The sequence below is a fragment of the Mastigoproctus giganteus genome, chromosome 12 (genome assembly GCF_048544385.1).
Source record: "Mastigoproctus giganteus isolate SK-2022 chromosome 12, ASM4854438v1, whole genome shotgun sequence".
Lineage (NCBI taxonomy): Eukaryota > Metazoa > Arthropoda > Arachnida > Uropygi > Thelyphonidae > Mastigoproctus > Mastigoproctus giganteus.
Window position 1 is genome coordinate 86,160,750 of NC_143586.1, and position 288,358 is coordinate 86,449,107.

At 36.8% G+C, this 288,358-nt stretch overlaps 1 protein-coding gene across 3 annotated transcripts; it reads right to left on the reverse strand.

Moving 5' to 3' along the window:
• Positions 1 to 539: 539 nt before the first annotated feature.
• Sulf1 (Extracellular sulfatase Sulf1) lies at positions 540 to 243,322 on the reverse strand. 3 transcript variants are annotated; one of them, XM_090386511.1, is made up of 18 exons: positions 243,221 to 243,322; positions 221,732 to 222,064; positions 203,103 to 203,342; positions 195,431 to 195,752; positions 175,712 to 175,862; positions 157,098 to 157,273; positions 141,580 to 141,708; positions 137,129 to 137,200; positions 124,168 to 124,285; positions 103,831 to 104,095; positions 87,563 to 87,690; positions 73,950 to 74,240; positions 58,697 to 58,833; positions 56,462 to 56,661; positions 30,798 to 30,940; positions 26,406 to 26,523; positions 5,944 to 6,007; positions 540 to 914 (listed from the first exon to the last, which is right to left on the reverse strand). In XM_090386511.1, the coding sequence occupies exons 2-18, from the start codon at positions 222,048 to 222,050 to the stop codon at positions 830 to 832; spliced, it is 2,958 nt and encodes a 985-aa protein (XP_090242637.1). In that variant the 5' UTR covers positions 222,051 to 222,064; positions 243,221 to 243,322; the 3' UTR covers positions 540 to 829. The 3 variants fall into 3 exon arrangements, with proteins under 3 accessions (XP_090242637.1, XP_090242639.1, XP_090242638.1); XM_090386513.1 differs by lacking the exon at positions 73,950 to 74,240; XM_090386512.1 differs by lacking the exon at positions 5,944 to 6,007.
• Between the last annotated feature and the right edge of the window lie 45,036 nt (positions 243,323 to 288,358).

Consider the following 288,358-nt stretch of genomic DNA (forward strand, 5'->3'; position numbering starts at 1 on the left):
ATGATTACTATTATTTATATGATTACTCATTAGGTACTTGTAAATCTAAAGTATTTAAAATTTTATTGATGTAATTTTAAGATACTATAAAATATGAATATTACTTAGCAAAACTAAAATAATACATTGATTATTTTAAGTATAAATAAGTATAAATTCTTATTCTCTAAGTATAAATTCTCAAATGTTTTCTAATTTTTAATGGCAGTATTATTTTTAGTGGCAGTAACTTTAAAGTGGTAACATGATCTTTGATTAATATATTTTAAGGAGTAAAATTTAGACTTTTAAATTTGAGAAAATCATATACCCTGTTTTTAAATAAAACTGGGCAGCAACGTTTCTACATATCACTGAGAAATTCCTTAGTCTCAGCTATGAGCTAATGTTAAAAATAAATTAAAATGCAAAGTGATTATATATAATGAGATGAAAATTTGTTTGTTTGGTCTGACTTCACTTTTTTATTAAAGTGGCAAGTCATAAGTTTGTATTATTTGTTTCTAAAGTATGAACAAGTATTTCTTTGCCAACTTTACTAAAGAAATGAAGGAAAAATTAAGTTACTTCTTCTTTGCACCTGAAACACTGTTCATTCAAGATACTGTGAGAAAAATCTGACAAGTACAATGGGTTATTAATCTGTTATATACAATCGTATTACATGTATAAATATATCCGTGCAGTCATGTTAAGATACACGTTCTTATTCATAGAATCTTAACTCAGCTTAATAATCCACTAGTTGCCAAATTCATTCAACACTTTGATGATGCCTGTTTTCTAGAAATACTGGAATATTTATATACTCTGTGTGGTCACCTTTGTATCAAAAGTACTGCCAGGAGGTATAGTCTTTATTGGCCCAAGGCTGTCTGCTAGCATGTTGCTGATGGTGTTGCTTCCTCCAGTGCCTGGAAAATGCAACAGAAACATTCAGATTACTTGTTCAAATTTCTTGTGCATTAATCTACTTAAAATCAAAAGTATTCATAATTAAAGCATTTCTGCCCTGCTCTGAGTTGTATTCAATATTAAATATATTTATTACAGGACACACACACACACACACACACACACACACACACACACACACACACACACACACACACACACACACACACACACACACACACACACACACACACACACACACAAGGCTATTGTGGTCGAGTCAAATTTTACACTTAATAGCTAATAAATTGCAATAAACTTAAAGTAAAAAAGTCTGTGTTTGATTAAGGTCATTGCAAAAAAAAAAAAAAAAATCACGTGCTTTACTGATTAAACTTTAATATATATACTGTATATATATATATATATATATATATATACTGTATATATATATATATATATATATATATATATACTGTATATATACTGTATGTGTGTGTGTGCATATATATATATATATATATAGTATGTAGAAAGTAGTATGTATATATATATGTGCATATATATACATATACACCAATGAGCCAAAACATTATGACCACCTAATTAATATGATGTTGATCGTCCAAGTGCAGTCAAAACAGCTCATACCTGGCGAGGCATGAATGCTACCAGATTTCTAAATGTGTCTTGTGGTATCTGGTACCAACACGTAACCAACAGATCCTTTATCTTCTGTAAGGTCCGTGGTTGAGATGCCGCAGATCGGAGTTGCTGTTCCAACCCAAACCACAGATGCTCGATGGGATTGATGTCTGGGGAATTTGGAGGCCAGGGCATTACTTAGAAGTCTTCCTCATGTGCCACAAACCAGTCTGGAACAATCTGGGTGGTGTGATATGGCGCATTATCCTGCTGAAAGACAGCACCGCCAGAGGGGAAGACAGTTGCCATGAAAGGGTGTACCTGGTCAGCAATAATGTTTAGGTAGGTAGTAGACGTCAGAGTACCCAGCACATGGATGACTGGACCCAGGGTAACCCAGCAGAACATCAACCAAAGCATGACACTGCCACCACCGGCTTGTTTTCATCCCATGGTGCATACAGGTGCCATCACTTCGCCAGGTAAACGGTGCACACATACCCAGCCATCCACGTGGTGCAACGGCCAGGTACGTGCGTGTTGTTTACCGGGAAACGCAACAGGAAATGTGATTCATCAGACCAGACAACCTTCTTCCAATCACTCAAGGTCCAGTTTCGATGCTTGTGTGCCCATTGTAGGCGCTGTCTCCAGTGAACCGTGTTTAGCTTGGGCACTCGGGGCGGCCTGCGGCTACGCAGCCCCATTTTCAGCAGGGTTCAATGTACTGTGTGTTCTGACACGTTACTCCCATCACCAGAATTCCAGTTACTGGTGAGTTGCACCACAGTTGCCCTTCTGTTGCCATGTACCATCAAGGAGAGCCTTCACTCACCTCAATGAGCTGTAGTCGTCCGACAGTTCGTGTGTTTCCCCTCCTTGGACCACTTTCGGTAGGTAATAACCATGGCTGACCATGAGCACCCCACCCCACCAGCTGTGCCGTTTTGGATATGCTCTGACCCACTCGTCTGGCCATTACAATTTGGTCTTTGTCAAACTTTCTTAAGTCCACTGCCTTTCCCATCTGAAGAACAAGAGTAACACTGAATAATGGAGCTCAGTATCGGGTGTTTTTTATACTGTGTCCCAACCCGCACATATGCTGTAGTTCACCTGCAGTTGCTTTGATTTGCATAACAACTTGCTGGTCATGTTTTGGCTCATCGGTGTATATAGGGTGACACAAATAAGCATAAATAAGAAAGTTCTATTACTATTGGTACGAGCTGATATTCATTTACTTGTATTGAATGACACCATGATGTTGTCACTGTAACAATTTTAATAGATCAGTTAAATATAAAAATAGCAAAATGCTTAAAGTGCGGTACTCACCGTGAATATAATCTGCAATAGTTTTATGAAAAGACTGATGGCTAAATATAAGGTGGAATGGATAAGTTAATGCATTAAGGTAGGATGAGATTTAATTTAACGGAATTTTAAAATAAGCGCAAGGAAGAAGAAGTGCACTACTCCGTCCCTGGTTGTCATAAAGTAGAAAATAGTTAATCTGGAACATAAAAGAATTGATATTGCCAATAGTCGTGACGACAGACTTTTGTTAAGTTATAACGTCTTCAGTTGGCGGTGTTAAATGAGAAGTAATGTGTGCTGTATTTTAAGGAATTTTCTATACTCTCGTGATGCTCTTTAGAACACGTGGGAATCTCAGATGTGAGAGATTCCAAGCCTCTGCACGACTATTGGCAATATCAATTCTTTTATGTTCCAGATTAACTATTTTCTACTTTATGACAACCAGGGACAGAGTAGTGCACTTCTTCTTCCTTGTGCTTATTTTAAAATTCCGTTAAATTAAATCTCATCCCACCTTAATGCATTAACTTAACCATTCCACCTTATATTTAGCCATCAGTCTTTTCATAAAACTATTGCAGATTATATTCAATGTGAGTACCGCACACTTTAAGCATTTCACTATTTTTTATATTTAGTCTATTATCACAGTACTATAAGAATTCTATAACTTTATACTTGATAGATCAGTTACTAATTAATACTCTCAGAGAGAGAGAGAGAGAGAAGGGTTTCAGCCTGCACAACAGGCAAATTGGCCCATAAGCATGTATGTAGACATAATATATTCACAATTGTGTGAACTGAACCAGGGTACCAGAAGAACTGGAATACTATACCATAAGTAGCCAATGTGCCAAAAACAGTTGATGTCACATTTATAATGCCCATTTTATTTAATAACAGCCGAAATTTTTATTTGTATCACCCTGTGTGTGTGTGTACATATACCTGCACACTCTGTATATAAAATGAACATTAAAAATCTAAAGCATGCAATACCAAAAGTTCAATGTTCATCTAATTAAAAACTAAGCTAAAATACAATTTAATGATTATTCAAAACTTGCCTAAAAGGGGGTATGAAAAATTAGACACACTGTAGTTTAATTTCAGATTAGAACAAGGAACATGGGGAAAACAATGCAAGCAACTTTTTTTTTACTTAAGTTGGCATAAATTACAGGCACTTCCCGACTTACGGAACTTTAGGTAAGTTTTTGCCAGCTAGTGCAAACTTTAAAAAAAAATCGTGGAAATGTATTTTGCATCCTTCAGAATAAATGGAGGTATCGTGAAAATATCATAATGTGAACCTAATAGCACGTTTTTTTGTTTTTTTTTCGTAATTTGTTCCAAGACCTCAGAAGTTGAAATTTTTGCTATATAACTCAGCTATTTATCTCTCTAAAAGGTCATTTTTATAATGGAAATTGTGCTACACTTTCATCATTATCATATGTTCCTTTATAAGAATCAATTTTGAAAGCCTTTGTGATATTTTTCTAAAGCACATTTCTGGAGGTCACGACCATAAAACAATAAAAACAATTTGCACTTTCCAGTTTATTGCGCTTTCTGTTAGTGCATCTAATTATAAATGGGTAGTAAACTTGATCTTTTGCATTTGTGATAATCCCGATAACTGGAATTGTGTGGGCTTTTACGTTATTATGGTGAAACGTGTTTCTCCTTCAGTGAAATCTTCAGTCATGTAAAAAACAAATTTTCAGAATCTTCTCTTCATTCCTATTTACTTATTACAATAGTGAAGAGAAAGGGACCAACAGAAAGTGCAAGTGGTGGCAGCGCTAGGAAACCGAACAAAATTGATTTAGAAATGAAGATGAAAATTATTAGGAAGTACAAAGCAGGACAAAGTTTGTCATCTACTGCATGGAAATTAGGGTTTGCTGCTTCAACAGTGAATGCTATTTTAAAGGTCAGTGCTCATATAAAACAACATGTTAACGGATCAACGCATTTAAGATCAACAGTGATCACAAAGCAGCATTCAGGTGCTATATCGAAGATGGAAAAGCTATTAATAATATGGATGGAAACTCAGATTCAGAAGCAAGTGTCCCTGAGTCTAATGGACATTCAAGCAAAAGCAACAAGTATTTATGAGGGTATTAAGGATAAGCATGGCGAACTCCAAGTCAAATTCGCGATGCTTTAACCTATTAAACCACCCGTTGCTTGCGGATGGTTTAATAGGTTCAAGCATCACGTTAGTTTCCACAACATTTGCTAGTGAAAATTCTGCAGCTGCAGAGAAATTCTGTGATGTGTTGGGAAAAAAACCTTCTTCTAAGTCTCAACAGCCCTCAACTTCTGCAGTGGCGTACTTGTCAGCTAAAGAGTTATTTTGGCAATGATGCTTGAAAGGTAAATCTTGCTGCGTTATGCCTATCTCCTCTCTTTTTGTAATTTTGTACATGAGATAAAAAATTGAATAATTCCATGTACATGTTCGTCGAACATTTCTTTTTTTTTGCTTCACAAAAAATTCAGTGTGGGTAGTTGCAAGTGCTGCATAAACATTTAGGGAAATCTTGACTTACATAGAGTTCCACTGAACGCAACCCTTACTTAAGTCGTGGAGTGGCTGTATATTATATGAAAATAAAAAAACTGGATACCACTGTTGCCACAACAGCTATGAAAGTAATGCTAAGCATCGCATAGTCTTTTATTGAAGTTTTTTTTTTTTTTTTTTGTATGCAGAACATTTTTATGGGGTACTTGATTAACAGTTTCCAATAAAGAGAAAGAACTTGGTTTGTATATCACTGGAATACTATTTTGTCCAGTTTTGCTGCATAAACAAATGAAAATTAATTTATCTGAGTTTTTCCCTGGGAAAAACTCATGCTAACAAACCAGGGAATTAGCTAAAAAAAATCAATGCCAACAAAATTTTCTCAACAAAGAGTAAGTTTTAGTGAGAGATTATTTTAGGCAAGTTTTACTAGAAAAAAAAAATATTTTTATTAAATGAAAACTTAGAACTTTGGAAGCATTAATATTTCAAATAAAGGGGGATCATGCAAGACAAGCACACAGAAAATAACACACCTGAAGGGGTGGACAGGTGTTGGTGTGTCTGTCTTGAAAGCAGAGTGAGCAGAGGCTCGCTGTGCTACAAAGCAAAGTGAAAGGTTATGTACAGAAATTTATTAATATAATTCAATGTTTAATAAAAACAAAAATAATTTAAGATTTAGCAATCTGAATTTTATTAATAAAATTATTTCAATTCAAACTTTTAACCAGAAATGAGGATATTGTTACTGTTTACACAAATGAAGAAATGAAAGGACCAACTGGCTGTAAACCAGCTTTGTAGGTAACAGAGTGTTAGCACATGTGAGTTCAAGTTCAAGATAATAAAACTGTTTTCTCTACTAGCAATCCCAGCTACAACATGCAATGGCAGTTCTGACCATAATAATTGTAAAATTTTCCTCTGAACTTAATATGATGATAAACATATATAACTTTTAACTATATAAAAAGCATGAGCTTGTTTGCTTCTTTGTTTATGAAACTATAATAAATCTAACATTATACACTGAATGGCAACTTTATTATGTACACCTACCAAACAGCAAATAGGTTCCCCTTTAGGCCTCAGAATAAGGCCCAGATTTGTCATGGCATAGATTAACAAGGTGTCAGAAGCATGCTAACAGGTATGCTGATTCAATTGCATCCCACAGTTGCTGTAAATTGAAAGGTTGCAGTTCTTTACTCTGAAGAGTTTGTTTCATTCATCCCACAGGTCTGAATTGAGATCTAGTGACCGATGATGCCACTCACCAGATCTCACTGGTTCCAGAGAATCAACATAAGCTGAATTCATTCTCACATTCTGGAACTAGTTCTGCACAATTTTTGTGACGTGGATATTTATAATGTTCTTCCAACATTATCCTGTTGGAGGAACATATCCCTTCATGGAAAAAAATTTCCAGATAATCTGTTGTAACCAAATGTTGCTTCATTGGTATCAAGAGGCCTAATATGCACCAAGAAAACGCTCCCCACACCATTAAACTCCACTGGCAGCCTGCATTCTATTTTTGCCATATAATAGTTCTCCCATTAACACGAAACAACAGGATTTAGACTGGAAACATTTTTCCAGTCCTCTTCTGTCCGATGATGGCATTCCTGAGTCCACTATAACTGTCTCTTCTAGTTTTTTGCTGATAGTGGTAGAACTTAGTTCAGTTGCTGAGTATAATGCCCCATCTGAAACTAGGTATGATTAGTTGTGCCTACTGAAATTCTTCTTTACTTGCAGCTGGGCTGTTATTTGAGTGACTGCAGCCTTTCTGTTACCCTGCATGTCTTGTTAGCCTCTCTCATCAGTGATCTTTTCCTAACCACAGGATTGCCACTGGGTGGATATTATTTGGTTGCTGGACCAAATAACACCCACGATTACAAGATCTCTCAAATTTCTAACATGTAAAGTAGCAGATAAATTATGATGGATATATGCAATTAATAAAAGACTGCATCAGAAATTAGAAATGCCGGAATAACCAATGTCACATTCTCAATAGCATGGAGCTGAGAACAACGTAATGAAATTTGTTCTGGATGCATCAAAAAGTAATTCTAGAAGTAGGAAAAAAAAAAAAAAAAAAAAACCTTCACTCTAATTAATACTAGGAAATTCGGAAAATTTCCAGGTAGGAGCCTTAGACTCAGTTTAATTGCTCTCTGCATATAATTGCTGTTAACGCTTTCACAAATATGCGTATATAATGGCTATACATCAAGCACATATAATGTATAATTGCCACATGACAATAGCATTAACGTAGCAAGAGATAAAGAAGAAATAATCACATAGGCTTTAATAATAATAGAAAACACAATATATATTTATTTTATTCGGTTTTTTTTTTAGGAACATTAGCAACTAAGGCCATATTACTCCGGGATATGCGGTGATCATTCCCTGACCTTTCCGCATCCTCCGTATTTTGTGGGCTCACGGGCTCGAACCTCGGACTAATCAAGAAGCATATGCTACGCACTGCTGCTCCTGTGCTCAGGCTGTTCAAGAGAAGAATGTTGCATATCCTAATTGGCTTACTTCCAATTTTTCAGTTTCATTTTCTGCCTACACCAAAGTTTGCAACAATTTTAAAGCAGTTATTAATCAGTCCAAACTATATTTTGAACAGGCTAAGAGCAGAAAACTTGCTTCTTGCCCTAATGGTAGCCACGCATTGTGGTCTCTTGCCAAAGCTATTGGCTGCAACTTTTGCCTATCTCTGCTCCCACATCTGTCAAAACCAGATGGTTCTGTTATCACTTCAGCCAAGGATAAAGTTGACCAGCTAGCATCCCATTTTTCTTCCAACTCGTGTATTAATGATGTTGGTAAAACACCTCCCACCATTCCCAACACATTTGATTCAATGCCTCCAGTGGTCTTCCATCAAAAGGATGTCAGAAGGATTTTGATGAATCTTGATGCTTTCTTAGCATCAAGATTCATCAAATGATGAATGTATTTCTTCATCAGAATAATTTCTCCATCAAATGATTCTGATGGTATTTCTCCACTCATTTCTCAAAACCTGTGCTCTTGAACTTACTCCTGTTCTTTGCCGCCTTTTTTTTTCACTTTCTTATTCCAAAGTGTTTTTCCTTCTGCTTGGAAATTTGCTCATATCCAGCCAGTTCCTAAAAAGGGTGACAAATCCCTCCCATCCAATTATCGTCCCATTTCAATTACTTCTACTCTTTCTAAAGTAATGGAGAAATCAATTAACTGCCAACTCTTAAACTACCTAGAAACGTTCCGTCTGATCAACAATCACAAAAGTTTCATACCTATTAAGAAATATTGTTCAAGGTTTAGGCCTAAATGGTTGTCAAATGAACTAATGAGACTCGTAACAGAGAAGAAAAATGCATACAAATTAACACGTGACAGAGAAGCCTATGATAGCTACGAGTTGATCTGTAACCAAGTTACAAAGGAGGTTAGGCAGGCGAAGGCAGATTACGAGAAATCCTTGGCAAAAGATGCTAAGAAAAACAGCAAGGATTTCTTTACTTATATAAACTCTAAAAGGAAGGGGATGAATCTGATTGGTTCACTTGACGTCGATGGTTCGACTGTTGATGATCCTGCTCAGATAGCAAACAAACTGAATGAGTATTTTGCATCTACATTCACACGTGAGGAATTATTAAGGTTTGAAAATGGCAGGTTTTCAAATTGTAGCAGGATACTTAATGATTTTGTAATAACTGAGAGCAAAGTGGAAGAGAAACTGTTGGAGTTAAACGTAAGAAAAGCACCTGGGGTGGATGGGATCTATCCAGTTATATTAAAGGAGGTGGCAAAGCAACTAAGCAAACCCTTAACCATAATTATGAGAGCATCCTTGGACTCAGGTGAGGTTCCCACGGACTGGAGATATGCAAATGTATCCCCAATTCTCAAAGGGGGATCGAAGGGTGACACGGGTGATTACAGACCAGTTAGTTTAACTTCTGTTCCGGGTAAAATAATGGAGTCGCTGGTTAAAGATGCATTGCAGGATCATCTAGACAAGACTGCAGCAATAATTCAGACGCAGCATGGGTTTGTTAAGGGAAAGTCTTGTCTGACAAATTTGATAGGATATTATGATGTGGTTACAAAGGAACTGGATGCAAAAAATAATTTTGATATCATATATTTGGATTTCAAGAAAGCTTTTGACACTGTTGCGCATGGAAGACTACTGTACAAATTGGAGCAGAATGGTATTAAGGGTAAGTTGTTACAATGGATAAAAGGATGGTTAAGTGGGAGAAGACAGAGGGTGGTAATCAATGGGTGCTGCTCTTCTTGGACTAATGTTACTAGTGGAGTCCCACAGGGATCGGTGTTGGGTCCACTGTTGTTTTGTATATTTATCAATGATATTGATGAAGGTATATCAGGCTTAGTGTCGAAGTTTGCAGATGATACAAAGGTTGGCAGGGTTGTTAATCACAGTAATGGCAGTGTGCTACTGCAACAGGATCTAGATAATTTGGGCAGATGGGCTAAGAAGTGGCAACTGAAGTTTAACCTTGACAAATGCAAAGTACTGCATATGGGTAGAAGTAACCCCAGAGAAACGTACCAACTGTGTGGTACTACACTTAAGGTGGTAGAAAATGTAAAAGATCTGGGAGTAATTGTGCAGGCAGATATGAAGTTTTCTGAGCAATGCAGACAGGCTGCCAGGGCAGGTCATGGGGTTTTGTCAATGATATATAGGAATTTTGCTAGCAGGGAAAAGGAGGTGATTATCCCTCTGTATAAGGCAATGGTCAGGCCACGCCTTGAGTTCTGCATACAGGTCTGGAGGCCTCATTTTAGGAAGGATGTAGATTTACTTGAGCGTGTACAGAGAAGGGCAACAAGATTGGTGAGGGGAATGAAGGGATCCTCTTATCACGAGAGGCTTAAGTTCTGCAAATTGCAGTGGCTGGAGACTAGGCACCTGCACGGTGATCTGATTGAGGTGTATAAGGCCTTGAATGGGTTCAGCACGCTGAATTCTGATGGGATCCTTCCACTTGTTCAGATTACGAACCTAAGGGGGCATAAATTCAAATTAAGAAAAGACAGATGTAGATTAGATGTGCAGAAATTTGCCTTTTAGCCAGCGGGTGGTTAATTAGGTGGTAGATGGCTCTAGGTGGTAGATGACTCTCATCAACCGGTGAAATACCACCACTTTGCTTATTGGAGGCTTGAAGTGGTGGAACCCATGTTTAGTCTCTAGAGCTAAGTTCCGGTCAACCCTTCCCTATCTCTTCCATCATGCAGTATGATTGATGACTTTTGAGGTTATGATGAACGTCGTGGCGAGATCCAATATTCCTTACATTTCGAGGGTACAGCTCTAAAACGGTTTTCGCAGGCCGGCCGCTAGTTAGTACACCGGACCGAACCTATTGGTAACTCTCTAGGAGGCTTCCGGATCAGCTAGTGTATAATCTTGCTACCTCTACTCTGCCAGATAGTGACTGGAGGGAGTCCGAGTAGTGTGTATGCGGGGAGCATTGTCGAGGCCACGTTATGTCAAGGATCTGGGTATATTCTTACCACATGTACGCCATATCCAAAAATTTCATTACTTCATACAGCATGTCCCACCCACTTTTTCTTACTATTGAATACACCATGAATTGCCAAACTAATAGAACAAGCTTATCTGCGAAAAGATCTAAACCTCCCAAGGATTTCCTAATTCATTTCACAAATATACGTGGTCTCAATTCTAATCTCAATGATGTCCATTTCCACTTGCAGTCTGCCAAACCCCATGTACTTTTTCTGACAGAATCTCAGTTATCGGTTGATTCAACTACTGCTCATCTCAGATGCCCAAATTATTCGCTGTATGATTCCTTTCGCCTCAAAGGTGGTACTTGTGCATATGTCCGTTCTGATATTCCCTGTCAGAGACTTGGCAATTTGGAATCTCCTCTCTTTGATCTTCTCTGGCTTAAAATCTCTCTACCTCATTGTGTCAAATTCATCTGTTGTCTCTACCGTTCCCCAAACTCCACTAATCACTTGGAGCTCTTTGACTTCCTCTCGTTGCAACTTGACTTTCTCCAGTCCAACTTTCCTAACAGTGAGGTAATTTTCCTTGGTGATTTTAATGTTCACAACTCCAGCTGGCTTCCGTTTTCTAGTCACACCGACCCAGCAGGTCGAGATGCTGAGGCTTTTGCAATTACTAATGACCTAGCACAGATTGTTCATTTACCTACAAGAATACCGGACAATCCGAATCATACAGCCAATACGCTCGATCTTTTTCTCACAAACAACCCTTCTAAGTACACGGTCGAAGTGAGAGGTCCTTTAGGCACTTCAGACCACAACTTGGTGATTGTCTCTTCTCCAATGGAACCTTTATCTCATGGCTATTCCCAACCTCGTGTTGTTTGGCATTACAAGAATGCAAAATGGGATGACCTGCGAGACTTCTTTTCTTCTTTTCCTTGGTCGGATTACTGTTTCAAAACTCCTGATGTCAACGTTTGCTCAGATCGTGTCAGTGAAATTATTCTTGCAGGAATGGAATCCTTTATCCCACACTCCACTTTAAAATATCGTCCTTTATCTAAACCTTGGTTTTCCAATAAATGTGCTAAGGCTGTTCAAGAGAAGAATGTTGCATATCGTAATTGGCTTGTTTCTAATTCTTCAGTTTCATTTTCTGCCTACACCAAAGCTCGCAACAATTGTAAAGCAGTTATTAATCAGTCCAAACTAGAGTTTGAACAGGCTAAGAGTAGAAAACTTGCTTCTTGCCCTAATGGTAGCCGAGCATTCTGGTCTCTTGCCAAAGCTATTGGCCGCAACTTTTGCCCATCTCTGCTTCCACCTCTGTCCAAACCAGATGGTTCTGTTGTCACTTCAGCCAAGGATAAAGCTGACCTGCTAGCATCCCATTTTTCTTCCAGCTCATGTATTAATGATCTTGGTAAAACACCTCCCACCATTCCCAACACGGTCCATTCAATGCCTCCTGTGGTCTTCCGTCAAAAGGATATCAGAAGGATTTTGATGAATCTTGATGCTAAGAAAGCTCCAGGTCCTGATGGTATTTCTCCACTTGTTCTCAAAATCTGTGCTCCTGAACTTACTCCTATTCTTTGCCGCCTTTTTTCACTTTCTTATTCCAAAGGTGTTTTTCCTTCTGCTTGGAAATTTGCTCATATCCAGCCAGTTCCTAAAAAGGGTGACAAATCCCTCCCATCCAATTATCGTCCCATTGCAATTACTTCTACTCTTTCTAAAGTAATGGAGAAATCAATTAACCGCCATCTCTTAAACTACCTAGAAACCTTCCGTCTGATCAACGATCGCCAGTATGGATTCCGTCAGTGTCGATCCACTGGTGATATTCTGGCTTATGTTACCCATTTATGGACTACTTCAATGGAAAGGTTCGGTGAAACCCAAGTAGTTGCTCTTGACATCTCAAAGGCTTTCGATCGTGTTTGGCATAAAGGTCTTCTAAACAAGCTTCCATCTTATGGTTTGCCAACTGTTTTTAGTAATTGGTTATCCAGTTTTCTCTCTGATCGCTCACTGAGGGTGATGGTAGATGGCTCTCTGTCTTCTAACTTCTCCACTAATGCCGGTGTCCCCCAAGGTTCAGTTCTTTCCCCCACTCTTTTCCTCTTGTATATCAATGACCTTCTTCCATTGACTGGAAATCCTATCCATAGTTTTGCCGATGATAGCACATTGCATTCAACTTTCCATTTTGAGAAACCTTGCCCTGCTCAATCAGCTTCAACTTCTCGAAAATCTGCTACCAATTCCTTAAATGCCGATCTTCAGGTAATTCTCCAGTGGGGCAAAGACAACTTAGTTGATTTCAACCCTTCTAAAACTCAGTCTTGTCTTATATCTCGCAAAAAGGATTCTTCTGCTCCTATGCTTATCTTTAGTGACACTCCAATTTCTAGGCAAAAGGATATATCTCTTTTGGGAATTACCCTGACTTCTAATCTCTCTTGGCACAAGCACATTACAAATATTGCTTCCTCTGCATCTAAAAAACTTGGTTTTCTCTTTCGCTCTCGGCATTACTTTTCTTCCAAACAGCTGCTCACTCTGTATAAATCGCAAATCCGCCCTGCCATGGAATATTGTTCCCACATTTGGGGTGGTGCCCCCAAAACCTCTCTCAGGCTTCTTGATTCCATTCAGAAGAGGGCAGTTAGGTTAATTAATGATTCATCTTTAACAGAGTCTCTCCACTCGCTTTCTCATAGACGTACTGTTTCTGCTGCATGCCTCTTCTACAGATATTTCCATGGGCACTGTTCTTCTGAATTGGCTTCTATAATTCCCGCTCTCTCTTTCAAAACAGTCCGAACACGTGCCGCCACCAGCCAACATCCATTTACTGTTCAACTTCAAACCCACAGAACCAACTTTTCATCTTCCTCATTTATTCATTCAACTGCCGTTTTCTGGAACAACCTTCCTTCATACGTATTTCCTGAAAATTACAATCTACAGAAGTTCAAGTCCAATGTCAACAAATATCTTCTTTCGTCTTCTCAACCTCCAACCCAAGCACGGTACTAAGTACTATAGGTTCTAATACCTCTCGTGTTTGGGGTTCACATAAAAAAAAAAAAAAAAAAATTGCTGGAACAAACTTCCATCTGTCGTCGTGGAAGTTGATAGGTTGAATAAATTTAAGGAGGAACTGGACAGGCATTTGGAGGGAATGGTATGATTTTTTTTTTTTTTTTTTTTTTGGCTGATGCTGCATAAGCTCATACATTTGCTTTCTTGCATCACATGCCACTACTACTACTACTACTACTACTATCACCAGTATGGATTCGGTCAGTGTCAATCCATTGATGATATTCTTGCTTATGTTACCCATTTATGGACAAATTCAATGAAAAAGTTCGGTGAAACACAAGCAGTTGCTCTTGACATCTCAAAGGCTTTCGATCGTGTTTGTTTGGCATAAAGGTCTTCTAAACAAGCTTCCATCTTATGGTTTGCCAACTGTTTTTTGTAATTGGTTATCCAGTTTTCTCTCTGATCGCTCACTGAGGGTGATGGTAGATGGCTCTCTGTCTTCTGACTTCTCCGCTAATGCTGGTGTTCCCCAAGGTTCGGTTCTTTCCCCCACTCTTTTCCTCTTGTATATTAATGACCTTCTTCCATTGACTGGAAATCCTATCCATAGTTTTGCCGATGACAGCACATTGAATTCCACTTTCCATTTTGAGAAATCTTATCCTGCTCAATCGGCTTCAACTTCTTGAATATCCACTACCAATTCCTTAAATTCCGATATCCAGGTAATTCTTCATTGGGGCACAGACAACTTAGTTGATTTCAATCCTTCTAAAACTCAGTCTTGTCTTATATCTCACAAAAAGATTCTTCTTCTTTTTTTTTTTTTTTTTTTATGAAAACCCCAAACACGAAAGGTATCAAAACCTATAGTACTTAGTACCGTGCATGGATTGAAGGAGAAGTATGGGGGGAGGGGAATGCCGGAAACTTTGCTCTAGAGACTAAACATGGGTTTCACCACTTCAAGCCTCCAATAAGCAAAGTGGTGGTACTTCACCGGTTGATGAAAGTCATCTACCACCTACACTGCTCCTATGCTTATCTTTGGTAACACTCTGATTTCTAGGCAAAATGATATATCTCTTTTGGGGATTTGTTGTTGTTGTTATTTGGTTTTCAGGAGCATTAGCAACTAAGGCCATATTGCTCCGGGATATGCGGTGGTCATTCCTTGACCTTTCCGCATACTCCGTATTTGGTGGTCACGGGCTCGAACCCCGGTCTAATCAAGAAGCATGTGCTACGCACTGCTGCTCCTTCCCACCTGGCTACGGAGGCACCCCTTTTGGGGATTACCCTGACTTCTAATCTATTTGGGCACAAGCACATTACAAATATTGCTTACTCTGCATCTAAAAAACTTGGTTTTCTCTTTCACTTTCGGCATTACTTTTCTTCCAAACAGCTGTTCACTCTGTACAAATCGCAAATGGAATATTGTTCCCACATCTGTGGCGGTGCTCCCAAAACCTCTCTCAGGCTTCTAGATTCTATTCAGAAGAGGGCAGTTAGGTTAATTAATGACTCCTCTCTAACAGACTCTCCACTCGCTGTCTCATAGACGAACTGTTTCTGCTGCATGCCTTTTCTGCAGATACTTCCATGGGCACTGTTCTTCTGAATTGGCTTCTATAATTCCCACTCTCTCTCTCTCTTTCAAAACAGTCCGAACACGTGCCGCCACCAACCAACATCCATTTACTGTCTAACTTCAAACTCACAGAACCAACTTTTCATCTTCCTCGTATATTCATTCAACTTCCGTTTTCTGGAACAAACTTCCTTCATACGTATTTCCTGAAAATTATAGTCTACAGAAGTTCAAGTCTACTGTCAACAAATATCTTCTTTTGTCTTCTCAACCTCGAACCCAAGCACTATAGATTCTAATACCTCTTGTGTTTGGGGTTTTCATAAAAAAAAAAAAAAAAAAGAGAGATGATATTACCACAAATAAAAGTAACTAATGAAAAGTTTTTATTTATTTTTATTTATTCATTTTTTAAGAAATTAAATTTTGGCTATAAAGCCAAAATATTATTTAAAAGCAATTATGCACATAGTTTTTCAATTTTTCATGAACTTCCAAAATGGTTAAATATTACAATTCAGTGTAGCTAAAAACTACAATAAGTTGTTTTCCAGACGCATGAAAACGAAAAGTAGTGGGAGTTCTGGAAAATTCCAACATGAGAATATCTTATGTCCTACATCGATGACCTTCTGTCTTCCTTTCTAAGATTGTAATTCACAACAATAGTACTTTTTATAGACACACTATTATAATTTAAATATTATAATCTTATTATAAATTGAAATTCATTTATATAATGAAGTTAAGCTTATGGGTATTACTTGGCTCATTGCTGGTGGGCTTATAACACGTGTTTTGATTATTCATAGTAAGCTTTTGTTACAAAAATACACTATCCAGTCAAAACATTATGACCACCTGCACAATTTAGCAATCCACAGTTCCTCCCTGCCGGGTGGTATATATGAACTGGTAAATATGATATTATTATTATTAGCCATATGGTGCAAGGAAGCCTGAGGCTTATGCTGCACCATCCAAAAAAAATTCCTCAGTTAGCCTGAGAGAGAGAGAGAGAGAGAGAGAGAGAGAGAGAGAGAGAGAGAGAGAGAGAGAGAGAGAGAGAGAGAGAGATTGATTGATTGATTGGAAATAGAAAGGAATCACCAAGAAAGAGAAGAATGGTGATATTCAGCTCAGGACCGTGGGTGTGCCAAGCCCATACTCATCAGTTGTGAGCCCCTGGGGCAAGATCTTGGCATGCAGTCAATATGAACCACATGGGCAAGGGATGTGATCTATGGACTTCAAAACAGGGATATTGGTTAGTTACTGGTTGAAGGGTGGCAGTATTGTAGAAACTGCAAATCTTGTGGGCTGTTCACAGAGTGCTATAGTTAAGGTGTTCCAAAAGTGGATGGATAGCAGACAGAGCAACAGTTGCCTGGCCAATAACTCACTGATGATTGTGGTGAATGTAGTCTGTCCAACCTTGTGAGAACTGATAGAGGGAAAACAGTGGAATAGCTGACCATGGAATTTAACCAGCACCGTTTTCAAGGCCATGATCCAAGAAACCCTTGTCCATATGGCAACTGGAATAGGTGCCCATCCATGGTACCCATACTTACAGCCACTCATCACCAGTGACATCTAAAGTTTGTATCTGAATGGTGTAATTGGACCATTAATGACTGTAGAAAAAGTTGCCTTTTCCAATGAATAATGTTGCTTGCTATGCGATGTGGATGATGGAGGATATGGCAATAATTGTGGGGAGGAATCACTCCAACATCCTGGTCAAGCAGAAACAGGCAGATGGCAGCAGTGTTTTGGTAAGGAGGATGTTTTCCTGGGAATCTCTTGGGGTCCTCATACCCCTAGACCATACTCTAAATACTACAAACTACCTATCACTTGTGGCTGATCAGGTACAACCTGTCATGGCAACTGTCTTCTTGATTGGCACAAACAAAAGTGACTTCTAGGTGGTAACTTGGTCACTGAATTCACAGGATATGAATACCACAGAACATCTCTGAGATGATGTGGATTAACAGAGATGGCATTTGGTTTCGCCACCAAAACTATGGCAGACCTATGGGACACAATCCTGGCAATGTGGTACAACGTACCTCCTGCAAAGTTCAGAAGCTTTATCGAGTCCATACTTCACCATATGGTGGCAAGAGGAGGACACACCCAGTATTAGGTAGGTGGTCATAATGTTTTTAATAGACAGTGTAGTTCCTTATTACGAACTATTTATTCAGTGGGGAACCCCAGTTGTGTTCATAAGGCTTCAATTCTATTATACTTACACCATAATTATGCTTCAGTTCTATTATATTTACTCCATATTCCTACTCCATAATTAAAAAGCACTATAAATATATTTTAACCAACTGATTTATTATTCACTCAAAAGAAAAAAAAAGCAACAAATGAATTTCACTATCACAGTGCAGCCCTTCACCAGCATTAGCAATATGAGACTTGATGCATTGAAAATAATGGACAATTCAGCTAGAGACAAAGAATTAGTGGAAGCAGTGTTCCTTGACCATGTGTGTGTAATGGGGATATGGTGATTTCATCCATGATCATCTCCTCTAGCAACAGGGCTGAAGTACTAATAATTTTTGCTCCGATATTGTAAAGGGATTCTACAGATTTCTTGAATAATTATTCATAACTTTTACATGATGATTGGGACTTCACTAACAAGCATTAATTAGTCATACAACTTTGGCCTAAAATAGGATGATTATATGGCCAACTTTATGCAAATAAGCTTTCAGGAATGTAAGTGTCCTCTTATATACTATTTGAAGGTAAATATCTTTTGTTCAACAGCCATATGAAGAGATGTTTTATTTAATAAAAATGTTAAATTTTTTTGCTACTCCTTCGTTCATCTTCTCAGAATATTCCAAATTATAATGAAACTATTTTTTCTAAGGTGCAAAATATTCTTTTATGTATTTCAATTCATAAATGTGCTCTTCTATTGAATTCAATGTGTTAATTTTAGTTTATTTTTCCAATCAAAATTATATTTAAATACTCTATCAACTCATCAGATCTGATATTTTATCATCTTGTTTAATACACAGAACACTGGAACCCTCATATCTGTACCTCAATTTCATATTCTTTCTACTTCTAAGAAAGCAGCTCCCAAAGTTTTATGGCCAGTTATCCCCAGTCTCTTTGAAGGAGTCATAGGTCCCTCCCCCACTAATGCCATAAAGAAAATACAACATTGCCACATGACAGATTTTTCATTTTAATAAGAAAAAATAATGTATTTGAGATGAAGAAACAGTACAGCCAATCAAATGAAGCTTTAAGCTTGCTTTTGCCAAATGACAATGCACTTAATACATGGTGCCACCTTTACCAGAGCAGAGTGAAGACTATCTATTACTACAACTTGTTGCACAATTACTTTTGATGTATACCACTGCAAAGAAACTGCTCTCACAGATATGAGCAGATCCAAAAGGCAAGAGGATACAACTTGCTGTATCACTTGTGTTTAGGTACATATTCATGATCACACAGAACTCAGAAATTTTCTTAATCTGAAGGTATCTTTGAGTGAAGAAACACTGATTAGTTCAAAGAACTCTTTTGATCTGGTGGCATGTTTCACATGTTTTTGAGTCTCTCTATGCTCTGAATTATATGTTCTTGTATGATACAAAGCTGTTTTGATGTCATTGCGTGTTTATTTGTGGACCCATGAAAATCGCTTCATGGAGCCAATTTTAAACTAGTCTTCAATGTTCCTATCTTTTAGTATGTATAATCAGTGCTTTTTGTAAAAAAAAAAAAAAAAAAAAAGTGCCCAGTACTCATTCTCTGCATTTTCAAGAAAAAGTGAAAATTAAAAAGATATGAAAAGTAAACTAAAAAATTATTTCCTGATACGTAATGTTTAGTAGTAATGTTTTTGGAATAAGAACATCGGTAACTGCACTATGAACAAAACATGGTGCAATGGCACTAACCTGTTCACTACTGAATTTTAGTGTACATTGATCATTAAAAAAATTTCCACAACTGTCAAAACATTTCTTGTATTTTCAGGAACATTTTCTTCACACCGCAGGCCTCGACGAAGTTTCAAAAGCTGCCAGCATTTCATGTTTAGAAGGTTTAATACCTTCATTATCATTTTCCTTCTCTTGTCATCAATATTGTCACTAGTTCTTAAATTTGAATTTTTTCTACTTTTCTTTCTAAACTACCCAAAATGTCGGAGTCATTTGGATATTCAGGTACTTTGACCATGTGATATGGAAAATCTACGGAAAAGTGTGGATGACTCACTTCTGCAAAACGACAGATGATTATTTGTCATGGTAGAAGAAAATCACTCTCCCCTAATTCTCACACAGGGTGCTTACAGTAGCAGGTTGATCAGAGCCCATTGTCCACATCGGGAAAACCCCTTGATCTGCTCACTGTTGACCAGAGTGACTTCTCGGTATGTGGGACAGGTGGTCGGATAGGTTTTAAAGGTACCACTAAGTTGTAGAATGGTAATCCCTTTAGCTTACTTAATTTGGGCCTAGCAGCAGCACTAATTGCCTGAAGGCCAGAAGTGTGAAAATGCTTACAAAGTTAGATCTCTTATAATCCATTTGTTATATGAAAATTCTCTGCTCAATGGAAACCATTTTAAATGTAATTACCAAGGGAAATTCAAAAAAAATTGCTATAAAGGAGTTCATTAAACAGAGGTCTGACTGAGTAATTTAAAATTCTAAAAATGGTTATAAAGTTTTATTTAGCGAATGTCTTAACAATAAAGAGTGAAAATGCAAATTTAGTTAAATAACTTTAAGCTTATTTGAATAGTAAGTAAACATATGAAAAAAATTTATTGAATATTACAAATTTTGACATGTATGCATCCAAATGTCACACGTCACTCTTAATAAAGGTGCCGGTACCGCACCATTGCGTACTGTCCCAAAAAAAAAAGCACTGTATATAATTCTATTTTTGACTCAATGTTTTTAATCTTTTGCCTTACTTTTTTGTTTCACTTTCATTCTTAGTTTCAATAACTATTAAAAATATATAATACAGTGGGTTCTGCTTATTAAAAATCACACTGGGAACCTGAAAATTGATTCAGTTATCAAGAATTTTTTTTTTGTAAAGCTAATGTTGGAAATAAACTTATTTTTTATTTACAGTACAAATAATTATAAATTTAATAAATCATATACATTAAATTAATTCGAAAATATACTTAATACAAGTATATATAATAAAATAAAAATAATAAACATTAATAAAAAAATAAAAATTAATAAAACTAATAAAAATTATGAAAACATACAGTATATTATACATAATATGTAAAATTTCAATACAACATGCAATGTTAAAAATAAAAAAAAATTGATTAATTAATTTAAAAGCAATCTAAAGCTGACTAAATCGTGTTTATTTCATGATTAAATCAGATTTTCTTCATGATTTATACACTATGGTGTATACATCATAGCACATTTTTGAATGTTTTATGACATAAGTTACAATACCCACTATCAGAGATGCAAACTGATGGAACCAAACTGCACCCATTTTTCTGAACTGTGAACCAAACCGAAACCACTGAACACATTTTTTGTTCTGAATCTCAAACCAAACCAAAATCTCTCATAATATAATTTTAAGTATTTTTTACCAACCGTATGTTGAAATGACAAAATAAAACGAAAGCCAAAATTTTGATAACTTGATAATTAAGCTTACAAATAAATTACTATTTACAGTGGATATAAAACAAACAATTAAAATTGTTTGTTTTATATCCACTGTAAGAGTATTTTATTTTAAGTATTTTAAGTATTTTATATCCACTGTACTGTTGAGAAAGAAGGCAGAGCCTTCGAAAGCTTCAGTTATTTTATCGCTTTTAACCTGGTATATTTTATTGTATTTTATGATACTTCATTTGTTTTACAGGTATTTTATCGCTTTTAACCTGGTATATTTTATTATATTTTATGATATTTTAATTGTTTGTTTTATATCCACTGTAAATAGTAATTTATTGTAAGCTTAATTATAAAGTTATCAAAATTTTGGCTTTCATTTTATTTTGTCATTTCAACATATGGTTGGTGAAAAATACTTAAAATTATATTATGAATATACCCAACCCCAGAGGCCTATTTGGACAAAATCTCTCATATTGTGGCGTTATACTTCATAGCTGTTTTGTCATCATCACATCACCAGGGTACCCACTGAAGGAGGGCCAAATAGCCCTGAGACGGTCACCAGGGGAGCCTGATGCTGCCCGGAAGTTCCAAGAATAGGTAACAACAGTCTTCTCTACTGGGGAAGCATTGCCTATTTGAGGAGTTTGAGTTTTTTTAAGTGGTGTGAGTTGAAGGAGTTACTGTCCCTTTCATTCTTCTACACCGTTTCTTTTCCTCTTCCATTCCTACTATTACTTTTCCTCTACTTCTTTGCTTTTCTAAGTCTAACAGGGGCAAGTGGATAGTCGAGTTATTATCCCACACATATACAAACAAACCTTGAAATGGTGCCATCTGGGTGGTGATGCCCACTGAGAATAAGTAACAGTAGTCTTCTCTGCTAGAGAAGCATTACTTATTCGAAGTAGTGCAATATCATGGCAACTTGTTGTGAATGAGATATAACTAAAACGATGCAATCTTTAGCTTGCATCGTATTTTGAATTTGAATTTAGAATTGCTGCATACTAATATGCTGCATTTGCACAAACTTGTGCGTTATTCAATTTTTTTAATTGATTATTCGATTTTTATATTTATTATTATTGAATTTTTTAATGAATTTTTATTTAATATTGAATTTTTAATCAATTTTTATTTATTATTATTCAATTTTTAATATTCAATTTTTAGTTTTAGAGAAAAATAGGTGTGAAGGAATCTATGTATTTATCACTTTTTTGTGGCAAATAAGCTCAGAAAACATCAATAATGTAGCCCCGCTTCTAATCAAAGATTATGCACTCTTATTTACTGTTAAGTGCTGCATAATATTTAAGAAATAAAGGATATTCTAAGTAATTTAATGATAATGTTTTTGTTCATTTTATGTACATACTTTGGTAGTTTTTGATTGGAACATTTGGCATACGTCACTTTTATTGAGTTGTTACAACAACTTGTTAGCATGTCTCTTAAATATTATTTTTGTAACAGTTTAAAAATAAATATTTATTTCTGTTTTTCTCTCCCTCAGATAACAATGAATGGCAACAGAAAAGGGCATCCTGTCCACGAAAAATTTCATTATAATAGTGACATGGACAAGAGTAAATGTACTGTTTGTAAAATGGACTTGAAGGGAAAACATTCCGAAAACTTACTGAGACATTTAAAAAGAAAGCATGTTGCTGATTATGAGGATGTTTTAAAAAAGAAAGCAAAAAATAGTCTCCACAGCTACCTACTATTACAAAATTTGTTACATCTAATGTTAGAAAAACCATATCTAACTATATTCTCTGCTTGAAGACTAAAATTACTGGATCAAATTGTAATGGGACTTGGTAGTAAACTTCGGATAAATCATCAAAATATTCAAGATGAGGTAAGTAGACGAGCTAATCATTCGCATAAAGAACTTACAGCTGTTTCGAAGGGCAGATTATCATCTTTTTTGGTAACCTCTCTCTCGCTACGAGAAGTAAATTTGATGGAAAGTGAGACTTTTTTTTAGTTTGTATGTATCTGGACTCCAGGTACCAAATATTACTAGATAATATCTAAAAACGGAAAGCTAAGGAACATTTATGTGACATTTATGATAGCTTGTGCCAGCTACAGTCTACAGGAAAAATTCCTGAAACAAAAAGTTCGGATGAAATTGCACATATTACTGTAATGGGTGAAACCATGGATGACATCGAAAAGCTGTTATTTGAAAAGAAATGAAAAAGAGACAGATAGTGGAAATAAAGAAATTTGACTTAATGGCTCATCTGAACTATTTTGACGATATTGAAAGGTTACCAATAAAAACAAGCATATTAGGATATTGGAAAGCAAAATAGTTTAGTCGCCCAGAGCTTTATCAGCTAGCCAAAGTAATCTTCGCAGTTCCTGCCACACAAGCAAGTGTAGAAAGATGCTTTTCGACATTAAAGACCATTTTGGCTGATGAGGAGTTGTTTAGGCTCAAGGTTAATGGAGGACATTTTATTTTTAAAATTAAATAATTAATTTGTTGTTTTTAAGATTTCATGATCAATTTTCAAAGTAAAATTATTTTGATACATTAATTCCTTATGTCCATTATCTAAGTAACTAATATTTCGCTTGTAATTTATGTTTGTTTCTTCTGTTCTTAAAGTTTTATTGTAATTATTTTCTTTCCAAATTAAATGTTCTCTTGTATACATTGATGACTACTGAATACGAGAAGAGATTAATATTCAGAGTTAATGTTTTTGTAATTTCTGCTCCTTTTTCAATCAGATTTAAAAAGATTAACATGTGATTTTATTACTTGCCAAATATATTACTAATATAATTTACTTTTATTTAAAATAAGATTTTATCATAATATTTATTATAATGTGATATTATTACTATCATTAATGATACTAAGAAACTATATGAATTATTTCAGATATACTTGACTGAACCGAACCACAAACCGAATAAAACCACTGGTCAAAATCGCCTTTTGAACCAGACTGCGAATTGAACCACTTGAGAAATTTTTGAACCAAAAACGAACCAATTTTTGAACCAATAAGAAAAATGTTGTCATTAACATACAATTTATTTGAGTTTCTGTAAAGTAAGGAAATTGATCTTACTGAAGCCTTGCAGAGGATAAATAATATTTTGGAAATCTTGTGGTATGAGAGACGAACCACACAAACATTTTAATAACATTTATGTGAAAGCAAAAACCTTTGCAGAAAGCATGAACATCAGTGAACAATGAGAAGTTTAGGCAACAGATTCCAATCTCAAAAAAATACTATTGTTTCACTACAGTGTGTTCTGAAATTTTGGAGGCAAAACCATGATTATGTTTCAATAGAGCCTGCAGTGAAATTTTATGGATCATGAAAATGTAGTGGAAAGTGAATTGCAGTTATGGTATACTAAATGGAAGCAAGAAAACTGTAACCTTCCCAAAACTGTACTAGAAAGCTTAGCATAGTGTGACAAGCAACTGGTTCCAAATATTTATATTCTTTTAAAATTGTTAGCAGTTCTCTCTGTATCCACTGCAACTGTGGATACAACTGTATCCACTGCAACTGAAAGAAGCCTTTCAAGCCTTCATAAGATAAAATCTTATTTCAGGGATACAACATTGGAAAATAGGTTGAATGGAATGGCTCTCTGCTTTCTATTCACAGAGACTTCTATGTGACTGATGATGAAGTGATAGAAAACTTTGCAAGTATGCCAAAGATAGTGAATCTATAGAATACTTATTACAAAGTTAAGTTTTTGTTCTGTATGGACTAAATGTAGCAAGGGGATTTTAAAATAACTTGTAATATTTTATAAAAAAAAGATTTTAAAACATAAACTTTAAAATAAATCATTTATTTAATCCATTTGTGCTGTAAAAATGAAAAAACAAATTTGGCCCCAATTTAAAATTTCTAGAAATTTAACTTGAAATCCAAATTTTTCATATTAATAAAAACTGAGTTAACATCTTCATTTGTAATATATTTTGTTTTTAATTTTTGTAGTATATTCTTTGTTTGTTCGCAGTACATTTTTAATACAAGTATATATAGCATGGCCGGAAAAAACATTACCACTGATATGGGAAAATTTTTCATTTGTGGATCACCAAATTGTTTAAAAATTAATATTCTTGAGTTTCTTGAGATAATGTTTACGCATGTTAGAAATTAAAAGTACAGGTACACAAATAATTATTTTTCCATATAATCAGTAACATTTTTTTCCAGCCATGCTGTATGTCACAAGTTATAGACCATTTAATTCAAACTAGCATAGAAATGTACCATACATACTAAAATATGATCCCTATAGGAACTCTTAGCACCTTGACCCATCCAAAATAAAATCCTATTTATATATATATATATATATATAGTGGAGATAAATGTTCACACACACACACACACACACACACACACACACACACACACACACACACACACACACACACACACACACACACACACACACTGTTTTTTTTTTTTATTTATCTGTGGCAGCATTCCCCTTTCCAGTCTTTCATTTGTTCAGTAAAACTCCATTCATTTTACTTTCCTTTAAAGGTCTTATTATACCACAATAATAAGACCTTTAAAGAAAAATCTAGTTTCCAAACTTTGGAGTCTGAAACTTCTCAGCCATTCTGTATAAGAATGTTGATTAGCACTCTCACAAATCTTTCTAGAAGCTCTGTGTTTCTTTGCATGTTGCCTCCAGACCCGAAACATTCTAAATACCATCTCACCATTGTCCTATATAAAGGGACAATGACATCCCTTTCCCTACTTACGAAGATCCTATACATCATAGACAAACCAAACTGTAGTCCATAATCAAGATGCTCTCCAGTATAATTCAGAAGCCAATGGAGAGTTAACACTTCCACTGATACAACAACTATCTCAAACATTGCACACATAGGGATGAAATTTTGCTACCTACAATGCAGCCTGTTCCATTCTAATGGCTGACTGCCTGTAAAAAACTGGATCAACGAGTACACAAGTATGATTTTTCGTGCTTTCTCCACAACATGCTTTAATTTATCATGTTTTTTTTATAGAACTTACCTGTAATATGTCATATCATAACTATATACAATCCTTACCATCAGGTTTGTAACGTAAGGTGCACTCCCGGCCACCTTTGCAGCTCCTCAGTCTGTTCAACTGTTGTCGCAATTCTTCTAGTATGCCATAGTCAAGATCATATACTGCATTTCTGAGCTAAAAAAAGACAACTGCTTATTCTTTTTTTGAAACTTAAAGTATATACCATAAAAAAGTAATATATTATACAAAGGGAAAATGATGGATTATATTAATTATTAACAAAAATGTGACACACACATATGTATGTGTACTTTAAAGTAGGAAAGAAAGTAATTTTGGAGTGCACTGATTTACTGTCTGAGGCAAAGGAGTTTGCCTCAACTGTAAAGTTACTAAATACCCTAGTACTGCATTCAAATAAGCAGTAATACATTTTGGTTTTAGGAAGTGGTATTTCACTGTTAAGTAATGCACTTTTTATGTGAGAAGTAACATGTTACATAGTGAAAGCCTCACAGTTTCAGAGTTTAATGCCTTGTAAAAGGCATTAAACTAATGAAAGGCATTAGTCTGCTAATAGCAACCCAAGTTTTGATGTGGTGTATCTTTAAATAAAGAATTTAGAATTAGAACTGAATTAGTTACACAAGTACTGCTATATTATGAGTCTATATGCATGTATATACACTCGTAAGCCTAAACATTATGACCACCTACCTAAAAGCTTGTTGGGCCACCTTTTGCCATGATAACCAGTTGCACCCATAATGGCACCAACTCCATTAGACTACAGAAAGTGTCTTTGGGTATTCTGAACCAGCTGGACAGAAGAATGTCCAGGAGTTCAGCAATGGAGTGGACTGGTGAATGTTGCATTCCACTGCATCTCATAAAATGTTCAATGGGATTGATGTTGGGAGAATTTCGTGCCCAGAGGAGCATACAAAATGCTTGGACATGATCCTCAAACCATTCCTGCACAATGCAGGCCTTGTGATGTGGGGAGTTGTCGTGTTGAAAGAGTCCAGTACCATCTAGGGCAAACCCACTGCCATCAATACTATGTGGGGCAAAACTTGGTCTGAAACATGCCAAAGTAGGATCTGGCAGTGAGGATGTGTTCAATGGGGATGAGGAACCCAGTAATGCCCATGAAAACATCCCCCAAACCATGATACCATGTTTTCATCCAATCATACAGTCCAGTTGCAGCTGCTCGCTGTCAAACACGTACCCATCCATTGGAGCTGGAACCCTCATTCATCAGATGAGGTGGCTCTTTTCGAATTGTCCAATATCCAGGAATAGTGCTCCCATGCCCACTGCAGGTAGTAGTAGTAGTAGTAGTGGCATGTGATGCAAGAAAGCAAATGTATGAGCTTATGCAGCATCAGCCAAAAAAAAAAAAAAAATCACACCATTCCCTCCAAATGCCTGTCCAGTTCCTCCTTAAATTTATTCAACCTATCAACTTCCACAACGACAGATGGAAGTTTGTTCCAGCAATTAACCACCTGCTGGCTAAAGGCAAATTTCCGCACATCTATTCTACATCTGTCTTTTCTTAATTTGAATTTATGCCCCCTTAGGTTCGTAATCTGAACAAGTGGAAGGATCCCATCAGAATTCAGTGTGCTCAACCCATTCAAGGCCTTATACACCTCAATCAGATCACCGCGCAGGTGCCTAGTCTCCAGCCACTGCAATTTGCAGAACTTAAGCCTCTCTTGGTAAGAGGATCCCTTCATTCCCCTCACCAGTCTTGTTGCCCTTCTCTGTACATGCTCAAGTAAATCTACATCCTTCCTAAAATGGGGCCTCCAGACCTGTACGCAGTACTCAAGGCGTGGCCTGACCATTGCCTTATACAGAGGGACAATCACCTCCTTTTCCCTGCTAGCAAAATTCCTATCATTGACAAAAACCCATGACCTGCCCTGGCAGCCTGTCTGCATTGCTCAGAAAACTTCATATCTGCCTGCACAATTACTCTCAGATCTTTTTCATTTTCTACCACCTTAAGTGTAGTACCAGTTGGTACGTTTCTCTGGGGTTACTTCTACCCATATGCAGTACTTTGCATTTGTCAAGGTTAAACTTCAGTTGCCACTTCTTAGCCCATCTGCCCAAATTATCCAGATCCTGTTGCAGTAGCACACTGCCATTACTGTCATTAACAACCCTGCCAACCTTTGTATCATCTGCAAACTACGACATTAGGCCTGATATACTTTCATCAATATCATTGATAAATATACAAAACAACAGTGAAAGGTGGCGGTGTTGATGAGGGTCAGGGAACATACATGAATAGGTCACTTACTCCGTAGGCCACAAGAACATTTGCTGGCTGGTGTGCTCAGAAATGTTTCTCTGTGTGCCCTGGTTGCAATCTGTCATTAACTGAGGGATCATGAGCAGCAATCTATTATCCTGGACAGCACCTCTACTATCAACCAGTGGTGGTTTCTTTGTTCCAGCACATTATAGTTGTGTGTCCCTCTTCAGACCCATTCCATCACACCTTCACTTCAGCAGTCCTCAAGCAGCCGACAATGCCTGCAGTTGCTGAGATGCTGCCCCCACCTACCTAGTGCTACAAATAATTTCCCATTCAAGTTCCTTCTTTTTGCCCATTGCACAGGCTTTGTACTGATGAACTGAAAGGCACTAGCCGTGCCACTATACAGGGTGTTTCAGTTAAACGTTTCAGAACTTCTAAGAGGGGTAGGGTACATCCTGACAACTCGAAATCATATAGCAATGTGGGGTCGGAAATGCTTTCCTGAAGCGGTGTTTTACACAGAAGCACCATAAAGAAAAGAGACCGTAAGTGAGAAATCGTTTTAATAATACATGAAAAGAAGCAAAAGGTACATGGATTAAAGTAAGTGTTCGAAGTTTCTTCCACGGGCTATAATGCACGCCTCACATCTCCGACGCATGGACATCCGAACATTCTGGAATACTCCAGGCGAATTTCGAATTTCTTGAACAAGAACGCCAAGTTAGTAGGATGGATGATTACACGAACGCAGAGTTAGCCGATATGCATTTGGCGTACGGGGCTGCAAATTGTAGTGGGCCAGCCGCACAGCGTTTGTACGCGGAACGATATCCGACGAGGCGTATTCCCAGTCATAATTTCTTTGCAAGACTGCACCAGAGGTTAGCTGAGAGAGGTTCATTTGAAAGAGCTGACAGAGTCGGGGTAAGAACAGCACGGACTCCAGCCGTCGAACAGAATGTGCTGCAGCATGTACAGGGGAATCCAAGAACGAGTACACGAAGTCTAGCAAAAGCAGTCGGGGTTTCCCATTGCAGCGTCTGGAGGATTCTCCGAGAACAAGACATGCATCCGTTTCACGTGCAGCGTGTCCAGACACAGCAACCGGAGGATTATGCACCTCGTATTGCTTTCGCACAGTGGTACCTTGGAAAATGTGCTACAAATCCCCTTTTTCCTGCTGAAGTGTTGTTTTCCGATGAGGCATCCTTCACAAGGGAAGGAATTTTCAACACGCATAACGACCATATCTGGGCGGTCGAGAACCCGCATGCAATACGACGTCGTGCAGCACAGATTCGATTTTCGGTCAATGTATGGGCCGGTATTATGGGAGATCACCTCATCAGACCTTACCTGTTACCGTGTCGTCTAACCGGACCTATCTACTTGATCTTTCTGCAGCAAGTATTGCCACAACTTTTGAATGCCACAAAATTTGAGAGATGAATAGATTTCTGCATCGACGCAACACACAATGTGGTTCCAACACGATGGAGCCCCTGCCCATTATAGCGGAGATGTTCGTAACTACCTGGATGTCACATTTGGTCAACAGTGGATTGGACGTGGTGGTCCCGTGCGTTAGCCTGCTCGGTCACCCGACCTATCATGTCTTGATTTTTATTTCTGGGGTCATATGAAATCGCTAGTTTATGACACCCCTGTTGATAATGCTGAGGAGCTGGTTGCAAGAATCGCAGTAGCTGCCGAAGAAATTCGAAATTCGCCTGGAGTATTCCAGAATGTTCGGATGTCCATGCGTCGGAGATGTGAGGCGTGCATTGTAGCCCGTGGAAGAAACTTCGAACACTTACTTTAATCCATGTACCTTTTGCTTCTTTTCATGTATTATTAAAACGATTTCTCACTTACGGTCTCTTTTCTTTATGGTGCTTCTGTGTACAACACCGCTTCAGGAAAGCATTTCCGACCCCACATTGCTATATGATTTCGAGTTGTCAGGATGTACCCTACCCCTCTTAGAAGTTCTGAAACGTTTAACTGAAACACCCTGTATGTGCTGCACCAGTTGGTAGTGTCACTCCTAGGTGCTATGGGATGAGTCCACTCATGGAAACAGGGGTGGTCATAATGTTTTAGCTCATGAGTTGATATACTTCTAAATGAAAAATTGTTTTACTACGTAATAATTACTTACTTGATATGGATCAACTTTGAGGTCATAATAAGTGATAAATCCTGTTATAAATTCACAATAAAGAAAATTGTGGGTGTCATTTATTGTCCTTAAACACCAGAATGTATTGTTATTTGAATTTTGACAAAAGCAAAATGGTCCATCTGAAAGAAAAAAATGAAACGAACCTTATATGATAAGCATATATTGTTTATATTTATAGTATATATGAATTTTAAATGTTAAAATTCAAACACTGCATAATAATGAACTATCATACTTTTTAAAGTATGATAGTTCATACTTTTTAAAGTATGATAGTACAAAAAATTATTCCCATATGACCAAAAAAACCAACATATTTTAATCAAGAAAATAAAAATAAAAAATTATAAAATAATTTAACTCACTAGTGTTAAATGCACATACCTATGAATTTACATAAATTTACACCACACATATACACCTAATTCTGTTTTTACACGATAGATACGTTCCTGAAAAATACGTGTAAAAAAAAATCGTGTAAAAAAAGACATTGTATTTATGGAAGGAAAGACGATTGGTTCCGGATCTAAAAAATCAGTAAAAATAATTAAAAAAAAACACATAAAAATATTCGTTTTAAGCTTATTATTTTATTTCAACAAAATACACATGTAATAATATGTAATGAAAATGTATTAAAGTAAATTTGTATGCATATTAAATGAAAAAAATTCTTCATGAACAAAAAAAATCTGTTTTACACATAACAAGATTTTATTTATTTTCACTTTCTGATAATAAACGGCGCATACATTTGCATACGACTGGAATATCACTAGAAATGTTGTGGACATGGTCTTCTTCCTCTATTATGAAATTCTTTCTGTGATCTCTTGAGCAAAATCAGCACGAGTCTCCTCTGGTGCTGATGTTTCACCGGTTTTTACGAACGAATTCAGTTATTAATCGTTGTGTTCGTGTTTTGGTTAGGCCGTTATATAATTCTCTGTAAGAGGCTGTCAACAACTTCAGTTCACGTTGAAACTTCCCAGCGCGTTCTTCATTAGGGTCATGTTTGACAAAATGATTACCTAATTTTCTGGCCAGTTCCAGACCTTCTTTTATTAAATCTGCATTTAGAACAGGATCATTTTCTTCATTATCACTACGTTCTGTGGGATAAGGGGTCCCAAGGACAACCTCTAATATTTCATCTTCGCTTAGGGCTTTGTCGGCTAACAATTCATCAATATCTTCAAACGATAGATCATCGAATCCTTCTCCACCAATTTTGTGTGCCATTGTAATGATGTTGGGAAATTCTGTCGTATTAGGGATGATGGGCTCTTTGCTTTTTACACATTGTGGCCAAACTGCTTTCCAACACGCATTTAAAGTTGCTGGTTTTAATTCAGTTAACGCTAATCCAACTTGATTGATACAATCCATAATTGAGAATTTCTTCCACACATTAATGACTGTTAGTGTTTCATCATTCAGTTTGTCCAAAACGTGTTGGAATGTTTGTTTTACGTAGTATGTTTTAATTGTCGCAATTATACCTTGGTCTAGCGGTTGTATCAAAGATGTAGTATTAGGTGGCAGAAATAAAATTTGTACGTTTGGGTGTTCCAAGACAGGATGGCCGGGTGCATTGTCAAGAAATCAGAAGAACTTTAAATTCGAGACCTTTCAAATTCATATAACATCTGACTTCTGGGGCGAAACATTTGTTGAACCATTCTGTAAAGAGAGCAGTGGTCACCCAGGCTTTCTTGTTTGACATCCAGTGAACAGGCAGTTTATTGATATCTACACCTTTCATTGAACGTGGGTTTAGGGCTCGATTTACCAGCAGTGGTTTCAACATACGATCTCCTGAAGCGTTGGAGGAAAATAACAAGGTCACACGTTCCTTAGCTACCTTAAAACCACCAGCAGTTTTCTGCGATTTGGCTACATACGTTCTGTTCGGCATTCGTTTCCAGAAGAAACCAGTTTCATCTGCATTCCACACTTGGTCAGGAGTGTATCCTCCATCTTCAATAATTTTTGCAAGTTCCTGCGGGAATACTTTAGTGGCCGATTCATCTGCAGATGCAGTTTCACCTTTAATTTTTATATTAGGAAGAGCATTCCTTTTAAGAAACCCTATCATCCAACCTGTACTCGCAGAAAATTCATACTTTCTGTTTAACTGAGATGAAGTGCTTGGCTCCTTTTCTTTAATCTGTCTGTAAATTCTTAGTGTTGTTTGCTTGATGGCATTTCCATCTACTGGTACTCTTTTTTGTGACTGATCTTCTATCCATATTACCAGAGCCTTTTCCATTTTTTCCTTGACAATATCTCTTGTATATGATGATGAATTAACACTTACTTTTGTTCCAGAACATACCGACTTCCTAATTGCAGCTTCATTTTTCTTAATAGTTCTTACGGTAGCTTCATGTACACCAAAATGCTTTCTTACAGACGTAGGCCATGTCCAGTTGCAAGACGATCTAAAATTTGAATTTTAAGTTCCAAAGAAATCGCTTTCCTTTTCATTTTGGTAATAGGCGAATTATTCGACATTATATAAGGGCTACCGAAAAATATCTCAGTTATAATTAATAAAAAAAGTATGAAAAATTTGTAAAGTTACAATTTATTGACTATCGGCAAAATTAATAAATTTATATGTGCACAAATTTCACTAAAGATTCTTTCACTTTGAAATAGAACTTACTACTAAATGTCTTTCGAAGATACAATGCACGAATACCGTAGATGTGCACCAAAATTCAATAAAAACGTTGATGATTCATAGATACCTAGACGTACACATTGGTAAACAAAAGCCCCCATTTCAAAACGCACACACTAGCTAATCTATCACACTAATAAATAGCTGATAATCACACTAATCTATTGGTGCGTGTAATATAGAAATGATACTAATATGCCACAAATAAAAAAAAAAAATTCTTAGAATTTAGGCAAAAAAAATTCATAGAAATCGTGTTAAATCAAAATGACTCGCGTAAAAAGAGAATGAAATATTTATTTTGAATTCGTGTTAAATCAAATTCGTGTAAAAAAAGTTCGTGCAAAAACAGAATTAGGTGTATATATTATGTGCTTTAACTCCTGTCTGCACAGTATTCTATATCCTCTTAATGTCCAAACCACATTAAATTTTTTAAGATTACTTGGAAGAATCATATGAATGGAACAAACTGTCAGACAGATGTGGGGGGGGGGGGAAGAGAAGGATAAAAATGAAAATAGCATTTTTGTTAAGGTCTGACCAAATTCAGTAAAAAGATTTAAATATGATGGGTATACACAATTCTACAGAAAAGTATAGTAGCAGAGATGAGAAAAATACATAAATAATAACACAGCAATGTTATCCTTGTTTTTTTATAATTCAAAGGTATTTTTTCCCATCATTACAGAAGTTTGCAAAAGATCTTAAACCTTTTAACAACACGCCAGGGATTCAATAAAAGGCAGAGGGCATTTTTATTCTGTGGTTTCATGGAATAAAATAACATCTGAGAATATTTATCAGTAAACATTACAATCACTGTAACATTCACTGATAAATACTAAAATGCCTTAATAAAAATTCAGGGCAAAAGCCTCAGACTGCAGAAAAATTTACAGACACATAAATTAGGGCAAATTCATCATGTCTATATGCAGTGAATTAACTGAAATTATTATAGTGTTATCATTTTATTACATCTCATATTGTGAATATTTTCCTTATTACTTATTCGGTTGAAATTACTTATTTGAACCGAATAGGTGCCTATTCGGTTTAAATAAGTAATGCTTCCCCAATAGAGAATACTTTTCAGGTGGGTAGGTATCCCACTGCTATACCATCAGGATACCTATCCACCCACCAATGAAAGGCCAAATAGCCCTGACACAGCTATCTGGATGGTGGTATCCAGAGAATAAGCAACAATAGTCTTCTCTATTGGGGAAGCATTACTTATTACTTGTTTGTTGAATGAAAAGCCCAAGTTTCCAGGAGCAAAGCCATGCAACTCTTACCTAAGACCAACTCAGTCATATTGTGGTGGGGGAAAAAAAATAAAAAAATAAATTAAAATTCTTTGCATCACTGACTAGATTCAAACTTAGGTCTTTTTGATCTGGAGTGGGAGGAAAATGATTATGAGCACTGCACTACCCACAAGGGTGAAATAGTATGCCTGGATATGCTCCCAACTGTAGTACCAGTATAGAATGTGGTACTTTACGGAGCAGAGATATGGACTGAGAATGGGAGAGATTAAAAGATTGTAACATTTTGAAATATGGATATGAAAAAGATAAGATGGATCAACAAAGTAAGAAATGGTGTTTTGAGAAAGATAGGTGAGAAGAGATGTTTGACTGAAATAATTACAGGCAGAAGATAAATTGATTGATGTGTTGAGAGCTAAGGGAATGATGAAGCAGCCTTCATCAGACTGAGGAAAACTATGATGGACTGAGAGAGAATGGTGGATATGGGAGATATATAAGTCTAAGGAGAGGAAGATATGGAGTTGTTGTTGAGTTGTATACTTGGACTGAGGCAGACTTTCAGTTGGGTGTATCCCCTTCACTGTTCTGCCCTTGGTAGAACAGTGAAACTGACGCACCAACTGAAAGAAGATAGAAGGGGAAAAAAGGAGAGTTTAGTTCTTCCAAAGTTTTGTTGTTAGCTTTTTGCTACATTGAATCACATCGAAGCATATTTTTCTATCACCAATCCCAACTACAGAGAGCTTCTTTAACCCCTTTGATACACCTTTTCAATGATCGTCACTAGAGGGGCTCGTCACAATCAAAATGCATAAAGTAAATACAGTGGAATCTCATTAATACAAAGTTCAAGGGACCTAAATTTTCACATTTTGTAATAATGAGGTTTGTAGTAACAAGGTCCGCCAAAAGTGTCAAAATTTTACTGTTTTTTTTTTTTTTTTTGGTACATACCATATATCTAAGAATAATAATAAATAATAATAATATCAAAAATAAATTAATAAAATAAAAGCCTTGTCTAACAATACAGTAATAACATATTTTTTAAAGATTTTAATTTATTTGTAAGATAAACTAAGAGAAAAGCAATATTAACAGAAATGAAAATATTGTATAGTAAATATTTTGATATATACAATATTTTAGTATCACAGTCAAAGGAGACATTTAACTTTTTAATAAACTAATTTAATTTAAAGAAAGAATCCAATGTTTTTTGCACAGTTTTTGTCCTATATGCATTTTTAACTACAGCACAGACATTATCAAATGCAATAGTTGTTTCTTTATCAACATTACTGCAGGCCAACACATTCTCTATTATGTTCAATGCATTTTGGGCATCTTTTTTAGTTGGCAGTGTGTGCACTTCTTCACTTTCACTGGTAACAAAAACATTGTTTTGTTTGATACCAAGCAGCTCTTCTGGTGTTGGCATTTCAGTGGTAGCAACTTCATCATCCACTTTCACAAACTCTTCAAATTCACCAACAAAATTCATATGCTCCTTCAAATTCCTCCATTAGTATTAGTAATGCCCGCATGGTGCAAGAAAGCCTATGGCTTATGCTGCACCAGCCAAAAAAAAAAAAATTAATAAAAGAAAAAGAAATTAAACCTATCATCCTAAGCACTTCCTTGACCTGAAGGTACTATCCAGATGACCTTTGAATTTCCCAAAACTACCACCCATATAGGCAACTTATTCCAGTAATTTATAACTCGCTGGCTAAAATAAAACTCCCTACAGTCCAATCTAAACATTTCCCCCCGTAACTTGAATTTATGTCCCCTAGTTCTAGCATCATTTATAATCTTGAAAATTTCATCCTCATTCATTTTACTGATGCCTCTCAGAGCCTTAAACACCTCAATCAAATCTCCTCTAAGGTGTCTAGTTTCCAAACTCTGCAACCCACATATTCGAAGTCTTTCTTCATAAGGACATCCTTTTGCCGATCTCACCAGGCGAGTTACCCGTCTTTGCACCCTTTCAAGAAGCTCGATGTCTTTCTTTAGGTGCAGTCGCCATACTTGAACACAGTATTTCAAGTATGGTCTAATAAAAGCCTTTGATGGGATTATCATGTCCCTATCTCTACTTGCAAAAGTTCGATAGATCATTGATAGGACACCATGGGCCTTCCTTGCAACCTGTTTACAATGCTCAGAGAATTTCATGTCTGACCGTATCGTAACACCCAAGTCCCTTTCCTCCAGTACTGGGTTTAGTTGAACTTCACCAAGTGAATAAGTTATTTTGGGATTACTGTTTCCCAGGTGTAATACCATACACTTTGTTGGATTGAAGCATAACTGCCATTTTTCTGACCATTCCTGAAGTGTATCTAGGTCTCTCTGAAGAAGCTCAGCTTGACAGTGATCATTAACTACTCTATCAATTTTAACATCATCTGCATTCCTCACTGTTGCTATCACATTCATCTGCTGGACCATGTTTTTCGATGATGTTCTCTCCAAAGCGACTCTTTCTGAAGCAGTTGATTATTACACTTGATGTAATACTTTCCCAAGCAATAAAGATTACGGATAGCATCCAAGACATTCCAATTTGGCTGCAAATTGTTCCCGCCTTCTATGTTGCGGATCAAGTACCTTATCAGGTGGGCTTTATATGCTCTCTTGAGGTTATAAATAATGCCTTGATCCAGTGGTTGCATTAAGCAGGTGGTACTGGGGGGGGGGTAAAAATAACAGCAGGATATTTGTAAACTTAAGTGCCTCGGCAGAATGTGCTACAATGGTCTAGAATCATCAAAATGTTCCTTTTTTCTGAAGCCAATCTTCTGTCCAATTTTGATAACCAAGACTGAAAAATTTTCACCGTAAGCGAAGCACTTCTATTGGCCTCATAATCACAGGGACATTGGTTAACTGCTTTTAAAACATCTTGGCTTGGAAAACGTAAATCACAAGCGGGTGTAGTTTTGTACTGTCATCTGAATTTCAGCATAACAAAACAGTGGGTCTTTGTTTACCTAATTTTCTACCATGAACAGCAAATGTTTTGTTTGGCAACAAATTATAAAATAAACCTCTCTCCTCAAAATTAAAAATATCCTTTGCCTCATATTTTTCAAGGACGGACCATACAGAACACAACCAGTCTGTAACCTTTTCTTTGTCGACTAATCCAGACTCACCTCAAACATTTCATGAAACTAAGTTATTCCTGTCTTTAAACCTTTGGAGCCAGCCACTGCTGCATTTGAAATCGCTAATCCCATGTTGCTGAGCTAGATAATTTGCTTTTTCTTGCAAAATTGGATCTGATATTGGCAAATTAGATGCACGCATTTGTTGGTACCACTCGAAAAGTTTTGTTTCAAGCTCCTTGTGTTTTGCACCATGAATTCGTTTCCTGTTTTTCATCAGTGCTCCGGTGTCATTCACTTCTTGAAGTCTTTTTCGGTTTTTCAGTATTGTAGATATTGTAGATAGGGGATTTTGTATTCCTTTGCAATGTCCGTTTTGCTTTTTTCCATCCTATCAGTCTCTTGTATAATTTTTAGTTTAATTTTCTAGGCTTAATTCCGTGTTTACATTTTGTTGCCATAACACTGCTAGATAAGATTTAATATAAACAAATTTTTAATTAATTTAAAGACACAAGTTCCGAAAAAGACATCAGCTCAGATAAAATGGCGCAAAAAATAGACTGCTGTATACAATAGCAAAAGACTCTTTGAACCGGGGTAACAATTGCAATTGACTTTTTTCCAGTGGACAGCGACGGAGTGCATGTAAACAACTTAGTAAAACTTTTTATTCTTTTGTTAATTTAACAACTCATCCTTCAGAAAGATGTTTTTCAGAGTGCCCTTGACGTTGTAGCTACCATAAACTGCTTTTGTTTACACAAGACTAATTTCTAACAAGTCAGTGCCATCCTTCAGAAAGTAGGGTGGCAGGGGGCAATAATCGGATCGCTCTGCCAAGATTGTATTAAACACACAAAATGACAATATTTATTTCTCACGGGGTGAAAAAGAACTTTGTAATACATATTAACCAAATTTTGTAATAAACGAATATAGTTACACAGAAAAGCCTATCCTTTCGCAGAGAAATCGTATGTGCTTCATATAAATGAGTACAGGCTGGCCTCGATTAACGCGATTAATTCATTTCGCGTGCGTATCGCGCAAAACGGAAACGTGTTAATCGAATATAATAACAATAGGAAAAATTATAATTGGTCCTTGACCTTCTGGAATGTCTATAAAGAATTTTAAAAACAACTTTTAACTGTATACAATGTAAAATATAATGAAAATAATTATGGAATTAAATATTTATTGCATAAAACAGCAGTTCCCAAACTGTGCACTGCGGAATGTTTTAAATTTTCGAGGGAAACATAGCGATACTCGACATCTGCCAGACACCACGCGAACTATTAGCTTGAGGGAGTTCACAGTTTCATCATTTCTTATTAAGTTGTTAGGACCTATGTACTAAACGGAACTCTTAGGTATTTCTTTTGGTTTGGGTGCGCCGTGAAAAAATTACTGAGACACTAAGAGTGCCGTGAACCGACAAAGTTTGGGAACCTCTGACGTAAAATACACAATGAAGAAATGAATGTTGCAGAAATATTTGAACAGTGTTGACTTTCTCTTTTCTTCAATCAATTTCCGATAGCCGACAACAATCTAGGCACTGGCGAAATAAATATTGCAGAGAACCTCAAACCTTTTCTTTGAGGTTCTCTGCGATACGAAAGATTTCATCTAGTTCTTTCACCGTTATCTCCTTCGCAGTAACATTTTCATCTGGCTCATTTAAAAATTTGAATTTTTAAATGCACATCTGCATTGACTTTATTAGCGGGAGACAAACAAGTAACACGTCTTCTTCCAATGGTTGATGGACCACACACTGAGGCGGGCAGCAGGCAAACGTTTGTTTATTGCCCGTCCAACACGTGGTAAGCTTAATGGGCGATTCAAATCTTTTTCAACTATTGCATAAAAAAAAAAAAAGATCGCATTAACTGGAAATTTGCATCGTGTAAAGTGAAAAGTGGTATAATTTTTTTTCAAATAGCGGTAATTGAAACACGCATTAATCGAACTCGCGTTATGCGAGGCCTGGCTGTACTTACACAATGAGTACTACTTCATATAAACCGAGTTTGTATTAACGAGATTTTACTGTATTAGTTTACTAAGTGTTAGAGATAACTAGTTTTTCCAGAATTTTTAGCCCTTAAGGTGGTTTAATCTTTTGTCTTCATGAACCCCTTAAATATAGATAGTAGTTTAAGTACAGATAGTAGTAGTATCCTGAAAGAGATGAACACTGTTCTTCCCCATATTGAGTAGCATCTTGACTATAATGGAAAAACTGTCAGCTCTGGTGAATCCCAACTACAAAATTATCTTTCCTTGGTTACAAAGATATATGTAAAAACAACAAAACATAGGTTGGCTATTCCAAATAACCTGTACTATCACTTGAGTCACTTCATGACTCAAGTGATAGTACAGGTTATTTGGAATAGCCAAACTTTAGAAGCTTTTAAAGCAGCAATGAATGAATCGAATGAGTAATTTTCAATATTCAATTACTTATGTCATCTAGCTGATTTATTATAAAATCCATTAGATGACATAATGAATTATGCTACGTAACTGATTTACTGTTATAAAATTGGTTCAGAAATATTGGCATTCTTTATTGTTAATTATCAGAAGTGAATTTCATGATGAACAGCAAAAAACACACCCATTACCTTCTAAAATAAACCACCCACACAAAAATCAATTAGAAGAGCATAAAAAAAATATATATAAAAGTCATTTGCCTTAATTCCAGATCATTTCCAATTCTTATTTTGAGTGCAATAAGGACTCTGATGTCAAATATTTACCCCACACAACTAGTAAAAAACAAAACAATTTCTTCCTTTTTTTTTTTGGTAATGATTTTTTTTTCTAATTATATTAGAAAAAAAAAAAAGAATAAAATTTAATTACACACACACATATGTATAGATACAACCGAGAATGGAAAAAAGTAGGGCAATGTCGGCTGCAAAGTCCAAATTTTGACTACAAATACTGGTCAGGATACCAAAGGCTGATTAACAAACTTCATTTCTATAACATTGCCACACAATTTTTTTTCATAAATTAATTTTCATTCAGAATTTACATTTACTTAACATACTTTATTTATATTTACTTAACATGCTTCATTTACATTTACTTAACATAATGTTGCAGACTTCAACCTCCTTAGAAATGCTGAGTCAAAGATTGTTGATGCATTGTTTATAACAATGTAACAGCCAAAACTGATAGCAGGGCCAAAGTTTCATAAGAATGGGAAAATCTGAACTGAGGTTTTTTTTTTTTTTTTAACACCTGCCAGAATCAAAAAAGGCACATTTTTCAAAGCCATCACTGCCTCTTTTTTCTTTCTCTGTCAAATTTCACTAATGCTGTCTGCTGTTTTTGTTCTTCCACATCCATATTTTATTTATTTATTTATTTATTATATATTTTTTTGTTATTTTATTATTGGGAAACATTTTTTTTAAACATTGTGACTGCATGATTAGGAAAATTATGTTTATTAATATTGCAAATAAGTATCCAACATGTATGACATATCAGGGTTATTTTAATAGTTAGGTTTTTTAGTTGCAGTTGTGGAAGAATATGCGAAAACCTCATTTAAGCAGTTGTCAAGTTCTGGTATGTATAATGACATATACACTACATACCAATGAGATTTAATGTCCAAATAATAAAATATTCAATGTGTAATTATATAATTAACAAATGAATAAATAAATTATTATGATGAGAAATTTGATCATGACTAGCTTTGTTCTTAGTTAAATGTACATTCTAGTATAATGAGCACCGGTTCAAATTATACAATAAATAGAGATTGAATGGGGATGCATTCAAGAATTTTTTTATATATATACAAAAACAGCAGTGGACACTATCATTTTCATTTTGAAATGGTACATCTATTTTTAATGAAATTTTTATCATTAGCAAAAGCACTTGATGCAAGAAAGCAAGCTTATATAGCATCAGCCAAAAAAAAAAACTCCTTATTTCACCCATCCATTTAAGCTATGAACTTCTACAACGACAGATGAAAGTTTGTTCCAGCAATCAACCACCCACTGGCTAAAGGCAAACTTCTGCACATCTATCCTACAACCATCTTTCCTCAATTTGAATTTATGCCCTCTCAGGCGATTATTCTGAGCAAAAGGAAGAATTGGGTTGGAATGGAGATGCATTCCAGAAACTATTTTTTATATATATATATATAAAAACAGTAGTGGACACTATCATTATCAATTTGAAAGGCTATATCTACTTTCACATTTTTTTTTTTTTTTTTTTCACATTGTACATCGTCCTTATGCTTATGTTTGCAAATGTCTGTTACATATTTCCTGCCACTTGAAATTGCAAATCACATCTTCTATGGTAAACAAAACAATCATGTTGCCTTTTCTATATTTTATAATACATGGAAAATCATCTATATATATATTCCTGCTTAAACACTGTCATATTTCTTTGGAATCTTACTGCAGGACACCATGAAAAAAAATTTAGTTTTGTACCACACACATAATAAAAAAACATTACATCTAACACAAAGTAAATTTTATATCCTTGTAACATTTTGTTATGCACATTCTGTATATTTTATGCCCCACAGACTAGCACCCTGATGGCTAATTCATCAATCAACTAGAAATGAATAATGACATTTCAAGTACAAATTTGCAGAATAATTTTCAAAATTCTGTATTTAACTGCAAAGCCACTGTTTTTTTTTTTTTTTTTTTTTTGTGAAAAAGATTGAGAAAACTTGTTATGGCTGTAAGCAGTGGAAAGGATCAAAAAAAAGGGGGGGGGGGGAGAAGTTGTATCATACATGCAGAGAAAATTAGCAACTATAAATATCACAATAATTAGGAAGTATGATTAGGACTACATTAATGGGATTCTGCAACATACCAATATTAGGTATGTTGTCAATGAGATGATTTACAATATCAATAAGTAAAAGAGGAAGTGAAAAAGCAAAACTTTAAGGTACTTTAGAATTATTCAAAAATAAGGAGCTATTCACCATCACATGGATTGAGTAATCAGAAAGTAGACTATCCAACCAACTGTAAAACGCAGTATATAAATTACAGGATAGAAGATTGATCTGAAAGTATTTATGTCAAACCAGATTAACTCATTAATTGTGGCAACCCGCTGACATATGACCAACTTTTTTAAAAATTTCTGGAAAACGTTTTGAGTTTTTTTTTTTTAATTCTCCTTTGACAATATAATATTTCATCCTTTCTTAATGTACTGCAATACTTATCATATATAACTGTCTATTTTTTAAATAAAAATTAAATACAGGATGACTCACAGTATGTTACACACTTGTGGGAGATTTTTTTTTGTTTCAGATTGTTGCTATGATTCAGTAAAAAAATGGCTGACAGACAAAAAAAACAAAAAATGTGTTAGGGGAACATCAGAAAGTAGCCACGTACCTATTCCCTATACAAGTGCAAAGAGTATTAAATTAAAAAAAAACAATTCTACAAATGCTCCAATACCTCAGTCAACAGGAACAGTGGATGTCAAGTCCACCCTATAATCGAAACAGCAATCCTGACTATTTACACACGATGGCAACGTCTGCATGCATCACAGCCACAGACTTCAACATCCAACAATTAATCACGCACAAGATTGGCAGTACACTTCCTCATGCTCCATTCTTAACTGTCAGTTTAACTGAGGAAGGTTGACAAAACAACCAAAAGCTTTTTGTTTGTATGTATCTAATCTAATATATGTATATTTCCTTTTATTAAACTTGTCACAATCTATTTTTGTATCCGTTTTCGCTCTGTGTTACAGTAATTTTAGTTTTGATAATAATGAATCCAGAGTGCACAGGCCTCTTTAATCATATTCGAACTGTTCTTGGCCAACAAACATACGACATAGTCGTGAAACTGCAAAAAGAATTTCATCTTTATAGCCCGGGGCAAACAACATCTCAGATTTGCTCACAGGTGCAAATCAAACAGTCATCCCGAAAGGATTTCTCTATAAACCACCGTTTCCTAACGAATGTATGCGACGTGCCTGTCAAAACTTCAGTTGCAAGACCCTGAACATATGGATTGGCTGCCTTCATCAAGACTTACAAAATGCTTCAACGAGTAAAGCAGCCCTGCTGATCGAACTTAGAAGTCTAGTTCCCGATCCTGTTTACACCGATATAATCCATACCTTGTGCTACCAAGCCGTCAGAGAATCTGAACGCTATTGTACACGTCAAAAATGTAAGTTCAATGATTTTATTGGTGAATCCCGTCAATTTCGTCATCAGCATAATACCCCTTATACAAGTGGCACCTCTGTAGCCAGGTGGGCAGGAGCAGTAGTGCGTAGCACATGCTCCTTGATTAGACCGGGGTTCGAGCCAGTGACCACCAAATACGGAGGATGCAAAAAGGTCAGGGAATGACCACCGCATATCCCCGGAGCAATATGGCCTTAGTTGCTAATGCTCCTAAATAACAAATAACGGAATAACCCTTCCACAAGTTGCATAGATTTTGTATTGAACTTGGGCAACAAACAGTTATCTACAGAACAAGTAAACCTATTGACTCTGGGTATGAAATTTGCTGTTCTCCCAAGAAACCCACCAATCACTGATACTGCCTTAGGCGTAGAAGTGTTTAACATGTTTCCCTGAAGATGTGGCAAACACAATTCGCCTAAAACTACAGTAATTTTGCACCATGCTCGCCCTGCTTCTTCCAATCTCAAACACAAACAAATTTCTGCCCTTAAGACACTGAAACAAGACTCATCCATCGTCATCCTACTGGCAGATAAAGGACGTCGAACAGTTGTAACGAATTGCACAAATTACGAGACAAAAGCCTTGCTGCTTTTGCAGGACACTTCTGTTTACCAACCCTTAACCATTCCTCCCATCAAAGCTTTAGAACGATGGGAGTCGAAAGTGAACATCCTCGTCAACAGTTGGCTTAAACAGAAGAAAATAACAGAATCAACACGAAATCACTTCCGTGCCTCCGACTGCCAGATGGTTTGGTTTGGTTTTTTTTTCTTTTTTTAGGAGCATTAGCAACTAAGGCCATATTGCTCCGGGATATGCGGTGGTCATTCCCTGACCTTTCCCCATCCTCCGTATTTGGTGGTGACGGGCTCGAACCCCGGTCTAATCAAGAAGCGGTGCTATGCTGCTGCTCCTTCCCACCTGGCTATGGAGGCACCTCCGACTGCCAGATTCCACAATTCTACAGACTACCAAAAGTTCACAAAGAAGGTATACCGTTAAGACCCATTGTCTCCTGTTGTGGCTCACCGAGTTATGAATTAGCTAAGTTTGTCTCGGGGCTCCTCTCTCCCCTAGTAGGCAAAACCACCAACACCGTCTCCAACAGTACTGAATTCACAGAACGGATCCGAACCATATCCATCTCACAAGATCAAATCACGGCATCAATTGATGTAGTTTCACTTTTCACCTCCATCCCAGTAGAACTTGCCATCACATGTGCAAAGCAACTCTTAGATAACGACCAAACCCTTGGCAGCAGAACCAAACTAACACCAGACAATATCTCCACCACCCTCAGACTGTGCTTGACAGGTGGTGCAATCATGTTCATCGACTCCATTTACCAACAAGTACATGGCACAGCCATGGGTTCCCCGGTTAGTTCGGTCACGGCAAACATCACGATGGAGGAATTAGAGGGTCATGCGTTTACAAATGTACCAGATCCCATTACCTTTTGGTGTCGCTACGTGGACGATGCGTTCGTGGTTATCCCCAGAAACTCAGGTGACCGAATCTTAGACCACCTCAATTCTCTGTCGTCTTTCATAAAATTCACCATCGAGCTAGAGTCGGACAACACCATACCATACTTAGACACCCTTGTCTGGCACAAGGGCATGTGCTTGAAGACAACTGTCCATCGTAAACCAATGTGTGCTGGCCAATTTACCAACTTCCAGTCAGCACATGCACGTAGCCATCTTCTTCTTCTTGCCGCTGCGCGAACCTTGCTAACTCATGCCTGGACACACTGTAGCTCTGTAAATGAGAGGCGCATCGAAATTGCTAAAGTCAAGGCGGATCTTACGAGGTGTGACTATCCCATCAATACCCTTTACAGGTGTGACCTTCAGACACGTGGCCATGTAGCGACCAACAGAAACTCAGCTGCGAGTGCCTTTATCCCATACTACCCAAACCTATCACAACAGGTTTCTAGGGTCCTAAAATCACATGGGATAAAATGCATACAACTGCCAGGCAGAAAATTACATTCCCTCATCTCTAAAGTAAAAACACTAGTCCCCACCTTACTACAAAGCAGATTGGTCTACTGCATCTCTTGCTGTGAGTGCACTAGCTGCTATATCGGGGAAACTGGAAGACGGCTCAAAAAACGCCTTTCCGAACACAAAAGAGCAATCCGCTTAGCGGATGTGGAGCACTCAGCTATTGCTGAACACGTTTGGGCAACCCACCACGACATTGACCCACACTGCGATGTCGTGATTGTGCATAAGTCCCGCCACTATCGATGATGCGCCTGGTTGGAGTCGTTGAACATTGAATGCTCCAATACCTCAGTCAACAGGAACAGTGGACGTCAAGTCCACCCTATCATCTAAACAGCAATCCTGACTGACAAATGCTGGCAACGTCTGCATGTATCACAGCTACAGGCTTCAACATCCAACAATTAATCACGCACTTCACGTACAAGATTGGCACACACGTCCTCATGCTCCATTCTTAACTGTCAGTTTAACTGAGGAAGGTTGAAAAAACAACCAAAAGCTTTGTTTGTATGTATCTAATCTAATATATGTATATTTCCTATTATTAAACTTGTCACAATTTTTGTATCCATTTTTGCTCTGTGTTTTGATAATAATGAATCCAGAGCGCACAGGCCTCTTTAATCATATCTACTTTATACTGTTTGTATTTATATTATTCACCATTATGAAAACATACTTATGTTTCATCCTCATTTAAAAAATGCTGCAGTTTTTATACCTTTATATTCAATAATAAAAAATTAATTCCCATGAAAAAAAAAAAAAGCATTTCAGACATAAAATATAAACACTTATCTACTATATTTCCATTTTCCAGTTTAAAAGACTGTATAAGCTCTTGAAATTTTAAACATGTGCATGCACATATTTTTCTGCTTATTGTGTGTACAATAAAACTTTTAAAAAACGAAATCTCTATTGCAGGCAGGCAAGCAGGCAGGCAGTCAGGCACACACAGGCACACACAGGCACACACACACACACACACACACACACACACACACACACACACACACACACACACACACACACAGTCCAACCAAAACATTATGATCAGCATGTTTTGCAATTGGCTGTTCTCCCTGCATGGTGGCACACATTGCAATGAGAACCAGTAAATGCAATACTGCTGGTTCATGGCATACAGTCCATCTAAGCATTTGATCGACATGTGCAATGAATGTGATCTGATAGGCTTCAAAAAAGCTATGATTACATAGTGCATAGTGTGCATAGTGTTAGGGTCAGGCGCCACCTGTGATTTCTCACAGCTATGATTACATAGTGTGCATAGTGTTAGGGTCAGGCGCCACCTGTGATTTCTCACATCTGCGCCATATGTACGCTGTGAAGAAATACAGAACTACTGTAAATGCCAGAAAAGTGTTGTCTGTTGTATATGACATATTGCGTTAGGTTCTGTTGGGTGTCCTGGCATTTGGCCGCAGGGCCCCTGGTGGGACCTCACGTTGCCCGCACACACCGCTAGGAGGTAGCCAGGCTGCCCATTATTCTCTGGCTAGTCTCCGCCAGGGTCGCCTGAGCGTCCTGGACGAAGACCAAGTTAAAAAAATAAAAAAAAAAAGAGAGAAGAAGAGAAGAGAAGGTCTGGGGAACAAGAGGAAGAGGGATCTGAATGTGAGGAACAAGCTAAAGTGGACAGATAGAGAAGGCAGTCCACCCGAGGAAGGAGAAATAGGGGAAGGGTAGAGGGATCAAAAGTCACAGGGGCAGGCGCCACTGTGCGAGTGCCAAAGGCCAAGCACTCTCTGGGAGTCAGCTTTTCAAGGAGTGCCAACCATGATGATGCCAGCATAGTATTTTAATCTTCAGTCTTACTCTTTTATCAGTTTGGGAAAATGCTATCCGACCCCAGTTTGTGTTTGCACTTGAAGGTCGTTGTTCTGAGCAGCTCTAAGTTCAGCAAACTTTGCCCGTCTGATGGTAAAGACAGCTTGTGCGTAACTCGTTAAGGCTTTGTATGTCGTTTCATTCTGAAGCAGGTATGTTTCATGATTACGAGGGTTCTCCTGGATTTCAGTTAAAAATTTGAGCCTACAATCATCGTAAGCAGGGCACTCATACATGAGATGCCCCCATGACTCCTCTTCGCCACAGTGGCAGAATGGATTGCTTTCAATTCCCATTGCTGTCAATTTTTGTTGAAAGGGCCCATGTCCTGTGATCAGGAATGTAACTTGCAGACCAGGTGAAAACCAGGAAGGAGACTTCGGGAAAGTCATGTCAATGGATGGGAGGAATCTTCTGGTAATTTCTCCTTTGGGCGTGGTTTCCCATGAATGCTGCCAAATTCCTTGAAGGTGTGTGAAGATACGTTTTCTTTCTTGTTTCAGGTCATTGGTAAGTTGCAGTTGAAGATTTAACAACTGTGTCGGAATTCCCTTCTTTAATCGATGGTAAAGTCCCCTTTTAATCACCTCAAGATAGAGTGGCAAGCATCCAGTAATAGCCTGTAGGGCAGGGGTGCTGACAGTGCGATAGATAACATCATGAATCTTTGTATTGAGTCAAGTTTACGCTTGTTCTTTTCCAGGATAGCCTTTGTACACCAAACTGAGGCTCCATAACACACAATTGGGAGAAACGCCGCTTTATAGATGAGTGACAAAGCTTTATGCTTCAAACCCCAGTCCGCTCTGCTGACTCTTCTTATCATAGCCGTATACTTTCGGATTTTTGTGGATAAGTACTTCAGATGAGAGTGAAAGGTAAGACCGGTGTCAATGTAGATTCCCAGGTATTTGACTTCTGTGTAGAGACGTATAGGGATGTTATTTAACTTCATTGTTGGAGGCCTGCGTATTTGTAGCTTTCCTTTGAGGAGAATCGATTTTGTTTTCTCACCAGAAATTGAGAGGTTGTGGAGTGCTGCCCAGTTTTGGAGCTTTTCCAGAGCTGTATTTGCTTTTGCTTCCAGTGCCGCTCTTGTGTCACCTTGCACCACCAGAACAAGATCATCAGCGAAGGCTAAGGGTCTGGCTCCACCCAGGTCAAACCCCAGGAACTCGTCCAGAACAATGGACCAGAGAAATGGCCCAAGGATAGAGCCCTGGGGGCAACCCCGGTGAACGCATCTTGTCATAGTCTGGTATTTGTTTACAACTTGTAATTTTCTATTGCTGAGATAGGATTTTAGACTATTGTATAGGTTTTTGGACGTGTTTGCCTGCCGAAGCCTCCGAAGGACACTGGGCCACCACAGTCGATCGAAGGCACCAGCAAAGTCCACCATGATGGCTAGAGTATACTTTGAAGTTGTATGTGTGGCCTGGGTAATCAAGTTGTGTATAGCGTCTTCAGTGCTGGAGCCTGTCTTGAATCCAAACTGACATGGTGAGGTGAGTTGCTTATCGGTATAGCAGATGGAAAGGCGATACAGCAGAAGTCGTTCTAGAAGCTTGGCCAAAACGGAGAGCAGAGCAATTGGTCGGTAGGAAGCAGGAAGTTGGGGCGGTTTTTCTGGATTTTTCAGGATCAGCTTGAGAGTAGCAGTCTTCCAGGGTACAGGGAAGGTTCCTTCAGCAAGGCACCTGTTGAGGAGGCTCAAGAGTGTGGTGGGATAGACTTCAGCGAATTTCTTGACTACGTCGACTTCGAGTAAGTCAGCACCTGGCGTTTTGCCATCTTTCATTTTAGCCAGAGCCATATTCATCTCTAACATAGTGAAGGGCGGTTCCGTAGCCTCTGGCTGATAAGCTTGATTACTGTCGATGAACTGCTGCTGCTCCAGTGACATCGCTGTAAATTCAGTAGGGTAAATGGAATCAAGAATATTGTTTATTGAGTCAGACCAGGTAAAGGTTGAAGAGCCATCCGGTTTGAGAGTTGTACTAAGAACCTCACCTCTAGGCAGCCTATTGGTGACGATACGGAACACGATGCCCCATGGGTCTTCATTGCCAATAGTAGAGACCAGGGTGTGCCATGATTCCTTCTTACACTTACGAATTTCCTTGGTGTACATGTTTCTAACTACCCGATATGCCTCCCGGGCAGCTTCAACCTCATGTGGGGGAAGATGAGCACGTGCACGTTGGTAAGTTTTCCTGGCTTGTTGTGCCCTCTTTCTTAAGTCCCGAAGGTCTGTATTCCACCAGGGGACAGCATAGCGGTATGGCCTCCTACGCGGAATGGACAGATCACAGGCACTTTTGATGATGGTAGTAATATTGCGTACACAGTGATCTGGAGAGAGTGAAGCCGGTAGAGGAACATCATCCGGTAGCCTTCTGGACAGTTCCACAAGGAAGCGTTGCCAATCCGCTTTTTTGGTATTATAACGCACAATGTCCTTTGGAATCGATGCGACGCGTTCCACCGAGCGAAGAAGGGAGAATGTGATCGCTCTGTGGTCTGAAGTGGTCCAGGACTCCTGGACCGTCCAGCCGGAAAGTTTGTTGGCTAAGTCAGGCGTAGCCATTGTGATATCAATTTCGCTCTCCCAGAGTGGGCCACTGTAAGTGGGTAGATGTCCTGGGCGGTTTAAGATTTGTAAGCCTGATGTGAGGATAAGGTCCTCCAGTCTTGAGCCATTTCCTAGGGCATTCCTATCTGGTGCCTGACTGTGCCAGAGTGGCGAGCGACAGTTTGAGTCCATGCCTATCAGTAGATGCCCACCCGGGAGGAGCTGGAGTGCCATTTCAATCAGAGAGATCGCAGCAGTGATGTCTTCACCTGGATGGCTGTAGAGAGAGAGGATGAACAGTGATCCAAGAGATGTCATGATTTGGGCACAGGCACTGATGGAAGTGCATAGTGGGGTGATCTTGGTTGCTGTGATATCAGGGTTTCTGATGACAATCGCAGCCCATGGTTGGTCATTTGTACAGTGGATAATTTTATATGATGAGGGGTAGCCCATAACCACCCCAGAGCGAATGATTACAGTAAACCCCCGGTATTCGCGGTATCTGTATTCGTGGTTGCTGATTTAATATAAAATGAAACCTAAAAAAATGTGAATTTTAAAGCGCCATGAACATTTTCCGCCATGAACAACATGGGTGTGGCTAAAATTATCTTTCCCGGTCAAAACTGCACTCAGTGTGTGTGGGGAGAGGGGTGACAAAATCGCGAGCGTGGATGATTCTCGCTAATCCTTGTTCAATATGTGTTATGCGCTTGTCATGGAGGGTTTCCTCGTTTGCTTTTAATTTATATGCTTATAAATTGAATAAATTTATCAATTTATAAATTGATATGCCTACAAAAGTGATAAATCTACCGTTTTGCAGTGTAAAACAGACTTTTTCGAGTGTGTTAATGGAAGAAAATGACTTTATTGTGGACAAATTAATCCATACAAAAATATGGCTACGAATAACAAGGGAAATGTGAAAATATCAAAGAAGGTGATGACATTAGCGAATAAAATTGAGTTATTAGACAAAATTTCTAAGGGTGAAAGTGTCTCCTCAGTGACAAAACATTATAAAATCAATGAGTCAACGGTACGATCAATCAAAAAATCGGAAGAAAAAATCTGCCGTAGTGTCCGTGAAAACACGTTAATTGCTTCAAAATTTTGTTCTGTAACTCATGATGTTAAATTAGAAAAAATGTAAAAAGCTTTAAATCTGTGGATAGAAGACCGAACTCAAAATAAAATTCCATTAAGTTCACTCGTGAAAAGGCAAAACTCTTTTATCAACACTTTTTAGCGGATAAGTTTTTTAGCTAGCAAAGGCGCTGGTTTGAAAGATTTGTTTGAAATTTCTAATAAATATTACATTTAATATTAAATTGTTTCTTATTTTCATTTCGATGTCATATGCTTGCATTTCACTATGTACTGTCAATGTTCATAGTCATATTATGAAGGTACATATAATACATACATAGACAAAATTTTAGACTAGTTTTTCTTATATATTTCATACTTTGGAACGGAACCCCTTTGTTACTATGGGAGCCCATAACTCAATATTCGCATTTTCGATATTCACGGCATTTCTCAGGAACGTAACCCCCGCGAATAGCGGGGGTTTACTGTACTGGGGACTTGTTGAAGGGTGGCAGTATTATGGAAACAGCGAATCTTATGGTGGAGTGCTGTAGTTACAGTGTTCCAAGAATGGATAGATAATGGACAGAGCAGCAGGAATTGGACGTCCACCAATGGTTGTTGTTGAATGTCGGCTGACCTTGTGTGGGCCAATAGACAGAAAATGGTGGAATGGCCAACCATGGACTTTAACTAGGGGACAACCAGCCGGGCTTCCAAGACCACAATCCAACAAATCCTCGTCTGTATGGACTGCCAGAGTAGACATACAATCAAGGTACCCATGTTGTAAAGGTGTATTGGACCACTGATGAGCTGGAAAAAAAGTTGCCTTTTCTGATAAATCATGTTTTATGCTATGGTAGATGAAAGATATGGTGACAAACTGTGGAGAGGAATCACTCTGATATGCTTGTTCCACAGAAATAGGCAGGTGGTGGCAATGTTATGGTATGGGGATATTTTTCTGGAAACCTCTTGGAGTCCAAATACCCATAAACTTCACTCTGAATGCCAAGAACTACCTATCCTGTGCCTGATTAGGTACATCTCTTAATGGTGACTGTCTTCCTTGATGGTACTTCAACTGGATAATGTATCCTACCACTTTACCAGTATTGTTCAAGAGTGGGTTGTCAAACATGAAAGTGACTTCCATGTGCTACCTTAGCTTCCAAATTAACCAGATGAGAATCCCACAGAACATCTGCAGACATGAATACCAAATCTGCAACATTCAGGCCTTATAGAGTCAATGCCTTGCCATGAAGTGGCAATACTGGGCAAGAGGACGACACACCCACTAGTTAGGCAGTAGGTGGTTATAATGTTTTGACTGGACAGCATGTGCATATATATATTAATACTATTAATCACTTCCATTTTCAATTTTTTTTTTTTTTTTTTTGAAAACTGATTTCAAATCTGGCATGCTTCACAGTGCACAAAATTTTAAATTGCTTATATTGCTCCCCACAAAGTAATGTCCATCTTGAGAGAATACTGAGTTTCATGTTCTTGTCTTTATTATGTGAAAACAATAATAAATTTTTTAAAAATAACTAGGGAAAGGCTAGTTGTTTATTGAACTAGTGAGAGAGTAAAAAAAAGTAACCTAAATTATAAATAAACATGTAATTTGTAATTTTGTCACAGGTCACCTGACGCATTCTCACAATTACACTGCCCAAACCATAAAAAATGATGAATTCAGAAATGATTGCTGTGAAAGTTATCTTTTTTATTTATTTATTTTTAATGAGAACCCCAAGCATGAGAGGTATTACAACCTATAGTACTTAGTACCATGTATGGGTTGAAGGTTGAGAAGATACTGTTGGAATTATACCTGATTTTCTGTACATTGTAATTTTCAAGAAATATGTATGAAGGGAGGTTGTTCCAGAAAACAGAAGTTGAATAAATAAATTAAGAAGAAAAGTTGGTTTTGTGAGTTTGAAGTTGGACAGTAAAAAGATCTTAACTGTTTTTGGCATGTGTTCAGACTGATTTGGTAGAGGGACTGGGAATCATACAAGACAATTCAGAAGGACAGTGCTCATGGATAGTGCTCCATGGACAGGAGAAACAGAATGTCTAGGAGACAGAGAGTGGTGAGACTTTGTTAGAGATGAGTCATTAATTAACCTGACTGCCCTCTTTTGAATGGAATCTAGAAGCTTGACAGATGATTTGGGGGCACTGCCCCAGATGTGGAAACAATATATCATGATAGGGTGGGTTTGCGATCTGTACAGAGAAACAGCAGTTTGGAAGAAAAGTAACACCGAGAGTGAAAGAGAAAACCAAGTTTTTTAGATGCCGAGGAAGCAATATTTGTAATGTGCTTATGCCAAGAGAGATTAGAAGATAAGCACAAGAGCAGAAGAATCCTTTTTGTGGGATATAAGACAGGACTCAGTTTTAGACGGATTGAAATCAACTAAGTTATCTTCCTCCCCACTGGAGAATTATCTGGAGATCAGCATTTAAGGAATTGGTAGTAGATATTTGAGAACTTGAAGCAGTTTGTGCAAAGCAAGGTTTCTCAAACTGGGAGATGGAATGACATGTGCTATCATCAGCAGTGCCTAGCTGTCAGCCCTGGGTGAAATATTCATCTGGGGGGCCCCTCGCAAAAATTAAAGGTAGAATTCATAAATTTCAAAAATAAAGGAAACACTCAAAAATTATTCACATCATAATTATTTATTTAAACTTTAATGACCAGTATATTATTTATTTAAACTTTAACGACTAGTACATTATTTATTTAAACTTTAACGACTAGTACATTATTTATTTCAACTTTAATGACTAGTACATTATTTATATAAACTTAAAATTTTTTACATTATTACCTTATGATATTTACTTGATATTTTTTTTTTTTTTTTTTTTTTTTTGTGATTTGGTAGTTGTTGGCGCATCGGCTTCTGTGGCCATATTGCACCTCCCAAGGTTTTTGCAGTACTTTGATCCAAGCCCGAGGCGGGAATCGAACCCACGACCTTTGGGTTGCCGGGCAGGTATTTTACCCACTCGGCTAGCCCGGTCGGCTTACTTGATATAAATTTGTATATAACGTCTGATGTTTTTATATCTTTTAGTACATCTTGTTCTATTGACATAATGACCAATCCATTGATTCTTTCTTGGCCAATTGTTGCTCATGTATGTTTTAATCATTTTAAGTCTTAAAAAACTGCCATTTCCAGACTCAACTGTAATTGGCAATGTTAATAATATCCGAAGAAAAATGGTGATGTTGGCATATAATTCAACTAAGTTTTTTTCTTGAATAAATGTCAATAATTCTAAGAAAACCGATTTTTTTTTCCCTTTTAAAACATGCTGCAAAGATTTGATTTCTTGATGTAACTCTTTGGGATTAAAGTCTTTGCTCCCGTCTTCACCAGTGAGAATTCCTTCAAGGTGTTGACATTTCGGTTCTGTTGAACTTTATTTCTTTATTATCTATTTTTTTATAACAAAATTTCTGTTTAACGAATTTTTTAAAGCGAACAATCAATTAAGTTATATAGAGGCCTGACTGTATGTATAACTAAAGTATTATATTAAGAAACAACCATTTTTTTATATTTAAAATAATTAAATATCATCAGAATTCGGGGCCCCTGCATTCCCAGGCCCCAGGTAACTGTCCAGTCTGCCCGTACCTAGGTACGGCACTGATCATCAGTAAAACTATGGATAGGATTTCTGGTCAGTGGAAGAATCAATAATACACAAGAGGAAAAGAGTGGGAGAAAACTAGCGAACTAGCGGGATAATAGTATAAAAAAAACACAAAATAAGATTTTGGCTCTGAAGATTTGGCTTTGAATCAGATTTTAGAAATAACTGATAGAATGCGGTAGAGTGCGACTTGACATGAAGGTTGTTCAAGAATCTTGTGATCACTTCCTGGTGAAAAATCAAAGACAGCACTGAATGTTTAATGTGATACGAAGAGATTTTGCTAAGGTTGTTAATTAGATATTATGACTCATTGAGTACAGGGAGCTGTACTACTCAATATGTTCTACGTTGATAATAATATTAGTAAAATAATAAGAGGAGTTTAGCTCAATATAGTACGTAGAACACTTCCATATGATACCCTCCAGAAATTAAAACGGAAAAAACGAAAAAAATCAACAACTTACCGGTACATTAGAGTAAATAGTAAAATAATAAGAGGAGTTTACCTCAATATAGTATGTAGAACACTTCCGTATGATACCCTCCAGAAATTAAAACGGAAAAAATGAAAAAATCGACAACTTACCAGTACATAAGAGTAAATAGTAAAATAATAAGAGGAGTTTACCTCAATATAGTACGTAGAACACTTCTGTATGATACCCTCCAGAAATTAAAACGGAAAAAACGAAAAAATCGACAACTTACCGGTACATTTACTCTAATGTACCGGTAAGTTGTCGATTTTTTTCATTTTTTCCGTTTTAATTTCTGGAGGGTATCATATGGAAGTGTTCTACGTACTATACTGAGGTAAACTCCTCTTATTATTTTAGTAATAAGGTTGTTAAAGCAAGAATCAAAACAAAAGTAGGATTCTACACTTTCCTTAATCCTCTACAGGTGCATATTAACATATGCATACCCACTGCTATATATAAAATAGCCACATAATGAATAACAAAGAGTGAATTACAAAAAAAAAAAAAAAAAAAAAACAGGCTTACATGTCCAAAATGGTGGAGTTTTCCAGTGATTATTATCATGAGTAAAACAGTTCATCTTCTCAACATTACATGCCATATTCTCAAATTTTGCCTTTCTTCTAAGTTTCCTTTCTTTTTTTTTTAATTTTTCTTCTTTTCGCCATTGTCTTTCATCCCTCAGTTGGTCTCTGTGCTGCCGCCATTCTTCTTGAAGCTGTTTCCTGAAATACAGTTGATACATTTCTTTATAAAAACAAAACTGCAAAATAATTTATATACACAAAACAGTACAAAATGAAATTCTTTCAGTGTACTTTTGAATGCATTAATATATAGTATTTCTCAAACAACAGATTATATTCATGTCTATATATAGTAAACCCTGAGATCACATTTAAAAACTGGAGAATAGTGAATATATTTCACAACCAGCATTCACTGAAATCTGGCTAATTTTTTAAAAGAATACAGATAATTCTCAGATGTTCCTTGATACCTCCTATACCACCCTCCTTGAGTGATCAAATTGTTGTCCTTATTACACTGTCAGCCACACACTAAGGTGTAGTGTGTGAAGCTGACAATCAAGTTATTGTAACGATACATTAAAAAATAATTTCCAGAAATATTAAAAAAGTGGCCAACAAACAGCAGCATTCCAAGTTAAACAAAAATAAATCATGTAAAAATTTTCTGGCAAACAGAAGCATTCTTAAGTAAGTAGAAAGTTCTTTATATATGTTGTTTTTACTTGTTCTGTTTACATGATTATTTATTAATTTTGCTTTATTAACCTCGTAGTCATGGCAAGTAACCTGACATGTGATGCTTGAAAATTATATTCCCATATTAACTGTTAATCAATGATTAAAAATTGAAATTTTTTGATATCTTTCTAAATATAGGTCAAACGTTTACTGCAGTAGTTTCTGAAGTGAATTTTTTATGGATTTTTGTAAATAAAGTACTAATTCTACCTATTTTGCAGAATTACTATTCTGATCCAACTGGAATTCCTCTAATAGGTGCTTATACTACACAATAAAATGCCACAATGTGAAGCTAAATTACCTAGTCACACTAATGTATACACTACACTTTATTTCTTTTGGCTTAATTTTAAAATACTTCTACACTTCTCATCATTGAAAACCTATCACCAATTTTGAAATCCGAAGATTATACTCCTTTATTAAGCACATTACATATTTTTCTTTTTCATTTACATCAGTCATTTACAAGTATCCAGTTCCTGTACTAGGGTAAACACAAGAAGTCTATTTTTTTTTTTACCAACTTTCTAATCTTTATTTTTAGATACAACAATCATAATGAATGGATAGATTACCAATGGTAACTACAAATACATTTTCTCAGGAAACTGATAATTTAATGGAGGTGGCTGTGTGATGGATAGATCTGATGGTCACTTTTGTAATGTTCCAACTTTCTAAAAATTTATTTTTTATTCAAGATAACTGTAAAACAATTTATTTATATTAAAAATATATAAATTGTTTATATATTTTTTTGTTAAACATCATTTTTATTTAATGCAGCTTTGTAAAGTTCAATTATTTAATTAATTCTCTTTCTTACTGGGCAGGTATGTAGTGTAGATGTCCTTTTTTAATATGATTGATAAAATGTACAAATTTCATGAATGCATAGAAGCCAGATAATGGACATGATTATTATTTCATGATGCTTATTTTATAAATGTATGTACATATATATCTTGCATAAAAATAAAAGAAAAAACAAAGTGCTGCATGCTACAACTTTTTGCTCATCATTTTCATAATTACAGTTTTAGTAAAAGGCACCTTATTTTGTACATTACCAAAAAAATTTGTAAACTTAAGTTTATTAATTCAAACCCTTTCTGGCTTAGTGAACTGTTTTTGGCAATGATTGTAAAAAAAATCAGTTGAACCCTCAATAAAGGTCATATATCTTGCATACTACTTATTTCTCTCTCAGTTCTAATCTGATTTAATTTCGCAAAATTTTCTTCCCATAGAGTATAGTCACCCCACAGAATTGACAAGAATCAATGTAAGAAGACCATATGGAAATCATTATGGAATTATTTCCATAGAAAATGGCCATGTGCTCCTCATCTTGTTGAAGGAAACTGTCAAATGTAATTTCTCAATACAAAAGAGATGGAAATCAACATCAAAATTTGAACTTATTACAAAATAAAAAGCCATTACATGAACAATTATATACAAATTTTACAAGCTAGTTTACCTCATATCAGATGTATCATCATCATCACAGCTACAAGTCCTATCTTGATTTCCACTGCTCTCATCTAACACAGAATCCCCAAAATCTTGTATGAATGGTAAAAGAGGGCGTTTCTTTTTCAAATGCCTTCTTATATCCTATATACCATGCAATAAGCTTAATTAACATTAATTCAGCATGCACCTAACATGTAAAAAACACTTAATCTATATTATTTTATTCAACTAAACAGTGTAAAATTTAGTATAATATTTTGAGTTTGATCATTTCTGAAGAAGGGAGGGAATATCTATCAGAATTATGGACTGAGTTTTGTACTGGTTAGTAATAAGATTTTTCAGAAGATGCATATAATAGTAAATGTTATCTTTATTTTTGTATACCATGTGTCTTGTAGTCAGGGTGCTGGGGGGGGAACACTTATTCAGTCCAGTTTTATATAAGTTCTCAAGTAACACAACACACAAAGATAACTCAAAAGTAGGGAAATTCAAACTTTTATTAGTTTTATTTAATGAATATAATATGTCACAGAATATTTTGACAAAATCAGAGATTTAGTTTAAAACTGATGACAACGACATGCTCAGTTAAATGAATATCAATAAATAATACAACATGGCAATAGCCCCACCATACCATTATTACTAGTAATCTAACATATTTTATATATGTTTTACTAAACATGAGTTTAGTACTAAAGACATGCAGTTATAATCATTCACAGTTAGCAAAAAACTGAAAATAATTCAAAATACAAAAAAAAAATGAAAATTATGCTGCTGGAAGCAAATAAATTTACATAATTTTTTTCCCCTTTCATGTCATAAAAAATGGGGTGAACTGCTTATTCGAGGCTGTAATAAATATTCAAGAAAATATAAAATACAGTATTTTGTTCTGTACTGACTTATACCAAAAATAAGTCAGTCTTGCATGTACTAATAAAAAAAAAAAACAAAACTTGCCACATTTACATTGTTTCAATATCTATAAGGTACTGTGTATATAAAATTTTGCTATGTGACTGCTAAAGTTTATAATAATAATAATAATAATAATCAAAATAATAATCAAATATTTTGATAATTTGTTAATAATAATCAAAAATATTATTAATCTTATTAAATTTCATTGTTAATTAAATTATATTTAAACGGAAATCCTGATCCCGACTAGAGCTGCAAAGCAAAGATCACAGACTAGCGAGAGTGCTGTGGCTCAGGGGAAAAACGAAGGGGACGATTCTAAAACACATCACAGTCTCAAAAAATGTGCGAAGTGCGAAATGTTTTCCGACCTTTCTAAAATAGGACACGATCTAGCCAAGGAGGACGCCTTTGTATGTGCTAGGTGTCTGGAGTGTCATGAAATCAGGCGCCAACTCAGCATTCTGATGGGTGTCTATGAGAGCTTGAGGTGTAGGATAAATGCCCTCGAAGAAATTAATATGAGGGACCCATCAGGCTCTCAGCTGTCCAGCTCAACAACAGAGCTCACTCCTGTGCATCAGGCAACACAGAGACAATCTCCAAGGCAGAATGCGCTGGTCCCAAAGGAACTAGTTATTGTTGGTGACTCTATTGTAAGGGAGACGGGGAATATACTTTGTAAGAAGGATAGGTGGAACAGGGCCAGGGTATGTCTGAAAGGGGCAAAAGTTGATGACGTTGTAGAGCAGATATCATCTTTTCAGGGCACAAAAGGTGATATTGTTGCACACATTGGAACTAATGACATTAAGAGTAAGAGATCTGCAGATTTACTCAACAAGTATAGGTCAATGTTGAAAAAAAGTTTCCAGTTAGGGTTGAATGTGAAAGTGTCTGCAATTCTGCCCAGACATGATAGGAGGGAGTATAGGACAAGAACCTTGTCAATCAATTGGGCCCTGGAGAGATTGTGCAAGGCTCAAGGGGAAAAATTTTTTTTCAGTCTGGTCTGTGCTTGTTGACAGGAGAGACTGCTTCCACAGGGATGGGATGAGATACACTTAAATAGAAAGGGTACAAGAATATTTGCTGATGCTATCGAGGCAGTGTTAAGTGGGTCGGAAAACTGCTAGCATGGGGAGATACACAGACAGTGGCTAACAGTGGCCGCAGACAGAGGCAAAAGTGATTCGTGCACTGCTTCTATTAGAATGGGCAGCAGACTGGAAAGCAAGGTAATGGAGATTTCCAGGACTGCTGGGAGTCATACTGGAACAAGTAAATACATGGGCTGTGTTAGGGTGGCTAGGAGCAGGAACAGGTGCATGTATATTTGCATGTACACCAATTGTAGGACTATAGTTAATAAATTCGATGAGCTTGAAGTGCTAGTAAAATAGACAGGGAGGAGGGGTTATGCTGTTAGTTAAGAAACACATAAAATCTGTGGAAGTGCATCCAACTGATGTTGGTGGACAATGCAGTGTTGAGTCTGTTTGGTATGAAATAAGCACTGGGAAAGGAAAAATGAGAGTAGGTGTGTGTTATAGGCCTAATGAATCTGATGAGTATAATGAGCAATTGTGCGGAGAAATAGAGTGGGCCAGTAAATCAGAATGTCTTATAATGGGAGATTTTAACTTTCCAGATATTGACTGGAACTTGTGGATTGGTCACTCGCACACTAGCAAGACTTTTGTGGATTTATTTTTATTGGATGACTGTTTTCTACAGCAACATGTTCGAGAGGCAACCAGAGGAAGTAATATTCTTGATCTGATTATCAGTAGTGATTCTTCATGCATTAAGAATCCGCAGATAAAGGAACCACTGGGCGACAGTGACCACAATGTATTGATGTGGGAATTATTTAAAGATGTAACTACCATCAAGGCTAAAGGGAAGGACTTTTGCTTTCATAAAGGTGACTACAGAGGTCTCAGACAGTTTTTAAATTCTATACTGGGATCAACTGATGATGTTACCAACAGTGAATTCTAAATGGGAAGCCTTCAGGAGGCTACTAGGCTTTTCATTTTGGAGGCTACTAGGCTTTTCATTCCAAATAAGAAATACTGTTCAAGGTTTAGGCCTAAATGGATGTCAGATGAATTAATGAGGCTAGTGGCAGAGAAGAAGAATGTATGGGATGCATATAAACTATCAGGCAATACAGAAGCCTATGGTAGGTATAAACTAGTCTGTAATCAAGTCCCAAAGGAGGTTAGGCAGGCGAAGACAGATTATGAGAAATCTTTGGCAAAGGATGCAAAGAAAACAGCAAGGAGTTCTTTCCTTATGTAAACTCTAGAAGGAAAGGGATGAATCAGATTGGACCACTTAACATAGATGGGTTGACTACTGATAATCATGCTCAGGTAGCTGATAAACTGAATGAGTATTTTGCATCTACATTCACACATGAGGAGTTATTCAATGAGGGGAGTGCCAGGAGTTTATCAAATGCTAACAGGGAACTAAGTGATTTTTTTATAACTGAGAGCAGAGAAAGTGGAGAAGAAATTGAAGTTAAACATAAGGAAGGCACCTGGGGTGGACAAAATCTATCCAATTATATTAAAAGAGGCAGCAAAGGAAGTAAGCAAACCCTTAGCCATAATTATGAGAGCTTCCTTGGACTCAGGGGAGGTCTCCATGGACTGGAGGTGTGCAAGTGTATCACCAATTCACAAAGGAGGTTCAAAAGATGACACAATTAACTACAGACCTGTTAGTTTAACTTGTGTTCCGGGGAAAATAATGGAATCACTGGTTAAAGAAGCATTGCAGGATCACCGAGACAAGACTGCAGTAATAGTTAAGACATAGCATGGGTTTGTCAAAGGGAGGTCTGGTCTGACCAATTGGATTACTTACTAGATGTAGTCACAAAGGAACTGAATGCCAAAAATATTTTTGATATCACATACTTGGATTTCAGGAAAGCTTTTGATACTGTTGCACATGGAAGACTGCTGTACAAATTGGAGAGGTATGGCATCAGGGTTCAGCTGCTACAATGGATAAAGGGTGGTAATCAATGGACACTGCTCTTCGTGGACAAATGTTATTAGTGGAGGTCCCCAGAGTTCAGTGTTGGGCCCATTGTTGTTTTGTATATTTATCAATGATATTGATGAAGGTATATCAAATTTAATGTCCAAGTTTGCAGATGATACAAAGGTTGGCAGGGTTGTTAACGACAGTAATGACAGTATGCTACTCCAACTGGATCTACATAAGTTGGGAAAATGATCTGAGAAGTGGCAACTGGAATTTAACATTGACAAATGCAAAGTACTGCATATGGGTAGCAATAACCGAAGAGAAACATACCAGCTGGGTGGTACTACACTCGGGGAAGTGGAAAGTGAAAATGAACTGGGGATAACTGTGCAGCCAAATATGAAGTTTGCTGAGCGGGCTGCCAGAGCAGGTCATGGAGTCTTGTCAATGATATATAGGAATTTTGCTAGCAGGGACAGGGAGGTGATGATCCCATTATACAAGGCAATGGTCAGGCCACACCTTGAGTACAGTATACAGGTCTGGAGGCCTCATTTTAAGAAGGATGGAGAGCTGTTGGAACGAGTACAGAGAAGGGCAACAAGATTAGTGACTGGAACAAAGTGGTGCCCTTACCAAGAAAGGGTTAAGTTCTGAAAATTGCAGTGCCTGGAGAGTAGGCACCTGCGAGGTGATCTGATTGAGGTGAATGGGTTTTGCAAGCTGAATGCTGATGGGATTCTTCATCTTGCTCAGACTAAAAACCTGAGGGGGCACAATTTCAAATTGAGGAAAGATAGTTGTAGAATAGACGTGCAGAAATTTGCCTTTAGCCAGTGGGTAGTGGATTGGTGGAACAGGCTTCCATCTTTTGTTGTGGAAGCTAATAGCTAAATATATTTAAGGCTGAGCTGGACAGGTATTTGGAACAAATGGAGGGATGAAATGGGTGGGTTTTTTGTTTGTTTTTTTGGCTGATGCTGCATAAGCTTGCTTTCTTGCATCGTATGCCTCTGCTAATGCTGATGATAAAGGCACATAGTTATGACACTTTAGGTGCTGCTGTTGTTTTACAAAACACTGGCACATTAACAAGTGTATTCTGTACAAGTCTGTGTGTTTGTAGGTCAATTTGCAAGCTATGAAACTGGAATAACTAGTATGGGAATCCTACTTCCTCCACTTGAGATTGGCTAATTACAGTCTTGGTTGAAGAAGTCTTTAGGAATCCCTCCCGGTGTCTGATAGGATTTAAACCCAGACAGCTCCAGATGGGTTACAAATGTCAAACCACCGTACTGTTATGGACAACAGACACTTTGCAATGATGTTTGCTACCCTCGGTTAACACTGAATTCATAAATATTAAACACCAAATGTAACAATAAAAATATATTTAATAAATTATAACACACACACACACACACACCTTGGTGTATGAAAGGTGAAAATGTCCAGGGTTTAAAAATTGTTGTGTTTCATTTTTAGAGGCTTCATAGGTCTTTCTCCAATCTTATTTTTCCAACAGAAGTAATTTTTCTTGGTGACTTTCACTTATAAATTTTATTGAAAGTATTCCTCTATAGCCATTAGAGAGAATAAACAAACAAATGAGAAAGAAAGTTTATCTGATTGATTATTGTGCACTATTAGTCATGTTGTGAGTAGGAGAACTGTCAACTGAATTTCATGTAAACATCAGTGTAAAGATGTTACAGATTTGTTTAGCCAGAGGAGGAAGTTTACATTAATAATTAAATATGCAAGCAAGGCTTGTTGAAAGGTTTCTGTAAATAGTTTCCATTAAAACAAAATAATGGAAGCTCTGAAAAATAGAACAAGAAATCAAAACAAAACTTAACAGCATCTGCCATATTTTCAGTGCAGGTAAACAAGGTTTTAATGATGCCTGTAAGTACAAATTTTTATTTGCCTTAAAGGTGGAAACAGACACTGCATGATGTGTTATATTTTAGTCAAGACTGATTATGTCAATTTTCTTTGAAACATGCAAAATTCTGAAAGTTATCAGCAGTTTTTCAAAATTGTTTTTGATCAATTACATGACGTCGTGTTGAGATTACTTCCAAAATTGTGCAACATGCCATACCACCCACACTATTATACTTAAATTGCCTCCAAGTTTGGAAGTCATGTTATCTCAAAAGAGTTGTAGCTTCTGCAATTTGAGATTGACTAACTTTCAACATATTATTTATTATGGGATTACTAATCAAAGAACACGCTTTTGAAAACAATAACTGAATTCACCAGGGGATACTGAACGTCGCCTTATTGAAAGTATTCCTAGTCTGACTTTAGAGTTGTGTTTCTGATATGAGTTGTCAAGTGTATGTGGATGTTGGTTGTAGACATTTTCCAATGCCTGCCATGACCTGCCTTCCTTATAGATTTTTTCAACTTTTGGATCACTATGTTTTTAAAAATAAAAACTAAGATTTTCAATGCTTCCCTTAATTTTATATTAAATATGCACTGAGTGAATATAAATACATAATAGCAAATATGTATAAAATGAGTGGATTAAGACTGAAATGCTTCTTTGGGCAAAATGCGTACAAAATGTACGAAGTATACATATATTATATCTAAAAAGCTTCATTAATGTATTTAATTGAAAGTGATTAATTGGTATGAAAAGAGTATGTTACCCATCTCTATTTATAAAGTTTATTTGTAGTAACTTAACAGTGAATCTAGTAGCAATGAAGGAGTAGTGAAAGGGTACATTATGTCAGCTTTCTACTAAGATTAATTTGTTATAGCCAAATCTATAACAAAAAGCTGTTTTTTGGAAACAAAACATTTGCAGATAGGCTTTTTCTTTGATAATCAGTACACTGAAATTGCCTTACTGATGAAAAGCAATGTGTTATTTACTCAACACAAGAAGTACCTGATTTGAAATATCTAGCTTATGCAGTGCAGTGCTAATGGCGACACAGATGAAAGCATGATGAAATGTACACCGAAAGGACAGAATTCATGGGATAATTGGTTCCTGGGCAACACGATGCTGTCAACCCCTCTCGCTAGTGGATAAACCAACTGCTCGGCAGGTATACGGTGCATCGCATCACTGCATTCACATAGACGATAATTCGATCAGTATCGATAAACATCGTGAGTTAACCAACTTTGAAAGAGGGATGATAGTGGGTGTTCGACGCATGGGATGCTATCACAGAGGTGGTACAGAAATTGCACTATCCCCGTTCGACAGTATCAAGAGTGTATCAGGAATATGCCATTTTTCCAGAATAACATCTCATCATGGACAGAGTCCACAGGAGAAAGGTGCCAGATGAATGTGGCTGTCGACGTCACCTGTCTCGCATTGTTTCAGCCAACTGGTGGCACAAATCACTGCAGACTTAAATGAGGGAGGTGCTAGAAACGTCTCCACCAAGACTATCACGTGATCATTAGCCAAAATAGGTTATGAGAGCTGCCGACCCACCAGAGTCCCATTTCTAACACCATAACCCAGGTCTCTAAGCCTCAACTAGGCAAAAGAACATTGGCACTGGACCTTGGATGATTGGAGATGGGTCTCCTGGTCCAGTGAGTCCTGTTTCCAGTTATTTTGAGTGGATGGGAGGGTGACTAGAATATGGTTCAAAGAGCATTCCACAGATTTTACCGCCATGGAATGGCCTCTGAGTTCACTGGCCATGAACCCTGTGGAGCATCTTTGGGATGCTTCAAAAAGGTCCATTCAAGCTTTGGATCCTCCACCCAGGAATGTGAAGGAATAATGAACAGCAGTGCAGCAAGCATGGGTGGAAATACCTGTGGAATACTTTTGTGAACTAGTAGACTCAATGCCTTGTAGTGTGACCGTGCTTATTCCGGCAAAAGGTGGGCTACCCATTACAAGGTAAGCATCCCATGTTTTCTGTCCACTCAATGTATAAATAAATACATTGTTTAATTTTTTTACAATGTTTTCTCAATGTGTGTATTTATTAAAAATTTACTTGTTTAAATAAAATATTCTGATTTTGTATTAAAAATTTTATTACAAAAAGTAATTACTAATCAGAAGTATTTAATCAATTATTTGTTTTAATTTATGTATGTAAAGTTTTCTCAAGAGAATTTTACAAAAGACAAATTAGTAATGTGCCCATTTGAAAAAAAATGTGTCTTCTCAGGTATCTTCTCCATAATGAGTACAGAAGCTTACCTCGATCAGAAGCAATCCTTGTAATTACTAAGACTTTTGGGCTAAAGCCGCAAACTACAGAAAGATTCACTAAATGGACAAGTTAGTGCAAATGCATTATATTAGTAAACAATGAACAACCAAAGTGAGTGAAAAGGCTTCAGTTTTTGTTACATCTCATATTGTGAAAACCCTCACAACAAGTTGCCCAGTATTGTACTACTTTTGCTTTGCTGTTTCATTTATAATTGAGTTAATGATCTTATTGACTATACTGCCCTTCTAACTCTTATTTGTTGAGTAAATTCCCATCTTCAATACACATTCTCCTTGCCTCTTCTCAGAATGAACTATTCATCTGAGTCTGGTATTTTGTGGTATGAAACTAATTTATCTTCACAGGATTGTTATTTTGTTTCCAAAAATTTATTCAGGAAACTGACTGACTCTTGGGGTGCTAAAGTAATTTTTTATTTTTAAATTCCATTATTAACTTATTATGTTAAATTAAGACTAACCAAGTATATTTAGTCTCTCAATTTTTATGTTATTATTCATGTCATTATATGTTGTTCAAAGCTAAAATAGTTGTATATTATTAATGTATTGTACATTCAAGTTAATTCTTATTTTATATTTCAGCATGCATGTGAACTAGTGTTTATCATATGCATATTTTAATAATAATATGCATATATGCATAATAATATGCATATTTTTCCAAATAAACAGATAAATAAATAAATTATGCAGCCCAACCATGATTATACAAAAATTACTGAAACTAGTAGGCATTTTTTTACTGTTTATCATTAAACAGTTTTATTTTTGCATTACATTTACAATTTTTTAAATTATATTTTATTATTAAAGTAATCCTAATTCTATACATTCAGCACCATTGTGGTGATAGCTTGATTATGATTGGTTGGTTGATTGATTTTGTTTTTTTATGGTGTATTGGCAGCTAGGCCATAATGCACCAGGTCAAAAAATAAAAACAGTACTAAATATGTTTGGTAGCCTGTAACCAGGTTACCATGTCAAGAAGGTAAATATAAAGTACTAAGGTAAAAAAAGTGAAATAAAAAAAAGAAAAAAGAAAATAAAATAAAGTAAAAATGTAAATAACAAAATATAAAAGTATAAATTTAAATCTATGTGTATAAATTAATTGACTGTAGAAAGTTAAAAACTTCAGAAATATTGTCTGTCATCTAAAATAAGGCTGAGCACAAATGGCTCAGCCAGATTAATAAAATCCATGATACATAAAAGCTGTACATCTCTAACATGGGACATTTGATAAAAACATAATGAATGATTAAAGCAGTTTGGCACTTCTCACACATAAGTGGGTCATCAGAAAAAAAAGAAAGTGTCGGATGACTGTGACATATTAGTGTCTGTTCTCTATTAGAGATGCTCTCTCATATTAGTGTCTGCACTACCTCAGAGGGTATTATGTACATTCAGATCACCTAATTAGAGAACAGGAACAAGCAGTTGCTCAGTGAGATCATCAAGGTCTATCTGAGAGATATTGATCCCAGGCGGCAAATATATTGAACAAACAATACAAAGAAGCAAATCACAACTACCTCTTTGGTGATTGTAAGAGGGATTATTTGGAAAGAGGTATAGTTGTCCACTAGTATGGTGACTGCACCAAGAACAGGTCCATCTCCAAATCTGTCTTTGCACATTATGCTGATGTTACGTAAAGTAGGGTCTTCATTTGCCTTTAGATGTGTGTCCTACAAACAGAGGCACACTGGCCTGTGCCTAAGGAGGAGGGCCTTGATGTCATCAACATCCTGTTGAAATCCCAGCAATTCCATTAAATGAATTTAGTCATTGCCAACAACAGATTCTAAATGGGAAGCAGTCAGGAAAATAATCATAAAAGCTACTAGGCTTTTCATACCAACTAAAAAATACAGTTCAAGTCTTAGACCTAAATGGAGGTCAGATGAACTATTGAGACACGTGGCACAGGAGAAAAATGCATGAACGCATATAAATTATCAGGTGACAAAGGCAAGCCAAGGAAGATTATGAGAAGTTTCTGGGAAAGAATGCCAAGAAAAACAGGAAAGATTTCATTACCTATATTAACAGTAGAAGGAAGGGACTGAATCACATTGGTCCACTTGATGTAGAAGGTTTAACTGTAGATGTTCCTGCTCAGTTGCTGACAGGTTGAATAGGTATTTTGCATCTACATTCACACATGAGGAATTCTCTAAGGAGGGAGCTACACAATTTTGTGATAATTGAGAGGAAAGTGGATGAAGAGACCATTGAATTTAAATGTAAAAGAGGCACCTGGCATTTATGGGATCTATCCAATTATATTAAGGGAGGCAACAAAGGAGGTAAGCAAACCCTTAACCATAATTATAAGAACACACCTTTGGATTCAGGGGAAGTCCCAGTGAACTGGAGATGTGGGAATGTATCCCCTTCACAAAAGGGAATCAACGAGTGAGAAGAGTAATTACATACCTGTTAGCTTAACTTCTGTTCCAGGGAAAATAATGAAGTCATTGATTAAAGAAGTAATACAGGACCATCTAGAGAGGAGTGCAGTTATACTTCAGTCACAGCATGGGTTTGTTAAAGGGAGATCTTCCTCTGACAAATTTGAGTAGGAACTATATGCAGTGACAAAGAAACTGGATGTAAAAAATAACTGATATCATATACATGGATTTCAGAAAGCTTTTGCTCATCCTGTTGCACATAAAAGACTGCTGTATAAATTGGGGCAGTGGGGCATTAAGGGAAGGTTATTGCTGCGGATAAAGGGATGGTTAAGTGGGAGAAGACAGAGAGTGGTTATCAATGGACACTGCTCTTTATGGACTAATGTTATTAGCGGAGTCCCACAGGGTTCAGTGCTGGGACCATTGTTGTTTTCTGCATTTATTAATCATACTGATGAGGATATATCAGGTTTAATGTCTAAGTTTTCAGATGATACAAAGGTTGGCAGGGTTGTTAATGATAGTAATGACTGTATGCTACTGCAGATCTAGGAAAATTATGCCGATGGGCTTAAAAATGGTAATTGAAGTTTAACATTCACAAATGCAAGGTACTGCATATGGGTAGTAGAAATCCCACAGTAATCTATCAACTGTGTGGTACTACATTGAGGTTATTGGAAAAAGAAAAGGGCCTGGGAGTTAACTGTGCTGTCTGATATGAGGTTATCTGGGCAGTGCTGACAAGCTGTCAGAACAGCTCATGGGGTTTTGTCAATGATATATAGGAATTTTTCTGGTGGGGATAAGGAGGTGATTATCCCACTGTACAAGTCAATGGTCAGGTCACAACTTGAGTACTGCATACTGGTCTGGAGGTCTCATTTTAGGAAGGATAGTGCTGCTGGAATTGATACAGAGAAGGGCAACAGGATTGGTGGGGGGAATAAAGGGGTGCTCTTACCATGAAAGGCTTTTCAAGTTTTGCAAATTGTAGCATCTAGTCACTTGTGAGGTAATGTGATTGAGGTGTTTAATGCTTTGAATGGCTTGAGCAAACTCAGTGCTGATGGGATTCTTCCTCTTGCTCAGACTATGCACATGAGGGGAAATAAATTCAAACTGAGGAAGGATGATTTCAGAATAGATGTGTGGAAGGTTGCCTCCAGGGAATGGTGGTTGATTGCTGGAACAGGCTTCCATCTGTTATTGTGGAAGTTGATAGTTTGAGTAATTTATTGGAGGGAATGGATGGGTGAAATGGTTTTTTTTTTTTTTTTTTTTGCTGATGACATGTGTAAGCTTTGCCATTATTGTGGCAAATGTGTAATGATTTGCCATTATTGTGGCAAATCATTCAAATCATAAGTGTTCCATGAGGATCCATCAGGTGGCTTCTGAAGTGCTGAGGGCTTAGTTTTTTCGGTCTTGGATTTACCTTTTTTGGGGAAGTATAGGCCCTGTCTCATGTCCATTTCTTCTTTTGCCGTTTCTAGACTGAATCATCTAGTGCCTCCTTTTCCTTGATATTTGTGTTTTCCTGTATTATGGGTGGGGGGGGGATTTCTAAACAAAGTATGTTTTAACTTTGTCTCTGCCACTTTTCGTTACTGGTGGAGTATTAGGAGACACACATGTAGGAGTAGCACCTGATTTATCTTTCTGGGTGGGTTTTTGCCAGCTTAGTGAGCAGCATACAATTGAAGTAATGATTCTGATTGTGGTATGGCCATCTCTGTTTATGTCCCAATGCTGTTTGTTATTTGTTTTTTTTTAGGAGCATTAGCAACTAAGGCCATATTGCTTCGGGATATGCAGTGGTCATTCCCTGACCTTTCCGCATCCTCCGTATTTGGTGGTGACGGGCTCGAACCCCAGTCTAATCAAGAAGCGTGTGCTATGCACTGCTACTGCTCCTTCCCACCTGGCTATGGAGGCGCCTATGTCCCAATGCCACACTTCCCAGAAACTTTCTTGTGTGTATGAGTGCCTGCTGCTATTTACTGGCTAGATGCGTTTTGCGTCTTCTTGATGGGAAATGTTCAGTTTCATTTTCAGTTTTTTGAATTTCTTTCTCTTCCTTCCATTGCTGGCATGTTCCAGAGTATGTAGAGTGCTCTCCTTGGCAATTTGTACAAATTGGCTTTTGAGCTGAACATTCCTTGTTCTCATGCTCTTTGGCACATAAAACACCTCGGTGTGTTTGGAATATAAATCCTTACTGGGCAGTTAAAGTAGCCTGCCTTGATGACATGGATTAGGCAGCAAACTCAAGTAAAGGACATTCTTATCAAAACTAAAGAACTAAAATGGTCTTGGGCAGGACACATAGCTCGAAGACATGATGACAGATGGACTAAGAAAATAACAGAATGGTACCCAAGAGGAGCTAGAGAAAACCTGGAAGACAAAGGCGGAGATGGATAGATGAAATTCATGAGTTTTTGAGTAGTAAATGGATGGCTCAAAACAGAAGGAACTGGAAAGTTGCTGGAGAGGCCTTCATCCTGCAGTGGATTGAAAATGGCTGATGATGATGATGCCTTGATGAAACTTGGAGATTGTGGAATGTTGAATGTAAGGATGAGAACTTGAGTATGAACAAGATTCCCAACCTTTTGCATCGATATTTGCTGTACAGCTGTCATTCCTTTGATCTTTCAATTCAGAGCAGATCTCTTCTTCAGAGACACAATGAAGATCTCACTCTGATATTACACCATATGAAGAGTTCAGTTTTATGTGGGGTTACAGTAATGGGTATTCTCCCCTACTGGCATGGCTCTTAGGATTTGTTGGGTATGTTTTGCACATGAAGCCTCAACTAAAAAGGTCTCCAGAATGCAGCCTTTTTATGGATTTTGGAGATACTACCAACCAACCAACCAACCAACCAAACCTTCTAATGCTCTCTGGATGAAGGAGGGTGATATTTTCCTGATTGCCTGCTCTCTGGTGGAAGGGAGAATGAGAAAAACAGTATCCCTGATATGATATATCGTCAGTTCTATGTCTTTTTACAGAATTGTGGACTGTATCATCTAATCAATTAGGTTAGGTAGGAGTCTATTTTGGACATCAGAAGAAGGAGAAAAGATTTAAATTACACTCATACCAGTAAAATAAAATTTCTGATGCCCTACGTACTCACCCGCCATGGAGCCCTATGAAGGGGATGCCCACTCACGAACTAGCAGGTACTGTGTTGAAGTTTGCAGATGGTTAAAAGGTTGGCAAGGTTGTTAATGACAATAATGGCAGTGTGCTAGTACAACAGGATCTGGAAAATTTGGGCAGATGAGCTGAAAAGTAGCAACTGAAGTTTAACATTGACAAATGCAAAGGAACCAATTGTGTGGTACTGCACTTAGGGTGTTAGAAAATGAAAAAGATCTGGGAGTGATGTGCAGTCAGATATGAAGTTTTCTGAGCAATGCAGAAGGCTGCCAGAGCAGGTCATGGGGTTTTGTCAATGATATACAGGAATTTTGATAGCAGGGAAAAAAAGAGGTGATTATCCCTTTGCATAAGGCAATAGTCAGGCCATGCCTTGAGTACTGTGTACAGGTCTGGAGGCCTCATTTTAGGAAGGATGTAGAGTTGTTAGAATAAGTACAGAGAAGGGCAACAAGACTGGTGATGGAAAGAAAGGGGTGCTCTTATGAAGAAAGGCTTAAGTTCTGCAAATTGCTGCATCTGAAAACTAAACACCTATGAGGTAGTCTGATTGAGGTTTATAAGGGCTTGAATGAATTGAGCAGGCTCAATGCTGGTGGGATTCTTCTGCTTGCTGAGATTACGAACCTAAGGGGCATAAATTCAAATTGAGGAAAGACCGCCGTAGAACAGATGTGCAGAAATTTGCCTTTAGCCAGCGGGTGGTTAATTGCTGGAACAAACTTCCATCTGATGCTGTGGAAGTTGACAGCTTAAATAAATCCAAGGAGGGACTGGACAAACTTTTAGAGGGAATGGTTGTGTGAATTTTTTTTTTTTTTTTTGGCTGATACTATGCTGCTCATATGCTTGCTTTCTTGCATCACATGCCTCTATTATTATTGCTATTACCTACATTTCCAATAAGTCTTGACCCTGTTCCAGAACCAAAGAAAGGGAGACCTATTGGAATGCAGTAAAAATTGCCTGCATGCCTGACTGTTTCCATGCGCTGTGGCACACATGCCAGATTATCTGTTAACTCTGAAACCAAGATATGGACATTGGATCCCAGTGATGCTAATCTGTAAGCCCAGTAGCATCACCCCTCACCACATACATATGCCAACATCAAGGGGTTTGATTATTATGTGCATTTGGAGAATGATCACACAGCCTGCTTATTCAGTATAGTAAGAACAAAAAAATTATTCCGCTGATTAATGTATAATATGTTGTTGATATTTGGTTTTTAGGAGCATTAGCAACTAAGGCCATATTGCTCCGGGGATATGTGGAAAGGTCATTCCCTGACCTTTCCGCATCCTCCGTATTTGGTGTTCATGGGCTCGAACCCCAGTCTAATCAAGAAGCGTGTGCTACGCACTGAAGCTCCTGCCCACCTGGCTATGGAAGTGCCATATAATATGGAAAAAATGTATATTCACATACAAATTTTGATTTCTAACTGATTATCTCACCTTCAGTTCATCAAGTTTTTGTCTCAAATGTTTAATCATATTGTCTAGACGTTCTTTTTTTTGTCTCCATAACTTTGGATCCCGATACACCTCTTCCATACAGGATACAGAATTATTCGCTAGAATAGTACATCCTCCAGCAGTTGTACTACTTTCCTGCTGAGTTTTTATATTTGCAGACCTTTTAATAAGACTATGAATTTCAGCAAGTTTATATTTGGTATGCACATTTTGTTCATCATTTCTGTCATCAGTAGGCCACATGCTTGTGTAATTATTTAGCTGGGGATCCTGAAAGAAAAGTAAACAAATAACTAAACTGGCACTATATTATTAAAACTATAAGATTTTTAATTGGCAGCTTTTTCATTTTAATCATGCAACATCACATACAAGAAGAAAAAAAAAACATTACAGGATGTCTAACACAGCAACTTCCTAATAATAAAAACAGGTCTTTACCAAAAGCATACTACTGTCTGAAAGTTATCTGGATATACACCTGCTTCACACTGATGCCACTGCCACTTCAATAGTGTGCCAGTCCACCTTTCACTCTGACTACCCAGCAGGCTACTCAAGCCTGCTGGGTAGTCTTTCCACCAATGAACAATAGACCACAGTGGATAATGGTTACTCATTTCTCTTGCAGATATTGAAAAGTTGAGCTACTGATGTGGGCCTCACTGTCTGGCCCTCACTCAAAGGTACAGTTCATCCCATAAGCGTTCCATAGGGTTCAAATCAAGACTCTACTCCAACCATTCATGTCCATGAAAATTTATACCTTCATGAAAATTTATACCTTCATGAAAATGTATATATTCATGAAAATCATTTTTTTTTTAATCTTGTTGAGACAAACATGGGTCTGTACCAAAGAATTGTCAGGTATAGAGAGAATGGAATTGTTCCTAAAATGTTAAGGTAGACATCAGCATTTATGGATCACACACAACCACCACAGGTCCCAAGCCATTTACAGGAGGTGGGTTTATACCCACTTCCTGTAAAATTCATCACTGGCATAACGCAGACATTTTGATAAGTCTATGAATTTCAAAGCAGCAGACATCCTCCAGGCATCCTCTGCACTCACCCCTTTGATTGCATTAGTGTGCAGTGAGAGCTGTCTGTCCATAAAACTCATTTCCTATAATCCATTAATATAATACAATAGTATTGTGCCACACTTAAGATATAATCAATTTAAATGTTGCTAGGGAAAAATGGGTTTTGTTATCCAATGATTCATCATTTAATGCATAATGAAAGAACATACTGTGTGGGATAACTCAAGACTGCTTGTATCTCTGCAACTAGTTTTAGTGTTTTCTGTGAAAAAAAAAAAGGAAACGAAAAGAAGAAAAAAAAAAAAAAAGAAAAGAAAAGAAAAAAAAAGTTCAAGAGGAATATTAAAATACAGTAATATGGTTTGTGGATTAGGGACACTGCGTATTTTGGCAGAAGGAACCAATGACCATAATGGATTAACTGATTTAGTTGTTTTGAAGTTCGGTTGATTGAGAAGACAATAATAGGAAATGAGCTACCAAATGGTAATTGGAACTACGGAAAACACAGGAAGATACAGAAAAAATAAAAATAAGTACTTAATGCTGGAAAACTTATGATTTGAACATCTTCATCAAGGGTCGACCATCAAAATCACAGGAAAAACAGCAAGAAGTAGGGCCTCTGTTTCTGACATAAAATATAAGTTAGCACATGGTAGTTGCAGCAAAGCAATTTGAATTTAGCAGTAAAAGGTAGAGATAAGCATGGGTAAAGCATATGTATATTTCAAGGCTGACCCGACAGAGACTGAAAACAACAAGGAAGGTTAAAATCAAAAGAGTTGTTGTTGTTGTTATTTGGTTTTAGGAGCATTAGCAACTAAGGCCATATTGCTCTGGGGATATGCGGTGGTCATTCCCTGACTTTGGAGGCAGCAATCAAAAGGGAAAGTGGAAATCAAGTACAGTGAAACTTCCCTTTAACGGATAGCCATGGGGAACGAGAATTTGTCCGTTAGAGAGAAGTGTCCGTTAACAAGTCTGAGGGAGAAAAAAAAAGAAAGAAAGAAAAATCGTTAAACGTTTAATGTAAAATTAAATTAAATTATATACAGATTTTGCACAATATTTTTGTAAATAATATACATACAATTGTGCTATGCATATTAGACTTTATCTTAAGAAAAATACATACAGTAATCACTTATTTTATTCAGCACCTTCCGGCTGATAATTTTGTTTTCAACATTTGTTTGGAGTGAAGAAACCATCGAAAGTCCTTCAGTATCTTCTTCAGCGGCGAAAAACATTGTTAAACGATTGATTTGTATGAGCGCTTCTTCTATTTTCATTGGTGGTTCGTCGTTAATATGTTCTTTGACAGAATGACCTCCTTCCATTTCTTAATCCTCATGAGGAACTTCTTGAAAAATATTGATGATAATGTCGTTGATATCTAGAGCACCATCTTCTGTAGTGAGGTTCGAGTCTATATCTTTGTAGCCAGGGTCACTTGTAGCGGAAGTATCGTACATTATCAATAGATGTTGAAGTTCTTGTTCTTCTTGGTGCTCCACATTGCTGTTCACAACTTCAATTTTTGCATTTGAGAAGCCAGACTTTACAAATCAGTTTTCTTATTGCGTTTACTGAAGAGGAAATCCATTGAATCGCATCTAGGATGCTAAGTTTCTTTGCAAGGTCACTCGCACATGTTACATCGTTCATGTTTGCAATGAGATGTCTTAAAACACGTTTTCTGTAGTGAAGTTTAAAATTTTTTATTATCCCTTGATCCAAGGGCTGACACTCTGCAGATGTGTTTGGTGGCAGAAAAACGATTTGAATGTTGGACAATTCAATGTGTGGGTAGCATTATCCACGAAAAGAATAATTTTTCTGATTTGACGAATCATGTTTTGGTTAAAGTGACTTATCCATTCGCTCATGATATCTTGTGTCATCCACGCTTTTTTATTAGACTTCCAGTCAACATTCAAAAGATTCAACTTTATGCCCTTGAAACAACAAGGATTTTGTGGTTTTCCTATAACAAGAGGTTGTTCAAAGTCTCCCAGCATATTTGTACACAATAGTACAGCAAGCGTTCTTTAGAAATTTTTCCGCCCTGGCACTTTTCGTTTTTTAGACTCATTGTTTTTTCAGGAAAAGCTTTAAAAAACAACCCTTTCGTCACAGTTGTAAATATCCTTAGCTTCAAAATCACGACATAAATCTTCCAATTTGACGGTCCACTCTGTTACAACCCCAGTATCAACAGATCCACCTTCACCACTTATGGTTTTCCAAGAAATTTTATGCAGAGTTTTGAACTTGTCTAGCCATCCCACAGAAGCTTTGAACTCATTTACTCCCATAGATTTGGCAACCTCCAAAGCCTTTTCCCTAATAATAGGCCCATTAATGGGAATTTTTTTAGCACATGTGTGACAAAACCAATCATACGTAACATTGTCAATTTGAAGTTCAACAGTTTTCGGGAATGATTTTTGAACCTGATCATTTCCGTGTTGCCAAAATTGTTTGAGCAGTTAATTTTTTTTCTTTAGGATGTCCCTTACCTGCGTCTTCCTGATTTTGAATTTTGCAGCCGATCATACGCATTAATGAGTTCGACTTTATCTTTTAAAGTTAAATGTTTACGAGAAGACATTGTGCACTTCACACGACACCGAACAAAACTGAAAACTGAAACTCAAATCCCCCCCCCCCCCCTGCACACACCGAATTCATCAGAAGTTTTACACGTGCCTTAAAATTCTTGAAAAATTGTTTAGAACCACGATAAAATTCAGAGAATCTGAAAAAGAAAATAAACACACAATTGAGGCAATATGTGAAAGAAACGTTCCTAGAAAAAGGGCCGTGAGCTCGCCCGCTATCCGTTATGGGGAGATCAAATTAAGTGCTAATCTAAACGAAGCAGTGCAGATTGCCTGTCCGCGTCCGTTACAGAGAATGTCCGCTAGACAGAAGGTGAAAACACGTTAAAACCAATAGAGGAGAGTTGGGGAATTTGAAAATGTTCGTTGTAGAGAGATGTCTGTTAAAGAGAGGTGTCAGTTAGGAGAAGTTTCGCTGTATACCTTATTGAATCTGAGGTGGTATGCAGACAGAGGAAACTATCAGGACTGTAGAGGTGGGAAGCCAAAATTTGTGTCAAAATTCGGAGACATTAAATTAAATTAAATTATGAAAATGTGTGTTGAGAAATCAAAATAAAACATAGGAAGTATGATGTCCCAGGATAGAAATAAAAATAATAATAGGCTTACAAAGTAGCGGTAACTAGTTGCTAGACTTTGCATAGGGGAGAAAAGTGTGTTATAACAGAAAAATAGCATCTTGATGCTATTTTTGATATTGCATTCAGTAAACTAATGGTTCACAAGAAATAAAAATAGAGTAGTAGAAAACTAAAAAGAATATGGAATAAGAGGGAGATGGGTGGACTCAGGCAGTCCAGGGACTGCCTATAATAGGACCCTGAACATAGTTCTGGGAGTGTACTTCACATGTTTAAGTCAGTTATGTAGACTACAATTCCCACTGGCGAAGTGTTATTTATTCAAGGTAGTACAATACCATGGCAACTCGTTGTGAAGGCAGTCACAATGAGATATAACCAAAACAATGCCAATTTAATTAATTAATTTAACTACTTTAGTAGATAGCTATGTTAAAATGATGTATTTGCACTAACCTACATATATGTCAGTTATGTAGTAAATAGAGTAAAATCTAAAAAAGTTAAATTAAAATAAAAAATTAAGATTATATAAAGCCTATACATATTCGTAGCCAATCGGTGTGTACAAGTTTTCTAGACTGTAAGACACCATTGAGGTTAGGAATACATTATGTACAAGCCTGAAAGCAGTACAATATCTTGCAATTAAATTATGGATATCAACTAGTTGGTTAATCAGTTTCTTATGCTTGATGATAAGGAGTGCTTTTTTGAAATGCTAATTTCAATAAAGGACTAATAACATTAGTCCATGAAGAGCAGTGTCCATTCTCCCACTCAACCATCCCTTTATCCTAGCAGCAACTTGCCTTAATGCCATACCGCTCCAACTTGTATAGTAGTCTTCCATATGCAACAGTATCAAAAACGTTCCTAAAATCCAAGATTTCTGATGTTATGAATTATGAAATGATATTAGAATTATGATATTAGAATGCAGAGCAGTGCCGAGGGTGAGGCGAACGAGGCTCTTGCCTCAGGTTAAAGGGGCACCAAAAGAAAGATTAAATAATTGCCAATGTTTTCAATTTAAAAAAATTTTAGAAAGGTTTTATTTTATTTTTTTGTCATCCTTTTATTGAAACATGTACCAGAAATGTATTTTAAGTATGTCATTTTTTTTTTAATTAAAAAAAAATTTTTTTAATATTTTAGGGCAGGGCACAATTTTGCATTCTTTCCTCATGTACTAAAATGGCCCGGCACAGTCCGGTTAGAATGTACCCTTTTTGAAATGTTAGAGTGCCAGCAGGTGAATGAAAAAGATCTCAGGATGAGGATAACTGTGAAGTCAGATATGAAGTTTCCTGAGCAGAGCAGACAGGCTGCATGGAAAGCTAAGGTTTTGTCAATAATATACAGGAATTTTGCTAGCATGGATTATCCCATTATACAAGGCTATGGTTAGGCCACATCTTGAGTACTGTACACAGGTCTAGAAGCCTCATTTTATGAGGGACATGGATGTGCTAAAGCAGATGCAGAGAAGGGCAATGAGATTAGTGAACAGAACAAAAAGGTAATCTTACCAGGAAGGTTTTGGCTTTGCAAATTACAGTGCTTGGAGACTAGGAAATCTGTAAGGAAAAACTGACTGAGGTGTTTAAGGTCTTAAATGGTTAATTAATGGCCTATTAATGATGCTATTGCACTTAATATATACATAGTCTAAATTTGCTCGCAGCTTGGGGCTTTAACGCTAAATGCATCTTGGCCTTAAATGGATTAAGTAAGCTCAATCCATTTGCTGATGGAATCCTTCCTCTTTTGTAGACTACACACATAGGAGGGGGGCATAAATTCAAATTTTGAGGAAGAATGGTTGCTGGTTGGACATGGGTAAATTTTCCTTCAACTAGAGGGTGGTTGATTGTTGGAACAAACTCCTATTTGGTGTTGTAGAGGTGGATAGTTTCAATAAATTTGGAAGAACCAGATAAACTGTTAGAGGGGATGGACACATGAAATGGGAAGGAAGTGTTGGCTGTTTTTTTTTTTTTTTTTTTTTGCTGGTGCTGTATAAGCTTGCTTTTTTGCATCAACTGCCTCTACTACTACAAATAATAATATAATTATACAGTTGTGTAAAAACATAATATTCTCAAAATCCTAACTATGGTAATTTTAAAATCTAAGATGTTTTCATATAGATTTATTGGCATAATGATTGATCTGCCACCTGATTTTTCCCATGAGGAAAAAAGCAAGGAGGAAAACAAACTTTAGAGCTGACTTTAGATTTGTAGATCATTTGAATTCTTCCTGTGGATGTTCAGGAATTCACTGTTTCATCAATGAGTTCCAAGATTATTATTAAAAAAGAATTGTCACTTATTGGATATTCTAAACTGTCATGTCTGATGTACTTCCCTTGAGACTACAGTTCAAAAACTCTGCCTCTGTTGGAAGCAATTCAGGAATATCTGTTTCAAGTTGATTCTGCAATTTTTTGTGGATCTATGAAATGTTATGAAACTGTCCCCATTTCAGTGAAAATTTTAGATTCTTGCTGTCTTTCTTTTGACAAGAAATTACCACCATACACTCACATTGATAGGGATAAATTTACTTGAAAATCAAGATCAGCATATACTGTTCATTGATATCAATATAAACATGTGTAATACCATTCATACCGTTGCACACAGAAGACTGCTGTACAAATTGAAGCAGTATGGCATTAAGGGCAAGTTGCTACAATGGATAAAGGGATGGTTGAGTGAAAGATGATAGAAAGTGGTAATAAGTGGAGCCCCCCCTGGGTTCGGTGCTGATCCATTGTTGTTTTGTGTATTTATCAATGATACTGATGAAGGTATATTAGGCTTAATGTCCAAGTCTGCAGATGATACAAAGGTTGGAAGGGTTTTTAATGAAGGTATGCTACAGCAACAGGATCTAGAAAAGTTAGGCAGATGGGTAACTGAAGTTTAACATTGACAAATGCAAAGTACTGCATATGGGTACCAGTAACCCAAGAGAAACATATCAAAAATAGAAACATGATATATAGGAATTTTGCTAGCAAAGACAAAGAGGTGATTATTCCTTTGTATAAAGCAATGGTCAAGCCACACCTTGAGTACTGCATACAGGTCTGCAGGCCTCACTTTAGGAAGGATGTAGAGTTGCTAGAAGGAGTACAAAGAAGGGCAACAAGATTGGTGAGAGGAACAAGGGGGTGCTCTTACCAAGAAAGGCATAAGTTCTGCAAGTTGCAGAATCTGGAGACTAGGCACATGTGAGAAGATCTGATTGAGGTGTATAAGGCCTTGAATGGTTTGAGTAGGCTCAATGCTGATGGGATGCTTCTGCTTGCTCAGATTACGAACCTGAGGGGGCATAGATTCAAATTGAGGAAAGACAGTTGTAAAAAAGATGTGCAGAATTTTGCCTTTGACCAACGGGTGGTTGATTACTGGAACAGACTTTTATCTGTTATTGTGGTAGTTTATAGCTTAAATAAATTTAACGCTGAACTAGACAAATATTTGTAGTGACCAGACGGGTGAAATGGGAAGGTTTTTTTTTTTTTGGCTGATGCTATAAAAGATTGCTTTCTTGCATCATATGCCTCAGCTAATGCTAATGCTAATGTGTGAAGAATTTGTTTAATGAACAAAAGTGTCAATCAGTATTTCTACAAAGACGTTCTACAGTAAATATTGGTGAATGTGCTAAGAGAATATCTGAAAAATGGAGTGCTAGAGAGGGTTACAGTAAAATGATCTTATCCAAGGCAGTCTCAATGCGTGACAATTTCTGGCCTAAGTAACAAAGCTGTGGTTCTCCATCCACCGTGTTCTTCACATTGAACCCCCTTCCCCCTTTTTTTTTTTTGAATTCCCAAAACCCAACTTTTATATTCAAAGGGTAGAATAAGTTTCTTTTTTTTTTTTTTTTTTTATTACAATCAAAGAACTAAAAAAATCAAACATCATAAGCGTTTCTTCTCTTTTCATTATTTGTAATGAAAAGCATAAGGAATAAACTTGGCTTGTATCTTGGACTACCACTGATACGTTACAACATTCGACCATGGAATCCACCTCTGGAAATAGCATTTATGGGACCAAATGCAATGTTTATAAATTTTAAGAACTTCTGCAACCTTCTGCAATTTACCCTTCTGATGATAATGCAACATGGGAAAATAATCTGTCAGGCTTTGAAAATAAATCCGATTGCAGTTTTGATGTGGCAGAGTGCCATAACTGAGATCCATATCATTTCTAAATTTTATTCACAGGGCTGAGCTCCCTATCAATTTCAACCCTTGTAGCTTTACTGTAAATATGAAGCATTAGGTAGTTCACTACTATTTCAGTTATTAAAAAAAAACAAAGTGAGAAGTCAATAATAACAATAAAAATGGTCTGTATTGACAGTTACCAGTAATATCTGTCAAACCTGTTGTAAAAAAAAAAAAAAGTACCATTTTCTTCAAAATATAGTTCCATAATATAGCTACTGTTGTAAGAAAACTGTCTTTAAGATCACTAAATTCTGGATGGAACATCTTATGTCATCTGAATGGACAGCTAGCTGAGAGAGAGAGAGTATGATAGGGAAACTGGGATAAAAAATAAAAAAGTCTATTACTTAAAATAATTTTATAGATTATTTTAAGCACTTTACAACAATAAGTGTGTCTGCTTAATTTCCTAAAATTATTCAATAAAAGAATATATAATTTTAATAAATTCAGAAATGTGATTTTTTTTTTGCATTTTCTGAATTTACATGTCATAGCATTGAATTTTTTTTATACCTTTAACCAGAAATTGGTCAGTGAGCCCATTGTAGCTCTACTCTATTTAATCCCTGACATATTTTGACACTTAAAGGATAAAGTATTAGCATTAGTAGAGGCATATGATGCAAGAAAGCAAGCTTATGCAGAATCAGCCAAAAAAAAAAAAAAAAAAAAAACCACTCCCATTTCACCCCTCGTTCTTTCAAAATACCTGTCCAGCTGAGCCTTAAATTTATTTAGGCTATCAACTTCCACGACAAGGGATGGAAGTCTGTTCCGCCAATCAACTACCCGCTGGCTAAAGGCAAATTCCCGCACATCTATCCTACATCTGTCTTTCCTCAATTTGGTTTTATGCCCTCTCAGGTGATTATTCTGAGCAAGACGAAAAATGCCATCAGCATTGAGCATGCTCAAACCATTTAAGACTTTATACACCTCTATCAGATCACCTCGCCGGTGCCTAGTCTCCAGACACTGTAATTTGCAAAACTTAAGCCTTTCTTCATAAGAGCAACCCTTTGTTCCATTCACTAATCTTGTTGCCCTTCTCTGTACTCGTTCCAGTAGCTCTACATCCTTCTTGAAATGAGGCCTCCAGACCTGTATGCAGTACTCAAGGTGTGGCCTAACCATTGCCTTATACAAGGGAATAATCACCTCCTTATCCCTGCTAGAAAAATTCCTGTATATCATTGACAAGACACCATGAGCTACTCTTGCAGCATGTCTGCAATGCTCAGAGAACTTCATATCTGCCTGCATAATTACCCCCAGGTCCTTTTCATTCTGTACCACTGTCAGTGTAGTACCACAGGGTTGATAGATTGCTCTGGGGTTACTGCTTCCCATATGTAGTACTTTACACTTGTCAATGTTAAACTTCACTTGCCACCTCTCAGCCCATCTCCTCAACCTTTCCAGATCCTGTTGCAGCACCATAGCGTCAGTAGTGTCCTTAACAACCCTGCCAACCTTCTTATCGTCTGAAAACTTGGACATTAAGCTTGATATACCATCATCAATATCATTTATAAACACAGAAAACAATAATGGACCCAACACTGAACCCTGAAGGATTCCACTAATAACATTAGTCTATGATGAGCAGTGTCCATTGATTACCACTCTCTGTCTTCTACCCCTCAACCATCCTTTTATCCATAGCAGCAATTTGCCTCCAATGCCACACTGCCCCAATTTGTGCAGCAGTCTTCCATGTGCAACAGTATCAAAAGCCTTTCTAAGATCGAAATATATGATATCAAAGGCATTCCCTGGATCCAGTTCCTTTGTGACCACATCATAGTATCCAATCAAATTGGTTAGCCAAGACTTTCCCTTAACAAAACCATGCTGTGTCTGAACTATAACTGAAGTCTTGTCCACATGATCCTGAAATGCTTCTTTAACCAGTGCCTCCATTAATATTTCTGGAACAGAAGTTAAACTAACAGGTCTATAATTACTTTTGTCAGCCTTTGATACTCCTTTGTGAATTGGGGTCACATTTACACATCTCCAGTCTATGGGTACCTCTCCTGAGTCCAAAGAAGCTCTCATAATTATGGCTAAGGGTTTGCTTACTTCCTTTGCTGTCTCCTTTAATATAACTGGATAGATCCTGTCCACCTCGGTTGCCTTATTTATGTTTACCTTCAACAATTTCTCCTCCACTTTCCTCTCAAGTTATTACAAAATCGTCCAGCTCACTGCCAGAGTTTAACTCACCTCTGGCATTCCCCTTCCTGAATAACTCCTCATGGGTGAATGTAGATGCAAAACTCATTTAGTTTGTTGGCAACCTGAGCAGGATCCTCAACTGTTGAACCATCAATATCCAGTGGGCCAATCTGATTCATTTCTTTCCTTCTAGAGTTTACATATGTAAAGAACTCTTTTCTGTTTTCCTTTGCATCCTTTGCCAAGGATTTCCCATAATCTACCTTTGCCTGCCTAACCTCCTTTGTGACTTGGTTACAGACCACCTTATATCTATCATAGGCTTCCATGTCACCATTAATTTATATGTATCCCATGCATTTTTCTTCTCTGCTATATGTTTCATTAGTTCATCTGACATCCATTTAGGTCTAAACTTTGAACAATATTTCTTAGTTGGTATGTAAAGCCTAGTAGCTTCCAAGATTATACTCATCAGAGTCATAAGTTATTACAAAATCGTCCAGTTCACTGCCAGAGTTTAACTCACCTCTGGCATTCCCCTTCCTGAATAACTCCTCATGGGTGAATGTAGATGCAAAACTCATTTAGTTTGTTGGCAACCTGAGCAGTATCCTCAACTGTTGAACCATCAATATCCAGTGGACCAATCTGATTCATTCCTTTCCTTCTAGAGTTTACATATGTAAAGAACTCTTTTCTGTTTTACTTTGCATCCTTTGCCAAGGATTTCCCATAATCTGCTTTTGCCTGCCTTTGTGACTTGGTTACAGACCACCTTATATCTATCATAGGCTTCCATGTCACCCATTAATTTATATGTATCCCATGCATTTTTCTTCTCTGCTATATGTCTCATTAGTTCATCTGACATCCATTTAGGTCTAAACTTTGAACAATATTTCTTAGTTGGTATGTAAAGCCTAATAGCTTCCAAGATAAGTTCTTTGAATGCTTCCCATTTTGAATTTGCTGTTGATAACATCATCAGTTAGTCCCACTGTATCGAATTTAAATACTGTCTGACCATCGTAGTCGCCTTTACGAAAGCAAAAACCCTTCCCTTTACCCCTGATGGTAGTTACCTCTGAGTAAATCTAACTTCAGCACACTGTGATCACTGCCACCTAGTGGTTCCTTTATCTGCAGATTCTTAATGCATGAAGAATCACTACTGATAATCAGATGAAGAGTATTACTCCGTCTAGTTGCCTCCCGGACATGCTGATGTAGAAAACAATCATCGAATAAATCCACAAAAGCCTTGCTAGTGTGTGAGTGACCAACACACAAATTCCAGTCAATATCTGGGAAATTAAAATCCCCCATTATAAGACTCTCTGATTTACTGGCCCACTCTATTTCCCTGTACAGTTTCTTATTATACTCATCAGAGTCATTAGTCCTATAGCACACTCCTACTCTTAATTTTGATCTCCCAATGCTTATGTCACACCAAACTGACTCAACACTGCACTGTCCAGCGATGTTAACTGGCTTCACTTCCATGGATTTTATGTGTTTCTTAACTAATAGCATAACCCCCTCCTCCCTTCCTATCCTGTCTATCCTTTCTGTACACATTGTACTCCCCAAATTTCAGTTCTGCATTCCTTATATATGTGTGACACCACATCTCTGATATTCCAACAATATCTGCCTTTGATGTTTTGAGCAATACCTCAAATTCATCAAATTTATTTACCAAACTCCTAGCACTGGTGTACATGGAAGTATACATGCACCTGTTCCTATTCTTAGCTATCCTAACACAACCCACGTGTTTACTTGTACCGCAATGACTCCCAGCAGTCTCTGAAATATCCTGCATCTTGTTTTCCAGTCTGCTGCTCATTCCAATAGAAGCAGTGCAAGAATCACTTTCACCTCTGCCAGTGGCTACTGTTAATCTATTAGTCCTTGTATCCCCCCCCAAGCTAGCAGTTTTCCGACCCACATAACACTGCCTCAATAGCATCAGCAAATATTCTTGCACCCTTTCTATTTAAGTGTATCCCATCCCTGTAGAAGCAGTCTCTCCTGTTAACAAGTACAGACCAGGCTGAAAAAAATTTTACCCCTGAAGCCTTGTACAATCTTTCCAGGGCCGAATTGATTGACAAGGCTCTCATCATATACTCCCTCCTATCGTGTCTGGGAAGAATTGCTGACACTTTCAACTTCAACCCTAATTCACAGATTTTTTTCAACAGTGACCTGTACTTTGTTAAGTAATTCTGCCGGTCTCCTACTCTTAAGATCATTAGTAACACAACCATCATTTGAAGATCCAGTATAAGAATATATTTCTTGTACAGAACCTTATATATCATTTTCTTATATTTCTTTTATACCGCTAATGAAAGCTATATGGGAAGAATGAAGAAAGCCATACAGTGTGAAGGATTTCGTCATGGTAGACTCGTCATTTATAAATCATGATATAACGCATTTATCCATATCATTTAGCTATTGGTAGGAATAAACTAGATTTAAGGTAATATTATTTGCTGACAAATGTTATTTTACAAGCATCTTGGTATTACCAATCTTTCAGATTGGTCAGTAATACTTTATAAATGAGTCAATGTTATTAATGGGGGAGGGGGGGAACATACTATAAAATTGCACTGTCAACATAAAATGTCATTTTTTTTATTATTATTACTTTATGAAATTATTTAGAAATTATTCTGACTGGGATTGTGCCAAAACAAAGCTTATGGAACGTGTTGTACTGCTTAAATGTGATGAATGGGAAATGGAAGGGGGATTAATTTAATTTAATTTAATTAAAACTCTTCTGAAAAATTCAGTAGGGGAAAAAAAGAAAAACATCATGCATGACAATGTAATAGTTAGGAAATACATTTCACTTTTTACTTACTTTGGCGTCTATTATTGTCAAATCCAATAAATGAGATAACTGAAAAACACCATTAAGGTCAAAATCACTTGTTTCTCTTAATGTTGACGATCTCTTAGGACGAGAACCAATAAACACAGGCTTGAAACCTGAAAACAATAACATTTCCTTAGGAGTGTAAAGAAACATTCAAGTATTCTTATACAGCAAAAGTCCATTATTATAAATGCAGCTTATAACAAGAAGTCTACCATTATGAACATTAGTTAATGTACCATTCATTTAATATAATGTTAAATTAAATAGAGGAAAATTCTTAAGCAACCATGCATAATTTTTCTTTTCTGTAATAAGTGCTTTAAACTAATAATAGTGAAAATTATTAACATGCTTTTCCAAATACATGTCTCTTGTTTATGTTGAATTACTGTTGATGCAACTACTCTATTAATGTCACATTCTCATTCCACAAAATTATGGCATTGAAGGGGAGGAGGAGGAGCACAAACACTTAGATATAACTGTAGACTAGACGAGTTTATCATGGAGTGAACTGTTTGTTGTAGAACTTAAAATTCTATTGGGAAGTTACCTTGCATGAGATTAAGTGAGAAGTTTTTTTAAGACGGTAAATCATCTAGGGCTGAAAAAGAAATGGAAAAACAGACTTATAGACAAAATTTGAAATAATAAATGTCTGTAAAAATTGTAGTGTCAGCAAAACAAAATTGGAAGGAGATGTAGGTTATCTTCATCAGTCCTCTAAGGGTAAGTTAAGACATATCATGTTCCAGGGGGAAGAAAATTACAATGACAAACATAGCAATTTTGAAATTGCAATCTTGGTACATTTTTTGTCAAAATTATGTTACTAACATTCCAATCAATAGTGCCAATTTCCAGATCTAATAAGCTCGGCCTAAAAACGAATACAGAAAACTGTCTGGATGAATGACTGAAAATATTTAAAGCTAGGAAAGGAGTTGTTCTTTACAAGATTATCAGTTAATCAGTTTCTGTGAGTGAAAAATCTGTGATAATTGTGATCACTGATTGTCTGTAGCACTCGGGTGGTATAGTTTAAAAAATATATATGGTGCATAAATCACCATTGTTCTACAATTTGATATCTGATAAAATTCTGTTAATGAAGTGAGCAATGTAAATACAGTAAATGGTCGTCCATTATAGTAGAGTAGTTTTGTCACTTTCTTGGAGAGGTCTGGGTTCAAATCTCATCTATGATTGGAGGAATTTCTAAAGGTCTCTTCAATTGGGGCAATCTCAGGCAGAGAGGGATGGGGTTTACACTGAGAATTATTCTGGGTTTTCAGCCTACACAATATACATATCAACCCACAAATACACACTTGTACAGACATAAAACACAATGGAGAAATATGGTCTAAGTTACTGAAGTTCTTAAAAAACCAACAATAAAAGTGGTGAGTGAAGTGATCCATGTAAGCAACAATTAGAACAATTTGACATCCATTCTGAAAGGCATATTCCATAAACAAAGAGGCATTTTTCATTTTTCAGGCAATTCTAAACTAGGATTAATACAGTTGTTTAGTTGGATTAATTGGGTGTTTGGTGATTCTTTGGAAAGCTGATTATGACCTGGTTTGTTTTGTACTAAATACAATCTTTATCATGTGTTATGTGTATCATGTGTACTCGTTCCAGCAGGATGTAGAGCTGCTGGAACGAGTACAGAGAAGGGCAACAAGATTGGTGAATGGAACAAAGGGTTGCTCTTAAGAAGAAAGGCTTAAGTTTTGCAAATTACAGTGTCTGGAGACTAGGCACCGGTGAGGTGATCTGATAGAGGTGTATAAAACCTTGAATGGTTTGAGCATGCTCAATGTTGATGGGATTCTTCCTCTTGCACAGAATAATCACATGAGAGGGCATAAATTCAGATTGAGAAAAGACAGATGTAGGATAGATGTGCGGAAATTTGCCTTTAGCCAGCGGGTAGTTGGTTGGTGGAACAGACTTCCATCCCCTGTTCTGGAAGTTGATAGCCTAAATAAATTTAAGGCTCAGCTGGACAGGTATTTCAAACAAACAGAGGGGTGAAATGGAAGTGTTTTTTTTTGGCTGATGCTGCATAAGCTTGCTTTCTTGCATCATGTGCCTCTACTAATGCTAATGTTATGTCTGCACAAGTATATTCACTGGCTAATCTGTATATTTTGTGGGCTGAGAATAGAGGAAATCCACTCAGAAGAGAGGAAATCCACTGCCTTACTTAACTGGTTATACAGAGAAACTGGGCCACATATTTTCTTATCTTACTTTCTGAGAGATATACGGTAGAGAACATTAACATATTTCTCTAAAGGTGGTTGGGTAAGGGGAAGTCTCCCTTAAAGACCATAACTTTTTCTTTTTGCAATGCAAACTTTTAATTTATCAAATATGGTCCAAGATAATAAGTCCTATAAGATAGAATCAAAGATATATTTCAGTTCCCATCTTGCATTTTCATAAATTAAAATAGGTAAGTCATCTGCATAAGCCCGAAGATTCATATTATTAAACTCTCTTATAAGCCACTCATCAAGGACAATAGTCCACATAAATGGCCCAAGAATGGAACTTTGAGGACATGCATGATTTATTTCTCTAGATATTGACTGAACCTTTGTGATAAGAGATGTTCCTGTTTGAAAAAAGAGGTTTAGAAAAGGAGATAAAGATTCAAGGGTGTTCCAGCAAGATCGAGACAATAAAGAAAGCTCCCCTACTATGATGAGTTTAATGCTCCTTCAAAGTCAATGAATAATCCTAAAACATATTTGGGATCACTTTGTGAGGCCAGTCTATGCAATTCCACCAAAGCATCCTTTCACCCCTGCCAGGAGTAAATCTAAATTGTTTATAAGAATAAAGGCCAGAACTTTATATGACTGGTGTGATTTGGCTGATGCTATATAAGCTTGCTTTCTTGCATCATATGCTTCTACTAATATTGTTATTTTTATTTTTTAGGAGCATTAGCAACTAAGGCCATATTGCTCCAGGATATACGGTGGTCATTCCCTGACCTTTCCGCATCCTCCGTATTTGGTGGTGACAGGCTCAAACCCCGGTCTAATCAAGAAGCGTGTGCTACGCACTACTGCTCCTTCCCACCTGGCTATGGAGGCGCCTTGCTTCTACTAATGCTAATGCACATTTAACCAAAGATACCCAACATTCATTGAAGAGGCCTCTAGAATCAGAAACCCTATGATTCATCTATGATGCTACTAAAACACTGACTCAAATCGATAAAATGCCTTAATTAAAAAAAAATACACATACTGACTGTTTAAACTGTATATTAAAAACAAGAAAATGTAATAAAATATAAAATTAAAAGCACTAAAAAGATGCTTAAAATCACTAAAAACCACTAAAACAGGAGCTTTCGGCAGCAGCAGCCACCTTCATTGGCAATAATGGTTGCAGGTTATCACTTGCAGAAAGAGGAGGAAAGATTTTCTCCTCTTTCTGAAAAGACTAAGTTTTTCTCCATGTTTTTCTCTTTACCAAACAATAATAAAACTATATTAAAATTCAAAAAAAATTATTATTATTTTTTAATTTTGCACTTTTCTGGTTATTTTCATAACATAGTACAGTAATACCCCAACTTATGCAAACTCGGAGTTAAGCGGTTCTTGATTTTTTCGTTTGGCAACACTGCCGCCTACTATTTTCAAGGTCATTTTTCATATGCTATCAATATACAGTGCGACGGTGGAGAGTGACAGCGAGAAGATGAACAAAATTCAACTTTGCTTCCGCATGGGCTGCACACATATACAAGAATTTGCATTCCAACTGTCATATTTATATGTGTGCGTTCGAATTTGTGCTCAACTTTTGTTGGAAATTACATCATTTTCACAAAGAAAAAAAACTTTCCAGGCTTAAGGTTTCCAAAGACCGATTGACAGTTGGCAGGAATGCAGCTAGTGACTGCAAGTTAAAACCTCTCTTAATTTATCGCTCCGAAAACCCAAGAGTTTTAAAAAAATATATCTAAAATTAGCTTACCAGTGATTTGGAAGTCAAATCATAAAGCTTGGGTGACAGCTTCCGTTTTTGAGGACTGGTTTGGTCACCACTTCATACCCAAAGTCGAACGTTTTTGAAAGTCTAAACAGATTCCATTTAAAGTAATGCTTCTTATTGACAATGCACCCTCCTGCCACCCAAATTAATTTCGCCCCACGTGTGAAAGTTGTGTTTTTGCCTCCAAACACAACCAGCTTGCTTCAACCGATGGACCAGGGAGTCATCAAAACATTCAAGGCTTACTACATGAGGTGTTCGTTTGCACATCTGAATGACGCTATGAGACAAAATAGTGAGATATCTGTTAAAGACTTTTGGAAACAATTCAATGTTTTAGATGCCGTAAGAATCATTGAAGAATCTTGGGATGAAATTCACAAAAAACATTGAATGGTGTCTGGAAGTAACTTTGTCCATTTTTTTCAAAACCGAGACGAAAACAACGCCAGAAACTGATCATGTCGCTCATGTGATAGAAGAAGTTGTTAATCTTGTCAGACAATTAGATTTGGAAGTCAATGGTGATGATGTCAACAAGCTGTTGGATTCACATAGTCAGGAGCTGACAATGAATGAGCTCATAGAGATGTGTGAGCAAAACGTCACTGAAGTATCAGACACTTCAGACCCAGTTCCACCAGAAAAGCACATGACAACTGCAAGCTTGACAGAAGGTCTCAGCTCAATTGAAAGGGCTTAAAAATTTTAGAAAACATAGATTCTAACAAAGAACGCGTTATAGCTACAAAGCAAGGAATAAAAAAATTATTAGCTTGCTACGAAGAAATTCTGCGTGAAAAAAAGAAGGCGCTGTGTAGTCAGACGAATTTGTTAGATTTTATGAAGCCATTGACATCGAAATAACTTTTTTACGTAACTCATTTATTTTTTTAATACATATTTTGTATTAATATGTATAAAGAATTGCAATTTTATTCAATATTTTTCTTCTAAACTAGTGTTTTTGTTAGTCCTTGGTCCCAATTATACAAAATTTATATGTATTTATATGCAAAGTTGTACCCCAACTTACGCGATTTTCGTCAGACCCACCTATCACGTAACTTCGGGGTATTACTGTATACATAGCTGACAACTCTTTGTTGCAATATAATAGATAGAGATTTATCTCCTCTTTCTACAAAGACTCAAGTTTTTCTCCATTTTTTTTTTTTTTTTCTTTTTACTAAATAATAATAAAACTACACTAAAATTTTAATTTTTTTATTTATTTTATTTTTTATTTTGAACATTTCTAGTTATTTTCGTTACTGAATTGGATGTCAGATGCACTGTGGTATGTTATGTTGTAAAATAGAAATGCATGATAATAGCATTGGGCTATGTTATGATTTCATGGTACTGTGTAGTGCAAAGCTAATTAATAGTGTCTTTCAGTAAGATGCCAAACAGATACAACAAAATTTCAGAATGCATATGATACAAGATTTTCAATGTATTGTAAAATCTGAAAAAGTAACAGATTTTTCTCGTGTACTGTTTGTAGATGTGATTTTTCAATTTCAAGTGGTTGGAAACATGATGTAATCTGACATTTGCAAACAAATAAGCATAAGGACAGCATACAATGCATAGAAAAAAATACAAAAACAGTTGTAGCATTCCATAGTGCCAATGATGTCAGTACATGTTATATTTGCTTATTTGGTCATCGATGATATCTTCCTTTGAGTTGTGCTAATCATGCAGGAACATTGTTCAGAAATAGAAAAAAATATATGGTTGTGGAAGAACAAAAACAGGTAGACACTCTAGAACTGCAGCACACCCAGATTTATAAATCTAAATATACTCTCAACGAAGTTATATGAAAATCTGTGAAGAATAATGCAATGCAATGCAATGAATATTTTTATTAACAGGTCCCGCATATAGTATACTCATCCTCTATTTCCAATAATCATTTCAATAATAAACGAATAAAAACATGAAAGCGATTTCAACTTTGAAGTATAACTGTAGGTGGAACTGTTTGCTACACAGTTCCAAATTTTGGTCTCAGTGGTTCAGTCAATGCCTAGTTGGCAGGTTGCCAATACGCATTTTTTAAAGGTGTTAAAACGAGGCAAAGGAACTGCAGAGCGAGCAATGCCGATCTGAGCAGTGCACCAAACTTGAATGAAAAAGTTATTAATCTATTTTCAACAAATAAAAACCAAAGAATGGATTTTATTTTTAAATAAAATTTCAAGCTTACCCAAGTCTGTTAATTTTAAGTGTCTAGTTAATGTTTTGTAGTATTTTTAACTTGCTTATTATTATTTTTATCTGTGTCCACATGTCTTATAACCAAGGCAATTTAATCACCACTGATTGTTTGTGTCATCGCATCTCACGGTGGAACCTTTGAGCATCTGTTGTAACATCATGAAATGCATCCATCTCGTACTCCATTGTTAATATTATGTCAAATAAATGTTTTCCACTAATTTCTGCTTCTTGTGCCTCTGCTACTTTCCCGTGACGTTTCCAGTTATGGATTCCTATGCGATTCACATTCTTTTAGATGTTACCTACCTCCCCTAAACGTTTGTACCAATATTTTTGAGACACCCTGTAGAACATCAGCAAAAAAAAAAAAAAAAAAGAAAATTCCATTAGTTTGTCCCCTCTGATCTGTAGAATTCTTCCTTAAATTTTTTCAAACTACCCACCTCCACAACAAGTTTGTTCCAATAATCAACTATCCTCTAGCTAAAAGAAAATTTATATACATTTATCCTCCAACCACCCTCACTCAATTTAAATTTTATGTTCTCTCGTGTGTTTCCTGAGCAACTGTAAGGATATTATATGGATTTAGCTTACTGAATCCATTAATAACAGTCTTAAATACCTCAATCAAATCTCCTCCCAAGTGCCTAGTTTCCAGGCTGCAATTTACAGAATTCTCTCTCTCTCTCTCTCTCTCTCTCTCTCTCTCTCTCTCTCTCTCTCTCTCTCTCTCTGTCTGTCCGTGATGCCGCCTAGTAGTTACTTATACAGTTAGTCATCGACTTACGTAAGCCCAAGTTACATAAATTTGGACTTGTGCAAACATTTTTGGTAAAATAATAAAGATACAGTCCATTCCGGTTATTTGGGACACATCGGGACTAGTGCTTTTTGGCCCGATTAAGCGACTGCCCCAATTATCCGAAGTTTCACGTAAATAGTTAAAAATACAATGTACCCCCCCCTTTACAATTAGTTCACTGTACAATCAAATCACATTACAACGAACTCAACATAGTAAAGTACCATTCACTATATGATGTGCAGTAAGCGCCGTCATTGTGATCATGTTTGTGAATTGAATTTTAATTCTATTAAACAGCAATTCTAATTAGCGAAAATAGGAGGAATATTATCCACAGGCTATAAAAGCTTGTTTGTTTGTTATTTGGTTTTTAGGAGCATTAGCAACTAAGGCCATATTGCTCCGGGATATGCGGTGGTCATTCCCTGACCTTTCTGCTTCCCCCGTATTTGGTGGTGACGGGCTCGAACCCCGGTCTAATCAAGAAGCGTGTGCTACGCACTGCTCCTCCTTCCCACCTGGCTATGGAGGTGCCACTATAAAAGCAAAGATATATTAAGCATAAATTTACCCTTTATTACCTTACCAATTAAAAATTTAAATGATACGTGAAAATCGGAAGAATATACATGATAATTGAAATAATTAATACGTACTGTAATATGTACATACAAACTAGTTGATATTTCTGTTTACTGACATTTGTGGGCTTAAAATTTAAAACAGTACAAAGATAAGCAATCAATAACAAAGGACACAGTACACACACAAATTGCAAGTAACACAATACGTGCAAGTGAGAACCGCGTATCGAGTTACAAAGCTTTAAAAATAGGATTGAAGAGAAGATCTGAAAATTAATTTTTTTATATGATTGAAGATTTCAGGGAAGTGTAAACACATTTCACCATAATAACCCACAGAATTCCAGCTGTCAGTATTATTGCCAATTCAGTAAGATCGAGTTTACTGTCCGTTTATGATAGATTTCACTAACAGAAATGCCCAATAAACAGGTGACTGCTAATTGTTTTATGGTTGTGACCTCCAGAATTTCAACCGAACCATGTGGTACCGTTAGAGACAATTGTAGGGTAATCTCCAGTGCTGCAGTCTCCTGCCCTGATTAAATGGCATGCTGTCCCAATTAAGCAAAGTAAACCCTGGCTATTTTCTCGATTGGTTTCTGTTTTTCAAGATTTGCCCCAAATAAACGGCTGCCCTGATTAACCGGTGGCCCAAATAACCAGAATCCACTGTACTTTCTGTATAATTTTAAAGAGTGAAGTCGAATGAAGGAACAATAAGCATAAGTTTTTATTTTCGTTCCCAAACAAACTATGCTGGATAGTAACCTGTGGCATAACTAGAATCTAGATAAATAAATTTCATTTTCTGCTTTAAAAATTCTAAAGAAATATTCAACGTGTTTGAGACAGGTGAACAATGTTGAGTCACTTCAGAAAAACCTTCACAGCCTTGTGGACTGCATCCCATCTACTATTTCTTCGGTGAATTACACGCTATCTGTTTAACATCCTTGAGGGAATACACAACGTTTCTAGAGCCTGAATGATGTGACAACAACTTGTATGAGCAGGGTTTCAACAAAGATGAGCTGATGTCTTCTGTTACCAAAGAAATTGTAAACTCAGCCCAGGAGTTGCAGCTGGTCATGAAGAACAAAGACGTGGATGAGCTTGAGGATGAACGAGGTGAAGATTTAAAAACAGAAGACCTAGCCCAGTTGAACACGCAAATAGTTGAAGAAATGGAATAACCCAAAAAGCAGTTCAAATTAAACGAAATGGCAAAGGTGTTTCGTAAAATTCAGGAAGGTCTCTGTTTGATGGAACGGATGAAAACACCAAATGTTTCTTGAAAATAGAAAGAAAAGTTCAAGATTGCCTATTGCGAAATTTATGAAGAGAGGAAAAAAAAGCATACGAAACAGATGAACATTGAAGAGTTCATATCACGTGCTACCTCCCTAATCTCTACTCGGCCTACAAACCCTGTGATTAATGTGTGTCATATTAATGCTTCAGGCTCATTTTAAAAGTTACCTTCAGTTCATCACACCTGAAGTGCATTCACTTTCATTCATTTTTTGGTTTAGACCAATTTTCTTAAATATGTACACTTTGGTTTTGATTCCCTTAGTAGCCCTTATAAAGCCTGAACATTGTATGAAATATATATCAGTTTTAGCATCAGCATTAGCAAAGGCACATGATACAAGAAAGCAAGCTTATACATCAGCCAAAAAAAAAAAAAAAAACCACACACCCTTCTCATTTCACCCATCCACTTGCTCCAAATGTTTGTCTAAGTTGTGCCTTGAATCTATTTAAGCCATCAACTTCTACAATGACAGATGGAAGTTTGTTCCAGCAATCAACCACCCGCTGGCTAAAGGCAAACTTCCGCACAACTGTTTTTCCTCAATTTGAATTTATGCCCTCTCAGGTGATTATGCTGAGCAACAGGAAGAATCCTATCAGCATTGAGCATGCTCAAACCATACACCTCAATCAAATCATCTCACAGGTGCCTAGTCTCCAGACACTGTAATTTGCTAAATTTAAGCCTTTCTTCGTAAGAGCAACCCTTTGTTCCATTCACTAATCTTGTTATCCTTCTCTGTACTCATTCCAACAGCTCTACATCCTTCTTAAAATGAGGCCTCCAGACATGTATACTCAAGGCGTGGCCTGACCATTGCCTTATACAAGGGGATAATCACCTCCTTATCCCTACTAGAAAAATTCCTGTATATCATTGACAAGACACCATGAGCTACTCTTGCTATGGTTTGGTTTTTTGTTTTTTTTAGGAGCATTAGCAACTAAGGCCATATTGGTCCGGGGATATGTGGTGGTCATTCCCAGACCTTTCTGCATCCTCCGTATTTGGTGGTCACGGGCTCGAACCCCGGTCTAATCAAGAAGCATGTGCTAAGCACTGCTGCTCCTGCCCACCTGGCTACGGAGGTGCCCCACTACTCTTGCAGACCATCTGCACTGCTCAGAAAACTTCATATCTGCCTGCACAATTAGTCCCAGGTCCTTTTCACTCTTACTACGGTTAGTGAAGTATCACACAATTGATACGTTATTCTGGGGTTACTTCTTCGCATATGCAGTACTTTACATTTGTCAATGTTAAACTTCACTTGCACTTCTCAGCCCACCTGCTCAACTTTTCTAGATCCTGTTGCATCAGCGTACTGTTGTTAGTGTCATTAACAACCCTGCCGACCAGCTTATCATCTGCAAACTTGGACATTAAGCCTGATATAACATCATCAATATCATTAATAAATATAGGAAACAACAGTGGACCCATCACCTGAACCCTGGAGGACTCCACTAATAACATTAGTCCCCAAATAGCATTGTCCATTGATTACCACTCTGTCTTCTCTCACTCAACCATCCCTTTATCCATAGCAGCAATTTGCCTCCAATGTGACACTGCTCCAATTTGTGCAACAGTATCAAAAGCCTTTCTAAGATCCAAATATATGATATCAAAGTCATTCCCTGCATCCAGTTCCTTTGTGACGACATCATAGTATCCCATCAAACTGGTCAGACAAGATGTCCCCTTAACAAACCCACGCTGTGTCCGAACTATAACTGAAGTCTTGTCTAGAAGATCCTGCAATGCTTCTTTAAACAGTGCCTCCATTAATTTCCCTGGAACAGAAGTTAAACTAACAGGTCTCTAATTATTTGTGTCTCCCTTTGATTCTCCTTTGTGGATTAGAGTCACATTTGCACATCTCCAGTCCATGGGTACCTCCCCTGAGTCTAAGGAAGCTCTCATAATTATGGCTAAGGGTTTGCTTACTTCCTTAGCTGCCTCCTTTAATATAACTGGATAGATTCCATCCATCACAGGTGCCTTTCTTATGTTTACCTTCAACAATTTCTCCTCCACTTTACTCTCAGTTATTAGAAGATTATCTAGCTGACTGCCAGAGTTTAATACTCCTCTGGCATTCCTCATGTGTGAATGTAGATGCAAAGATTCATTTAGTTCATTAGCTACCTGAGCAGGATCATCAACAGTTGAACGATCGATAATCAAGTGGACCAATCTGATTCATTCCCTTCCTTCTAGAATTTACATAAGTAAAGAACTCTTTCCTGTTTTTCTTTGCATTCTTAATCAAAGATTTCTCATAATCTGCCTTTGCCTGCCTAACCTCCTTTGTGACTTGGTTACAGACCAGTATATCTATTATAGGCTTCTGTGTCACCAGTTAATTTATATTTTTTCCTTCCATTTTTCTTCTCTGCCACATGTCTAATTAGTTCATCTGACATACATTTAGGCCTAAACCTTGTACAATATTTCTTAGTTGGTATGAAAAGCCTAGCAGCTTTCAAGATTAATTCTTTGAATGCTTCCCATTTTCAATTTGCTGTTGGTAATGTCATCAGTTGGTCCCACCATATAGAGGCGCCTCCATAGCCAGGTGGGAAGGAGCAGCAATGCGTAGCACACACTTCTTGATTAGACCGGGGTTTGAGCCCATCACCACCAAATATGGAGGATGCGGAAAGGTCAGGGAATGACCACCGCATATCCCGGAGCAATATGGCCTTAGTTGCTAATTCTACTAAAAACCAAATAACCAACTAACTAACTAACCACCATATAGAATTGTAAAACTGTCTCAGACCACCGTAGTCACCTTTACAAAAGCAAAAACCCTTCCCTTTACCTCTGATCGTAGTTGCCCCTTTGCGTAAATCCCACTTCAACACACCATGATGACAGTGACCTAGTGGTTCCTTTATCTTCAGATTCTTAATGCATGAACCAAATCACTACTGATAATCAGATCAAGAGTATTACTTCCTCTAGTTGCCTCCCGAATATACTGCTTCTATAAAACAATCATCCAATAAATCCCCAAAAGCCTTGTTAATGTGTGAGTGACCAACCCACAAATTCCAGTCAATATCTGTGAAATTAAGATCCCCCATTATAAGGCACTTTGATTTACTGGCCCACTCTATTTCTCTGTACAGTTGTTTATTATACCCATCAGAGTCATTAGGCATATAACACACTCCTTTTACTGTATAATAATGCGTACACAGTCCTTTTACAGTAAAATAACGCATTTTTTATTCCTTTTATGTTTTCTTTTCTTATGTGCCACTCCAGTTAATTCACCACTGTCCCCAAGTAGTTTTTAATTGTTATGGTATATAACTATTTTTATTCATTCTTCTGAGGATATTATGTGGTTTTAGTAATTTTGGCACATTGGGGTTATAGTAGCAATATTTCATTAGTCATTCCCGAGTTACGTAAAAATCAACTTACGTAAGATGTTATTTGTTATTTGATTTTTTAGGAGCATTAGCAACTAAGACCATATTGCTCCGTGATATGTGGTGGTTATTCCCTGACCTTTCCACATCCTCCGTATTTGGTGGTGACGGGCTCGAACCCTGGTCTAATCAAGAAGCGTGTGCTATGCACTGCTGCTCCTTCCCACCTGGCTACGGAGGCACCTACTTACGTAAGAAGTCCTGAAACGTATCTCTTACATACACTGGGGACAGACTGTATAATTGTTCAAACCACTCCTTTTCTCTTCTGGCAACATATCTGCATATCATCACAGCTCAGAGAATATCATGCCTGACTACACAATTATTCTCAGATCTTTTTTGTTCTTCATTACCATGAGTGTGGTACCACACAGTTGGCAAGTTATTTTGCGATTACTGCTTCCCAAATGCAGTACCTTGCATGTGTCAATGTTAACCTCAACTGCCACTGCACAGCCCATCTGCTTAATTTTTCTTAATCTTGTTACATTAGCATACCCTGATTACTATCATTAACCATCCTGACAAAGTTTGTATCATATGAAAACTTAAGACATTAAGCCTGATATGCCTTCGTCAATATCATTAATAAATATTGTAAACAACAATGGGCCCAGAATTGAACTGGAGCCCAAAAATAGGTAACCATTCTGTGTTCTCTCACCCAACCATCCCTTTACACACAGCAGTGACTTGACCCTAATGCTACACTGCTCCAATTTGTATAGCAGTTGTGTGTGAAACAGTAACAAAAGCTTTTCTGAATTGATATCAAATTTTTTTTTCCTTCGACTTCCTTTATTACTGCACAAAAATATCCAATCAGATTGGTCAGATAAGACTGCCTCTTCTGTACTTAGCTGTAAGTTAACCTCTTCCATAGGTTAGCTGTAAACGGTTGGCTGACTACAAATGAAGTTGTGTTACCTTACCTCATGCTGCAACAATTGCATTTGTTTTATTTTTGTTTCAAATATAAACATTTGTCAGTTTACATTTGTCTCAGAAGTACATGGATGATGTTTTTTGACTAAACCAAAGACAGAATACAACTCTCCCATTAAGGAAAAAGACAATTGATTAGGCAAAATGTGCACTAGGCACATTAGTAGTAGTAGTAGCGGCATGTGATACAAGAAATATGAGCTTATGCAGCATCAGCCAAAAAAAAAAAAAAAAAAAAAAATTACAATTCCCTCCAAATGCCTGTCCAGTTGCTCCTTAAATTTATTTAACCTATCAACTTCCACACCGACAGATGGAAGTTTGTTCCAGCAATTAACCAACCGCTGGCTAAAGGCAAATTTCCGCACATCTATTCTACATCTATCCTTTCTTAATTTGAATTTATGCCCCCTTAGGTTCGTAATCTGAACAAGTGGAAGGATCCCATCAGAATTCAGCGTGCTCAACCCATTCAAGGCCTTATACACCTCAATCAGATCACTGCGCAGGTGCCTAGTCTCCAGCCACTGCAATTTGCAGAACTTAAGCCTCTCTTGGTAAGAGGATCCCTTCATTCCCCTCACCAATCTTGTTGCCCTTCTCTGTACAAGCTCAAGCAAATCTACATCCTTCCTAAAATGAGGCCTCCGACCTGTACGCAGTACTCAAGGCGTGCCTGACCATTGCCTTATACAGAGGGACAATCACCTCCTTTTCCCTGCTAGCAAAATTCCTATATATCATTGACAAAACCCCATGACCTGCCCTGGCAGCCTGTCTGCATTGCTCAGAAAACTTCATATCTGACTGCACAATTACTCCCAGGTCTTTTTCATTTTCTACCACCTTAAGTTTAGTACCACACAGTTGGTACGTTTCTCTGGGGTTACTTCTACCCATATGCAGTACTTTGCATTTGTCAAGGTTGAACTTCAGTTGCCACTTCTTAGCCCACCTGCCCAAATTATCTAGATCCTATTGCAGTAGCACACTGCCATTACTGTGATTAACAACCCTGCCAACCTTTGTATCATCTGCAAACTTCGACACTAAGCCTGATATACCTTCATCAATATCAATGATAAATATTAAATATACAAAACAACAGAGAGAGTTATAAAAAAAAAAAACATTGTGGCCGTAGTTGCCAATGTGCCATAGAACAGCAACTAACAAATCAACCCTTATGCAAAATTTTAATTTTGAAATTGTAAAATCTAAAAAATAATACTCAGTCCAATTTTAACACCAAATTCAAAAATTTCAGCCCAAATATGAGAAAAAAACATTCAGAGTGTGTGTGTATATTTTAAATTTATTTTTAAAAATGATTATACAAAGTTGGTAAATAATTGTTAAATGTGATATTTAATATTATAACCTCCATGTTAATGTGTCTGCTTGATTTGAAGTATGTAATCACATCATCCTAATCAAAGCCTGTCTCAGGGTATCTCAAGTGAGAAAAATAAAGTAATAAAAATAATAATAATGCAAAGGAAAACAAAAAAATTGCATGCAAAAAAAAAAGGGGGGGGGGGAGGAATCACAAAAGTCGCTTCACCAGGTCTACCTTCCCCAAGGTTGAAGTGACCTGAGGCAGAGAGTAGAGCCATCTGGTGATGCTCTCATAACCACTACACAGCACTGAATGCAAAAGCCACAGCTAAAACAGGTGCAATTCCATAGTTGGGTGAAGATGAGAAGTAGAAATACTGAATATACTGCATTGAGTGTGGTGCAGGATCATTTGTTTTCAGGCAGTAGGATCCATCTCCAATTGGTTTGGTTTGGTTTTGGTTTTTTTATGGTGCAAAAATGTCAAGGGTTATAATGCACCAGGAAAAACCCATCTCCAATCATCCAAGGTCCAGCAGCAATGTCCTTTTGCCCAGTTGAGGTGTAAAGTCCTGTGTTGTGGAGTTAGCAATGGGACTCTGGTGGGTTAGCAGCTCCCATAACCTATTGCTGCTAATGATTGCCTGATGGTCTTGGTGGAGATGTTTCTGGCACTTCCCTTATTGAAGTCGACAGTGATTTGCCACTGCCACTCTACAGTTGGTTGAAACAAGGTGAGACAGACATTGACTGCCACGTTCATCCATCACCTTTCTCTGCCCACACCGCTGTCCATGATGAGATGTTATTCTGGAAATGGCATATTCACTATCATCCCTCTTTCAAAGTCGGTTAACTCACAACGTTTATCCATACTGACATCGAGTTACTGTAACAACAGTGTAACTATTGTTCCAATGCACAGTAAACTGTAAAGAAGTGGTATTTACATATAGTATTTCAGAAGGTCACAATGCCAAAACCTAGAGGTAAAAGTGACGACATTATATAGCTCTTATCAATGCTATGTGTGTATATCGGAGACTTTGATTATGTAGTTGAATCATTCCTCTTTTCCTTTTTAGTACTGTACTGAAAATTTGTTTCTCTGTAAACAGTGCCTCAAAATGGAATCTAGTTTGCTATAAGAAATTGAAAATCTTGAAAATTTACTCTATGAGAACTCAAAAATTAAACCTGAAAACATAAATCCTACAAATTCTGTGAACTAATTCCATTTGATGAGGAAGATGAACAAATTTTTGGATTTAAAAGGTGAGCAATGAAGTATATTTGTATAAAAATGTATACATAAATTGTAAATACACTGGTATTAATTCATGTCTTAACTGTAAAACTGTAAATGTCTTAACCCTAAATGCCTTTAATTCAAGTTTAGGATTTTATACTTGACAGTCAACCTTAAATTTTAGATGATTTCTTTGTTCTTCAAAGGTCAACTTATACATCGAATATACAGTAAATTAATGTGCACTAGGATGTCTTAAAGACTTTAGTGCAGTATATAATCTCACCTTTACCCACATGTTCCTTTAAAAATCGCCGCTGTAAGCGTCTTTCTTCAGGATCCATTTTTATTTTCTTCTTTCCATGTCCAATAAATGAAGAATGTGCTTCAGGTTGCTGCTGTAACTCCAACAGTTCATCTAAATCTGATTCTGATTCATCACTTCCTGAAGTGTCAGGACAAATACAATTGTTTCTTAAATTGTAAGAAGGAAAAATTGACCTACATTTCCTAATACGCCATCGATATCCATCATGTATACATTCCCATTTCTTGAATATAAAAAATAATACTTCCAATTACAATTTTATTTTTAGTTATTTTATTTTATTATATATAAATATTTAAAATTCAATTAAATTCAAATATAAGTAATATAATTTAATGAAAGTTCACTATTCTAAAGCAAAAAAGAAAGACTTCGCTATTTGTTATTGCAAAATTTTTTAGTTTACTGTTATCAGGAAAATAAAATTTCCAACACCAAGTATATGAAATTTACTATACTTACTTGCTTTAAATGGATAGCATTTTTGAATCCCCTTTGAAATTCTAATATGAAGACAAGTTTGAGTGAAATATATGATTATCTGCAAATTCTACCCAGGGAAGGATATCTCCAAGTGGTTGGACCACTATCATTAATAATCCTCCTAACCCCTGGTTCATCAAAAACATGATGACATCATGGTATAGGCAAGTCATGAGTTTGTTGCCAAACTTGACTGATGATGATGACATGTGAAAAAAATATCATAGTGTAAAAAACACATCTGGTGTAGGAAATAATTTCAGTTTAGATAATGATAAAACAAAAATTTGCAATATATGAAATGAAGTGTTGTCTTCTTTAATTGAATGAATACCCAGACAGGGTAAATCAATACTGTATTTTTAGAAGAGGCAAAATAACAATGATGATATTATGGAATGTCTCAAGGAATGTCAGTAATGAACACTTTTTTCAAGAAAAGGGTGAACAGAAAGTGGACATGGAAGAGTCCAAATGGATTAACAACTAATGAAATCGACTTCATCCTCACTAACAGAAGATATATTGTGAATGATGTTACCGTCCTGAATAAGGTAAATGTTGGAAGTGATCACAGAATGGTAAGATGTACACTTGATATAGATGTAGGAAAGGAAAGGAAAAAACTGACTCAAGTAAATAATACAAAGGTTTTTGAAATAACAGAGGAGGAGAAAAAGCAGTATGTACTGAAACTTAAGAACAAGTTTGAGCTTCTGCAGAATGCTCATCCTAGTGCACAAGATATCGACGAGGAATATTACAACTTTCTGAAAGTGATAAAGCCCAAGAAACCTATAGGGAAACAGAAATCCAAAGAAGAAAAAATTAGTCAAGAAAGACTTGTCATGATGAACCAAAGACGACAAATGAAGAGCAAGAAAAACACTGACAGGGAGAAAATTGAGTATACTGAGTTATGCAAAGCCATTAGAAAGAGACTCAGAGAGGACATAAGAAGATTTAACACAAGAAAAGTAGAACAAGCATTAAGGGAAAACAAAGGATTTAAATCAGCAGCCATGAGCAGTAATACAGAAAGACAAATGATACTGAAACTGAAGAATAGCGATGGTGTACTTATAAACAGCAGAGAAGGCATAATTCAAATAGCAGAAGACTACTATAGAGAATTATACAAGGAGCGAGGGAATGATACCAGCAGTGGGGAAAATGGATTGCAAAGTAGCAACACATACGACATACCCGATATTCTTCCTGATGAGGTAGAACATGCATTGAAGAAAATGAAGAATCGGAAAGCCCCGGGGGAAGATGAAGTTACTGTAGAGTTGTTAAAATTGGGAGGAAGAGACATAACACAAAAACTGGCAAGGCTCTTCACAAAGTGCATTAGAAAAGGTGTGATGCCTAAGCAGTGGAGTAATGCAATCATAGTTTTGCTGCATAAGAAAGGAGATAAATCAGAAATTGGAAATTATAGACCAATTAACTTGTTATCCCACATCTACAAGTTGTTCACAAGGGTCATTACTAACAGATTAGAAAGAATACTTGATGAGAATCAACCGAAAGAGCAAGCTGGCTTTAGGACAGGATTCTCAACTATGGATCACCTTCACGTAATATCACAGCTAATGGAGAAAGCAAATGAATATAAAACACCATTATGCCTGGCATTTGTGGATTATGAAAAGGCATTTGACTCCATACAGCATAAAGCAATGTTTCGGGCACTGGAAAGACAAGGCATAGATACTCCATATATTATGATTTTGAAGAAAATAATGAGAGTGCTACATCCTTTATTAGACTAGACAAAGACAGTAGCAAATTTAAAATCGAGAAAGGAGTTCGACAAGGAGACACAATATCTCCGAAGCTGTTTACTGCTGCCCTTGAGGAAGCTTTCAGAAGATTAGACTGGTCACAGAAAGGAGTCAATGTGAACGGAGAGTACCTAAACCATTTACGATTTGCAGATGACATTGTGGTCATAAGCCACAATCCCAAAGAATTAGAGGAAAATCTTAATCAGTTATGCACAGTTAGTAAGGATTTTGGACTAAAGATGAATATGGCTAAAACAAGAGTAATGATGAACAAGTATGCTACAGAAAGGGAAATAATGATTGAAGGAGCAGTAATTGAAAAGGTGGAGTCATATACTTATCTGGGCAAGTTATTAGCTGTTATAATGATAAATGGCTGGAAGTCAAGAGAAGAATAAATTTTGGATGGATAGCATTCAAGAAATATAGTCACATACTGAAGAGCAATATCCCAGTTTGTCTGAAACGTAAAATAATGAATCAATGTATACTCCCCACCATGACTTATGGAAGTGAAACTTGGGCACTCACCAAAAGAATGGAAGAGAAGCTAAGAACTGCACAGCGAAGAATGGAACGAATTATATTGGGAATCAGACTGTTAGATAAGAAGAGAAACACATGGATTAGGCAGCAAACTCAAGTAAAGGACATTCTTATCAAAACTAAAGAACTAAAATGGTCTTGGGCAGGACACATAGCTCGAAGACATGATGACAGATGGACTAAGAAAATAACAGAATGGTACCCAAGAGGAGCTAGAAGAAAACCTGGAAGACAAAGGTGGAGATGGATAGATGAAATTCATGAGTTTTTGAGTAGTAAATGGATGGCCAGTGCTCAAAACAGAAGGAACTGGAAAGTTGCTGGAGAGGCCTTCATCCTGCAGTGGATTGAAAATGGCTGATGATGATATTATGCAATTGTCAGTAACTGAAAATTAAACTCAAATTTGGCTTGAATTTATCTCAAATTTTTAACCAGCCATTATACAGTATACAAATAACACAAATAGTTATCATACTACAGCTTAACATAGAACAACAGTGTTTGTCCCTATTTACTCAGGCTCGGGGTGGGGGAGAGAAGCAAACTTCCCTTATTAATTGTAATTTGTTAGTCTCATTGAATGAAACTAATTCTACAAAAAATATTGCAGAATGAATTATTCTCATAGTCCACCTACTCATAACAGCAGTTTGATTACAAAGAAAGAAAAAAAAATTGCACATCAAAATCAGGAAATATTAGTGTAGAAATGAATAAACACCAGTTTGGCTTCATTGGATGTGTCCAAAGGTCTTAAAGGTTTTGAACTACATGCCATATTTCCTCTTTGAATTATTCCTTTTTTTGGCTCACACAACATGTAAGCTGGCAAATTTTATACAGTCACAATAAAGTTCATATCTGTTATCATATGAACATCTACACTATGACCAAAGCGGTGGATATGCCAAGGAACCTTCAATGGATCAACCAATCAGCCATATTGCAAATATGGCTAACAAAGGGAAAAAGAACTGCTCAGTTTTTGCTTGAAGGAAAAAATGTCTAAAAGCTGTAGATCCTGGAATTAAAAAGGGAAATTTTTCAAGAGTTCAGCATCACACCCTTTATATCACCCATATTGTTGAAGAAAATACTGAAAAAAATAGCTGAAGGACTTTATGATGAAAGGTGTGTTATGATATAACTGAAGCACTGTTTAAACAACTTTACAATTTTCAAGGTGTTTAGTCTACACATATACCTATAAGTAGTTCCCTAAATTGACAAAATGTGATAGAAGCAATCATCTAATTCAACTGTGATTTCAAATCACAGATTTTAGATACTCATGTTCAATTTTCTGTTAAAACAAAAATGCTATAATGCTGAAAACAAAAACAATGATAACTTATCTACTGAATTTCTGATTTTGTGGTTTATTAAACTTTTATACTGTTATTTTCTGCTATTCTTGTAAAAAAATAATGTTTTTAAAAATGATAAATCTTTGTACAAATTTACTTTTCTAGGTGCCTATAATTTCCTTCATAACAGCACAGTGTTTTTTCCACCTGTCCAAAGAGGTTTCAGAGAGGTATGGATTCTAGTCCTGTCATAGATTTAGAAGAATTTCTCAAATTCTCTTCAATCAGGGCTGATTTAATCAGCCTCAGACAGAAGGAGTAGAGTTTCCTGTGTGTTATCCAAGATTTTTTCAGCCTGCATACTTGCTTCAATATCTTGTCACACATTGGAACAGACAAAATATATATATAGACACATTTGGAAAGCAATGCAAGGCCATTGCATAAAAAATATATAATTGTTCAGGAGAGTCTGCAATTTACACCCAGATTGCCAGACCTCTGAAATGAGGACTGCACCAGAAGTGGTGAAATATTTTGTCATTTTTTATTTATTTATTATTAATTTTAAAGTTGATATTTAAATAAAATAAAAGCAATAAATAACGGATATTTTAAACTGAGAAGCATTCTTGGGCAAGAGCCTCAGTCGATATTTTGAAATAACTTTCAATGACATTCATTTGAACAAATTTCAGGAATCATGAAAATAGCTGTCACCAAAGTCATCATAAGCAGCAGCCATACTGATTTATTATTTGGACTAGCACAGCCATCTTGTGTACCTGTACAATCATAACCAACTTCTAATATCTTCAACCCATGACCTGTTTCCAATCCTGTGGTTAGCATTTATTAATCATTTTCTAATGACCACACTACATTAAATTTACAATTTAATTGTACCCTTACTGCACTCTACATTAAATGCAAAATTTACAATCATAATTTTCTTGTTTAATACTGTAGTTCACATTATAAATAAGATTATACTATATTGTGTTAGTACAATTACATTATATGTTCAAGCTTTTACTTGTTTTGTTGCTGATTTTCTGAATGACAAATATAACGATTGTTTTTTTCATTCCCCTGGGGGAGGGCATCATTATATAGAGCATCGACTGAATATAAATACAAATTTTTGTAATATTTAAGATAAAATTTACCATATTTCATATATCACTGTATGGCAAAGACTAAAACTGCAAATTAAAATGCAGGAATCCCTTGACAACTGCAAAGAATATGTTGATGAAAAGTACAATGTTTAACAAAGCTGCAGTTGACAACACAAGGCCTTAAAGCCCTATAAGAAAATGGGAGTTTTCTAGAAAAGAGGAAAAAAATAATTATGCCAATAAATTATATGAAAACACAGCAACAAACTTAGATCCCATCAGGTAAATTTTGCTTTCCATTTAGATAGCATAAAAATGATAAGGTTCTCTCTCTCTCTTTCACAAATCACAAGTTATTTGAACCAAACCAATAATTTATGCATAATATGATTATTTCAGTTTTGCATTTTTATAAATTCTCATAATTTTGTGTGATATTTAAAAAAAAAAATCAATCCTGACCTAGATCATGATCAGAGATAGATATTTTCTAATATGCACAGCAAATAAAATTACTCATAGCCCATATGGTACTGACTAGTGATATATTTACTATATATGCCATTGAGAAGGTGGAACTTAAAAAATCTGTGCCCTCTGCAGCATACACACTAGCAAGGCATATTTACTGAGGGTGCAGCAATTCAGTCACTCCAGAATCCCTAAGGTCTTGGGTAGGTATTGAAACAATGCAATTAGTATTATTCCAGTTGCTGCACAACTTATTTTTAGGGCATTGAAAAATGCAAGGTGTGATGAAAGAAGTTTGAGGATTGACTTTATCTTTATATTGCAGCATTGTAGCAAATTGCAATTTGTTGCAACATGTTTGGTGATCCAAATAGATATAGTAACTCGTGGATCACTTATTTATATACAGTTAATCAGTCAGCCAGTCTGCAGCTAATTTGAATTAGTGTACATTGCATGGAACGTTTTTATGTATTTCCGTGCATTTTAAAACGGGCAGTTTTACTGAGCAGCAAATTTGCATCAAATATTGTTTCAAATTAGGAAAAGATAAAACAGGAACACACAAAATGTTAAAGTCAGCTTTCAAAGAAGATGCTATGTGTTGTTCAAAGACTTTTCAATAGTTCTCAAAGTTTAAAGAGGTCTATTAGTCCAAAGATGATCCTCACTCTGGCCACAGTACAACTTCAAAAACCAATGATTCAATCACTTGTGTTCATGATCAGATCAGACTGGCAGTGATCAACAATTAACTATCTGCAAACTGGCTGGTGAATCTGGTATTTCTTATTGGATATGTCAATTTTAACATGTGATTTGGGAACGTGTGTGCCTTACTTCCTCACTGATGACTGTAGAGAGCAGCAAGTTCTCGCATGTGAGGATTTTTGTCAATACACCATTGCTGACCCATTTGATTCTTCCATCATTACAGGTGAAGAACAATGGTGTTGGGTGTAAGTCCAAAACCCAGAAAAAAAATGTCCAGTCTTTTCCAAGGCCTTGAAAAAAAGTCAATCTCAGTCAAATATGAAGATCATCCATATATATATATTTTTATTCCCTCTCTGCTATCTCCCACTCAACCATCCCCTTATCCATTGCAGCAACTTGCCCTTAATGCCATACTGCTCCAATTTGTAAAGCAGCCTTCTATGGGCAACAGTATCAAAAGCTTTCCTGAAATCCAATGAATTTATCTCATAGGGTCAAAAACAGTGGACATGCAACACTCAACGTAGATCTAAGTTAAAGCTGCCCAGAGAAAACAGCTCAAAAAGTTGTCTTCATGGAATTGTTGCTTGTATCATAACTATGCTCCTGCATTCGCAGTCAAATCTATAACTTTTCAAGAAGATTTAAAGCCTCCTTGAGAAGTTAAAGATTTGCAATAACTGAGGGAATTATTCAGAAAGCTACACAGGAACCATCACCAATTTCAGAAGATCATATATCAGAAATATTTCCATAAGTTTCAGAAACATTCAAATCTGTGTATACAGTATCAGGTAGACTAACTTCAAGGTCATTCACCCAAACAGCTGGTAAGTATAATCATTTCCCATATATTTCCGCATATAAGTGCAGTCCTGGAACTTTATAATCACATCTGAGGTATACTAGGTCCTAGATGACTTAAATCTGGAATTTATACCTAAACCTGCTTATATGATCTACAAGAAGTGAGAGTAATAACTGCCACATTATTTTGTTTAAGGAGACTTGACTGATCCACATATGCAAGGTGTGGCAATAAAGTTCCTGGACTGGTGCAATAAAAAGAACACAAAATGAAGGAGCTCAAAAATGGTTTTATTTTACTCAAAGTAAGCACCATCTGATTAAACGCACTTATTACACTATTCTAAAACTTTTTGAAAAGAACCACTGAATGTGTACTCAGAGACAATGTTCAGTTTGTTGATTATGTTTTTCTTATATCCTCAATATCCTGAAATCTATTTGACTCAGGGGAGTCCCCATGGACTGGAGATGTACAAATGTGTTCTCAATTCAAAATGGTGGATCAAAGGGTGACAAGGGTAATTACAGACCTGTTTGTCTAACTTCTGTTCCAGGGAAAATAATGGAGTCACTGGTTAAGGAAGCAATGCAGGATCATCTAGACAAGGCTGCGGTTATAGTTCGGACACAGGATGGGTTTGTTAAGGGTAAGTCATGTCTGACAAATTTGATTGGATACTATGATGTGTATACAAAGGAACTGGATGCAAAATATTATTTTGATATCATATACAGCAAACCCCCACTATTCGCGGGGGTTACGTTCCTGAGAAATGTCGCGAATACCGAAAACGCGAATACTGAGTTATGGCTCCCATAGTAATAAAGGGGTTCCGTTCCAAAGTATGAAATATATAAGAAAAACTAGTCTAAAATTTTTTCTATGTATGTATTATATGTACCTTCATAATATGACTATGTACATAGACAGTACATAGTTAAATGCAAGCATATGGCATCGAAATGAAAATAAGAAACAATTTAATATTAAATGTAATATGCCTTTGCTAGCAAAAAAACTTATCCCGCCAGTGCTATCACCAGTTTCGCTCAAGTGTTGATAAAGGAGTTTTGCCTTTTCACGAATGATGAGTGAACTTAACAACGGAATTTTATTTTGAGTTCGGTCTTCTATCCACATGTTTAAAGCTTTTTCTATTTTTTCTAATTTAACATCACGAGTTACAGAACAAATTTTTGAAGCAATTAGCGCATTTTCACGGACACTACGGTGGATTTTTCCTTCCGATTTCTTGATTGATCGTACCGTTGACTCATTGATTTTATAATGTTTTGCCACTGAGGAGACACTTTTACCATTAGAAATTTTATCTAATAACTCAATTTTATTCGCTAATGTCATCACCTTCTTTAATATTTTCACATTTCTCTTGTTATTTTTAGCCATATTTTTGTAGGAGTTAGAAAGAACTTGTCCACAATAAAGTCACTTTCTTCCGTTAACACACTCGAAAAAGTCCGTTTTACACTGCAAAACAGTAGATTTATCATTTTTGTAAGCAAATCAATTTATAAATTGATAAATTTATTCAATTTATAAGCATATAAATTAAAAGCAAACGACGAAACCTTCCATGACAAGCGCATAACACATACTGAACAAGGATTAGCGAGAAACATCCACGCTCGCGATTTTGTCACCCCTCTCCCCCACCCACTGAGCGCTGTTTTGACCGGGAAAGATAATTTTAGCCACGCCCATGTTTTTTTATGGCGGAAAATATTCACGGCGCTTTAAAATTCACATTTTTTAGGTTTCATTTTATATTAAATCGGCGATCGCGAATACGCGAAACCGCGAATACAGATACCGCGAATAGCGGGGGTTTACTGTACTTGGATTTTAGGAAAGCATTTGATACTGCAGCACATTATTATTATTATTATTGATATCCATTTGATGCAAGGAAGCTTGAGGCTTATGCTGCACCAGGAAAAAAAAAAAAGTTCCCGAGTAACCCTGAGAGAGAGAGAGAGAGAGAGAGAGAGAGAGAGAGAGAGAGAGAGAATCAAAAGTAGAAGGGAATCACCAAGAAAGAGAAGGATGATGATATACAGCTAAGGACCCTGGGTGTGCCAAGCCCATACTCACCAGATGTGAGCCCCGGGATTAATGGAAGACTACTGTATGGCATTAAGGGCAAGTTGCTACAATGGATTAAAGGATGGTTGAGTGGGAGAAGACAGAGAGTGGTTATCAATGGACACTGCTATTCATGGATTAATGTTATTAGTGGAAGCCCCAAATGTTCGGTGTTGGGCCCATTGTTGTTTTTGGTATTTATCAATGATATTGATATTGATGAAGATATATCAGGGTTAATGTCTAAGTTTACAGACAATACAAAGGTTGGCAAAGTTGTAAATGACAGTAATGATAGTACGCTACTGCAACAGGATCTGGAAAAGTTGAGCAGATGGGTTGAGAGGTGGCAACTGAAGTTTAACATTGAAAAATGTAAAGTACTGCATATGGTGTCTTCATTACAAGAGGTTGATGGATGCCCACTTCTTTGATAATTGCGAAGATCCTCATGCCTCCCTTTGAACTGCTCCATTTACACACACTAGTAACACTTAACGTTTATCATTACCATAAATGGTTTTTAACATTCCATACGTTTCTGTTGCAGATTTTCCCAGTTTAAAGCAAAATTTTATGTTTGTTTGTTGCTCCATTGTAAAATCATTACATGGAACATTAATGCTACCAAAGAAACTGGATGTAACTTGCAACCTTTCTGCCTACTGGACAATCTCTATACCACCATCTGTTGAAGGAAATTTGAACTACAATGTACCATTTATTTTCAAACTCACCAAACATGACCACAACAGTACCAGTCTATGAAGTTTATTGCCATACCTTGTACACACACACACACACACCCCACTCACCCACCAATTATAAAATTTTGTATACAAATATAAACAGCATTATCTCAAATCTACAGTTGGTGAGGGATTCCAGTATACTGATAAAAAAAAAACAAGGTACTTCTAATAAGAATATTCATATGTACAATTATTTTAAACCAGTAGTCTTGCCCTTGTTTGTTAAATACAACTGTGTGAAGACTAACAAGTGTCTACATTTGTTTTCTTTTTGTGGAAAAAGTTTTTGGTTTTTTATATTTTGCTTGTGATGTACCAGTATTTTTTCTTTTTTCAATGTATTGCTATACGTACTGTAGGCAATTGAATTTTTTTATAAAAAATTTTAATATTCAAAAAATGTTTTTTTACACATTGTTTAAAAAAAATAAAAATATTAATATTGCCTGGAAATTAAAATAAATAGTGCCTGGAAATAAAAATACATAGTTACACTCACAAATATGAAAGTGCTCATATTAATGTATTTCATCAAACAAATAATGTAATAAACAGATAAATAATAATCAAACAAGAAACCATTTATAATAACAATAATAATAATAATAATAACTGACACAAGAAACAAATTTTGTGAAGCACATTTGGTGGAAGCCTATTATAGCAATAAACCACTCGCTAGCTGAAGGCAAACTTAAACGTAACTGTCCTGCAACCATCCTTGTCAACTTAAATTTATGCCCCCTCATGTGCGTAGTTTCAGCAAGAGGAAGAACACCATTCACATTCAGCTTACTCAATCCATTAAAGGCCTCACTGAAATCACCCCACAGGTGTCTGGTCTCCAGACAGTGCAATTTGCAGAATTGAAGCCTTTCTAGGTAAGGGCACCCTTTTAGCATTAGCATTAGTAGAGGCATATGATGCAAGAAAGCAAGCTTATGCAGCATCAGCCAAAAAAAAAAAAAAAAAACCGTTCCCATTTCACCCCTCCGTTCGTTCCAAATACCTGTCCAGCTCAGCCTTAAATTTATTTAGGCTATCAACTTCCACAACAAAGGATGGAAATCTGTTCCATCAACCAACTACCCACTGGCTAAAGGAAAACTTCTGCACATCTATCCTACAACTGCCTTTCCTCAATTTGAATTTATGCCCTCTCAGGTGATTATTCTGAGCAAGAGGAAGATTCCCATCAGCATTGAGCATGCTCAAACGATTCAAGGCTTTACACACCTTAATCAGATCACCTCGCAGGTGCCTAGTCTCAAGACACTGTAATTTGCAAAATTTAAGCCTTTCTTCATAAGAGCAACCCTTTGTTCCATTCACTAATCTTGTTGCCCTTCTCCGTACTCATTCCAACAGCTCTACATCCTTCTTAAAATGAGGCCTCCAGACCTGTATACATTACTCAAGGTATGGCCTGACCATTGCCTTATACAAGGGAATAATCACCACCTTATCCCTGCTAGAAAAATTCCTGTATATCATTGACAAGACACTATGAGCTACTCTTGCAGACCGTCTGCACTACTCAGAAAACTTCATATCTGCCTGTACAATTACCCCCAGCTCCTTTTCATTCTCTACCACTGTCAATGTAGTACCACAGTGTTGATAAGACACTCTGGGGTTACTGCTTACCATATGTAGTACTGCCGACCGGGTGGCTAGCCAGGTGGGTTAAGTGCCTGCCTGGCAATCCAAAGGTTGTGGGTTCGATTCCCGCCTCGGGTTGGATCACAGTAAAATGCAAAAACTTTGGGAGGTGCATTATGGCCACAGAAGTTGATGCGCCAACAATTAACAAGAAAAAATAAATAAATAATAAAAATAAATAAATTGGTAGTACTTTACATTTGTCAATGTTAAACTTTGTTTGCCACCTCTCAGCCCATCTGCTCAACTTTTTTAGATCCTGTTGCAGCAGCATACTGTCATTAGTTTCCTTAACAACCCTGCCAACCTTTGTTATCGTCTGCAAACTTGGACATTAAGCTTGATATGCCATCAATATCATTTATAAATACAGAAAACAACAATGGACCCAACACTGAATCCTGAGGGACTCCACTAATAACATTAGTCCATGATGGGTAGTGTCCATTGATGACCACTCTCTGTCTTCTCCCATTCAACCATCCCTTTATCCATAGCAGCAATTTGCCACCAATGCCACACTGCTCCAATTTGTGCAGCAGTCTTCCATGTGCAACAGTATCAAAAACCTTTCTAAGATCCAAATATATGATATCAAATTTATTCCCTGCATCCAGTTCCTTTGTGACCACATCATAGTATCCAATCAAATTGGTCAGGCAAGACCTGCCCTTAACAAAACCATGCTATGTCCGAGCTATAACTGAAGTCTTGTCTAGATGATCCTGCAGTGCTTCTTTAACCAGTGCCTCCCTTAATTTTCCTGGAACAGAAGTTAAACTAACAGGTCTATAATTACTTGTGTCAGCCTTTGATCCTCCTTTGTGAATTGCAGTCACATTTGCACATCTCCAGTCCATGGGTACCCCCCCCCCCCCGAGTCCAAAGAAGCTCTCATAATTATGGCTAAGGGTTTGCTTACTTCCTTTGCTGTCTCCTTTAATATAACTGGATAGATCCTGTCCACCTCGGTTGCCTTATTTATGTTTACCTTCAACAATTTCTCCTCCACTTTCCTCTCAAGTTATTACAAAATCGTCCAGCTCACTGCCAGAGTTTAACTCACTCTGGCATTCCCCTTCCTGAATAACTCCTCATGGGTGAATGTAGATACAAAATACTCATTTAGTTTGTTAGCCTCCTGAGCAGGATTATCAACAGTTGAACCATCAATATCCAGTGGACCAATCTGATTAATCCCTTTCCTGCTAGAGTTTACATAGGTAAAGAACTCTTTGTTGTTTTTCTTTGCATCCATTGCTAAGGATTTCTCATAATCTGCCTTTGCCTGCCTAATCTCCTTTGTGACTTGGTTACAGACCAGCTTATATCCTTCCTAGGCTTCCATGTCACCCATTAATTTATATGTATCCCATGCATTTTTCTTCTCTGCCACGTGTCTAATTAGTTCATCTGACATCCATTTAGGCCTAAACCTTGAACAATATTTCTTAGTTGGTATGTAAAGCCTAGTAGTTTCCAAGATAAATTCTTTGAATGCTACCCATTTTGAATTTTCTGTTGGTAACATCATCAGTTGGTCCCACCGTATAGAATTTAAATACTGCCTCAGACCACCGTAGTCACCTTTACGAAAGCAAAAACTCTTCCCTTTATCCCTGATGGTAGTTACCTCTTTGAGTAAATCCCACTTCAGCACACAGTGATTACTGCCACCTAGTGGTTCCTTTATCTGCAGATTCTTAATGCATGAAGAATCACTACTGATAATCAGATCAAGAGTATACTCCCTCTAGTTGCCTCCCGAACATGCTGCTTCTAGAAAACAATCATCTAATAAATCCACAAAAGCCTTGCTAGTGTGTGAGTAACCAACCCACAAATTCCAGTCTGGAAAATTAAAATCCCCCATTATAAGACTCTCTGATTTACTGGCCAACTTTATTTCCCTGTACAGTTTCTTATTATACTCATCAGAGTCATTAGGCCTATAACACACTCCTACTCTCAATTTTGATCTCCCAATGCTTCACCATCATCATCATCATCAGCCATTTTCAATCCACTGCAGGATGAAGGCCTTTCCAGCAACTTTCCAGTTCCTTCTGTTTTGAGCACTGGCCATCCATTCACTACCCACAGACTCGTGAATTTGATCTATCCATCTCCGCCTTTGTCTTCCAGGTTTTCTTCTAGCTCCTCTTGAGTACCATTCTGTTATTTTCTTTGTCCATCTGCCATCATGTCTTCGAGCTATGTGTCCTGCACAAGGCCATTTTAGTTCTTTAGTTTTGATAAGAATGTCCTTTACTTGAGTTTTCTGCCTAATCCATGTGTTTCTCTTCTTATCTAACAGTCTGATTCCCAATATAATTCGTTCTATTCTTCGCTGTGCAGTTTTCAGCTTCTCTTCCATTCTTTTGTTGAGTGCCCAAGGTTCACCTCCATAAGTCATGGTGGGGAGTATACATTTGTTCATTATTTTACGTTTCAGACAAACTGGGATATTGCTCTTCAGTATGTGACTATATTTCCTGAATGCTATCCATCCAAAATTTATTCTTCTCTTGACTTTCAGCCATTTATCATTATCACAGCTAATAACTTGTCCCAGATAAGTATACGACTCCACCTTTTCAATTACTGCTCCTTCAATCATTATTTCCCTTTCTGTGGCAGACTTGTTCGTCATAACTTTTGTATTAGCCATATTCATCTTTAGTCCAAAATCCTTATTAACTGTGTTGTTGCTATTTTGTTTTTAGGAGCATTAGCAACTAAGGTCATATTGCTATGGGAATATGTGGTGGTCATTCCCTGACCTTTCCGCATCCTCCGTATTTGGTGGTGACGGGCTCGAACCCCGGTCTAATCAAGAAGCATGGGCTAGCACTGCTGCTCCTTCCCACCTGGCTACGAAGGCGCCTTACTAACTGTGCATAACTGATTAAGATTTTCCTCTAATTCTTTGGGATCGTGGCTTATGACCATAATGTCATCTGCAAATTGTAAATGGTTTAGGTTAGGTTAAGTTCACATTGACTCCTTTCTGCGACCAGTCTAATCTTCTGAAAGCTTCCTCAAGGGCAGCAGTAAACAGCTTCGGAGATATTGTGTCTCCTTGTCGAACTCCTTTCTCGATTTTAAATTTCCTACTGTCTTTGTCTAGTGTAATAAAGGAGGTAGCACTCTCATATATTTTCTTCAAAATCATATGTGGGGTATCTATGCCTTGTCTTTCCAATGCCCGAAACATTGCCTTATGCTGTATGGAGTCAAATGTCTTTTCATAATCCACAAATGCCAGGCATAATGGTGTTTTATATTCATTTGCTTTCTTCATTAGCTGTGATATTACGTGAAGGTGATCCATAGTTGAGAATCTTGTCCTAAAGCCAGCTTGCTCTTTCGGTTGATTCTCATCAAGTATTCTTTCTAATCTGTTAGTAATGACCCTTGTGAACAACTTGTAGATGTGGGATAACAAGTTAATTAGTCTATAATTTCCAATTTCTGATTTATCTCCTTTCTTATGCAGCAAAACTATGATTGCATTACTCCACTGCTTAGGCATCACACCTTTTCTTGTGACCCTTGTGAACAACTTGTAGATGTGGGATAACAAGTTAATTGGTCTATAATTTCCAATTTCTGATTTATCTCCTTTCTTATGCAGCAAAACTATGATTGCATTACTCCACTGCTTAGGCATCACACCTTTTCTAATGCACTTTGTGAAGAGCCTTGCCAGTTTTTGTGTTATGTGTCTTCCTCCCAATTTTAACGATGCTACAGTAACTTCATCTTCCCTCGGAGCTTTCTGATTCTTCACTTTCTTCAATTCATGTTTTACCTCATCAGGAAGAATATCGGGTATCCCAATGCATATGTCACACCAAACTGACTCGACACTGCACTGTCCAGCGATGTTTACTGGCTTCACTTTCTTGGATTTTATGTGTTTCTTAACTAATAGCATAACCCCTCCTCCCTTCCTATCCTGTCTATCCTTCCTGTACACATTGTACTCCCCAAATTCCAGTTTGCATTCCTTATATCTGTGTGACACCACGTCTCTGATATCCCAACAATATCTGCCTTTGACGTTTTGAACAATACCTCAAATTCATCAAATTTATTTACCAAACTCCTAGCATTGGTGTACATGCAAGTATACATGCACCTGTTCCTATTCTTAGCTACTCTAACACAACCCATGTGTTTCCTTGTACCACAATGACTCCCAGCAGTCTCTGAAATACCCTGCATCTTGTTTTCCAGGCTGCTGCTCATTCCAATAGAAGCAGTGCAAGAATCACTTTAACCTCTGTCGCCAGTGGCTACTGTTAATCGATTAGTCCTTGTATCCCTCCCAAATTAGCAGTTTTCCAACCCACCTAACACTGCCTCGATAGCATCAGCAAATATTCTTGCACCCTTTATATTTAAGTGTATCTCATCCCTGTAGAAGCAGTCTCTCCTCCTGTTAACAAGTACAGACCAGGCTTAAAAAAAACTTTACCCCTGAAGCCTTGCACAATCTTTCCAGGGCCAAATTGATTGACAAAGCTCACATCACATACTCCCTCCTATAGTTTCTGGGCAGAATTGCAGACACTTTAAAATTCAACCTTAATTCACAGTTTTTTTTCAACAGTGACCTGTACTTGTTAATTAATTTTGCCAGTCTCTTACTCTTAATATCATTAGTGCAAAAGGGTACAACAATATCACCTTTTGTGCCCTTAAAAGATGATATCCGTTCTACAATGTCATCAACCTTTGCCCCTGGCAGACATACCCTGGTTCTGTTCCACCTATCCTTTTTACATAGCATGTTCCCTGTTTCCCTGACAATAGAGTCTCCAACAATTCTAGTTCCTGTGGGACCAATACATTTTTAATTCAAAATAAATGATAATTTTTCACTTCCAAAACACATAGAATAAAACTTTGACTATATTTAGGAAGGTACGAAAAAAAGTCACATTTTTAATCATTAATTAATGCACAACAAATTTTTTCAAAGAGTACCTCTCAGGTCCTACATGACTACTGCAGGTAAAAACGATACTGAATTCTATAGGTATAGAGAACTTTCAAGAGAACTTACTGCCTGCACCCTTTTTCAACCTAACATCAAACAACTGCCATTAAAATACTTCAGGGAAACTCAAATACACAGTCAAACAATCACATGGCTGACTTAAAGTGATTAGAGTGAAATGCAAATTATACAAAAGTAAAAATGGAAGAGGGAGAGGTCAAAAGACCCAGTTATACGGGTGTCTTTGAGCTTGAAGTCTATATTCATCGAGGGAATGTTTCAGTAAAATACAAGAAGAAAAGTCTACACTCAGTTTGAAATAGGAGCATTGGGTTTTGAATTAGGGCATTAAACAGATTAGTTGAACATTCTTAATTGGTCGTTATCGGAATCACTGGACTGATTGCAGTGGCTGCAATGCTCTCCTCACCTTAACCCATTGGATTTTTATGAGTGGGGTCACATAAAACAAACGTTTTATGCCAGAGAAGTTAACAACCAAGATGATCTGTTGATTCACATCCATGAAGCTGCCTGCTGCTATTAAAAACAACATGGTGCTACTTGAATGCATACAGGATTCCCTCTCATATCATGTTGAAACCTGTCTTCTGTCACATGGCACTCATTTCGAACATCTTTTGTAATATTTATTTTGATCATGCTTCAGTTAGATTGCAGTACTAATAAAATTCATTTATTCCTGCTGTGCAATGTTACTGAGTGCCCTTCAATCCATAGCTAAATTTTAATCAACAAATTTATTGTTCTTGATTTACTGATAACCATGTACAATACAAGTAACATTATTCAGATACTTAGTAATAATTAAAATCTATTGCCTTATCTATTTCTTTATCTTTAATTACACCAAGATGCACTGTAAGAACGTCATTTTTCAATGGGAACTTGTACACTTGCACATGCAGCCATAGTCTACATCCTTACTGAGCAAAAGAACAGAATATTCTCCTCCTGGTTTAGACTCTCCACAACCTTGGCAATACAAATGCCTAGACTAAGTCACAATCATCCTTCTGGTTTATTCTGCTATGGTAATCAATTTCCAAAGTGGAAGATTTGAAAACTGTTGTTAAAGAAATTTGCACTTAACATTCTTCAAGATATCTAAGAGTAATAACCTGTACTTGGATGTGAGGTACATTGGATTGAAGAGCTATGTTTGGATTTTTAAATGTTGGCACATAAAACTTAAAGGAACAGGCCACATGCTTTATTAAGCAAGAAGAGAGAAACATTAATAGACTTTCTGCAGAAGTGAGGATAGTGTGCCTAGAATTATTTATTATCTTGCTTGGCCTGTTTAGGATTGCTTCTACCAGAAGTCTTCAATTCAGAAGTTCATTTTCTTGAGTTCATCAATTTGTCTTCTTCCAAAACATTTGGTTCATGAACTGGATTTGGCTATGAATCATTGTCACTCAATGATCACTAGTGATTACTTGTACTTTTCAATCTGATAACTCTGAAAAATGCTTATATGGGTTTTTGCACCACTTCTAGCTGCTTCTTTAAATAAACATGCCAAAGGTTGCCTCTGTTTTCCAGTCTAGTTACATATTTAACCAAAGTCAGCCAATATATACACACATCCTTCAAAACCTTTTTTCCCTCTTCAATGGCATACAATAATTTAAATTGTTTAAATCCATCTTTCCTTCTATATTCTTTCTAGATAGCAGTAAGTTAATGCCAAGCACTTGTCCACTTTCACAGGAAGTCATGTAGATTCCTTTTCAGCACATAAATTAATAAGATGACAAGGACGGCCTATTACCACAAAGTATTCAATCTCCTCTTTTAATACTCTTGCTATACAGGATATGATCACTTTCAGTGATGCTAACAAGAGCAAGCTGTTTTTGATTTGACAACTGTTTTTTTTTTTTTTTATTATTAGTATTACAAATGGTTACCATAATGGGATATAACTTGGAATCACTTTGATTATTGCCATCTGCCCCAATAAAATGGCAATTTTTCAGAGTCATCCCTGCCTATTTTTTTCCTAGCTGTGCAATTTTTATTTCATCATCAGGAAATATATTTCTGGACATGCCTGTATGATCAGCACAACTCAGAGAATGATGCAATAAACATTCAACAAATATGGCATTATCATCACATGAAATGCAACATCTGTTTTGTATTTCATTCTAAGCCAATTTTAATGTAGTTTTATTATTATTTTTTAAATTATTTATTTATTTTTTTGTTGTTGTTTTGTGAAACAAAATGGATGGAGAAAAATTGAGTTTTTGAAAAATGTTGAAGAAACCCTTTGCCAACTATATTGTTGAGATGAGACGGGGAAGGGTCAAATCAAACTAAAAAAGATGATTCTCTATCATATATCCTAATGATGGCAGCTATGGACTTGGTGATGACTGGGTAATAAAACAAACATGCAGTGCCAACAGATTAATAATGGGATCTATACACCAGTGAAATTATCCCACTGCCAAGTCCACCACCACCACCATGGGGTTCTAGATGGCTGGTTTGGATTTTGTTAAAGAGAACAGGAGGACAACATGTGAATATACACATGGGGGGGGGTTAGAATTTGTAGTTTTTCTACTCAGTCTGGGAGCAGTGAGAATATTTTCATATTTGCTGAGCACATGTTTAGGAATCAACACCAGGAGTGATCCACCCTAATAAACCTGATTTCTTGCTCTTGAGATTTTTTTATTATTATTATTTACTATATTCAGAAATTACATTTCACTTTTTTGATTGGTAGTTGGCAATAGCCATGTGACTGATTTTGTATGTGAGTTTCTCTGAAGAGCCATTGAAATGATTATTGTTGATTCTAGGTTGACACACTGTGCAGGCAGCACTCTAAAGTTCTCATTGCCTATATGTTTCAATGTTTTCAATTATTTAAATTGTCACTGTTTAGATAAATTCAAATACAACTTCTATTATATTAAAATGTTCTTTTGTGTCTTCATAATACTATAGTTCAATCTGCAGTTTTAGCCAGTAATCACGCACCAATAAATCAAAAAGAATAACTGTGGCCCCTTTAACATCATTACAATTTAACATTTTTCAATATCATCATTAGTGAAAAAATATGAAAAGATAAGTTAGATCCAAAACATAATAGGTAATTACATTAATTTAAAAATAATGCACTGATTTAGATACAATTCCAGAATTAAAGATCACATTAAATTAAATCTCCCAAGCAATTTACCAAAATTTATATTTATCTTTATATTTTATCTATTTATTTATATTTATTCACATTTATTGATATTTATCTATTTACTTTCTTTTAAATCAGTGTTTCTATTAAATGTGAGGTGTGAAAACATTTCAAATAGGCTACAGTGCTGGGAGAATCAACAAAATAATCATGCAAACTGCCATAACCACGAATGAGGTCTGAATTTAAAAAAGTTTGCGAATTATTGCTTTAAAGTTTAAGAATCATTGCTTCAAATACAAGTTCTATTTTCAATTACAAGTTCAAATATACTAACCTGAAATTGTTGACATGGAGATGTAAATTCTGGCTGTTCACATTCAGCAGCCAAACGTTCTTCTTTGGTCAGACGAGTTATTTCTGTACTGAATTGCTGATAATCTTTAGTCACTTTTCTGGAGAAATTAAAAATGAAAAAGCTATTATGATACTAAAAATTTCATATATAACCAACACAACACTGCCTTGCCAAAATGTTAGAACTTCCCACTCACCTAATGAATTGTATGCATCTGCACAATTTATATATATATATATATATATATATATATATGCAAAACTCTGTGAGTGACTATTCTTATCTAAAGAAGTGAATAAAAACATTTCTAAGTGTAGATTTCTATGTTTTAAACTTAAATAAATTTATTATTATTTTTTTAAAAACCATTCACTTGGTTCAACTTGTCCTACTCTTTACAGAAAAGGTGAAAGAAACAACTTGAACAAATATGATTTGGACATGATGAACAATTGATCCATATTTTCATACAAAACATGAAAAACTGCCATGTTTATTAATAATAAAGAGCATCATTGACAGGCCTTGTCCAAGCCATGGTTCATCTTCTGTCCATTGTTGTGCTGATTATTCCAATAAATCTTAAATGCAGCAACACAGTTCAAAATCAAAATCAAATATTCAATTCAGAATGGAAAAGATGAGTGACATTACTGACTTCCAAAAGACATGCTTAGAAAGCCGAGGTATCCACAGGACAAAATTAAATTTACCCATTTATTTGCTCCAAAAGTTTGTCCAGTTCTTCCTTGAGTTCATTAAAGCTATCAACTTTCACAACAACAACAGATAGAAGGTTGTTCCAGTAATCAACCACCCACTGACTAAAGGCAAATTTCTGCGTATATATCCTACAACTGTCTTTTTCCAATTTGAATGGCCAGGTCAGGTGTGTAATCTCAGCAAGAGCAAGAATCCCATCAGTATTAAGCTTGCTAGAACCATTCAAGGCCTTATACACCTCAATCAAATCACTTCACAGGTGCCTAGTCTCCAGACACTGCAATTTGCAAAATTTAAGCCTTTCTTGGTAACAGCAATCCTTTGTTCCTCTCACCAATCTCACTGCCCTTCTCTATACTCATTCTGGCAGCCTCTACATCCTTCCTAAAATAAGGTCTCCAGACCTGTATGCAGTACTCAAGGTATGGCCTGAACATTGCCTTATACAAAGGGGTAATCACCTCCTTATCCCTGCTAGCAAAATTCTTGTATATCATTGACAAGAACCTGTGAGCTGCTCTGAAAGCCTGTCTACATTGCACAGAAATCTTCATATCTTACTGTTCAATTACTCCAGATCTTTTTCATTCTCCACTGCCCTGAGTGTAGTACTGCACAGTTGGTACATAACTCTGGGGCTACTACTACTACTACCCACATGCAGTACAGTAATACCCCGAAGTTACGCGATAGGTGGGTCCGACGAAAATCGCGTGTCGAATTCGCGTAAGTCGGGGTACAACTTTGCATATAAATACATATAAATTTTGCTCAATTGGGACCAAGGACTAACAAAAACACTAGTTTAGAAGAAAAATATTAATAAAATTGCAGTTCTGTATACATATTAATACAAAATATGTATTAAAAAAACAAATGACTTACGTTAAAAAGTTATTTCGATGTCGATGGCTTCATAAAATCTAACAAATTCGTCTGACGACACAGCGCCTTTTTTTTCACGCAGAATTTCTTCGTAGCAAGCTAATAATTTTTTTATTCCTTGCTTTGTAGCTATAACGCGTTCTTCGTTGGAGTCTATGTTTTCTAAAATTTTTAAGCCCTTTACAATTGAGCCCTTTTCAATTTTCAACCTGTCAAGTTTGCAATTGTCATGTGCTTTTCGCCGTTGCTTCATTTAGGCCTGTAGCACATGCAATATCACATGGTCTTTCATTTCGCTCAAAGCGTTTCACAATTTCATATTTTTTCTCTATCGACAGAGGCGGACTGGCCATAAGCCTTACCGGGGCCAGTGTAACCCCTGTGGGCCAGTGTGATTTTGGCCATAAACCATAGTATGAGGCCACTATAAATTTTCCCGGGTAAGAATTTTTGACCTAGTCCGCTTCTGTTTATCGATAATTGCTTTTCTTTTTCTCTCTGAATCTGCAGTGTCTTCACCAGGACGCTTCCTTTTCACACCTTTTAATTAAGTATTTTACTAATTTTTAGGGAATAAAGCGCAATTACAAAACGAGGAGGCACGCTTGATACGCATAAACAAAGCTGCGCGCATGTAGCAACTGAATAAACAACACCATAAAGGCAGAGATACACTATTAACACCCCACATTTCTAGGGGTTCCTACCATAAAACAATAAAAATCCAGTTGCGTTTCTGCTAGTGAAATCTGTTATAAACTGGTAGTAAACTCGATCTAATTGCATTTGCAATTATACCGATAGCTGGAATTGTGTTGGTTTTTACGTTATTATGGTGAAATGTGTTTTTCCCTTCACTGATATAAAAAACATAAAATCAGCAAAGTTGAATTTTGTTCATCTTTCGCTCTCATTCTCCGCCGTCGCACCGTATATCGATAACATATGAAAAACGACCTTGAAGATAGTGGGCGGCAGCGTTGCCAAACGAAAAAATCAAGAACCGCGTAACTCCGAGTTCGCGTAAGTCGGGGTAGCGTAAGTCGGGGTATTACTGTACTTTGAATTTGTCAATGTTAAACTTCAGTTGCCATTTCTCAGCCCATCTGTCCAACTTTTCTAGATCCTGATGCAGTGCACTGTACTGTCATTAACAACCCTGCCAACCTTGTGTCATCTGTAAACTTGGAGATTAAGCCTGATATATCTTCATCAATATCATTGATAAATATATAAAACAACAATGGGCCCAACATGGAAGCCCGGGGAACTCCACTAATAATTAGTCCACGAAGAGCAGTGTCTACAAATTACCACTCTCTGTCTTCTCACACTCAACCATCCCTTTATCCATTGTAGCAACTTACTTTTAATGCCATACTGGTCCAATTTGTACAGTAGTCTTCCATGTGTAACAGTATCAAAAACTTTCCTAAGATCCAAGTATATGATATCAAAATTATTTTTTGCATCTAGTTTCTTTGTGACCACATCATAGTAGCCAATCAAATTGTCAGACTTCCCCTTAACAAACCCATGCTTTGTGTCTGAACTATAACTGCAGTCTTGTCTAGATGATCCTGCATTGCTTACTTAACCAGTGACTCCATTATTTTCCCTGGAACAGAAGTCAAACTAACAGGTCTAAAATTACTCGTGTCACCCTTTGATCCCCCTTTGTGAACTGGAGATACATTTGCACATCTCCAGTCCATGGGAACTTCCCCAGAGCCTAAGGATGCTCTCATAATTAAGGCTAAGGATTTGCTGATTTCCTTTGCCACCTTTAATATAACTGGATAGATCCTATCCACTCCATGTGCCTTTCTTATGTTTAACTTCAACAATTTCTCCACCACTTTGCTCTCTGTTATTACAAAATCATTTAGCTGTTACAGTTTAATAAGCTTCTGTCCTCCACTTCTCTCGAGAATTCCTTACGTGTAAATGCAGATACAAAATAGTCATTCAGTTTATCAGCAATCTGAGCAGGATCATCAACAGTTCAACCATTGATATCAAGCGGACCAGGCCTGGGAAACCTTTTGGCTAAAGGGCTACATTAGGAATTCAAAATGAAGGCGGGCCTCACGTAAAATATTATTTTTAGATATATATTATTTGTTATCATGAAGAAGAAATATAACATAAAAAAATTATTCTCTAACAACCAAGAATTTAATGAAATGAATGGAACTGTTTTACATCTTTTACCATTTTTTTAATTTCGGGTGTTAATTTTGTAGTTGAGATTCTTAAAACTGCTTGTAAATGTTCATCGGTGATGCTTGATTGTAAAGAATTTTTATTTAGATTCATGATGGAAAATGTTTGTTCACATATGTAGGTTTGTTCACAAAAATAACCAACATTTTTCAGGCAAAATGTTCGTCAAATTTGTCCGAATTAAGAATATTATCAAATTTACAGATTTCCTCATGACGGTGCAATTCCCTTAAATCGGTATCACACTGCAGATCTATAATCTGAAGCTGTAGTTCACTCGGTGCACTATCAATTTCTATTGAAAATGGGTCACGCACTATTGCCAAACTTGTCTCAAATAATTCAAGATGTGACATGTTCAACTTTTAACACATTTTTACATAATACTTGTTGATGTATAATACAATGAATTGTAATTAAATTATAATCAGGATAATTTTCACAAATTTTATCCTAAATTTTCTTTAATGCTCCAACATTTTTACCTGTCAAACTTGGTGCTCCATCAGTTGTTAATGCTTACCATTTTGTTCCATTGTAAATTATATCTTGTTAAGCATTTTTCAACTTTCTCAAATATATCAGCTCCCATTGTTTGGTCTTTAAGAGATTCCATTGAAAGAAGCTCTTCAATAATTTCAAAATTAGAGGTACATCCACGTATGAAAATTAATAACTGTGTGGTATTCTTTTGGTCGTTACTTTCGTCGAGAGCTATCGAGTACCACGTTATGGATTCTAATACTGATAATAATTGCTCATTCAAATTTGTATTGATACATTCAATTCTTCTTACTACGGTTCGCAGAGATAAACTTATATTCTCAAATATGTGTTTAATGTCAGGACATATAAAAAATAATAAATTTTCTGTTTATACACCAGCACGACAACCAAGTCAGTAGAGTTTACAATAAATCGTCAATAAAAATATTATCGTATTTAGTAGTCACGGGCATGAACCCCGGTTCACTCAAGGAACGCATGCTATGCACTCTCGCTCCTGACCACTGGGCTACGTCAGGCCCCCAATAAAAATAAATTGTTTATACTACGGGACGACCAAATGGTCAGGAGTTCACAAGACAAAGAGAATACAAGAAACAGCACCATATTCAGCAGTCACGGGCTTGAACCCGGTCACTCAAGGCATGTGTACTTAGGCACCTGCTCGCCTGACCACTAGGATAATTCCAGGCATACATTCTTTAATATAGTCTCCATCACAAAAGGCTTGTTGCTTTTTGCAATTATATGAGAAATAACGAAACTTGCCTCTACAGTAGCTTCTTGTTCCCTAGTTACCCGCATAAATACATTTTATTGTCTAGATAAATTTTGAATCAATCCATCAGCAGGTTTCTTTCTCGCTTCCGGAGTTAAATTGGCACCATATTCGGAATATTTAGTAGTGAAATGTCTCTTAATATTGTACTCTTTCAACACTAAGACACTCTCCCGGCAGATGAGACAAATAGTCTCATTATTTATGTTAGCAAAAAAATATTTTGTGTTCCACTCTTCATTGAAAACATGATGCTCTTGTTGAATTTTTCGTTTTTTATTCATTTTTAAAAGGGCGTAAATATTATTTTTATCGCTACTGCCACCAAGATGATAACCGAAGATAACACAAAAAAACTAACTGCGGGATGACCGTCAGAGAAAACAGATTGGAACTGCGGCTGGTCAGCAGTCCTATCCTATTACACCGCCACCACAGCAAAGCTGTTTCCGCCATCACCGGTTGTCCGTTACCGTACTTTCGCGCGGTTAGTTTATAATTGCAAATTATACTGTTATAAAAGCGCCCATTGGCTCGCTCCGGTTCGCGCACAATTTCAAATTCTATCTCAATTTGAACAACAGACAGATGATAAAACAATTTACGAGTCGACAAATTCTATAATGTATTACATATACAGATTTATTTTTCAAAAAGGCGTCACAAAAGGCATAAAATAAGTAAACTTTTTTCGAAAATACAATTAAAGCTCGCGGGCCGCACAAAAATGTGCTGCGGGCCTTAGTTTGCCCGGGCCTGAAGTGGACCAATCTGATTCATCCCCTTCCTTCTAGACTTTACATAAGAAAAGAAGTCTTTGCTGTTTTTCTTAGCATCTATTGCCAAAGATTTCTCATAATCTGCCTTCATTTGCCTAACCTCCTTTGTCACTTGATTGCAGACTAAGTTATATCTATTTTAGGTTTCTGTGTCACCTGGTAACACTGGTTGGTATCAATTTTGTTGGCAACGCTTGATTGGCAGTCAATATCTGGGAAGTTAAAACCTCCATTATAAGACATTCTGATTTACTGGCCATCTCTATTTCTCTGTACAGTTATTAGTTGTACTCATTAGAGTCATTACTCTCATAATGCACTCCTACTCTCATTTTTGCTTTTCCCAGTGCTTATATTACACAAAACTAACTGAATTTTGTGCTGGTCACCCATGTTGATTGGATGCACTGCCTCAGATTTAATATGCATAGGTTCTCTTTAACCCTTAGAAAAGCATGGTTTTGTCATGGCACAGACTCGGCAAGATGTCAAAATAATGCTAAAGAGGGATGCTAGTTCCTGGAGACTTGACTGCTTACTACAACTGTTGTAAATTGGATAGTTGCAGATTTTTGAAGTGCTGAAGCCTCTTCGTCCCACAGATGGAATGAGGTAGAATGAGATTTCTTGTTCTGACTGAGATTTTGTGCCTGGTGAGGCCTTGGTAGTAGGCTGAATTAACTCTCAGCTCCTGGAACCTGTTTGGTACAATTTTACATGACATTATCCTTTTGGAAGAAGCCATTCACAAATAAATACATCACAGCCTCCAATGACATCCAAAAGTTGCTCCACTGGTATGAATGAGGGAGGCCCAATGCAGCACAAAATGCAATCACCCACATCATTACAACACCACCACCACCACCACCACCATCAGCCCACACTGTTGACACCTGGCAAGATGAGTTCATGGACCTATGTTGTTTTTTTCCCACTGAAACACTTATTAAGTACATCTTCCACTGCAGGAACTGAATTTGTCAGTCATTATACTTTTATTATATTCATATAATATTTTTCTTTCTTGCAATTAAACATTAAATGTATTGATAATTTTTTGAAACCTTCAATGTCCATCATTTATTCAAACCTTCATCTTCCAGTTTAGGTGTTTAGGTACTTGTTGTAAATGCACCTTCTTGTTTTTTGCTGACAGTAGTAGAACTCTGGTTCAGTCTTCACTTGAAATATTCCTTCCGTGACAAGATATGGCAAGTTGTGCATTCTGAAATGATTCTTTGGTTACCACTGTTGTACTGCACATCATGTCAGCCTCCATTGGCTTCTCACATCAACAACTTGTTTCCAACCACCAGAATGCCAGATGGATGTAAGCTGGATATTAAATGTTTATTGGACCAATCTTGCCACACCTGATACATAGCAGACATTAATACTCCAGCAGGGTTGCAACTTCTGAGATATTCACACTGGCAAGTCTAGTGCCAAATATGTTACATTTAAGGTCACTTAAATCTTTTGTCTTGACCATTCTTATAGAGTTGCAAACAAACAGTATCCCTACATAATTCCATGGAACAAAGAGATAATGCAGCTACTGAAGGATGCTATATTTTATGAACAGTGGCCACTTGGTGTAAATGTAGCATTATGAAAATTTTCCAAGTATAAAATACTGAATTTTAAAATAGGCATTGAAATTTCAAAAAGAATGAAAAACTTTTAGCATAGATCAGTGCTTCTGAATAACAGAAGCCATTGAAATGATTATTGTTGATTCTAGGTTGACACACAGTGCAGGCAGCATTCTAGAATGGGTAAAAAATCAAGGACACCACATGTGGTGTTCTATATGGCAGAACACCAAATTGATATGAACTACACTGAAAGGACAGAATTCATGTGATACCTGGTTCCTGGGCAACGTGATGCTGTCACCTCTCTTGCTAGTGGACAAACCCACGGCTCGGCAGGTATATAAATAAAAAATAAATTTCTGTTTATACTCTGGGACGACCACACAGTCAGAGGAGTTCACAGTTGGAGAGAACACAAGAAGCAGCACCGTATTCAGCAGTCACAGGCTTGAACCCAGGTCACTCAAGGCATGTGTACTTATGCACCTGCGGACTGACCACTCAGCTACGGAGGCCTTAAGGTACACTGCATTCACATAGATGGTAATTCAATGTCAGTATGCATAAGCGTTGTGAGTTAACCGACTTTGAAAGAGGGATGATAGTGAGTGCCCAAAGCATGGGTCACTCTATCATGGAGGTGGTACAGAAATTGCACTATTCAATAGTGAATTGGGAATACGCCATTTCCGGAATAACATCTCATTGTGGACAGCACTGTGGGTAGAGAAAGGTGGAGGATAAACGTGGCCATCAACATCTGTCTTGCATTGTTTCAGCCAACCGAATCCCATTGCTAACACAATTGTTTCAGCTAACAGAATCCCATTGCTAACACCATGACACAGGACTCTAAACCTCAACTGGATGAAAGAACATTGGCACTGGACCTTGGATGATTGGAGACAGGTCTCCTGGTCCGATGAGTCTCTTTTCCAGTTATTTTGAGCAGACAGGAGGGTGTGTATCTGGTGGAAACTGCACAAAGCTATGCAACCTCGTTGACATGCACAAAGTGTATGTCAACGAGGAACTGTTCAGGCAGATGCATATGGACGGTCGGGAATGGTCTAGGGCATGTTCAACTGGCACTCATTGGGACCTCTGGTACATCTAGACACATCTCTGAATGGTCCAGGTTGTGTCCATCCCTGCAGACCATCTGCATCCCTTTGTGGTCATCGTGCACCCACAGGGCAATGGCCTCTTCCAGCAGGACAATGCACCTCCCCATAGAGCCATGGTGACTAGAACATGGTTCAAAGAACATTCCACATATTTTACCACCATCAAATAGCCTCCCCCTCACTTACTGGACATGAACCCTGTGGAGCATCTTTGGGAGCTGTGCAAAGGTCCATTCGAGCTTTGGATCCTCCACCTAGGAATGCAATGGAATTATGGACAGAGGTGCAGAAGGCATGAGTGGAAATACCTGTGGAAAGCTTTTGTGAACTAGTGGACTCAATGCCTTGCCACGTGACTGCCCTTATGAGAGCAAAAAGGTGGACCTACCCGTTAGGTATCCCATGATTTCCATCCACTCAGTGAATTTTGTTTATTCACTTTTAGTTCAAGAAACCTTTGTCCTCAATGGCTAAAAAAAAAAAAAATCAGGAGGATTTTTCCCCCCTCGATATAGCTATATCAAGAACATCTTATTTAAAATCACTTCAAAATATAGATATGTGCTACTTTTTTTAATAGACCACTTTACAGAAAATGTTCTTCCAAAAAGCAAAAACTTGGGTAAGCTCATGGCACAACACTTAAAATATAGGTGTAGATGATTCCTAACCTTTTCACAGCAGAGAAAATGTAGTAATAATAATAAACTTAAAAACAGCTAGTCCGCATCACATGAAGGGGTTGATCTCTAAACTGCTACTCTGCCTCCTAGTATTCATATAGCTCTATGAAAACCAGGACCTCGTAATGTACTGAAGTTGGTGATGAAATAGAAAAACAATGCTTTTAAATATTACATGAAGAATACCCAGTTCTCCCCCCCCCCCAAGCTATCTTTAATCATTTTTTTTTATTTGTTAAGATGACAAAATACTGATCTGTACTTTGTGATACAGATCAGAATTTTCTTTAGAAGGCAATTTATGATATTTACGAAATATCATAAAAAATTCAGAGTGGAAATAAGTAACTTTATTGAATTATATTTTGTGTATGTAAATTCTCCACGGGATTGGCTCTGTTACAATTGCAGATGCTTTGATCTTTTTATTATTATTAGGAAAGCAGCAAATGGGTGTCTGGTATTTTTGCCATACACATCTTTGCTGCAAACATTTTTGCCCGATAACATTTTCGCCATAAGGCAATTTTGCCATAAAAGATAAAATAACTGGTTGACAGTTTTGTTTCAATTCTCCATTGATGAATCTACTGCCTTTGGCAGATTTAATGTGTTTAAGCTAGTTGACTGTTTGGTTTCTCCATTGACAAGTTCTCACAGTACACCCATTTTTATATTATTAAAATTTATTAATATTATTAAAATAAAATTTAAATAAAACATAAAAAAATAACTGGTTGATAGGTTGGTTTTATTTCTCCATTGACGATGCTCTCGCAGCACCCCCATTTTTATATTATATAAATCTTAGCCCTCATAATGGTCTATACAGTGACGAGTATATGTGGTGGTGTTAAAATAGTGGATGATAACAATTACATATATCGACTTGATAGAAAATATGGTGATAAAACTTACTGGAAGTGTGAAATAAGAGCGTGTAAAGCCAGATTGCATACTATACTAGAAAATGATAACATATCAGCTTGCAGATCCTTTGATGAGCACAGTCATCCCTCCCGCCCGTCAAAACCAAAAGTTTACCAAGCTATGGCAAATATAAAAGAGGCAACTACTAATTCGCAACAGTTTTTGAGAGCATTAATTATCAATTTTTTAGCTAATTTAGATACAACAGCTTGTTCTCTAATGCAGTCTTTACCAAATTTATCACGCAATATTAGAAGTTGGAGGCAAAAGAAGACTCAAGCTCCTTCTATCCCCAAAAAAAGAAATGGTTACGTGATTCCTGACGAGTATAAGTTTCTTGAAAATGGTGAAAATTTTTTTGTTATTTGATAGTGGAGAACATGTAGACAGAATTTTGGTATTTGGCACAAAATCTGGCTTAGATGATTCGGTGAAATATAAGGACTGGGCATGTGATGGAACATTTAAATGTAGTTCAGTTATTTACTACCAGTTATATATGTTACATATAATGATAAGAAATAGCAGCATCCCTCCTCTGTTCATTTTACTTCCAGGGAAATCTGAAGAGACTTACAACAGATTTTTTTATATCATTAAGAACTTATGTCCGACATTAGATCCTGAATTCTTAACGATTGGCTTTGAGAAAGGACGTATCATTGCTTTCTCTAACATATACCCAATACAACTATAACCGGCTGTTTGTTTCATATGGCAAAAAACATTTACTGCAAAATCACTGATATCGGACAAAAGTTGAGCTATCAAACAGATGCCAAATTTAACATGAAAATTAAATGCATTACAGTGTTAGCATTTCTTCCAGTTAGTGACATTATTGATGGCTTTATTCAGCTGACAGATGACGATTATTTGCCCCAAAAGTTGGTTTCTTATTTTGAAACACTACATTGGAGGAGAAAGAGGCCGAGGGCCTTGAAGGCACAGAGTGGAACCCACATTTCCCATAGAACTTTGGGAAGTCTATCAACGGACATGTAACGATATGCCAAGAATGAACAACAGTGTAGAAGGCTTTCACAACGCAATACAAAGCTAAGTTACAAATATGCATCCTAGTATTTGGAAACTGATACCTCTCTTAATGAAGGAAGAAATTTTAGCGAAAAAGAAAGTGTGATGCTGAATGAGGAGACAAATCAACAAGCAAAAAACATGAATAATACTATGAATGAAAGACATTGAAGACAAGTGCTTAGGTACGATCCACAAAATAAAATCAGTTATTTGAGCAGTATTGCCAGGAATCTACACACATTTTAATGTATTCAAATATTTTATATTTTCATTTTCACAATAAAGTCTTTTTAATTTTGTTATTAATTTTTCATGTTTCGTTATGTCCTTGTTAATGTCCCTCTTTTATTTTATCTTTTACAGCAAAGTTGCCTTATGGCGAAAATGTTATGTGGCGAAAATGTTTGCGGCGAAAATGCTTGTGGCAAAGATATTTATGGCAAAAATACCTAGAACCCAGCAAATGATGCAAGAAAGCAAGCTTATACAGCATCAGCCAAAAAAAAAAAAAAAAAAACACCCTTCCCATATCTCCTGTCCATCCCCTCTAGTTTGTCTAGTTCTTCTTTGAATTTATTGAAACTACCCACTTCCAAAATCAGATGGAAGTTTGTTTCAAAATCAACTCCCTGCTAGCTGAAGGAAAATTTCTGTGGATCTACCCTGCAACTATCCTTCCTCAATTCGAATTTGTGCCCCTTGTGTGTAGTCAGAACAAGAGAAAGAATGCCATCAGCACTCAACCCAAAGCCTTACACACACATCAATCAGACCTCCTCATAGCACCGTTTTGTTATTTTCACTTATCTCACTGCTTTGTGCATCCATTCCACATCCTTATTAAAATGAATCTTCCAGACCTGTACTCAAGACGTAACCTGACCATTGCCTGATACAACAGAATAATCACCTCCTTATTCCCATTACCCATCTCTATTATTATGCACTAGTGATTTATAACTCCTCTGCTTCCACGTGGACTGTGCAAAGAGAAGATACCTGTATTTTCTATGTGCCAATCAATGTGAAATAAATACAAACTCTCAACAAGGTATGGAGGCCTAGTTATACAATATTATGGATGAACCTATTAAAATAATTTCAGACTGGGCAATCAAGTTTTCTAATGGCTGATTTTTAAAAAATCTAGGGTTGCAAGCACTCTGAGAGAAGCAGAACTTTTCTCTGATGTGTTATTCTGAGTTCTTCAGTGTGCATAGCATGAAAAATCAATGTATGAACACAAACTTCTACAAACATAATAAACAATGTGAAGTGGCATACTACACTACTGCAGTATGACCAAAGCAGTTGATGGGTCAAAAAACACCAACATAACAACTATGCCTGCAATTATGAACTGTTGTCAAACAAACAAATATATCATTTAAAAAAAAAAAAAACACTAATTCCTACATAATTGGTTTGTTCACTTTTCTGTAATTCTTTCATGTAAATAAACCAGTTGTAATTACCAAACAGATTGGACATATTTTTTTCTGTTTGCTCAGTTGCATCTAATAGACTACTGCAAAATTTTACTCATAAGGAACAATGCAACTTTGCAGATCTATGAACTACCTTATAGAGATATATTTTTAGAGGAATGAACATTGTTGTTAATATTAGATTGCCCAAAACATCTGTGCGCCACACTTGCCCTCTTTCTATCAGGAAACTGTGTCTCCATGCTTTCTTGCGTCTTACTTCTCCATGGGTACGGCCAGTTGAACTGCAATAAAATTAAGTTTGCATTATTTTAAGTACAGCTTTTGGAAAATTTACATAAGTTAGCTATTCAGTAATTGTGTACTATGAAGATGGAGAAAAATGTATCCTTTAGCATTTTTCAAATAATTTGAATTTAGAAGTATGAAAACATTAAATTAGAAATAATAACAATATTATAAGCAATGTACTGATAATTCAGTGGTGTGATAAAAAGAAAGAAGTGAAAACTACAAGTATTATTCCAAAAGTCATGCATATTGCACACATGCTCCTCACTCCATGTGCCTGCATGACTGACATTTATCAGGACAATAATTTAAAGTTTAACCTCAACACTGGTGTGCTCAAAACAGAGTTCCTGAATTGAAAGTTTATGTAGAGACTTTTAAAAAATGGTGAGAGAAATTGCTTCAGGTCAGTTTCAGATTAAAGATCTTTAATCAAAACTGAAACTTTACGTGGTCAAACAGCAAAACAAATCTATGAATTTTTGCATGAAGTGTGTAGTGAGTCAACACTAGGTCATAGCATGATTTCACACATTGGTATCAATCAAAGGCTTCATCAAGGTCAGACCAGTGTTCAAGACAACCTATGCTCAGGCAGACCAAGAACATCTATGGACAACCCATCGGCAATCATTATTATCACTACTTTGGAAGAAGACGGATGAATATCAGTGGGAAAAAGCCAATGAATATGAAATAGTGAAATCATCTATTCACTGAATTTTAGCTAAGGTGTTATCAAAATGAAAGATTCTCACACCTAATGGATCCCATATTTGCTGTCAAATTAACAATGAGAAAACTGTAAAGAAATTGCAACATAGTTAATTGCATGTTACCAACAAGAAGGTTCAAGCATTTTTAAAACCTATTATTGCCATTAATGAGACAAAGGCATGTGACTTTGAACCTAAACCAAAGTCACAGTTAATTTAGTGGAAGTATCCATCTTTTCCAAGCCTCCCTAAGTGTCACTTCCAACAATTCAAGGTGAAACAAATAATCATCGTGGTCTACGATTATGAGGACATTACTGCTGCTGATCACATGCCACTTGGAAGATCAGTTACTGAAGACTACTACACATTTCTTTCCTCAGAAATTAAGCCCAAAAATTATTCAGAGCAGCCACCAATGTTAAGTGGTGTGCTCATACTCCATGACAACAGGCCTCATATAATACAGTCTGTACAGCTTGTTCTCATTTTCACTGATTACAAGTGGGAAGAACTACTTCACGTCCTAATAGTCCTGTAAAGAGAACATCCTTGTGATTATGATCTGTTCCCCAAGCTCAAGGAATCAATGCATGGACAAATATTTACTGTCTTTAGAAGCACTGAGTGCAAAGTGACCCAAAACATCAGCTTAACTTGAGCAGACAGCTAAGCAACAATCAAAAATTACCTGAATGTTGAGAAGCAGTTATAGGGCACAAAGGAAACTAAGTGAAAGTTTTTAATGTAAATTATGTTATAAATTAACTGCTTTTGTGCATTACTTTTGGGATAACCCTCATACTCTGCACAAATAAACAAAAAAAAAAAAAAAAAAACCCACTTAAAAATAAAATTCATTATTCATATAAAGCTCACTTCATAAACATTTTTTTATTGATTAGCCAAATACCTTTAATTTGCCTATTATTAAAATCATCATTGATGCTTTATGCTTTTAAAACTATCAATTCCAGGACTGCTATTATGGGCAAAAATGAATACAGCCACTCCCCGACTTACGTAAGGGTTGCATTCTGCGGAACTCAACATAAGTTGGAATTCCCCTAAATGCAGCACTCACAAATTTCATTGAAGCAAAAAAATAAATATTCAATGAACAGGTAAATAGAATTATTTATTTAATTTTTTTTTTATCTCATGCGTAGGAAAAATTACAAAAAGAGAGGAAACAGGCAAAATGCCAGCAAGTTTTATCTTTCGAGCATCATCGTTGCCAGAATTAACTCTCCAGCTGGTAAGCATGCCGCTTCGGAAATTGAGGGCTGTGGAGATTTAGAGGGAGTTTTTTCCAACACATCACAAAATTCTCTGCAGCTGCAGAATCGGCACTGGCAACGTCACCACATACTTTAATGTTTTGGAAACCAGTGTGATGCTTGAACCTATTAAACCACCCATTGCTTGCCATGAACTTGGCTTGGGGTTCACTGTACTTATCCTTAATATCTTCATAAATACTTCTTGCTTTGCTTGAATGGCCATTGGACTCAGAGGCACTTGCTTTTGAATCTGATTTTCCATCCATATTATTAATAGCTTTTCCATCTTCGATATAGCACCTGAATGCTGTTTTGTGATCACTGTTAATCTTAAATGCATTGATCTTACGTGCACTGTCCCTTAAAATAGTATTCACTGTTGAAGCAGAGCAGTGAGACAAAAGTTTGTCCTGCTTCTATTGCATGGAATTAGGATAGAAGCAAAACAAACTTTGTCCTGCTTTGCACTTCTTCATTTCTAAATCAATTTTGTTTCATTTCCTAGCACTGCCACTACTTGCACTTGCCTTTGGTCACTTTCCCTTCATCACTGTAATAAGTAAATAGGAGAAGAGAAGATTCTGAAAATTTATTAAAGTTTTTTATTTGATTGAAGATTTCAATGAAGGGGAACTCCTTTCACCATAATACCGTAACGTAAAAACCCACAGATTTCCAGTTATCGGTATTATCGCAAATGCAATAAGATTGAGTTTACTACCCGTTTATAGTAAATTGTGCTAACAGAAAAGCCAAATAAACTGGAAAGTGCAAATTGTTTTTATTGTTTTATGGTAGTGAGCTCCAGAAATGTGTTTTGGAAAATATCACAAAGGCTTTCAAAATTGATTCTTATAACGGAATATATGGAACGATGAAAGTGTAGTGCAATTTCAATTATAAAAATGACCTTTTATAGAGATAAATAGCTTAGTTATATAACGAAAATTTTGACTTCCGAGATTTTGGAACAAATTACCAAAAGGAAAAAAAAAAAAAAAAAAAAACAATGTGTTATTGGGTTCACATTACAATATTTTCATGATACCTACATTTATTCCTATGGGATTCAAAATAGTTTCCACGATATTTTTGGTTTGCACTGGCCAGCAAAAACTTACGTAAAGTTGAGTTTCCATAAGTCGAGTGTTATGTAAGCCAGGGAGTGGCTGTATAACATAATATTACTTATATCTATAAATGGCAAGTTAATATCAACACTAATTCCCTGTTGTTATTATACAAAGTTGTGCCACCTGCCAGCAAAAGTACTACTGCATTCTGACTAGATTAGGAAAGTATGCTCTGTGAACAATGTGCAGAATTTCCATCTAGACAAATAAGATAATTGTTCCAGGATACAATTTGAAAGAGCCTGTGAAATCTGGCCTGGTGCATATTTTTGCCAGAGCTCCCACTCATAAAAACAGAAAAATAAATCAATAAATGACAAGGGATATTATCCGAACAATTTTATATTTCTGGAGCAACCAAGATTAAGCCCTGCCATAACTGCTCCTTACTAAACTCAACTTTGCTCCTGTCTCTGGATTTGTTGCATTAATTAGATTCCTTTATGTAATTAGGTACCTGCAAGGTAACTTTCAAAAACTTTATGTACTCATTTTGTTAATAGTGTTGTGCAAATGATGTGAACAAAGATAAATTTATTTCATAATTCAAGTACAAAAACCAAATAAATATACTTTTTAGTATCTAATATGATATCCTTTGGCCTTTAACCATTTTTTCTTGTTTTGTACATGGAATCTGATTTTTTGCAAGTTTCCTTTATTTTTGGATAATGGAACCACATCTTTATCACAGCACAAATCATCTTCCCTTTTGTTTCCATTTTTCTCAGTCCATTTTTTCTGAGCCTGTCCTTACTGATGGCTCACAGATTTTCAATGGGATTCATGGGTGTTTTCATGCCATTCCAAGCACTTTATATTGTTTCCTATAAAAATTGCATGAGAGTTTTTTTGGATGAATGGCAAAAAACAAGGTCCTGCTGAAAAATTCAGTTCTGACAATACTTTATTTGTAGTACTTCATGTAATGGTGTTCTTTTCAGCAAAGCTTTTATGCATCATATTAGTGTGCATATCCAAAAAGAAGAGATGTGGTCAAAATATGTTTACTCTTCTTTGCTTCATACAATGGAATCATGATTTTATTATATTCATATAGTATTTTTCTTTTTTGCAGTTAAATATTAAATGTATTGATCATTGAGTAAAATTATGGGAAAAAATAACTTTCAGTTAGAATTTCCTTTTTGCCATCAAATTTGAGTGCCAGAGGAAGACTACCTACAAAAACTGATATTTACAGTAAAATACGATTTTACTCAAAATGTTATATACTAACCTCATCCAATGATAAGCATCATTAAGAATTGAAAGCACAGATTTTCCATCTATATGTTCTGGAATTTCCACTTGAGCAATATCCAAAAATGTTGGTGCAAGATCCAGATTCAACACAATGTCCCTAATACTGAAGCAGAAAATAATTCATATCATTTGTAGTGAGTAATCTAATAATTGTCAAAAATGGAACTACCTGTGAAAAACAACAGTTACTTTAACCAGTGTTCTCAACTTTCATAACTCAAGGACCCCTTTTTCATTAAAAAAAATTCAGACCCAAAATGAAATAATTTTATTCCTGTTAAAAACTTAAAGCATGAATTTTATATATGAGCAAGTATAGATTGCTGTTAATATGAGATAATAATAAGTGAATTAAATACACTTTTGCATGGAATTTTTTTTTGTTAATTTTGTAATACAAACAAAAAAAGAAATGAATAAAAAATAACCATAAAGCAAGTCAAATCTTATTATATTAATGTCAAAATTATCAGTTTCACAACAGAAAATTATATAAATTTTCTATTATAATCCAGGATAACTACATATGATCAGGTTCAAAAGATAGAGAGAGCAGAAGAAACACTGTATTTAGCAGTCACAGTCAACTGAAATGCTTATACTATTGTACTCTTGTGCTTGGCCACTCAACTATGGTAAGTCTTGTCCCACTTCACCATGATATTTAATGTAAACAGCGATGTTGCTTCACCAACATTGAATTGCTGATGTAGCATTCAGTAATAGGAAGCTGAAGTCTTAGTCTGGGTCTATACGTAATCTGTTTCTGTTTGACTTTAGTATTAATAGTAGTAGTGGTAAATGATACAAGAAAGCTAACTTATACAGCATCAGCCAAAAAAAAAAAAAAAAAAATTTCACATCACCTCTCTGATCCCTTTAATAACATTCGTGTGTACAGATTTTAATGTTTCCAAAATCATAGTGTTTCTGAATGTACTTTTAATGCTAAGGCTAACCTAAACTTTTTTACCTATCACTTACTGCTTTTTTTTTTACAAACATATTGTAAGAATTATTTTCTGAGATACATATTTCATGTATACGCAATATGCATACTACTTCCTTTGTGACTGACAAGTAGAGACATGCTTAGAGACATGAAGACCTGCATGCCAGGTAGTTATAACATGCAAAGTGTTTCTTCTGCATTATAATCTGATGCAGTCATGCTAAATAGTACCTTCTTCTAACATTATTTTCATATTCTGTGTCCTTGACAATGGCAACTTGTAACTGTGTGAACAATCCAAATATATTTTCTTACATTTATATCACATATGCCATATATTTTGGGATTAAATTAGGTGACCACAATAAAAGTTGGGTCTTCATAAGTATGTCATACATGTGGAAGGGCTTGCAATTGTGGAAAAGTGGTAAAAAGAAAGCCATGACATTTGCCATTCCCATGGTATGGAGGAAATCTCAGAATGACATTAATTAATGCTAATTTTGTTCTGTAAATGAATCAACTTTTAACATGAAGAATAAGCAGAGCACTGTCTACTTCAACTTCAGCTGCAAGGCTAGTACACCATGGCCCTAAACTACCAATACAACCTCCACCAATTGTTCTTGAACATATGCCATCAGATCCCAAATCTGACATTTGTAATCAAGAGGATAATATAAACAATTCTGATGAAGAAATTCGCAACTCTGGACCACAGTTTTTTGCACAAAATGAACTCAATGATCTCACGAGTGATTTAAATCTCTCACTAGATCATTTAAATCTAACCAAAGGGTCTACAGAGCTTTTAGGGTCAACACTGAAATCCAAGAACCCGGCGCCTCCGTAACCAGGTGGGCAGGAGCAGTAGTGCATAGCACATGCTTCTGGATTAGACTGGGGTTCAAGCCCGTACCCACCAAATATGGAGGATGTGGCAGGTCAGGGAATGAACACCGCATATTCCCAGCCCGAATAAAGGGTGAGGGTTGGAGTCAGGAAGGGCATCCGGCTGTAAAAATTGCATGCCAAAACAATAAAAACGCTCACCCCATATAATAATGGGAAAAAGGCGAGGACAAAAAAAACCCAGAAATCCAAGAATCTGCTGGCCATAAGTAACAGTCTTTTAATGACACATACAAGGGGCATTCAAAAAATAAGTTACACCTGACGCCATCTCTTGGTATAATTGAGCAACAAATGTGGTGCCTGCACGTAATGGAGTTCATATCATGCACCCCCTGGTAGGTGAGTTTTGTTGATGTAGCGGTGACAGTTGTGTAGGAGAAAGTGTTCATAATGGCAAGTCAGCTAGAATGTTATTCCAAGTTCGAGTGGAAACAGTACGATTTCTGTGGGCGAAACATCTGAACTGTTCCGAGATTCATCGTGAAATAACGGCAGTGTATGGGGAAAATGCAATGTTGCGTCCAGCCATAATGAAGTGGTGCCAGCAGTTTGAAAGTGGTCGCATAGAACTGATGGATGCTGATCGAAAAGGAAGGTCATCAACGTTGACCACTGCAGACAATATGATGCAGGTTGGGTTGATGAAATGATTCGCAATAATCGAAGACTGACAGTCACAGAAATGGCAAAAGGAGTTGGATATTTCGATAGGCAGTGTTCATTCCATCATCCGTGAACATCTTGACTATTGCAAATTGGATTCCTCGTTCACTGACAGACGAACACAAAGGTCAATGTTTTTTGTCTTCTCTAGTCTTCCTTCAACAATATTCTGTGGAAGGCCATGACTTCTTATGCCACATCACTATTGGCGATGAAATGTGGGTGCACCATTCCACCCCAGAAACAAAGAAAGCGTCTATGGAATGGAGACACAACATCGCCTGTGCAGAAGAAATTCAAAGTTGCACCATCAGCAGGAAAGGTCATGGCCACTGTGTTTTTCAACTGTGAAGGAGTTTTTTTACACGGAATTTATGGCAAAAAGGCACAACAATCAATGCCGCCTAACACTGCCAAACATTACGGTCTTTGCGAACAGCCATGAAAAACAAGTGGCCTGGGAAGTTAAGCAAAGGTGTTGTTCTCATTCAGGACAATGCCACGCCACACTGCACGCGCAACGTGACACTTGCTCCACCAAAGTTTTGGATGGGAGGTATGACAACATCTGCCGTACAGTCCTGATCTTTCGCCTTGTGACTATCATATCTTTGGCAAGCTGAAAGAACATGTAGGGGGACAATAATTTGCAAATGATGAGCAGGTGCAAACAGCAGTTCGACGGTGGCCGAATGACCAAGGAGTGGATTTTTATCATCAGGGAATCGAATGTTTAGTCATGCGTTCAGAGAAGTGTTTACACCAACTCAGTGACTATGTGGAAAAATAGTGCAAGGTATGTGCTTTCTATTACATAATGTAACATGCCTCAATAAAAGTCTCTTGGGCTACAATGGTCAAGTGTAACTTATTTTTTAAATTACTCTCGTACATTGTTAAAAAGAATTAGTTACTCATTTTTCCAAAGAAGGCTCAATGATATGTTGCAACAATAACATTCCTGTAGTTATGAGATTTTTTGGAATTTTCTACCAACAAGAGTGGGAGCCATTTATTGACTCATCGAAGCAAAGTTTCAAAGGAGTTCTCCTTCATAATGGATACCAAGTATGTATCCATTCCTATGGCCCATTCAGCACACTTAAAAGAAAACTACTAAAATTTTAAGCTTCTTTTTGGAACAAATTTGGTACAAGGATTGTGGTTGGCTAGGGTGTGGAGATATAAAAGTCACAGTTCTGTTACTTCACCAACAACTTAGTTACACAAAAATGCCTTGCTTTCTGTGCAAGTCAGATAGTTGCATAAGAAGTGAAAATTACCACCAAGACAGTCTCTGACACCCAGTTCAAAGAACATTAAAGATTAGCCACTAGATCAGTGGTTTTCAACCGTGGTGCTGTGGCACACTAAGGTGCTATAACAACATTCCAGGGGTGCCATGTAATTTGGGTTTAAGTTACTTAAACTTATTATTATTTTTTTCGGAAATTTATATATTTATTTCATTATTGCATTCTATGTATAACTGATGTTTATTTAGTACCTCTATATAATGTATAAAATTATTATATTAATTATATATAATTTGTATTATGAATTGCAATTTTGTTTATAATTATACTATATTAACTACCATATAACATATATTTTTAAATATCACACACACACACACACACACACACACACACACACACACACACACACACACACACACACACACACACACACACACACACACACACACACAGAATCGGATTATTAAAAGGGAACTCCTGCACCAGATGATGGAATCAGAGTACTGTTACCTCCTCTGCATATAAAGCTAGGATTAATGAAACAGTTCACCTATGTCCCAAATAAAGAAGGAAATTGTTTTGAGTACATATGCAATATGAGTGTTAAGGTACACTTCTTGCAATCTCATCATAACTATTTTCCAGAAAATTTAAGTAATTTAAGTAAAGGGCAGAGGAAAAGATTCCATAAGTATATAAAAGAAGTGGGGAAAAAAGTTACAGAGGAATGTAATCTTAATGATGATTGGCCACTGCTCAATGCTAAAAACACCAAATAGCCACAGGAATTTTGGAGTGCTAAGTCAAAAGGCAAAGTTTAATGAAGATATAAGAAATCCAGTTTTCAGCCATATAACCTTGACAGGAGAGGAAGATCGAACTTCTCTCATGTTTCTGTTATTACATATTTTTATAGTTTTTTTTTAAATAACAATAACCTATTTGTAAAATCTATAAATAAACCAGAATCACCTCCACTAACATTCTCCCTCCCCTCCAATTTATAAAAAATTCTGATGTGAGAGAGCAAATTTCAAGTAACTTTCAAACAATGTAGATCAGATTACTTATCAGCAGTAAACATCAGAACACTTTTCTTAAAATTCAGATTGGTGTAATTTATCATTTTTATCATTTTTCCTTAAATCTATTTAAACAACTCACTTCCACAACACCAGATGGAAGTTTGTTCCTACAATAGCTACCTGTTCGCTAAAGACAAATTTCTGCGCAATCTACTCTGCAACCATCTTTCCTAAATTTAAATTTATGCCCCTTATGTGTTGCCTGAGCAATTAACTTACTCAATCTATTCAAAGCCTTAAGCATTTCAATCAGATTTTCTTGCAAGTGTTTAGTTTCCAGACACTGCAATTTTCAGAACTGAAGCCTTTCGAGGGGAAGATTAATTTCACTCGTAAATCTCATTGCCATTCTATGCACCTGTTCCAAAGCTCCACATCCTTGCTAAAACGAAGCTTCCAGACCTGTAATACAGTACTCAAGGTGTGACCTGAGCACTGCCTTTATACACCAAAATAATCACCTCCTTATCCTGATAGCAAAATTCCTGTATATCATTAACAAAACCCCATGAGCTGTGCTGTCCTAGCAGCCCATCTGCCTGTTCAGAGAACATCATGTCTGACTGCATAACTTATCCCCATCCCCTGGTCTTTTTTTGTTCTCCTCTACTTTCAGTGTGGTACCATGTAGTTGGTATGTTATTCTGAGATTACTGTTACCCATATGCAGTACCTTGAATTTCTCAATATCATTACTTCATTTGCCATTTCTCAGCCCATTTGCCTAATTTTTTTCTTAATAATCTTCAGCAGCATACCCTGATTATGTCATTAATTACCCCACCAACTTTTGTCTCATCTGCAAACTTGGCCATCAACCATTCATAAATATCATTAATAAATATTGTAAACAACAATGGGTCCAGGACTGAACCCTAGGGTACTCTACTTCAATTAGCCTAAGAAGCCCTAAGAATTAGCCCAAGAAGCCTAAGAATTAGCCCAATTAGCATAATAACATTAGCCTAAGAAGAGTGGTAATATCAGCCAAAAAAAAAAAAAAAAAACACGCTTCCATTTCACCCCTCCATTTGTTCCAAGTACCTGTCCAGCTCAGCCATAAATTTATTTAGGCTATCAACTTCCACAACAAAGGATGGAAGTCTGTTATACCAACCAACCACCCGCTGGCTAAAGGCAAACTTCTGCACATCTATCATACACCTGTCTTTCCTCAATTTCAATTTATACCCTCTCAAATGATTATTCTGAGCAAGAGGAAGAATTCCATCAGCATTTAGCATTCTCAAAACATTCAAGGCTTTATACACCTCAATCAGATCACCTCGCAGGTGCCTAGTCTCCAGACACTGTAATTTGTAAAATTTAAGCCTTTCTTCATAAGAGCAACCCTTTGTTCCATTCACTAATCTTGTTGCCCTTCTCCGTACTCATTCCAACAGCTCTACATCCTTCTTAAAATGAGGCCTCCAGACCTGTATACAGTACTCAAGGTGTGGCCTGACCACTGCCTTATATAAGGGGATAATCACATCCTTATCCCTGCTAGAAAAATTCCTGTATATGATTGACAAAACACTATGAGCTACTCTTGCAGACGGTCTGCACTGTTCAGAAAACTTCACATCTGCCTGCACAATTACCCCCAGGTCCTTTTCGTTCTCTACCACTGTCAGTGTAGTACCACAGAGTTGATACATCACTCTGGGGTTGCTGCTTCCCATATGTAATACTTTACATTTGTCAATGTTAACCTTCGTTTGCCACCTCTCAGCCCATCTGCTTAACTTTTCTAAATCCTGTTACAGCATACTGCCATTAGTGTCCTTAACAACCCTGCCAACCTTCTTATTGTCTGAAAACTTGGACATTAAGCTTGATATACTATCATCAATATCATTTATAAATACAGAAAACAACAATGGATCCAATACTGAACCTTGAGGGATTCCACTAATAACATTAGTCCATGATAAGCAGTGTCCATTGATTACCACTCTGTCTTTTCCGACTCAACCATTCCTTTATCCATAGCAGCAATTTGCCTCCAATGCCACACTGCTCCAATTTGTGCAGCAGTCTTCCATGTGCAACAGTATCAAAAGCCTTTTTAAGATCCAAATATATGATATCAAAGTGATTCCCTGCATCCAGTTCTTTTGTGACCACATCATAGTATCCAATCAAATTGGTCAGGCAAGACTTCCCCTTAACAAAATCATGCTGTGTCCGAGCTATAACTGAAGTCTTGTCTAGATGATCCTGCAATGCTTCTTTAACCAGTGCCTCCAATAATTTTCCTGGAACAGAAGTTAAACTAACATGTCTATAATTACTTGTGTCAGCCTTTCATTCTCCTCTTTTTTTTTTTATTTTTATTTTGTTAGTTTTTGGCCCATCAGCTTCTGTGGCAATAATGCACCTCCCAAGGTTTTTGCATTTTACTGTGATCCAAGCCAGAGGCAGGATTCAAACATGTGACCTTTGGGTTGCCAGGCGATCCTCCTTTGTGAATTGGAGTCACATTTGCATATCTCCAGTCCATGGGTACCTCCCCTGAGTCCAAAGAAGCTCTCATAATTATGGCTAAGGATTTGCTTACTTCCTTTGCTGCCTCCTTTAATATAACTGGATAGATCCCGTCCACCTCGGGTGCCTTATTTATGTTTATCTTCAACAATTTCTTCTCCATTTTCTTCTCAGTTATTACAAAATCATCCAGCTCACTGCCAGAGTTTAACTCACCTCTGGCATTCCCCTCCCTGAATAACTCCTCATGGGTGAATGTAGATGCAAAATACTCATTTAGTTTGTTAGCCACCTGAGCAGGATCATCAACAGTTGAACCATCAATATCCAGTGGACCAATCTGATCCATCCCTTTCCTTCTAGAGTTTACATAGGTAAAGAACTCTTTGTTGTTTTTCTTTACATCCTTTGCCAAGGATTTCTCGTAATCTGCCTTTGCCTGCTTAATCTCATTTGTGACTTGGTTACAGACCAGCTTATATCTATCATAGGCTTCCATGTCACCCATTAATTTATATGTATCCCGTGCATTTTTCTTCTCTGCCACGTGTCTAATTAGTTCATCTGACATCCATTTAGGCCTAAATCTTGAACAATATTTCTTAGTTGGTATGAAAAGATTAGTAGCTTCCAAGATTAATTCTTTGAATTCTTCCCATTTTGAATTTGTTGTTTATAATATCGTAAGTTGGTCCCACCTTACAGAATTTAAATACTGTCTCAGACCATCGTAGTCGCCTTTACGAAAGCAAAAACCCTTCCCTTTATCCCTGATTGTAGTTACCTCTTTGAGTAAATCCCTCTTCAGCACACTGTGATCACTGCCACCTAGTGGTTCCTTTATCTGCAGATTCTTAATGTATGAGGAATCACTACTGATAATCAGATCAAGAGTAGAGTAAACTCCCGCTATTCGCGGTATCTATATTCGCGGTTTTGCGTATTCGCGATCGCCGATTTAATATAAAACGAAACCTAAAAAAATGTGAATTTTAAAGAACCGTGAATATTTTCCGCCATAAAAAACATGGGCGTGGCTAAAATTATCTTTCCCGGTCAAAACAGCGCTCAGTGGGTGGGGGAGAGGGGTGACAAATTCGCGAGTGTGGATGTTTCTCGCTAATCCTTGTTCAGTATGTGTTATGCACTTGTTATGGCAGGTTTCGTCGTTTGCTTTTAATTTATATGCTTATAAATTGAATAAATTTTTCAATTTATAAATTGATATGCTTACAAAAATGATAAATCTACCGTTTTGCAGTGTAAAACAGACTCTTTCGAGTGTGTTAATGGAAGAAAGTGACTTTATTATTGACAAGTTCTTTCTAACCCTTACAAAAATATGGCTACGAATAACAAGAGAAATGTGAAAATATCAAAGAAGGTGATGACATTAGCGAATAAAATTGAGTTATTAGATAAAATTTCTAAGTGTCTCCTCAGGGCAAAACATTATAAAATCAATGAGTCAATGGTACGATCAATCAAAAAATCGGAAGAAAATATCCGCCGTAGTGTCCGTGAAAATGAGCTAATTGCTTCAAAAATTTGCTCTGTAACTCGTGATTTTAAATTAGAAAAAATGGAAAAGGCTTTAAATCTGTGGATAGAAAACCGAACTCAAAATAAAATTCCGTTAAGTTCTGTCATCATTCGTGAAAAGGCAAAACTCCTTTATCAACACTTTAGCGGAACTGGTGATAGCACTGGCGGGATAAGTTTTTTTTGCTAACCAATGCGCTTGTTTGAAAGATTTGTTTGAAATTTCTAATAAATATTACATTTAATATTAAATTGTTTCTTATTTTCATTTCGATGCAATATGCTTGCATTTCACCTATGTACTGTCTATGTACATAGTCATATTATGAAGGTACATATAATACATACATAGACAATTTTAGACTAGTTTTTCGTATATATTTCATACTTTGGAACGGAACCCCTTTATTACTATGGGAGCCATAACTCAGTATTCGCGTTTTCGGTATTCGCGACATTTCTCAGGAACGTAACCCCCGCAAATAGAGGGGGTTTACTGTATTACTCCCTCTAGTTGCCTCCCGAACATGCTGATGTAGAAAACAATCATCCAATAAATTCACAAAAGCATTGTTAGTGTGTGAGTGACCAACCCAAAAATTCCAGTCAATATCTGAGAAATTAAAATTCCCCATTATAAAACTCTCTGATTTACTGGCCCACTCTATTTCCCTGTACAGTTCCTTATTATACTCATCAGAGTCATTAGGCCTATAGCACACTCCTCTCAATTTTGATCTCCCAATGCTTATGTCACACCAAATTGACTCGACACTGCACTGTCCAGCGATGTCGACTGGCTTCACTTCCATGGATTTTATGTGTTTCTTAACTAATAGTATAACCCCTCCTCCCTTCCTATCTTGTCTATCTTTCCTGTACGCATTGTACTCCACAAATTCCAGTTCTGCATTCCTTATATCTGTGTGACACCACGTCTCTGATATCCCAACAATATCTGCCTTTGATGTTCTGAGCAATATCTCAAATTCATCAAATTTATTTACCAAACTCCTAGCATTGGTGTACATGCAAGTATACATGCACCTGTTGCTATTCTTAGCTACCCTAACACAACACACGTGTTTACTTGTACCGCAATGACTCCCAGCAGTCTCTGAAATACCCTGCATCTTGTTTTCCAGGCTGCTGCTCATTCCAATAGAAGCAGTACAAGAATCACTTTCACCTCTGACAGTGGCTACTGTTAATCTATTAGTCCTTATATCCTCCCCCCCAGCTAGCAGTTTTCTGACTCACCTAACACTGCCTCAATAGCATCAGCAAATATTCTTGCACCCTTTCTATTTAGGTGTATCCCATCCCTGTAGAAGTAGTCTCTCCTGTTAACAAGTACAGACCAGGCTGAAAAAAAATTCTACCCCTTGAGCCCTGCACAATCTTTCCAGGCCAAATTGATCAACAAGGCGGCTCTCATCATATACTCCCTACTATCGTGTCTGGGCAGAATTGCAGACACTTTCAATTTCGCCCTTAATTCACGGCTTTTTTTCAACAGTGACCTGTACTTGTTAAGTAATTCTGCTGGTCTCCTACTCTTAATATCATTAGTGCCAATGTGCACAACAATATCACCCTTTGTGCTCTTAAAAGATGATATTTCTCTCTCTCTCTCTCTCTCTCTCTCTCTCTCTCTCTCTCTACAACGTCATCAACCTTTGGCCCTGGCAGACATACCCTGGTGCTGTTCCAGCTATCCTTTTTACATAGCATGTTCTCCGTTTCCCTGACAATAGAGTCACCAACAACTACCAGTTTCTGTTGGATCAGTGCATTCTGCCTTGAGGGTTGCCGCTGTGTTGCACGATGATCAAGTGCAAGCTCTGGCATTGATGTGGGCAGCTGAGAGCTTGATGGATCTCTCAATTTTGATATCCTTTGAGGGCACCCACCCTGTCCTTCAAGCTCTCATATAGGCCCATAACAATGCTGAGTAGTCGCCTCATTTCCTCACACTCCTTACATCGCACGCACACGAAGACATTCCCCTTGGCAATATCATGTCCTGTACCTGATTGCTCCACAAACAAAGCAAGCAGTGCATTTTAAAAGGCTGTGATTCAGAGGGCAGCTGTCCCCCTCAGTTCTCCCCTGCCACAGCACTCCATTTAGCTTGAGCCTTTTGCTTTGCTGCTCTGGTCTGAGTCATGATTCCGATTCAATTTTAATAAAATTTCAATTTCGGTACAAAATTTTAACCCTAAACTTGTATCCCAATGCAGTTGTAACACTATATATCTATATATATATTTTTTAAGTGTCAAGTATTATCTTCGAATTTCTTTAAGTTCCGTATCAAGTTATGTATTGATTAATTATGTTACGTTCGTAAAATCTAAGTCATTATATGTATTTAATTAAAAGTACAATTTAATTGACAGTGAAGTTCAACAAGATTAATAAAATTTACTGATTAATTGATAATACCTTAAGAGCTTGTTTGTTTGTTTGTTTGTTATTTGGTTTTTAGGAGCATTAGCAACTAAGGCCATATTGCTCCGGGATATGCGGTGGTCATTCCCTGACCTTTCCGCATTCTCCGTATTTGGTGGTGACGGGCTCGAACCCCGGTCTAATCAAGAAGCGTGTGCTATGCACTGCTGCTCCTTCCCACCTGGCTACGGAGGCGCACCTTAAGAGCAAGGAACCTATTCTGCCCCTTTTCTTATAGGCTCTTAATAGGAATGTAATTGTCCTGGGGTGCTATTCATGTTACAATAAAACACTATATGTACATTTAAAATATATATATATACAGCAGACTCTCTGGTTACTGGGACCGCATTAACCGGGACACTGCAAGACTCCAAAGGGGGAAAAAAAAGAAAATCCACTGGAAATCATGAAATTCAAGTAATAAATAGAATAGGTATAAACAGATATTTTGCAAGTCGTAAATAAGTGGCAAGAAGCAGCATTATAAGTCTTGATTGGGAGATGAACCTATTACCCAGCAACCCTCGCTGTCTTCACATTCTCCACTCAAATAAACAACAGAAAGAGACAAATGTTTAGTTTATTTTAGTGCATCATGTGGATTGTTGTGTTCCATAGTACTTCAAAAAGAAAAATTTTCTTTAATTATTTAAGTCAGGAGTGATTCAGTCGATTTTTTTTTTACAGTAAATATGTTTTTTTTGTTTAGAAAATGCAAAAGAGTTGTGCTTTCAATTGAACATTTTTTAATTATTATTTATTTTAAATTTTGAAAACAGTGCATTCATTAAATCAATTTATTAAAGAACCATTATACTGTTGGTGATCGACCCATACGTGACATTGTAAAAAATATAGGGAAACTATTAGATTTTTTTGGGCACATCTGATAGCGTTCAAGGAATGATTAACAGAAAAACATTGAAACTGTCTACATAAGAGGACCTCAACAAGGTAATGGTGTTGTGGTTTAGCCAATAAAGAGTAGAAGACATTTCAGTCTCTGGGGCAGTTTGAGCAGCAAAAGCAAAATATTTTTTGATGAATTAAAACTGCAGGGTGATTTTTATGCATCTTCTGGGTGGTTGATGTGGTTTAAACAGAGGCATGGCATTCGTCATATTGCCATTCAAGACGAAAAACTAAGTAGTTATGCACCGGCTGCCCAAGAATTCACCAGTGAGTTTCAAAAATTTATTGAAACCAATGAACTTGTGCTGGAGCAAATCTACAATGCCGATGAAACAGGATTGTACTGGAAATATCTCTCGTCAAAAACTTTGGCTTATTAAGCCGAGGTAAAAGCTCCAGGACATAAAATGCAAAAGTAAAGATTGACAGTTCTTTGCTGTGCAAATGCTGTCGGGTCTCATTCTTTGAAACTCTGTGTAATTGGAACGGCAAAAAAACCACAGGCTTTCTCGAGTATTTCAATATGAAATTTACCTGTCAATTACTACAAAAATAAATCAGCCTGGGTGGACAAGAAGATATTTCCCAGTTGGTTTAGAACTAAATTAATTTGTGCCTTCAGTGCGACAACATCTGGGATCACTGGACTTGCCACAGAAAGCTGTCCTGCTATTAGAAAAGGCACTAAGTCATCCCAATGAAGAAATTCTAAAATCAGATGATGGAAATATTTTCATAAAATATTTACCTCTCAATGTGACAGCTTTAATAAAACCTATGGATCAAGGTGTCATCCAACAAATTAAGCGATTTATCGCAGAAATTTATCTCTCAAGTTAGCAGAAGAAAATGTGATTGTGATTCATTGACATTTTGAAAAACCTGACTGTACTTGATGTGATTTATGAAGTTTCAGCAGCATGGAAATCAATAAAGAGCATAATCTTAAAGAGGTCTTGGAGTAATATATTACTGGGAAATGAAGGATTCGAAGAAAACTGCGAAGATTAGTACCAGATTAGTACCGAAATTTGCAACAAATTGAGGGGGGTGTGGGGATTTCGATGAGCAATCAATTCGTGATTGGCTGAATTCTGACAAAGATTTAGCTGGCTATAAAGTACTAAATGATGAAAAAATTTTACATCAGGTAATGACTACTATACCACCACTAAATTATGATGGTGAACAACCTGAAGAAGAGAAAGAGATGATATCATCACAAAAAATTAGCCACTGTGTTGCTTTAAACCACGCAGAAGCACTTCTTGATTACCTGGAGCAGCATTGGAAAAAAATTGTTTTAAGGAATATTCAAAGTGCCATTCGTCAAAAAGTTGCAAAAGGAAAAAAATAATCTTCTATACTTTCGTATTTCTCTAAGTGAATGAATTGATTTTCACTGATCTCTCCTATTTTTTGTAAAATTAAAATATAATGTTAAAAGCAAAAGATAACAACAGACTTTTTAAGTTAAAACAAAATTTGTAAAAAAATGTGAAAATTATTGTGCACTGTCGGCAGACTTTGGTGCCCGATGCAAGCATACATCATTACCTATAGGTATGTTTTTATACCTATTCAGAGGGGTGTGCTGTCCATGTGTGAAGCATACAGGTGCCAGGAAGCCGAAGATAAAATTCATTGAATTTTAGATTATTTTATGTTTTTAATTAACGGGGCGCTATATAAATTTTTGCACACGGGCGCTGCATCCTCCTGGTGATCTCCTGCCTATGCAAGCATCGTATTGGACATGCAAGTAATGCATGGAAGTTTTTTCATTTTTTTTAATCCATCACCATACTTTTTAGATTAACTGTGAAATTGATTATCCGGGATTTTTTTACCAACTATCCCGGAAAATTGGAAAGTCTACTATGTACACACACACACACGCACACACACACACACACACGCACACACACACAAGGGGTGATCATTTAATTAGTGCAAGATTTTAAGTTTACTGCCACTAGAGACGCTCTCCCTGAGCAGATTCTCTATGGGCATGCCAATACTTGTCAAGCTTAAACAGTGATATGTGATTTGTTATTATTATGCCAGACAGAGCTTAAATCTATCGGAAACAGTTAAAGAGAGAGATGAATGAAGTATATGGTATTGAGTGTCTTGGTAGGATGGCCATATTCATGAGTCTGTTGCAAATGACCCAAGACGCAGTCAGCATTTCTCCTGAACAACCGAGAAACTTGCAAAAGCCCAGGAAATCTTGGATGAAGACATGAGAATTACACTTCATGAATTAGGTAGTCCATTTCATATGATACTGCTCACACTATTATGAAATGTCATCTGAAAATGTCCCGAATCTGTGCCCGCTGGACTCCACACAATTTGACTCCAGAACAAAAAACAGCAAAGAGTAGACTTATGCAAAGAAATGCTTGATTGTTTTGAAACATGGGATCAAAACTTCTTAAACTGAATAGTGACTTGTGATGAAACTTGCAGACAAAACAACAATCGGGTGAGTGGAAGCATTCTGATTCATCAAGACCTAAGAAATTTCGAGCTGACAAACAAGTGGTTCTTGTGTTTTTAGACATAAAAGGCATTCTTGTACACATTCTGTGCCTTGTGGAACAACTTTGAATAAGGAAGCATACTCAGGTTCTCAGAGTCAAACTTCGCCACACCATTCACGAGAAATGCCAGGAACTTGCCGGTGTGAAGTGGTTTCTCTATCAGGACAATGCCAGGCCCCACACGGCTAATATTGTGCAGCCAGTGATCACTTCCATAGGTGCTGAGGTTCTGCCATATCTCCCTTATTCATCGCACTTCGTGTGATTTCCTGTATCCATGTTTGAAGAAAGCAGTGAAAGGCAAGCATTTTATGTCTGACAACAATTCTTGCAGAACCACAATGGAAGCACTTTGCAGTATTTTGAAAAATAGCTTGCAGGAAGCATTTAATGTGTGGGTACGATGGTGGCGAAAGTGCATAAAGTTCAAGGGAGAGTATTTATTTCGAAAAAGAGAAATCCACAGAAGATTCAGATGATGACAATTAAGGTAAGATCTTGCACCAGTCTGCAAATTAAATGATCATTCCCTTGCATATAAAACTTTATTAAGGTTGCATATGTTCTGATTTCAGTATTAGCCTACTTTGCAATATGGCCAACATTATTTTCATAATCAAAAATATCATAAAACAACCATTAAGACCATTTATAAAATGAAAACTTACCGGACATCACGAGGAACACGTGGACCACGTACATAAAATGGAACTCTAATATCAAATTCAAATGGCATTGATTTCCCTTTAACAAGGCCAAATTGTCCAAGATGATATCCATGATCAGAGGTATAGAAAATATATGTATTGTCCAATTCTCCAAGGTTCTGTAGTTCAACATATAACTGTCATAAAGCAATATTAAAAAACACAACTCTTACTAAACAGATGGTATAATTACAATTTATTTACAAGCATTTTAATTACATTGGAAGTAACTTGCATTATTTTTTGCATTATTTAAATATTACAGTGAAACTGATAAAAAAAAAAATTACTGCTGCAACCAACATTTCCTAATTTCATCTAGAAGACCTCAACTCAAGGTTTCTTCAATTATTTTCTTATACACTAGTGTTAGGAGTATATTAAATAAATTTAATGAGTTTAAAGTATTGCTTAAGTCATCAAATGCCAACTCGGCAAGTACAACATAAACATAGTATCACTCTGATATTTGGAATGCCGAATTTGAATATAGCAATTACAATGTATATAGAATGGATGGGCATGGCAGAAGGAGTGGGGAGAGTTAAGACTTTTTGGTTAAGAAGCACACAGATTCTAAAGCAGTATAACAAGTAGATAGATTACCAAAGTAATGTTATTCAATCTGGTGTGCCAATTTTGGCACACCAGATTGAATAACATTTAGTAGAAAAACAAAAATGAGCATAGGAATCTTTTATAGGTAAAATGACTGATGGGCATAATAAACAACTATACAGACAAATAAAGTATGCCATTAAATCAGAACATCTTATCATGGAGAAGGAGGGTTGAACTTTTTATCAGTGAGAACTCGACTGGGCAGTTTACTCAGAAGCAGAACATTTCTTGATTTGCAGAATGACTGTTTTCTACATGAACGTGTTAAACAGGCAACAAAATGTGGCTATATTCTTGATCTTTTTATCAGCAGTGATTCATTATGTATTAAGTCTTCAAGTAAAGGAACTTTTAGGTAGCAATAATCAGTGTATTAATGTGGAATTTATTCAAAGAAATAGCTACTGTTAAGGGTAAAGGGATTTTATTTTAACAAACGTGATTATTATGGACCTAGACATTTTCTAAACTCTTTTCAGTATGACCTACTAATGTTGTTATTTAAGTGTAAATGTCAAGTGGGAAGTGTCAGAGAGGCCAATAAGTACACAGAGTAAGATATATATTGTTCAAGATTTAGACCAAAATGGATGTTATGTGGACTGATGAGCTTAGGTGGCAGAAGAAATATGCATGTTTTCTTCACTTGTGATACTGTTCACTTTCAGTATCACTTTAGCAGCTCAAGCACATTGCTGATCATGTTACACGGTCTCAGTATTCATAGTTTGAATAGAACAATAACTTTCAGAAGTGCTTTTTAACATGTGATTAAAATAAATGACAAGAGAAAACAAAGCAGCGGTGCCCCTTAAATTGGTGGGGTGAAAAAAAGAAAAGTCTGTGGATTAAGGGGTCATTTTCACCTTTAAATATTATTATTTGAGAAGAATCCTGGTTCAGCAGTTTTATAAGGAAGTATAACATCTGTATGGCAGATAGAAACATTGCCACAGTTTGTCCAAGACTATAAAGATTTCTAAGAAATGCAAGAAGAGGTCATAAAGATGAAAATTTGAAATTTTAGACACTGCAAAAGAGCTTAACCTGGAATGAGATACAAGATATGAATGAGTTGCTGGAGTCTCATAGAGAGGACCTCAAAACCAATAATTTGAGTGATTTGCAGGCACAAATGCAAATTGAAGAATGAAGATTTGTGATGATGAAATCTCCAAGACCCCTTCAAAGTGTCTAAACCTAAAATGTTTAAGAAATAACATGATGAAGGAGGAAGATACAATTGAAGAGAAGAATTGCAGAGGATGCTGATCACAACATTGAAAATAAGCAGTAAATGATGAAAAGAAGAAGGAAATTTGTATATTTATTCCGATTTCATTTTAAAAAGAAATAAAATTATTTGCAAATCTTTAGGAATACATCTCGGTTTATGAGTTTATTTTCATAAAAACTGAGCTACATAAGATTGCATGGTGATTCATTGTTTGTTTAGTGTACATTCAATTAATGTAGTTTTCCAAGAACGCATTGTGTACATTAACTGAGTGTTAGGTGTATTTATTAATGGCACTAATAGGGGTATTTCAAGTTTGAAGTCTAAGTCTGCTGATGATACAAATGTAGGAACAGTGGTTAATGACAGTAATCAGAGTATGCTAATTCAAGATCTAAGCATATAAGCAGAAAAATGGCAATTGTGCTTTAATAGTGATAAATGCAGGGTACTACAGTTGGGTAGCAGTAATCCTGGAATAACATAGCACCAAAGTGGTAGATAAAGAAAACTATCTGAAAGTGATTGTAGAGTCTGATATGAAATTCTCCTGAACAGTGCAAGATGCTAAAGCAGCTCATGGAATCCTGACAAGGACAAACAGGAACTTTCTCAGCAGGGCCAAAGAAGTGATTATTCTGCTGTATATAAGGCAATGGTTAGGCCATAACTGGACAACTGCATACATGTCTGGAAATCTCATTTTATGAAAGACACAGGCCTGTTGGAAATGGTGCAGAGAAGAGCAACAAGATTATTTGCAGACACTAAAGGATATTTTTATCAAGAGTAGCGTTCTGTAAATTGCAGTTTCTGGAAACTAGGCATCTGAGAAAGACATCCACGCTGATGGATGTTTTTTTCAAATGACACACAAAAGTGAGTATAAACTAAAATTGAAAACAGATGTGCAGAAATTTGCACTCAGCAAGAGAATAACTGATGATTAGAGTAAATTCTAATGAGCATTGTAGAAGTGGATAGTTCAAGTATATTTAAAGGTTTGAAAAAATTATTGGAAATGGGCAAATGAAGTGGGTATTGGCTGGTTTTTTTTTTTTTTTTTGTTTTTGCTGTATAAACTTTGTTTCCTTGCATCATTTTGCCCATTAACTGGTCAGGCATGTGGTCATTAAAGATTATATCAGTATTAGCAAAATGATATAAGAAGGGAGACTTATATAGAAAGCCAAAAATAAATAAATACTTATGTCATTTATTTGGAAGTCCTTCTAATAATTTGTTAACTCTTTTAAACTTATTCAAATTAAGTTTAAATTATTCAAATGGAATTTATTCAAATGGAAATATCATCCAACAATAAATTACTTTCTGACTAAATGCAAATCTTCATGCATGTCTCCTGCAACCATCCCTTTTTAACTTAAATTTTTGTCTGCTCATGTGTTGTCCAAGAAATATTAAAAATGCCATTAGCATTTAGTTTACTCAACCCAGTTTTAAAACCTTAAATGTTTTAATCAGGCCTCCTCCTTATTGGCACTTCATTTCCAGATGCTGCAATTTACTGAATTCAGGACTTTCTTGTTCTGCCCCTTACTTTTTGTTCTTCTCTACAATGTCTTAACAGATCTATATCCTTCACAAAATTAGACATTTCAGTCTATGCTATGCACTATCTGTACACCTCACAACACATGGGCTCTACTTTTAGGATTGATTCAGAACAAAAAAAGTTTACATAAATGTGTATGATTCTGATCAGTCACAGAGCAGCAATGGCTGTTGAGTTTTAACTAGCAGCTATGGGGTTTTCATGGTAAAAACTAATACATAACACATATACCTAGTAAAATGTATATTCATACTGGGTACAACAAGTTTGCATATTCTTATTTTTTATTATAGCTCCATAATTTTTCAGAATGTGTCCACATGTTTATATGAACTTTTCTCAGTTTTCAGGTACTGAATCAATCCTAAAAGTACAGCCCACTTGTTAGAAAGTACCCTGTATATGCCATAACATTGAGCTTAATAAAAAAAAAAAGTCTGTTTAAATGTACTGTACTGGGAGAAAGAATTCAGGTGTAAAGATGCCCCCTAAGGTCTAATTATTGTCCTAGTTTGTGTAGTGTTCTTCTGACCAGTTTGGGCTATTAAAAATAATCCCAACCTTTCTGTTAAGTTTATTCAATTTGTTTTTAGCAACCATAGTTAATTTTAGATCCAATAAATTAGACAGAAATGATTAAACTTTGTGCCTCCACAATATTGCTAATGTGTACATAGCTATTTCACACAACAGAATAAATGGTTATAATATATAGTCAGAGTTATAACTAGACATCAAATTATATTCATTACATTCATATGTATGAGGGGTGTTTGAAACGTTCATGGTCTGAGTATGAAGGGTTTATTTCAGGAGACTGGTAACATGTTGCTTTTCAATACAGTTCCCTTTTCAATCAATACATTTTTCCCACTAATGTTACAGTGCATTGATTCCAGCTACAAAGAAAATTGTCTCTTGGGCTTCCAAGAATGCATCCATTGCAGCAGTGACAAGTGATAGACATTGCAGATCTTCCACAGTGCAGGTCATCTTCCAGGCACTCTCTCTCTCATTTAAATTCTGCTGCCCACTTCTTAACCATGGAATAGCAAATAGGCATCCTCTCCCAATGTTGTAACCATATCCTCATATTGCCATTGGTGTTAGTTACTTTTTTCTAAAATACTGGATAACTGCATGGTGACTGATTCTGTACGTCTTTCCTCATTCACACAGCTCTGTTGACTTCTGGACTGGTAATTAAAAAAAACTTTATTGAAACTACACAAAACTTGGTGGGTTGCTATTTGTACATATGCAACTTCATATTGTGGCTGTTTTAATCATTAGTGACAATAAAGATATAAAGGACAACAAAATTAGTGAGAGGAACAAAACTTTTTTAAGAATACCAATAAAGGCTTCAGTTATGCAAATTGTCACATCTGGAAATTAGTCATCTGCCAGATCTGATTGGAGCATTTAAGCTTTGAATGGATTGAGCAGCCAAATGCAGATGACAACCCTCCTCTTGTTTAGACAGCAATACAATGGGCATATTTTTAAATCAGGAAAACATGTTGCAGGATAGCTGGGCAAAGATTTGCTTTCAGCCAGAATAAACTGATCGTGGAAACAAACTTCTATCTGATGTGGAAGTAAGGTAGTTTGAATAGATTTAAGGGGGAATTATTAGGAGTTGAATAGGTGATGTTGGAAGTAGTATTTATTCATTTATTTTTTTATGATGTTGTTATAAGTTTGCTTTCTTGCATCATTTTTTGCATCATACTAAATGATTTAGTACAAAATCATTTCAGATAGCAATAATTCTGTGTTGTATATCTCTTTGCCTTTAGCCAGTGGGTGGTTGGTTGGTGGAACAGACTTCCATCCTTTGTTGTGGAAGTTGATAGCCTAAATAAATTTAAGGCTGAGCTGGACAGGTACTTGGAACGAATGGAGGGGTGAAATGGGAGCATGGTTTTTTTTTTTTGGCTGATGCTGCATAAGCTTGCTTTCTTGCATCATATGCCTCTACTAATGCTAATGTCATACTTTGTATATTCATATTTTATATATTGTATATTTTTTATATTTTTGATTTCAAAAGAAATTCCGTGCACTTATTACACAGAATTTCTTTTGATTAATTACAATGGCTCCGCAAGTGCAAATTATTTGCCAATTGTGCAAAAAGAAATGCAAAGACTTCCTTCAATGCAATGTGGAATGCGGTCTTGTATACTGCATTAAATGCATAGATATGTCAACAGCGAACTGGAAAAAGATTTCACAGGCAGTGATCGACTCATGGAAGTGCCCTTGTTATATAAATCACAGGTAATCAAAGAAAAAGCAGACGAAACATGAAAATAACTTGGGATCCAGCCCAGCTGATCTCTCAAGCCCTTCCGGCAGTGAACCTCGGTGTTTCAACTGTCCCTTATCATCAATGAATACTCAGCAGAGTGGGCTATCCGAGGCATACCTCATGACGTGGAATCAGAGCAGACAAATCACTCCTTCTCTTACTTCCTTAACCAAGAAATTTCACAAGATGAAAATCCAAATGAGCTGACCACAAAACTCATTTTTGAAATCTTGGACATTCACAAATCCATGATGGTCTCTCATCTTGATGAAACTAAAAAAAATCAGATTGGAAAACATGCAATTGCGTGAATTTAATTATATTTTACTATAGAAAATTTCAGATTTGACAGATCTTATTCGAAATTCCAGCAGATCATTAAGTCCTACATTGAAAATTCTACTTTCCAGCCAACCCCCGCTCCTGTTGCAGAAGCCACTTACACCTATTACAAAGCAACCTCCATACCCTCCAGTATATGCTCCTGTCACCAGTCCGTCTCAGAAAACATCAAGGATGTCAACTGAACTACAAATCCACTCCCAGAAGATGTCATTTCCTCTAGGCAGCGGACAGATCTCATCGGAAGACAGCGGAATCTATCTGCCTTTAATCACACAGGCAGATGTCGACATCCTCCTCCCGTTGTGGGAACAGCCACCAACTCTACATTCAGAGTAATCCCCAGAACCAAAAGTTCGACCAGGGGTATTTTTGTCTTGAGACTCGAACCTCAACTCTATGATACAGAATTAGAGCAGCATATCAGAACTCAACTGCAGTTAGAAGCAAAGGTAATAAAAATGATTTATAAACACGAGTCGTGCAGCTCTTTCTACATTCAATGTTAGCAAACAGACTTTGATGAATTACTGAAGGACCACTGTTCGTCTGTGGGAACCATCATTCGGCCTTTCTACGGACGTCCCCTCTTCCTGTTCCTAGATTACCAGCTAGTGACTTAGCTATCGAAACAAGTGAGCATGAATGACAATCCGTGCGTTTTTCAGATATTCAGGAATCTCTACAGGAAATAATGTCTACAAATGATTCATCTTTCTCTTCAGCCTATCAGAATTTGAATGACACTAACTCTTGTGAAAACATCTTTCTACCTGTCACTTTCCAACAATTCAGCCAAACACCTTATGCCTTCTGCAGCATCAAAAGATGCAATTACTGTATTCTATATGAACGCATGCAGTCTTGTAAAACATAATGATGAAATCCTCGCTCAACTGACATCATGGAATCTGCATCCAGACCTGATGGTTCTTACCGAGACCTGGTTCTCTCCGGAGGTTTCAATCCAAATTCCAGACACTCTTTTCAAAGTTGCAGAGGTGATTCAAAAGGTGGTGGAGTTGCTATTTATGTTCACAGTCATCTGCAATGCTCTGCCTTTCCCATCTCAAATCTGCCTGATCAAGCTTGTGAACTCAATTTGATCCGCACTGCCTCTTTGGTGATCGGGTGTCTATACTGACCTCAGCTTCAGTTAACAGCTTCCTTGTAACTCTTGACAATACTCTATCTCATTTCACAAGCAAATCCCTAAGCCTTCTACTGATTGGCGACTTTAATATTAACATTCTTCAAAGCTCTTCCTCTCAGATGCAAGACCTCCTAGATGGCATTACTTCAAATGGTTTCTCTGTTCTTACTGATGGAGATATTCCAACTAGAATGGGAAAGTCCTACAATTCCCTTCTTGACTTCGTGATTGGGGAATGCTCTCTTACGTATGCAATTGGGGAATGCTCTCTCACTTGATACAACTATTTCAGATCATCGTCCCATCTTAATGGTAATTGAAAATGAAATAAATGAAGCAGAGACCATGCACATTTTCAAATCTGTCACTCCAGACTCTCTCAATCAGCTTTGTCACAACCTGCAGCAGTCAACGTGGGATGGAGTGCTTGCTACGAGTGATCCTGAAATTACAACAAACTGCTTTTTTAAGCATATCCTAAATATGCTATGAAAAATACGTATCACATATCAGGAGCCCAGGGAATAAAAAGGCCATTAGGCCAAGAGGGAAAATATGCCTGTTCATCTCAAACAAGATTTGTAATATGTTAAAGAAAAGAGACAACCTTGCAAGAATTGCTAGAGCAACAGGAATCAAGCAGATAAAATTAAATACACAACCTACAGAAGCAAAGTCATTGACTGCATTCAGTCAGAGAAAAGAAAATATAGTTCTCAACTTACAGGAATATTAACAAGAAAAAATGGACAGTTTTGAACATAATATTACCGGGAAGGAAACTGAAATCACAGAGCTACATTGGAGACGTAGCTAAAATCGAGGTACTCATTTCAGATGACGAGCTAAAAACCACTGCCTTCTGTAACCACTTTATATCAAGTGGAAATAACCTCTTTCAAGATGAACTTGATTTCAGAGACAAAGAAATTACAACAATAGAAATTATTAAACTCTTTTTTTCTCACTCCCCTCTCCGATCAAGAGATTTTAGAGGCAGGGAATCAATTGAAAGAAAAGGAAGCCCCTGGCTTTGATGAAATATCTCCTTCTCTGCTGAAAAAGGTCCTTAGCTCAATTCTTATGCCACTGAAGTATATATTCAATCTCTCTTTTCAATCTGGTAAATTCCCTTCTCAATTAAAAAAAAGCAATAATCATTCCTGTTCCAAAGGGAAACCATTGTAACTCTATCAACAACTTCGCTCGATAGCTCTACTCTCAGTTTTTGCAAAATTATTCGAAAAAAATTCTTCATAGCAGACTCGTGGTTTTTCTTGAAGAAAATCAGCCCATCCATCAACAACAGTCACTTCATCACTAAAACATCCTTCTGATCTTGCAATTGTTGACTTCTGCTTAAGGATCATCGATAGCCTTGAAAAGGGTCACTATGCTATAGCACTGTTTCTTAACTTATCTAAAACTTTTGATTGCATAAACCATAATACAGTGAAACTTCTCATAACGGACACCTCTCGTTAATGGACATTTTCAAATTCCCCAACTCACCTCCATTGGTTTTAACGTGTTTGCAGCTTCTGTCTAGCGGACATTCTCTGTAACGGATGCGGACAGGCAATCTGCACTGTTTCGTTTAGATTAGCACTTAATTTGATCTCCCCATAACGGACAGCGGGCGATCTCACGGCCATTTTTCTAGGAACGTTTCTTCCACGTATTGCCTCAATCGTGTGTTTATTTTCTATTTCCGATTCTCTGAATTTTATCAAGGTTTACGTCGCGGCTCTAAACCCTTTTTCAAGAATTTTAAGGCACGTGTAAAACTTCTGATGAATTCGGTGTGTGCAGGGGGGGGGGATATGGTCGGCCTTTCGTCTTTTTAGTTTCAGTTTCAGTTTTGTTCAGTGTCGTGTGAAGTGCACAATGTCTTCTCGTAAACATTTAACTTTAAAAGATAAAGTCGAACTCATTAATGCGTATGATCGGCAAAAAAATAGCGTTCGCAATCTTGCTGCAAAATTCGAAATCGGGAAGACGCAGGTAAGCGACATCCTAAAGAAAAAAAATGAACTGCTCAAACAATTTTGACAACACGTAAATGATCAGGTTCAAAAATCATTCCCGAAAACTGTTGGACTTCAAATTGACAATGTTACGTATGAGTGGTTTTCTCGCGCACATGCTAAAAAAAATTCCCATTAATGGGCCTATTATTAGGGGAAAGGCTTTGGAGGTTGTGAAATCTATGGGAGCAAATGAGTTCAAAGCTTCTGTGGGATGGCTAGACAAGTTCAAAACTCTGCATAAAATTTCTTGGAAAACCGTAAGTGGTGAAGGTGGATCTGTTGATACTGGGGTTGTAACAGAGTGGACCGTCAAATTGGAAGATTTATGTCTTGATTTTGAAGCTAAGGGTATTTACAACTGTGACGAAACAGGGTTGTTTTTTAAAGCTCTTCCTGAAAAAACAATGAGTCTAAAAAACGAAAAGTGCCAAGGCGGAAAAATTTCTAAGGAACGCTTGACTGTACTATTGTGTACAAATATGCTGGGAGACTTTGAACAACCTCTTGTTATAGGAAAACCACAAAATTCTCGTTGTTTCAAGGGCATAAAGTTGAATCTTGACTGGAAGTCTAATAAAAAAGCGTGGATGATACGAGATATCATGAGCGAATGGATAAGTCACTTTAACCAAAACATGATTCGTCAAAACAGAAAAATTATTCTTTTCATGGATAATGCTGCATCTCACCCGCACATTGAATTGTCCAACATTCAAATCGTTTTTCTGCCACCAAACACATCTGCAGAGTGTCAGCCCTTGGATCAAGGGATAATAAAAAATTTTAAACTTCACTACAGAAAACGTGTTTTAAGACATCACATTGGAAACATGAACGATGTAACATGTGTGATTGACCTTGCAAAGAAGCTCAGAATCCTAGATGGGATTCAATGGATTTCCTCTTCAGTAAACGCAATTAGAAAACAAACTGTCATGAACTGTTTTGTAAAGTCTGGCTTCTCAAACGCAAAAATTGAAGTTGTGAACAGCAATGTGGAGCACCAAGAACTTCAACATCTATTGATAATGTACGATACTTCAGCTACAAGTGATCCTGGCTACAAAGATATAGACTCGAACCTCGCTACAGAAGATGGTGCTCTAGATATCAACGACATTATCATCGATATTTTTCAAGAAATTCCTCATGAGGATGAAGAAACGGAAGGAGGTCATTCTGGTGAAGAACATATTAACGACTAACCACCGATGAAAATAGAAGAAGCGCTCATACAAATCAATCGTTTAAAAATGTTTTTCGCCGCTGAAGAAGATACTGAAGGACTTTCGATGGTTTCTTCACTCCAAACAAATGCTGAAAACAAAATTATCAGCCGGAAGAAGGTGCAGAAGAAAATAAGTGATTATTTTTCTTAAGATAGTAAATAAGATAAATAAGTGTACAGCAAACCCCCGCTATTCGCGGTATCTGTATTCGCGGTTTCGCATATTCGCGATCGCCGATTTAATATAAAATGAAACCTAAAAAATGTGAATTTTAAAGCGCTGTGAATACTTTCTGCCATAAAAAAACATGGGCGTGGCTAAAATTATCTTTCCCGGTCAAAACAGCGCTCAGTGGGTGGGGGGAGAGGGGTGACAAAATCGCGAGCGTGAATGTTTCTCGCTAATCCTTGTTCAATATGTGTTATGCACTTGTTATGGAAGGTTTCGTCGTTTGCTTTTAATTTATATGCTTATAAATTGAATAAATTTATCAATTTATAAATTGATATGCTTAAAAAAGTGATAAATCTACCGTTTTGCAGTGTAAAACAGACTTTTTCGAGTGTGTTAACGGAAGAAAGTGACTTTATTGTGGACAAGTTCTTTCTAACCCCTACAAAAATACTACTATGAATAACAAGAGAAATGTGAATATCAAAGAAGGTGATGACATTAGCGAATAAAATTGAGTTATTAGATAAAATTTCTAATGGTGAAAGTGTCTCCTCAGTGGCAAAACATTATAAAATCAATGAGTCAACGGTACGATCAATCAAAAAATCGGAAGAAAAAATCCGCCGTAGTGTCCGTGAAAATGCGCTAATTGCTTCAAAAATTTGCTCTGTAACTCGTGATGTTAAATTAGAAAAAATGGAAAATGCTTTAAATCTGTGGATAGAAGACCGAACTCAAAATAAAATTCCGTTAAATTCACTCATCATTCGTGAAAACGCAAAACTCCTTATCAACGCTTTAGCGAAACTGGTGATAGCACTGGCGGGATAGGTTTATTAGCTAGCAAAGACGCTGGTTTGAAAGATTTGTTTGAAATTTCTAATAAATATTACATTTAATATTAAATTGTTTCTTATTTTCATTTCGATGCCATATGCTTGCATTTCACTATGTACATAGTCATATTATGAAGGTACATATAATACATACATAGACAAAATTTTAGACTAGTTTTTCTTATATATTTCATACTTTGGAACGGAACCCCTTTATTACTATGGAAGCCATAACTCAGTATTCGCGGCATTTCTCAGGAACGTAACCCCTGCGAATAGCGGGGGTTTACTGTATTTTCCTTAAGATAAAGTCATAATATGTATAGCACAATTGTATGTATATTATTTACAAAAATATTGTTCAAAATCTGTATCTATTTTAATTTAATTTTACATTAAATGTTTAACGATTTTTCTTTTCTTTTTTTTTTTTTCTCCCTCAGACTTCTTGTTAGCGGAAACTTCTCTCTAACGGACACATTTTCGTTCCCCATGGCTGTCCGTTAAAGGGAAGTTTCACTGTATTCTACTTAACTCAATAATATTGGCTTGAGAGGGAAAATTAACCTTCTCCTTGAAGGCTACCTTACTGATCGGCCATTTGTTGTAAGAACAAATCAATCATACTCCGACATCTGTTATTTCTCCAGGGGAGTATCTCAAGGCTCACTTCTTGGACCTATCCTATTTGTTCTTTACATTGATGAATTTCTCTCTCTTCTTCTTCGATCTTCTCACCTAGTAGCATATGCCAGTGATATTTCCATTCTGATCACAGAGAAAGACCCTAATCAGCTTCAACTCAAAATCTCTGCCTTGCTCTCTGTGATGCATAGTTGGCTTCAAAAGAATCAGCTTATACTGAATCCAGAAAAATCAAAATACATGGTGTTTAGAATGAAAAAAAAAACCACTAAATATTGAGTTAGATGTAACATACAAAGAAAAACAACTTGAAAGGGTGAATGAAACCAAGTTTCTCGGAACCTGGCTAGATGGTAAAGTAAGTTGGGCAAAACAGATGATAACTCTATGAAAGAAAACTTCGTATCTAGCGGGAATACTCGCCAGGGCCGCCTGGGTGTCTCCTTCCCTTCTCAGACTAGTATTCCTTTCTTTAATTCAGCTGCACCTCACCTATGGAATCATCACATGGGGTACCACCAGCCAAGAAAACCTTGCGAGAATCAACTACATTCTCAATCAATGCATTCGTTCAATTTTGGGCCTTCCCTGGAAAGCATTGGTTAGTTCGAGATACAAGGAAGTGAGAATCCTCAGCATCTACCAACTGCTACAGAAAGCTGAGGTGGTATTTTTTAACAATACATTGAAGACACCAGAGTTTCTCCCCATCTTCAGATCCTTTTTCATAACTAAAGAAGAAGAAATATCATACAAAATGTCTAAAAATGAAGCCAACCTGAAGATTCTGCTTTTCAGAAAAGCCATAGGTCAGAAAAGTATAAAATACAGAGGTGCTAAAACCTAGAACAAACTTACTGCAAAATTCAAAAATGTCACTTCACTAAATCAATTCAAGAAACTACTAATTGAACACATCACCAGAGATGTCTGATTCAAATTACCTTCCACTCAACTTCTGGATTTTAAAAACACCAACATGGAAATAATGTACAAATGTTAAAGGAAGAAGTCGGCAAATAGTTTGTAAATTTCTGTGTAGACATCTCATCATTTTTCTTTTCTCTCCTCATTTAATTGTAAAAATATTCACAATGGTAGTGTAAGTAGTGATGCTTTTCGAAGTCTTCTGTAAAGAAATGTACAAAAAAACTCCAATTTATTTATGTCTTTTCTGTTGAACATTACCTGTACAGTTTCAGAACTATATTTTTCAATTGTATATTCATTGTTTTTTTAAGGGAACATCCCCTAAAAAGTCATTAACTTATGTGTTCTCCCTCCCTTTTTGCTGTTATCTCCCAAAAAATTGTAACATAAAATAGAGATAAATAAATTATTATTATTATTATTATTGAATTATTATTTGCCACTATTAATACTAAAGCTAAATGCTTATAACTTGAATATTGCTAGCAATGCTGCACATTTCATTAATTTGATGCATTTCAAAGTTTTTCAAGACATTCACTTGGAAATGCAATTTCACTTACTGAAAACATAACACAATATTACAATAAAGTTAGTACTGTAAAATATTTCAGTTAGAATGGCAAAACATTTCAATGCTGTTTTGCTTTAATTGTCATGCCATCAATGACAATGAATGGAATTATATTCTTTTATGTGTTTGTATTAGCACCAAGGGTGTCAAGGCTAATACTCAAGATTTCTAAGAGGTACAAGCTAAAGATTATAATGATTTATGCACCAACATCGAGCCATGATGATGAAGAGGTTGAAGAAATGTACACTGAAATTGAGAGTCTTCTAGATGAGCAGAAAACCCACTACACTATTATTATGGGGGACTTCAATGCTAAGGTTGGAAAAAAACAAAACAGCGCAGAAAGAGGAACTATAGGAAATTTTGGAATTGGTGAAAGAAATAAAAGAGGTGAAAGACTTGTGGAATTTGCAGGATCTCAAGGACTGTCAGTATTGAACACTTTTTTCAAGAAATGGGTGAACAGAAAGTGGACATGGAAGAGTCCAAATGGATTAACAACTAATGAAATCGACTTCATTCTCACTAACAGAAGATATATTGTGAATGATGTTACCGTCCTGAATAAGGTAAATGCTGGAAGTGATCACAGAATGGTAAGATGTACACTTGATATAGATGTAGGAAAGGAAAGGAAAAAACTGACTCGAGTAAATAATACAAAGGTCTTTGAGATAACACAGGAGGAGAAAAAGCAGTATGTACTGGAACTTAAAAACAAGTTTGAGCTTCTGCAGACTGCTCAGGACCAAGAAATCGACGAGGAATATTACAACTTTCTGAAAGTGATAAAGCCCAAGAAACTTATAGGGAAACAGAAATCCAAAGAAGAAAAAATTAGTCAAGAAACACTTGTCATGATGAACCGAAGACGACAAATGAAGAGCAAGAAAAACACTGACAGGGAGAAAATTGAGTATACTGAGTTATGCAAAGCCATTAGAAAGAGACTCAGAGAGGACATAAGATGATTTAACACAAGAAAAGTAGAACAAGCATTAAGGGAAAACAAAGGATTTAAATCAGCAGCCATGAGCAGTAATACAGAAAGACAAATGATACTGAAACTGAAGAATAGCGATGGTGTACTTATAAACAGCAGAGAAGGCATAATTCAAATAGCAGAAGACTACTATAGAGAATTATACAAGGAGCGAGGGAATGATACCAGTAGTGGGGAAGATGGATTGCAAAGTAGCAACACATACAACATACCCGATATTCTTCCTGATGAGGTAGAACATGCATTGAAGAAAATGAAGAATCAGAAAGCCCCGGAGGAAGATGAAGTTACTGTAGAGTTGTTAAAATTTGGAGGAAGAGACATAACACAAAAACTGGCAAGGCTCTTCACAAAGTGCATTAGAAAAGGTGTGATACCTAAGCAGTGGAATAATGCAATCATAGTTTTGCTGCATAAGAAAGGAGATAAATCAGAAATTAGAAATTATAGACCAATTAGCTTGTTACCCACATCTACAAGTTGTTCACAAGGGTCATTACTAACAGATTAGAAAGAATACTTGATGAGAATCAACCGAAAGAGCAAGCTGGCTTTAGGACAGGATTCTCAACTATGGATCACCTTCACGTAATATCACAGCTAATGGAGAAAGCAAATGAATATAAAACACCATTATACCTGGCATTTGTGGATTATGAAAAGGCATTTGACTCCATACAGCATAAGGCAATGTTTCGGGCACTGGAAAGACAAGGCATAGATACCCCATATATTATGATTTTGAAGAAAATATATGAGAGTGCTACCTCCTTTATTAGACTAGACAAAGACAGTAGCAAATTTAAAATCGAGAAAGGAGTTCGACAAGGAGACACAATATCTCCAAAGCTGTTTACTGCTGCCCTTGAGGAAGCTTTCAGAAGATTAGACTGGTCACAGAAAGGAGTCAATGTGAATGGAGAGTATCTAAACCATTTACGATTTGCAGATGACATTGTGGTTAAAGCCACGATCCCAAAGAATTAGAGGAAAATCTTAATCAGTTATGCACACAGTTAGTAAGGATTTTGGACTAAAGATGAATATGGCTAAAACAAAAGTAATGATGAACAAGTATGCCACGGAAAGGGAAATAATGATTGAAGGAGCAGTAATTGAAAAGGTGGAGTCATATACTTATCTGGGGCAAGTTATTAGCTGTAATAATGATAAATGACTGGAAGTCAAGAGAAGAATAAATTTTGGATGGATAGCATTCAGAAATATAGTCACATACTGAAGAGCAATATCCCAGTTTGAAACGTAAAATAATGAATCAATGTATACTCCCCACCATGACTTATGGAAGTGAAACTTGGGCACTCACCAAAAGAATGGAAGAGAAGCTAAGAACTACACAGCGAAGAATGGAACGAATTATATTGGGAATCAGACTGTTAGATAAGAAGAGAAACACATGGATTAGGCAGCAAACTCAAGTAAAGGACATTCTTATCAAAACTAAAGAACTAAAATGGTCTTGGGCAGGACACATAGCTCGAAGACATGATGACAGATGGACTAAGAAAATAACAGAATGGTATCCAAGAGGAGCTAGAAGAAAACCTGGAAGACAAAGTCGGAGATGGATAGATGAAATTCATGAGTTTTTGGGTAGTAAATGGATGGCCAGTGCTCAAAACAGAAGGAACTGGAAAGTTGCTGGAGAGGCCTTCATCCTGCAGTGGATTGAAAATGGCTGATGATGATGATTAGTATTTGTACTTTTCTACTATTTGTACTATTTGTAATTCTTTTATGTGTATCATATTTAAATTTTGCTATAAAAACTTGAGGGAATAGGCGGTTGGAGCTTTCAAGCAAAATTAAAAAAATCAAATCTACTGAACTTTATGGAATTATTGATTGTCAATCATAGAAAACATATTACTATGGATAGTAGTATTGTACTTTGTGTTGTTTGTGAATAAATGTTCCATGCAGAAAAAAAAAGACATGGTTCAAGCGCACAGGATTAATAATTTGATAATTTTCTTGTATCTCTCTGTCTTGTGAATTCTGCTGACCTTATGTAGCTGTCTTTAAGTATAAACAGAAAATTTATTTGTTTAATTTACCTGAAAAAAAGATAAAAGTAACACTTCAAAGAATCTGTACTTTGTCTTGATAAGAAGTATCCTTTCAGTAATTTAATAAGTTAATTAAATAATTCAGTTTTTCAATGATTTTTTAAAAAAATGTATAAATCAAAACATTCCAGATGAACCTACCTTGAGGAAAAATTCTCTTATTGTTATTTCTGATGACAGTATTCATCAATATATTGGAGAAAAAAGTGCATCTGAATGTCCACCAATGAACTGGGAGCTGCTTGTAACTTTATATTGTCTGCTTGATATCTGGGAAATCAGATGCACACCTTCTTGTCCACATATTATTCAAGGTAAAGTTCTGAAAATGTGAATCATTCCACAATTGCCCGATTTGTGACTGATTCTTTGTACTTATAGCCAGACTGAGAATTGATCCATGGTGATAAAGTCTACTTTTTTGTTGATAATGCTACTGCTCAGTACATCATAAAACAGCTTCTTCATCACAGGATTTTTATCCAAACCTGACCCACATTATTTGCTTGGCCATGCCACCCATATTATTTGCGTGGCCATGCCACCCATATTATTTGCTTGGCCATTTACATGCATAAGCTAAGAGAAACAGAGAGAACATTTTGATGAAGTTAATAAAATTATTTCTTGTATGAAAGAGGTCTTCATAAGAACCTCTACATACATAGATATTTACTGAGATATCAAACATGGGCCTTCCTTTTTCATCAAAGATTATTTTTACAAGCTGGAGAAATGGCAGAGCATTGCTTTATGACAATAATTTTGATTCTATAAAAAACAGTAGTCAATGCTTTGAATACTACAGCTACTGGTGCTGCTAAGGTGATCTTTCCAATTCTTTGGTTAAAAAACACTTGCTATTCTTCAGTTACTCATTTTGTTTGGATACCTAATTCTGTAACTGAACTTCAAACATGGGGACTTTCTTTGAGCAGTGCAACTGAAGAGTAAGTAAACTTCAGGTAAAAATTTCAACCATCTGGGAGATAGCGTGATAACATTTCAAAAAATAAATCTGGATTTCATATTTTAAGAAAAATAGATGACTGTTATGAAAATGAACAGGACGTTCCATTTCAGTATAGGCTTCAAAGGCTAATCTTTTTAAATTTTAGAACAATCAATTCCCATCAATGAAAAAAGATTGTTCTCTGTCTTTAAAATGATTTCAGATGATAAATGGCAAAGATTTACAAGGGAGCACATTGAAAAAAATACATTGTTGTTTTACTGTAGCTTACAAAGGTTGCAAATTATAAAATTAGCCATTTGCAAATTATAAATTATCCTCATTTTAAAACTTCTCATTAATAATTTTTGTTATTTTAAATACTGAATACAAAGAAATTGCAATTCACTTCATTTAGATTAATTTAAAAACAAATATAAAAATTTAACTGCATATCACAGCATTTTGGTGCATTTTTTTAGCATTAGCATTAGTAGAGGCATTTGATGCAAGAAAGCAAGCTTATGCAGCATCAGCCAAAAAAAAAAAACCACTTCCACTTCACCCCTCTGTTCATTCAAAATACCTGTCCAGCTGAGCCTTAAACTTATTTAGGCTATCAACTTCCACGACAAGGGATGGAAATCTGTTCCACCAACCCGCTGTAACCCGCTGGCTAAAGGCAAATTTCCGCACATCTATCCTACATCTGTCTTTTTGTATATTTATTGCATACTTTGCCTCTTTTTAGTAATATTATGTCTAGTTGTAACAAATGGCTACAATAAATGCAATAATGCAAAGCAAATAAAATTAAATAAATGAAACTTAAACAAAACTAAATTCGAGAAACAGTTATATACCCTTCCAACTGCATCATCTACAGACTGCAGAGTCTGAAGCCGCTTTGTGTGTAGAACATCAGTAAATCTAACGTGTATTGGTTCCATCTTTCCTGTATACCTTAGTAGCCACTGCTTATCTGGGTTAGGAGCATAATTCCAGTTAGGTGTCCTAAGTAATAGAAAAACATAGAAACAATAAAAAATAAGTCACATTAAAATTAAAACTTTTTTAACTTTCAATGTTTCAAGGGAGAAAAAAAAAGTTCAGTTGACATTTTTATTTCTAGAAAATCATTAAGCTGTGTAGTTAGCTTAATCAATAAAACCATTTTTTATTAAACTTTGTCAAATTGTTTCTTTTTAGGCTATGCTAGGTTATAATGGAATCTTGTAACAAGAAAATAATGTTAACAGGAGAGATTACTTCTACAGGGAGAGGATAAACTTCAATAGAAAGGGTGCAAAAATAAATATTTTTGACTAATATTTTCGACATAACATTGCCTGATAGCATCAGAAAATGCTGATGCTATCAGTCAATGTTAGGTCGGTTGGAAAACAGCTAGCTTGGTGGTGGTGGGGAATTCAGAGACTAATAGATTAACAGTAGCCACAGACAGAGGTGGAAGTGATTCTTGCATTTTTTTTGTTGGAATGGGCAGCAGCCCTGGAAAGCAAGCTGCTGGGGATATCAAGAACTGCTGGGAGTCATGAAACAAGTAAATACATGGGCTGGTTAGTGTAACTAAGAGTAAGAACAGGTATATGTATAATTACATGTACACCAATCCTAGGAGTATAATAAATAAAGTTGATGAATTTGAAGTGCTGGTAAAGACATCAAACGTGGATGTTGTTGGGATGTCAGAGACATGGTGTCACACAGATATAAGGAATGCAGAATTGGAATTTGGGGAGTACAATGTGTACTGAAAGGATAGACAGGATAGGAAGGCAGGATGAGTTGTGCTGTTAGTTAAGAAACATAAAATCTAAGGAAGTGCATCCAGTTGACATAGATGGACAGTGCAATGTTGAGTCAGTTTGGTGTGACATAAGTGCTGGGAAAGCAAAAATGAGGGTGGAAGTTTGTTATAGGCCTAATGACTCTGATGAGTATAATGAACAATTATACAGCAGGCCCCCATTATAATGTGGTTCGCTTTATGCTGATTCGCTATAACGCTGTTCTTATATTGTACCCTGTATCTGACTATAACGCTGTCACAGATCACTATAACGCTCTTTTAATGATTGCATTTTTGGCATATTTAACGATATCGTTTCATTTGATGGAGTTGATAGCTTGAAAATGAATAGCAAAACAGCATTAAAACGTTTACCACGCTCAGTGAAATTTTTTCACACGCTAATTTAATTGCAGTACAGTGACTTGTTACGTAGTTCTGAGATCAACATTTTAAAAAATTATCAAGTATATTGCTTGTAATATTTGCATTATATGCATTTATCCAAAGACTAATCATGACTCAGTACAGTATTAGACATCGTGCGTAACAGACAGTTTACTCGAACATTTTATCATAATTAATGCAACCAACGCAGTTACATTTTCGAAGAGTTAATAATGGCCGATAAGAATGAAAACCCAATGTCTGGGCACAGTACGAAAACTATAAATGTAAGAAAAAGACTGAATTTGAAAATTAAATTAGACGTTTTGAAGCGAATCGATTCTGGTCAATGACAAGCAGATGCATGCCATAATTTAGGTCTTGCAAGTTAACTGTAAGAACAATTATAAAAAAAGAAAGAATTAATTTTAGCAGCGGGAAAGATAGCTGTCTTACTGCAAACAACTAGGGCTAGGCCGACTATTACGATTGAAATGGAAAGACTTTAACTAATTTTATTGAAAATAATATCCAATGCAGAATTCAGTTAAGTTAAATATTATAAAAGAGAGAGAGATTAGCCAATATGATGATCTGAAGAAAACTCACATAAAAAAAAAAAAAAAAAAAAAAAAAATGTGGAACCATTTAAAACTGGTAAGGGCTGGTTGAATAGATTTAAAATCTAGGGAGAAGCCACAAGTGCAGATGAAGGAACCGAAACTTTCAAAAAAGAACTTGTTAAAAATTATTGAAGAGGGGTATTGTGTGTTATACTTCTCAACAAGTTTATAACATAGATGAAATAGGACTTTTGTGGAAACGAATGTCTAAAAGCAGTTTCATATTGAAAGAAGAAAAAAAAAACATGCCAGGTTTCAAAGCGGCGAAGGATCGGGTGACTTTATTGTTGGGTGGTAACGCTGTGGGGGATTTAAAATTAATACTCCTTTTAGTTTATTTAGAAGAGGGCCAACCCAAAATCAACATATTTTTCATGATTAAATTCATCAATTAAATTAAATCAATTAAAATCAATTTAGATCAATTAAATTCATGAGTTTAATTTTGATATGTAAGTTTGTTTGTTTGTTTTGTTTTTAGGATCATTAGCAACTAAGGCCATATTGCTCCGGGATATGCGGTGGTCATTCCTTGACCTTTCCGCATCCTCCGTATTTGGTGGTGACGGGCTCGAACCCCGGTCTAATCAAGAAGCGTGTGCTGCGCACTGCTGCTCCTTCCCACCTGGCTACGGAGGCGTCTGATACGTAAGTAGTTACCACATAATTATATACGTATGTAATGCAGAATATTTTATATGTACAAATATTTGAATATTAAATATTTTGACCAACATTTGTGCATCTTTTCACTACCGTTTATTATTGATTAGGAAATATCCTATGGCACCGATCGCGACTTCCAAATAAATATGTTACCTTATGGGAATGCAGCGCTCGCTTAGCACGGATTCACTTAGCGCTGTTTTTCTGGAACGAAAAACAGCGTTAAGCGGGGATCACCTGTATAGAGAAATAGAATGGGCCAGGAAATCAGAATGTCTTATAATGGGGGATTTTAACTTCCCAGATATTGACTAGAACTTGTGGGTTGGTCACTTACACACTAGTAGGCTTTTGTAGATTTATTTGATTGTTTTCTACAGCATAATGTTAGAGAGGCAACCAGAGGGAGTAATACTCTTGATTTGATTATCAGTAGTAACTCTTCATGCATTAAGAATCTGCAGAAAAAGGAACCACTAGGTGGCAGTGATCACAGTGTGCTGATATGGGATTAACTCAAAGATTTAACTGCAATCATGGGTAAAGGGAAGGGTTTTGCTTTCATAAATGTGACTATAGTGGTCTGAGACAGTATTTAAATTCTATACAGTGGAACCAACTGATGATGTTACCAACAGCAAATTCTAAATGGGATGCATTCAAGAAAGTAATCTTGGAAGCTACTAGGCTTTTTGTTCCAACTAAGACATACTTTTCTAGGTTTAGGGCCAAATGGATGTCGAATGAACTAATGAGACTCGTGGCAGAGAAGAAAAATGCATGGGATGCATATAAATTATCAGGCGACACAGAAGCCTATGGTAGGTATAAGATAGTCTATAATCAAGTCACAAATGAGGTTAAGACTAGCAAAGACAGATTATGAGAAATCGTTGGCAAAGAATGCAAAGAAAAACAGCAAAGAATGCAAAGAAAAACAGCAAAGACTTCTTTACTTATATAAACTATAAAAGGAAAGGGATGAATCAGATTGGTCCACTTGATATTAATGGTTTCACTATTTTGAATCCTGCTCAGGTAGCAGACAAACTAAATGAGTATTTTGCATCTACATTCACATGGTGTTTTATGCGAATATAGATGATTTTTATGTGAATGTGAATGATTCTCATAATGTTTTTACACTACATACACACATGAGGAGTTATTCAGTGAGGGGAATGCCAGAAGTTTATAAAACTCTGCCAGTGAGCTAAATGATTTTGTAATAACTGAGAGCAAAGTTGAGGAGAAATTGAAGTTAAGCATATGGAAGGCACCTGGGGTGGATGGGATCTATCCAGTTATTTTAAAGGAGGCAGCAAAGGAAGTAAGCAAACCCATAGCCATAATTATGAGAGCATCATTGGACTCAGGGGAAGTCCCCACGGACTGGAGATGTGCAAATGTACCTCCAATTCACAAAGGGAGATCAAAGGGTGACACAAGTAATTATAGACTTGTTAGTTTAACTTCTGTTCGGGTAAAATAATGGAGTCACTGGTTAAAGAAGCATTGCAGGATCATTTGGACAAGACTGCAGTAATAAATCAGTCACAGCATGAGTTTGTTAAGGGAAAGTCTTGTCTGACCAATTTGATTGAATATTATGATGTGGTCACAAAATAACAAAATGCAAAAAATAATTTTGATATCATATACTTGGATTTTAGGAAAGCTTTTGATATTGTTGCACATCAAAGACTACTGTACAAATTGGAGCAATATGACATTAAGGACAAATTGCTGCTATGGATAAAGGGTTGGATGAGTGGGGAAAGACAGAGTGGTAATCAATGGGCACCGCTCTTTGTGGACTAATGTTATTAGTGGAGTTCCCCAGGGTTTGGGATTGGGTCCATTGTTGTTTTCTGTATTTTAATGATATTGATGTAGGTATATCAAGCTTAATGTCAAAGTTTGCTGATGATACAAAGTTAGTAGGGTTGTTAATAATAGTATTGACCATTGCTAATGCAACGGGATCTAGAAAAGTTGGGCAGATGGGCTGAGAAGTGGAAACTGTAGTTTAATAGTACAAATTGCAAAGTACTGCAATAAGGGTAGCAGTAATCCCAGAGAAATGTAACAAATGTGTGGTGTTACATTAAGGTAGTTTAAAATGAAAGACACCTGGGGGTAATTGTGCAGTCATATATGAATTTTTCTGAATAGTACAGACAGGCTGCCAGAGCAGGTAATGGGGTCCTTTCAATGATATACAGAATTTTGCTAGCAGGGATAAGGAGGTGATTTCCCTTTGTATAATTCAATGGTCAGGCCACACTATGACTACTGCGTACAGGTATGGAAGCCTCATTTTAGGAAGAATGTAGAATTGTTAGAATGAGTACAGAGAAGGAAAACAAGACTGGTGATGGGATGAAAGGGATGCTCTTACAAATAAAGGCTTAAGTTCTGCAAATTGCTGCATCTGGAAACTAGGCGCCTGAGAGTTAATCTGATTGAAGTGTATAAGGCTTTGAATGGATTGGGCAAGCTCAATGCTGATGGAATTCTTCCTCTTGCTCAGATTACAAACCTGAGGAGGCATAAACTGAAGTTGAGGAAAGACATTTGTCGAATAGATATGCGGAAATTTGCCTTTAGCCAGTGGTTATTTGATTGCAGGAATAAACTTTCATCTGTCATTGCGGAAGTTGATAGCTTAAATAAATTAAAGGAAGAAGTGGACAAACTTTTGGAGCATATGGATGGGTTTTTTTTTTTTTGGCTGATGAAATATAAGCTTGCTTTCTTGCATCATATTCCTCTACTAATGGTAAGGCTAATTTTGATTTCTAAAATTTTAAAATAAAAATTTAGTACTGTATAGTGGCAGACAAAAAAACTGCATTACTTGTGAATTTTGCAATTATGTGTTTGCGCTGCATTGTGGGTTGTAGACATATTCGAAATGAATTCGTTAGATGGGATATATATTTCTGTGAATAAAATCCAATAAAAAGACTCTACCTGATATAACTAACTGTCATAAATATCTTCTCAAAGGATAAAATGCATGATTAATGGAAATATGAGAAATCATGCAAATGGCAACCAAACATACATTTTATTGCGTTTATGTGTACAAACTGAAATGACAAGTTAACGTAATAGTATTATGTATTGTAAATCAGCAAAATAAGTCCTCAATATTTTGTTGTTCCTCCTCGAGCTGAAATTACAGCCTTGCAACAATCTGGCATAGAGTTAATTAACTTTTGGATATATGGTTGCCCAATTTCGTGGTACCACACCCTTACAATGCTCTCCTGCAGTTTAATCTTACTTGTTGGCTTCTTCTGAACAATTTTAAACTAATTATGCACCAGCAATTTTCAATGGGATTCAAATCTGCACTGTTTCCGGGCCAGTTCAACACTGTAATGCCAGCATTTCTGAGGTATGACTGCACCTTAAGGGTAAAAAAACAAGGGAAAACAATTGTTGCAAGTATGCTTTAACTCTTGTGAGACAAGAAGACAAAATCATCATTAAATCTAAATAGCATAAAACTTACCAAATTTGTTGTGTGGCAAGGTGCTGAATCCTGTTGAAAAATGCAGTTTTGGAAGTCTGTGTGGTGATCCCTAATAACAGGTTTCAGGCACTCCCCCAAGATAGCAGTGTAGGTTTCTGCATTCACTGTTCCGTTAATAAACTTAATTGGCCCCACCCCTTTGCTTGTTATGCATCCCCAGACCATCTGACCAGCAGGGAACTTTACAGTCGGTGTTATGCAGTCAGGATGGTATGCCTCCGATTTCTGTCTTCTGACATATCGCTTCCCATCCGAGGAATGCAGGTTGAATTTCGATTCGTCAGAAAAGAGTACGGTGTCCCACTGCTCTTTTGTCCATGAAACATGCGTTTTTGGCCAAGCAAGTTTCTTGTTCCTCATTTGTTGGATCAACAAAGGCTTCTTGGGCCGATAGGCATGCAGACTACATTCCGAAAGCCATCTTTGGATAGTTTGTGACCTTGTTTCAACACCAGAGGCCATCTCAAAGTCCAGTTTTAGATCAGGACCACTAGCACGCCAATTGCAAAGGCATAGCCATTTCAAATAATGACCTTGGGTAGGCGTAGTCACTCTCTTTTGGCCTGATCCAGGTCTTCTCTTCAAATTACTGGTTTTATGCTTTAATTTCAGCACCCGGGATACTGGTGACTGGTGGCAGCCTATTTTATCAGTGATAGCACGCGTAGAAAACCCTTCCTGAGACAGAGCAACAGCTACACTTTTTTTTATTGGTGCAAACTGAACATACGGAGCCATGCTTACAACTCCGTAAAACAGGATACTAATGAATGCATATACCCTTCCAACGCCGTATTTATAGAGATGACTGATGCAATACCTTGCAATTACTGTCTGATGAAATAGATGTGTTGTCTGATGCAATAACTTTGATTTGCAACAAAAAAAATTACTGTAATCAAACAATATCTTATACGTTTCACTACAAATGCTAGTTTTTTTGTCCACCACTGTACATGTTCATTCTTACCACTGATCATACTTACAACTCATAATAGCAACAAATAAAAATATATTAAACACAAATAGATCAGATTGGCCTGATGTTACTGAAACAAAAGGCTTTATGATACATTCGTGATCAAAAATGTCCCAGACAGGATTTTAAAAAAAAGTTATCATTTACTAGGTATTCCAAACCTAGTTAATGATACTTGGGTAAGTATAATTTTGTCTGCAAGGCGGCCCCTGAGACTTCATGTACTGCCTTCACCAATCAATTCAGCTTTAGTAGTAGTGGCAAATGACGCAAGAAAGCAAGCTTATATATATCATCAGCAAAAAAAAAAAAAAAAAACCACTACATTTCACCCATTCATACCCTCCACGAATTTGTCTAGGTCTTCCTTGACTTTATTCAAACCGTCCATTTCCACAAAAGATGGAAGCCTGTTCCAACATCAACTACTTACAGGCTGAAGGCAAACTTCAACATATTTATCCTGCAACTATTCTTCCTCAACTTAAATTTATGCCTTCTCATGTGTGTGGTCGCAGCAAACTAAATGTGAATGCCATTCACATTTAGTTTATTTAATCCATTCAAGGCTTTAAATAGCTCAATCAGATCTCCCCCACAGGTGCCTAGTCTCCAGAAGTTGCAATTTGCAGAACTGAAGCTTTTCTAGGTAAGAGTACCCTTTTATTCCTGTCACCAATCTGGTTGCACTTCTCTGCATCCTTCCTAATGTTGTTGTTGTTTTCTGATTTTTAGGAGCATTAGCAACTAAGGCCATATTGCTCCGGGGATATACGGTGGTCATTCCCTGACCTTTCCGCATCCTCCGTATTTGGTAGTCATGGGCTCGAACCCCGGTCTATTCAAGAAGCATGTGCTACACACAACAGCTCCTGCCCACCTGGCTATGGAAGCGCCGCATCCTTCCTAAAGTGAGGCCTCCAGACCTGTATACAATACTCAATATGCGGCCTAACCATGGCTTTGTACAAGGGAATAATCACCTCCTTATCCCTGCTAGCAAAATTTCTATACAGGGTGTTTCAGTTAAACGTTTCAGAACTTCTAAGAGGGGTAGGGTACATCCTGACAACTCGAAATCATATAGCAATGTGGGGTCGGAAATGCTTTCCTGAAGCGGTGTTGTACACAGAAGCACCATAAAGAAAAGAGACCGTAAGTGAGAAATCGTTTTAATAATACATGAAAAGAAGCAAAAGGTACATGGATTAAAGTAAGTGTTCGAAGTTTCTTCCACGGGCTACAATGCACGCCTCACATCTCCGATGCATGGACATCCGAACATTCTGGAATACTCCAGGCGAATTTCGAATTTCTTCGGCAGCTACTGCGATTCTTGCAACCAGCTCCTCAGCATTGTCAACAGGGGTGTCATAAACTAGCGATTTCATATGACCCCAGAAATAAAAATCAAGACATGATAGGTCGGGTGACCGAGCAGGCCAACGCACGGGACCACCACGTCCGATCCACTGTTGACCAAATGTGACATCCAGGTAGTTACGAACATCTCCGCTATAATGGGCAGGGGCTTCATCGTGTTGGAACCACATTGTCTGTTGCGTCGATGCAGAAATCTGTTCAACTCTCAAAAGTTGTGGCAATACTTGCTGCAGAAAGATCAAGTAGATAGGTCCGGTTAGACGACACGGTAACAGGTAAGGTCCGATGAGGTGATCTCCCATAATACCGGCCCATACATTGACCGAAAATCGAATCTGGGCTGCAAGACGTCGCACGACGACTTCTGTGTACAATACCGCTTCAGGAAAGCATTTCCGACCCCACATTGCTATATGATTTCGAGTTGTCAGGATGTACCCTACCCCTCTTAGAAGTTCTGAAACGTTTAACTGAAACACCCTGTATATCATTGACAAAACTCCATAAGCTGTTCTGGCATCATGCCTGCACTGCTTAGAGAATTTCATATCTGACTGCACAAATACACTACTCCAGGTCTTTTTCATTTTCCATGAGTGTAGTTCCACACAGTTGATAAGTTACTCTGGGATTACTGCTTCCCACTATGCAGTATCTTGCATTTGTCAATGACCCAATTTTCCTAGATCTTTTTGCAGTAGCTCATCCTGATTACTGTCGTTAACCACCCTGCCAACCTTTGTATCATATGCAAACTTTGACATTAAGCATGATATACTCCATCAATATCATTAATAAATATTTAAAACAATAGGCCCAGGAGCAGTGAATCCTGGAGGACTCCACTGATAACATTAGTCCACAAAGACCAGTGCCCACACTATCTTCTTCCTATTAAACTCAACTCTATTACACTCAAGCATGTGTTTATCTGCTTATATCACACCAAACTGACTCAACACTGCATTAGTAATCCATTTTCAATGAATGCACTGCTTTAGATTTAATATGCTTCTTAACTAAGAGCATAACCTCTTTGCCCTCCTGTCTTGTCTGTCCTTCCTGTATATAATTGTACTCCCCATATTCAAATTCAGCATCAAATGCAGAACTTGTAGCTAACCATACAATGTCTGCATTTGATGACTTAATCAGTACTTCAAATTCATCCAGGATGACCCACAGAAGGGTCTGAAATCCCTGACACCTTGCTTTCCAGGCTGCTGCATTTTCCAATAGACTCAGTGCAAGAATCATCTTCATCTCTCCCTGAAACTGTAGTTAATCTATATTCCCCCAAGCTAGCAGTGTTCCAACCCACCTATCACTGCCTCAATAGCATCAGCAATTATTCTTGCACCCCTTCTATTTATGTGTGTCCCATCCCTTTAAAAACAGTCTCTCCTGTGAACAAGTACAGATAATGCCAAGAAAAATTTTATCCCATGAGCTATGCACATTTTCATCAGGGCTGAATTTTCTCCAGAAAAACAATAATTTCAAATCAATAAATAAGAAAAATCCACTTAGTGGCTTTGAACACGACTAGTGACGGTCGTGTTCAAAGCCGCTAAGTGGATTTTTCTTATTTATTGATTTGAAATTATTGTTTTTCTAAAACTTTTGATTTAAATTTAGTAGTATAACATTATTTTGTGATTTTTTGATTAATTTAGTGTATTTATTCTTTACTCGGCCTTGTAAAAGTATCGGTAAGGGTTTCCACGTGTTCGTAACTACCGTTACCGTTAGTAACTTTCCCACCATTGTGATACCGTACTAGATAGCGTTAGTTGAACTTCGTTAGCAGTTAAATTGTACGTTTAAATAAATACATATAACGACTTAGATTACAAACGTAATATAATTAATAACATAACAAAATTAATTAATAAATTAATAGAATCATGACTCAGACCAGAGCAGCAAAGCAAAAGGCTCAAGCTAATGGAAGTGCTGTGGCTCAGAGCAGAACTGAGGGGGGCAGTTGTCCTCTGACTCACAGCCTTATAAAATGCACTGTTTGCTTGATGTTTGCAGAGCAATCGGGTACGGGACATGATACTGCCAAGGGGGATGTCTTTGTGTGTGCGCGATGCAAGGAGTGTATCGATATCAGGCAACAACTCGGCGTTCTTGTGGGCCTATATGAGAGCTTGAAGGACAGGGTGGATGCCCTCGAAGAAACTAAATTGAGGGGCCCATCAAGCTCTCAGCTGCCCACATCAACGCCAGAGCTTGCACTTGGGCATCGCGTGACACAGAGACAACCCCTAAGGCAGAATGCCCTGGTCCCGAAGGAACTAGTAGTTGTTGGTGACTCTATTGTCAGGGAAACGGGGAACATGCTTTGTAAAAAAGATAGGTGGAACAGGACCAGGGTATGTCTGCCAGGGGCAAAGGTTGATGACGTTGTAGAGCGAATATCATCTTTTAAGGGCACAAAAGGTGATATAGTTGTACACGTTGGCACTAATAATATTAAGAGTAGGAGACCGGCAGAATTACTTAACAAGTACAGGTCACTGTTGAACAAAAGCCGAGAATTAGGGTTGAATTTGAAAGTGTCTGCAATTCTGCCCAGACACGATAGGAGGGAGTATATGATGAGAGCCTTGTCGATCAATTCGGCCCTGGAAAGATTGTGCAAGGCTCAAGGGGTAGAATTTTTTTCAGCCTGGACTGTACTTGTTAACAGGAGAGATTGCTTCTACAGGGATGGGATACACTTAAATAGAAAGGGTGCAAGAATATTTGCTGATGCTATCGAGGCAGTGTTAGGTGGGTCGGAAAACTGCTAGCTTCGGGGGAGACAAAGACCAATAGATTGACAGTAGCCACTGGCAGAGGTGAAAGAGATTCTTGCACTGCTTCTATTAGAATGAGCAGAAGCCTGAAAAACAAGATGCATGGTATTTCAGAGACTGCTGGGAGCCATTGCGGTACAAGTAAACACATGGGTTGTGTTAGGGTAGCTAAGAATAGAAACAGGTGCAGGTATACTTGCGTGTACACCAATGCTAGGAGTTTAGTAAATAAATTTGATGAATTTGAGGTATTGCTCAAAGCACCGAAGGCAGATATTGTTGGGATATCAGAGACGTGGTGTCACACAGATATAAGGGATGCAGAACTGCAATTTGGGGAGTACAACGTCTACAGAAAGGATAGACAGGATAGGAAGGGAGGAGGGGTTATGTTATTAGTTAAGAAACACATAAAAACCAAGGAAGTGAAGCCAGTCGACATCGCTGGACAGTGCAGTGTGGAGTCAGTTTGGTGTGACATAAACATTGGGAGATCAAAATTGAGAGTAGGAGTGTGCTATAGGCCTAATGACTCTGATGAGTATAATAAGGAACTGTACAGGGAAATAGAGTGGGCCAGTAAATCAGAGTGTCTTATAATGGGAGATTTTAATTTCCCAGATATTGACTGGAATTTGGGGGCTGGTTACTCACACACTAGCAGGACTTTTGTGGATTTATTGGATGATTGTTTTCTACATCAGCATGTTCGGGAGGCAACTAGAGGGAGTAATACTCTTGATTTGATTATCAGCAGTGATTCTTCATGCATTAAGAATCTGCAGATAAATGAACCACTAGGTGGCAGTGATCACAGTGTGCTGAAGTGGGATTTACTCAAAGAGGTAACTACCATTAGGGGTAAAGGGAAGGGTTATTGCTTCCGTAAAGGCGACTACGATGGACTGAGACAGTATTTAAATTCTATACAGTGGGACCAACTGATGATGTTACCAACAGCAAATTCAAAATGGGAAGTATTCAAAGAACTTATCTTGGAAGCTACTAGGCTTTACATACCAACTAAGAAATATTGTTCAAGGTTTAGGCCAAAATGGATGTCGGATGAACTAATGAGGCATATGGCAGAGAAGAAAAATGCATGGGATACACAAATTAACACATGACACAGAAGCCTATGTGTCATGTGTCATGACACAGAAGCCTATGATAGATACAAGTTGATATGCAACCAAGTTACAAAGGAGGTTAGGCAGGCGAAGGCAGATTACGAGAAATCCTTGGCAAGGGATGCAAAGAAAAACAGCAAAGAGTTCTTTACTTATGTAAACTCTAGAAGGAAGGGGGTGAATCAGATTGGTCCACTTGATATTGATGGGTGAAGTGTTGATGATCCTGCTCAGGTAGCTAACAAACTAAATGAATATTTTGCATCGACATTCACACATGAGGAGTTATTCAGCGAGGGGAATGCCAGAGGTGTATTCAACTCTAGCAGTAAGCTACAGAATCTTGAAATAACTGGGAGTAAAGTGGAGGAGAAACTGTTGAAGATAAACACAAGAAAGGCACCCGGGGTGGATGGGATCTATCCAGTTATATTAAAGGAGGCAGCAAAGGAAGTACGCAAACCCTTAGCCATAATTATGAGAGCTTCCTTGGACTCAGGGGAGGTACCCATAGACTGGAAATGTGCAAATGTGACCCCAATTCACAAAGGAGGATCAAAGGCTGACACAAGTAATTATAGACCTGTGAGCTTAACTTCTGTTCCAGGAAAATTAATGGAGGCACTGGTTAAAGAAGCACTGCAGGATCATTTAGACAAGACTTCAGTTATAGCTCAGACACAGCATGGTTTTGTTAAGGGGAAGTCTTGCCTGACCAACTTGATTGGATACTATGATGCAGTCACAAAAGAACTGGATGCAGGGAATAACTTTGATATTATATACTTGGATCTTAGAAAGGCTTTTGATACTGTTGCACATGGAAGACTGCTACACAAATTGGAGCAGTGTGACATTGGAGGCAAATTGCTGCTATGGATAAAGGGGTGGTTGAGGGGGAGAAGACAGAGAGTGGTAATCAATGGACACTGCTCATCGTGGACTGATGTTATTAGTGGAGTCCCTCAGGGCTCAGTGTTGGGTCCATTATTGTTTTCTGTATTTATAAATGATATTGATGATGGTATATCGGGCTTAATGTCCAAGTTTGCAGACGATACAAAGGTTGGCAGGGTTGTCAAGGACACTACTGACACTATGCTGCTGCAACAGGATCTGGAAAGGTTGAGCAGATGGGCTGAGAGGTGGCAAATGAAGTTTAACATTGATAAATGTAAAGTACTACACATGGGAAACAGCAACCCCAGAGCAACGTATCAACTCTGTGGTACTACACTGACAGTGGTAGAGAATGAAAGGGACTTGGGGGTGGTTGTGCAGGCAGATATGAAGTTCTCTGAGCAGTGCAGAAGGGCTGCAAGAGTAGCTCATGGAGTATTGTCAATGATATACAGGAATTTTTCCAGCAGGGATAAGGAGGTGATTATTCCATTGTATAAGGCGATGGTCAGGCCACACCTAGAGTACTGTATACAGGTCTGGAGGCCTCATTTCAAGAAGGATGTAGAGCTGCTGGAACGAGTACAGAGAAGGGCAACAAGATTAGTGAATGGAACAAAGGGGTGCTCTTACGAAGAAAGGCTTAAGTTTTGCAAATTACAGTGTCTGGAGACTAGGCACCAGCGAGGTGATCTGATAGAGGTGTATAAAGCCTTGAATGGTTTAAGCATGCTCAATGCTGATGGGATTCTTCCTCTAGCTCAGAAAAATCACCTGAGAGGGCATAAATTCAAATTGAGGAAAGACAGATGTAGGATAGACGTGCGGAAATTTGCCTTTAGCCAGCGGGTGGTTGGTTGGAACAGACTCCACCACAAGGGTTGGAACAGACTTCCATCCCTTGTGGTGGAGGTTGATAGCCTAAATAAGTTTAAGGCTCAGCTGGACAGGTATTTTGAACGAACAGAGGGGTGAAGTGGAAGTGGGTTTTTTTTTTTTTTTTTTGGCTGATGCTGCATAAGCTTGCTTTCTTGCATCAAATGCCTCTACTAATGCTAATGCTAATTGATTGACAAAGACTCTTAACATGTACTCCTTCCTATAATATCTCTGAATAGAATTGCAGACTTTTGCAAATTCAATCCTAACTCGCAACTTTTTCCCAACACTGCTGTGTACTTGTTCAGTAAGTCTTCTGATCTACATTAGTGTGAACATGTACAAGGACAAAGGTGATAATGTTTCTTCCCAGAGCCATTATCACCTTTTATGTCCTTAAAAAATGAATCTGCTCTAAAATGTCATTTTCAAAAGTCCCTGGCAGACATATCATGGTCCTATTTCACCTATCCTTATTGCACAATATATTTCCTTTTCCCTGACAATAGAGTCAACCAGTGACTCTATTGTCAGGGAAGCAGGCCCCCACTCCTGTGGGACCAGTGCATTCTGCCTTGGATTGTCGCTGTGTTGCCTGATGCACAAGCTCTGACATTGAGTTGGGCAGCTGAGAGCTCGATCGCCCTCCAATTTAATTTGTTTGAGAGCAAGCATCTACCCTATACTTCAAATTCTCATTAATGCCCTTCAGAATGCTGAGTTGGCACCTAATTTATTCACACTCACTGCACTGAACACACACACACACACTGGCCATGATTCATAGGAGAACCGCTTCCTCCGTTTCTTCCCAAAGCCATAGCACTCCTGCTACTTTGTGGCCATTGCTTTGTTGCTCTACTCTAGGGCATTCTTTCCATTTAAATACAATTTAATTGATCAACAATGAAAATTACTAAAATTAATCAATTTAAATGATTAATCGACAATGCATGAAGCTAGTAGATTCCTAAATGCAGTGATACGTATTATGATATCATGTTTTACATTATACATTATGCTATCAAGTTCAAGATATTATGCTATACCGTTACAATTTCAGTTTTAAATTAGTTATATCCTTACTAAAAATTAAAATTTCTTAAGTAAAAACAAAAAAATATATGCCTAACAAAGCTTTTTAGCTTTGTAAACAATATCAAAAACTTCCTTGTAGTTTTACATATTATTAGCATTAGCAAAGGCACATGATGCAAGAAAGCAAGCTTATATAGCATCAGCCAAGAAAAAAAAAAAAAAAAACCCTTATTTTACCCATCCACTTGCTCCAAATGTTCGTCAAGTTCTGCCTTGAATCTATTTAAGCTATCAACTTCTACAACGACAGATGGAAGTTTGTTCCAGCAATCAACCACCCGCTGACTAAAGGCAAACTTCTGCACACCTATCCTACAACCTTCTTTTTTCAATTTGAATTTATGCCCTCTCAGGCGATTATTCTGAGCAAGAGGAAAAATCCCATCCGCACTGAGCATGCTCAAACCATTCAAGGCTTTATACAGCTCAATCAGATCACCTCACAGGTGCCTAGTCTCCAGACACTGTAATTTGCAAAACTTAAGCCTTTCTTCGTAAGAGCAACCCTCTGTTCGTCACTAATCTTGTTGTCCTTCTCTGTTACTCGTTCCAACAGCTCTACATCCTTCTTAAAATGAGGCCTTCAGACCTGTATACAGCGCTCAAGGTATGGCCTGACCATTGCTTTATACAAGGGGATAATCACCTCCTTATCCCTGCCAGAAAAATTCCTGTATATCATTAACAAGGCACCATGAGCTACTCTTGCAGACCGTCTGCACTGCTCAGAAAACTTCATATCTACCTGCACAATTACCCCTACATCCTTTTCATTCTCTACCACTGTCAGTGTGGTACCACAGAGTTTTTACGTTACTCTGGGATTACTGCTTTCCATATTTAGTGCTTTACATTTGTCAATGTTAAACTTCATTTGCCACCTCTCAGCACATCTGCTCAACTTTTCTAGATCCTGTTGTAGCAGTGTACTATCATTAGTGTCATTAACAACCCTGCCAACCTTCATATCGTCTGCAAACTTGGACATTAAGCCTGATATACCATCATCAATATCATTTATAAATACAGAAAACAACAATGGACCCAACACTGAACCCTGATGGACTCCACTAATAACATTAGTCCATGAAGAGCAGTGTCCATTGATTACCACTCTCTGTCTTCCCCCACTCAACCATTCCTTTATCTATAGCAGCAATTTGCCTCCAATGCCACACTGCTCCAATTTGTGCAGCACTCTTCCATGTGTAACAATATCACAGGCTTTTATAAGATCCAAATATATGATATCAAAGTTATTCTTTGCATCCAGTTCCTTTGTGACTACATCATAGTATCCAATCAAACTAGTCAGACAAGACTTCGCCTTAACACACCCATGCTGTATCCGTGCTATAACTGAAGTCTTCTTGTGTTTATCTTCAACAATTTCTCCTCCACTTTACTCTTAGTTATTACAAGATTATCTTGATTACTACCAAAGTTGAATACACCTCTGGCATTCCCCTCCTCAAATAACTCCTCATGTGTGAATGTCGATGCAAAATATTCATTTAGTTTGTTAGCTACCTGAGCAGGATCATCAACAGTTGAACCATCGATATCAAGCGGACCAACCTGATTCATCCCCTTCCTTCTAGAGTTTACATAAGTAAAGAACTCTTTGCTGTTTTCCTTTGCATCCTTTGCCGAAGATTTCTCATAATCTGCCTTCGCCCCCCTAACCTCCTTTGTGACTTGATTACAGACTAGCTTATATATATCATAGGCTTCTGTGTCGCCTGATAATTTATATGCATCCCATGCATTTTTCTTCTCTGCCACGAGTCTCATTAGTTCATTTGGCAACCATAGGCCTATACTTTGAACAATTTTCTTAATAGGTATGAAATGTTTAGTAGCTTCCAAGATTAATTCTTTGAATGCTTCCCATTTTGAATTTGCTGTTGGTAACATCATCAGTTGGTTCCACTGTATAGAATTTAAATACTGTCTCAGACTACCGTAGTCACCTTTACAAAAGCAAAAACCTTTCCCTTTACCCTTGATGGTAGTTACCTCTTTGAGTAAATCCCACTTCAGCACACTGTGATCACTGCCACCTAGTGGTTCCTTTATCTGTAGATTCTTGATGCATGAAGAATCACTACTAATAATCAGATCAAGAGTATTACTCCCTCTAGTTGCCTCCCAAACATGCTGCTGTAGAAAACAATCATCCAATAAATCCACAAACAAAAGCCTTGCTTCTAGATCCTGTTGTAGCAGTGTACTATCATTAGTGTCCTCCTAGTGTCAGTGACCAACCTACAAATTCCAGTCAATATCTGGGAAATTAAAATCCTCCATTATAAGACACTCTAATTTACTGTCCCACTCTATTTCTCTGCACAATTGCTCATTATACTCATCAGATTCAATAGGCCTAAAACACACACACACCTTTCATTTTTCCTTTCCCAGTGCTTATGTCAAACCAAACAGAATCAACATTGCATTGTCCACCCACATCAATTGGATGCACTTCCTTAGATTTTATGTATTTCTTAACTAACAGCATAACCCCTCCTCCCTTCCTGTTCTGCCCTGTCTATCCTTTCTGTACACATGTTGATTATGTTGATCAATAGACACTAGATAACTTATAAAGTAAATAGCATATGTTAATACCAAAAATTTTGGGTTAGTTGAAATTTTATGAGTATTTTATATACTAATGAATATCGATAATTTAAAATATCTCAACATCCAGCATTGCCACTGTACTGTGGATGTCAATTACCAGGATATCAATAATTTAAAATATCTCAACATCCAGCATTGCCACTGTACTGTGGATGTCAATTATCAGGACTTTGGTCATACTTTTTATATAAAATGTGGCAAAACCATGGGAAGCCTGCCTCCACTTTGTATTCACACTACCTTGCTTACTGTAGTGATAGTGTGTGTATAAATGTTGTCCCCCCCTCCCAATAAAATTAAATTCATACAAAGTACAGTAAGCACTGGTTATAGTGATTACTGGTTATTAGAATCAGACACTTTACAGAATCAAATTTCAAAGAACCAATTCAAATCAATAAAATTTATTACGCTTGCATTGCTGATTAGAATCGTATCTTTGGTTATAATAATCAATTGTGAACGCCTCTGTGATATTGCATTAGCAACTGTTTCAAAAATGCATTGGCAACCTGCATTAACAACTGTTTCAAAAATGCATTGGCAACCTGCATTAACAACTGTTTCAAAAAATGTGGATTAATTATTCATGGTCAACTAAGTCACGATACTGATCGTGTTGAAAAGGCTGAAGACATGGGTGAAGAGGAGTTTAATGATTATGTGGACATAGATGGTGATCTACAAGCTACAGCTTTTTAACAGATGAAGAAATTGCCCAGTCTGTTACTGATAATTTTGCCAAGGAGGAGGAGGAGGAGGAAAATGAAGATGAATCCATACGAATTCCAGTTACAAAACTGCAAATTCATGAAGCTATAGCCATCCTGAGGAGAGCATTGGAACAAACTCGTGCAAGTGATCATGAATATAGACTGTTATACAATATTAAAAACTCTATAAATAGACTTTGTAGTGATAATTTAAAGCAATCTAAAATAAGTGAATATTTTAAATTATAATCATATTATAAAGTGTTGTTTAATATTTCACTTTGCTATGTACTTAAGTATAAATTTATTTTTATTTTGCTAACCTATGGATAATATTCTTCTGATTTCACGTATCATTGAATTGGTAATTAAGTGTAAATTTGTGCTTTATACCTTTATTTTTATAGCCTGTGGATAATATTTGTCGATTTTTGCTTGTTAGAATCACCTTTTATTAGAATCAAAATTCAATTTGCAAATGTCATTACTATAACCGGTTACTGTACTTCTGGACTTGGAAAGATACAATTCTACTATAAATGTTGTTTGTTTGTTTGTTATTTTGGATTTTAGGAGCATTAGCAACTAAGGCCATATTGCTCCGGGATATGTGGTGATCATTCTCTGACCTTTCCACATCCTCCGTATTTGGTGGTGACGGGCTCGAACTCCGGTCTAATCAAGAAGCGTGTGCTACGCACTGCTGCTCCTTCCCACCTGGCTACGGAGGCGCCTCTACTATAAATGTTAAGGGTTTAAGTTAATTTTTCCAATTTTCCAAAAATCTAAAAGTAGCAACACAAGCACATGCACGCACGTACGCACTCATCACTTTAAACTACAAACATTCAAAATTTCTTAATGTAAAAGAAAACAAAAGTGAGAATTCACCTTTCCTAATGAACGTTATTATAAAAATGATAATAACGATATTTTAATATCCTAAACAAAATTTTTAAAAAGAATTCTCTGCACTTCAACTGCAAAATGTTGTTGCCATTTGCTGTTACTTACCTGTGTGTTGTAACATTATGAAAAAGATTTTGATACTGAGGCGCAGCATCTTCTGGTCCATGTGGTGAAGGAAAAGAGAGCACCATTAAAACGGGCTTATTGACAAAGTACTGCTTCGACTGCCTTAAGAAGGTGATACTATCATTAGCAATTAAATCAGGGTAGTAATCCAGGAAGTAATCACTTCCATGTTTGATTTTGTTCCCATTCACATTGACTGTGTAATTATAAAAGCGAGAATTACGTACCAAGCCAGCCCATTCGCGCCATCCAGGAGGTATATAGGAACCATTGTATTCATTCAAGTATTTTCCAAAATAAGCTACAAAAGAGGAAATAAAAAAAAAAAAAAATTTATCAATCAGATCAAGAAAATCAATGATATATATTAAACTCAAAAAAATTTTAAAAAATCAGTTAATTAATCTTATAAAATTGAAATGATCAAAAACATTTTCATTATTTCATGCAATCCCATGAAAATATCTCTGGATAACGCTACCAGTGGAAAAAAATACACATCGCATTGCTCTAAATGGTTGCAGTAAGATGGCAGACATGTCATGCAGCAGAGGGGACACTGTGTTAGTAGCACAGAAATTAATGATTAAACCTAGTTGTGTCTCCAAATGCACAGTAAGTGAAGTACATTTTTCTATGGCAGATACAAATGATATTTTGCATGCTTTTTATTTTTATTATTAGTATTAATAGCCGTAAATAACCAAAGAAAGCAAGCAAGCTTATGTCAGCCAAAAAAAAAAATAGCCAGCACTTCTGATTACACCTATCCAATCCTTCTGACAGTTCTTTGAATTTATTCAAACTACACAAATTCAAACTATACAACACCGCATGGGAATTTATTCTAACAATCAACGACCCACTTGCTGAAGACAAATTTCCACGTCTAAACCTAAAACCATCCTTCCTCAGTTTGAATTTATATCTCCCCTACATGCATAGTCTGAGAAAAAGGAAATATTCCATTAGCATTGAGCTTACTCAATCCATTCAAAGCCTTAAATACCTTAATCACATCTCACAGGTGCCTAGTCACCAAGCAGTGCGTGTGCAGAACTAAAGCCTTTCAGTTCTGCACACTGCAGAAGTAAATACTGATATAAGAATCCTTTTGTTCCTCTCACCAATCATATTGCTCTTCTCTGCACACATTCTAACATATCCATGTCCTACCTAAAGCGAGACCTCAATATCATTAATAAAACAGAAATGAACAATGAATCTAGCACTGAACCCTTTGCTAATAAAATTAGTCCAAGAAGAGCAGCTCCCATTGATAACAACTGTCTTCTCCTACTCAACCACCCCCTTTATCAATAATACCTTGCCCTTAATGCTACACTGCTCCAGTATGCATAGCAGTATTTATGTCCCACAGTAACTTCTCTGAAATCTAAGTATATGATGTCAAAATTATTTTTTACATCCAGTTCCTTCGTTACTGTGTCATAGTATTCGATCACATTGGTCAGATAAGATTGTCCCTTAACAAATCCATACTGTGACTGCAGTAAAACTGTCTTTAATCATTGATTCCATTATTTACCCTGGAATAGAAGTCAAGCTGACAGGTCTGTAATTACTCACTCTTTAATCTCCCTTTATGAACTGGGGATCGATTCACATATCTCCAAAGATGCTCTCATAATCATGGCTAAAGATTTGCTTTCCTCTTTTGCTGCCTTTCTTAATATAGCTGGATAGATCTCATTCACCAAGCAACTATTTTTCCTCCACACTTCTCTCAGTTATCACAAATCATTTGGTTCCCTGTTGATACACTTCCAGCATCCCTCTCCCTAAAGAATTCCTTGTGTGATCATCAACAGTAAAACCATTCATATCTAGTGATTCATCCCCTTCCTTCTAGCAGCAAAGACTTCTTTACATAAGTAAAGTAGTCTTTGTTGCTTTTCTTTTCATCCTTTGCTAGAGATTTCTTCTAATCTGCCTTAGCTTGCCTAACCTTCTTTGTGACTTGATTGAAGAATAGTTTATATTAGGCTTCTGTATCACCTGAAATTTATATATATCCCATGGATTTTTCTTCTCTCGTCACAAGTCTCATTAGTTCGTCTGACATCCATTTATCTAAACCTTGAACAGTATAAAAAATCTAGTAGCTTCTACAATTGCATCCCGAAATGCTTCCCATTTAGAATTTGCTGTTGGTAAATTCCTCAGTTTGGTTGCATAGATTTCAAAACTGTCTGAGAGCACTCTAGGCACATTTACAAAAGCAAAAATCCAATTTCTTTGCCCTTAACAGTATTTACATCTATAAGTAAATCCCACATCAATACACTGTGATCCCTGACAAAAACCATCCAAAAATTAAGAAACATATTATATATATAAATTCAATACTATTAATTACTTGTGTGTTCAGGTTTATTTCAAATTTAGTCACTTCATAGAGTGAAACTTGAAACTATGTACTTGCTTCCCACAGTGTAGCGATCATCTTCAGAGAATATCAGATTGTGTTACTATGTGAAAACAATAACAGATCTTTCAAAAACAACTAGGATTAGACAACAAATGTTTATTGTACTAAAAGGAGAAGGAAAACAATAATTGGAAACTAAACAAACACAGCATTGACACTTGTCCAGTACCATAACCACTCATCAAACAAAAACTAAATAGTTGCAAAGTGGAAAGTCACCTGATGGGTTCTTGCATACAATTAAAACTAAAAAAAAAAAAAAAAAAAAAACAGAAACTATTGCAGTAACAGCTTGAATATATTTAGGAAGTCAGAAAATTTTCAGATTTTTATCACTGTTGGGGGATCTGCCACAACTACCAGGTGAATATTACTTGAAATGCCTGGATATGTGTATATTCTGATACCAAGATTAAATTGAACATAAGCCACATATGCAAAGTGAGTACTTTATTATCTCAATGCTGAGTAAAGATATCTGTACACAGATATTTTTATATACTGATATGTTTGTATAAAGATATTTGTCATAATAGGTTGAGACTTTGTGTGCAGCTGGTGAAATTATGAGCTCTTGAAGCGAATAAGATTTTGGAAAATTAGCATTTTTTAGTTAATTAACATGCTAAATTAAATTATGTTTAATAAATAGTTTCGATTGTCAATCACACAAAATATTAGCTTATTTTTGAACTCAAAAGGATTTAATAAGTTACAACTTAATATTCATAGAGCCTTTGTTATTGGTTAATTTTGGTGTGAACATCCTATCTCATAACCAGTAAACTGCACTGTAGTACATCAGAGTAGCCAATTAAAGTGTTTTAAATTGCAGTAAATATAAGTTTGAAGGTCCTAATCATATACATCCAATTTCTGTATTTAGCTAAGTATTTACGAAGTCAACAACGTTATTTAGAAATTGTACTGCCATTGCATAACCAATAGTGTAGTATTATTATACTTTTATCTCTTAATTCATGTAATATATTTAAATTAAATTTAGAAAAAATCACTCCTCAAACAACAGCAGCAAAGCAAAAACTCAAGATAGAAACCTGCTGCCTTTTTGCGGAGTTATCTGTAGTGGAACATGATATGGCCAAAGATGATATTTTTGTGTGCTTGCATTGCAGAAAGTGTGGGGAGGCATCAACCCCTCATAAGCCCATCACAGTGCCCCAGCACTGTGATGGGCTTATGAGGGGTTGATGCCTCTTAAGGAATTAAATGAGGAACCAGCAAGCACTCTGTTGCCACTCAGCACAATGCTGGAGGCTACACTTTTGCATCATGTAACACAACGTCCTCCACGGCAGAAAGTGTTTGTCCTACAGGAAATAGCTGTCAGTAGCTACTTTTGCGACTCTAGTGTTGAGAAAGTGGGAAATATATTTTATAAATAGGATAGGTGAAGATGAAGAAAAATAGCTATCATCTTTTAAGGGCACAAGTGATATTGTTGTATGTGTTGGTATTAAAAGTAGGCGATCTCAGATTAACTTAACAAGTACAGGACAACTTTGAGAAAAAGCCACAATTACATTTGTGTCTCCAATTCTATCCAGGAGGGGGGGGGTCATGATGATAGCCTTATTAATCGAGCCAGCCCTCGAAAGTGTGCAAGGCCCATGGTTTAGGATTTTTCTCAGCATGGGCTGTGCTTTTTAACAGGAGAGATGGGTTTCCATGATGGGATACACCTAAATAGAAAGGGGTGCAAGAATATTTGCTGATGCTATCCAGGCAATGTTAAGTGAGTCAGAAAACAGCTAGCTTAGGAGTTAGGGAGATACTTATTAGCATTAGCATAGGCACATGATGCAAGAAAGCAAGCTTATATAACATCAGCCAAAAAAAAAAAAAAACAAATCTTCTAATTTCACCCATCCACTCACTCCAAATGTTTGTCTAGTTTTGCCTTGAATCTATTTAAGCTATCAACTAATAATTTAACATTAACTAATAGTTTAATATTATACTAATAGTTTAACAGCAGCCGCAATCAGAGGAGAAAATAATTCTTGCACAGCTTCTATTGGGACATGCAATGACATGGAAAGCAAGGTGTCTGGGATTACAGGCTTGCTGGGGAACTGCATGAAAAGAGAACATACATGGGCTGTGTTAGACTAAGAGTGAAAACAGGTGAATAAATACTAGCATACACTAATGACAGAATATAGTTAAGAAATTTGATGAATCTGAAGCACTGGTTAAGTAATCAAAACAGACATTGTAGGAGCCTCCAGAAGACATGGTGCCACTCAAGCATAGGGGATGCAGAATTGAATATGGTGGGTACAATGTGTATACAAAGGACAGATAGGAAAGGAAGGGAGTGAGGAGTTATGCTCTTGAAGAAACACACATCTAAGGCAGTACAAACAGTTGATGTGGGAGGCCAGTGAAAAGTGCAGTCAATTTGGTGTGACATAAGCATTGGGAACATAAAATATAAGCCATAACTATACAGATAAAGAGTGAGACAGTAAATCAGAATATCATATAATGGGGGATTTAAACTTTCCAGATATTGGCTGGGATTTGTAGGTTGGTTAATTACACAGTAGCAAGATTTTTGTGGATTTACTGGATGACTGTTTTCTATACTGTTTTCATAAGCCTGTGGCTTCCTTGGATTATATGGAAAATACTATTACTATTATTATACCAGCATGTTACAGAAGCAATGAGAGAAAGCAATAATACTCTTAATCTGTTTATCAGCAATAACTCTTTGTACATTTTAGGAATTTCCAGATAACGAAACCATGAGGTGGCAGTGATCACAGTGCACTGATGTGGTATCTACTTAAAGATATAACTAATCAAAGGTAAAATTGACAGATTTTACTTTCCTAAAGGTGACTGCAATCTCAGACAGTTTTTAAATTCTATTCAGTGGGTACAACTGATGATGTTACCAAATGGAAACTTATACTATCTAAGAGATACTGTTCGAGGCTTAGACCTAAATTATCGTGGGATACAAAAACTTACAGTAGGTACAAACTAATCTGCAATCAAGTCACAAGGGGGTTAGGGAAACTCAGGCAGATTACGAGAAGTCTCTCACAACCATCAGACTTCTTTAGTTATTTTAACACTAGAAGGAAAGGGATTTTACATTGGCACATGCAAGGTAGTGCATATGGGAAATAGCAATCCCAGGATAACACACCAACTATTTGTTACAACACTCAAGGTAGTAGAGAATGAAAAACTACCTAGGAGAAGTTTTTCAGCCCTACATGAAAGTTCTTTGTACAATAATACTGTATTACAATTATTGAATAGACATGGGCAACTGCACTGTAAAATCTATAGAACTGCAACATATTTACAATGCCCATTTCAAATTACTTGTTGCGCAGATGCAGAAATGATCAGTAACAGCAAGCAAAGTGGCTAAGAAGTTTGCAGTTGAGAAATCAAATGTATACCACTGGTTGCCTATGAAAGATAAACTATTATTACAGTTTAACTTGTCATGTTTAGGCCCTCTTGCAGAGGGCTTAATTATGACAGGCATACAGAAGTTGATGAATGCATGCTTTCTTTTGTGCAAGAAAAAGAGTTGGTGGTATGCACATCAGTTGAAAATAATTCAGTTCAAGGCATTATAAATTGCCAATCATTTGAGTTTATCCTAAAACAATTTTATTGACTAATCAGATGGTGAAGTAACCTTTCACTTCACTTAAGAATAACATTAGCACAAATTTTGCCAGGCAGATTTCTCATAAAAATTTCTCGTTGGTAGTAAAAAATTCATTTACTACCAACAGCATGTTATTGGTATGTAAATAAGCACACTAGGTAAGTGCTTAAAAACAATTTTTTCATTTCAAGATCATATAATTTTGTGGACTGCTTATATCTGAGTAAATATGGTATATATCAAAACTATATTTAACATAAAAAATATGCGATTTCTTTATTTTAATGAAAAGAATGATACTGCTATGCAGTGTTAATGAAACTAAAAAAACTGGAGAGAAAACAGATGTGACTAATTGTAAATTGTCACCAGTTGCTAAATAAAAGACAAGTGATGGGAAGAAGAACTATGTGTATCCAAAACCTATAAAAAATTTTACAGCAGAACACAAAACACTGTGGTACTCATTGATGAGGAAGCTTCTCAATTGTATAAATAAACTGCCATTTCATTGCATTCCTTGGAACATCATAATCTTTTTAGCATTAGTAGATGCATACGATGCAAGAAAGCAAGCTTATGCAGCATCAGCCAAAAACAAAAAAAAAAAAACAAAAAAAACACCCACTCCCATTTCACCCCTCCGTTCATTCCAAATACCTGTCCAGCTCAGCCTTAAATTTATTTAAGCTATCAACTTCCACACAAAAAAAGATGGAAGTCTGCTGTTCCACCAATCTTATTTGAAAATAACTTTATATTAACTGAATATTAATTTTATATGAAATGTCAACATCACTGGTACTGCTCAAAGCTACTCTAAACAAGATAAAGTAAAGTACTTATGACTTTTAATTATCAATTTTTGCAATTTTATGCAATGTCAATAGCAATTTATTCCATTAGTGTTTATTAAAAAAAAAATGAATCATTGTTGTTTGGAAGGTTTTAAGGTATAGCACTGACCATATTGTGCTGTATATATTATGTCTGAAAATTTCATTTGTTCTGTGGTCAATTTGCCTGTTTGCTGAATTAAAAACCAGAGTTTCTGGAAGAGAAAAAAAAAAAAAAAACAACACAACTCTTGCCTAAGCCTGAATAACTCAGTCACATTGTGAAAGAAGTCCATAAAAATTCCTCATGTCACTAATGGAATTCAAATCCAGGCCTTTTCCACCTGGCAAAAAAAAAACTGGTCAGATAACCTACTGATATCAATGGGACCATACAGAACTAACAAACACCATCACAATGCATAATGTGAATGGAAAAAGAATGGCAGATACACAGACTTATATTTTTAATATAATTTTAGACATTTTATAATTCAGTTAATATTCGCTGTGTTCAAAATTCGGTATTTTTTTATTACTGTATCAGGTTTTTATTAATGTATTTTGCTTTCCAAAAATATGTATTCTGGCTATATTTATAATAATCTTTTAACAAAAACCTTATGGAATTATGACTATATCAATTTTCACTGGAATATATGCATAAATTACTAATGAAAACAAAAAACTCAACCTTACCAGTCCTATACCCAGCATTACTGAGGTAGGTAGCAAATGTTCTTGTTTCATGTTCTTGTTGCCACATTGGAGAACTACAATTGTCATTATTAGTGTATACATTATGATTATGCACATATAAACCTGTCAGCAGTGAACTTCTTGAAGGACAACACATGGGTGTAGTAACATAGGCATTAGGAAAGTGAGCTCCACCTTCACCCAATATACGAAGGGTTTTGGGCATAAATTTCATTGATCCTGAAAATAAAGATATGTTTTTTTAAAATGATGCATTGAATGATAAGTTTAAAAAAAATAGATTTTTTTTTTATCATACACACTAATGCAAAAAAAAGGTGTAAAATGCTGTATTTCTTAGCAAATGCTAAGAAATATGAATAGGCATCCTTTTCAATTTTTTTAAGTTGTAATGATTTAATGTAATGATCACAACATAAAATAGTAATGGTTTTAGGTTGTGTTGACTACAGACCATTGGCAAATAGGAAACATGTATGCCAACAAAAAAATCTGGGCAGTTTTTATGCATCTGCAGAATTACAAACTTTCTTTGAGTGTGTTATGTAATTTGAAATAGGAAATATCTGATAAAACCTTCAGTGTGAAAAATTACTTGAGTTAAAGAATGTTTACTGCTGTGAAAGAATGTTGTTTTATATCAAAAGATACTGACCTTTAATACTGATGACTACTGATCTGATATTGACTTTAATACTTGTCATGAAGCATTTACTTTGTTTCATAAAGTCATAAAGCATTTACTAAGTTTAACTGCTATAATGCAGTTATGACAATTGAATGTGAGGCAAGCACACCCTAATAATATAATAGATTTTATTTGGATGTACTTACTACAGTCAAAAATAATAAAGTTTATAACATGTATTTTCAAATACTCTCTCTCTCTCTCTCTCTCTCTCTCTCTCTCTCTCTCTCTCTCTCACACACACACACACACACACACACACACCCACGTGATTTTTACCTTTAATCTTTAATGCTTACAAACTATGTAATATCTCCATGCAATGTATATTGTGTAATATGCACATTTCTCATGGAAATCTTGTTTTATAGCCAATATAATCTCTAAGTATCCCAACTATTTGAGGTCCATGCAACCATATTTTTTATAAGTGAAATACAAATGGAAGAAAGATTCTTTAATGATGTTTTATAAAACTTATACAGGAAGCTATAAATTAGCAAACAATTTGAACAGTGTGTAACTTTTTATTCATGGCACATAATGAACAATGATTTACTGCAAAACAATATAACCATACATTAAATTTTTCATCCCTACTGATGGAAGTTCATGGGTCTTCCAGCAATCTGGCCACCCTTCTAATAATGATAGATTTCAGTGGTAGTGCATAAAATTACTGTTTTGCTTTTTAAAAAATTCATTCGGCAACAGATGAACAGTACTGCTCTTGAACAAGGTATACAAACCCTCCCAAAGGATTGATAATTGTCAGATGCCATTCAGACATTACTGAGATGGGGCACACTATTCATCACAGTCTTGGTCAAGGTGGACCTTCATTGCCAGAAAACACAGTCAGTTCAGTGCAGCATGATTACACTCGTGGAAGTCAATAGGCAGTAGAGCTAATCATGAAGGAGGATTATCCTAAGAAGCAATGTTCAGACAGTTTTGTGTGAAACAGCTAAATGCTAGTCAGCAGATGATTCAGTCTTAAACTCTTCTACCTCAGATGATGATAAAGAAAAAAAAGATAGAAATTTATGATTAAATATTAATCTGAATAAAAGAAAGAGGATGCTTCTGACAAGTGATGAAGCTACATTTTACTGGTGTGGAAAAAGAACAGACATAATCTAGCATAACTTACTAGAGAGATAGTTGAATATAGAGACCTGCATATTGAAATTTGTAGAATGGGACTTCTATTCTGTTACCTATCCTATGTTGATTGTGCTAAAACTGACAACCATTTTTTTTTTTTTTTTTTTTTTTTTTAACTGATAAACTCAAATGTACATTATATCTAGTATGCTCCAACTTTCCTTGTAATCTAACTGTGGCTGGATACTGACTTATCAAAAATCATGTTTCAATGGAACACTTCCACATCATTGTCAATGGGGATGTAAGAACATTTTTCAATGGCATGCTTCCCAACAAGTAGGTTGGTTGGAATGAACCTATAGATTTCCCTCCATATTCACCTGACATCACATCTGCTTGACTTTCAGTTGAGCAGGCATGATTTTGGGTGGAGGTGCTATATCAAAGATCAGATTTACAACTTGGAGGCCATATCATGAATAATTTTTTTTTTCATATGGAATACCTTTCACATTACATACAAGGGTCAGATCATATCAAGCACATATGAAAAGGCTAAATTTTGGACTTTATTGTGCAGTAAGGTTTTGTTCACTACAATTCATGAATAAATCTCATGCTAATTTACAGTCAACATGTATTATTCATAATAAGTGGCATCTAAATATAAGAAATTTCTATCCTCTTATTTAAAATTAAGTGAACATTTACAGAAGCCTAATTATGATAAATACAGATCAAATACTACCAAATATCAAACCAGCTGCAAACAACATAGATAAAATCAGAAATGGCCAGATAACTTATAATAATCACTTTTTTTTTTGGGATATAAATCAGTTATAATAGGGAAATGAGAAAAGAAAATTTGTTATTTTTTTTACCCGATCTTGTTGAGTACAAGATCAGGTAACACCACAAATCCATCAGCCGTGCCTTTCTGTAAGGTCTCTAGAGTTCGAATTTAAGTTTAAGTTACAGAGAGAGAGAGAGAGAGAGAGAGAGAGAGAGAGAGAGAGAGATTTAGAATGAGTGGACTTTCTCTGAGAGGTACCGAGAAAGTCTATGGATAATTATTCAATCTGTTAAACACTAAATCAGAATATTTTTTCTTTAACAGATATTTATTTAAAGTATACCCAGTATAAAATAAAATAAAATAAAATATTTCCAGAAGCTTTCGGAACTCGTGTCCCTTTCTCAACTGATAAAATTTTTTTAAATACGCTACAAGCAAAGTGTGGCACGTTACTCATTCGTCATTGTTGTAGCACGGACGTGTGCTGCCTTGCGCCAGTGATCATCCATCAATAAAACGGTTGTCTCCAGGATTGGATGTATACGCATGCCTTTCTGGCGATTTAATGCCTTAGGGTTGTTCATTATGTTTAGTGACTCTAGCCATAGGCGGTGGCGAAAGTGTCGCGCGTGGTCCACTATCTCAAAGTCGCGCTTGGGGTCAAGATCGTGGTTGGTAGCCCAAAAATGTTCTGCAAGCGCGGACTGGTCAGTTTCGGCAAGCCGGATTGCTCTGTCGTGTTCCGTGAGGCGATCCTGGAGACGTCTCGATGTCTCACCCACGTAGCAACTGTTACAGGCCCTACAGGTGATACGGTACACTACATTGCTGCGTAAGACAGGTGTGACAGGGGTCTTCACACTGGAGACAAGTGAACGTAGGTTCCTACCTGGTAATTGTACACATTTTATGTTGTAACTTCTCAGGATCTTCGAGATACGTCCTGACACTCCTGGATAGTACGGAATGTAGGCGGATGATATGCCGACTTGCTTCGGAGGTCTTGGGTTGGAAGTAAGTTCTTGTGCCTGTAACAAGCATCTGTTTAGTACATGGGATGGATAACCGCATCTGGTTAAGTCCGCCTTCACACGGGAGATCTCGTTACGTCTAATTGTGTCGGTGCTGGAATGGCTCCAGGCCCTGGAGAACAGGGTGCGGGCAGTGCTATTGAGATGGCTTGGAGCGTGGCCGGACCCGTAGTTGGTGAATTGACCGCACCACATGGGTTTGCGGTATACTGAGGTCTCTAGATGTGGGCCTACGCGATGCACTAGCACGTCCAGAAACGGGAGCGAACCGTCCACCTCTGATTCTACGGTAAACTTGATGAAATTGGATAGAGAGTTGAGGTATTCTAGTAGTACCGTTTGGAGCCATTCCAGCACCGACACAATTAGACGTAACGAGATCTCCCGTGTGAAGGCGGACTTAACCAGATGCGGTTATCCATCCCATGTACTAAACAGATGCTTGTTACAGGCACAAGAACTTACTTCCAACCCAAGACCTCCGAAGCAAGTCGGCATATCATCCGCCTACATTCCGTACTATCCAGGAGTGTCTGGACGTATCTCGAAGATCCTGAGAAGTTACAACATAAAATGTGTACAATTACCAGGTAGGAACCTACGTTCACTTGTCTCCAGTGTGAAGACCCCTGTCACACCTGTCTTACGCAGCAATGTAGTGTACCGTATCACCTGTAGGGCCTGTAACAGTTGCTACGTGGGTGAGACATCGAGACGTCTCCAGGATCGCCTCATGGAACACGACAGAGCAATCCGGCTTGCCGAAACTGACCAGTCCGCGCTTGCAGAACATTTTTGGGCTACCAACCACGATCTTGACCCCAAGCGCGACTTTGAGATAGTGGACCACGCGCGACACTTTCGCCACCGCCTATGGCTAGAGTCACTAAACATAATGAACAACCCTAAGGCATTAAATCGCCAGAAAGGCATGCGTATACATCCAATCCTGGAGACAACCGTTTTATTGATGGATGATCACTGGCGCAAGGCAGCACACGTCCGTGCTACAACAATGACGAATGAGTAACGTGCCACACTTTGCTTGTAGCGTATTTAAAAAAATTTTATCAGTTGAGAAAGGGACACGAGTTCCGAAAGCTTCTGGAAATATTTTATTTTATTTTATTTTATACTGGGTATACTTTAAATAAATATCTGTTAAACTATGGACCCCAGTACTCCAGGCCCATTTGTCACTAATATTTTTTCTTGTTTATCATTTTGCTTTTAGAGTTAGCGTGGTATTTAGTCATCATTTGTGGCCATCTAGTGAACATTTACAGTTCACTAGATGTGTGCCGAGCTCACATAGCAGAAGTTAGGTGAAACTTCTTGAGAATCTTTTGAAACATTTATTATTTCAATGTTACAGTGGTTTAATATTTTACAATTGTTTTACAAGTTTATTACAAAGTTTTTACAGATCTCTCCTTTGTACTCAATGGAGGTGGTTTCGGTGGTTGCACTGCACACATTTGTGCTCTATATGCCTTCAACATTCACTATTAGTCTTCGGCATGTTGAATTATAAATTTTTTTCCATCAAAATTTTTTATGAAATACAGTAGAGAATGACGAAAGAAATATTTTGATTTTTAAATTTTTAAAATTGTACAGCTTGAAGTTGAGTAAAAAAAAAAAAAAAAAAAAGATAAACTGCAGCCATTATCAACCCACTGCAGGCTGGAAGCCTCCTCAACAATTCATGTTGAGGAAAATGGGCCATAATCTGCCATGCTGGTCCAGTGCAGGTTGGCAAATCGACCGTATTTAGCAGTCAGGAGCTTGAACCCCAATCTACTCAAGGAGCATGTGCTACTGCAATCCTGCTCCTGAACACTCAGCTACAGAGGCCTCTGAAGCTGAGTATAGCAATTTAAATCATAAACACAACATGTGTGCAAGTTACACCATGGCCATGCTGTATGGGTACTGAATGCATCATGCATCACCGCTATGCATGGCACTGCATTGCTCATGCCTGGTATGGAGTGGTACAATGATGGGGCAATGAATCATTTCATGTCGCATTTTCGTGGCAATTTTTGTCAATCCACAGACACAAGTTACTCCCATATGAAAACTGCCCGGAGCACACCTAAAGAAGTTTCACTTCAAAAATGCCTAAGCTCAATTTGCAAAGTTACATAAGTAACTCTCTGAAGGTGATTTTAACCCTCCTAAAGTTTTCTGATATTGCTGAATTCACAGTTGCTAATTTGTGGCTGCCAATCCATCCCTCAGAGTTTATAATATCTGAAAGTAAAGCATGGTTACAAAAAAGAATGGAATGCTTGGTTTTATAAAATAAATTTTTTATAACCCTGGGCTGACTGACAACCCTCGGGAATCTACTGATAAATTAAATTCAAAATGGGAAAAATTAAGTTTAATTTATAGATTTATTGCACTTATATACTTTTTGATAACAGAAGAAATTAAAATGAAACTAGTGAAAAATCATGTTATTTATGATTGTTATTCAATAGCAATAATTTTAAAAACATAGTGAAAAACTATTTACAATATTTCCTTATAAAATATAGTCTTTCCACTTAGCAAAAGAACATATAAATTGTTTTGAGTACCAACTCTTGAATAAGCTATCGAAAAAAAAAAAAAAAAACCCATGAGTTTTTAAATTTTTAAAATCGTACTGCTTGAAGCTGAGATGTAACGATTTAAAACATAAACACAACATGTGTGGGAGTTACACTGTGGCAGTGCTGTATGGGTAGTGTATGTGTCATGCTTCACTGCTACGTATGGCACCGCATTGCTCGTGCCTGGTACAGAGTAGTACAATGGTGAGGTGATGAATCATTTTGTGTCACATTTTCGTGGCAATTTTTGTCAATTCATGGACACAAGTTACTCCCATGTGAACAAGTTACTCCCATGTGAAAACTGCCCAGGGCAATGCATACATAAATTGTTGGCAACTTTAACAACTGTGAGCTAAATCATGATTTGTATTTTATGTAAGGCACAGCCTCTACGTCGCCCTCACTTCAAATACCGGTGTTCTTGTGTGAATACTGGACCCTGAAATGGGCCACAAATAAGCATCGCCGACCCCCTCAACAGAGAACAACTGACATGGCTGAGCAGCTAAATGTACCCAGGCTCCCAAGGTTAATTGGCGTTTAATGACTACAGTAAAAATGTACACAGGAGTGCTAAACGCCCCAAACATCTGGGATTTCTGACTGTGGCACAATTCTCCGCCATCCGCAATCCTCAAATACAACCAGTTGAAACTTTGTAGTCGGTTCCTACCTGCCCAGGCACTCCCCAAAATTCAGGCACTGCTCTGTCTTGGAGTCGACCTTCAGAAATTGGCTACCGACTACAAATACTGTCACATGCTCTTCGAGTGAATTACATCAATGGAACTGGGATAATTTCCGCCATGACGTTCAGTCCTCATATTTTCATTATTATAATTTCAATTTTACATGTTTCATTTTGTGTAACTCATAATTTCCCATGTAACGGTATTTTTTTTTTGCCAATTAATCTCATTTATAATGTAAAACTCCTGGCCATGTCACTGTGATGAGTAATTGTCTCTAGCACATATTCTGTACTTATCAGCAATAAAGAATTTTATTTTATTATTATTCTAAATGCCACTTCAGCTCTGCTAAATCTCAATCATGATAATTATTCTCATCATCATTGTCCAAGTTATATGGGTGTACAGGTAATTATGGTACTGCAAATCAGTTCGTTTGGACCATCAGTCATCCTCTAAATATTTTATTCCATACTATCCTATCTCCACTTAGATCTTTGGTGGACCTAGCCAGGTAAGTCCTCTTTCTTTTAATGCTTGTATGCTTTCGTGACAATATCAATTCACTTTCTTTTGGTTTTCTCTGTATCTGGTTTTATTCATTTATTCTGTTCATTTCTATTCTATTCATTTTTATTCATTTATTTATCTAATTTTTTATTCAAATATCTATTTAGCTATTTGAAGATATTTGAACATATTTTTAGTTCAACTATCTATTTCTGAATAAAAAATGCTATTCCTTCAAATATCTAAAAATTTAGCAAGTTCCATTTTTGCCAGCCTTTCAACATTAATTATTTTACCATAAATTGTTTCAGGTAAGATCCAGTAAATTACTAAAACACTTTAGCATTAGCATTAGCATTAGTAGAGGCATATGATGCAAGAAAGCAAGTTTATGCAGCTATTTGAATTTATGCCCTCTCAGGTGATTATTCTGAGCAAGAGGAAGAATCTCATCAGCATTGAGCATACTCAAACCGTTCAAGGCTTTATACACCTCTATCAGATCACCTCGCCGGTTCCTAGTCTCCAGACACTGTAATTTGCAAAACTTAAGCCTTTCTTCGTAAGAGCAACCCTTTGTTCCATTCACTAATCTTGTTGCCCTTCTCTGTACTCGTTCCAGCAGCTCTACATCCTTCTTGAAATTAGGTCTCCAGACCTGTATACAGGTCTGGAGACAGTACTCAGTACTCAACACAGTACTCCAGGTGTGGCCTGACCATTGCCTTATACATGGCAATAATAATCACCTCCTTACCCCTGCTAGAAAAATTCCTGTACATCATTGACAAGACATCATGAGCTGCTCTTGCAGCCCGTCTGCACTGCTCAGAGAACTTCATATCTGCCTGCACAATTACCCCCAGGTCCTTTTCATTCTCTACCACTGTCAGTGTAGTACCACAGAGTTGATACGTTGCTCTGGGTTTCTGTTTCCCATATGTAGTACTTTACATTTGTCAATGTTAAACTTCATTTTCCACCTCTCAGCCCATCTGCTCAACCTTTCCAGATCCTGTTGCAGCAGCATAGCATCAGTAGTGTCCAATCATGCCTTTAAAGTGTAAACATCATACCAACAAACCCTGCTATGGGTAAAACTCTTTTCCAACTAAGTCACAGCAGCATACAATCACAATAGTTATTCAAAAAAGTTACCAGTTACACTTTAGCTACACTTACCTTTGATTGGATATTTGTTACCCATATATTTTTTCTTATTTCTTCAGATATAATAGTCTTTTGCTATTGCTTCTATGTGTTATTCCATTTATTTTTTTTAAAACTCTGACTTCTGAAGATTCTAATTTTCAATTAGTCTCTGTATTTCTTACCCAACTCTCAGCTCCATAAGTTAAAACAGACTTAAAACTATGTTATAAATGATAAATTTTGTTTTGGGGCTAATTTCTCTTTGTTTCGAATGAATTGGTTTAGCTGGCTTCCTGCTTTACTTATTGAACTGTTTATTTCCATGTTTAATCTTCCATCTTCAATAAACCCTACATACATAAAATTATTTCCTCGTTACAAAAGGCACCTCCATAGCCAGGTGGGCAGAAGTAGCAGTCCGTAGCACACACTTCTTGATTAGACCGGGGTTCGAGGAAAAAATGTTCATGTGGCATTATGATTTTAGTAGTATTGGTATTAGCAAAATGATGCATGAAAACAAGTTTGGAAATAGGCTTATCATTAACAGCAAAATAAAAAAAATAAATAAATAAATGACCCATTCCATTTGCCCACCAAATACAGAAGATGTGGAAAGGTCTGGGAATAAACCACCACATATCCCAGAGCAGTTCCAGTGATTTGGTAGTTGTTGGCGCATCGGCTTCTGTGGCCATATTGCACCTTCCAAGGTTTTTGCAGTACTTTGATCCAAGCCCGAGGCGGGAATCGAACCCGCGACCTTTGGGTTGCCGGGCAGGTACTTTACCCACTCGGCTAGCCCGGTCGGCTCTATCCCAGAGCAATATGGCCTTAGTTGCTAATGCTCCAAATAACAAACAAACAAACAAAACCTTGTTACAAAGTCTGTTTATTTCTTCTACACCCTAAACATTCCTCATTGCTTCCAACTCTCATAACTTTTGTTTTTATGTAACTAATTTTCATGACAAATTCTTTAGCCTTTATTTATTTATTCGGAGATCCTTGAACATTGTGCAAGTACTATTCAACAGCACAATGTCATCAGCATAAAACAGTAATAATGATCCACTTTTTACATCTCCCACAATAAATATTATCAACGACTTAGATTTATCCATTAAATGAGATTTGTTCATAAAAATTATTAAAACAAAACTGGAAAGGAGACACAGTCCTGCCACACTCAATATAACCTTAAAAAATGTTCAAATTCTCTCCTTCAATTTTCACTCATGATTTGCAATTTTTATACAAACTATTTATTTCTCTTAAAGTATTGTCTGTGATGGCATAATTTTCTAAAATTTAAAAAAGCAGATTTCTAGATACTTTATGTGATTTTTCCAAGATCAACATATCCTAAATACAGATTCCTGTTATGTTCCCCTTACTTTTGTATAATTTGTCTCGGTGTAAATATTTGATCCTAGCAGCCAACCCCTGTTAGACCTAAAACATGATTGTTCTTTCCTAAAGTTACATTAGGCAAACTCTGCAGGTATCTTGGAGAACACATCCTTGCATAGAATTTACCTGGTATACTAAATGAATTCCTTTACAATTTCTACATTGTAAGTGCAAAGCTTTTTTGTATTTAATTAATTATTTATTTTCTAAGCTATACAGCTTAAAAAGCAGTTGCTGGTTTGGATAAAATAAACTGGTACAAGCCAAACACTGAGTGTATGGTTCATCAGAAAACTGCTGCATAAAATTTTAATCTATGGAAAAAATGTTCATGTGGCATTTTCCAGGCGTATCGGAACGTCTTGTTAGGATTTTGCATCACCATCATATACAACCACCATCATATACGATGTGTGCAATTTCCGGGGAGGAAAAAATGTTCATGTGGCATTATGATTTTAGTAGTATTGGTATTAGCAAAATGATGCATGAAAACAAGCTTGGAAATAGGCTTATCATTAACAGCAAAAAAAATAATAAATAAATAAATGACCCATTCCATTTGCCCATCTCTTCTAATAACACAATTCAGCAAGTATTTTACATCAAAAAAAAGAAACATGTGGATAGATAAAGATTGGACACTGATTTCAAATCTGTTTCTAAAATTTTCCTCTAGCATGTCTAGTTTTTGTGGTAAAACATGAACATGATCAGACTGATTACATCAACCATATACTTATTTCAGCCAACCTACACGAATATTATTATTACTTCAGCCATCAAAGTTTCTTGCGGTTACCGACTAATTGGTTAAAATAAATTTATTAAAAAAAATAATAATAAAAAAATGATCTAAACATAAGATAAAACAGAAATAAAATAAGATACAACAAGATAAAAGAGTTAAAATATATATAATAAAAGCGTTAAAATACATAGATAGTAGCTTTAGAAGCGGAGTGCCTCTTCATCAGCTAGTGTATGAATGGTGCACTTCAGTATATATTGATGGTTACAATAGCACAAGTCAGCTGGGCATGATCATGTATCACGAGTCTGGTGTCGGTAAAGCAGAATTACATACACGTGATGATTGCCAGTGCTCACTGCACTGCAATACAGTACATTCTATAATAGGGTGTAAGTGTACTTCCCTCGTCCGATTCAAAGTACAGGTGACCCCCGCTTAACGCTGATCATTCGTTCCGGAAAAACAGAGCGCTAAGTGAATCCGCGCTAAGCGAGCGCGACTTTCCCATAAGGTAACATATGTATTTGTGAGCTGCGGTCGGTGCCATAGGATATTTCCTAATCAATAATAAACGGTAATGAAAAGATGCACAAATGTCGGTCAAAATATTTAATATTAAAATATTTGCACATATAAAATATTCTGCATTACATACGTATAATAATGTGGTAACTACTTGCGTCTCAAAAGTAAACAAAATTCCAATTAAAATAATGAATTTAATTGATTTAATTTAATGGATGAATTTAATCATGAAAAATGTATGGATTTTGAGTTGAACTTTGGCCCTCTTCCAAATAAACTAAAAGGGATATTAATTTTAAATGGCCCGCAGCGTTACCACCCAACAATAAAGTCAACCGATCCTTCGCCGCTTTGAAACTTGGCATGTTTTTTGTTCTTTCAATATGAAACTTCTTTTAGGCATTCGTTTCCACAAAAGTCCTGCTTCATCTATGTTAAAAACTTGTTGAGAAGTATAACACATAATACCCCTCTTCAATAATTTTAACAAGTTCTTTTTTGAAAGTTTCGGCTCCTTAATCTGCACTAGCGGCTTCTCCCGGGATTTTAAATCTATTCTACCAGTTTTAAATGGTTCCACATTTTTTTTTTTTAGGCGAGTTTTCTTCAGATCATCGTATTGGCTAATCTCTTTCTCTCTCTCTCTCTCTCTCTCTTTTTAATATTTAACTTAACTGAATTCTGCATTGGAATATTATCTTCAAAAAAATTAGTCTTTCCATTTCAATCCTAATAGCCGGTCTAGTCCTAGTTGCTTGCAGTGGAACAGCTATCTTTCCCGCTGCTAAAATTAATTCTTTATTTTTTCATAATTGTTCTTACAGTTAAATTTGCGAGTCCGAAATTATGGCACACATCCGCTTGTCGTTGACCAGAATCGATTCGCTTCAAAACGTTTAATTTAATTTTCAAATTCAGTCTTTTTCTTACATTTATAGCCTTCGTACTGCGCCCAGACGTTGTTGCATTTTCATTCCTGTCGGTCATTATTAGCTCTTCGAAAATATAACTGCGTTGGTTGAATTAATTATGATACAATGTTCAAGTAAACTGTCCGTTACGCACGATGTCTAATACTGTACTGAGTGATGACTAACTAGACTTCGGATAAATGCATATAACGCAAATATTACAAGCAATATATTTGATCATTTTTTAAAATGTTGATCTCGGAACTACGTAACAAGTGACTGTACTTAAATTAGCGTGAGAGAAAATTTCACTGAGCGTGGGAAAATTGCTCAAGTCGGCGTGGGAAACGTTTTAATGCTGTTTTGCTATCCATTTTCAAGCTATCGACTCCATCAAATGAAACGATTTCGTTAAATATGTCAAAAATGTAATCTGTAAAAGAGCGTTATAGTGATCTGTGACAGCGTTATAGTCAGATACGGGTTATAATATAAGAACAGCGTTATAGCGAATCAGCGTAAAGCGAACCGCGTTATAACAGGGGCCTGCTGTACTATTATTGGTGGCTATGTGTACTGCTTCAAGCCATGAGTGCCGCCAGTAATTACGTGAACAGTCGGCGGTTTCAATATCCCGTTGGGGATCAAGATTGTGCTGCTCAACCCAATAATGTTCAGCGACTGCGGAGCGTTCAAAATTAGCGGTTTGCAGCGCCACCTCATGCTCAGAAACCTAATCTTTTAATCTTCTACCAGACTCACCTACATAACACCCCCCACAATCCGGACAAGAAATGCGGTATACGGAACCACTCCGTAGGAAAGGAGGAATTGGTGTATTCACCTTAGAAATAATAGATTGTAATTTCCCCCCCAGAAATTGCACACATCGTATATGATGGTGACACAAAATCCTAACAAGACGTTCCGATACGTCCAGATAATAGGGGATGTAGGCGGTAGAGATAAATTGATCAACATGAGGTGGGTTAGTTTCGTAACAAATTCGTGAGCTTGAAGCTCACATCTATCTAGAATATGTGGTGGATAGCCACAATTTGAAAGCTCTGCCCTAATTTTAGAAATCTCCAACTGCCTGTCACCAGTTGAACTAGAGTGCGTCCAAGTGCGGGAGAATAAGGTGCGAGCAGTGCTATGTAAATGACCAGGGGCATGCACAGAGCCATAATTGGTAAATTGGCCTGCACACATTGGCTTCCTAAAAACGTAAGTTACTAAACGTGAATCCATGCGCTGGACTAACACATCCAAAAAAGGAAGGGTATTATCAATCTCTAGTTCAAACATAAACTGAATGACGGGCAACAGGGAACTGGGATATTGCAGCAGCCCAGATTCTGATCCCTGGGGTACAATTGCAAAAATATCGTCAACGTAACGACACCAGAGAGTGATAGGAATAGGTAAGTTCAAGAAAATCTGACTCTCAAGTTCCTCCATGGCTATATTGGCCATGATAGGACTAACAGGGGCACCCATAGCTGTTCCCTGTATTTGGCGGAACGGAGAGTCATTGAACATGATCATGCCCCCTGTTAAACACAGATTGAGAATGACTACCGCAGTTTTGGACTTCCAAAGATTCATAAACCTGATGTTCCTTTACAGCCCATTGTTTCTTGTTGTCATACACCTACGTATGGACTTTCTAAACATGTTGAGAAGTTATAACCACCCCTTTTTGGGAACACTGTTTCCAGTAGTACGCATTTTCTGCGTATTATTAAAGATTTTATTATTTCTGAGAGCGACGTTATGGTCTCTTTTGATGTGGTTTCTCTGTTCACTTCTGTTCCTGTACAACAGGCTTTGCCTGTGCGAGATGTCTTTTGAGCAGGGGTACCACACTGGGAGATAGAACCTCGCTCTCTACAGATGATATTTGTACTGCTCTCAATCTGTGTTTAACAGGGGGCTAATCATGTTCAATTACTCTCTTCTGCCAAACACAGGGCACAGCTATGGGTGCCACTGTTAGTCCTATCATGGCCAATATCGCCATGGAGGAACTTGAGAATCAGATTTTCTTGAATTTACGTATTACTATCACTCTCTGGTGTCTTTATGTTGACGATATTTTTGCAATTGTACCCCAGGGATCAGAATCTGGGCTGCTGCAATATCTCAATTCCCTGTTGCCCGTCATTCAGTTTACGATTGAACTAGAGATTGATAATACCCTTCCTTTTTTGGATGTGTTAGCCCAGCATGTGGATTCACATTTAGTAACTTCCATTTTTAGGAAGCCAATGTGTGCAGGCCAATTTACCAATTATGGCTCTGCGCACGACCCTGGTCATTTATGTAGCGCTGCTCGCACCTTATTCTCCCGCATTTGGATGCACTCTAGTTCGACTGGTGACAGGCAGTTGGAGATTTCTAAAATTAGGGTGGAGCTTTCAAATTGCAGCTATCAACCTCATGTTCTAGACAGATGTGAGCTTCAGGCTCACGAATTTGTTACAAAATCTAACTCGTCTTGTGTTGATCAATTTATCTCTACCGCCTACATCCCCTATTATCCAGGCGTATTGGAATGTCTTGTTAGGATTTTGCATCACCATCATATACGATGTGTGCAATTTCCGGGGAGGAAATTACAATCTATTATTTCTAAGGTGAAAACACCAATTCCTCCTTTCCTACGGAGTGGTTCCGTATACCGTATTTCGTGTCCAGATTATGGGGGTGTTATGTAGGTGAGTCTGGTAGAAGATTAAAAGATTGGGTTTCTGAGCATGAGGTGTCTCTGCGAACCGCTAATTTTGAACGCTCCGCAGTCGCTGAACATTATTGGGTTGAGCAGCACAATCTTGATCCCTAACAGGATATTGAAATTACTGCCGGCACTCATGACTTGAAGCACTACACATACCCACCAATAATAGTACTATGAATCGGACGAGGGGAGTACACTTACACCCTATTATAGAATGTACTGTATTGCAGTGCGATGAGCACTGGCGATCATCATATGTATGTAATTCTCCTTTACCGACACCAGACTCATGATACATGATCATGCCCAGCTGACTTGTGCTATTGTAACCATCAATATATATTGAAGTACACCATTCACACACTAGCTGATGAAGAGGCACTCCGCTTCGAAAGCTACTATCTATGTATTTTAATGCTTTTATTATATTTATTTTAACTCTTTTATCTTATTTTATTTCTGTTTTATCTTATGTATATATCATTTTTTTTTTAATAAATTTATTTTAACCAGTTAGTCAGTCGTCGCAAGAAACTTTGATGATATAATGCAACCTGATGCACAAGGCCTGTTTTCTAATTATTATTACTGTTTATACATTCATATTCATATAATTGTTTCAGCATATCTATATCTTTGTTATTTTATAATTTAATTATTTTACCATAAATTGTTTCAGGTAAAATCCAGTAAATTACTAAAACACATTCAGGCCTTTAAAGTATAAACATTATACTAACAAATCCTGCTATGGGTAAAACTCTTTTCCAACTAAATCACAGCAGCATACAATCACAATAGTTATTTAGAAAAGTTACCAGTTATACTTTAGCTATCTTCTAAGTAGCCTGAATAGGTCTCTACAAATAACATGTGGGCAGCACATGTTATTTGTACTGATTGTTTTACTGGCTGGATTATATGACTGCTGAATGAAAGGAAAGAGTTAATGCCACCTGCCATAGCCATGATATGGAGGGAGCCAAAAGACAACAATTGATTGTTACTTTTATAATGCGAATTTAACTGCATTCTCAGCAAAGAATAAGCATAAGATTATTTATCCAAACCTGGATTCAGCAATGAGATAAATCCCTCAGGATGAGATGAGAGTTACCAATTCTGGTAACTCTACAGGAATTGATTAAATTCTTTAAAAAATGAAATGGAATGGAATGAAGATATGATTGGTAGAGACCTGAGAACTTCAGCCAATCTTGAGTGCACACCCAATGAAGAGACATCATAGCCAAAGCTGTTTATCCAAGATGAGTTTAAAAACCACATTAGAGATCTAACCCACTTCAAAGACAAACATCAAAGTTTCTCACTAACAAAAAAGATATAAAGCTTTGGTGATATTATTTAAATTAAATGGCTTTGCTATTGCCATAATATCAATGGAGTTTTTAGCGTATTGTAGAAGTACAAATTGCATCTGAATCATACCTCTTCATTGATTCCTCACAGCAAAGTTTGAAAGCAGTTCTCTTGCATAATGGGATCTTGCATAATCCACAATGCCCATTCTGTTCATCTAAAGGAAACCTCAAAGAAGCACAAGTGAACAAGGAATGAATAATGTGTAGTATGTTCCATCAGTGGATCCAACGAAAATTTTCCTTCCACCTCTCCATATGTGTAGCATGTGTAGTAATATGTGTAGTATTACTTGGCCTATCAAAGAGTTTTTGTGAACACAATGGGTAGGATGAATTCAAGAGAATTTCATTACTTAAGAAAAATTTCCAAAAATGTGAAAGAGGTCTTTGGGGGCGGGGTCATTTCAGAGAGCTTCTCCTTTTTAAACATTGAGGCATTGAAAAATGGCTCAATGTTTAAAAACCAAAAGCATAGCAGACTTTTAAATGGATTTGTGGAAACTTTTTAGATAACCACAGGTCTCTTGCATTCCAAAATAAAGTTCATAAACTGCTAATTACATATAAAGAAAGGGATATCATATCACTGAAACTTCTTTCCTGAAAACCTTGTCAGAGTGACTGACGACCAGGAGGAAAGTTTCCATCAAGACAGTTTAGTTAATGGAAAACTGATACCAAAGCCAATGGAATGAATGCATGTTGGCAAACTACTGCTGGAAATTGCACTGCAACATCTAGACAATGTTCACTAAAGGAAACCACGTATACAACCTTTTTTAAATTGTACATATCTTTTGTAGAATAGATACTGCATTGTTTTAAATATGTGTATTTGGTTTAAACTGTAAAAATGATAAAAATTTAATTGTAACCAGTCACGTGTGTTTTGTAATGAAATATTCTTAATTAACTTGTACTGATTTCATAAGCAGCCATGTTACAAAAACTACACATACTAGCAAAAAACCAAGAACATATTTGAAATCAGCACACAAAACTGATTTAGTGAAAAGTGTGTTTATATCTTTAATGAAAAAAAAAAAGTTTCATTTTGTTGACCAGTTATGTCCAGTACTTTAAATTTATTCAAATTACTGTTATTGTTTCAAACTGCCTACTTCCAAGGATGAATTTACTGGGACACAGTGGCATAGTTGTCCAGGGTCCCACTATTATGGGGGGGGGGGAATTCTGGACCATGCAGTTTCTGTAAGAAGTAATATTTTTTAGCATTTAACATTTATGTATGCCAGGGCTCCAGAATGCCCAAATCTGGCACTGCCTACTTCCACAACAAGGGGTGAAAGGTTATTCCAACAAGGAACTACTCTCTGGATGAAGGAAAATTCAGCAACCATCCTTTTCCAATTTAAATTTATATGTTCCTTTGTGTATGTCATATGAGAAAGAGCAGAGATGCATCAGCATCCAGTTTAGTCAATCCTTTAAGATCTTTAAACACTTCAATGAGATCTCCAAGCATAATATAGTTTCCAGGCACTCCAGTTAACAGAACCAAGTCATTCTTAGTAAGAATACCTTTTTTTTTACTTTGTATTCCCAACTAATTTGCACTCTTTCCAAAAAGATCCACTTCTTCCTAAGATGATGTTTTCAAATTAGCCATTTATGATCATAAGTGGCTAATTTAAAATAGATTTTTCAGTATTACTTCTATTTCTCTGCTGTTGTATTATTAATGTAATTTAAGCATTTCATGAATCTTAAATTACTAATTTAAGATTCATGAAATGCACAACAAAGTTTATCTTTTGTGCTTATTTAAAGCCTTGCTCTTTTCTGAGAGAACATTATTAGCAGCATCAATTCTGCCTGATCCAAGACTCAGAATGGACTAGTGTAGCAGAATACTGTTCCAGTTCGTCACATGCATTTGTAACATCAACAAGAATGCTGTTTCATAAATTTTTTTCTTTCAACCCCTGGCTTGATCTGATAAAATAATTGCAAGGGTGTGTGTGGAAAAATTTTTACTTAGTCAGGACTGAGCTTTAACATCATAGTTTATTTCATGACAATACCATGGTTATGTCATATTCATTAGTTCATTCACATCTCATGTATCCTTTATTTAATGCTATGTGCACATAATCAAGAAACCAGAAAAAGGTTCCGAGATGTTGCTCACAGAATGTTTTATGTTTGATATTCCAGGGCAAAAATTGTTCTATTTCTAATAATGCACATGTTGCAAAACTGCAACCTCCCATTTCAAAATTAGATTTCTGAACATCTTGTTTTAAATATAAGTTTCTGGAAAAAACTTACCCAATTCAATATCCTGGTCATCTGTAAGGATAAGAATTATATTTGGTTTATTATTTCTAGGCAATTCTGTTGTCTTCCTTAATCGACCCTCTTTTCTTCTTGGAGTTGTAGTCCATGGCAGAAACTGACTACTGGATTCCTGGTTGTCTGAGAAACCATAATTAGTTTTCCGCGATGGGGATGATGAAGAAGTAAAAGAACGAGGAAGTGGAATTGTAGCTGCTCGTGTTTGGCCCCGATGATGCAACCTTCTGGAAATAATCATTCCACTTAAGACTAAGAGCAGAACAGTATGAAAATAAAGTATAGAAGCTCTCATGATGGATTCTTAAACTGAAAAGGAATAAAAAAAATTAGTATAATGTGCAATTCTATTGTTTCAAACAAATATAGTCATAACATTTATTCTTTGAAATGTTCTAGTGCTTACTGTAAACAAAAGTGCAACGTGGAGGAGAAATGAATATAGTAAATTATGCATCATCAGATGCCAGGTATATCATCCCTCAGTTCCCCAGTTGTTTGTGGTAACTTTTAATTACAGACTGAATGCATCAAATTCATCAACTGTATTTAAGAAGCTGTAATTGAACTACTGTGTTTAAGAAGCTTTAATAATCAGAACCATGTTCCTTGATACTCACATATTTTAAACAAGTACACGAACTTCTTTTATGTGACTTGCTATTTTATAGTTATTAACCATGAAACTACCCACTAGTCATCTTCAATCAAAGCTGAAGGACTTAATTCTAAATGAATATTTAAATTCATTTTAAGAGGAGAACTCCTTAAATAATAACTTTTATATTTGTAAAAATTAATAGTCACTTCCTAAAGATCAGGTAACATGTCAATAAATTCATAACCAGTGCTTGAATTGGGCCAGAACACCATTTTAGCTAAAAGTTCACTTTTCGAAATTCAGCTTAAATCATTCCAGTTATTGAACGACCCAAATAAGTTTCCCAATATTACATTGGTTGTTGCCAATAACAAATTAGCATTAGCATATGATGCAAGAAAGCAAGCTTATATTTATTTAAGCTGTCAACTTCCACAATGACAGATGGAAGTTTGTTCCAGCAATCAACCACCCACTGGCTAAAAGCATATTTCCGCACATCTATTCTACAACTGTCTTTTCTCAATTTGAATTTATGTCCCCTCAAGAGACTAATCTGGACAAGAGGAAGAATCCCATCAGCATTGAGTTTGCTTAAACCATTCAAGGCGTTATACACCTCAATTAGGTCACCTCACAGGTGCCTAGTCTCCAGATGCTGCAATTTTCAGAACTTAATCCTTTCTTGGTAAGACCAACCCTTTGTTCCCCTCACAAATCTCATTGCCCTTCTGTGTACTTGTTCCAGCAGCTCTACATCCTTCCTAAAACGAGACCTCCTGACCTGTAGGCAGTACTCAAGGTGTGGCCTGACCATTTCCTTATACAAAAGGATAATCACCTCCTTATCCCTGCTAGCAAAATTCCTATATATCATTGACAAGAACCCATAAGCTGCTCTGGCAGCCTGCACTGTGCAGAAAACTTCATATCTGACTAGATACTTTGTACTGATAAATAGTAAAATAGGTACAGCACATTCACAAATAACCATGATATCCAAATGGAAAAAAAAAAAAAATAATAATAATAAAAAAGTAAAAAAAAAAATACTGGTATATAACATTTCCATGTGTCAGATAAACAATTTGACAAAAAGTATTATTATTAGCATTAGCAGAAGCATATGATGCAAGAAAGCAAGCTTATGCAGCATCAGCCAAAAAAAAAAAAAAAAAAAAAAAAAAGGCTCCGATTTCACCCCTCCATTCATTCCAAATACCTGTCCAGCTCAGCCTTAAATTTATTTAGGATATCAACTTCCACAACAAAAGATGGAAGTCTGTTCCACCGATCAACTACCCGCTGGCTAAAGGCAAACTTCCGCACATTTATCCTACAACTGTCTTTCCTCAATTTGAATTGATGCCCTCTCAGGTGATTATTCTGAGCAAGAGGAAGAATGCCATCAGCACTGAGCATGCTCAAATCATTGAAGGCTTTATACACCTCAATCAGATCACCTCGCATGTGCCTAGTCTCCAAACACTGTAATCTGCAAAACTTAAGGCTTTCTTCGTAAGGGCAACCCTTTGTTCCATTCACTAATCTTGTTGCCCTTCTCTGTACTCATTCCAACAGCTCTAAATCCTTCATAAAATGAGGCCTCCAGACCTGCATGCAGTACTCAAGGTGTGGCCTGACCATCGCCTTATACAAGGTTATAATCACCTCCTTATCCCTGCTAGAAAAATTCCTGTATATCATTGACAAGACACCATGAGCTACTCTTGCAGCCTTTTTGCACTGCTCAGAAAACTTCATATCTGACTGCACAATTACCCCAAGGTCCTTTTCATTCTCCACTATCTTGATTGTAGTACCACCCAGTTGATATGTTACTGTGGGGTTACTGCTATCCATATGCAGTACTTTACATTTGTCAATGTTAAACTTCATTTGCCACCTCTCAGCCCATCTGCTCAACTTTTCTAGATCCTGTTGCAGCAGCATACTGTCATTAGTGTCATTAACAACCCTGCCAACCTTCGTATCATCTGCAAACTTGGATATTAAGCCTAATATATCATCTTCAATATCATTTATAAATACAGAAAACAAGAATGGACCGAACACTGAACCTTGAGGGACTCCCCTAATAACATTAATCCACGAAGAGCAGTGTCCATTGATTACTACTCTCGCAAGAGAAGTTAAACTAACAGGTCTACAATTATTTGTGCCGCCCTTTGATCATCCTTTGTGAATTGGGGTCACATTTGCACATCTCCAGTCCATGGGTACATCCCCTGAGCCCAAGGAAGCTCTCATGATTATGGCTAAGGGTTTGCTTACTTCCTTTAGAGTACTATTAGAGTTCTGGTTGTTTATATATAATCTCCATAACAATTTTGGCTTATTCCAAAATTGCTATGGAAGTTTTTAATCTTTCCCCTTATTGACTGAAATAAATTCTCTCTATGGGTGCTTGGGACCTGACCTGGGAAAATTCTAAAGCCCTCTGGAGTGGTACCTATAGGAAGAGGGAAAAAACATACATAGGATTTTGGCTGTTGCAACAAAAGCCTGTATTCCTTGCACCTTATGGCCAATATGTATCCACCACAAGAGAATATAGGAAACACCTTAGAACCCCACACTGCTATAAATTTTGCTATAACACCCTCTAAAGCCTGATCCACACTCTAGAATAGGAATTCTAACAAACTGATACAAAATGTTTGGCTCATCAAAAAATTGATTCTACTTCTGAAGAACAAAAAATATTTAGGAAATTATTTAATAAACCAGACAGCACCTAGTAATTTTAATGACAAAGAGGCCAAAGTGAAAATCGCAAACATCCAAGTGTGTTCCAAAGAAGACCAGCCTCGAATTTATTGATTGGTAAATTAGAAAAAATTGACTAGGTACTTTTTGTATTCATAAATAGTGAAATAGAAGGCACTTTTAAGCTTAAAATAAACTAAATTTTTTTAAAGGATTCCTGGAAAAAGTACTCCCATAAGTTACATGGGATTACAAACAAAAAAAAAGATCAAAAGTTAAGACTGTCTGTGTGTTGCTACAAGATGTAGCAATACACTAATACCTGTTACAAGTGACAATACAAGATTAGGATATGTTTTTATGAATTATTAACACACCATTTGTGACCTCTCAGGCTTATTTGCATAACTTTGTAATTTCATACTGAAATTTGCCTAGTCTTCAGGGAGGGATAGCCTGGGCAGCTAGGTGGTGACTGCCACTAGGAAAAAATAGTGTTTTTAGCATGTTACTGGGGGAAAAAAATGTGACAAAATCATTACGTACCACTGGGACTCTTCCCTTGTTAGCCATCCTGCATTATCAAAATACAGGCAACCCCTGTATAACATGCTACTTCTACAACATGGTTTCGCTCTAACAGATTCATAAATTGCAGCAATCCTAGCAAAACACTGTACTTAAATAACACGGTTAAAGAATTTCGGTAAACCTCACATACAGGTATTATTGAGCTTTTGTGGGGGGGGGGAACCCTGATATTATTTTGGATGTAATTTTTCAAAATATCCACTCTTTATTGACTTGCTGGTCAAAAAAAATTGGGAAATCCCCGTATTTTGTTTTGTTGGAATATCCCTGTGTTACGTTCTGTGCTATTGAACTAGTGCTTGTTGAACTTGTGGAAAAATCTCGATTTTAAAGTTTTATTACTATTGGATAGCATGCCAAGCCATCCAAAAGATTTAAGTCATCTGAATGTTGAAGTTATGTTCCTACCACCACAGTTGTACTAGGTTAATACAACTTCATTCATTCAGCCATTAGATCAAGGCATTATATTCACTTGTAAAACTCATTACACCAGAAAATCGTTACAATGAATTTTGGAAAATATTGATTCAGAATCTATTTAAGTAATGGAGACACAGAAACATTTTTTCAATTGTGGACTGTATCAGAATCATATATTTATCGCTGAAAGAAGTAAAACCGTCAGCATTAAATGAGTGTGGAAAAATGTATGGCCAGAGTCTATTCATTTAGGAAATATGGTCGAAGTGGCAGAAAATGGAATTGGTGCGATAGCAGAACTTGCTACATTGGTAGGAGGGGAAGGTTTTGATGATATTACTATTGAAGCTCTCATGGATAGCACAGTTGTTTTTGCGGGAGCAATTTTTATGGGTCTTTTTCACAGTGTGGCTGAGTTAGTCAGACTCAGACGAGGGTAGCATAGTATTTTCTCCTGGAAATTTGGGTTTTTCGTCCAGCAAAACAGAAAATCGATCATTTGCAAAGATTTATCAAGCAAAAGCAAAGAAACCCAGATTACTGACTTTGTAAAGAGAGTAGAAGATACACGAAATCTAGAATGGTGTATTTTTGTTTTTTCTTTGCTTTCCACCACCAGTATATTGTATTTATCTATTAAAGGTCACAAAAAATTTAAGATGTGAGAAGACCTAAAAAAACAAGTTCCAGCAGAAAATAATGGAGTCACTGGTTAAAGAAACAATGCAAGATCATCTAGACAAGCCTATAGTTATAGTTCAGACACAGCATGGGTTTGTTAAGGGGAATTTTGCCTGACCAATTTGATTGGATACTATGATGCGATCACAAAGGAACTAGATCCAAAAAATAATTTTCATATCGTATACTTGGATTTCAGGAAAGATTTTGATACTGTTGCACAAAAAAGACTGCTGTACAAATTGCAGCAGTATGACATTAAGGGCAAGTTGCTGCTATGGATAAAGGGCTGGTTGAGTGAGAGAAGACAGGGTGGTAATCAATGGACACTGCTCTTCATAAACTAATGATATTAGTGGAGTCCCCCAGGGTTCAGTGATGAGCACATTGTTGTTTTCTATATTTATCAATGATATTGATGAAGGTATATCAGGCTTAATGTCCAAGTTGGCAGATGATGCAAAGGTTGGCAGGGCTGTTAATGACAGTAATGATGGTATGCTGCTGCAACAGGATCTGAAAAAGTTGAGTAGATGGGCTGAGAAATGGCAAATGAAAAGTACTGTATATGGTTGCAGTAACCCCAGCATAAGATACAAACTGTGAGATACTACACTCAGGGTAGTGGAGAATGAAAAAACTTGGCAATAATTGTGCAGTCAGATATTAAGTTTTCAGAGCAGTGCAGACAGTCTGCCAGAGCAGGTTGGTTGGTTGGTTTGGTGTTTAATAGTGCATTGGCAACTGAGGCCATATGTTCGCCAGATTTGGTCAAGAGGTCTTGTCAATGATATACAGGAATTTTGCTTGTAGGGAAGAGGAGGTGATGATCCCTTTGTATAAGGCAATGGCCAGGCCGCACTGTGAGTACTGCATACAGGTCTGGAGGCCTCTTTTAGAAAGGATGTAGCACTGGTGGAACAAGTAAAGAGAAGGACAACAAGATTGGTGAAGAGAACAAAGGGGTGTTCTTACCAAGAAAGGCTTAAGTTCTGCAAATTGCAGCATCTGTAGACTAGGCACCTGCAAGGTTATCCAATTAAGGTATATAAGGCTTCAGCAAGCTCAATGGTTTCAGTAAGCTCGATGCTCGTGGGATTCTTCCTCTTGTTAAGATTGCTAAGATTACACACTTGAAGATTGTTTGTTATTTGGTTTTTTGGTTGTTATTTGGTTTTTTAGCAACTAAGGCCATATTGCTCCGTGAATATGCGGTGGTCATTCCCTGACCTTTCCGCATCCTCCGTATTTGGTGGTGACGGGCTCGAACCCTGGTCTAATCAGGAAGCGTGTGCTATGCACTGCTGCTCCTTCCCACCTGGCTATGGAGGCGCCACACTTGAAGAGGCATGAATTCAAACTGAGGAAAGACATTTGCAGAACAGATGTGTGGAAATTTGTCTTTAACCCGCAAGTGGTTGATTGCTAGAATGAACTTTCATCTGTCATTGTGGAAGTTGATAGCTTAAATAGATTCAAGGAAGAAATGGAGAGACTTTTGGAGTGAATAAACAGATGAAATGGGAAGGGTTTTTTTTTTTTTTTTTGGGTGATGCTATATAAGCTTGCTTTCTTGCATCATATACCACTACTAATTATGTGATATTTGCCTCCAATCCCAAAATCATACCTGCCCCTATATATGACAGAAGAGGTGAAGGGGGCAGAAGCAAAAACAAGACTGGGAACACACTACAGACCAAGTCAATATGATGAATATGATGACAATTTAAACACACAAATGGATGAATACATTTTTATGGGGAGGGCAAGGGGGATGGAACTTTATTTCTCTAAGGGTAGACTGGGATTTGTGGTGTATGGTGATTTGTCACATGCACAATAATGGCATACTTCTGGATTTTTATAGCAGCATGTTAGAATGACATGATATAAAATTTCACATGGGGAAACAATGTTCTTAATTTATTTTTACTAAGATTTATGTAATTACTAATTTTACTAAGATTTATATAATACTGAAAATTATCACAAGGAAACATATATCTTACCAATTATTAAAAAAAAAGAAAAAAAAAAAAGAAAGGTTTTAATTTTCACCCATATAATAAGTTCCATGTAATGTAAAGAGCTGGTGAATGTAAAAAGCACTGATACTCAATGTGAGATGTTGAAAGAAATAATTTCATAAACTGGTCATCTTTCTATACTTCTATAGAGTTATTGCTCTAGGTCTTCATCAAAATTGATTACTACTGAACTAAAAACATTAATAATAACAGAAAAAATTTGCATGTATCAATAAAAATTATCAACAGACCAAACACTATGGCAAATCAGTAATAAAGTTACTTCAGCAGCAAGACATTAAGAAGGGCTATGAAATGGCTTTGACAAAAGAAGACCAAGAGCAATAATAAATGGTTTATACCATATGAATACAGGCAGGCTTTGATGACATCACCGATGCTAAACAAATAGCTGATGACCTAAATAATTTTTTTTTGCATCAATAGTCACGTGTGAGTGTTTGTTTAGATTTGACTTTATTTTTAAAATTTCTCTTTATGCTCTGGAGAATGGAAGCCAGAGTTTACATGCAGCTAACTTGCCAGCACAGGAGCTAACAATGGGCCATGTACTTTTTTGTGGAAACATATAGGCTTGTTCTCGGCAAAATGGATTGACATAGAAATTATCATGCTTAAAAGCAAAAATGGCAAGGTGCTAATGGAAATTGTCCAATAATATATTAAAGAAAGCAGATTTCAAATCCTCTCTCTCTCACTCTCTCTCTCTCTATTATAATGAGTGCATCCCTGGACTTAGGTGAAGGATGTCTCAAAAGACTGGAGATGTGTAAATCTCTCCAATTTACAAAGGCAGTTACAAAAATAAATAAGTTTCTATTTATACTTTATACTAGTGCTCTCCAAACTTTTTTGGTTGCACACCCTCACTTTACTTGGTGGAGGACTGGTGCACACCCCAGAATAAAAAAAAATTAAATATATAAGTTTGATATATTTTTTTAAATTTATAAATCATTTACATGAAAGGCATGATATCTAAATCACATATAATTTTAAAAGATAACAAATAAAAATTACAAAACAAAATTAAACTGAAGTTCAAGTACAAAATGATAAGAAATAATTAATGTAACAAGAATAGTAAATGTAATGCAATACTATTTGTTTTATTTAGAAATAATTTACATGGTATGCGTTACATCTAGATTATAATATCCATGTGGAAAACAGCCATCACGATTTTATTGAGGATTATCCCGTGCACCCCATGGATCATCTCGCAGCCGCTAGAGTGCACACACCCCACTTTGGAGACCACTGTTCTATACAGTGCCATCATTAGAGTTTACAATTTCATTTTACATTAGATGTGTATAAATGATGCAATTGCACTAAAATACACAGTCTAATCTCTTTCGCAGCTTGAGGCTTTAAGCCCTAATGCATTAGAGTCTTAACTTATATCATATACCATCAGGCATCTCTCATATTGTGAAGATATACTTCACAACTGTTTTGCCATCATTACATCACACTTAGGTACCTACCCACCCACCAAAGAAGGGCCAAATAGCCCTGAAACGGTGCAGTCTGGGTGGTGGTATCCACCGAGAATAAGTAACAACAGACTTCTCCTTCGGGTGAAGCGTTACTTATTCGAAGTAGTGCAATGTCATGGCAACTCGTCATGAAGGCATTCACAATATTAGATGTAACTTAAACGATGCCCTATTGCAAATTCGCTAATTTATATTTAGCTTGAAAAAAGATTAATAATGAAACATAAATAAACTGTGCAAGTACTCTGATGTGTTGTTAACAAATGAGGCCATAAATTTCTCATGATAGCATACTTCATTTTAATCTCTATGTTAATGAAAATTATGGAATTCATAATTAACGATATATATATATAATGCATGACCATTTGGACAGGAATAAAATTGTATGAGGTACACAGCATGGGATTGTTAAAGGGAAACCATATCTAACTAAACTGATAAACTATAATGAACCAGTCAAAAAAGAACTGGAAGTAAAGAATATTTTACCATAATATATTCAGACTTTGATAAAGCTTTTAATACAGTCAATAGGAATGTCATTTGAATGAATTAAAACAATGTAAGATAACCCTCGTATAACACGATAGGAAACTCCCTTTTGAACTTTGAGCTCCTTTCATTCAAGAATCTGCATTCAGAAAATAAGATTCTAATTGCTCGGCTAACTTTATGCCTTCCCATATACAGTCCATAGGAATGCCATTTGTATGAATTAAAACAATGTAAGGTAACCCTCGTATACTTTAATGTAATATTTAGAAGTTTAGAATTTTCATCTGCACTATCATCCTCTGAATTGATTTGGTTTACCTCTGATGCCATTTCCACCAAATCCGCTTTGCTAGCCTCTTTTTCCACCAGTAATTCTTGGAACATTTTTAAATCTATAAATTGCATTTGTCCTGAGGTCAATTTTCTGTTTTGATGGACGAAAAACCCGACTTTCTGGGAGAAAAAACCATGCTACCCTTGCCTGAGCCCAACTAACTTTCCATGTTGTGAAAAAGACCCCCCCCCTCATCATCGGAAAAGGGATTTTTACTCAGGTCTCTTCCACCTGGTGTGGGGAGGAGGGTGATTCTACCAACTGTGCTACCCATGAGGGCTTCAGTAGTCATATCATCAAAACCTTCCCCTCCTACAGACATAGGAAGTTCTACTATCACACCGATTCTGTTTTCTGCTGGTTCGACCATATTTCCTGTATGAACTGACTCTGGCCATACATTTTTGTACACACACATTTAACGTTGACGGTTTTACTTCTTTGAGCAATAAAGCAAAGATTCTAACACACTCTGGGTGCCTCCGTAGCCAGGTAGGAAAGAGCGGCAGTGCGTAGAACACGCTTCTTGATTAGACCGGGGTTCGAGCCCGTCACCACCAAATACGGAGGATGCGGAAAGGTCAGGGAATGACCACCACATATTCCCGGAGCAATATGACCTTAGTTGCTAATGCTCCTAAAAACCAAATAACAACAACAACTAACACACTCCAGAATTGAGAAAATGTTTCCATGCCTCCATTACTTCAATAGATTCGGAATCAATTTTTTTCCAAAATCCACTGTAACGATTTTCTGATGTAATGAGTTTTAAAGGTGGATATAAATAATGCCTTGATCTAATGGCTGAATGAAAAAAGTTGTATTAACCCAGTACAACTGTGGTGGTAGAAACATAACTTCAACATTTGGATGAATTAAATCTTTTGGATGGCCTGGCTTGCTATGAATAGTAACAAAACTTTCAAATCTAGATTTTTCCACAAGTTCAAAAAGCACAAGTTCAATAGCACAGAACGTAACAGGGATTTCCAATAAAATACAGGGATTTCTCAATTTTTTTTTATTTTTGACTAGCAAGTCAACAGTGGGGATTCAAAAAGAGTGGAAATCTTGAAAAATTTCATCCAACATAATAGCAGAGTTATCCCCGCAAAAAAGCTCAAAAATACCCTGTTATGCAAGGTTTGCTGAAATTCTCTAACCGTGTCTAGCGAAACCGTGTTATATAAGTACTGTGTTGAGTGAGGATTGCTGCAATTTATCAATCATGCTAGAGTGACACCATTGCGTAGAAGTATTGTGTTATATGTTGCCTGTACAAAATTTTATAAAAATATTTGGTGAATAATCTTTTCTTAGGTAAAAGACTGTCAGCAAGGCCTACAACATCTTTGAGTATGTACACATTAAGTTTCAACTTGTTATTCACCATCCTAACAGAAAGCTGCTTTTACTGAACACTCGTTTTTCTCAATTGTCATTTGTGCTGAAAATACTGAAAATTAAGAAATTTGGACAATGTACAAATACAGCCGCTCCCCGATTAATGTAAGGGTTGGGTTCCATAGAACTCTACATAAGGCAGAATTTCCCCCATGCTTGTGCATTACTCACAACTGTGCTCGCTGAATTGATTGAATCAAAAAACAAATGTTCGATGAACATGTGAATAGAATTATTTATTGTATTTATTCAATTTTTTATCTCGTGTGCAGGAAAAATTACAAAAGTGTGCAATTTAAAATTTTTAAAAATTATAAAATTACAAAAAAAAGAGAGGAGACCGGCATAACGTCAGTAAGTTTTACCTCTCGAGCATCATTGCCAGAATCGACAACTTCAGCTGATAAGTACGCTGCTGCAGAGGTCGAGGGCTGTGGAGATTTAGAAGGGGTTGGCCGCTCAAACTTATGAAAGAACATATTAATGGATGACTGGACGGTGGCTTTTTTATTTTCATCGTAGATTTCTTTATAGCAAGCAAGCATATCATTCACCTCTCTGTTAACTTTTAAGAATCGTTTGCTGTCAGGATCCATCTTTTCAAACCTCGCCATTGCACATACAATTTCACGAAATACCACTGCCATTTCTCGGTCTCTCTGGTGATGAAGCGTCTTGGCTCCACATTTGGTTCATCTTGAGCTGTCAGCATTTTCTTCTTTCACTATCGCTGCCTGCAAGTCAATAAGTTCTTTGTTAGATAATTCCTTCTCTTCTTCCTCTATTAACTCCTCCACGTCTTTGACATCAACCTCAACTGAAGTAGCTCTACAACCTTTACAATCTTATCTGTAACCTCTTCATATGATTCGTCTTTTTCAAATCCTTCGAAGCCTTTTACGTACCTTGGGCATATTTTCTTTCATGCGCCATTTAAATAATTTTTAGTAATTTTCACCCAGGCCTTATTAATGATTAACATGGTTTGGTAAATATTGAAAGATTTCCAAGTCTCTTAACTATATAATATCGGTGTAAATACACCATAGTTAACCCATAGATTTGAGCTACGATTGTAGCGTAGAAGGCATCGTAGAAGGCAGCCTTCACAACAAAACCTTCACAAAACCCATAAGGATTATGCCTAGTGCATTTAATTTTCCAAAGTCTCTTAACGTAAAATTTTTCTATCTACAGCAGACAATGCCTGAGCGAAATGTTGTGCATAAATAGTATGCTTTTAAATTTTAAATAACACCCTGATCCATAATTTGGTTGAGTGAAGTCATGTTTGGCAGTAGAAATGTGATTCTCGCGTTTGAACTGAAATCATCTAGATGCATAGGATGTCCAGGAGCATTATCTAATAGAAGCAAAATCTTGAAAGGAACGTCATTATCTGTACAATATTTTTGAACCTCGGAAATGAAGCAGCATTTAAACCAATCCTCGAAGAGAGATATTGTTATCCATGCTCTCTGGTTTGATGGGAAATGCATGGGTAGAGTGGCTTTATTGATGCCCTTAAATGCATGAAGACTTCCAGAATGGTACACTTGTTTTAATGGTACAGTGATTTTAATCTGTAATCTCCTGCTGCATTAGCCCAAAGCAAGGGCACGGCCCTATCTTTTGAAGTCTTGAAATCAGGCATTCTTTTTCTCTTTGGCAATGTATGTTCGACCCGGCATTTTTTTCCGATACAGGGCATCTCGCCAATGTTAAAAATTTGCTGCATTGAATCAATAATTCATCAATAATTTTTTCCAACACATCACAAAATTTCTCTGCAGTTGCAGAATCAGCACTGGCGACTTCACTGCATACTTTGATGTTTTGGAAACCAGCTCAATGCTTGAACCTATTAAACCATCCATTGCTTACCACAAACTTGGCTTGGGGTTTGTCGTACTTATCCTTAATATCTTAATACTTCTTCCTTTTGTTTGAATGGCCATTGGACTCGGGGCACTTGCTTCTGAATCTGATTTTCTATCCATATGATTAATAGCTGTTCCATCTTTAATATAGCACCTGAACACTGTTTTGTGATCACTGTTGATCTTAAGTGTATTAATTCTTTGACATGTTCTTTTATACGTGCACTGTTCCTTAAAATAGTATTCACTGTTGAAGCAGCGAGACCTAATTCCATGCAATAGGTGGCAAACTTTGTCCTGCTTTGTACTTCTTAATTAATCATCTTCATTTCTAAATGAATCTTGTTTCTTTTCTTAGTACTGTCACCTCTTGCACTTTCCAATTGTCCCTTTCCTTCATCATTGTAATATATAAATAGGAATGAAGAGAAGTTTCTGAAATTTATTTTTTATATGATTGAAGATTTCAGTGAATGGGAACTCATTTCACCATAATAGCATAAAAACACAGAGAATTCCAGTTACTGGTATTATTGCAAATGCAATAAGATCAAGTTTACTCGTCTGTTTGCCCATTTAGATTGCACTAACAAAAAATCCCAATAAACTAGAAAGTGCAAATTGTTTTTATTGTTTTATGGTTGTGACCTCCAGAAACCTGCTTTAGAAAAATATCACAAAGGCACTGAAAATTGATTCTTGTAATGGACATATGATAAGAATGAAAATATAGTGCAATTTCCATTATAAATATGACCTTTTAGAGAGATAAATAGCTTAGTAATATAGTGAAATTATCAACTTCCAAGGACTTGGAGCATATTACAAAAAAACAATATGTTACTGGGTCACATTACGATATTTTCACAATACCTCCATTTATCCCTACAGATGCAAAATACGTTTACATAATTTTCAGTTTGCACCGGCTGACAAAAACTTACATAAAGTCAAATTTGCGTAAGTCGGGTATTGTGTAAGTTGGGGAGTTCTTGTATTGGTCCTTCAAGTTGTCACAGACATTCTCTCAGATATGCCAGACAAGTAATACTTGTTACCTGGGAGCTAAAACGCTGATGGAACTGATATTCGAGTTACATTCAAGTCAAGTCAAGCGGACCCATTTTTGGCAAAGTCTGGATGGTTTGTGACAGCCAAATCCTCTGCTTGCACCTTCATGGTAGTGGGATTGATAGTAATCCTGGGTATAATCTCCATGCACAAGCACACTATGGGTGACCACCCAGGTGTCAAGTAACGTAAGCAGGGGTCAAGGTGTGGTGCCCACACCACATGGAGAAATGCCGCCCCTGTGTTACCAGACAATACTAGGTGGTAGATAACTCTCATCAACTGGTGCAATACCACCACTTTGCTTATTGAAGACTTGAAGTGGTGGAACCTGTGTTTAGTCTCCAGAGTAAGTTCCAGTCAACCCTCTCCCATCTCTTCCATCATGAAGTATGACTGATGACATTTGAGGTTATGATGAACATCATGGCGAGATCCAATCTTCCTTACATTTCGAGGGTACAGCTCTAAAACAGTGTTCGTAGGCCGGCCGCTAGTTAGTACACCGGACTGAACCTATTGGTAACTCTTTAGGAGGCTTCTGGATCAGCTAGTGCATAATCTTGCTACTTCTACTCTGCCAGATAGTGACTGGAGGGAGTCCGAGTAGTGTGTATGCAGGGGGGGGGCACTGTCAAAGCCATGTCATGTCAAGGATCTGGGTATATTCATACCATGTGTACGCCATATCCAGAAATTTCATTACTTCATACAGCATGTCCCCCCACCACTTTTTCTTACTACTGAATATATCATGAATTGTCAAACTAATAGAGTAAGCTTATCTGCAAAAAGAACTAAACAGGTCCTAGTTCATTTCACAAATATACGTGGTCTCAATTCTAATCTCAATGACTTCCATTTCCACTTGCAATCTGCCAAACCCCATGTGCTTTTTCTGACAGAATCTCAGTTATCGGTTGATTCAACTACTGCTCATCTCAGTTGCGCAAATTATTTGCTGTATGAGTCCTTTAGCCTCAAAGGTGGTACTTGTGCATATGTCCATTCCAATATTCCCTGTCAGCGACTTGGTAATTTGAAATCTCCTCTGGCTTAAAATCTCTCTACCTCATTGTGTCAAATTCATCTGTTGTCTCTACCGTTCTCCCATCTCCACTAATCACTTGGAGCTCTTTAACTTCCTCTCTTTGCAACTTGATTTTCTCCAGTCCAACTTTCCTAACAGTGAGGCAATTTTCCTTGGTGATTTTAATGTTCACAACTCCAGCTGGCTTCCGTTTTCTATTCACAACAACCAAGCTGGTTGAGATGATGAGGCTTTTGCAATTACTAATGACCTAGAACAGATTGTTCATTTACCTACAAGAACACCGGACAATCCTAACCATACAGCCAACATGCTTGATCTTTTTCTCACAAACAACCCTTCTAAGTACATGGTCGAAGTGAGTGGTCCTTTAGGCACCTCAGATCACAACTTGGAGATTGTCTCTTCTCCAATGGAGCCTTTATCTCGTGGCTATTTCCAACCTCGTATTGTTTGGCATTACAAGAATGCAAAATGGCATGACCTGCTAGATTTTTTTTCTTCTTTTGCTTGGTGGGATTACAGTTTCATAACTTCTGATGTCAATGTTTGCTCAGATCGTGTCAGTGAAATTATTCTTTTAGGAATAGAATCCTTTATCCCACACTCCACTTTAAAATCTCGTCCTTTATCCAAACCTTGGCTTTCCAATAAATGTGCTAAGGCTGTTCAAGAGAAGAACATTGCATATCATAATAGGCTTGTTTCCAATTCTTAAATAATAATAATTTATTATTATTATTTAAAATAATTAAAATCAGATATACATAATAATAAAAATAAAAAATAAAAAAATAAAAATCGGATATACATTTTCAATATAAAAAATTGTATTTTTCATAGTAATATAACAGATCAAAAATAAAGGTGTTTTCAAAAGGGAACAATTTTCAATTATTTCATGGCTTTATTCCAAGCATAACAATGGTGGAATAAAGTCCGCCATCACACCTGATAATGTCATACTTTTAATGCCTTGTAAAGGGATAAGTAAGGGTTATACAGATAAATGAAGGATAACTGCACTTCAGAGATAACTAAACCTGAGAGCTTAACTTTATTTCATGATATTTCTAGCCATTATTTAAATGATTAATGTTAATACAGGTAACCCTTGTATAACAGGGTAGTTAGGTTCCTATAAAATGTCGTGTTGTGCAAAACAGTGTTATATGGGACTAATAAAAAGTACAAAAAGGGGGTTACGTTCCAAAAACTAACAAAAATACATCATTCTAGATTTTGTGTAAATTTCTACTCTCATTAAAAAATCAGTAATCTGGGTTTGTTTAATTTTGCTTGATAAATATTTGTGATTTTCATCAGAACTAAGCATTTTTGAAGCTCCCTTTTGAACTTTGGGCTCCCTTCATTCAAGAATCTGCATTAAAAAATGATTCTAATTGCTTGACTAACTTTATGCCTTCCCATATGATTTTAGCATGAAATTTGGAAGTTTAGAAGTTTCATCTGTGCTATCATCCTCTGAATTGATTTGGTTTTACCTCTGATGACATTTCCACCAAATCTGCTTTGGCAACCTCTTTTTCTACCTGTAATTCTGGAACATCTTCAGTAATCGTATCTTTTTTAAAATTTTTTTAGAAGCATAGGTGGCTAAGGCCATTTTGCTCTGTGTATATTGTCTATAAATTGCGTTTGTCCTGAGATCAATTTTCTGTTTTGCTGGACGAAAAACCAGAGTTTCCGGGAGAAAAACCATGCTACCCTCATCTGAACCCGACTAACTCAGCCACGTTGTTAAAAAGACCTATAAAAATTCTCCGACGAAACCAACTGTGCTACCCACGAGGGCTTCAGTAGTCATATCATCAAAACCTTCCCATCCTACTATCGCACTGATTCCGTTTTCTGCCGGTTCAACCACATTTCCTGAATGAACTGATTCTAGCCATACATTTTCCCACATGCATTTAACGTTGACTGTTTTACTTCTTTCAGTGATAAAGATATAATTCTGATAGAGACCACAATTGAGAAATGTTTCCATGCATCCATCACTTCAGTAGATTCGGAATCATTTTTTATCCAAAATCCATTGTAACGATTTTATTATTATTATTATTATTATTATTATTAATATCCATATGATGCAAGGAAGCCTGAGGCTTATGCTGCACCAGGAAAAAAAAAAAAAAAACAGTTCCCGAGTAACCCTGAGAGAGAGAGAGAGAGAGAGAGAGAGAGAGAAAGAGAGAGAGAGAGAGAGAGAGAGAGAGAGAGAGAGAGAGAGAGAGAGGGTGTGTGTGTGTGTGTGTCAAAATTAGAAGGGAATCACCAAGAAAGAGAAGAATGATGATATCCAGCTCAGGACCCTGGGTGTGCCAAGCCCATACTCACCAGATGTGAGCCCCCGGAGATGTAATGAGTTTTAAAGGTGGATATAATGCCTTGATTTAATGGCTGAATGAATGAAGTTGTATTAACCTTGTACAACTGTGGTGGTAGGAACATAACTTCAACATTCAGATGACTTAAATCTGTTGGATGGCCCGGTGTGCTATCCAATAACAATAAAACTTTGAAATTGAGATTTTTCTACAAGTTCAATAGGACAGAAGGTAACACGGGGATTTCCCAACAAAATAAAATACAGAGATTTCTCAATTTTTTTTGACTAGCAAATCAACAGCGGGGATTCAAAAAGAGTGGATATTTTGAAAAATTACATCCAACATAATAGCAGGATTTTCTCCGCACAAAAGCTCAAAAATACCCTTTTATGCGAGGTTTACCAAAATTCCCTAACCTTATTAGAGCAAAACCGTGTTATTTAAGTACTGTGTTGTGCGAGGATTGCCGCAATTTATCAATCGTGTTAGAGTGAAACTGCGTTGTAGAAGTATCGGGTTATACAGGGATTGCCTGTATTCTGCAGTTTTATTTATACTATTTCATAAAAATAGTCAGCTGAGCAAAATGAAACAATAAAATATAAATATAAATTTATTGCCAAAAAAAGAAGAATAACAATAATGGGTGACATTTTAATACTTTGTTTTATTTCTATATCAGTTTATTTTGTCTTGTGTCTTCATTCACTGTTTCCATTGTAAATAATTGTGACTATGGATAGGTAAATGTCAATCATCATTTGCAGAAATGATTTCAAAATTATTTTCCCAAAATTTCCAATTAAATTGCTTCCAATTTCCCTGCTGTTTCTACTTTTAGTCTGCTTGCTCCATGGATGTTCCTTAATCTGACCACATTTGCTAACACAAGATAGTAGAAATAACTGATGTGATTTTTAAAAATTAGACAACAGATGCTACACGTGACTCTCTAGTTACTCTAGGTTAAATAGCGCCAAGGGGAAAGAGTGTTCTATTATTCCTCCATTCCACTATAAAAATAGTTTTAGTGTAATGTAATGAAATGAAATACTGTATTTAGTTTATTTTAAAATAGACTTTAAATAAATAACTTTTATTTTTATTTAAATATTTAATTATTTATTTAAAATTCATTTATTTAAAATAGGTTTTAAATAAATAATTAAAGATTTATTTGATAAATAAAAACATAACTTTTAACTAAATTATAATTATTTGAAAATAACTATATTTAGAGGGTATGAGGTATTAGTGTTTTTTTGGTTTTTATTCCTGTAAAATTGACAAGAAACAAACCATAATATATATTCAAAAATTAAAATTTACTTTTTTTTTTTAAGTTTCGCCTGGCAAAATGGATCATGATTTATGTCAGGTCAAGTTTACAAGCAATCTCATTTTCAACTGGTATCACCAATGACATGAGCCTCTGGTCTGTCAATACAAACTAAAGGTAGGTCAATTTTGAGTACTTCTTCCAGCATTGGCAGCCATTACCAGTAAGGTTAGTAAAATATGTAGTTCCACCACCTGTATACTCATATTTAGGGAGGTGTCACTCATTTGTGTCATGGATAAGTTGAACAGCTTCTTGTTTTCTTGTTATAAATCTTTATCAGTTGGTAGAACAAAAACAAAGATTTTTCAGCTCATCACAGAAGTCCATTCCATTTATGTCAAAATGGTCACTAGGATGAAGATTTTTCTGATAAATGGAATGGACCAGTTGTAAATTCAGGCAGTGAGTGGCTAAGTCTTCTGGTAATTTAATAGGATTATATAAAATTCCCCATAGTTTGTTTTGATTTTCAAGCTGTTCAATTATTTATTTAATTTTCAACTGCTCTTTCATGGAAGATGAATGGTATCCATAGTAATAAAGAAAAATTCATGTTTCAATATTTCCTCTGGTCTTTGCTTTACTGATTCGTCTTGTCTCCATTCAAACATTTTTTATTTTGCTTTTGTGCAAGTTCTTAAGACAAAGGGCATCAAAAGATTCTGCAATCTCTTTTGTAACATAAATGGGACAGATACTCCAAGCAACTCTTAAAATGAGTTGATGCATTGATGGTTACTACTGTTTGACCTCTCATCACCTTGCTCACAACATTTATTTGAATTAAAATGCCATACCATGCAGTAACAAAGGCAATTTGAAGTTCATTAATTGCTTTATGCCTAATACCTTTTCCATTGAATATACAACTAAATATAACAGTTTTATTATAAAAAAATTATCAAGGTTCACAAAGCCCAGGTGATTTCCCTGTTGCTGTGCCCTAAGATGGCACTGGGTACAAGGCAGCGTTCAAAAGTGAAACAACAAACTACTGCCTGTACATTTTTGTGATTTTTCTAATATGTCCATATAGAGGCTTTCAAAAATTCTGTAATCAACATAATAAATTATTTTAATCATTTTTGGTCAGCTAATAAGAAAATTTTAATCATTTTTGGTCAGCTAATAAGAATAACACGGGCATATGAGGCAAGAAAGCAAGCTTATAACAGCATCAGCCAAAAAAAAAAAAAGAAAAAAAAAAACATTTCACCCAGCCATTCACTCTAAAAGTTTGTCCAGTCCTTCCTTGAATTTATTTAAGCTATCAACTTCCACAACGACAGATGGAAGTTTGTTCCAGCAGTCAACTACCTGCTAGCTAAAGGCAAACTTTCGCACATCTATTCTACAACTGTCTTTCCTAAATTTCAATTTATGTCCCCTCAGGTTTGTAATCTAAGCAAGAGGAAGAATCCCATCAGCATTGAGCCTGCTCGAACCATTCAATGCCTTAATCAGATCGCCTCACAGGTTCCTAGTCTCCAGATGCCGCAATTTGCAGAACTTAAGCCTTTCTTAGTAAGATGACCCCTTTGTTTTCCTCACCAATCTTGTTGCCCCTCCCTGTACTCGTTCTAGCAACTCTACATCCTTCTTAAAATGAGACCTCCAGACCAGTACGCAGTACTCAAGGCATGGGCTGACCATTGCCTTATATAATCATCTCCTTTTCCCTAATAGAAAAATTCCTGTATTTACATTGACAAGACCCCATGACCTGCTCCGGCAGCCTTTCTGCACTGCTCAGAAAACTTCATATCTGACTGGACAATAACCCCTAGGTTTTCATTCTCTACCACCCTGAGTGTAGTACCACACAGTTGGTATGTTTCTCTGGGGTTACTGCTACCCATAAGCAGTACTTTGCATTTGTCAATGTTATACTTCAGTTGCCACTTTTCAGCCCATCTGCCCAACTTTTTTAGATCCTGTTGCAGTAGCATACTGTCATTACTAACCCTGCCAACCTTTGTACCATCTGAAAACTGCGACATTGAGAGTGATATACCTTCATCAATATTATTGATAAACATATAAAACAATGGGTCAAACACCAAACCCTGGAGGACTCCACTAATAATATTAGTCCGTGAAAAGTACTGTCCACTGATTACAACTCTGTATTCTTCCACTCAACCATCCTTTTATCCATTGTAGCAACTTGCCCTTAATGCCATACTACTCCAATTTGTACAGCAGTCTTCCATATGCAACAGTATCAAAAGCTTTCCTGAAATCCAAGTATACGAAATTATTTTTTTGCATCCAGTGCATTTGTGATCACATGATAGTATCAAATCAAACTGGTCAGACAAGACTTCCCCCTAAGAAACCTGTGTGTGCCTGAATTATTACTGCAGGAACAATGATTTAAGGGACTGTCTTCAGGGAAAATGATTTATTTAGGTCTAATGCTTGTTTCAGCAAAACTTTCCGCAATTTTGTGGATTCTAGTGTACCTTTTTTAGATACAATAAGTTTTACTGTAAATCTAACAAATCCAACAGTAAATGTAAAGTATGATATAAAATTTATACACAGCAGAACCTGGATAAGAAATTTCTGCATAAGAAGTTTTCCCATCTACTAGATTTGGTTTCTTAATTCCCAATTTTAACTCTATATATTGTAATGTATTATTTTCCAGTTAAAAAGTTTCCCTGGTAAAAAGCTTTCCCGCATAAGAGGTACGTGATAAAGAATACAGATTGTATTATTAGAATGATGTTTTCCCACTTGATATGTTTAAATATAGAAATTCTTCATTTTAATATAAAAAAATTAAACAATATTAACATTTTGGTTATCAAAAACAAGTTAGTGCATAACATCATTTTAAAATAGCGAAGTGTTGCTTTTTTGAGGTAGTGCAATATCGAGGTTCTACTATATATAATAAATATTCAATTTCCTTTCAAAATGTTATGAGAAAACCAAACTTACTTATAAAATTAAAAGGAGGAGGAAAAACGTCAACTGGCAACAGACTGAAAACTAATCCAATTCATTTAAATTGTTGATTTACAGAGGCTTAGGTAGTGTATCACTGTATTGGAAAATATGGAACCTAAAAAAAAATTAGTTCTTTTGAAAAATTATTAAAATCAAAAATCTGATATATTATCTGTCAAAATTTCATAAACAATGGGCATATTCAATGCAGAAAATTTATCAAATTGTTTTTCACCATGTGTTAGATAAAAAATTACTCAAAATTATAATTACTGTATAAACAAAAAAACAAATTCCTGCTGTGGTTGCTGAAGGATATAATGATCAACAAACAGCTTTCAATATAAACTGTAGATACTTTTAATTCTGAATTAGACTAACATGAAAATTAAATTAACATAGATCTCTGGTATTTCTGCTCATCTTTTTCGGCAGTCATTAATGCAATGTGTAAATCACCCAAAATATGTGATTCTTTTAAATCTAATTTTAATATATTCTAAATTAAAAATTAAGGATTGAGGGTTTGTATTTGACCACTGTGATCTCTACATGTTGTGAAATGGAACTAAAAGAGGGCATCTGGCTGTGAAAATTTATGTTATTAAGTGATCATTGGTCTTGTTGACAAAAAGATCCATGGGGTCTGCCTCTGAGAAAGAAAGTTTAGTCAATGACCCATCTCCATCTGCCAGGGATGGTAACCTGTTGATGGCAATTTCTGCTGCCATTTGGGCTAAGTGGCCAGTTAATCCAACACAACCAACATAACTTCTGTACAGCATTGCAATAGATAGGGTGGCCAGGAATTCTGAATGGAATGCTGTCAAATGGTAAAGGGACTGCCTTCTTTAATAAATAAATAAATAAAAAAAACAATACTACCTCATGAAAGATTAACATCGCTTCACTCATTGGCCATTATCAATATGGTAGCTTCACATATTAGAGTTGTCAGTTTTGGTCTGCACACACAATAAATTAAAAAAAAAAAAAACATGTAATGCCTCTTTCTAAATTAGATGTAGTGATTTCCAAAATAAATAAAAGTTTTATTGAACCACAAAGAATTAGTCACCTGTCAGTATTCCATTAAGAATACAAAGAAATTGTAACATCTGATCCAGCATAATCATCTGCAAGACTTAGTTTGACCATTTTTCAGATGCTTCTGCCTATGTTGACCTTTCTGCTTACCAACCACCAAGAATACATATTATATATGAGGCATAATATTGATTTACTACTGTTATGGTAGATTACTCTCATCAACTGGTGCAATATCACCACTTTGCTTATTGGAGGAGAGAAGTGGTGGAACAGCACAGCTCTGACAAACCCTCTTCCATCACACAGTATGATTGATGTCTTTTGAGATCATGATGAACATCATGGCAAGACCCAATCTTCCTTACATTGGAAAGAGATCAGAACTTTTGAACTATTGCCCATCTCAGTTTCCACTTCTGTCAAAACCAGATCGTTCTATTTCCACTTCAGCCAAAGACAAAGTTGACCTGCTAGCATCTTATTTTTCTTCCAATTTGTGTATTGATGATCTTGGAAAACCACATCCTGCCATTCCCGGTACACTCCATGCAATGCCTCCTGTGGTCTTCTGGCAAAAGGATGTCAAAGTATTTTGACAAAACTTTATGCTAAGAAAGCTCCAGGTCCTAATGGTATTTCTCCACTTGTTCTCAAAACCTGTGCTCTTGAACTTACTCTTGCTCTGTGTCACCTCTTTTCACTTTCTTATTCCTAAGGTCTTTTTCCTTCTGCTTGGAAATTTGCTCAAATCCAGCCAGTTCCTAAAAAGGGTGACAAAGCCCTCCCATCCAATTATTGTCCCATTGCAATTACTTCTACTCTTTCTAGAGTAATAGAGAGATCAACTAACCACTAACTCTTAAACTGTCAAGGAAACTTCCATCTGATCAATCATTGGTGGTATTCTATCCACTGGTGATATTCTAGCTTATGTTACCCATCTCTGGACAAATTCAGTGGAAAAGTTTGGTGAAACCCAAGCAGTTGCTCTTGTCACCTCAAAGGCTTTTGATTGTATTTGGTATAAAGGTTTCTAAATAAGTTTCATCTTTTGGTTTGCCAACTGTTTTTTGTAACTGGGCATTCAGTTTTCTCTCTGATAGCTCACTGTGAATAATAGTCTCTGGCTCTCTGTCTTCTAACCCCTCCAGTAATGCTAGAGTTCCCCAAGGTTCAGTTCTTTCTCCCACTCTTTTCCTCTTATATAATGACTTTCTTCAATTGACCGGAAAACCTATCCATAGTTTTGCTGATGAAGCACATTGCATTCCACTTTCCACTTTGAGAAACCTTGCCCTGCACAAACAGCTTCAGCTTCTTGAATATCCACTACCAATTCCTTAAATGCTGATCTCCAGATAATTCTTCAGTGGGGCAAAGATAACTTAGTCGATTTAAATCCTCTAAAACTCGGTCCTGTTTTATATCTCGCATAAATGATTATTCTGTTCCTATGCTTATCTTCGATGGCACTCTGATTTCTAGGCAAAATCATATATCTCTACTGGGGGTTACCCTGACTTTTTAATCTCTCTCTCGGGATGATAAGCACATTACAAATATTGCTGCCTCAGCATCTAAGAAACTAGGTTCTCTTTCATTCTTGGCATTCCTTTTCTTCAGAACAGCTATTCACTCTGTACAGATCGGAAACCTGCCCTACCATGGAGTATTGTTTCCAAAAATCTGGGGGGGGGTTTCCCCCAAAACCTCTCTCAGGCTTCTAGAGTCCTTTCAAAAGAGGGCAGTTAGATTATTTAATGACTCATCTCTAACAGAGTCTCTCCACTCTCTGTCTCATAGACATTCTATTTCTGCTGCATATCTTTCATGGGCACTGTTCCTCTGAATTGGCTTCTACAATTCCTGCTCTCTCTTCCAAAACAATCAGAACGCATGCCGAAACCAGTCAACATCCTTTTACGGTCCAACTTCAAACTCACAGAAGCAACTTTTCTTCTTCTTCATTTATTGATTCATTCAACTTCTGTTTTTGGAACAACCTTCCTTCATACATATTTCCAGAAAATTACAATTTAAAGCAATTCAAGTCTAATGTCAACAAATATCTTCATTTATATCTTACATTCTTATCCTTTAATGTCAACAAATATCTTCATTTATCTTCTCAACATTCAACCCATGCATAGTATAAAGTACTTTAGGGGTCTAATACCTCTTGTGTTTGAGGTATTAGAACCTACACCGATAAACCAAAACATTGTGACCACCTGCCTAATCCCGATATGATGTTGGTCCTCCATGTGCAACCAAAACAGCTTGTACCCAGCGAGGCATGGACATTACAAGATTTCTAAATGTGTCTTGTGGTATCTGGTACCAACACGTAACCTGCAGATCCGTTAACTCCTGTAATGTCTGTAGTTGAGACGATGCAGATCGGAGTTGCTGTTCCAACACAAACCACAGATGCTCGATGGGATTCATGTCTAGGGAATTTGGAGGCCAGGGAAATACCTAAAAGTCTTCCTTATGTTCCATGAGCTAGTCTCGAACAATCTGGGCAGTGTGGCATGGCGCACTATCCTGCTGAAAGACGGCACCGCAGAGGGAAAGACCGTTGCCATGAAAGGGTGTACCTGGTCAGCAAAGATGTTTAGGTAGGTGGTAGATGTCAGAATGCCCAGCACATGGATGACTGGACCCAGGGTATCCCAGCAGAACATCACCCAAAGCATGTCACCGCCACCAGTGTCTTGTTTTCATCCCACAGTGCATCCAGGCATCATTTCCCCAGGTAAATGATGCACACATACCGGGCCGTCCACATGGTGCAACAGGAAATATAATTCATCTGACCAAATGACCTTCTTCAATCACTCAAGGTCCAGTTTCGATGCTCACATGCCCATTGCAGGCACTGTCGCCAGTGAATCGTGGTCAGCACAGGCACTTGGAGCGGCCTGTGGCTACACAACCCCATTTTCAGCAGGGTTTGATGTACTGTGTGTTGTGACACATTACTCCCATTACCAGCATTCCAATTAGCAGCGAGCTGCACCACAGTCATCCTTCTGTTGCCACTTACCATCTGAGAGATGGTTTCGCTCACCTCGAGCATCGATGAGTCATCGTCATCCAACACCGTGCCGGTGGTTTGTGGGCTTCCCCCCTTCTCGGACCACTTTTGGTAGGTACTAACCAGGATGACTATGAGCACCCCACCAGCCATGCTGTTTCGAATATGCTCTGAACCAGGTGTCTAGCCACTACAATTTGGCCTTTGTCAAACTCGCTTAAGTCTGCTGCTGTTTCCATCTGAATAACAAGAGTAATACTGATTAATGGAGCTCAGTATCAGATGTTTTTTATACCATGTTCTGAACCACGCACGTGTGTAATTCACCTGCAGTTGCCTCGATTTGCATAATGACTCGCTGGTCATAATGTTTCGGCTTACCAGTGTATGTATTATTGTAAATAAAGTTTATTGCATACATAAACATTTATTTTTTACACTTGTATTATTCTGTTTTAAGAAATCATGGATGGTAAGTCTGATCAAAATTTTGTTTCTTCTTCTCTTGATACAGTTCATAACGGCAGAGAGAAAGAAAGATCACACAATACTCAACTTAACTTGCTGCTCCATTCTGTTTGGGTCACCTTCAATGAGAATGGCCATCTCATTCTCAAATAAACTGAAGGCTTTAGACATCCTCTTCATGAGCTGTTTTACTAACAGTGCTAGCTAAATTTCTGCTTCCTCTTACATTCTTATCCTTTTCTGCTCCAACTGAATCAGATCTTTGTTGGTAAGTTCAGCTTTGTGTAATTCCAGTGTCTCCACTACATTATTTACATCCACTACTCCGAAGTCAATTTTACAATCTGTAACTGAATTTTGGGGATTATATAACTGAATTAGCAAGTTCCTGGATGCTGTGAATATACTCCAAACATAATTTCTGCCACATGTCACTCATCACAGCCTGAATAACTACTACCATGATGTGCAGTGTTGTCTATGAATTTCTAAACATTGCAATCCCCTCCAGAATTTCCAAACTGATGGCTGGTCCTTGCTGTATGTCTCAGTTGTCATATGGACAGCTAGGAATAACAGGCTTTGAATATCTCCCCTTGGTCCACTGGCTGCAACAAAGAGATCAGGTTCATATTTATTGGAATTAAAACTGAAAATGACTTGTCAGCCACATCAATGTTATTAAGAATATGGCCAGGCACATTGTCAAAAACAAGCAAGGCCATGCTGTTGTTCTTTTGTTCTTTGCACTACTTCTTGATGATGAAAAAGAAGTGAATCCTTTTAAATTTAATTTAAATTTTAAAACTAAAATTACTTTATGTCAAAACAAGGAAATCACATGACATAAATATGAGAATGCCAGTACATATGTGGTTATGTGTGTCATGAATACTAATCATATAATTATTAATACTATTTAAAATTTAATATTATTGTATTAATATTACTATACTATATAACAGAATTAAGACTGTAAATAGCATGAATAAATGTTCAATAAATATATGCTTTTCACATTAGGATTTTTATTTAATTTATAAGTAATCTTTAGTTTTTAAAAAAACTGATAAATGCTGTTATGGGTAGGGAGCAGAAATCATTTCCTATGTAACTTTTTTTCTTTTTTTTTGGTTAAAATTTGGTGATTCACATGCCTAACTCACTATGGTTAGTGTTAATCGGGCTTTTATCGCCCCCCCCCCCGCGCCGCTGTTTTAAAATCGGGAACTCGTTTTCCTATTTTAAAACTGCGGAAACGGGGGGATAAACACTCTAATTTTAACCCATATTAGTTAATTGAATTGTCTATTCTTCACAAAGTCTTCATTTTATTAGGCCTAAAGATGATATTAACATTTTTTTTTAAACACAGCAGCAACGCAGGGTATATTGTGCGCCTTATATACATGTCTGTAAATTGCGTGTTTTCAGTGGGCAATTGACGAAAAACCAGAGTTTCTGGGAGAAAAAACTATACTTATTAACTTGGCCATGTTTTGAAAAAGATTAATAAAATTTGATCGCGTCATTGACAGAAATCGAACTCCGGTCTTGTCTTTTCCACCAGGTGTGGGAGAGCAGCGATTCAACTATCTGTGCTACCCACTTTCCTCCCATTCCGCTCGTACTGGGTGGCTATAGGTTGTCGTTGTTGGGTTTTAAGAACATTTTAAATTCCTACTTCATCATATACTACCCTGCCTTATTCTCTCTTCATTTTAATCCTATTTTCTATCTACCAGACTGGTTATGTGTTCACTTACTCCTGCTCCCAATGTTCCGTTATCTATTCATACAGATCTAGTTTATGTATCCTGTCTATTCTCCATCTCTATTTCTGATTATATCCCCCCTCCCAAAAAGCTCGCATAATTTATTTAGTTGTTCATATTATTTTTGCTAGGCTCCTGTCTCTGCAATACTCATCCACATTTCATTTTTCTGCTATCGGAAATTCACTTTTGCACTGCTTAATTAGTTTAAAATTCCATATTCATTCTGGGGCATTTTATTCAAAATAATAATATAAAAAAAAATAAAAAAAAAGTATCCTAATGTGTCGCGAAAACCGCCATGCTGCCAGGCTCATCACTGCAGGGCTCTAAGGTTCGAGAATGTTTAGGATGGCGATTGAATTTATAGTTTCGCTTCTGCCTCAAATGTCATACGCTTCATACGTTGGAAACTGAAATTAAATTAATCTTATTTTGACATCTAAATTAATTCACCTCAGGAAGCTCGCTTCTCCATCTTAGCTGCACATTATAATCCTTCCTGCACTTGGTGTTGCATATGCACTGTAAACAGGTTGGTTGCATTTCGTCTTATATTAAGCTCATTTGACGCACATTTTTAGCCATTATTGTTATGTTAATAATATTGAGCTGAAGTCGTGTCATTTATAGATTTCGGTGACTCCTAATTCGTCCTATTCTCCTCTCTTAGAGCCTGCCAAAGCTGAAAGAATGAGCTGCATGCAACTTTTTTCTTTTTCTTTTTACCCATTAAATAAGATTCTTTTCATAATATACAGCATACATTTTTGTTTCAAACTTTCCCGTGATGCACACAGGTGAGACCGTAAATTATGGGGAATCCCCACGAAAGTTCAGAACGACCCCATCTTACGACCATAACAAAGCCGTCGACACCCCTGCGGAGTGGACCCTGCATTGTAGTTTCGCCACTGGTGATACCCTAGACCCGTGGTTCTCAACCGGGAACGCGTACCTATGGAGGTACCTGGAGCTGCACCAAGGGGTTCCTCGGGGATTGCATCCAAAATGGCGGATTTTCGTGTGCTTAGTTTTAGTAAAATTTTTATCAGCTAATCGCAAAATTTTACTGATTTTACCGTGTATTTATTTCAGAAACCCTAGAATTTACCATGATTTGAGAATAATAAATCAAAACCAAACTGGCAGCCTATCATAGCACCGAAGTAAAGTAAGTGATTTCTCCATAATTCACTTTTGTCACTTGGTCTATATTTTGTCTAGTTTAGCCTTTAGCAGTTTTTTCTATCCTAAGTGTAACTTCTAGTCGACAAAAGGATGTCATGTGCTGCTGTTAACAAAAATTTACTTTGTAACTACATACCGCACTTGACAAACGGTAGCCGCATTTTCCTCCAGAGGTAGGTGTTTGTAATTAGTGTTCCACTGAAATACTCTTTTATTGCATCTCCAGCTGAGGAGAGAAACTGGGTGTTACAGTAATTATTCACTGAAGAGTCAGTGTTGTTTACAAAAATTACTAGGCAAATGAATACAGTACTGTACTGTATATCGAATGGAATATACAGCCAACCAACTTTTAGCTTTTTCTCCTCTCAGAAATACAGATGTACAATAGCTACGAGCTCCAGAAACGCTTTGTGTTGCGAGTTTGTGCTGGAGCGACGTGGTGGTTTTTCTGCGAAACTATTTTTAATTTTTATTTCACACTGTCCAACCATGGATAAATTTTTAGTAAGAGGAACAAAGAGAAAGTTAAATTCTATGGAGAGAACAGAAAATACTGAGAAAAGATGAGAAGACGAATCGAGAATACATCAATATGGCAGATCAAGTGGCTATTGTAATCATGACCATTTAAAGTCTGTCTACAAGCAAATCAGCTTCAGATAACAATAAAAAATAATAATAATAATAAAAAAAACTAGATTATCAAAGTGAATATTTGAAATATAGCTTGTTAAAAAATCTGGGCCACCCGCATCAAAGAGTCGCACGTGGGGTTCGAGGATCTGTTCTCGGTACCCCTGCGCAGTTACGGAACCCCTATTAAAAACATGAAGGGGGTGCGGCCATTGAGAATTATTCTGCCACACACGAGAACACCACCTTCGCCGTAAGTGTCCCTTTCTCTGATGTTGGAGGGATGGTACCGCATTCCTCGTTCTCTCAGATGAAATGACGTCTAGAATCTGTTTGTAGGCTAAAACGGGACTTAGAGCCCGGAACTGTACCCCATTTGTCAGGGCTCCAATTCACATGTTCATGACACCAGTTTCGACAAGCTCTGCGGTGGTTTGGGGTTAATAGGATACAAATCACTGGCTTCTTTCAGTAGAATCCACTTGAATTGAGCCTTTTTAACACGGTCCGGTGGGAAATGTTTTCACCTGTGGCTGCAGCAACTTTAAAAGACAGTTGATGAGAGGACATCGTATGGTTCCGTCTTGCTGTCAAAGCCAGATAGCGGTCTGTTCTGGTTGACGTAGACCTCGGGCGACCTTGGCCAGCTGTTCTTATACAGCCACTTCCCGACTTACGTAAGGGTTGCGCTCCGCAGAACTTCACGTAAGTCGGAATTTCCCAAAATGCTTATGCAGCACTCGCAAATTTGATTGAAGCAAAATAGAAATATTCGACGAACATATAAATAGAATTTTTTATTCACATTTTTTTTTATCTCATGCGCAAGAAAAATTACAAAAGCGTACAAAATTATAAAATTACAAAAAGAGAGGATACAGGCAGAGTCAGCAAGTTTTACCTTTCAAGCATCGTTGCCAGAATTAAGCACGCCGCTGCGGAATTTGAGGGCTGTGAAGATTTAGAAGGGTTTTTTTCCAACACATCGCAAAATTTCTCGGCAGCTGCAGAATTGGCACTAGCGACTTCACCGCACACTTTAATGTTTTGGAAACCAGTGCGATGCTTGAACCTATTAAATCACCCACTGCTTACCACGAACTTGGCTTGGGTTTTGCTGTACTTAACCTTAATATCTTCATAAATACTTCCTGCTTTTGCTTGAATAGCCAGTATTCAGTGTTTTGAGGGTCAAACGGTCACCGCGAATGGCCATTGGACTCAGGGGCACTTGCTTCTGAATCTGACTTTCCATCCATATTAGTAATAGCTTTTCCATCTTCGATATAGCACCTGAACGCTGTTTTGTGATGATCAATGTTGAACTTAAATGCGTTGAACCTTTAACATGATGTTATACGCGCACTGTCCCTTAAAATAATATTCACTGTTGAAGCAGCGAGACCTTATTCCGTGCAATAAATGACAAACTTTGTCCTGTTTCTTACTTCTTAATCATTTTCATCTTCATTTCTAATCAGTTTTGTTTGGTTTCCTAGCACTTGCACCATTGTAATAAGTAAATTGGAATAAAGAGAAGATTCTGAAAATTTATTTATGTTTTTCATTTATGATTGAAGATTTCAATGAAGGGGAACTCATTTCTCCATAATACCGTAATGTAAAACCCACAGAATTCCAGTTATCGGGATTATCGCAAATGCAATAAGATCGAGTTTGCTACCCGTTTATAATAGATTGCGCTAACAGAAAAGCCCAATAAACCGGAAAGTGCAAATTGTTTTTATTGTTTTATGGTAGTGACATGCAGAAATGTGTTTTAGAAAAATATCACAAAAAGGCATCGAAATTGATTCTTATAACGGAACATATGATAGCGTTGATGAAAGCGTAATTCAATTTCCATTATAAAAAGACCTTTTAGAGAGATAAATTGCTTAGTTATACAGCGAAAATTTCAACTTTCAAGATCTTGGAACGAATTACCAAAAAATACAATGTGTTATTGGTTGGGTTCACATTACGATATTTTCATCATACCTCCATTTATTACTACGGGATGCAAAATACGTTTCCACGAGTTTAAGTTTCCACCGGCCCACAAAAACTTACGTAAAGTCGAATTTCCGTAAGTCGACTATTGCGTAAGCAGGGGAGTGACTGTAATTGTTTGTCTCCAGAAACTACTTCATTGCGCCAAGACGTGACACATTAAGCCAACGTGCCAACTCTGCCTGCTACTGCTCGGCTTCAAGTTGTTCAACGGCCCTCCATCTTTAAGACTTTCGTAGTGAAACGCTTTCCATCAATTTATAACACGTTTGGCTATGAGGCCACCAGTGTGCCTCATGGATAAAGCAGTTCTTTCTAAAAGGTTGTCCAGTTTAATGACAAATCCAAGTTAGTTCTGTCTAATGAAAGCAACGTATACAGTATTGGTTTGTGGGTTACAACTCGTCCGTGAAGTCTCTGTGAATGCAATACTGCATAAAGTATTAGTTTTTTTGTTTGTTTTAGTTAGTTGTTGGCGCATCGGCTTCTGTGGCCATAATGCACCTCCCAAGGTTTTTGCAGTACTCTGATCCAAGACCGAGGCGGGATTCGAACCCACTACCTTTGGGTTGCCAGGCAGGCACAAAGTATTAGTACTGACAACGAGGCCCGTTTAAGTACACACGGGACCATGGTCTGGATACAATTTTGTGGTCCTGGATTATTTGAAATTATCTTAATTTGTAAATTTATCATACAGCAGATACCAAAAAATAGCATATGTTATTAATAGATATGAATAACTTTTACTGTATATTGTTTTATTTTCTATATAAGTATTTTTTATTATTTTTTTTAATTTTTCAATTATTGGTTTCTTTTTTTTATAATGTAAATAATTTTTGTCTGGATGTATAAAATGTATTTAGCGATGGACTCCCACAATACAAGTTCGACGCTTAAATCAGCAAACATAATTTGCTAATTGCTACGTACAAAAAGGAGGCTATGCCCTCTTGTACAGTAAAGTGGAATATAAATAAATTTGAGGGAAGGAGGCTAAGCAGCTGGGTCCGCGTCTACAAGCCCTCCCGTTCCTAAATACTGTAGACTTTGACTGAGAACTGCTCCTCTATGTTCGTGGACTTCTTTTTTATGACTCAGGCAACTTTAGAAGCAGTTTTTGAACTCACCAAAAAATTTGGAGATTATTGTATGCTAAGTTCTGTCCTAGATCGAAACTTCCTGTTCAAGTTCAAATACCCTGAACTTGTTTCTGTATATCGTGGTGTTGCTTGCAAATGAAACCGCTACTATATGCGACTTCAGTTATATCAGCGCTATCGTATTGTCCTCTAAAATTTGCGTAAAATGTTTCTTCATTCCATTCCATTTTCCAATGCTTTTGGTAGCAGTGTATAGGGAAAACTGCATAGAAATGTGTTATCAGCCACTCCATTTGACATTATGTCAAGGTCATTACTCCACTGAGTGTTCCCACTTAGATAGTTATAATTGGACAACAGAAAAGAAATAATAATTTGATTAAGTAACAGTTTATTTTTTACCGCTATTCATGGCTGTATTGTTATATACAAACGACTTTCTGTGCAATGGTGAGTGAAATAATAAAAGAATACGCTAATGACGTACTTTAAATGTTTGAATAACTGACAAGATTTCGAGTGCTTGTTTACAACAAAGTAATTCTCATTCAAGGACATCCTATGAACTATTTCTGTTTTCTTTTATCCCTTGCGAATGGCATTCTTAAATTAAATTTAATGTCACGTAAATGGGTCTTTTAATCATTTTGAAATGCTGTTTAGATTGAAGTGGCCGAACTTTCTCCGCCTACGAGACTAAAAGCCGTCATGCAAATAGTAACCCCTAAATTTATAATGCATATCAGACATCCGAAAGCGCGCTCAAGTTCTTTGCGACTGCCACTTATGTGTAAGTTAATACTCAGTCACTAACTAACGTTACTGCTCGGGTTGAAGTGCTTTCCTACAACGACACTTGTTTATTGATATTTTTAGAATCGCTTTTGGCTCGAGGATCGTTCACGAATTCTACGTTCCCATTTTGATAGCTAGCGCCAGAGTTGATGCTACTGTTCATTTACCCCAGTCATCTACAAAGGTGCAATGCCAAACATGACATGGTTAAACAATTTCTAGTTAAAAATAAATCTGAGACGAAGAATTACCCACCTCTTTAATTAAACGTGTGGAAATAACATCCATGTTCTTAGAAATATAGTTTACCTGCCTGCTGAAAAATAATCATTGTACATAATAATCAATAAATAATCATATATATTCAGTATTAGTATATACTGTATATATAAAAGTAACTGTTTTTTTAATGGAGAAGTTTCACTCAAAGAACAAGTTGATGTTATATTTTTTAAAATCCTTTGACGTCGTCGATTACAATACATTAATGTACAAATAATAAAATGACTGGAGTTTTAATCAGTCAAATCTTCAAATAGTACTCATCATAACGGAAGTCTTCTTCATAACAGAGTTCAAATGCATATAAACTAGTGATGGGCATATTCGAGGTCATAATCAATGTCTGTTATTATAGTCGGTTATTATAGACCATTCGATTACTCATCATTCGAATGATTCGTTCGATTATGAAAAATCATAAAATTTTTCCATTTAATTATATCATAGGAATGGTATAATCTAATTATATTTCATTCGATTATGTCTATTATTGAAATCTCTCGATTACTAATAATTTGTTTATTGAAATCATTTGATTATACTCATCACAAATATTAAAAAAAGGCGTGTAACGTATACAAGATTCATAACAATTTTAAACTTATTCCAATTTTAAAATTGAGATAACTTTACACTCATGGGGAATATAAAGTTATTTCAATGGATAACCATGTGTTTGAATGATAGATCTTGAAACTTTGATTGAGATAATTTTTACTGAAGTCCATTGCGCTTTCAGGATATTGATGGTAGTAGTGGGACATCGTACATGTACTGTGATGCTATCCCACGTTTTCCATGTCTTAAGTCTGGGGAACGTGGAACGTCTATTCGATTGATTTTGTTATCTTTAGGGAATTGTTCGATTAGGCGTGCTTAGTGAAATCATCCATTATAAGAACAGTCCCTAATATCACTTCAAATTAGCCGAACATAAGGATGGGATCTCATCCCACATCTTAAAATAACTACTTCACCAACTTGGCATCATAAATAACGCGGACTGTCCCTGTGGCAACCCGGAGTCCTGGAGACACTTAATGTTTGAGTGCGATTTGTATGACGACCTACGACTACGCCTAATAACGGCAATCCAATATATCCCAGACAACCAAGAATCCAGACTTCTAGACATTCAAGAGGACTACAAGGCACTCAGTCAATATGCCCAGGATCTATTTTCTAGAAGGAAAGGAAAACAATGATAGAAATACACCAAAGGCAACCCGACTAGAAAGAATGCAGGAGATCAAACAAGTAAAAAAAAAAAAAAAAACTCACCATACCACAGAAAGACAAGACTTTAGGATGATTCGGATGGTCTACTGTCGACCCAAAACTGCACTCCCTTGTGCGGTTTTTTTTTTTTTTTTTTTCGGGGAGGGGGGGAGGGGATATTTGCTCTTCTCCTCTCCTCGCCTCCCCATATTTTCACTGTCGTGGGGCATGGGCATGCCCCACTGAAAATGGGGGGCCACCTTCCTATCCGACCCCCTCTTCTTCCTATTTCATCCCCCCGTCTACACCCTCCCTCCCATTATTTTCTCTTGTACAGCGACTGCCCCACATGTCCAAATTTAAATCACATCAAATTTTGCCCGACCTTTTAGGCTCTCTAGAAATAGTTCTTTCAGCGTAAAATCCCACGCAGCGCTTTCTAAATTCAATTTTACTTAAATCAACAGCGATAACTCCAACCTTTATTTTAGGTCCTAGCCACCGAAATCCCACGAAAGTAAGTGGCAGAACCTGCCAGAGTCTCTTGGTACACCCGGCCGGCGTCCCCGTCGCTAGGTGTGGTAACGCCAGGTCCCACTGGGGGCCCGGCGGCCAACAGGCCGGATGAACAATGGGCACAACAAACTACATACCACATGACCCATACATTATTTTAAACCTCTGGCATAGACAGGGTACTGTCACTCGATACATAGAACTTACGCGGAGATGGGAAAAATCCCCAGAGCCGTCAGACCCTCAACATACCTATACCTTAAAATAACTATTCCCATTTGGGATCTCGTTCCAAACCTAATAATAAATTATTAGAAATAAAATAATAAAGCAGATTATTTTACTGCATAATAAATAATTATTTATTATTAAATTTAGAATCGAATGAAGTCGTTTTGCTCATTATTTAAAATAACATTAAATTTATAGGACCTTTCTTTCTATTCACGATTTATATTACAGTGGTTTCTACGGCAGTACCACTCAACCACGTGTCAGTCCTGCGCTCGCGGTTGGCGTCAAACTTTTGCACTCGTGACCGAGATAGGTCTGTCTAGATCTCCAGGAGGTAATTATCCTATTTCTTTATTGTAGTTGTTAGAGGGTTGCATACAAGTACAAAGACAACACAAACACCCAAAACATATAACACAACACGGCTGGGAACTAGATGTTAACTTTAAAATGGAGTTCTGTTTGGGACCTAGTTATAAATGTTGCCAAACCTTGCGTAATAACGTTTGTTAACAGACAGCATCAAGAGTTGAATTACGTGTTAACACGACCTTGATAAAGTGAAGCTTCAACCAGTCATAAATATCAAATGCCTCTTTGTGATTTTTCAGGTACGCAGTTTTTCCAGCACACATCGGCGACATAACATGGATGGTCCTGCACACGCCAGAATTTGATGGGATGAGATAGCAGTCATTGACGGGACCGTCAAAAGGAATAACACTGGATTGTAAATACTGTACCATACATCCCGGCGTATACCTTTGTAGCATTAAAAAATCGTCTGGATTTTTTTGGTATTGACTTATATGCCGAGTATAAAATCTTAAGCTTGAATTAAAGGCACGTGCTTAGGATTCAAAAGACATAAATTAATGCTAATATATTTGCAATTTATTACATATATATTTATACATTGTTTCTCACTTTTTAATTAGCAAGAATATTTGTACGTCTTCTTCATCAAATGAAAGCACTGCTTCCATATTGTTTCCATGTTCCATAAACGTGCTTCCATATTGAAGAATTGTTTACAGAGAAACCAGTTTCCTGTACAATACTAAACAGGACACAAAGAATGGTGGTTGTTGTTGTAGTAAGGATTTAGGAGCATCGACGACTAAGGCCATATTGTTCCGTGTATATTGTCAGTAAATTGCTGTGTTCTGATGTCGATTTTCTGCATGCTGGACGAAAAATGCCTTCGCCTGAGACCGGCTAATTCAACGACTTTGTGAAAAAAGGCCCTTAAAAATTCTGCACGTCATCGATATGACTGTAACTGAGGTATTTTCCACCCGGTATGGGGAGGACGGTGATCCTACCAACGAGGGCAGAAATGATGAATTACATAACCAAAATATTCACGTAGTAATGTACACATCAAGCCTGACGTAGACGAGTGGTCAGGGGCGAGGTTGCTGTCCCACACGCTCTTTGAGTGGATCGTGGTTCAAGCTCCCATGACTGCTAAATACAATTAACGACTGTATTCATAATTTATTGCAAACTACCTTTGACTTGGTGGATAGAACATGTAACATTGGTAAGAGTGATATCAGATCATCATCTACGCTTGTAGATTTTAGTTTTATTACCTTTTACATAGGTACACGCTTACCGCTTTCTTTACAGTTTACTGTTCGGCGTAATAAAATGTCACAATGTGAACATTAAAAGGAAGAGTAGAAATAATTGGATTAAAAAGTCAACGGTGTTTCTTAATTAAGGTTTCACTATAATATACCACTAGGTGAAACGTCAAAGATGACTGTATAAACGGGAGTCGACTAATACGGCGAATATGATTAAGCCCAAATTTTCTGTTCAGAAAATAAGTCGATTAAAATGGACTTATACGCCAGAACATACAATGATGATTATTAATCAATAAAAGAAAACAACGGTTTTTAAAAATAAGAATAAGCAATACATTTGTGTACACTGCTTGAATTTTAATTTAGTTATTAGCAACATCTTCCACTAGAAGGATTTCATTATTTTATAAAACCTCTTGATAGATAGCATATCATCATTCTTCTCTTTCTTGGTGATTCCCTTCTACTTTTGACTCTCTCCCAAGGTAACTCGGGATTTTTTTTTTTTTTTTTTTTTTGGCTGGTGCAGCATGTCCCAGTCTTATTCGGACACCAGGAAACACAGTTGCGTCGTGGGACACTGGTAACAGACTTTCGCTTAACAAACTCGATAAAGGTGAAAGTAAACTGCAGCCATTATCAATCCACTGCAAGATGGAAGCCTCCTCAACGATTTATGTTGAGGGAAATGGACCATAATCTCCCAAGCTGGTACAGTGCGGGTTTGGCAGATCGACCGTATTTAGCAGTCAGGGGCTTGAACCCCAGTCTACTGAAAGAGTATGTGTTACTGCATCCTCCCTCCTGACCACTCGGCTACGGACGCCTTAACAATTTCTACAGTGATCCCCAAACTCAGGGTGGAAACGTTGTCATATAAACTGTCTAGCACATTTTTCCCCCTTCATCCGCCATTTTCGAGTGACAGAAAACTTTGGAATGGGTATGAAGTTGGCGGAACATCAAACCTGTATAAACTTTTGTTTTGTTTATTCGGTTTCCCTCCAAAAAAGGACACCTTCGTAACTATAAACAAAAAATTTCTAAGTAATTATACCATGAGAATTTGTTTTTAGTACAGATACACTGAGTATACTTTCGTACTGCTTTTAAAATACATAAAAGTATCTAAATGTTGATAAGCGCTAATTTTGGTGAGCATTTCAAGGAACATGTGGGCAATGCTCACTGAACCTCATTTTGAAAAACACTAGTCTAATGCAGTGTCGAGAGAAAGTTTTCGGTTCTGGACCGGTTTTGGTTCCTAGCTTTACCAGAGGATTCCCAGAATAAAATATCATTTTGTTTTGTTGCTCTCAGTAATAAAACATTGTGATCGATGAATAAAAATATTTCCATCTTTTTGCTACGTAACTCATTTGTGGTCCACATAATGAAAGAATCCTTCACGAGGACCTCCAACGGAAAACGCACAAGTTGCAATTTTAATCGTTACAGATAAGCGATGCCAGTATTGTATATAGAAATCTACTCTTACGAAAAGTTGCGGGTTAAGGTACATTTAAGACATACAGTAGAATTCGTCCCCTATCCCCCTTTGGAAAACATCATCAAATCCCAATACTTGTATTGCTGAGATTAGAAGCACGCTTCATTTTTTTTTTTGTCCTGTAAATTGCCAGATGGGTTCACTACAAGCAAAAAGTTTTTAGAAACTTTCGAATCTCTCAAAACTATTTCGAAACGAACACTGATCAAATTTAAACCGTCAACTGCATTCGTAACGTGTATGTGAGCACGTGCTCACTGGCAAGCAACCACCGAACGACCGATGAAGTGAAAGTGATGCTGGAACACTATTCTTGTGATAGGAAACGATTTTATGATCCGGCACAAGTCTAAAAATACTCTTTGCAGAGGTCATTGCGTTACCAAACCAGACGCTAAAGTATATTAACCTCGAGCGTCTGCTGCGTTTAGTGTTATTGTGAAGTGTTGCAGAAGAACGCATGAACACCAACAGCGAGACCGTATAGAAGTGCATCTCAAACAGCACTTCATTCAGACACCACCGTGATGTATGCGAAACGAAAATGAGACTCGCTATTCTAAACTTCTCGAGAAGACACTTGAAAAATTGCAAATCTGTTCTTTCCACTTCGGCCTTAATTGCATGGTCCACTTTCGAGCATAGAATTGCAGCTTCTAATACACCGCATAGAAAGTATTCGGCTAAGCCTACCTCGAGACACAAAATATACAGTTTTTTGAGGCCACAAAATATCGAAGGATGTTAATAATTTTCACAATATCCGGAAGAAAATTATGCAAAAATAAAAGAAAAAAGTTCGAAAACTCGCAGTCGTTACAGTCTCAGTTACTAAAGAAAGCTGACAGATAGCACAAAAAATAATTCCAATGATAACGTTAAAGGACCGTTTAATTTTTCATTATTTTATCATTAAATCTTTGCAAATGGGCAGCTTGGAGAAACATTAAGTTATACATTATATTACAATGTAATACTATGCTTTTAATCTTGAGAATATAGGACCATTACTTTGTCTCCCTTTTGCCAATCCCTTGCTCACCACTATCTTCTGAATTGTCTATTCAAGGTGGCCTTGTCTATATAGGGTCTTCCTAAAGACGCTGGAATTACGTGCCGAAAATGTGATGCTGCTATGGATTATGGGAAATTAAACTATTAACAAAACACTCCAAAGTTTGACGTATTGTTTTGTTGGACCATTCGCATCATGAACGTTTACTCTGAAGCAACACGGTCATTGGAAATCTAAGTTGAAAGTGGTCGAAAGAAGTCTGCTGAAATTGTAACTGAAGAAACCATGGACCGACTTCTCCAAACACCAGGCATGAATATGATATATAGCTTTTTCGTGATATTTAATATTCATAGCAACCGCAACGCATGTAGTTTCACGGCAAGGGAGTTTGCTCAAAACATATATATTTTTTTTAATAATACATATGTACTGAAAAGTGGCAATTTTTTTTTTTTTCTGATGCTTTATGCGCACGCTTTCTTGCATCATATGCCATTACTACTACTACTACTAATAATAATAATAAACAATGGCAATTAAAAATTTTAGGTAATATCATACATAAATTCAATGCACAGCTGCTTCAATAATTGAAGAGCGCGTTGAAACAACTTCTTCCAAATGATTCCGGGGCATCCTGAAACTGTTGTAAGACAGCTTCACTGGTTGCTTTCATCACATAGCTTTTTGAAAGGACGCCACGGAAAGGCCAACGATCTTTTGATTGTCAGTGTAGTCACTTCACTTGCAAGATCCATGTCTGCAGAACACTTTCTTCTCTGTTGGAAGAACCTTCCAAAGTCGGAACACGATACATCTCGGTTCTACATTGCTTGACAAAAATTAACAGAACAAAATGTTTTTTTAATTGAAAGAGGATTCTGAATATAATTGAGCTTTACTGAGAAGACAGATAAAACAACAGGTTTCGGGTAAAAATTCTTTAATATTAGAGAGAAACAAGTTAAAAATAAAGTAAATAAATCACCAAAAGCTTTCGGACTTAACCCCGTTCTGGTCCGCCCGTTTTTAAGTAGTCCTTCTTCAGTTGGAAAATGGGCGTTATTACAAAAATAACGCTCGTTATTTTTGATATTCTGTCATCAACTGTCTCCTGAGGTTGCTGCGGCAACAAATGTAAACATTTCCAACCGAACTGCGTTAAAAAGGAAGGCTCATTTTAAGTGGACTCTGCGCAAGGAAGCCAGTTGTTTGTATCCCATTAACCCCAAACCATCGCAGCTACGAACATGCGACTTGGAGCCCTGACAAAACCATATATCAATACTAGAGATGTATTTGCTTCGTATATATCGGTATATACCAAGATGAGCGTTCTTGACCGACTGACAAGGTCGCTTAATTGCATCAGCGAGGATGGCAAAAATAAATAAACAATAAATCGATACATTGATGATATGATAATAAAAGTCATATATCGATACTAGTGATATATCGGATCTTCAAATCTAAAACCTCACCAAAGTATTATATTTGAAGGTTTGTAGGTGGGTGTGGTGACTCTTACTTTGGGATTTTAAAGGAGATTGCCAATCGTAACACGGTGCACACGTAGTTGGATTCGAAACCAGCGATCAAGAAGATTATAGTGACTGGGAGTTCGTTTAGAAAGGCACTAAACGGACTTGAGTACTGAACTTCGAAGAACAAAAGGAAAGATGGAGGAGACATGTTGAAGAACTTTACGATGATTCAAGCACGTACACATGGAACTACGGCACGAGAAGAACAAGAAAACATGGAGGAGGAAATATCTAAAGATGAATTCAACACAGCCTTAATGAGTCCAGTCAAAAATCGGAGGAATCCTTATAAGTCTGAAGTGTTTTCCAGCAAGTTATTCTGGGTTCCTCCACATACAGACCTTGAGTAATACGTGGCTAGAGAGCTGAGCACACAAGCGCGAAAGGCACTGGAGAACAATCCGAATGGATGAATCGTGTATCCAGCATATCCTTGCCTTACCAGAGCCAGGACGAGTATTTCTGCACCGGAGGGACAGATAATTTCTACGATGCGGAAATACGCTTCGTATTTCAAATACGTTATATGAACTTATGCTTACACCATCAGATACCTTAACTCTTGTGTCCCTTCAAGTTTTTGCATAGCAAATGTCAGTTAAAAAGCATAGCAAATTTAGCAAAATATTCTAATATTTTGCTAAATTTCTCCTTAACTGATGGCGCTAGGTACGATCAGTTAAAGGAGGAAATTACCGCTTCCTTTTAAGAGCCCGATCTGAAAGCTTTAACCACAGAACCAACTTTTTCCTCTTCCTTCATCCCTTCTTCTTTCTATTCTTTGAAACAACCTTCCTAGATGTGTATTTCCTAAGAATTACACAATACAGAAATTCAAATCCAAAGTCAAAAAGTATTTTCCGTGTTCTCAAACTTCAACTAAACCTTTCGTGTTTTGGTAAGTCGGTGCAAATTACCATTCGAGCCATTTCCGGTTTCGCCAAAGTTTGGCGCAGTTTACCATTCCAGCTGAGGAGAACGTCAAATAATTAAATCGGCTAGTTTACCGCTGCCTCTACAGACACACCCAAGGCTGGATTTTACTGACCTTGGGTCTGCCGAGGTGCATTTGTTCAAGGACCCCAAGGTCGTAGAGTGGCCGGGATAAACTCAATTGTAAGTGGTTATTGTTTTTTCAGTAAAGTTTTTTAGCTTTTAATTTCATTTGATTTACTGTAATTTTCTTTTCGTTTGTGTTTAAATCTATTTCTGTTTGTCCCACAACTCTTTCATTCCTGTTCATATTAAAATACTCTGAGAACCTGTGCATGTTGCAAACTTAAAATGTCTATCAGGGTTCCAGACTGCCTAAATCCGGCATGTGCTACAGTACACACGACATTACCTTTAAAAATGTTTTATGTTAATGCAATGTGAATCTCACAAATTAAGTAGTTTTGAAATATCATTTTTCTCCGTTTTGAATGTGCATTGCATGTCATTGGGGTCGGGGGAGAAACAACCATGCATCAGTTTCAACGTGGCAAACAACGGTTGGATTCATTCCAATTATTTCTCAAGTGAAGGAAACGTGGTAATTGTTGTTTTGCTGTCCCTTAAGACCACACTGCACAAGCAAACAGTTCAAAATTTTCCCCCATTCAACCACAAAGATAATTTTTACTGAAAGTAACTATGGCGATTCTTGGTGGCTGCTGTTCTATGAGTTGCACCTTCATCTCGACAGACAGACAGAGAGAGAGAGTGTGCGGAAAGTGGCGAACGGAAGCTCCTCCCGCCGATGATACGTTGGCTGCCGCTGTTGCACGTGCATAAGCAGTAAGCGAAAGGAAGGTCATAATTTCTATCTTTGGGCGTCCTACGCAATGCCATATTGAATGACGTGGTGTTAGGTAGAGACAGCAACAAAATCAGACACCTTTGATCCTTAACAGTCTCTTATCTCTGTGTGTGAGGATTATAACAACTCTGGAATTTACTGTGCTTGCCTGTTTTCGTATGTAAATAACGATAAAACAAATATATATTTGGGGCGTTGTGGCGTGCAGTTATAATTGATATGATTTGGCTGGAACCTACCTAATCGTTTTGCCTGCGATACCCATTCAAACTAAAGAGCCCAAGTTTGCAATGTAAACATTAAAATCTACAGAAAAATATGACCTTCAAATAAACTTCAAATATGTGCCGATTTTGTCATAACAGTTGCGGTTTGACAGGTCGCAAAAGCCAGTTATTAAAAATTTAGGTAATTTACGAGCCCATCACCAGTAAATTTTGGACATCACTGTTTCAAAATCTCCCCACCGTACCTCCCCACTATAAGGGGCCATACACTGGTATTTTGTTTGAGGATCGCGAGTTTACATAAATAAATAAAATCCGCTCCTCATTCAATCTGCCTCGGGCGCCTTTAATAGTTGAGCTATTGACAACAATTTTACAAACATTGTCGAATATAACAGAGGTTTCCAAAGAAGTGGGGGAACCCCCCCCCAGAGGCATTTGTTTTCATGAAGCACTTTTGATATGGAAGGCAAACCATCCCACTAATCCAGGTACGAAGCGGTTTAATTTATAAAAGTATATACTTGGCGTGCGCGTGAAATTTATGAAAAATTTTTAGGGGAATCAAAAGGTATTTAAGTCTGTGTACAAGGTATAAAAGTCGGGTTTAGGAGAATCCTAAACACTTTCAATACCGTTCATAAAATTATTCACCTACTCATAAGACTTGCCCGTTTCACCATACTGAGCCAACGTTTTGTAATAATTTATTTCAGCAACAGATTTTATTCCTTCTGCCCTCAGAAATTGGATTACAGATCGAATCTCAATACAAGCTCTAAAAGAGTTTGTATTGAAATAGTTAAGAGGTTTTGTTGCAAGATTCTCTTGTTGTCTGATTAAAATTTGTTCGCTGCTAAAAAAAATCTTTTGGGAGTTTTTTTTTTTTTTTTGAGGTTTGTTGTACTGCAAGCGCTTATTTATGAATAGTTTCCGTGTTCTACCTGGTGGCTAATGATGTATCGAATTTCTTTGGCGAATTTCAATGAACCGCATTATTGTGAATTTCTAAGTAGTATATCTCAATGTGAATTCAAAATTCTCTATTAAATTCACATTCTGAAAATGAAACTGAAAGATGCTCGAAATGAAGCTCCAAAACAGATGTTTCTTTTAACCTGCTGGAATTATTATTATTATTAGCCATATGGTGCAAGGAAGCCTGAGGCTTATGCTGCACCAGCCAAAAAAATATCCAAGTTACCCTGAGAGAAAGAGAGAGAGACAAGTAGAAAGGAATCACCAAGAAAGAGAAGAATGATGATATCCAGCTTAGGACCCTGGGTGTGCAAGCCCGTACTCACCAGATGTGAGCCCCTGAGGGTATTTTCGTGGATATGAGAATATCAACCGATTTTAATTTCTTTCAATGATATTTGCAGAGTATAGTGTAGAGGTTTTGTTGGAAGATTCTCTTGTTGTCTAATTAAAATTTGTTCGCAGCTAAAAATCTTTTGGGCGCTTTTTTATTTATTTATTTATTTTTTTTTTTTGAGGCTTTGTTGTACTGCAAGCACTTATGAATTGTTTCCCTGTTTTTTTTTTTTTTTTTTTTTTTTTTGCATATTTGCAGAGTATAATATTCAAGGAGAGCTCTTGGAGTTGATACACAAACCAAGCTGGCATCAGTTTGATTTAGAACACATCAAGTATTTATTTCCTGCCTTTGTTTCACATTTCGCTGTGAGAGATCCTCATTCCAAAAAAAGGTATTTTCCCACATGGTTGCATCCAGAAAGTGGGAGAATAAAATCAAATTTCATGGTTTTATAAAAAAAAAGTCAAGGTTCTGTGCAGAAAACATTGAGTGAATTATAAAAACGGGTGCAGTATCTACTTAATCTTACAAACAAATCCCACGGCTTATGATAAAATTGGAGTTTACAGTATGCATGTAGCAAAATAATAAGGATTCAATTCTCCATAAAGTATCGTATTCGTACTTCAGTATCTCGATAATCCGCAAACCTGGAGTCAATGGGCATTAAAATTTGCAAGAAATTATTAACCTTTATTTAATACATATAATTCTTTATATTTATAAATACTATATCAACCTAGTCGAATCTCGAACCGAAGATGGGCCACTGCAAGGCACTCAACTAGGAGATATGCAATGGGAATCATACATTATCCAAGTTTTGTGACAACTCATTGAGGAAAGAATCTAATACCACATTAAAAGCATTGAAAATGCATTCTCGTCCACGTTCGTCTCTGAAGATTTTTCACCTGCTTCTCCCCCTTTCCATTCGCGTACGTCGACACCAGAGTGCTAGAACAAACACTCTGTTGTCACGCGGGTTTTGTCACTGATCCATATAAATTACTACAGGGAGATGGAGTCCGAATTTATCACAGTAGCGGAGAGACGGAATGCGTACGGCCCATCAGAAACGGTCGTAGCGGAGAGGCCACACAAGTCGTTATAAACCTCGAAACCCCGGTGCTTTCGTTTGCCTTTTGACGTGCTTCACAGGAACACCAGGGCATCAGTCGACATTCATAGTGGCCAATGAACTGCGTACTTACGAAGTGTAATTCGCAATTTTATGCCACGGCTGAGGAGTTAGAAAGGGGAAGAGAGTGGAGCAACACTGTTTAGGCAAGTCTTAATTAATGACCGAGAACACCCACTTTAATTGATTTGGCGGGGAACGTTGATCAGACTGGGGTAAGACAGAGCCCGGAAAGTCTACCCCCACACCTGCACGTGTCGGCGCGTCTGAAGTAGCCAAGGTCGTACGGATGATGTCACCCTCGAACCCTCACTCCTATAGTAAACTATAACCCAGTCGACGTTCACTCCATCTGATAATGGAACTCTCCAACCAGGTGATTAGATAAAACGCAGATCCTTACTTGTACGCTTTTCTCGTCTGGGAACTAACGGTCAGGGCCGCCGCGTGCCTATGAGGCACCTTTGTGCAAAGTCTTATCGGGCGTCCCTAACCCCCAAAATAAAAAAAAATGTGGACAGTTATTTTAATATCCGATCATAATGATCGATGGAAATAAAATTTAAAAAATAATAATATGAACGAACTACAATTGTACTGTACTACAAACACTTTACAATAACAAAATCTCTTGTCCTCGTTTATCCTTGCATTCATACATTTAGAATAATAACAGAAAAACAATCAAATAAGTATTGTTTTAACATAAATATAAGGGAAAGAGTCAATAAAATAGAGTATATTAGTCTTACAATTTAAAAAAAAAAAACTGTTTAGGAGTAACAAAATTCTAATTTTGTTCTCTGTTTGTTCTCACTATAAATAATCACATTATCTTATCGTTTCCCATGGTACGCTCGGATGGAAAAGGTCTAAGTTCCAATCAAAGACGTGAGGAATTTTTTTAGAATGTGGCAAGTCTGTCTCATGGGAGAATTGAATTTTATTATTATTCCTGGAATGTAATTATTAATTACACACTGCTTAAATAAATTCGTTGAGCCGCTGATGTATTTAGAAATGAATCTGTTAGATTATTTTTACAAATAAAATTGAAAACTTCTCTTGAAAACTTTCTTGTAAAAAAACATTTCAAATTATTGTTGCTGTAGGTTTTAGGGAGCATCAGTGACTAGGCCATATTGCCCCGTGTACATTGTCTGTAAACTGCTGTTCTGTGGTCGATTTTCTGGACGAAAACCACAAGTTTCCAGGGGAGGGGGGAACATACTGTCCTCGTCTGAGACCGACAAATTCGGCCACGTTGTGAAAAAGACAACAATTCTAAACGTCATTGACGTGACTAGAACTCAATCGTTTTAGGTGTACTCCAGTATGCTGAAAGGAGCTCGTGCGATATCCTTGTTAAATTTTGGAGAATTACCCCCGAATCCCTTGTTAAAAAATTAGTTTGATAACATTTTCACAGACTATTTTAACCGAGGATGATCCTTAGCTGAAATTCTTCCATGAGCGAGCCCCTTGATGACAAATTGACAGGATGTACTCTTTTCAGATCAGATATCCCAACACACTGCAGTTTTATTATACTGTATATACAGTACTTTGTTGGTGGATTACAGCGTATTAGTCACGGACCGATTTGCATGTTTGGAAACTGAAAAATCTGGAAAAATTCGTGAAGGAGAAACTCCCTCTACCTGAGATAGAAATAACTAACATGAAATGGAGCAATCTCATTAGATAAGATCTAGGAATTATATCTTCGGCATCACAAGAATGGAAGTCTTTTAAGAGGATACTGGAAACAATAAGATATTTCGGATTGTAAGAACATCACTAAGGGTTCGTTTAACTTAAAATTTCATTAAAAAAAATTTAGGAAAAAAGTTGCATTTTGAAAAGGAATGAAAGGTAATGACTCGAATGAGGACTTCAGTTCGTTTCTCAGTAGCGTGGTGCTCAACCAATAATATTCTGAAAGAAGAGAATAGTTATCATTAACAATGGATACCACATCCTACGAAATAAAAATAACGACATGCATGTATTCTAAAGGTGGGTAGATGGAACGGAACATTCGTTCCGGAATTTATTGATGAAACTTACAATTAGATATTGCAAACGCATTTCCGATGGCAGTTTGGAAATGTTGTTTAAACCAGAAATTAATATTCTGTGTATATATTCTTATGCTTTTTTCAGCTTCTCTCTATTGTGCATCTTTCAATCAGATTTTCCTCTTCAAGGTCAGTTGTGACCTCATGAGCAATCCCTTCAGTACTAATCTTTTGTCAGCAGCCCTGCTGTGAGGGCACATCGAGATAAATGTCCATCTTTTGTATATTGATCGCCATTCACAATCAGAATCCTAGTGGATAAAAAAAAATGTTAAATGGCTTTCATTTATCCTTCTTTGTGGATCTGCTGCCTTTGAGAAAGGCTTTTATTATGCGAACATCTGGAGAGTTAGGGAAGGAACATAAAACTCTGAAAAGCCAGTGCTTTACTCTACTCTTCTGTTTGCTCCACTGGTATAACTTATGGAAGAGTTATAAGAAGCGGTGGACATTGTGTACGAGAATCTGAAAAAAAAAAAAAAATAAATAATAATAATAATAATAAACAATGCAGTATTGTTGACGTGAGTCAAAACCCGTCTTCAGACATACATAATAATAAAAAAAAAACTAAGAAGAAAAGTTATGAGCCTGGACGCTTTGTTGAAATTGTTCACCATTCTAAACACTTGTACAGCTTTATTGCTTGTTTCCGGCCTGTAAAGAAAACTGCAATTGCTTTAATGTATCATAACCTTTAGTCTTCTGTAGTCTACACTCTTCTTGTTGACCCAACAACTTTTCAATTAGTCAAATGAGACTGTTTCTTATGTGTAATTCAGTAGTCCCTTGAATGTTGAATCGGACCTTCAGCACAGAAGGAAAGTTGTAATCTTCCGCGATTGGTTGTTTTAGACTTTGCCCGAAGTACCTAATGTCGCTATGCATCAGTTAAACAGAATGCATTTTGCGGTCGGTTTAACTCTATTATAAACCATGCAATACTTGCTCTGGACTGACCAACTCAACTCTGTCCACTGAGCTACGTACCCGTGGGTGCTCAGTTATAGAGAGAAAACAACGATGAGAGTAGTAGCCAACTTCATCGGCCACTGCATAACCGCAAGGGCGCTTACTTCGTTCACCATTTTTAATGCAAATGATAAACGAACTTAACCAATTTGTGAATTGAAAAATTCACAGGATCACTCATTCGATAAAGCTAGATGTCTGCTAGTGTTTACTTATGGCCAATTTTAAGTTGCATTTTCTAGAGCAACTTCAATAAATGCTGTTATACGAAGGGTGATAATTTAATTCTCGGACTGGTGCCAGATTTTAGGTTTACCGCAAACTTTCCATAGTTGCCTCTACAGGCACCCTCTCTGGTCACTACTGAGCAGACTGTGTGCGCATGCCAGTACTTGCCGAGCTAGTGTTGCGTGACGATGTTTTTTTAAACTCGTGTCACTGACGATCGTTTTGAAGCAAGTATCATGTCGGACATACAGATTGAACAGCGATATGTGATTCGTTGTTTCAGACGGGCTTAAATGCATTGGAAACAGTTAAAGAGATGAACGAAATGTGTCGTAATGAGTACCTTGGTATGACGGCTATATTTCGTTGTGACCAAACTTTCCGGTGTGAAGGGGTTTCTCCAACGACAATGTCAGGTCTCATATGGCTAATTTTGTGCAGGCAGTGACCACTGCAATGGGTGCCGAGGTTCTGCCACATCCCCTTATTCAACGGACTTACCCCAGTGTTATTTCTTCCTGTTACCACGTCTGAAGAAAGCCCTGAAAGGCAAACGTTTCGCGTCCGACACAATGATGCTCACAGAAATACAACGGAAGCACTTCGCAGTCTTTCGAAAAAAATATCTTGCAAGAAGCATTTAATGCGTGAGCACAATGGTGGAGAAAGTGTAAAGTTCAAGAGAGAGTATTTCGAGAAGGAGAAATCCAGATATTTGGGATCAATCTTACAAAGTGACGGATCATCTCAAGTGGAGATCAATAAGAGAACTGCAGACGGCAGAAAAGCTATTGGCATGCTAAATTCTGTTCTATGGAGCAGAAATATTCTAAATAAAACAAAGAAAATTGCTCTCCACAGAAATGGATTTTGAGACGCTCGGCAAGAACTTTTAGAAGAGACAGAAAACGGAAGTGAAAAAGAATATTATTGCCACTATAGAAGAAAATCGTTTAACATGTACGGACATGTAAAACGGATGCAAGAAACCAAGATATCCAAAGACTATCCTGGAATTGATACCTCCAGGAAGAAGAAGAGGAAGACCTAGGAGGACATGGATGGATGAAGTACGGGAGCGCATGACAGCCCAGGGTTTAACTGACCAAGACACCTTAAATCGCACTTTGTGGCGGGGAAAAATTCCTACCAAAAAAATAACTTGTATGCTGAAGAAATCCATTGTAAATGGAAACACTCACTCCTCTTGAAGAAGAAGAAGAAATCCACAGAGGATTCAGATGATGGAAATTAAGATAAGATCTTGCACCAGTCCGCGAATTAAATGACCACGCCTCGTAGTTTTGATAGAACATAACACACTACATACCTTCAGGCTTCTATCAAGAAAAACTACACCGAAAATATTGTCTACTGAGAAACTTTATGAAGTAATGCATTCTAGCCAAAAACGTTGCTAATGAAATAAATCTCCTGTTTATATTCCAGGACGGCTGCATTGGGTAAGAGGGACTTAGAAGGTGGAAAGTACAATAATATTATGTTATTTAATAATGTTGTTGTACTGTATTCTCGAACCAAGGTCAACTGAAACTACTGTCGCCCCCTACACACTGACCTGATTAGGCCTGGCTACGTCAGGCCAAATCAAATTAAACCAAAAGTCAAATGTTATAACCATAAGTTTTGATATTATTAATATTTTAAATAACTTTTCGTTTTCTTTTTACTAATAAACTATTTTTAAAAAGTCGAATGTATCCAAAGGTATTTCAAAATGTGCAAATGCTAAGAGTTAGTATTATGAGGTTAATATTATTTTAATACAGATATACTCCTGGCGGTACGCCGGGCTCTGTGATCAACTTGCTTTGAGGTATTTCAAATTACAGTATTTCGTTTATCAGAAATGGACTACATGCAAACAGTTTATTTTGGCGGATGGGGAAGACATCGGTTCATTTGAGATAATGGCCATTTGTACCGAAAAGTGCTATCGAACCAACAGATCTTCATTGCAAAAACGCTGGCGACCGCACGAGTTGCAAAATGCGTATACGCCACGAACACGATTACACGCTCGGGCTGTGAAAGAAGCGTTGTACAGCATGACGGTCTTCAGGCACGTTGTCTCAAATGATGCCGCTCACTTACGGCACAAAATGATGGGCTAAGAGGCTGGCGTCGCGTTCTTCTAATAGTTAAGGTTATTGGCTCTAGCCCACACCTCCAGCTACAGGCAAGGAGGTAATTTGGCATGTGCCGGCGTCGGCAAATGTCAAGGTCGCACCCAGCAGATCAGCGAAGAAACAAACAGGTCGCTAAGCAACGCCAATTGCGGTTTCTTAGGAGATGGGCTTTTCCGCGAAGACAACAATGCTTGCATGTTTGCAAGTCACGAAAGGAGAAAAAGAAATGGACTTCATCCAGCCATTCATTTCGCTTCTCGCTCAAGTCTACCGAGTGTAGGAAATCCATTAAAAAAGGTGCCTTTGAAGAGAAAAATTCAGGGGAAAAACAAATCGATCTGGTGCGAAAGTCAGAAATTTTCTTGTTTTTGAAGTTCCGGTACAACTCCTTACCAAGAAGGAAAAATGCATAATTTATTACTCAAGAAACAGCCTCGTTGCAGAGAGTACAAAAATAGTTCTTGGTACTAAAATGAGTTGTCATTGAACCAGATTTGCGGAAAGCAAGTTCAAGTACGCCAAAAGAAAATGAACCATTGTTTACAGCGTCTCGGAAGAGAAGATACATCCAATAAGCTTATGCCGAGCTCCAGTGCTCTTGCGAACGAGCTTGTAATATGATACCAAAGCAAAAAAAAAAAACCGATTATCGAACTCGTCAGGGCGTTGGGTTGTTAGAACTTTAGCTATTTTTAATTTTTTGGAATTTTAATTTGATGAACGAGTTCCAGTATTCATTATCAGATTTAGAACATCTGACTGATATTTACAGCGTTCTCACCACTTGCTGTAACTTTCTCTTCTTCCGCGCATTAAAGCATTTAAGTTTTGCTCTTGAGAATTCGGTGTATTGGACACTGAGTCCCAGATTAGTTGCGTATTTTCATTGAACAAAAACAAATATATCATTATATGAACAACAGTATCAAAGGATTCTTACTAGACCCGCCATGGTAGATCCTAACCAGTATAATTACTGTATCCGGGTGTAAAACATAATGAAGTGGAATTTTATTCCACATTGTTATTACGGATGCAAGGGTTTCAAATAATCATTTCTAAGTACAGTTCCTGTTTGCCTTTTAAGAATGGAAATTGAACTGTTCCACCTTAATGAAAGACAATCTGTCTTGTCACGCAATATCCATTTCAATGTGTGCGACATTTGTAAGCCAGTAACTGGGAGAGGGTCAATTTAGAGTATGAAAGCGGGATGATTGCTCGTCATAGATGGGTAGATAATGCTCCTCCTCCTCCTCCAAAAATCTCTATTTTGGGAGACTAAAATTTTGTGACCTTATACACGAAAGGCAAGACAAAAGGCCATCACAATAATTGAGATGAGATGTTGATGCATAAGAGAGGAATAAAACGTTCAGTACAAGACTATTTTGGCAGTGGAAGCATTAATGTAAAAATACGTCGGCAGCCTATGCTAATTGTTGCTATTGGCCACTGTTGTGTTTCTGGACAGCTTGATGGTGCTCCTGTATAATGAATGCAACACAAAATACAGAGTACAGTGGTATTTTATAAAGTCTCAAAATAAAATTTGGCATTGAAATTGAGCTGTTCAAGCGGAACAGCTCAATTTCTCGCAGAGCTCTGGGCTCAATCACTTCCTCGCAGAGCTCAGGCGGACGCCACAACGCCGTTGTGGCGTCCGCTTAAGCACTGCGAGCAACTGTTATCTGAAATATCATTTAAACACACCAGTTTTGAGGTCTAAAAGGTAGCATGAAATTTCTTAAACAAACGAGGGATTCGTCCGGAGAGTGGAGTTTCAGTAGTCACCAGTGATCGGCACATCCATTAAGTTCTGAGTGTACTCAGATATCATACATTGTCATTCCCTGTCCTCTTTTTTTTTTTTTTTTTTTTTTTCAAGTTCCTGTTTTAAAATATTTTTTATATAAGAATTATTTCTCGTTTTGTTTTCGTTGAATCTCGAAATGTCCCCTTCTAACTGTTTTCCAAATATTCCAACAATATCCGAATGCATTTCAGTAGTTTTAAAGTGAAAATTAAATTTATTACTTGCATTTTTGACTATATTATTCGGTTTTTGAAAATTTATTTTCTGTGTGACATTACAGTAAATGAATATATAAATTACAGTTCTAATAGCAGAATACTGTCTTTTTATATAATTGAAGAAAAAACTTCCTTGTTATTATCTACTTCCTTGTTAAAATCTACACTCATGGCCAAAACGTTATGACCATCTGACTAATACGTTGAGCTGCTTTTCGCCTTAATAACCGTTTGAGCACTGCTTGGAGATGTCCTCGGGTATCCTGGACCAGCTGTACAGAAGGATGTCCTCGAGTTGGGCAACGGAGTGAGATACTGTCGAATGCTCCGTTCCACTGCATCCACAATTGCTCGATGGGATTGATGTCGGGGAAATTTGGCAGCCAGGGGAACACACGAAGTCCTTGGACATGGTCCTCGAACAGCCGACAATGTCTGCTGTTGCTGAGACGTTGGACTCCACCTTCCCGCCGCAAATTATTCCCCATTCAAACTCCACCAGGTCCTCTCCTTTCCACATTGTATTTGCTTCGCACTGACAAACCGATGGGCAATACCATGTTGCTACTATATGTTGTGCCGGTCGGTGATGTCACTCCTAGGTGCTTTGGGATGCGCCCGCTCGTGGAAATAGTGATGACATAATGTTCTGCATCACATATATATAAATTAATATATTGTTGTTATTATTATATACTGTATAGTATAATAAAAACTTTATTCGTATATTTTTATTTAAAATGTGGCTCCCGCATTCGACTTGAAATGCATTTTCGAGTCCCAGATATCCTTTCACAGCTCTATCTGTGGAATGAGATATAACGTGCTGACTCTACCATTGGCCATTTTGTGCAAATTGTAGGATGTTATATAGGCAGAATGGCGATCCGGATGTTTATAATCTCAAGACAACGCTGCTAAGCTGTTTTCGGCACCCGGAGAGGCCCAACGAGATATTCGGTGGGTGGTCATATTTCAATGACTACTCGGTGTAATTGCTGCCAAGAAGAGACTGGTCTTGTGATCTATGTTTAATTATCAGTCAAGTTCCCATAATGATCTAGTCACAACGCCTTTGTATCTTTCTCCTTCACATAACATCCAGTCCGCGATTTACGAGCAATGCTAACAGAAGGAAAAGCTTCTTTTGCATCAGTATCGATATGCCGAAACAGGAAGTTCCTTCTACAGTAATTCACTGATTCCTGGCTATAAATGAGCATATTGGGTTTCTATCGTTTGACAAAATCGTTTATCAAAGAGTTCCTTGAGCTCTTTATCTTATCCAAGCTTCCAGCGATGTAAATCACATCCTACGCACATTTTCCTTTACGACAGTTAACTTTTTCTTTATTTTGTCATTACAACTTCCCCCTCCTGTGTACATCCATTCCACCTGTCAGTAACACCCTTCATCAACGGATTCCAAGTACGTGTTCCGGACAGCTTGACCGTGGGTGTCCACACAACACTATTTTCTCCCTCCCTTCTCTACCCGTATGGCAGGTATAAAAGTAAGGTACGCAATGACATTAGACAGGCAAGCTAAAGCCGTACAGCATGCAAAACATTTAATGATAGTTTAGAGACAGGGTTACTGTAATTAGAGAAACTGGCTCCCAAGTCTGGAACGGGAGATTAGCAGCTCCCGCTAATGAGTGGGTTAGAGATGGCATAATTGGCCAGTTAGAGAGTTCCTGATGTTGATGATATCGTATAGCATAGGGAAAGTTGCTTAAAATGAAACGAGACAGAGAGAGAGAGTCTGAAGCTATTAAAAATACAAAACTTTTCGTAACTTAAGTCACAGCCAACAAGAAAACAAAAAAGAATCACTTAAAGTACCATAGTAGTTCTTAAATTACTAACATAATCCTTTCGTGTTCCAAGGCTGTTTTGTCTGGTCCCATTGTCCTCGTAGCTAAATCCATTAACTCTAAAACCTGTTACCAAAGTTTAGCAAAAGAAAGCCATTACCAAAACAATCATGAAAATTCTTCTAACCAGAATAACTAAAAAGGAATGCAGCTAGCCACAACCGCCTATCAACCAACTGCTACGTTTTAAGTCAAATAACAGGGTTGACCAGGAGTCTGCACTAGGTATATGAGGGTGGTTCAGTAAAGCTTCATATTCACCTAGAACCGCTGCTGACAGGCTTAACCAGGAACATTTATATACATTTTTTACACAGCCATTAGCCAGGATACATAATTCTGGCACCGATGCACTTCCGGAGGCTGTTTTTTTTTTTTTTTTTTTTAACATCTCTGATTGCCGCTGAAAAGGTAAAAATCTGGAAAGGCGAGGAGAATATGTCGAATGCTGAAAAATTTCTAAGTCATGCTGTTTTACCATTTGGCAGCAAGTGGTGTTGCCACTTGAGGCATTGTCGTCCATAAACAGCACCATTGAAGAGCATCATGGTTGTCTCTTCGTGATGGCTGTATGCAAAGGGAGAGAGACGGTTCAATAGCTGCTGGTTCCGATGAGGACCTCTTTGGTGTTGAGTTTCAAAGATAATAAATAAGAATCATGCTGGTTCAACAAAACCTACATCACCATTTCAGTAGGTACCTACGCATTTGTTTTCTTCAGTGGTAGTAACTAAGAATATTTCTACTGTTTGGAACATTCTTTGGTTTCAGATCACATTGGTAACTGTATAGAGAGTTTCTAGTCATTAATCACTAATGGAGAAAATAAGTCATTTTTGAACAATTTGTTGCTATGAACAAGTTTGCCTTTGTATCTTCGGGAGAGATGAAGAGAATCCAGGAATCTAGCGGGTAGGAAACTCATGAATGTGAAAGTGGTTCTGCATGTTTTTCACACAGCCAATACTGTGTAGAAAACATTTAGGTGGTCAGCTGTCACTGCACCACGATAAATTCGGCCTTGGGTATTACCACACTATCTTCCATGACTTCTTCCTCGACATTTCTCTTGAGACAGAACTTGTTGGCTGTTTAGAACTGTATCACTACCAGAATTTTTAAAACTACTACTATGTAGATTATAAGCTATTGATTATGAGATAAAATTAATAAAATAAATAAATAATTTCAACATTTATTCTTTCTAGGTGAATATCCGTTTTTGCTGCAACCCTCGTATTCCAATCATCCTGGATCCTACCAGTGAAGAATGAAACATCTACTAAATTCAGGTGTATTCTACAGGTATGTTTATATGAAAGGAGATGATTCGTCAGTTTTCAAAACTCACCTCGATATCCGCTTAACTCTTTCATGAGCAGAGAAATTTCTACAAGCATAAAGCACTGTCAATAGAAGCCCGATTTTCAGTGCAGAAACAAATATTCCTTACTTCGGTGTCCTTCCTAACAGTACACTGGCTTCGCCACTTGTCACTCGTTTGAAGAGATATGGGTTCGAATCCCGTAAGAAGGAATTCTTAAACTGCCTATTCATTTTGGGATGTGGTTGGTCCATTTCCAGCTGAAGGAGTAGGGGCTTCTCTTCTGTGAATTACTCCAGAATTTTCAGTCAGCCCGCATAGCATGTAAATTGGCCAGTGAACACAAGCTAGTTATAGATACAGGGACAACATGAAGTGGCGCACTATGATTAAAATAGTCGATGCACCAACCTCTCCCTCCAATCCCTTTCTTTTGGCAACCTTGTCCCCACTAGAGCAATATCCAGCTTAAATGTCAAGCATCAGAAATCCTGCTGTAGTGAATTTTTTTTCAAGAAACAATTTAATATTAAAATTACATAAAAAAAGATCGGTAACGTAATTACTAAACGTAATTTTTCGCCAGTGCCTCTGTAAAAACACAACAACATAATTTGTTTCACGAAAAATCTTGAGAACCAAAAAAAAAAAAAAAGGCTTTGGGCACCCAAAGAGTGGCACTGCTAGCAAGTGTTATTTGCTGTATATATGGATGCAATTACGAGCGCTCAAATATCAATAAAAGAAAGAAGAAATGAGAAGATTGACGGATCGAATAACGCATCTTACCTTATAGAAACTCACAGCATATATAAACAGGTAACCAGACTTTTCTTCGTAGTCCGGCGCCCGTAAGATACCTCTAAAAAAGAAAGAAAAAAAAGAAAAAACATCAGTCGTATAGAGAGCTTTAAGTGCCTTTGTGTTGACTCATGGCTACTCTAAGTTTGTCCCCTGCTTGTTATGTGCACACTTAGATAAAAGAATAAAAGTAATGTGATTGCACAGACGGTCGTTCAACTCTGTGGCTTTACCCAGATGATTGGTAGGATAAGTGCTGGATAAAACTCCAGGTGTATTTAATCTGTCTCTTTTTATCGGCGAACCAATAAGTTGTGTGCAAATAGCACGAGATGCCGACATTAAAACGTCTAAAGGGTGGGGTTTCTTGGCAAACACAAAACGTGGGTGTCGGGCATTAGTGATTTTTGATTGTGTAACGCTACAGGTGGTGATGAATTGGGCATCCTTGAATGGCATCTGTGCTTCTGTCTTTCTTTTAGTACTAAGTTGTTCTTTGTTTATTTTATTTCCGCTTTTCTTGATGTTTTACCTTTGGTAAAAGTCTGATTTTTTCAACTACCAAACAGAATTTTAACGAGAAGTTTTACAGGTTACGATAAAGTCTGAAATGTTACGTGTCCTGTGAAGAGATGAAGTACTGTAAAGTTAATATAAGATGCATATTTCGTTTCTTACCACATCACTCATGAGAACAGTGATGTTAATGTATCCTTTCAGACTTCTTACGAAATAAACACGTTGTTGTTGTTACTCTTCAAAGACTTAACGTGTTTTCGCTGTGAAAAATATGTCGGTTAGAATCTCACCCATAGCTATGGTATTTCACATTGCCATTCACGACTCAAGTCATTTGATATCTTGCAAGTCACCGTCGCTCTGAGAATTAGTTAATCCTTACACAAGAACTTGACCTTAACAAGAACCAAGTCTTGTCAAGTATCGCGCTAATGTAAAGACTAAGAAGTTATTCGTGGAATTAGCAAAAAACACTTATATTAATGTGTTTATATTTACCAGTGACATTTACGTATTAGATTAGAAGATTGGGCAATTGCTATCTGCTTGGATCCTCAGCTTGCAGAAACTGTATCAGGTAACTTCCAGAACAAAACAAATGTGATTTAATTAAAGAAATAAAGAGAACGATGGAAAGACAAAGAAAGTGTTTCCCGGATGATCAGTTTAAAAGTTGGAAAGCGGAAAGGAATGGCATTTGATGATTTTGGATAAGGTAAGAATGCCCTAACTTCCTCTGTGCACTTCAACAAATTCAAGAAAATTTATTAACGTCCTACACAATGACGGAATAACTGATGGAAGCAAATGAGGAAGTATAGGGGTGCTCATTGGAAACATGTCTCGATCAAGGAATTCTAATGGGTTAGAGATGGGACAACGGGACACCCTCCTCACTCCCAACATGGAAGCACGACTGCGATGTCCATTAATGCGATATGGGAAAGCAAGAGTGCCATTCCTTTCTTTAGGAATTTTTAATATGAGAAGGCGAACGCAGGGCAAGGAGATGGTTATAAACTTGTATCTCGTCCCAAGTTTAATACATCCGTTGCTATAACACTGGCTGTATTAAAAGATATGCAGTTTTTTTATATATATATATTAGTAGTTACTAAAAATTACTTAATAATAATAAATATATTTTAATTAATAAAAATATTTTATTAATGAAATAAAACATTTGAACTTTTGGCTCCTCACTCAAAAATACAAATTTATTTTAAAATCCGGCATATACGTACATACGTACGCTGTAAATTGAGAGAAATATGCGTTTCTATATTCTCTACTAAATCTACTTCTGCTGAGTTCTTTTCAATCTAGCGAAACATTTACTAGGATTGTTAATAAGTCACTCCAGTCATTTAGGCCAGAAATGCAGATAATTTACGCGAAGATAGATTTATTTGTTTAGCTATAGAAAACTGCTTTCCCACTCGTATTCTCGGTCGCCATGACACATCCAATTCTTCTGACCTGTTTCTTCAGCCCATAGATTTCAGGCATTGTGGGTGTACATCGTGGGTGGCCGTCATTCACCGAAATGGTTGTCCTTGTCGGTGATGAATATTTTGACAAGAAGTAGGGGCAAAATTAAATTTTGTTCGTACTTGAAATACATTGTCACATCAGTGAGATGTGATGTGAAAATAGATTCGTTGCTATAATGAAGCAATTACAATCAAAATTTGCTCTATTTTTGCAAGTGATTAATTTTATGATTATAAGTAGTAAACTCTATGGCGCCTCTTGAATTTACTGAATGGGTGTAGAAATTTAGCGTACTGAATCATTTAAAACATTTCCAAAAATGATCGCGTGAATACGTTGCTATTCAAAAGTCACAGAATTAAAGAAATGTAAAAAACGTTTAAAATAAAATGGCACCTAAATGTAATTACAATATTTGCATTTTTAACATACTGGAAGGTTATATGCCTGACGTCTCTTGCACTTCCGATCGTTCACTACATGAAAATCTTTCAAAGAATCAGTAATAACGCAAAAGTTTAAAATCCTGGATTTTCCATTAGTTTTAATACTGACAATTTGGCGCTTCTCTGTACTAAGAATCCTTACTTAAAAGACAATGAGAAGTTAATCCTCATTAAAAGCATACAAGCCGAAAACACGCTCTTTATCTGCAGCAGCCATCAACTTTCCATTCGCTGCGGGAATGCTCCTAATTTCACATTTTAATTCCTGTCATTTTGATGCGATAGATTAAGTTAAAGTTGAATGTCGTTTCTTCGAGCTGGCAAAATGCCAACAAAGTGACCACAGTAGATGGCTGTTCGGCAACAACTTGCAGTGTTATGAGAACTTGAGGTTATTTTTGTCATCCCTCGGGGATTTCGCAAAATGAGAGCTCCCGAGCGTTGCTAGACTTATAATGAATAGATAGTTTCCATATGAATGGTTTGTAACGGTGCAGGGATTGTTTCCTTCGGAGGCAACTAACGCATTCTGCTCTTATCGTCACAATGCACCAGACTCGTTTAGCCGGTTGTGATTCACCGGCGGTAAGACACGCAAGAAGCCGTTGCCTAGCAACGGCAAAAAGATGCTCGCAAATTCACTCAAACTTGGACAATAGTAGGAATCAGGGGATGCTAAGTAACTTTGACGAAATCATCTTGAAAGACTTCGAGAATATCTTGGAATTATGAGACAGCGAAAATAAAAGAATTTCAATTTGAATTCCAAATCTGTGAGCAGGCTTATTACCCTTTTTTCTTTCTTTTTTAGGCTAAATAAGTAGTTACTTAATACTACTATTACCAACTCGGCTTCCAGAAAAGAAAAAGCTGCATACTTTTCAAAAGACTAGCTTCGATGGATGCGGAAGAACGTGATATATAGTTTGTTTTAATCTTTCTTGACATCTTGACAGAAGTTGGAAGCTTAGCAATCATGATTTTTTTCCTTCCCAAACTTCAAGTACTTGGCACGCGATGGGGAGTTTGTGATTTTAGAGTATTAAATATCTTTCAGATAGAAATTTCTTCTTTGGAAATGTGTGTAAGTTGATAATGTTTACGTTGCAGATTATCAAATGCCAGCATCTGTCAGAAGGGAAGCGACTCGTGTATAATCACAAAAAAAAGTTGTGGATATTTCTATAAATATTGAGAATGAGCCACTCATTAATATGAATGCAAAAGTATTTTAATTTATTCATGGGAAAAGGGATTCAAGAGCGATCTGTAGGTTACGGGAAGTATTATCAGTAATATTCGCATCGCTAATTGTCCACAAATCAAAGTGAACAACATAATGACTAAAGAAGAGAGAGAGGGTTGCTTTGAATAACAAACCAGGTTATTTAAAAAAATAATAAGTTCGCTGCATTGTTGCCATGTCTATCCCATGAAAACCGTGTGGACAAAAAACAGCATAGCTTTAGAAAGACACATAAAGAGAGAATCATTACTGCAAATGTATACATAAAATGAATAGTATCAGTAAGGCCAAATGATGCAAGGAACTGGACTTTTTATGAATTAGCCGAAATAATAAAGTACGAATTCCAGGCCATAGTAGAGTTCCCCTACTCACAAACTATACTGAGACAAGATGATCCTGCAAGGGATCAGACATAACCCTCATCGACAAGAAGAAAAGGGCTACCTATCTGATCGATATAGCAGTTTCCAACACGAGCAGCCTTCAGAAAACCTACGAGGAAAAGAGAAGTAGTACACAGACCTAAGACAGGAAGTCAAAGAAATGTGGCATAGGGAATAAGTAATAACCATCCCAATCACCGATCAACCACCGGAATGGTGCAAAGAGCCTCCATAGGAACCTAGCAGCAATAGGCCTGCCAGAGAATACCTACAAGAAACTCCAGAAAACCGCGATCCTGAACATCTATAGGATAGTCAGTAGTTCCCCTAACGATAAACCCAAACATAACAACCACCGCACGCACCTGGTATCAGTAGCCGTCGCGAGGTGAATAAAAATCCATTAGGAGAAGAAAGAGATAATAATAATAAAACAGAATACTGTATTCATACTGTTAACCATCAATTTCCCTTTGAACTTAGCCAGACTCACTTCCTCTGTCAAAGGCAACTTATTCTAGTGTTCGACAACTAGCTGCCCATACGTGAACTTCACATAACTTTGTAGTTCACACCTTTTAAGCCGTTCGTCACATGTGTATCGATTTGTACTCATTACTAATCTGATCACCCTTCTCTGAATCTTCTCCAAAAATTGTTTTTTTTTAGATGCGGTTTCCACAACCGAACATAATATTCTAAATCCGTCTGACCATCTTCTTGTACAAAGGTATAAATAATGACGTCCTTCTCTCCACTGGTAAAAGTCCTATTGATCATAGACAGGACAACATGTGCTTTCATGGAAAATTTCATAAATCCTAACGTTTTTATAAATCCATACGTTTTTCGTCTTGAAAGACCTAGCTTATAAGTGACTCCATAATTTCTGTTCTCCAAATCTATTAACCTCACATTTATATGTATTAAACTTTAGTGGCCATTTTACGGACCACACATTGAATCGACCCAAGTCTTTTCGAAGCAACGTGACCTGGCTCGAATTGTTACCCAGTATTCCTACCCTCAAATTATCAGCAAACATTGACATCTTATCTTGGATACCCTCATCAATATCATTTATGAAAATAAGAAACCATAAAGAGTAACCATTTATGTTCACCATAAAGAGTGACTATTTAGGACAACCCTGTCTCCTATTGTTTAGCCAGCCTGCGATCCAGCGTAGGATCTTACGCCAGTAATTCCAACTTCTTTCAGTTTCTATAACAGCGGTGAATGAGAGACAGTATCAAAACCTTTCCTAAAGTCCAGATATAGAATTTTTACCTGCAATTCAACTGTTTAATGACTAGATCATAGTAATTTACAACGAGCAAAAGTCCTTCGCGGTCATAATGTCAGGGGTTAGCATTAGTAGAGGCATATGATACAAAAAGTTTTATACAGCATCAGCAAAAAAAAAAACCCTTCCTATTTCAACCATCAATTTGCTCAAAAAGTTTGTATAATTCTTCCTTGAATTTATTTAATCCACAGCTATCAACTTCCATAACGTCAGATGGAAGTTTGATCCAGCAATCAACTACCCGCTGACTGAAGGCAAATATGAGCACATCTATTCTACAACTGTTTTTCCTCAATTTAAATTTATGCCTCATCAGGTTCGTAATCTGAGCAAGAGGAAGAATCCCATCAGCATTGAGCCTGCTCAAACCATTCAAGGCCTTATACACCTCAAACAGATCACTTAGCATCATCATCATCATCATCATCAGTTTATTTCTCTTAGTAGAACACCCGGTTACAGCCACAGGCTACCCGCTGACTGAAGGCAAATATGAGCACATCTATTCTACAACTGTTTTTCCTCAATTTAAATTTATGCCTCATCAGGTTCGTAATCTGAGCAAGAGGAAGAATCCCATCAGCATTCAGCCTGCTCAAACCATTCAAGGCCTTATACACCTCAAACAGATCACTTAGCATCATCATCATCATCAGTTTATTTCTCTTAGTAGAACACCCGGTTACAGCCACAGGCTACCCGCTGACTGAAGGCAAATATGAGCACATCTATTCTACAACTGTTTTTCCTCAATTTAAATTTATGCCTCATCAGGTTCGTAATCTGAGCAAGAGGAAGAATCCCATCAGCATTGAGCCTGCTCAAACCATTCAAGGCCTTATACACCTCAAACAGATCACTTAGCATCATCATCATCATCATCATCAGTTTATTTCTCTTAGTAGAACACCCGGTTACAGCCACAGGCTAGAGGGTGAACATACATATACAACTATGTTACAAAACATACAAATATGTTACAGTTATAAAATACATAATATCTGATTTATAATTACTTGGAATATAGAATAATTGAGTTATTGATTACTCGCAAAGGCTTTTACTGCCGTAAACTGGTAAGAACATAATATCATGAAAATTGAAGCATACCTTCTGCTTAAACACACACACAAATGGGAGTTTCACCATATTTACATAAACACAAATATTTACAGCCAGACAACGTACAGCATTTGAAACAACAGGAATGACAGCGATACAGCAAAATAAAAAATTTGAAAGTTCAATTTTCCTGCAGTCGTCTTCTTCTGTGGGGATTAGAGTTGTGTAGGTAGGGCAATCCTGACATCTATTTCCTGATGAGGTCGGGTTTCCTAAAGCCCAGTGGCTTGTGTCTGGTCGAACAAGGTGCTGAAACTGTATCCTTACATCTGTATTTGCGAGTAAGAGTTTTCTGAGAACTTCCTTTCTGTAGGATTTGCAAATGCAGAGCTTTTCAGGATTGATATTTAGGTTGTTGAATAGCTGGATGGTGTTTGCTGGAAAGAATCTTCCGAGGCTATCCAACTGCGTAAATGCCGCTTTGAGTTGCGGTTCCTTATCTGCAACTCGTCTTGATTTTTCGCCGGGTATTTTTATCCACTTTCGGGCTTTCGGTAGCAGGTGGCTAGTCTTGAGACACTGCTATTTGTATAACTTAAGCCTTGCTTAGTAAGAGGACCCTTCGTTCTCCTCACCAATCTTGTTGCCCTTCTCTGTACACGCTCAAGCAACTCTACATCCTTCCTAAAATGAGGCCTCTAGACCTATACTCAAGGTGTGGATTGACCATTGCCTTATACAAAGGGGATAATCATTTCCTTTTCCCTACTAGCAAAATTCCTGTATATCATTAACAAGACCCCAAGACCTGCTCTGGCAGCTTGTCTGCACTGCTCAAAAAACTTCATATCTGACTGCACAATTACTCCCAGGTCTTTTTCATTTTCTACCACCTTAAGTGTAGTACCACACAGTTGGTACGTTTCTCTAGGGTTACTTCTACCCATAGGCAGTACTTTGCATTTGTCAATGTTAAACTTGCTATTTGTAAACCCTGGGGTTTACAAATAGCAAGACCATAAATAAGCAATTAAGGATTAAAGGCAAAAATAGTTGGACATTTTTATTTATGCCTGTCGTTTTGCTGCATGTTTTATATTGCAGTACATGGTTTCGGAATTGAGAAGCGAAAAGTAGCAAGTTCATTTGAGTAGCTGCAGGTAAAAAGGTAAAGACTAAACCATGGTTTAGTCTTAAGTCTTCACCTGCGGAAGGAAGCTACTCTTGACTCCAGAACAAATCTCAGGCTTTCCGCACGCATTCTACGTCATGAATTTCTCCCCGCCCCCATTTTTTAAAAAATGGCATACCATGCAGAAATATTCTTGCATAACGTGTCCTTAAAGTAGTATTTTACCCAGCTAACGTAGCCTTAAGTGGACAAACTACAGTATCAGGCTAACCACACCAATTTCAAAATTAAATGAAATATTGTTTTCCAGCTAACGCATTAGAATACCTCCAGCTATAGCATGTAATTGTCCTTTGAATACGTGATGATTGGCGAAGCTGTAGCTTGATTTCAATGGTACAGCTTTAGAATAGAACAACAGTGGAAACACAGCAGAAATTGAAAATGTATTAACCATTTTGTGGACGGCAAATCATCTTCCCTCTACACAACGTAGCAGATTTTAACATGAAGTCCACTGGGGGCAATGCTTTAATTCTCAATGAAATAACAGCACGAAAAACAAGTTTGGTGTCTGTACACGATAACATTGATGTACGAGGTGCAATCCGAAAGTAAATTCCGCCCACTCGCTGTAACAAGCTATCACAGTGTGCAGTTTCCATGACGTAATAAAAGGGGAATAAGGTGCCATTTGCCTACTGTCCCTCTTGTTTGCTACAGCCAATTAGGAGGAAGTTACTCTTGTATTGCACCTCGTTACGTTACTCTGTCTTGACGGCAATTTAAACCCATCGAGCCATTGGAATATATGAAATCCGAGGAAGAGTTCTTGAAAGTAAAATATGAAAAACCTGGAAGATGACGAATTGTTTTGATTGGTGCCAAGGCACTGAAGATTGTAAGATTCCAATAAAGTGTCTGTATAAACTGCGGATGTTCTAAGGCTGGTCTCTCTCCGAAGGAAAACCCTAAGAAATATCTTGCACAGAATTGGAATCTAAACCTTTCGAAACAGGTGCTGAGTGATATATCCACACTTAAGCCATAAGAAATCTCAATGCATTAACTGATGTTAAATAGTGTATGTTTTTACGAAATATGTTATAAGTATTACTGAAGTCAATGATGTCCCATGACTTTCAATGTATCAGTGTATGCGCATGTAGGTCCTTGATAACAGTTTTTATAGTCTTTCTATCGAAGCAATTGTTTATTTCGTATATGGAGAAAGTTATCAAGTTACACAACTATAACTATCTCTAAGTTTCCATCTGATACTTTTCTTCAGTAATAAAATTCGAAAACAATGTCTGGAGTTCTGGAAATGTTGATTTTTGTTTTATACAGAACCTATGAAATACAATATTGGATTGCTATTATTATCATCATCATCTCTGTGCCAGAGATAATAATCTACGGTTTTGTTTTTTTTTTTTTTATTATACCATTCTTCAATACTTTGGCTATTATCGTTAGAGAGAATGCTAAAAGTGAAAAGTTTAAATTGGAAACCGAATCCGCAGAAAAAGCCAAAGAAAAAAAGGATGAAATACAATACAGTGAACTGTATAGTAAGAGCTTGGA

What these genes read in the sequence shown, in the direction of transcription:
- Sulf1 (XM_090386511.1), bottom strand. Translation starts at nt 222,050, where the DNA reads ATGAGAGCTTCTATACTTTATTTTCATACTGTTCTGCTCTTAGTCTTA. An exon ending in TGACCAGGATATTGAATTGG is followed by an intron (nt 203,343 to 221,731) that starts GTAAGTTTTTTC and finishes CTTTATTTTCAG; the next exon opens with GATCAATGAAATTTATGCCC. An exon ending in GATGATACATCTGATATGAG is followed by an intron (nt 56,662 to 58,696) that starts GTAAACTAGCTT and finishes ACTGTATTTCAG; the next exon opens with GAAACAGCTTCAAGAAGAAT.